General features: G+C 47.8%; 1 protein-coding gene across 5 annotated transcripts; it reads left to right on the top strand.

Moving 5' to 3' along the window:
* Positions 86,357–266,481, top strand: GALNT2 (polypeptide N-acetylgalactosaminyltransferase 2). 5 transcript variants are annotated; one of them, XM_021073538.1, is made up of 17 exons: positions 86,555–86,665; positions 139,367–139,600; positions 181,044–181,137; positions 203,772–203,925; positions 230,357–230,455; positions 230,690–230,757; positions 231,008–231,073; positions 237,718–237,839; positions 239,690–239,777; positions 243,054–243,141; positions 244,389–244,492; positions 247,945–248,071; positions 253,620–253,712; positions 254,002–254,085; positions 256,151–256,277; positions 260,382–260,501; positions 264,029–266,457. In XM_021073538.1, exons 2-17 carry the CDS (start codon positions 139,532–139,534, stop codon positions 264,182–264,184), a joined length of 1,659 nt encoding a protein of 552 aa, XP_020929197.1. In that variant the 5' UTR covers positions 86,555–86,665; positions 139,367–139,531; the 3' UTR covers positions 264,185–266,457. The 5 variants fall into 5 exon arrangements, with proteins under 5 accessions (XP_001927809.4, XP_020929197.1, XP_013838682.1 ...); XM_001927774.6 differs by lacking the exon at positions 139,367–139,600 and having other exon boundaries at positions 86,357–86,665; positions 264,029–266,481; XM_013983228.2 differs by lacking the exons at positions 86,555–86,665; positions 139,367–139,600 and adding an exon at positions 87,458–87,523.

Genomic DNA, 285,293 nt, shown 5'->3' with positions numbered 1-285,293 from the left:
TGTAGCCCTAAAAAGCAAATAAATAAATAAATAACTTTCATATGGTAGACATCAGATTCTTTCCAAAGTTCCTTTCGTAGATGGTGCTTGCAGCCAGCTCTTTCCTTCTGTCTTTATAATTATTTCTGTAAGATTGATTCCTATAAGTTTTATTATTTGTCCAAAAGTTCTCAGTTATTACAAACATAAATATGTTTATAATATTTATGTACTTAATGTTTATATAAATGTAAATAATGGTTTATATAAATATTATGTAATTATTGCCAAATTGCCCTCCAGAAAGTGTACACATTTATTTTCCTTCTAGTGAAAATAGTATTGATTTGGTTTTATGCCTCCTTGATAGAGAAATGTTACTTAGTTTTGAATTTCTCTAATTGAGAAGAGATTTTTCCTTTTTTTTTTTGTCTTTTTGCCATCTCTTGGGCCACTCCCTCGGCATATGGAGGTTCCCAGGCTAGGGGTTGAATCGGAGCTGTAGCCACCAGCCTACACCAGAGCCACAGCAACGCAGAATCTGAGCCATGTCTGCAACCTATACCACAGCTCACAGCAACGCTGGATCCTTAACCCACTAAGCAAGGCCAGGGATCGAACCCGCAACCTCATGGTTCCTAGTCAGATTTGTTAACCACTGAGCCACGATGGGAACTCCCAAGATTTTTCCATTTTTTATATTTGCTTTAAATTTTTTTTTTATTTTTTAGATTTTTACAGTCACACCCATGACATAGAAGTTTGCAGGCTAGGTGTTGAATCAGAGCTGCAGCTGCTGGCCTATGCTGCAGCAACACCAGATCTGAGCCGCAGCTGTGACCTACACTACAGATTATGGCAACGCTGGATCCACTGAATGAGGCCAGGGATTGAACACATATCCTCATGGAGACTATGTCAGGTTCTTAACCTACTGAGCCACAGTGGGAACTCCTTATATTTACCCCCCCACACACAACTTTTTTTTTTGGGGGCTACGCCTGGAACATGCAAACGTTCCCGTCTAGGACTCGAACCTGAGCCACAACTGTGATAATGCTGGATCATTAACTGCTAGGCCACCAGGGAACTCCTATATTTACCATTTTTAAATTTCTTACATAAATTATACAATTATGTTTCTTATGTGGTATTAGCCTCTTAATTGGGATATTTGCATTTTTTCTTACTCATTATCTCTGGAATTTATGTTGAACTTCTCCTGATACCCCTTTTTTTGTCAGTTAAAATATAGGCTTAAATTATTTGAAAGATCATCCCTAAGCAAAAGGCTTAAAAAAAAAAAAAAAAAACCCTAATTTTCAAGTTCATGAAATTGGATCAGACAGTATAAAATGGCTTTTTTGGCTACCTAAAGGAAATTGCCCATGTTTCATGACTGAGATTTGGTTATATTTCTTGTGTTGGCTGACTCAGTCTGGGAGATAATTCTGCTTTGCTAACTGTTTTATCCCTTTCCTTCCCTCTGTCTAGACATTTTGTGTGTAGAGCTTCCTCAACTCTGGTAACCAGAAACGCATTCGAGTGGTCTGCTATCTTTTGCTTAATGCTCTGCTTTGACCAAATTCATTCCCTGCAGCATCCTCTGAGAGAGGTTGATGACATTATTTCCTTTTCACACCTGGAGATGTGTGCTAGAGCCAGAGTGGGCCTTTCAAGGACACAGGCTGTAAACAAAGCCGGCATTAAACTCTGTCCTTGGCTTTACCGTCTTGGTCAAATGCCTGCATGGAGGTGGGGGAGTGGGGGTGGTCGCTGGTCTCAGAGGCCCTCACAGATTTGCCTGTCTCTGCTAGTTCAGGAAGACTGAAAGTGAGAGTGCTTGGAGTCCCCGTGCTGGGGAGCTTGCTTGGGGTAGGGACCTGGGCAGTTCCTCAAGCGTCCTCAGGGTGGCACTGCGGGGCCACAGCTCTAGGCTCCTGGAGATTGCTCAGGAGGAGCCTGTAGCCTGGGAGGGAAGGGACAAAGGACTAGGAGGCCTGGGTCCCTGCGCCTGCAAGGTGAGACATGTGTCCTCATTTCCACGGTTGTCTCAATTTGAACTTTACGCCTTCCCCAGGGAGAATGGTTTCCACTTTATTTTGGAGGTTAAGTGGGAAGAGGAAAGTTTTCTTAGTAGTAACTATGGGGACTAGGCTGTGTTCAGTTTTATTTTATTAGAGTAGACCTCACAGGCAGAGAGGGGTGAGGGGTGGCCCTGGCCACTGTCCACCTGGCAGGGGGGTGCCTTCGGGAGTGACTACAAGGGGCTGGGCCTGAGGCAGACCTCCTCTGACTTGTGTGGCCCCAGCTCTCTGCACTGGAGGCCTGTGTGTCTCGTGCCTCTGACAAGTGGGCATCACCCTCCTCTGTCTGGGCTGGTGCTGGTCCTTGTGGAGTTCGCTTCCTCCGTCAGACAAGTACGATCATTTTGGAAGGGGTGCTGCGGCCGGGAAGCAGGGGGCTGTGACAAGGAACCAGCAGGGCCCTTAGGAGGCTGCGTGGACTACACTTGTCACACTGGTTTTGGCCAAAGACAGGCACGTGACATGCAGAACAGATGTGTTGGAAGTTGGGAGGAGAGAAGGATTAACATGGGAGCTGCCCAGGGTGTCCTGAGCAGTACAGCCTGGCCCTGATCACTCCCAATGGGGTGGAGCGACTGGCCTTCCCAGCCCAGGAGGTCCCCAGGAGGGATCTGGGTTGAAACTTTTCTCTTTTGCCTGGTTTCTCCTTCTGATCTCCAAGTAATTCCCTGCCACCCTGCCTCTCTTATCTAATTGGCTCCCACTTGATGCTTTAAGTCTCATGAAATCCGCTGCAGAGGCCAAGGCTGGATCAGTTTTGATTCTTCGTTCCATCCTGTGTCTCCTTAACACTCTTCCTTTCTCTGTTTCATCTCACTTTCCTTTCTGAGGGTCTCAAGCTTCTCTGTCACGTTCCTCCCTAACCATCTTTCAACAGTGTCACAGGTGTTGTCTTGGGCCGTGGGCTGGAGGACTCCTCCCCTGTCATTGCAGACATTTCTGCCCCAAGGGCTCCCACCCGCCTCCTGCTAGCTGGTGACCTGGGCTCTGGATCCAGATCCTCTCTTGCTTCCTGCTGCCACTCTTTGTAGCCTCGGCATCCACACTGAGGCTCTTCTGACTGGGTGTCTCCACCTCTGTTCCCACTCAGCCACCAGCTGCTAACAGTGAGCCCTCCCACTGGAGCCTCCTCACTCAGGGGGTTTGTCCTCCGGCCCCTCCTGTTCCCAGTTACCTGGTATCAGCCTTCCCCTTGTCCCTCCGTCCTCCTGTTCCCAGTTGCCACCGTCCCCTCACAAGCATCCTCCCCCCTACTTTGGCTATTGTCACCTTGTCACCCTCTGGTTGTCCTACACCCACCCCCACTCGATGCAGAAGTGTGGGGCAAGTTCTATGACCGGAGAAGGTAATAGATTCATGGTGATTCTCCACAAAAGCTGTTCTTGCTCCTCAGCTGGGTCCATTTCCTGGGAGGAAAATCTTTCTTCCTTTGAGGAAGAAGCAGCCATAAGGCAGTTAGCGGTGATTGATGGTGGGAATGGTTTTAGCACAAGGTTCTGGCTGATAGTAGAACATGCTGGCTCTTACCTTCTCTCCCTCCATCAGACCCAGTGTCCCCTCAGGTCAGTCGTCTCTCTGACTCTGACCATCCACTTGTTCTGCTTCCTTTCCACCCTGCTGACATCACCAGTTGCCCCTGAGCAAGGCCCTCTTAAACTTTCTGGGCCTCCCTGAATTGCCACAGCAGTGACAACGCTGGATTCTTAATCTGCTGAGCCACCAGGGGACTCCCTGCCTTGGCTCTTGAGTTGACAGTGGAGAGGACAAGGTGGGTCCCAGTGGGCCATCAGGACTGTTAACTAACACTTGCCTGGGCATCTGTGCCCCAGCCCCTGTCTCCCTACCTGTCTCTTGCTGCCTCTGGTCATCCATCCCATGTATTGTGTCTAAATAGACCTCATGCTTGTACGTCACCTCAAAGACCTTCAAGGATCCTTTTCTTCTAAAAACAACCCCCTTATCCTGGTGCTGGAGGCTCTCAGTGACCTGCTACAGTCTGTCTACAACCCTTCCAGTTGTTAAGGATGGGCCTTCACCCAAGGGTCTCCCTGCCATCCTCCAAACCCACCCTGCTTGTTAAACCTGCCCCTCGTCCCCTCCGTCCCCTGCACCCAGACATCCTTCCTAATTCATCACCTCCTCCTGGTCCCTGTAGCTGGAACTGGTAGCTTTCAGAGGGTAAACCTCTAACTCGGCCATGGCCTGATGCTGCTTTTCCCCATTTGCCTCATGTACCATCTTACTTCCCTTACTGGCTGTGCGTCCCTCCAGCACAGCCTACATGGTAGAAACAGGATCAGGGGACCTGATCTGGGAAGTTGCAAACACCATGCCAGGTGCTCTTCCTCCAAGTCTCTGCATGTTAGGTGCATGAAGAGGGAAGGCCTGATGCTCCAGGAAACTCAGGCTGCAAGTGACCGACCTGGGAATTGAACCCAGACCCATCTTACTCCACAGGCTTTCACACCACTTGGGTTATTTTTAAACTGTTTCCCTTTCCTTCATTACTCTCAATATGTATGTATTTTACTTACTAATTTTGTCTGGCATCTCTCTCCCACTTGAAGTTGACCTCCACTAGGACAGGGGTTGTGCTATTGGCTGCTGTAACTCAGCACCAGGGACAGCGTTGTCACATAGTAGGTGCTCAGTTCCTATTTGTAGAAAGAAAGCCCCTTGGGAACTCCAGGCTTTTAGCAGAGCAGTTATTTATTTATTTATTTAGTCTTTTCGTCTTTTCTAGGGCCACTCCTGTGGCATATGGAGGTTCCCAGGGTAGGGGTCTAATTGGAGCTGTAGACCCCGGCCTATGCCAGAGCCACAGCAACGAGGGATCCAAGCCGCGTCTGTGACCTACACCACAGCTCACAGCACAGCTCATGGCAACGCCAGATCCTCAACCCACTGAGCAAGGGCCTGAAACCTCATGGTTCCTAGTCGGATTCATTAACCATTGCTCCACGATAGGAACTCCCTAGCAGAGCAGTTTGAAAATCTGATCTCCAGCCTCCTCCTTCCACAAAGCCAATGAATGTGTCTGTAGAATCAGTATTTGAAAGAAGAAGCAAGTGAGCCAATGAAGTCGAAGTTTTCCATCCACTGTACCATGTGGTCTGGACCTTGGAGGTCGCTGTTTAATGCAGGGAAGAGTTGCTGCAGCTCGATCTTGAAATGTAGCCTCCTTCCACTTAATGCCCACCCACTGCTTACATTTTAGCAATATGTGAAATGTGATGCTAGCACTGAATTTTTTTTTAGCTTTCTAGTTGTAGTTTCCAGATCTGTCTTCCCTAATCTGGCACATGTCATGAGGGTGCTTTCAGCCCCAGAGGCTGATGTTGTTGGAACCCGTTTGCTAGGTGGCTAGGTTTGCTCATAATTTGAATTTGAGACCAGGCAGAAGACAGCTCCCCTGTGTTTGGATTCTGGTGAGGCTCCTGGCCACACATTCTGCTGCTGGCTTGGCTCACCATGCTGGAAATAGAGAGACCAGTGCTCCCTTTGCAACGGGGTTGTGAAAAGAGGAGGAAGTGTTCAGAGCGACTGGAGTGGGTTAAAAGCCATCTGTCTGTCTGTCTGCGGCATGTTTGCACAGAGTAGGACACGGGGAAGACCTAAGTGCCTACTTGCCTCTCGGGGGTTCTCTGGTGGCATTTGGATGCCACTGCTGGCTCTCAGATGACAGGCTGTCAAAACGATTTAGAGTATATGTCCAGAGCTGGTACACTGGCTGTGTATCCAGTGATTGCCACTGATTTCCTCCAGCCCCTTCAATGCATATTCATTGTAGGTACGGTAGAACCAAGTGGCTGTTATCACTTTGTCACTCTCTGGTTATCCTTTGGCCAGTCCCACTCAGGGCAGGGGGCAAGCCTGGGGGCTTCTTCTCTCCTTAGAGAAGAGGGAGAAACTTCAAGTTTGAGGAACATTACAGAAACCCATCAAAACCCCAGGGCATGTGTGGTGGTTTGGGCGAGTGAATGGTGGGAGGCCCCGGCTGCAGGGTTGGAGGAGCTGTGCTCCAGGTAGGGAGACCTTCCTGGGGGTGGGCTTCTGGACTATAAAACGTTTTGTAATGGACGTTTTATCTCATCAAACAAGGTAGATGCTTCTTGCTAAGACACAAAGGGCTTTTTGGGACAAGACTATGAGCTGAGATGGGTCAGGAGCCAAAGCAGTGCAGAGGAAACACCTCTCCCAGCTAAGCCTCCATCCAGTTCCTTGGGGCCGTGGGCAGCTGCCACCCCCCTCCCACCCAGTGTTAGCTTTTGGGGCATGTTCTGAGGCTGCTCTGAGCTGTGTGGAGCTCACCTGAAGTCAGAAGTCCTGGGTGTCCAAGGTTCAGAGGAAAATGTGCATCTACCTAGAAGCCCAAACTCTTACCTACCTCCATGAGGATGAGGGTCTCAAACTGGCCATGGGCCCTAGACCTTGGGAGACCCATGCTGGTTTTTGCATGGGCATTTTTCTGGGGAGGGGGCTTCCGTTGATTGTCTTAGCGTGGGCTCCCCAGAAAGCAGAGTGTGAGGCGGAGGACACCTGTGATCTTATCTTACTTTGAAGCATGATTCCAGGAAGCAGAGTGAGGAACAGGGCCTGTATGCTGCACCTGCCTTGTTTAGGCTTTAGGTGGGAGGTAGGGAGGAGGCTTCCACCCAGGAAAGTGGTGGGGCAAGAGGCTACAATCCACACAGAACTGGAAGGTGAAACAGGCAGGTTGGGGGTTCAGAGGCTCTGCACCGGAGCACAGAGGGTCAGACACAGAATCTCCAGCCACATGACTCCTTCAGGGCTGCTGGGCACAGTTGTACAGGTTGTGCACTGCCCCAAAGTTCCAGACCTGAGCTCTGCAGAGCCTTGTGTCCAGAGACCTGCACCCACCCAGAGCCAAATGCCCTTTTCTTTTAGCTCTGAGGGACTTCTGCCCACCTGCTTTCTTTCCCTAAGTGACAGTGAGGTCGTGCAGCCTAGGCACCTTGAAGTTCAGCTCAGACTCTGCATTCACTGCCCACGGGGCCCTCTGTGCCACCTGCCCTGAGTTCTAGTCCAGACCCTGTTTCTCAGAGGCAGTTGGTGTTGCCTTGGGTGTCCTGTGTCTGCTCAGGTGTGAGGATTTGGCTCTGGATTCCTCTTCCCTTCCCCATGGGTGCCCTCAGCTCACACCCTCCTTCCACCAGGCTCTCCCAGCAAACCCCTCATCAGGATCCTTGAGCATCAGGTCAGTTCTCCTCTAGCAAACAAATAATCTGGTTTCTAGAATCTATGACAGCCTCTGTATTTTTATTTTAACTTATGAAACTATATTATTTGCACTTTCATTTAGCAAATGTTTGTTTAGCTTTGTGTAGCAGGAACTTCTTCCTTGCAAGAACCTGGGGAAGTGACTTAACTTTCCGAGCTTCATGTTCTCATCTGTGACGTGGATGGAATAATGATTTACCCAAGTGGTCCTGCCCCTTGTACAAGGTGATGGACCATAAAGGGCTTCACCTGATACTGGCTGTAGAAGGAACTCAATAGGCACGATGTCCTCCCCTGCCAGGCATTCCTCTCTTCCCCTGGAGCAGTATGATGACACGTTCACTGCCAGGGTGCTCACGGCCAGCCCTGCTTCCCCTGCTCCCATGTGGCAAGCTCTCTGGGGACACGCCTCCCACCTTGCCCCGCAGTGATGAAAAGCACGCGTTCCGGACTATGTTCCAAGGTTCTTCTTACCACCTGTGGCTTCTGTGCCTCCTTTTCCTTGCAGAACACCCCTCACAGCTGGTGGAGGATTGAGTTAGGTAGTATGTGAAGAGCAGCTCAAAGTGTCTGGTGCATAGCCAGTGTCAATGAGAGAAAAGTGTGTTGAAATCCAGCCTTGCTTACAAGCCAGTGGTATTTGCAGTAACTTGTGTTGGCTCTCGCCTCTGGGTGGTTGGAGAAGATCATCATGGTTGTTGGAGGCAACAGACCAAGCACGTGCATAGGCCTGTTGAGGTCAGAGGTCATAGCAGGTCTGGTCCTGAGAGCAGGTCAGTCCTTGGCTGCAGTCAACATCAGCGTCTTGAGTCACGGTTCGAATTTCCCTGAATTCATATCCCAGTGTTGCTGGGTCCTTAGAATAGAGATTGAGCTTAAAAAGGCCTAGGAAAAGAGCTTTTCTGAATTTGATTCTGTGTTTGGCATGCTGAGGAGGCAATATACTTCTGTAATTCAGATCTCAGACTCCCTGTCTGATGTAATCAATTTGAATCTTTTTTTTTTTTTTTTTTTTTTTTTGGTCTTTTTAGAGCTGCACTCGTGGCATATGGAGGTTCCCAGGCTAGGGATCAAATCGGAGTTGTAGCCGCCAGCCTATGCCACAGCCACAGCAACGCAGGAGCTGAGCCAGGTTTGTGACCTACACCACAGTTCGTGGCAATGCTGGATCTTTAACCCACTGAGTGGGGCCAGGGATCAAACATGCGTCCTCCTGGATGCTAGTCAGATTCTTTTCTGCTGAGTCACGACAGGAACTCCTCAATTTGAATCTTAATTGTCATTTATTAAGCTGTCTGAGTTGACTTTGTGCAAATCACCTAAACTCTTGATTTTCCTGTCAGGGAAAGTGGGAGAGTAATAGTGCCTACCTTGTCTAGTTGTTTCAGGGATTAAATACAATAATGTATGGAAAAGACTTTTAGTACATTTTATCACAGTCCCTGAAAGAGAGTAAGTGCCATTATTATTATTATTTCAAACAAACTTGCCTTCAACTTTTTATTGTAAAAAATGTTTAAATTATTAAAAGATTTAAAATATAACACAATAAACACTCATACTCTGCACCTGGATTAAAAGTATAAATATTTTGACATATTTACCTTATCTTTCTGTAAATATATCAATCTATATCTACCTCTATTCATATGTAACATTTTTACTAATATAGAATAAAAGAAAGTCGCCAACATCACAGTGTTTCATCCCTAAAATCTTTATCCTGCTCCTACTAGTAAGGACATTCTCCTGCATAACCACAATTCCCTTAGCCTAAGAAAAGTAAAAAATAATTCCATAAATTCATTTCATGTCAGTCTGTATTTAAATTTTTCAGTAGTCTGAGAAGTATATTTGATGATGGTGAAGTGTCATCCCAAGAATTACTTAGTACAAAGAAGGAGGGAGTTCCCATTGTGGCTCAGCGATAATGAACCTGACTAGTATCCATGAAGATGTGGGTTGGATCCCTGGCCACGCTCAGTGTGGGTTAAGGATCCGGCATTGCTGTGAGCTGTGGTGTAGGTCACAGATGCCACTTGGATCTGGTGTTGCTATGGCTGCAGTGTAGGCTGGCAGCTGTAGCTACAATTCGACTGTTAGCCTGGAAATCTCCATATGCTGCAGGTGTGGCCCAAAAAGCAAAAAAAAAAAAGAAAGAAAAAAAAGGGGGGAAGATTCTCCATTATAGAGAGCTCTGGCCATATGAACATACTGCCGCTAAGCAGTGAACAGCTTACACACCAGTGCCTAAGAGATACCGCTGCCAATATGGTTAGTTATAATCCAAGCAAGCCTTCCGGCCTGTGCAGTATGGGAGCCATCAGCCACTGAGCACTTGAGATGTGCTGCAGATGGTCCAAGTTTTGAAAACTTAGTATGAAGAGATAGTGTAAAATATTTCATTAGTATTTTGAAGATACTGATTTTGTTGGAATTATAAGAGTTGAAATATAGTGATTAAATCAAGTATATTATTAGCATTAGCTTCACCTGTTTTTAAATTTTTTAATGTGACTACTGGAAGATTTAAAATCACATTCGTGGCACACATCATATTTCTACTGGTCAGCACTGCTCTAGACCTAACTTTCAGAAAATCAAGGAACAGAGGAACAATGTAAACAATGCTATGAGGAAACAATCTGATAAAACTAGAATTTGGGACAGTCTACAAAACCTTTCAAAATGTCAGTGTCATGAAAAAAAGAAAAAGGTGAGAGGCTGTTCTAAATTAAGAAACTGCTGAGATAAAATAAGCAGTTTTTAGGAATTCCCGGTGTGGCTCAGCGGGGACGAATCTGACTAGCATCAATGAGAAAGCAGGTTCGATCCCTGGCCTGGCTCAGTGGGTTAAGGATCCGGTGTTGCTGTGAGCTGTGATGTAGGTCGCAGAGGCGGCTTGGATCCTGGGTGAACTGTAGCTGTGGTATAGGCTGGCAGTTACAGCTGTGTTCGACCCCTAGCCTGGGAACCTCCATATGCCTCAGGTACAGCCCTAAAAAGACCAAAAAAAAAAAAAAAAAAAAAGCAATTTTTTTTTTTTTTTTGTCTTTTGTTATTATTGTTGTTGCTATCTCTTGGGCCGCTCCCGCGGCATATGGAGGTTCCCAGGCTAGGGGTTGAATCGGAGCTGTAGCCACCAGCCTACGCCAGAGCCACAGCAACGTGGGATCCGAGCCGCGTCTGCAACCTACACCACAGCTCACGGCAACGCCGGATCGTTAACCCACTGAGCAAGGGCAGGGACCGAACCCGCGACCTCATGGTTCCTAGTCGGATTCGTTAACCACTGCGCCACGACGGGAACTCCAAAAAAAGCAATTTTTAAACTTGGATTGGATCCCACGGCAAGAACAACCAAATAGCTACCTTGCTGCCATCACCAAATGTGAGACACTCTTAGAACTGTTGTTAGTGAAGATAAGCAAGAACTACACAGCGAAGGGTATGCCCCCTGTCTCATGAGGACAATTCAGGTAGTTTAAAAGGGGTCTGCTAGAAGTGGTTCTTGTGGAGATTTCCACTGGAAATTGGGATGCTAACTTTTTTTTTTTTTTTTTTTTGGTTGCACCTGTGACATATGAAATTTCCTGGCTTAGGGGTCGAATCCGAGCTGCAGCTGTGGTCTATGCAGCAACTGCAGCAGCACTGGATTCTAACTCACTGTGCAGGGCCAGAGATTGAACCTGCACCTCTGCAGTGACCCAAGCCACTGCACCACAGCAGGATGCTGACTTTTTAAGATACGGAGGTTTGAGAAACCAAGTGATCAGACAAGATCCATCTATTCCCTTGAGACAGAGAGGCACAAGATAGAGATGTTTATATTGAGTGATCACCTTCCGTGAAGTTGAGGTTTGGTGGGTTTTCTTTCTGGACCCTGAAACTGCCCTGGCAAATATGGGAAGTTGGGGTTTATAACATAGCCAGCAAATTAAAATATATAGAGAGAGTTCCCGTTGTGGCTTAGTGGATTAAGGACCTGACTGGTATCCACAAGGATGTGGGTTTGATCCCTGGCTTTGCTCAGTGGGTTAAGGATCTTGCATTGTCATGAGCTGTGGTGTAGGTTGCAGATGTGGCTCAGATCCATTGTTGCTGTGGCTGTGGTGTAGGCTGGCAGCTGTAGCTCTGATTCAACTCCTGGTCTGGGAACTTCGGCATGCTGCAGGTGTGGCCCTAAAAAGAAAAGAATAATAATAATAAATAAATAAAATAATAAGGAAATTTAAGAAAAATCTTGACCCTCTCAACCATTATTCTCTTCATGGTCCTTGCCCTTGGGTCAGAGGCTTAAAGTGATATCCTCAGCCCCAGGCAATGAAGGATCTTTTGACACAGGAAGACATTTGGTGTTCCTCGAGGAGATGAAATCCTTCTGGAATCAGAATATCCTCTGAGGTGGGGAGGGGGGATGTTGTGAGTTTTGCAGGTGTTTCCTTTTTATTTGCCACCTCTTTGAACCGGCTCACTTTGTGGGAGCTTTGAAATTGTTTCTACTCTATTTCGTTTTAGAAACAGATAAACACCTACTGAGAGAGATGAATTTTACACTAGCTCTGGGCTTTTCTCCATCAAAATTACACATTTATTGAAAATAGCTACATCTATAATTTTCACTGAAAATGGAAAGATCACTTAAGCAAATCGACAGACAGGGCATTATGTACCTTTGATTATATTTATATTTTGGATTTGGGCTTTTTGTAGAGTTTTGTTATTTCCATTGTAGCTGTTGGCAAGAGAGCCACCCCTTTTTGCTCACCTGACATAGGAATCTCAAATCAGCCATGTTATATTGGAAATACTGGAATGGTATAATTTTTTAGTGCTGGGAAAAGGCTTCTGGGGATTTCTGTACTTTTTTGCCCTGAGAGTTTCTGGGTGGGATTCTTGGTGACTCGAGTGGCACCTCTGTCTCACAAGGATGCTGTAGGGACAGACATGCCATCCTGTTGTACCTTCTGCTTGGCAGGTGGTAATTCTGGGGTAAACACACATGCTCAAGCTGTGAGGCCACATGGTGTTAGGTTCATTCTGTTGCCATGAGTCAGGAGGTGATGGAAACGCTGGGGGTGGGGGGGCTAGCAGGCTACAGGTAGGGCTCATGTGGAGTGGCTCCTAACCTAGGTCCCTATATTCTGGTGATGCTCATTCACACTAGTTTGGGAAACTTCACTGTGTCTCTGAGCCCAGGGTCAACGAGGTTCTCGGAGCTAACTCGTGATGTTATGGTCCCCAAACCTGTTAGAGGTTTATGGGGGACAGAACCTGTTGACAGCGACTACTGTTTGACATTTTCCCAGAGGCACCAAGCCCTACCAGTTTCCTTGGGAAACTCGTTCTCATGGAGGGTTTGCTCTGTGAGGGTGACGTCTGTGTAAAGGGAGTTGCAGGGTCCTAAGGCCACTTCACGGGGGTCTTGCCACCTCACCCCCGTGACGGTGCCGATCACTGCAGGACTGGCCCATGTCTGTCTAGCCCAGGGTGCCACACTCCTCATCCCTATGTACAGTGCAGTCTGAGCATCTGTCCCTCCTCTCCCCCTGAGTGACATACTTACCTGATGGGGTCCAAGGGGCCACCAGAGCCATGTGCATTTACACAGGAGTGTCCACCATACCTCTGCACCTTGCTCCTCACTCAGAGTCGTGTTGAAATGACAGTAGAGATATAATTTGCAAATTGCAAAAACTCATTGACGAATGTTAATATTTAACTTTTCTTGGTGCCGGGTTACCCCCCAAGTACCTTACAAATGACCCCAGCAAAAAAAAAGGAAGTTCCCGTCGTGGCGTTGCTGTGAGCTGTGGTGTAGGTTGCAGACACAGCTTGGATCTGGCATTGCTGTGGCTCTGGCGTAGGCTGGGCAGCTGTAGCTCTGATTAGACCCCTAGCCTGGGAACCTCCATGTGCCATGGGTGCGGCCCTAAAAAAGACAAAAGACAAAAACAAAAAACAAATGATCCCAGCACACCAGCGCTTGGTTCCTCCCCCTGTCCTTCAGTGTCTGTCCTCCCTTTGTAGAGGAAGGGTTCTACCAGGATGTGGCCACTGAGCATAAAGGCTGTGTCTTCCCTCCTGCCTAGTGAGTCACGCGGCTAGTGGGGTGTGAGCTCAGGTTGTGTGTGTGGCTGCGGGGCCATTCTCTGAAAGGAGGGGGATTTGATTCTTGTTCCTGCTGCCTGGAGTGCAGCCACACAGACAGGCAAATACCCTGGGGTCAGCAGGTGACCAGAAAAGCTGGGTGCTGCCTTTGAGTGTGTGTCTGTCCCAGCAGAGCCGTGTCACAGTTCACTCACGTCCTCATGCCACCCTTTCTCTGGCAGCAAGGCAAAGCCATGCTCAGCCTTCCAGCCGCTGCACCTCTCCTCCAGTGCTGGTGGAGCTGGTAGAGATGCAGGTGTGGGGACCAAATCCACAGGAGGCCTGAGACACAGTGAGTCTAAGACTTAACATTTGGATTGGCATGGGCAATTCTTTAATATGTGAATAAATGAATGAATGAATCAATCATCTGTCCATCCCTCCCTCCATCCATCTATTCCTCATCCAATCAGCCATCCCTCCATCCCTCTATCCACACCTTTACCCACCCCCTGCATCCATCTACCCTCCATCTACCCATCCCCGTCTCCATTTATCCAAATCAGAAAAAAGTCTCTACCCTCATGAGTTTACTTTCTTACTGGTAAGGGAATCAGAGAAGTTAGGAATTCTTAATCATTGATCCCCTATTTCTCAGATCCCATTCTGTCACTTAGTTTTCCCAACAACATATGAATAAATTAGTCTTTTATTTTCTTGGTTACAATCACATTATATCACAGCTCCCTAATACTATGCCCCATATCTTGATTGTAAGTCCCAAATCTCATTCTCACATGCATAGGCAATCTTTGGGGCTATTTTTACAGATAGCTAAGCTCTTTCAGTATATCTTATTATTACTCTTATCCCCAGAGGGCAACATTATTTCCAAGTTTGGAGGCATTTACTTCTGTGCCTAAATGACACTCATACATTCAAAAGAATGCATTCATGCTTTTAACAGATGCTTCTTGAGTAGTGATTATGTGCCCTACTGTTCTAGGTGCTGGGGGTACAACAGTGAAATAAATAGACAGGTCGGCCCTTGTGGGGCCTACACTCCAGGGATGGGATAGGGAGAAATGTACCACTCAGCTATGATTGCATACGTGAATGAGGTTATGAGACAAAGAAAGCATTTTGCTCATTTATTTTAAGTCTAGTTAAAACTAAAATGAAGGAATTTGCCTAAAATATGCATCCTAATTTAAACATCAATATATTGCTTCTTTACTGTATGTCACAGCAGTAAAGATATTTAAAAAGCTGATGCAGGTCCACAGTTTTCTTAGTGAACTTTTGGTGGTTTCTGCCATTGGTGACATGAAGACATTGGCCCATTTTCACTAATCATCACCCCACTTTTCTCTCATGAAGATTCATACTCCATACATGTCTCGCAGAGCCTTTGCATCTTAGCCACCATTAACTTCAGTCTGGATATGAAAACCATTTCATGAGCAAAAACTGCCACAGATGATTCTCAAGTGAATTTAATGGTTTTCTTTTATGTTGAAACCCAGGAATACTTTTTGATGAGCCATATTGTGAATTATTCACTTCATGGTAATAGCCACATCAGTTTTTCATTTTTTTCCTGACTTAAATGGAAACATCAGAATATTTTGTTCTCAGTTTTAAGCTGTATGCTGAATACTACCCGGTTGACATTCCAAGAAATATTTTATTTGACGTCTTCATATATTTTGAGGTACTTTCTACTAATATGTCTTCCTTACCAGTTCTACTTCATTCCAAGTTTCTTTTGTTCTCATTGCTTTCTTTCAATACTTAATACTTTATTTATAAGGCACTTTATTTCCATTGTAAAGAAGAGAGGAAATCTTTCAGACAATGATTCTTTATTGCACAATCAAACCTGTGCTTTAAAGGGTGCCGCTTCATTTGCTTCTGTCTATATCTCTGATTGCGTACATTAGTCATTGTTTATTAGATTATTAAAATTACTAAAATGATTTTCTATTTAGAATTGAACAGTAAGAACCGCTGTTTTTATTTTCAAGACAATTGAGAGGACACAAAATGGCATTAGCATATAAATTTGTATTTCACATATTTGCTTAGCCACATTTTAAAGTAATATTTATGAGATTAAATTGATCAAATCCAAATTATTCCACGTAGATAGGATGACCAATCATGCTGGTAAACCTTTCTTAGTTCCTTCATTTTAACCCCTCTCTCTCTCTAGAGCTCTGTGTATTTGCTTGTTTGTCCGTTTATGGCTGCACCTGCAGCACATGGAAGTTCCTGGGCCAGGGATTGAATCCAAGCTGCAGCTGCGACCTATCTGTATTTTTTAACCTACTGCATCGGGCTAGGGTCCGAACCTGTGCTTCCAGTGTGACCTGAGCCACTGCAGTCAGATTGTTAACCCACTGTGGAAGAACTCCTGGGCTCTACTTTTAATCAGTAACAGAAAACTATGGGCATTACGGTCTATCTCAGAAATCACAACTAGGCTTCCTGGATAACTGCTTTGAAATATGTACAGAGGACTCCCTGAAGCAAGTACGGCACACACACACACACACACACACACACACACACACACACACTCCCACAAAACTTCTTAAACTCCTACATTCTTTTGTTTTATGCTGACCTGACTGTGATTAACTGTGTTAATTGCAAGTGTGTAAGGTCTAAGACTCGCCATTGTATTTACTGTGAAGATGTGGTGGGGACATTGCCCATGACATTACACAGTATTATGCGCTTTGTGAAGACTCATGGGTAAAATTCACAGTACAGAAAAAATTGGGGCTGTCTGAATTTGTTTTTAGCTTAAGGATATTGAGACTCTTATTGATTAGATTCTACTTTTTTGCTTTGTCTCTAGGAATCTTTAATATGTTTGGCTCATTCCTGGCTTCCAATCAGAATAATATAGAATATAATTCTAGGGGATAATCGGGCTATAGTCTCTTAATCATGTTTTGCCTTTACCTTGACCTCTTAGCTATTTAGCCTAACAGTTAAGGGTTTAAGCCTCAGTCCTGACTTGAATTCCAGCTTTACCACTTACTAGCTGTATCACATTGTGCAATTAAAGTCTCTCTAAATCCCAGTTTTTTCATCCAAAAAATGGAGATAATACTACCACCTATCGTAAAGGGTTATTGCAGATAAATTGCAGTAGCATAGTTGAAAACCTTAGGGTAAATGTTTAATAACTAATTATTGAAAATTATATATTTGATATGCCTCTCAGAAACTTTACAAAAACAAGTCATTATATCAGCACACAAACAGATGGATAACTTTATGGGCTTTTTTTCATACTTGCTTAGACTGGCAAAACATTTTTTTGCCCAAAGAGCCACAGTTGTGAGGTGCGGAAGGAGCATGTGCTTTGGAAGTGGATGGACTTGGTCTCATCAGCCTTCAAGTTCCTAGCTGTGTGAACTTGAACTGTGAATCTTGCTGGCTCCCTGGACTCAGATCCTGAGTTCCCTTCTCCACTTTGCTGGGACTGTCTTTCTTGGATTTAGCTTTAGAAAATCAAGCAAACAAACAAACAGAAATCTAGCTCAAGCTTGTCCCCTTCTCTGTTCCCATGTGGATGTTGGGGTCCCTCCTGTGTGGTCCTGGGGCCTCTGCTCACCACCAACCTTTAGCTCACTGTGTGACTGATCATCTTCTGAGGCTTCTCACTCACCATAGCGGGCACCTCTTTGTTTTTTGCTGCTTTGTCCCTCGAATCCAAACAATAGCCATGATGGGCTCCTGGCAGCTTCCTGTGCTCTGTGATTGTGTCTCCCCGGTTACAATTACTTGGACCAGGAGAAGATAGCTGATACAGACAAATTATTGTTCTTTATTTAGGCTGTAGTTGAAGATATTATGGGTGAATGCTTGTCCTCAAATGGCTCTTCTAGGATTTGGAATTGGGCTAGAGAGAGTGGGACTAGTATGGAAATATGGTTACTACCACTGGCCATGCTTCCTATCATGCAGATGGGAAGAGCAGGGAAGCCCTATGTTCAGGAAGACACAGCGGTGAGATATGGTGATGGAAGGCTCCTAGTTCTGGGTTCCTCTCGTTTTCTGAGGCCTGGCTGCCTTTCCTACACTCGAAGAGAGACTTTTGAATTCTCATAATGAACCCCCCTCATTTCTTAAGTTCATTTCAGTGAGTGTTTACTATAACCTGAAAGATCCTATCATACACCCCACTTGACTTAAGGTTCTCGAGAAAGTATCTTATTTGTCTTTGGACCTCAGGGCCTAGCATGGAATGTGGCATAGTGTAGGTGTCCAGGAAATGCTATGGAATGAAAGAATGCACAAAGGATTCTTGTTAACCAGTGGTCCTCCGTCCATCTGACTTCTTCTGCTTCTTGCGGAATAAGGAACAGATGAGGGACTCTTGTCAGTCTTTGTTCCTGCTTCTACTTGCTCTTTGATTCCTGGTAAGCATGACCATCAGAGCTCATTCCTGGTCCCCCAGGCAGTGGTTCTGATAATGTTCCCTTCTCTTGCCTCAATCTTGTGTTCTTGAAGTGGAACCCTTAATATTAGTAAGATGGCAGTACTCCTCAATTGATCTACAGATTCAAAGTAATCCTTGTATGCTCCCAAAAGTGTTTTTCATTTTTGTTTGTTCTATTTTTGTTTTTGTTTTGTTTTTTAGGGGAAGGGGGAGTAGAAATAGAAAAATCATCCTAAGATTCATACAGAATCTAAAGGGACTCCAAATCACCAAAACAATATTTAAAAAGAACAAAAATAAAGGACATACACTTCCTGATTTCAAAACTTACTACAAAACAACAGTCCACAGTAATCTAAGCAGCATGGTACTGGCATAAGGACAGACCAATTGAATAGATGAGGGGGTCTGAAAATAAATCCATACCTTGAAGGCCAATTGCTTTTGGACAAGGGTGCTAAATTCATTAAATAGGGGAAGAATCTTCAACAAATGGTGCTGGGAAACCTGGACTTCCATGTGCACAAGAATGAAACTGGATCCTTACCTCACCCGCTATATAAAAATTAACTAAAAATGGAGTTCCCACTGTGGTGCAGTGGGTTAAGGATCTGGCATTGTCTCCGCAGTGGCTTGGGTTGCTGCTGAGGTGTAGTTCGATCCCTGGCCCTGGAACTTTCATATGGCGCAGGTATAGCAAAAAGAAAAAAAATCAACTGAAAATGGTTCAAGGACCTAAATAAGAGCTAAAACCATAAAACTCTTAATTAGTACATTTTTTTAAAAAATTGAAGTATAGGAGTTCCCGTCGTGGTGCAGTGGTTAACGAATCCGACTAGGAACCATGAGGTTGCGGGTTCGGTCCCTGCCCTTGCTCAGTGGGTTAAGGATCCGGCGTTGCCCTGAGCTGTGGTGTAGGTTGCAGACGCGGCTCGGATCCCGCGTTGCTATGGCTCTGGCGTAGGCCGGTGGCTACAGCTCCGATTCAACCCCTAGCCTGGGAACCTCCATATGTGCGGGAGCGGCCCAAGAAATAGCAACAACAACAACAAAAGACAAAAGACAAAAAAAAAAAAAAAAAAAAAAATTGAAGTATAGTTGATGTACAATGTTGTGCCAATTCAATAGACCTTGGAGTTGGTAATTGATTATTAGATATGACACCAAAAGTATGAACAACAAAGGGAAAAAATAGAGAAATTGTACTTCCTCAAAGTTAAAGACTAAAAACAATTAAAGACTTCTGTGTTTTGATGGACATTATCAAGAGAGTGAAGAGATAACCTATAGAATGGAAGAAAATATTTGCAAAGCCTATATCTGATAAGAGTTTAATGTCCAGAATATATAAAGAACACCTAAAACGATGCTAAATAAAAAGACAATCCAATCCAAAATGATCAAAAGACTAGAATGGACATTTCTTCAAAGAAGCTATTTGCATGGTCAAAATGCACATGAAAAGTGATGCTGGTCATTAGGGAAGTGCAAATCAGAACAACAATGAGATGCCACTTCACACCCATTAGCATGGATATAATCAAAACAGGAAAATAACCAATGTTGATGAAGATGTGGAGAAATTGGAGCCCTTTTACCTTGCTGGAGGGTAGATGTAAAACGTATAGATGCCGTGGGAAAGTTTGGCAGTTCCTCAAAAAGCTAAATATAGAATTACTGTATGAGCCAGAAATTCCACTTCTAAGTTTATACCCAAGAGGATTGAAAACAGGGACTCCAAAAAATATCTGTACACCGATGTTCATGGCAACATTATTCTCAATAGCCAAAAGGCGGAAAGAATCCAATTGTTCCAGGTAGCTCAGAGGTCTGTGATTGCAGAAACCTCCTTCAAGTTTTGCAGTGTTTTTTCTTGGTTCAGCTCTCACTCGGTTGCTGTAAACGTTGACTGTTTTCCAGAGCCTTTGCTTTTCAGTGTTTCTGTAGGAAGGATGAGAGCTTGGAACTTTCCATTTTGTCATTTGCTGACGTCATTCTGTTATTTGTTTTTTTGCATCCAGACGTACCTTTTGTAATAAAATGATCCTTGAAGAGCATCTGTAGTGCTATGGCTATCTTGAGTTCCAGGCTGAGAATAATGCACTTTCTTCCTAATATTACAGGTGGAGTCATCAGTATCCCAGATGGGGTCGGCCATGCTCTAGAGTAACAGTGGTCCCTTTGTCTCCATGGTCTTTGTGATGTCCACCAAGTGTGTGAGGCTCCTCTTACCACAAGAGGTCTCAGTGTTTTCAGCCAGACAGCAATGTGTGTGTCTTTATTTGTGACACAGATAAGCATGTTGTCAAATGAGTTCAGTTGAAAATCGTTATCGGAAAAGACAAATACCATACGATATTGCTTATATGTGGAGTCTAAAACATGGCACAAATGAACTATCTTCACAACAGAAACAGACTCACAGACATGGAGAGCAGACCTGTGGTTGTTAGAGGGGAGGGAGTGGGATGGACTGGGAGTTTGGGGTTGGTAGACGCAAACTGTTAAATTTAAAGTGGATAAACAATGAGGTCCTACTGTATAGCTCAGAGAACTATCCAATCTCCTGGGAAAGACCATGATGGAAAATAATATATAAAAAAAGAAAGCATGTGTATGTATGACTGAATCACTTTGCTGTACAGCAGAAATTGGCACAACACTGTAAATCAGCTATACTTTAATTAAAAGTATTGGGTGAAAAAGACATTTATTGAGTGCCTTCTGTATGTCAAGTACAGTGGAGGATGTTGAGATATAACTGGGGGTAAAATGGGGGCTCCTTGCCAGAGCAACTCACTTCTGGTGAGAGAGACGGGTGGGAAGCACACAGTTTCACCACAGTGTGAGGCTGCCGTGTTGAGACCTCTAGAGAGTCTAGTGAGAGCACAGAGCAGGAACACCTTGGAGCTGAATTTTGAAAGCTGGCTGGGAGTCAGCTAGATGAAGACCGAGGGACTGCCAGATGGGAAATTCATATAGAAGAGCCTGAATTGAGCCCTAGGCTTTCTGAGTCCCAGTTTAGGATTCCTCTTGATTATCCAAGTTTCAGAGTTTCATCTAAAGTAGACTCATCATGGAGTTCCCTGGTGGTGCAACAGATTAAGGATCACAGCCTTGTCACTGCAGTTGTCTGGACCACTGCCGTGGTGTGGGTTTGATCCCTGGCCCAGGAATCTCCACTTGCTACAGGTGCAGCCAAAAAAAAAAAAAAAAAAAAAAAGTAGACATTAAATGTAATGTGGCTTTTTTTTTTTTTCTAGTAAGTTTTGTTGGAAATGAGGGAGTTTGCTTTACCTGAGCAGTCAGCTATTAAAATGACTATATAATCTCTGCTCAAGCTGACCCCTTCTCAGTAGATGCAGTCTGATAGACTCCATGTCCTAGTCTTTTCCACATCGCTATCCATCCTTCTAACCCCCTTCCCAACACACCTTAACAGACATGGTTCCATGGCTTCTAGAAGGGAGCTTCACCTTTCCTCCTGGGATAGACTCACCTGAGTGCTTGCTCAGGTCTAAGGAGCTGGTCTTGAGGGAAGAGGCAAATCCAGGCAGTCCCCCTGGAGTCAGAGAAGTGGACGAGGGTGGCTCTGCCTCCCTGGCTGAACAGTCAGGTCCTGTGTCCCAGCACTGGCCATGGGACTGGCCCATTCCAGGGATTGAGTCATTGCTGTGGGGTCCAAGAACTCCCAGAGGCCCCATGGGCCAGGGCTTACAGAGAACCTTCGAAGGACAAAGCAGTAAGCAGGCTGACGTTTGGCGGCGGGGAGGGCAGAAACCCCAAGTGATCAGGGAAACCAACGTGCAGGAGGAATGCAGGGCGGGCACAGAGAGGGATGATGGGGGAGGGAGGGAGAGGTTTCTTTCCTCCTCCTCCCTCGAGGCCAGGCTGTACTTCCTACAATTGGCTTCTCTCAGATTGCTCTATATTGTAAACAATGAATCTCTGGCTCTAGTGACCTTGTGTGTGTTTCTGATCCTCCAAGAAAAAGTGGCCCTGATTCTAGCCATCCCACATTGGTTTCTCCCCAGGCCCCCTGCTGACAGTTCCTCTGTTATTCAGCCTTTGAGGCGGAAAGAGGTTCTGCCAACCTCAGTGAGTTCCTTTCTCCAGCTGTTGGGAAGGCATTTTACCTTGACTGGGGCTTAGAGGAAATGACACTGGTTTCTCTTGTGGGGAAGCCTCTGTGGCCAAAGGAGGCCACATACAGGTAGTTCTACATGTGCTGTGGATTAACCTCAGACTGGCTGACTACGCAGAGGTAGTCATTCATTGAAAGCAAAGCCACCCCAACAGGATGTACTTGTGGCCTTGTGTGAAGCTAAGAAATGCACCCGATCAGGAGCCAGGGAGACAGCACCGCCTCTCTGGCTGCTGATCACAGGCTCTGGTGGCTCTGAGTGTGACGTGGGGGTTTTACTGCTGCTCATTTCCCCATCTGCACAAGATCAGACAAGACAGGTACACCAAAGCTCTTAGAAAAAGAACAGGTGTGTCATCCTGAGCCATGTGAAGAACAGCATTTGAGTAGTGGGAGCTGGAAGGGGCTGACTTCCCTCCCATGTGACCAATTGGAGACCAACTGCAGGATAGCGGGGGCCGGGGGGGGAGGCGGAGTCCAGGGACCAGAGAAGCGGAGACCTCAGTTCTTGAGAGCACCCAAGGGGACTGGCTCCCCCAGTCTCTCTGAATCACTGGGTGTCAGGGGCCAAGCACTTGTCTGGGACACTTTCTCCCTCAGGGGCAGTGCTCTGTAGGAGGCAGGCTCCAGGGGGTGGTGCGGTCAGAGCTGGATTAAAAGGCTACATGAGCCACAGCGGCCAACAGAGACACGCAGCCATCCTTCCCTTTGCTGGTCACACTGGTGAGAAACAGGAGGACGGAGATGCCATCCGGACCAACAGGCAGCTGTGGCTGGGTAGTGGCCCCAGGGGGTGAGTTGCCATGGTGATGCCTGGGTTAATTTGCAGTGGGAGAGGGGCTGCCATCTGCCTCTTTCTGTCCCCAGCAGGACCTACCCCTTGGTGAGCACTGCTGCTGGGAGAGGCAGCGGATTTGATGAACATCTGGTCCTACAGAGGCAGAGCACTTCAGATTTTTCCATTAAGCCTAAGGCAGACCTTTATTTCAAGATTTAACCCCTCATACCTGAAAAGCCAGGTGATGAGTAATCGTCTTGTGTGTTTGTGGTTTTGACAGAATTTGACCCCTGAGAGTGAATTCCTGGGCTCTTCTAAAAACTTTCAGGGCATGTCCTGGCCCCTTGCACCTCTGCGGCACCATCTCTCACACCTCACAGGTACACTGGGGTCTTCTCAACGTGTGCCTACCAGCACTCCCACTGCGGGCTCACCTTTTTCCTCTGCACAGACCATCTTCACCCTAATAGCCCCTGGCCAGGCTAACTGCGGCACAGCCTTCCAATCTCAGGTTAGGAGTCTCATTTCTGGAAACCTTGCATGTGCTTTCCTTCCCATCTGGGTGAAGTTCACTGTGGTTCCATCACAGGAAGCCCCATGGGGTATACTCACAGGCAGCAGTTAGTCAGACCACATTGCTGAGGATGTGGGCAAGTGCAGAGGTCCCAGGCCCCATGTCCCTTGTGTGTAAAGTGGGACTAATAATATCCACCCTGGAGTTCCTACTGTGGCTCAGCAGGTTAAGAGCCTGATTTGTATCCAAGAAAATGCAGGATGGATCCCTGGCCTTCCTCAGTGGGTTAAGCATCAGTGTTGCCATGAGCTTCGGCATAGGTAGCAGCTGTGCCTTGGATCCCATGTTGCTGTGGCCTTGGTGTAGGCTGGCAGCTGCAGCTCTGATTCAACCCCTAGCCTGGGCACCTCCAAATGCCACAGGTGTGGCCCTAAAAAGACAATCGTGAATCAATAACATCCATCCTGTGATGATGTGGCAGTGTTCTGCCAGCTCATCTGTGCCAAGCATTTAACATGATATCTGATGTTTAGTAAATTTCCACCAGATGATTGCCACTGTCTCCTACTGACACATCAGTTTAGAAATCTCCTCCAGGAGTTCCCATCATGGCTCAGAGGTTAACGAACCCGACTAGCATCCATGAGGATGCAGGTTCAATCCCTGGCCTCACTCAGTGGGTTAAGGATCTGGCATTGCTCTGAACTGTGGTGTAGGTCACAGACGCAGCTTGGATCTGGCATTGCTTTGGCTGTGGCATAGGCTGGCAGCTACAGCTCCAGTTCAACCCCTAACCTGGGAACCTCCATATGCCACGGGTGTGGCCTAAAAAGACAAAAGACAAAAAAAAAAAAAAAGAAAAGAAAGAAAAAGAAATCTCCTCCAGAGATTAGCTCAGGTCTTGGCACTGAGGTGGGACTCAGTAAAGGTCCAAGGATGACTGCAGTGACAACACCAGGTTCTTAATCTGCTGTGTCATGAGAGAACTCTCAAACTTCACCTTTTTTTTTTTTTTTTTTTTTTTTATGGCCACAGGTGCAGCACATGAAAGTTCCCAGGCTAGGGTTTGAATCTGAGCTACAGACACTGGTCTACCCCACAGCCACAGCAACTGGGGATCCAAGCCACATCTGCAACTACACCATAGCTCACGGCAATGCTGGATCCTTAATCCACTGAGCGAGGCCAGGGATTGCACCTGCACCCTCATGGATACTAGCTGAGTTCTTAACCCACTGAGCCACAACAGGAACTCCCCAAACTTCACTTCCTAACTGAGGGTTTGAATAAGGCTAGCACTTCACATCTTCTGAAGAAACATTGAGTGAGAGTGTCTCAAACAGGATGGATGAAGACTACATAATTAGAGACCTCCACCATAGCCTGGGCAAAATCTAGCCCACTCAGTGCTGCTGATACAGAGTTACCTGCTGCTTCCTCCCTGTCAGATGGAGCTGCTTCCTGGGATGTGAGTGGGCAGGTACTTCTTCAGGATGGATGCAATTGGTAACTTGAAAGGAGACAGGGCTTATTTAATAGGGTTGAATCCTTGTTTGGCCACTTACTAGCTGTGCGACCTTGTACAAGTTACTTAACCTCTCTGAACTGGCTCTGCATTGGTCCAGTGAGGAGACACTGTGAGTCTTGTTGGGTTGAGTTAGAGTTCAGACACATCTTGACCTTTCTCTGTGACTGGCATGGAGCAAGCAGTTCTGGTGCTTAGCTTTTATTCATTCACATGGACATATCCTTTCCATGGCCCTGGACCACACATGGCGGTCACAGCTAAGCCAGTGTACTCTGGACAGCATCAGGCAGAGCCCTCATGGTGGTACTGGGATGCAATGATGCACTATTCTTATTTGTATCTTCTTCCTGTTTTTTGTTTTGTTTTACACCTCTGGGACTCCCCTGCAAGGCCAGACAACTGTGGAAACAAACTCATCCTCCCTCTGATCGCTATGCACAGACACAAGTGACCTCAAATACCCCCATTCTTGGCTGACCTCAAGTGTGTAAACACACACTGCTCAGACCATGTATCCCTTAGGACTTCTAGGGAACCGTGCTAGATAGTTTCTCCACGAGCATAAATGCCAGGAAACAAACATTTCCACACAATGAGAGAGAAGCACTTACTGGTTTCAGGACAGCTGGGCCCCCTGATTGTGATTGTGGGAGAGAGTGTGCTTTGCAGAGATTAAACTTCTCTTTAATTTTGTATGTTGTTTCTTTGTTCCTTGTCTGATCCAAAAGTGCCTCAGAAGTTCTAAGAGAAAAAAAGTCTACACTATGTAGAAATGACTTGAGGTTACATAATAATTAAAGTCTTTTATAAGAGTCTTAATTATTTCCGTTAACTATATTAAAAAATAACGGAAAAAGATGCCATAAAAATGCATAGTTTTCCCCACACACATGCTCATCCCAGACTTGAAGGAGTGGGAAATGTGCTATTTACGTATGTGTAGAAAGCACTGCTCCCAGCCTTAATAAGTCCACAAACCAATTTATGTTGACTTTGCCTGGGGAGTGGAGCTCCATTTGGGTTCCTTCTAACTATTTCCATGACAGAAATAAAACCTCCCCTTTCTAGATCAGAAAGTTATGTTTTATCTGCTTTTAGGGGCAAGAGTTAGGATTCAGAGAAATTACCTTCTTTGGTCTCCAGACTTTAAATTTTTGCCAGCTGCTAATGCATATTGTCTTTTATAGTAGATGCTGGAGTCATTTTGTCTCCGCCTTGGGACAGGGGTGGAAGGACGTGTTAATCTATGATCATTGATGCTAATTCTGATAATGAAGGTCAGCTGAGCTAAGGGTTCTCCAGAGGCCATTTATCTTGCTTACCAGATGGTATCAAATATGTCAGTCTTTGAGAGGGCCTTGGGACAGTTTAACCAGGAATTATATTTTTGTTTATCAGCCTTAAATTTTTTAAATAAAATTTTTTTTAAAGGCTACAAGTCTTTTCTCTTTATGCATTTGAATGCCTTGTAACCAACTTCTCAGTTATGTGATTAGCATTTACCCTGGCTCACCTTGCAGTCAATAATGTCGTTTCTTTTCTTTTTTCCCCCCTCATTTCTCTAAAAATGTTTTTATTAAATATAGAGTAGAGTTTCCCCTGCTACTTAGGATGCAGAACACTGCAAGATCACGGTGCTCCTACCCTGCTGAGAGAAATCAGATAATCTGCAAAATTATAACTTTTTAAAGGTCTCCCTAGAGCTGAGGCTATTGAATTCCAAGTGCAGGTAAGCTGAGCATGCAGCTGTGCAGTGGTTTGCTCATACCTCAGAGAGACAAAAAGTGAGCGTATTATTCACACAGAGAACTCATAGAAGAGATGCAGGTCTTTAAGGTTAAGGGCCTTGAGTCAGGGAGACTGATCCTGGATTATCCAGGTGGGCCCAGGGCAGCCACACCAGTCCTTGAAAGTGGAGAGCCTTTCCGGGCTGCAGAAAAATGAAAGCGGGAGAGGAACTCTGCCCTCTCTTGCTGGCTTTGAAAATGGAGGGGGAGATCACAAGCCAAGGAATGTGGGTGACCCCACTTTAAATATTAAGTCATACACAGGATAAAGGTAAATGGATGAGAACAGTAAACAAAAGAAAGCAGGAGTGATTATGTTATTATCAGACAAAGGCCAATTCCCCAGACAGAAATTTCACCAGGGTTAAGGACTTTTTATAATGATAAAGGGGTTAGCACCTTAAGAAGATGTAATAGCTCTAAATGTGTATGCATCTGAAAACACAGCTCCAGAATACATAAAACAAAATGATAGACCTGCAAGGAGAGATAGTTATAGTCACAGTTCCAGTTGGAAATGCTAACATTCCACTCGCAGTAATTGAGCAAACCAGTAGCCAAAACAATAGCAACAATAAAATTAGGTACCTATAGAAACTTGGACAACACAATTGTGGGTCTGGTCCCTGTCTTCTGGTATTTCTGCCTCTGGGTGGTCCCCTCCACATCACACGTGTTGATGTGAGAGATCTATGTTGCATGTCACTTCTAAAGTTAGTTATTAACAACTGTGGCTTCTGTCTTACAGACTCATGCTCTGTCTCTCAGATTACTCACTGTGGGAAGCCAGTGTGTGAAGAGCCCTATGGAGAGTTCCTGGCAGGGAACTGAGGCTTTCTGCCAATAGCCATGTGACAGCTGGGGAAGAGGTCCTTCAACCCCAATCAAGTCCTAGAGAATCTGCCTAACAGCTCAGCTGCAACCCCGTGCAAAACACTGAGCCAGAACCACCTAGCTAAGCCATTCCCAAGTTCTCGATTCTCAGAACTTTTTGGGGGTAATCTGTCATGCAGCCCTAGATAATACAACTACTAAAGATTTGACCTAGTCTGTATTTATAGCCTGCTCCACCTAACAAGAGCAAAATATGCATTCTTTTCAATTGCCCAAGGGAATCTCATTAAGATAAATTATATGTTGGGACATAAAACAAATCTGCTATTGCTCACCATTTATTTTTCTTCAACTTTCCTCCTTCCTTCCACTTTTTTTTTTTTTTTTTTTTTTTGTCTTTTTGTCTTTTGTTGTTGTTGTTGTTGCTATTTCCTGGGCCGCTCCCGCGGCATATGGAGGTTCCCAGGCTAGGGGTTGAATCGGAGCTGTAGCCACCAGCCTACGCCAGAGCCACAGCAACGCTACAACCTACACCACAGCTCACGGCAACGCCGGATCGTTAACCCACTGAGCAAAGGCAGGGACCGAACCCACAACCTCATGGTTCCTAGTCAGATTCGTTAACCACTGCGCCACGACGGGAACTCCTTTCCACTCATTTTTCCTTCCTTCCCTCCTTCCTCCCTCCCTCCCTTCCTTTCTCAGAAAGAGTCATGCTTCCCGCTTTGTTCTTCTTTCTCAAGTTTCTCAAGATTTGGCTATTTGGGGTCTTTTGTGGTTCCATTCAAATTTTAAGGTAGTTCTTTTTCTGTGAAAAATGTCATTGAAATACTAATAGGAATTGCATTGCATCTGTAGATTGCTTTGGGTAGTATAGTTATAATATGTTAACAAAAGTAATTCTTCCAATCCATGAAAGAGGAAAATCTTTCCATTTATTTGTATCTTCTTCAGTTTCTTTCATCAATATCAAATAGTTTTTAGTGTAAAGGCCTTTCACCTCATTGATTAAAAGTATTCCTAGGGAGCTCCCCTTGTGGCACAGTGGAAACGAATCTGACTAGGAACCATGAGGTTGAGGGTTTGATCTCCGGCCTTGCTTAGTAGGTTGAGGATCCGGGGTTGCCATGAGCTGTGGCATAGGTCGCAGACACGACTCGGATCTGGCTTTGTTGTGACTATGGTGTAGGCTGGCAGCTGCAGCTCCGATTTGACCCCTAGTCTGGGAACTTCCACATACTGCAGGTGCAGCCCTAAAAATACAGAAAGCCAAGAAAAAAAAAGTATTCCTAGGTATTTAATTATTTTTGATATAATTGTAAATGGGATTGTTTTCTTAATTTCCCTTTCTGATTTGATAGTTCATTTTTAGTGTATAGAAATCTAACCCATTTTTAATGTAATTTTGTATCCTGCAACCTTACTGAATTTGTTTGTTCCAACAGTTTTTTGATGAGGTTTTTTTTTAGCATTTTCTATATTTAATATGTCATCTATAAACAGAGACAGATTTACTTTTTCCTTTCTTATTTGGATGCCTTTTAACTCTTTTTCTTGCCTAGGTGATCTGGCTAGGACTTACAATACTGTGTTAAATAAAAGTGATTAGAGGAGTTCCCCTTGTGGCTCAGTGGAAATGAATCTGACTAGCATCCATGAGGATGCAGGTTCAATCCCTGGCCTTGCTCAGTGGAATAAGGATCTGGTGTTGGTTCCAGAGGCAGCTCAGATCTGGAAGCTACAACTGCGATTCTGCCCCTAGCCTGGGAACCTCCATATGCCGCTGGTGTGGCCCTAAAAACAACAAACAAACAAACAAAAAGTGACTAGAATGGGCATCATCCTTGTCTTGTTCCTGATCTTAAAGCAAAAGGTCAGCTTTTCAATATTAAGATGTTGGCTCTTACAAGTAAAATGGATTTTATTTATGTGGAGGTGCATTCCTTCTATACCCAGTTTGTTGAGAGGTTTTTTAAAAATCATAAATAGGAGTTCCCGTCGTGGATCAGTGGTTGGTGAATCTGACTAGGAATCATGAGGTTGCAGGTTCAATCCCTGGCCTTGCTCAGTGGGTTAAGGATCCGGTGTTGCTGTGAGCTGTGGTGTAGGTTGCAGACGCGGCTTGGATCCTGCGTTGCTGTGGCTCTGGTGTAGGCTGGTGGCTACAGCTCCGATAGACCCCTAGCCTGGGAACCTCCATATGCCACAGGAGTGGCCCTAGAAAAGGCAAAAAAAAAAAAAGACAAAAAAAAATCATAAATAGATGTTGAATTTTGTCATGTGTTTTTTCCATAACTACTGGGATGATCATATGATTTTTCATTATTCATTTTATTTGTTAATATGGTGTATGGCATTTTTTTGTTTGCAGAAACAAACCATCCTTGCATCTCTGGAATGAATCCCCCTTGCTCATGGTATATGATCCTTTTAATATAGTACTGAATTTATTTGCTAATATTTTGTTGAGGATTTTTGCATTTATTCTCATCAGGGATATCAATCTACAATTTTCTTTTCTTGTGGTGTCTTTGTTTGGTTTTGGTATCAGGGTAGTGCTAAGCTTGTAAAATGAGTTTGGAAGTGTTTCTACCTCTTCTCTTTTTGAAAGTTTGAAAAGGATTGGTATTTATTTCTTTGTTGCTAATCTCCTGCCTAGTTGATCTATCCATAATTGAATGTAGGGTATTGAAATCAACTATTATTGTTGAATTGTTTATTTCTCCTTTTAATTCTGTCATTTTTCCTTTATGTATTTTAGGACTCTCTTGTTATGTTCATACAGGTTTATAATTGCTATTATCTTTCTGATGGATTGTTCCTCTTATCATTACAAAATGTCCTTTGCTTCTAGTAACGATTTTTGTCTTAATCTGTTTTGTCTGTATTTTTGTCTCTCTTCCATTTCCCTTTGGGGTACTATTTGTACTAAGGTATGACATGTCTTTTTTCATTCTTTTACTTTCAACCTATTGTGTCTTGAATCTAAAGTGTCTCTTGGAGTTCCTGTCGTGGCGCAGTGGTTAATGAATCCGACTAGGAACCATGAGGTTGCGGGTTCGATCCCTGCCCTTGCTCAGTGGGTTAAGGATCCGGCGTTGCCGTGAGCTGTGGCGTAGGTCACATGGGCTCGGATCCCGCGTTGCTGTGGCTCTGGTGTAGGCCAGTGGCTATAGCTCCGATCGACCCTAGCCTGGAACTCCATATGCCGCGGAGCGCCCAGAATGCAAAAGACAAACCAAAAAAATAAAAATAAAAAAAAAAAAGTGTCTCTGTAGATAGCATATAGTGAATGATTTAAAAACTATGCTGGATCCGTCGTGGCTCAGTGGTTACAATCCGACTAGACATGAGGTTGTGGTTCATCCTGGCCTGCTCATGGTAGGATCTGGTGCGTGAGCTGTGGTGTAGCTTGCAGACATGGCTCAGATCCCGCATTGCTGTGGCTCTGGTGTAGGCTGGTGGCTACAGCTCCATTTGACCCCTAGCCTGGGAACCTCCATATGCCGCGGGAGCAGCCCTAGAAACGGCAAAAAGACAAAATAAAAATAAAATAGAATAAAAAACTATGCTGCTGATCATCTCTGCCCTTTGATGAGAATGTTTACTCCACTGTAATTACTGATGAGGTAGGGTTTACATCTGCCATTTTGCTATTGCTTTTGGTATATCTTATGTTTTTATTTTATTTTTTGGGGGGGTGGGTTTCTCTCCATGGCATGTGGAAGTTCCCAGGCCAGGGATTGAACCTGTGCCACAGCAGCAACTTGAGCTACAGCAATGACAATACTTGATCCTTAACCTGCTGCACCACAAGAGAACTCTTGTTTTATGTCTTATTTGGTCTTCTATTCCTTCATTGCTACCTTTTTTTGTTGTTGTTAAAAAAAATTATACAAATGTATTTATTTATAAAACAAATAATCTCACAGACATAAAAAACCAATTTATGGTTATCAAAAGGGAAAGAGAGGGAGGGATAAATTAGGAGTATGAGATTAATAGATACACGCCACTACATATAAAATAGACAATAAAATGTACTGTTTAGCACAGGGAACTATATTCAATATCTCATAACCTGTAATTGAAAAGAATCAGAAAATATATGTACAACTGAATCACTTTGCTGTATACCTGAAAGTAACACAAGATTACAAATCAACTTAAAAAAAAAAAGGAGTTCCTGATATGGCACAGTGAATTAAGGATTTGATGTTTTCTCTGCAGCAGTGTGGGTTCAATCCCTGCTGCAGCTGTGGTGTAGCTGGCAGCTGTGGCTCAGATTTGATCTCTGGCCTAGGGAACTTCCATATGCCATAGGCGTGGCCAAAAAAACCCAAAAAACAAAAAAAGATACCATCAAGAATCAGGTATAAGGAGTTCCCATTGTGGCTCAGCAGTAACAAACCCTAGTAGTATCCATGAGGATGGGGGTTTAATCCCTGACCTCGCTCAGTGGGTTAAGGATCCAGTGTTGCTGCTGTGGCACAGGTTCTTTTAGTTGATTTACAATGCCATGTTGCTCACAGATGCTGCCCAGATCTGGCATTGCTGTGGCTGGCAGCTGCACAACTTCTAGCCTGCGAACTTCCACATGTCACAGGTGCAGCCCTAAATAGCAAAAAAAAAAAAAAAAAAAAAAAAAAAAAAAAAAGAAGAAGAAGAAGAAGAACCAGGTATAGACAAGCATTACTTTCTGGACTCCTAGGTAATGTGCAGTGAAACTGACTCTGGTTAGAGCACTTAGGAAATATCAAATAGCTTCTTGAACTCCACATGTTTCTCCTCCATCCACCCAGGCCCGCAGGATGAGGCTCTGGTCCTGGGCTGAGCCTTATCCACCCTGAAGAGTAATTAAGGCCTGGACAGTTTGGTTGGATCCCTGGCCTAGGTGCTGGCCATGAATTCTGGAGTCTGGAGTCTAAATGGGTTGGCAGGAGTTCCTGTCGTGGCTCAGTGGTTAACAAATCCGACTAGGAACCATGAGGTTGCAGGTTCAATCCCTGGCCTTGCTCAATGGGTTAAGGATCCGGTGTTGCCGTGAGCTGTAGTGTAGGTTGCAGATGCGGCTTGGATCCTGTGTTGCTGTGGCTCTGGTGTAGGCTGGCGGCTACAGCTCCAATTAGACCCCTAGCCTGGGAACCTCTATATTCCATGGGTGTGGCCCTAGAAAAGGCAAAAAGACAAAAAAATAAAAAAAAGTAAAATAAATGAGTTGGCAGAGGACCTGCTGCCCATGACCCTTACGTTTCCCTTTGTGGAGGTTATTATGGAGAGGCACTGAGGGGATGGTAAAAACCCTGAGTGATATAAGCAGAGGTGGTGTTCAAGCTATGGCAATATCAGGAATAAACCAAGCATGTGTACTCCCACTTATTCTATTCAATCTTGTACTGTGCAATAGACAAGAAAAATAAAGGCATAAGTATTAAAAAAATAAAATTAGAAAAGGTTTTTGAACTGATTTATAATGTCTTATAGAATTCACCTGTGAAGCCATCTGGTCCTGGACTTTTGTTTGTTGGAAGTTTTTAAATCACAGTTTCAATTTCAGTACTTGTGACTGGTCCATTCATCTTTTCTATTTCATCTTAATTTAGTCTTGGAGGATTGTACTTTTCTAAGAATTTGTCCATTTCTTCTAGGTTGTCCATTTTATTGGCATATAGTTGCATGTAGTAGTCTCTTATGATCCTTTGTATTTCTGTGGTGTCCGTTGTTACTTCTTTTTCATTTCTAATTTTATTGATTTGAGTCCTCTCTCTTTGCTTGGTAAGTCTGGCTAGGGGTTTATCAATTTTGTTGATCTTTTCAAAGAACCAGCTTTTCGTTTCATTGATCTTTTCTATGGTTTTCTGTGTTTCTATTTCATTGATTTCTGCTCTGATCTTTAAGATTTCTTTCCTTCTGCTAACTTCAGGTTTTGTCTGTTCTCTCTCTAGCTGCTTTAGACATAAAGTTAACTTGTTTATTTGAGCTTTTTCTTGTTTCCTGACATAGGCTTGTATTGCTATAAACTTCCCTCTTAGAACTGCTTTTGCTGCATCCCATAGGTTTTGGAGTGTTGCATCTTTGTTGTCATTTGCTTCTAGGTATTTTTAAATTTCCTCTTTGATTTCTTCAGTGATCCATTGGTTTTTTTGTAGCATGTTGTTTAGTCTCCACATTTTTGTGGTTTTTTTCAGGTTTTTTTTTTTTTTCTTGTTGTTGATTTCCATTTGTATAACTTTGTGGTCAGAAAAGATGCCTGATAAAGTTTCAATTGTCTTAAAGTTACCAAGGCTTGATTTGTGGCCCAGGATATGATCAATCCTAGAGAATGTTCCATGTGCTCTTGAGAAGAATGTGTATTCTGCTGCTTTGGATGGAATGTCCTATAAATATCTATTAAGATCATCTGGTCTAATGCTTCATTTAGGTCCTGTGTTCCCTTGTTGATTTCCTGCCTGGATGTCTGTCCATTACTGTAAGTGGGGTGTTAAACTCCCCTGCTATTATTGCGTTATTGTCAATTTCTCCTTTTAAGGTTTTTAGCAGTTGCCCTATATATTGAGGTGATCCGATGTTAGGTGCATATATATTTAAAATTGTTATATCTTCTTCTTGGGTTGATCCTTTGATCATTATGTAATGTCCTTCTTTGTCTCTTATAATATTCTTTAAGGTCTATTTTGTCTGATATGAGTATTGCTATTCCAGCTTTCTTTTGATTCCCACTTGCATGGAGTATTTCCTTCCATCCTCTCACTTTCAATTTGTATGTGTCCCTAGAAATGAAGTGGGTCTCTTGAAGACAGCATGCATATGGGTCTTGTTTTTGTATCCATTCAGCCAGTCTATGTCTTTTGGTTGGAGCATTTAGTCTATTTACATTTAAGGTAATTATTGATATGTATGTTCTTATTGCCATTTTATTAATTGTTTTGGATTTGTTTTTGTTGCTCTTTTTTTTCCCTCTCTTGTTCTCTCCTCTTGTGGTTTGATGATTATCTTTAGTGTTGTCTTATTGTTGATTTTTCTTATTTGCATGTGTATCTATTGTAGATTTTTGGCTTGCAGTTACCCTGAAGTTAGATATAATATATATATATATGTATATATGTATATGTATATGTATATATGTATATGTATATATGCATACATATTTGCAAGTGCATCTCCAGTGTTCTGCATTTGCACCCTCCTCTTCTCATGATTTCTGATTTTGGTAGTGTATTTGTGCATGGATGATTCCCTACCTTTACTGTATATATGCCTTTACTGGTGTTCCTTGTCATTTGTAGTTTTTATTTCTAGTTGTGGCCTTTTCTTCTCTGCCTAGAGAAGTTCCTTTAGTATTTGTTGTAAAGCTGGTTTAGTGTTGCTGAATTCTCTTAGCTTTTGCTTATCTGCAAAACTTTTGATTTCTCCTTCAAATCTGAATGAAAGCCTTGCTGGGTAGAGTAATCTTGGTTGGAGGTTTTTTCCTTTCATCATGTTAAGTATGTCATGCCACTCCCTTCTGGCCTGCAGAGTTTCTGCTGAAAAATCTTCTGATAACCTTATTGGGGTTCCCTTGTGTGTTAGTTTCTTTTCCCTAGCTGCTTTCAATATTTTCTCTTTGTCTTTAACTTTGGTCAGTTTGATTAATATGTGTCTTGGGGTTTTCCTCCTTGGGTTTATTTTATATGGTACTCATTGTGCATCCTGGATTCAAGCGAGTAGTTTCTTTCCCATGTTAGGGAAGTTTTCAGCTATTATCCCTTTGAATATTTTTCTGTCCCTTTCTCTCCCTCTTCTCCTTCTGGCACCCCATAATATAGATGTTGATGTGTTTAACATTGTCCCAGCGTTCTCTGAGACTGTCTTCATTTCTTTTCAATCTTTTTTTCTCTTTTCTGTTCCACATCATTGATTTTCACTAGTCTGTCCTCCACCTCACTTATTCATTCTTCTGACTCCTGTATTCTGCTGTTGTCTGCTTCTAATGAATTTCTTATTTCAGTTATTGTATTTTGCATCTCTTCTTGCTTAAGTTTTAAATCTTGTGTTTCTTTGCTCAGTATTTGCTGTCAATTTTCAATCTTTGCCTCAACTTTATATCCAGTGTCTTACATCATCTTCACTATCATCAGTCTAAAGCTTTTTCCTGGAGGCTGATAATCTCCACATCACTTAGCTGTTTTTCTGGGTTTTTTTCCTTGCTACCTTATCTGAATTATAGTTCTCTGTCTTTTTATTTTTATAGGTTTTTAGTGTGGTGACCTTTTTACAGATAATAGAGTTGTAGCCTCTCTTACTTCTGGTGTCTGCCTCCCTTGTGGCTGAATTTGATACAGGCCTTGCTGTAGGCTTCCTGATGGGAGGGACTGATGCCTGCCCACTGGTAGGTGGGGCTGATTCCTATCCCTCTGGTGGGTGGGGCTTTGTCTCTAGCTGAGATTAGAGGCAACTGTGTGCCTGGGGGGCGGGGATCTTTAGGCATCCTATTTACTGAGGGGCAGGGCTGTGATCCCACCTGGATTATTTTTTGTCCTGGGGCTTCTCAGTGCTGATAGGTGGGGTCAGATATTCCCCATATGGCCACATCTAGAGGAACATACACTGATGAATATTCCCAAGACCTTTGCTTTCAATGTTTTTCCCCCACAATGAGCCACATTCACCCCTGTTTTCCCAGGAGATCCTCCAAGAACTGCAGTCAGGTCCAACCCAGATTCCTGTGGAGACTTTTCTTTGCCCTGGGACCCAGTGCACATGAAAGCCTGTGTACCTTTCAAGAATGGGGTCTCCATTTCCCCCAGTCCTGTGTAGCTCCCACACACAAGCCCCACTGACCTTCAATGCCAGATGCTCCAGGGGCTCTTTCTCCCAGTTACAGATCCCCAGGCTTGGGGACCTTACATGGGCTCAGAGCTCTCACTCCTGAAGTGAATCTCTGTGATGCAGTTACTTTCCAGACTGGGCTGCCCACCCAGCAGGTATGTGGTTGCTTATATCATGTAATTGCCCCTTCTACTGTCTTGATGTGACCTCCTCTTTGTCTTCTGGAGTAGGGTATCTTTTTTGAAATTTTCCAGCCCATTTGGTTGAAGGTTGTTCAGCATTTGGTTGTAATTTTGTTATTTTTATGAGAGAAGGTGAGCTCCAGTCCTTTTATTCTGCCATCTTAATCCTGTCTCTCTACCTTCTTTTTTAGTTAGATATTTTCCAATGTATCATTCTTATTTCATTCTTTTACCATATTTTTAGTTATTTTCTTAGTGGTTTCCCTAGTAATTATAATTAACACCTTAAAACAATATGGTTCATATCAAAATTGGCTTAATATCAATAATATACAAAAACTTTGTTCCAGTATAGCTTTGTGTCCCCCATTATAATAATAGTCCTTTGTACTATTATAACATAAATTAAATCCTAATACAGGACTTCCCATGTGGCTCACAACATAACTACTCGGTGTTGCTTCTACAGTGGCTATGGCTCGACCCCAGCCTGGGAACTTCCATATGCCGCAGGTGTGGCCACTTGTTTTGCACTCCCGCTCACCTCCCTGGCCTGGCCCAGGCCCTTTGGCCTTGCCTTTAAAAAAAAAAAATCCTAATACATTATAAGCCTATCAACACAGTTTTATAATTTTTGCCTTGTTCAGCTTTTTCAAAAGTCAGGGAGGAGAAGAGAGTTACAAACAAAATACATTCATACTTTCATGGTTGATTCCTTTCTGCGGATTCAAGTTATTGTCTAGAGTCCTCTCATTTCAGCCTGAAGGACTCCCTTTACTATTTCTTGTAGATCCAGTCTGCTAGTGATGATTTATCTCAGTTTTTGTTTTTCTGGAAATATCTTAAATTTCTCCTTTGTTTTATGAAAGATAGTCTTGCTGGATATAGAATTCTTGATTACTTTTCTTTCAGCACTTTTTTTTTTTTTTTATTTAGGGCCACACCTGCAGCATATGGATTTTCTCAGGCCAGGGATCAAACTGGAGCTTCAGTCATGGCCATAGCAATGCCAGATCTGAGCTATGTCTTAGACCTACACTGCAGCTCATGGCAATGCTAGATTCTTAAACCTCTGACTAGGGCAAGGGATTGAATCCGCAACCTCATGGATATTAGTTGGGTTCATTACTGCTGAGCCACTATAGGAACTCCTCTTTCAGCACTTTGAATATGTTATTCTACTACCTTTTGGCTTTCATGTTTTCTGATAGAATTCAGCTGTGAATCTTATTGGAGATCCCTAGTATATGGATCACCCCCTCTCTCTTTTTTATGGCCACATTTGCAGCATATGTAAGTTCTCATGACAATGATCAAATCTAAGCCTCACCTGCAACCTATGCCATAGTGGCAGTGACACTGGATCCTTAACCCACTACACCACAGTGGGAACTCACTTTATCTTGTCTTTTGACAAATTGACCGTGGTGTGTCTGGGTGTGGCTCTTTTTAATATATCCTTTTTGTACTTTATTGAACCTCTTAGATATGCAGATTAATGTTTTTCATCAAGTTTGAGAAGTATTTGGCCATTATTTCTTAAATATTCTTTCTGAGCTTATTTTAACTATATATGGGCCACACTTTCCTGTTTCACCTCATGTCTCGTAATTTTTTTGTTTGAAATTGGACATTAAATAATATAACATGGTAATTCTAGAAATAAAATCACCCTATTCTCCAGAGTTTGTTGTTCCTGTTAGTTTTTGCTGTTTGTTTAGTCATTTCCCTGGAATATATGTATAAAACCTGTGTTCTTTGTTATGTGCAGCCATTGAAATCTCTGCTCATTTGACTTGGTAGTCAGCTAATGGTTAGACAGAGATTTCTTTAAATACTTTGAGTCAGTGTCTCCTAGTGTTTGGCAGGAGGTTTTGTGTATGTGCGTGTGTGTGTGTGTGTGTGTGTGTGTGTGTGTGTGTTGAGGTATGCCATCAATAGTACTGGGAAGCAGTTTACAACTCTTCCTTATAGTCTTCATTTTTTGCTTGCGCAAATTTGGAAGGTCAGCCAGAAGTAATTTAGGGTCTTCGCAGGTCATTCTGGGGCATGCACATAACCCTGTACTTGTGTGTGGCCTTCTAGAGTCTCAGGATTATGTTGGAATATTTTAATCTGAGGATTATTCCCCCTACAGATGTACTATTCTCCAGATTTTCTTTTTTCTTTCTTTCTTTCTTTTTTTTTTTTTTTTTTTTTTGTGTGTGTGTTTTTAGGGCTGCACCCTTAGCATTTGGAAGTTCCCAGGCTAGGGGTTGAACCGGAGCTGCAGCTGCTGGCCTAAACCACAGCCACAGCAATGCCAGATCTGAGCCACATTTGCAAGCTACACCACAGCTCATGGCAACACTGGATCCTTAACCCACTGAATGAGGCCAGGGATAGAACTTGCGTCCTCATAGATACTAGTCAGATTTGTTTCTGCTGGGTCAGGATGGGAACTCCTCCAGGTTTTCCTTTTTAAGTTTTTTTTTTTTTTTCAGCCTATTGTCAGCCCCAACTGGTATTCTGCCTCAGGCAGCTGAGATGTTAAATAATTGCTACTGATTATTTTTGACAAATACCCTGGGGGTAGGATTGCTTGCACTGAGTCAGGTCAAATAAAGACAAGTCCTGAGAATGGAGCTTTTCAGTCACCTGTCAAACTGTTAAATAGTGATAATTCTCTGGGGATAAGTCTTAGGAAGAGTTCCAAGCCCATTATCCCCCCTCCAGTAGTTGTTAGGTTGAAGATTTTCACAGTTACTGTATTGTGAGGCTATTGGTTTTCAAGGCTAACGTGAAGCTAGGGAGAGAGGAATGAAATTAGGATAAGTGAAAATACAACAAAGCTCATTGTTCTTACTGATATTCATGTGTTTTTTTTTTTTTATTATTTTCCCACTGTACAGCAAGGGGGTCAGGTCATCCTTAGGTGTATCATGTGTTTTTCTTGAATAATTTTTTTTTGGATTGTTGCAAGCCTTTTGATAATTTCTAGAATTCTGAAACATTGATTTTGGAAAATTTTGCCAGTGTTAGATCTTCTGTTATGGAGAAGAATTTTGAGATCCTTACTCTGCAGAAGCGCTTCCTCTCTTCTCTTTAGAAACCATCTAGAAACAAGGGCACTTTCCTGGAGAAAGGAGACATGGAACCTGCAATTATGTCATGGTCTAGAGGGGCTAAAGGAGTTTTCACAGCCCAGTTCTCTATGGTAAGAAATAAGATAGGGATTTGGGGCTAAATGATGCATAGTTCTGAACTGTTTTCTAAAGAAACCCTTGGGAATTCATTGATGCAGCAGGTGGCCTCTGAGGTTGGAAACCCTGGGATTACTAATTACAGCTAGCAGGTTGGCCACTTTTGTCCCACACCAAGGATTTATTCACTCTTGGGATATTCTGTCTTCCAAATTCCTTTCATGTGTGAGTGTGAATCCTGGCTCATTTTCCCAACAATATAGCCAATGATCTGTCTATTCATCCTTCCTCCATCATCCTTTCTTATTGTTACCTATGCTGTCCATTTCTGTTTCTCTGCTCCTCGATTTGAGTTCTAATAGTGCTTTCTAATTCTAAAGAGCACCATATGGGTCCCAATGTCACAGTCTAGAAAAAGATTCTGGGTATAGTAACAGCATGGAGAAACACCATACAAGGTGAACACCTATAATGGAGAACGGGATAAATAATATCACCTAAAGTCAGTTTATGAATTTGTATATGATAGAAAGTGTCAATGAAAATATGTTGCCACCATATCAGTAAATAAAGGATATTCAAGCCATTAAGCCATCACATTCCAGCTGCCCCAACAGTGAGCCCTGAGGAAACTCAAGATGGAAACAGGATGCCCCCCATCTAGCAGTCACCTGCTGCAGCCACCCCAGTAATGCACCTTGGGAAGCTCAGGATAAAAGGCATAGGACATTGGCCCTGGAGAGCTGAGTTGTACGTCAAAGGAATGATGTCAGTGAGCCCAGACCTTGCATCTTCCCACAAAAGAAAACCACTAAATTCCTTAGCCTGAGATGTCTGAAATGTCTGGTTTTCTTTTGCTTTTGCTTTTTAGGGCCGCACCCATGGCATATGGAGGTTCAGTCTAGGGGTCTTATCAGAGCTACACCTGCCAGCCTACGTCACAGCCACAGCAATGCCAGATCCAAGCTGCATCTGCGACCTACACCACAGCTCACAGCAATGCCGGATCCTTAACCCACTGAGCAAGGCCAGGGATCAAACCTGCATCACAACAGGAACGCCTGGTTTTCTTTAATTAACAGTAATTTTGTTTTTGTTGTTTTGGCCATGCCTGTGGCATGCTGAAGTTCCTGGGCCAGGAATTGAGGCTGAGCTACAGCAGGGACCCAGGCCACTGCAGTGACAATGCCAGATCTTTAACCTGCTGCACCACAAGGGAACTCCTGACAATAATCTTTTGATGTTCTAACTACCTGGTCTTTGTTGCAACCCCTGTTTGTCCGGGCTTCCCCCTCATCTTTTAGGTGGGTCCCTCAGTGCAACCTGAAAAGCTATGTCCGGGGCTTAAGTCCTCAGTTTTGTTCACAACTTTTAGGTTGGGCATTTTTTTTTTTCTGTTGACATCAGTAATCTTGGTCATTACAGCGTGTTTATGGTAAATGCCAACTATGGGGTGGTGATTTACATGGAGTTTAGAAAAAGAAAACTCAGGAGCAAAGAATTTGTGTCTGTCTAGCACTGTCTGATGGGGAGAAAGAGAGACTCTGAATTTAAAAGAAAAGAATGTCTTTATATGTATAACTGGGTCACTTTGCTGTACAGAAGAAATTGACAGAACATTGTAAATCAACTATAAGAAAAATTTAAGGAGTTCCTACTGGGGCTCAGTGGTAATGAACCTGACTAGTATCCATGAGGATGCAGGTTTGATCCCTGGCCTGGCTTGGTGGGTTAAGTATCTAGCGTTGCCGTGAGCTGTGGTGTGTAGGTCACAGATGTGGCTCAGATCTGGCATTGCTGTGGCTGTGGCGTAGGCTGGCAGCTGCAGCTCCAATTCGTCCCCTAGCCTGTGAACATCCATATGCCGTACATGTGGCCTTAAAAAGCAAAAAATTAAAAAAAAAATTTTTTTTTAAATTCAAGCAAATGAAGGAAAGGTGAGCAATTCTTGTTCCTTCAACAGTAAACTGGGGCAGCACTGAGACCACTCTCCATGGTCTTCCCAAGACTGGATAAAATAACCTACAAAACTGCCTTTGCTCTGATTCTCTACTTAATCTCCCAGTTACTATTTCAGGTAACTTTCCAGGGAGGACATGTCCTTCACAGCGACTCCAAGTGTTTCTGTCTATACACATACCTCCTGCTCTCAGTTCCTGGTTGTAGTCGGTGGCCTTCTTTGCAACGCAGTCTCCCGTGTCCTTGGTTGGTGAGACTTTCCCCTCTAGAGACCAGTCGGAGGTCTGCAGAATCCCTAGAATCCTCTGTCTGAACCAACCTCTCTCTTCACTCTCCATTCAAGCATTGGAGAAACTTAAGATGGAGAAACTTAAGATCACAACCACAGGCAGAAAGGAGAAAAGGCACTGTGACAAAGCAGTGCATCTCTTTTGGCCTCAGTGTATTTAAAGGTGACAGCAGGAACCTTGTTTGCAAATAACCACGTCAATTTAAAAGGATTGTTGGAGTTCCCGTCGTGGCGCAGTGGTTAACGAATCTGACTAGGAACCATGAGGTTGCGGGTTCGGTCCCTGCCCTTGCTTAGTGGGTTAACGATCTGGCGTTGTCGGAGCTGTGGTGTAGGTTGCAGACGTGGCTCGGATCCCGTGTTGCTGTGGCTGTGGTGTAGGCCGGTGGCTACAGCTCCGATTCGACCCCTAGCCTGGGAACCTCCATATCCCGCGGGAGCGGCCCAAGAAATAGCAAAAAGACAATAAATAAATAAATAAATAAATAAGGATTGTTGTTGTGGGTAATTCCAAGCCTCCAGCATCTGGCACCAGGGGGTGAGGGGTACTAAGCATACCTGTGAAGGGATGCCTCTCATTTTACCCACAAGGCATCAGGTCTTTTCATTTTTAAACACTTCATTTCCCCAACCCTGCTAGATGTAAGCCACACACATTTATATTAGGATTTTCAGAGCCTCTGGGTTTCTTGCTGGTGGTGCCTGTCAGGACCGCGGCTCCTTGCATTAGCCAGGCTGTGATGGGCTTTCAAGCAAAAGGAGCAACTCCACAGAAACAGATGTTAACATCCCTGGGCACAGCAAGCCCTCTCCCTGTGATTTTTCTCTCCAAATTTGCATTCGTGCTGTCAGGTGGGGAATTGTGCAGAATGACAATTGATGCCACCAGTGAAAGAAGTTAGGATGGGAATGAGAGATGGTGGGGAGAATCAGACTCATTATTTAATGGCTCCAGAAGGGGACATGAACTCTCTTGCCAGATGCAATTCCAAGCAAATTACATATATTTTTGCATTTGATTCTCCAACAAACCTACAAAGTGGGTCTTATTATCATGTCCATTTTACAGATGAAAAAGTTGGGATACTGAGAAATCAAATAATGCACAGTATAGTAAAGGGGCAGATCTGGGATTAAACGTGGACTCTCTGGCTCTACCCCGCAGTGTCCTCCACACTATGTGTGTGAGGTTTCCCAGGACAGTCTCTGCCCTCAACAAGCCTTCGTTCAGTAAGGAAGCAAGTAGGATGTATCTTTATCTTTATCTTTTGTACCTTTATGTAATTTATCTTTGGTACATCTCTATTTCTGTAGGATGAATTCCCATATGATATAGTGTAATTTTTTTTAACGGCCACACCTGTGGCATATGGAAGTTTCTGGGCCAGGGAGTGAATCTGAGCAGCAGCTGCCAGCCTATGCCACAGCTGTAGCAACAGTGGATCCTTTAACCCACTGTGCTAGGCCAGGGATCAAACGCACACCTCCACAGCAACCCAAACCGCCACAGTGGGATTCTTAACCCACTGCGCCACAGTAGGAACTCCTATGGTACAATTTTTGACAAGATAAATCGAGGATTCTGAAGTTCTCTTAAAGGTCTAGGACATTCCAATTAAGAGCCTGTGTATCCAATAAACTTTCCAATGGTTCTTAGAGCTCAGCTGTGATCCCATCTTTTGCAGGCCTTTAAGAGCATATACTGAATTAGACAAGTATTCCCAAACCTGGCATTTCAAGACCCTTCTTCTAGTTGTGTATTAGGCTCCTTACGCACACTATCCAGTCGTTACAGTGCACCAAGGCAGGTGGTCTTGTCTTCAATTTATAAGTCTAGAGATTGAGATTGATATCACTAATAGATGGGTCTTTGAATCCAGGCCTGTGAAGGATGTGTTCTTTTCCTAAGCGACTCTCACCAATGCTCCACCCACTCCACAGAGGAGGGAGGCAGGCATCACACTGCAGGAGCCAGGCTGGCTGGATTTGAACCCTGCTTTACATCTAGCCTTGTGATCTCATGCAATAATTGTCCTCGTCGGTATTTGCTTCCTCACTTCTAAAATGTGGATACTAACAGGACTCTTCTCAGAGGGGTGTGGTGAGGGTTGCATTGTTAATATACGTAAAGTGCTTAGATTTGTGCCTGGTGCGTTGTAAGTACTAATTACCTTTATTATCACCTTCATCATCATCCTTTTTTCTATTACCGTCGTGAAACCAGGTACACTGGCCATTTCCCAGACACAACTTGGTAATTGACCTATGCCTCTGTTCGCAGTGTTTACTTTTTGCATGCTTGCCCCATCCCTTCACACAACTAACTTGATGGCTAATATTTATTGATGGGGCTGGTGAAGAAAACCCTCCTTATCCTCCCAAGGCCATTCTCTTCCTTATTGTCCACGACTCTCCCTTTCTCTTACACTACCTATACCTCTTTTACATTTTTCATCCTGTCTGGTTTTAGAGTTGTGTATATATACAAGAATGTATTATTTACAAGCAAATAAATAGGAACAACAAAGACATTTTTTTCAAAAAAAGAGTTCTAGATTGTATAAATAACACAAGACATATGATGGAGTGCTATAAAGACATTAAAAATGCTATTTTGGAGGACTCGATGACTAAATGCTCATGGTGAATTATTAAAAGAAATAGGTTATAGAACAGTATATGTAGTATGATCTCATAAATATATAAACCTGTGTACATGTCTATAAAAAGCCAAAAAGCTATAAAATAATGTTTACAGCATTTCTTCACCACTGGAACTATGGGTATTATAGTTTTCTCCTTTGTATATTTTCTATTTTCCAAATTTTCAGAGGGAATATTTATAAAAGGTGTTTATATGTTTTTAATATGTTTTACAACCTTAGGGGAGTTCCTGTAGTGACTCGGGAAACTAATCCAACTAGTAGCCATGAGGTTGCCAGTTCCATCCCTGGCCTTGCTCAGTGGGTTAAGGATCCAGCGTTGCAGCTCAGATCTTGCATTACTGTGGCTGTGGCTGGTAGCTGTAGCTCCAATTTGACCCCTAGCCTGGGAACTTCCATATGCCGCAGGTTTGGCCCTAAAAAGCAAACAAACAAACAAATAAACAAGCAAAAAAACCACACCCCCAAACTTTGGATATACAACTTTAATTGGGAAATTTTTAGTAACAGTAGTAAACCCACAAGAGGGAAAGTGATTCTGAAGCATATATCTGGTCGATATGGCAGGTTACCAGGTATTTTGTTTTGCTTCTAATTGTTTTATAGATTAGCTATTTTTGTTTTTAGGGTAAGGATTCAGAATTTGAAAAAAAATTTTTTTTGTCTCTTTTTTTAGGGCTGCACCCACAGCATATGGAGATTTCCAGGCTAGGGGTCGAATTAGAACTGTAGCTTCCAGCCTACGCCACAGCCACAGCAATGCAGGATCTGAGCTGCATCTACAACTTACACCACAGCTCATGGCAGTGCTGGATCCTTAACCCACTGAGCGAGGCCAGGGATCAAACTTGCATCCTCATGGATACTAGTCAGATTTGTTTCCACTGAGCCATAACCAGAAATCCTGAAAACATTTTGAATAAATAAGTTAGGAGTTCTCTGGCAGCTCAGTGGGTTAAAGACCCATCACTGTCACTGCTGGGGTGCTGGTTCCATCCCAGGCTTGGGAACATCTGAATGCCGTGGGCATGGCCAAAATATAAACAAACAAGTAAATAAACTTTATGTCAATGCAAATACCGAAATCTTTTTCCATTGCTAAACTTTTCAGAACTGGGGCTTTCATCCTGGTCAGCCAGGGAGGAGATGGGTACTAACTGAAGAGACTGCACAGAGAAGTATCTTAAAGGTGCAGAAGAGGCATTAGTTCTGCTGCCATGAAAATGGGGGAAGATGTAGGCTTCACCTTACTGTGGGCTTTCTCCCTGTTTCAGCAAATCTTAGTGTTATGACTGAAAAAACAATAAATTATTAATGTCTATACTTAAGAAGCTGAGGAGAGGTGTTTTATGAACACCACTGTGACCATGAAATCCATTTTACTGTGGCAGCGGTTTTATTTTCTTAAATTCATGGTGACATGCTCCTCTGATTCATGTAGGGTGGCAGGCGCATTGCCTTATGAGGTGGGTCTCTGGCTTAAAAGCATCCTGGAACCAAAAGAAGTCTGGACAGCAATGGGAGGCTTGCTGGTCTGCAAAAAGGTCCCAGTGAGTGAGTTGCCTCAGGATCAGCTCTGCGCACGTGCCAAGGGCTCAGGGGAAGAAGGGATGGAGTTGCAATAGGAACAGGTTAGGATCGCAGGGGTCCTTAATGCTATCATATAATGGAGGTGGAGGTCTCACCTTGTGGCTGTAGGCTATAGACTGGATTCCATTGGAGGGTAGTGACTATAAACTTTCATTGGAGTTGTAATACTGACATTTATTTGATTTTTACTGTAATCATGTGTTTGTAGGAGTTTTCTAGTAGTACAGCGGGTTAAGGATCCAGCATTGTCACTGCAGCAGCTGGGGTCTCTGCTGTGGTACAGGTTTGATCCCTGGCCCAGGAACTTCCATATGCTGGGGGTACAGCAAAAAAAAAAAAAAAAAAATCATGTATTTCTAGATGAATCAGATATTTCATTCCTGCTAGTTGTATGGTATATATTGGGTCTAAACTAAAGCAAACTGAAACTCCTTTCTTAAGGTTTTCTTCGTATCCCAATTTAAGACACCTGGGTTGCCAAGACTGGGTTGGGTCTGGGTTGTTATATTTGGAAGTGGTGGATGCGATCCCGGGAGGGGGTGGGGTAACTCCTGCCCAGCATTTAGGAAAGAGAGCAGAGAACCGAAAGGAGCAATGTCCAGGTAGAGGCCAACCTTTAAGGGGCCAAGGAGGAGAGACTTAGAAAGAAAACCGAAAGGGAAAAACCAGAAAGCTGAGAGCAGTTCAGGAGGGAGGAGTACTTTGAGCCAGCAGACAACACACATGGAGAAGAAGTGAGAGATTGAAGATATGAGATGTTGCAGCAAGGCAAATCTGGCCTTGACTGAAGTTAGAGAAGATGCTGAACATGGAAAAGTCTCAGTAGAAAGGTGGGCTGTATATGCTGCACTGTGATGGGGAGGTGAAGGTGAAACAGGGCTGGTGTTACTTGAGGTATGTTTTTTAGAATTTTATTAAAGTATTTTATGCTTTTTTTTTTTTTTTTTTTTTTTTGTCTTTTTGCTATTTCTTGGGCCGCCCCGCGGCATATGGAGGTTCCCAGGCTAGGGGTTGAATCGGAGCTGTAGCTGCCGGCCTACGCCAGAGCCACAGCAACGTGGGATCCGAGCCGCGTCTGCAACCTACACCACAGCTCACGGCAACGCCGGATCGTTAACCCACTAAGCAAGGGCAGGGACCGAACCCACAACCTCATGGTTCCTAGTCGGATTCGTTAACCACTGTGCCACCACGGGAACTCCAGAATTTTATTAAAGTATTTTAAATAGTGACAAGTGCTACAAAGAAAATAATACAGGGTAAAGGAATAGATAATGATAAAGTAGTGATACTATTTTTAGTAGTGGTGCTATTTTTAGTAGTGGGCTCAGAGAAGGCCCCTAGGACAGGTGACCCTTGTCCAGCGAGGGAGTAGGTCACACAAATACTTGTGCAGAGCAGTGCATCCAGAGTGAACTTCAACTTCAAGTGTAAGGCCCCGAGATGGGACCATTCTGTGTGTGTGTGTGTGTGTGTGTGTGTGTTTGTGTGAAAGTCACCCTTGTTGAGGTATAATTTTATAACCAAACTCACCAATTTTAAGTGTAATTTTGATGACTGTTCCACATAGAATTGGTTCCAGATCCTACCCCCCCACACTGCAGGTACTAAAATCCACAGATGCTCAAGTCCCTTATAGAAAATGGTGTGGTATTAGCACATAACCTATACAATCCTTCCTATACTTTATCTTTTTTATCCTTTTTCTTTTTAGGGCCACACCTGCAGCATATAGAAGTTCCCAGGCTAGGGGCCAAACTGGAGCTGCAGCTGCCCACCTATGCCACAGCCACAGCAATGCCAGATCCTTAACCCACTGAGTGAGGTCAGGGATCAAACCTACCTCCTCACAGAGGCAATGTTGAGTTTTTAACCCACTGAGCCCACAATGGGAGCTCCCTCCTCTGTATACTTTAAATCATCTCTAGATGACTTATAATACCTAATACAAGGTAAATGTTATGTAAATCATTGTAAATACAATGTAAATACTATGTAAATCATTGTAAACACAATGCAAATACTATGTAAATAATTGTAAATACAATGTAAATGATATGTAAGTAGTTGCCCTGCGTACAGAAAATTCAAGTTTTGTTCTCTGGAGCTTTCTGGAATTTTTTCCCCCAATGTTTTCCACCCATGGTTGGTTTAATCCAAGGGTGCAGAACCTATGGGTATGAAGGGCTGACTGTAGCTGTATAACTGCCATCATAATCAGGTTAACAGAACAATTTCATTATCCTAAATAGGTCCCTTGTGCTCTTTTCAGTCAATTGTCTGTTCCACCCCAGGTCCCTACCAACACTGACTGATGTATTTTCTGTCACAATAGTTTGGTCTTTTCTAGAATCTCATGTAAATGGAATCATGTGTTTTTGTCTGGTTTTCTCCACTTAGCTTAATGCTCTTGAGATAAATCCATGTTGTGTGTTCCAGGTGTTTGCTCCTTTTCCTTGCTGAATAGTATTCCCTAGAGCGAATATATCAAAAGGGGTGATCCATTTACCATTTGATGGACATTTGGTTGTAACCAGTTTGGGACTATTATGAATAAAACTACTAGAAATATATGAGAACACGTGGGCATATTTTAAAATTTCTCTTAGATAAATACCTAGTAAAAAATTTCTATGCGGAGTTCCTATTGTGGCTCAGTGGGTTAAAAACCCACCTAGTATCCATGAGGATGCAGGTTAAATCCCTGGTCTCAATCAGTGGGTTAAGGATCCAGTGCCGCCATGAGCTATGGTATAGGTTGCCAACACAGCTCAGATCCTACATTGCGGTGGCTGTGTCATAGGCTGGCACCTGAAGCTCCAGTTCGACCCCTGGCCTGGAAACTTCCACATGCCACAGGTGCAGCCCTGAAAAGCAAAAAAAAAAAATCAAGTTCTGGCAAAGTTGCTACATATCTTTGCCAAAACTTGATATTAACAATCTCTTTAAATTCAGCTCTTCTAATGGGTATGTGGTAGAATATAACTGGGATTTTAATTTGCATTTCCCTAATGATAAGTAATATTTAACATCTTTTCATACACTTATTTATATACCTAATTTGGTGGAGTGTCTTTTTTTTTTTTTTTTTTTTTTTTCTTTTTCCCATTTCTTGAGCCACTCCCGCAGCATATGGAGGTTCCCAGGCTAGGGGTCTAATTGGAGCTGAAGCTGCTGGCCTACACCAGAGCCACAGCAACGCGGGATCCAAGCCGCGTCCGCAACCTACACCATAGCTCATGGCAACACCAGATCCTTAACCTACTGAGCAAGGCCAGGGATTGAACCCGCAACCTCATGGTTCCTAGTCGGATTCGTTAACCACTGCGCCACAACAGGAACTCCTGGTGGAGTGTCAATAAAAATTTCACCACCTTTTTAATTGGGTTCTTTGTTTTCTGTTTTTTGGGGGGTTTTTTGGTCTTTTTTCTAGGGCCGCACCAGCAACATATGGAGGTTCCCAGGCTAGGGGTCTAACCAGAGCTGTGGCCACCAGCCTACACCACAGCCACAGGAACACAGGATCCAAGCCCCATCTGTGACCTACACCCCAGCTCATGACAATGCTGGATCCTTAACCCACTGATCGAGGCCAGGGATTGAACCCACAACCTCATGGTTCCTTGTTGGATTCGTTAACCACTGAGCCATGACGGGAACTCTGGTTCTTTGTTTTCTTATTTTTGAGTTGTAAAAGTTCTTTGCCTATTCTAGATTTAAATTCTTTATCAGATATTTGTTTACAAATATTCTTTCCCAGGCTATGGATTGCCTTTTCATTTCCTTATCAGCATTTTAAAAATAGCAAAATCTTTAATTATGATGATACTCAATATATAAATTTATTCTTTATGGTTTATTATTTTTTAAGAAGAAAATTTGCTTTATAGAAATTATAAGTTTTTTCCTATTTTTCCTTCTAGGAGATTCCTCTGCAATTTTATACCTTAAGTTTAGGTTTATTATGCAGTTTGATTTAATTTTGAATATGGTCTAAGATTCTTTTTTTTTTTTTTTTTTTGTCTTTTTGCCATTTCTTGGGCCACTCCTGCAGCATATGGAGGTTCCCAGGCTAGGAGTCGAATCGGAGCTGTAGCCGCTAGCCCGTACCACAGCCACAGCAGCACCTGATTGGAGCCGTGTCTGTGACCCACACCGCAGCTCACAGCAATGCCGGATCCTTAACACACTGAGCAAGGCCAGGCATCGAACCTACAACCTCATGGTTCCTAGTTGGATTCATTAACCACTGAGCCATGACAAGAACTCCTAAGATTCATTTTTATGTGATGTTCTGTTATTTGTTAATCCACTCCCCATTGAATTTATATCTTTGTCAAAAATCAATTCACTACACACATATGGTTGTCTTTCTGGTATCTTTTTTTTCCCCCTTTGATATAATCATTGATATTTGCAGTGGTATTTTAAATCAGTTAAGAGGGTAAAAAACAAATTAGAAACAAAAAAATACATTGGCATTCCCGTCGTGGCCCAGCAGTTAATGAACCTGACTAGCATCCATGAGGATGTGAATTTGATCCCTGGCCTCACTCAGTGGGTTAAGGATCTGGTGTTGCCATGAGCTGTAGTGTAGGTTGAAGACACGCTTGGATCCTGCATTGCTGTGGCTCTGGTGTAGCCCGGTGGCTACAGCTCCGATTGGACCCCTAGCCTGGGAACCTCCATGTACCTCAGGTGCGGCCCTAAAAAGACCAAAAAAAAAAAAATTATACAGTCTTTTCTTTTTTTGTTTGTTTTTTAGGGCTGCACCTGCAGCACATGAAAGTTCCTAGGCTAGGAGTTGAATCAGAGCTTCAGCTGCTTGCTTATGCCTCAACCACAGCAACACCAGATCAGAACCATGTCTGCAAACTATACCACAGCTCATGGCAATGCCAGATCCTTAACCCACTTAGTGAGGCCAGGGATCAAACCCACATCCTCCTGGATACTGGTTGGGTTCATTATCACTGAGCCACTACAGGAACCCCTATGCAATCTTTTCTATTTACCTACATAGTTACCTTTACTGGAGCTCTTTGTATCTTCATGTTGATTTGAACCACTGTTTATTATCCTTTTATTTCAGCCTGAAATACTCCCTCTAGTAGTTCTTGTAGGAAAAATTGACTAGAAAGAAATTCCCTCAGGTTTTGTTATATGAGAATATCTTAATTTTTCCTTTATTTTTGAAGGATTACTTTGCTGGATATATAATTCTTAATTGTTAATCTTTTTCTTTTAGTACACTGACTATGCAAACCCACTGCCTTCTGGCTTCCATAGTCTCTGATATGAAGTACACTGTTCATCTTTGTGAGGTTTCTTACCACTGAGTTGCTCGGTTTGGCTGCTTTCATGGTTCTCTCTTCATCTTTGACTTTCAGTGGTGTAATGATGATCTGCCCAAGTATGGATCTCTTTAATTTATCCTACTTGAAGTTTGTTGAGCTTATTGAGTATGTAGATTAATGTTTTGCATTGATTTTGGGAAGTTTTCAGCCGTATTTCTTCAAATATTCCTTCTGCCCATTGCTCTCTCTCTTTTCAGAACTTCCATTATGTATATGTTGGCATGTTTGATAGTATCCCACAAATCTTTGAGGTGCTGTTCATTTTTTTTCATTCATTTTTCTTTCTCTTCCTCAGACTGAATAATCTCATGAAACTATTTTCAGGTTTGCTGATTCTTTTCCTGCTAAAATTTGCTGTTGAGCCCACCTAGCCCTTCATTTCAAGTATTATACTCTGATTCTAGAATTTCTAATTTCTATTTGTGTATATATATGTATACAATTATACTAGATATATACATACATAATTTTATCTCATTACTATTCTTTTTTTGTTGAAACATTTTTCTCATACTTTAGTTCTTTATACAATAATACCTTTAGTGCTTTGAACATATTCAAAATATCTGGCTTAAAGTCTTCTCTAGTAAGTCCAAAGTCTGGACTCTATCAGAGATAGTTTCCTGTTGATTTATTTTTCTTTCATGCATGAGCCATACTTTCTTTTATCTTTGTATCTCTCAATACCATTTTTGAGATAATATAATGTGGCATTTCTGGAAGGCAGAATCTCTCTTACTCTAGGGTTTATTTCATTTTTTTATTATTTTTTTAGTGACTTTTCTGAACTAATTCTGTTGAGTCTGTACTTTTTCATCATGTGTGGCTTCTGGAATCTGCTTAGTTAGCTTAGAGGTCAGCTCATCAACAATTGCCTAAATGCCTAGAACCAGTACACCTCCCTGCCTTTGCTTTGGGGCTCTGTGTGTATGTTGGGGAATACATTCAACACTCAGCCAGGCAGTGTACATTTCTGCTTTGGCCTTTACTAGCTGCTTTTACACAGCTGACCTCAAGGTCAGCGAGAGGTGAGAGCAGAGACCCTTCTCAGGTTTCCCCTGAGGATGCTTAGAGCTCTGAGCTTGCATATAGCCCTATATGGCATGCAACCTTCTAGAGTCCCAGGAATATGTCAGAGCTTTTTGAAGCTTTCTGTGGACATCTCACTACCTGGCTTTTATTTTAAGCTTTGGAGGAACTTATTCTTTGCCCCAAATGCTGAACCACTGCTTCAGATAGCTGTGGCATTAAACCGTTACTTCTGACTGTTTTCAACAAGCATCCCTGGAAAAATGTTTTGGCACTGGACAAGCTCCTAATCATGTCAAATGAAAGAAAATTTTGTGAGTGGCCTCTTTCAGGGAACCACCATATAGGTCAAATAATGGTGATTCTCTGGAAATGGGGCTTCAAAAGAGCTCCAACCTCATTCTGCCCTCACTAGTGGCTGCCAGGCAACTGACTTTCACAGTGATAGTGGACTATTTGTTTTCAAAGCTACTGCAGAGCTGGGGAAATGGGCATGGAAATTGGGTGAGTTAAAACACCACAAAGCTTGTGTTTTTACAGAGATTCAGCTATTGTTTTGAATAAAGACTCCCTAGTTTGCTGCCAGTCTTTGGTTAATTTCCAGAGATAAGAAAATGTTGAATCTGACACATTTTCCCAGGGGTCTCATTGCCCTTATGGAAGAGAAGAATTTTGGAGGTTCTTACTCTGCCATTCTTGCTGACATCCTGTCCTGTTGATGTATATGTTTATGAAAATACAAATGTCATGTTCTCTTCTTCAAATCTGAATGAGAGCTTTGCTGGGTAAAGTAATCTTGGTTGGAGACTTTTTTTCCTTTCATCATTTAAGTATACCATGCCACTCTCTTCTGGCCTGCAGAGTTTCTGTTGAAAAATCTGCTGATAACCTTATTGGGGTTCCCTTGTATGTTATTTGATTCTTTTCCCTAGCTGCTTTCAATATTTTCTCTTTGTCTTTAATTTTGGTCAGTTTGATTAATATGTGTCTCAGGGTATTCCTCCTTGGGTTTATTTTATATGGTATTCACTGTGCATCCTGGATTTGAGTGAGTGGTTCCTTTCCTATGTTAGGGAAGTTTTTGGCTATTATCTCTTCGAATAATTTTTCTGTCCCTTTCTCTCTCTCTTCTCCTTCTGGCACCCCTGTAATATGGATGTTGATGTGTTTATCATTGTCCCAGCATTCTCTGAGACTCTCTTCATTTGTTTTCAATCTTTTTTCTCTTTTCTGTTCCACATCCATAATTTCCACTAATTTGTCCTCCATCTCACTTATTCATTCTTCTGCCTCCTGTATTCTGCTGTTGGCTTCTTCTAAAGAATTTTTTATTTCAGTTATTGTATTTTGCATCTCTTCTTGCTTAAGTTTTATATCTTGTATCTCTTTGCTCAGTGTTTCTTGTAAGTTATCCATCTTTGCCTCCAGTTTATTTCTAATATCTTGCATCATCTTCAGCATCAACAGTCATTTTCCTGGAGGATGAGAATCTTCTGATCACTTAGCTGATTTTCTGGGGTTGTTTCTTTCTCCCTCATCTGAGTTATAGTTCTCTGTCTTTTTATTTTTATAGGTTTTTAGTGTGGTAACCTTTTTACACATAATAGAATTGTAGCCTCTCTTACTTCTGGTGTCTGCCCCCCTTGTGGCTGAATTTGATATGGGCCTTGCTGTAGGCTTTCTGATGGGAGGGACTGATGGCTGCCCACTGGTAGGTGGGGCTGATGCCTATCCCTCTGGTGGGTGGGGCTTTGTCTCTGGGTGAGATTAGAGGTGGGGGGGTGTCTTTAGGCATCCTGTTTACTGAGGGGCAGGGCTCTGATCCCACCTGGATTGTTGTTTCTCCTGGGGCTTCTCAGTGCTGATGGGTGGGGCCAGATATTCCCAAAATGGCCACCTCCAGAGAAAGGCATGCTGATGAATATTCCCAAGACCTTTGCCTTCAATGTTCTTCCCCCACAACAAGCCACATTCACCCCTGTTTTCCCAGGAGATCTTCCAAGAACTGCAGTCAGGTTTGACCCAGATTCCTATGGAGACTTTGCTTTGCCCTGGGACCCAGTGCACGTGAAAGTCTGTGTGTACCTTTTAAGAATGGGGTCTCCTGTAATTCCCGTCATGGCTCAGTGGTTAACGAATCTGACTAGGAACCATGAGGTTGCGGGTTCAATCCCTGGCCTCGCTCAGTGGGTTAAGGATCTGGCGTTGCCATGAGCTGTAGTGTAGGATGCAGACGTGGCTCAGATCCTGCATTGCTGTGGCTCTGGTGTAGGCCAGCAGCTACAGCTCCAATTCAACCCCTAGCCTGGGAACCTCCATATGCTGTGGGAGCAGCCCAAGAAATGGCAAAAAGACAAAAAAAAAAAAAAAAAAAAAAAAAAGAAAGAAAAAAAAAAGAATCAGGTCTCCTTTTACCCCAGTCCTGTGATGCTCCGGTGTGTAAGCCCCATTGGCCTTCAATGCCAGATGCTCTGGGTACTCTTTATCCCAGTGCCAGATCCCCATATGTGGGAGTTTGATGTGGGGCTCAGAACTCTCACTCCTATAGGTGAGTCTCTGTGAACCAGCTACTTTCCAGTGTGTGGGGCTTCCCACCTGGGAGGTATGGGGTTGCTTATATTGCATAATCACCCCTCCTTCCTCTTGATGTGGCCTCCTCTTTGTCTTCTGGAGTAGGATATCTCTTTGAAAGTTTCCAGTCCATTTGGTTGAAGATTGCTCAGCATTTGGTTGTAAATTTTGCTGTTTTTAGGAGAGAAGTTGAGCTCCAATCCTTCTATTTCACCATCTTAATCCCCCCCACTCTCAAATGTCATATTCTCTTGAATAATGTGTTTTTAATTGTAAACCTTAAAATCAGGTATTATGAGTATTCCAACTTGATTCTTATTGTCCAAAATTGTTTTGGCTATTCTAGATAGTTTGCATTTACATGTAAATTTTAGGTATGACTTGGCAATGTTTACCCAATGAGACAGCTGTGATTTTTTTTCTTTTGGTCTTTTGTCTTTTTTGTTGTTGTTTTGTTGTTGTTGTTGTTGTTGTTGCTATTTCTTGGCCGCTCCCTCGGCATATGGAGGTTCCCAGGCTAGGGGTTGAATCGGAGCTGTAGCCACCGGCCTACGCCAGAGCCACAGCAACTCGGGATCCGAGCCGAGTCTGCAACCTACACCACAGCTCACGGCAACGCCAGATCGTTAACCCACTGAGCAAGGGCAGGGACTGAACCCGCAACCTCATGGTTCCTAGTCGGATTCGTTAACGACTGCGCCACGATGGGAACTCCGACAGCTGTGATTTTGATGAGAATTCTCTAAGTCTATAAATCAATTTTGGGGAAAGTGACATTAAAAAATACTGAGTCTTCAAATTCATGAAAGTGATATATCTCTCCATTTATTTAGATCTCTAATTTTTCTCAACACTATTTTGTAGTCTTCAGTGTACAGATCTTGTACATGTTTCTGAAATACATCACTAAATGTTTTTTTTGTAATTATAAATGGTGTTATATTTAAACTTAACCATTCATTGCTAGTATATAAAATACAATTGATTTTTGTATGTCAATATTTCTAAACTCATCAATAGTTCAGCTACCATTTTGGTAAACTCATTGGTATTTTATACATGTATAAACATGTCCCATCATCTGTAAATATGATCAGTCTTATTTCTTTGCTTCTGACTTCTATGCATTTGACTTCTTTTTCTGGACTTAATCAATGAGCACCTCCAGTACAAAGTGAAATGGAAAAAGCCAGAGCAGATATTCCTGTCTTGCTGTAGATCTTTGTGGTGAAGCATTCTATTTTTTATCACTAAGTATAGTTGTTAGATGTATCAAGTTGAAGAAATTCTATTCCATTCCATTCCATTATTGCCGAGTTTCTCAAAATCATAAATGGTTCCTAAATTTTGTGAAATGTTTTTTCAGCATCTGTTGAAATGAGCATATGATTTTTTCTTTTTAAATCTGTTAATGTGGTGAATTCCATTGATTTTCACATTTTAACCAAACTTTGCATGCCTGGCATTAAACCCTACTTGGTGATGTTGTATTATGGATTATATTACTAGATTTTTTTTTTCTTTTTGGCCATGCCAACAGCATGTGGAAGTTCCTGGGCCAGGGGTCAAACCAACACCACAGAAGTGACTCAAGCCACAGCAGTGACAATGTCAGATCTTTAACCCACTTCACCACAAGGGAACTCTGCTATATTTCTAGATTTTATTTGCTAAACTTTTGCTAGGAACTTTTTCATATGTTCCTGAAAGATATTAATCTGCAATTTTTTCCCTTGTAATGTCTTTGTATGGTTTTGTTATCAGGACAACATTGGCTTTACTGAATGAGTTGGAAAATGTTCCTTCCTCTTTTATTTTCTTGGAGAGTTTGTATAGAATTGGTATTATTCTTTTTCTAAATGTTTAGTAGAATTCACCAGTGAAGGCCACTGGGCCTGGGGTTCTTTGTAAGGTGTTCTTTTTTTTTTTGTACACTTTTAATTTCAGAATGGTTTTTGATTTACAGAAAATCTATGAAGATAGTACAGTTTCCATATACTCCATGTCAAATTTATCTTATCATTAACATTTTGCATTAATATGGTACATTTACCATAATTGTTAGCTAATATTGATACAATACTAAATTATTTTTTGTAATTAACTCAAGTCCATACTTTATTCATATTTCAAAAAATTTTACCTAATGTCCTTTTTTTTTATTGTTCTAAAATCCTATCTAGGGCACCATATTTCTAGTCATCATGTCACTTTAGGATCTTGTTAGCTGTGACAGTTTCTAAGACTTTCCTTCTTTTTAATGATCTTGAAGGTTTTGAGGAGTACTGGTCAAGGAACTTTTTTATAGAACATCCTTAAATTGGGGCTTGTTTTATGTTTTTCCCTTATTAGATTGGGATGATGACTTTCCAGGAGGAAGACCTCAGAGGTAAAGTAGCATTCTCACCACATATTTAGGGCACATGCTATTAACATAACTTATTACTATTGATACTAACTTTGATCACCTAGCTGAGATAGTGTTTTTTAGATTTCTTCACTGTAAATTTGTTTATTCTTAGGAAGGTTTAAACTATAAATTTAATTTTGCTAATATGTATAGGTTATTGAACTTATTTCTTTTTAAGTTAGGTTTGTGTTTTTCAAGGACTTTGCCCAATTTATTTAATTGGTTGAATTTATTCATGTAATTATTTATACTATTCCTTTATATCTGCATGTTTGTAGAATCTGGAATACTGCTCCTCTCTCATTCCTAATATTAGTAATTTGTGCCTTTTCTCTTTTTTACTTATCTTTTCTTATTTTTTTATGTCTTATTTATCAATCAGGCTCAGGGGGTTATAAATTTTATAGATCTCACAGAATTATGTTTTGGTCTCACCACCTATGCTCTATTGTTATATTTTCATTTTACTCATTTGTTTTTTTTTTTTAGATTTTGGGGGGGGTCTTTTTTTCGGGCCACACCCATGGCACATGGAGGTTCCCAGGCCAGGGGTCAAATTGGAACTGTAGTTGCTGGCCTACACCACAGCCATAGCAACTCAAGATCCGAGCCACATCTGTGACCTACACCACAGTTCTCAGCAATGCTGAATCCTTAACCCACTGAGCAAGGCCAGGGATTGAACCTGCATTCTCATGGATGTTAGTTAAATTTGTTTCCCCTGAGCCATGACGGGAACTCCTCATTTCTTTTTTTTTTTTTTTATCTTTACTATTTCCTTTGTTCTGATTACCTTGGCCTTAATTTGCTCTTCCTTTTTTAGACTGTTCAGAAGGAAGCCTAGTTCATTAATTTTTGGAACTATCTATATCATGTAAGCATATAATTCTACAAATTTCCCTCTAAGCTCTGCTTTAACTAAAACCAACAAATTTTGATGTGTTATATTTCCATTTTTTGTTCAAGTATTTTTTAATTCCCCTTGTGATTTCTTCTTTGATCCAGGGGCTATTGAGAAATATGTTGTTTAATTTCCAAATATTTCTGTGTTCTTCATTCCTTTGAATTGATCCAGATTTCTATCTTGTATCATTTTCTCCCTGAGAAAGAATTAATATTCTGTAGTGTTTCTTTTGCTGCAGGTGTTATGGTGATAAATAGTTCAGATTTCATTTGTCTAAAAAGTTTTTATTTCTATTTCACTTCTGAAAGCTATTTTTCCTGGGTATGAAATTCTAGATTGACAATTTTCTTTTGGCAGTTCTTTAAATATTTTATTCCATGCTGGTAAGAATTCTTCTGATATTCTTATGTTTCTTTCTCTGTGTCTTTTTCTTTTGACTGCTCAATAAAAAGTCCCTCTATCTCTAGGTTTTAGAGATGTAGTTCCTTCATGTAGTTTTCTTTGTTTCTTCTGCTTAGGTTTTGTTGAGACCCTTGAATCTATGCTTTCTAGATTTAATCAAATTTGGAAGACTTTTGGCCATTCTTTCTTTTTTTTTTCCCCCCTCTCTCTCTCTTTTACACTCCTTCTGGGACCACACTTACATGTTCATCAGACTGCTAGATATTTTCTTACGCATCACAGATACTCTTGTTTCTTTTTTTCCAAATTTTTTTCCTCTCTGTACTCAATTTTGAAGAGTTTCCATACTCTACATTCACCAATATGTCTTCCTACTATATCTAATTTACTGTTAATTCTAGTTTTTTTTTAATTCCAGATATTGTATTCTCCATGTTTAGAAGTTCCATACAGGTATCTTTATATCTTCCATTTCTTGCCTCATCATGTTTGTCTTTTCCTGTACTTTCTTGAACAATGAGCATGTTTATAATTTTTAATATCCTTGTTTGCTACTTCTCTAATTTCTGTCATTTCTAGGTCTTTTCTACTGATTTCTTCCCAATTCATATTTTCTCCCTTTTTGCATGCCTAGTGATTTTTGGTTGGATAGTGGACAGTGTGATTTTTACATTTTGGGGATGCTATATTTTTGTGTGTTCTTTTAAAAAGTGTAGAACTTAGTTATAGAAGAATGTTAAGTTCCTTGGTATATCTTTGCTACTTATATGTCTTGCTGTTAAGCTTTCTTAGGGAGGTCTCAAGCAGTCTTTAGTCTAGGTCTAATTTATCACAACTACTAAGGCAGTATCTTTCTGAGGATGGTACCTGGTGTGCTGTGTATTACAAAGTCTGTCTGGATGGTGGAAACACAAATTATTCTTATCCACACATGAGCTCTAAGACTGTTTAGACTTCTGTTTGCAGGGTTCTTTCCCCAGATTCAGGTAATTCCTTTCACAATGGGCAGATCAGTATTCGTCTAGACACTCGAGTGGTTCTTTCTACAGATATCCAGAATACTTTCTCTGTAAGGCTCTTTTTCTTTAATATTCTGTCTCACGTATTCTAGTCACCTTGCCTCCCACCTCCCCCAGTTCTGATCTTTTTATCCTGAACTCAGCATGATCACCAGACTATGTGGGAACCATTCCCTGTAGTACAGCCTGAAAATTGTCTCCGAACACTAAGCTGGAGCAACCGAAGGGCTTATCTTGTTTGCTTCACTTCTCTAAGCAATATCAATCATGTACTGCCTACTGTCTAAGGTTTGAAAAGGAATTTTGTCCAGTTTTCTATGACATTTTGCTTAAGGCATGAGGGTAAATACTGTCCCTGTATTCTATCATGGGATGAAGCAGAAGTCTGTGATATTCTTTAAGAAATTTTACAGTGAGAGAGAGAGGGAGAGTGAGAGGGAGAGAAAGAGAGAAAGAGAGAGATGGGGTAAGAGCATAGCTTAGACAGAATCAAAGGAAACATTTTCTTTCTGCCAGAAGAGATATTTCCTTCTGCAAGCAAGAGAGAGTGAGCAAAGGATAAAACACGATTAGAGCTAAAGTCTGCAAGTAAAAGAAAAAACAATTGTTTTCCATACTCTCACAATATATCTGACACTGTGTGTATGTTTTGGGGTGGGAGGTTCCTTACATTGGACAAGTCTTACACTAATTACATGGAGTTAGCACAGACCCCACAGGTTAAGGGCTCAGTCCCACACTATATATATTCACCACCACCCCAACTTTAGACACCAGAGTCTCAGGTTGTGACCTGTACTTCTGGCCTACAAGCTATAAATCAGGGCTCCCAAAATTCCTTCTTGGGTTCAATAATTTGCTAGAACAGCTCACAGAGCTCAGGGAAACACTTTCGTATTTTATGTATTATAAAGGCTCAGGAACATATATAATAATATATAAACTCAGGAACAGCCAATGGGAGAGACGCACAGGGAAAGTCTGGGAGTTGAGGTACACAGCTTCCACATCATCTCCAGGTATACCACTCTCCCAACACCTCAGGGGGAGCCAGGAACCTGGAAGCTCCCTGAACTCCTTTAGTTAGGGTCTTTACGGTGGCTTCATGACATAGCATGATTGATTAAATTGCCAGATATCAGTGATCAGTTCAACCTCCAGCCCCTCTCCCTTTCCTAGGAATGAGGGGTGGGGCTAAAAGTTCTAACCCTCTAATCACATGGTTGGTTACCCTGGCAAATGGTCCTCTAGCCTCAGAGACAGGCAAAAATCACCTCATTAACATAAACTCAGGTGTGGTTGAAAGGGGCTTGTTACAAATAACAAAACATGCTCTTTCACCTTTACACTCCACTCCAAATATTATAATAAAAGTGCTCTTGTTGCTTTTATTCCTTAGGAGATTACAAGGGTTTTAGGAGCTCTGGACAGGAGCCAGGGACAAAGACCAAAATATGTGTTTCTTATTATATCACAACATCACAGCCCATTACTGGGTAGAAAGTCCCCAGATGCTCATTTCTGGTGACATTTATTTTCTCTGTGATGTGGATGGTATAGTAATCCAGTAAAAATGGTACAAGACGTAAGGTTTAAAGAGCAGCTGGTAGAGGCAAGGAGTGCAAACTTGAGCTAATTTGGGAAGATTAAAACAGACTGGTGACCAGATTAGAAGATCCACATGGGAAACCATACACTTGTAATGATGCCAATCAAGGTAATTTGAGTGGCAGGAGGAATCCTGTTTGAAATGATGTACTTGACCGTAAACCCAAGGTTCACAGTGGCTAACAACAGTGGCTGCTCAGGGCTGCCTCAGCCAGCAGACATCTGAGCAAGGCTGCTGCACTGTTAGTGGAAGGGGCTGCATTTCCAGCCCCATTCCTCAGTCTGGCTATAAAGCCTTCCTGAGATTCTTGGCTCCTGCTTCTCTATTAAAAATAGAGAAGAGTTCATACATGGTCAGACGTTGAGGTCAGAACCATGCCTTTAACTCCTGTGAAGGAGCGCCCATGGGAGCGGGGAGGAGGCTTGAAGCTTTCAAAGAGGTGCTGTTTGAAGAGGCCAGTTTGCTTTACCTGGACGGACCACACATGGGACCTTTCCTCTGGGTCTTGTTTGCCTGGCAGCCCTCACCAGCTTTAGCTTTGGATTTGCCTGTAGTCTCAGTTAATTTCCCAAGGTATGCCTAAAGTCTATACAACAAGTGTGCAAAGTGCCCCAGCCAGGCCACCACTCTTCACAAGCTAAGGCCTGGCATCCCATCAAGGCCTCGTTCTTATTTTACATGAGTTAGTAAAGTGTGCACAGTCCCACGTGGGGATCCTACTCTGCAAATGGAACGTGGTTTAGATCTCAGCCCCTGCCACCCCCTTGGGCAGCCACCCTTGCACAGTGCATGACCTGCACAACTGTACACGGCTCCCATATGCCCTTCCCTTTCTTGCCTTAATTTCCTGACTTCTTTATTGGTATTAAGAATTCATGGTGCCTTTGCCTGCCAGGCAGGGTCCTAGCCTCTCAATTTGCTATTTTTCCTAAGTCAGGACAGTTGTCCCTTCAGCTTGGCCCCAATCCCCTCCCAGGTGTCTGAATGACACTTTCTGCCTATCAGCTTTGTTCTGCTGATCCCTGAACCAAGGAAGGTCAGGACAAAGACCGTCTTAGGTAAAACTGCCTCTCTAATGGGGGTATGAATCTAGAGTCAGCCAGTGTCTGCCGTCCAGGTTGTTAGAGGTCACCTGAGTCCCCGAGGCCTTCTATGGGAACTGATCTGGCCTCCTCACCACTGGCTGGCAATCCACGTGGCTAGCCAGGCCCTCCATCCTTCCATATTCCTGCTAATTTCTCCCATTTCCAAAAGAGCCTGGGCTGTGCCCTTTGAACATACCTGATCAGCTGGCCTTGTTCTGACCCCTCCCTGGATGATGCCAGACTCCCCTGACCCGCAGGGTCTGTGCAGGACTTTGCTGCAGAGGGGATGGCATCCAGGCATTCTCTTGACCCCAGCGTTTGGTCTGGGAGCCTGCCCTGCTCCTCAGGGCCACGCTAGAGCCTGGGAGCATTAATAACACATAAAAACACAGCTCAATGCCAGACTTCAGAGTGATCCTGTGAGAAAGTTTTGGTAGGAGAAGGGTCTGAAGCTGATGGCCAAAAAGAAACTTGGAAATGGGCCTAGGCAATATTTCTCAACTGTGTCCTGTGGACAAAAAAAATTAAGCCACAGTCAATCTAAGAAAGAAATGGACTATTTTATTCAAGCCAATCTGAGGATTATAACCTGGAGAAAGTCTTTCAGAAAGCTCTGAGGACTATTCTGCCTGCTAGAGGTCAAAATGCAGTTATATAGTTTTTGAGACAAAGGGTTGTACGTCAAATGACAACAATCCAGTGTATAAAGCAAGGCGTGGGTTATTGTGAGCCCTCACAGAATTAAGAAGGAAGGATACCACCTAAGGAGTTATCTGAGCAATGGTCAACCCTTGCAAGATTAAGAAGGAATGTTATCTCCTGACAGGTCTGGTGAAAAAGATGCACAACACACACTAAAGGGGAGGGAGGGGGACCCAACTGAGTAGAGAAAAATTCTATGCTTACATTTTTCTTGTCTTGTCATAAAATAGGAATTTTAATTTGACGTTCTGTGAAACACTAGCTCCACAGGGCATTTTATGCATGAAAAAAAAAAAAGAATCTGTCTGAAAAACAACAATAACAACAAAAGCAAACACCAGGAGTTCCCTGGTGGCTCAGAGGGCTAGGTTTCCAGCATTGTCATTGCTGCAGCTCAGGTCGCTGTGGTGCAGGTTCAATCCCTGCCCCAGGAACCTCTGTATGTAGGTGCAGCCAAAAAAGAAAAAAGAAAAAATAGAATCTGTATGGTCAAATATATTTGAGAAATCCAGCCTTAGAAACAGCTAAACAGATTCCTGTGTTGTAGGACTTCTCAGGACATTTAGCATGCTAATACCTGTAACGCACTTGCAAGGGGACTGAAGTGCAGCAATTCCTAGACTTACCTGATGACAGAGGTGCCCTGCAGAACACTTGGGAAAAGTTAATGCACAGATTTTGATCTTCCCTGTTTCCTGTGGGTGCTTTCTTGGGGATGGTCAGGAGGAAGCCCTCAGGGGAGGGGGAGCTGCCCAGGCCCCTCTGCAATCATGTCATAGGCATGTGACACTGAGAAATAATCACAGAAGACACCTGCTGCATCCCCTGAATTCAGCACCCGGGTTTATATCTAAGATGCAACACTGATTCTGCTTAAACCTAGGGCAGCAATACTGCTCTTGAAATGTGCTCATATTCCTCTTGGAAACAACAGCCCTGCTCATTTCAAAATGACAGGGTCTTTTTCAGCCCTTTTATTGAGCTCTTTGATTAAAGGTATCTTTTATTTTATTTTTTCTTTTTAGGGCTGCATGTGCAGCATATGGAAGTTTCCAGCATAGGGGTTGAATTGGAGCTGCAGCTGCTGGCCTATGCTGCAGCCACAGTAACTCTGGATCTTCACAGACACTATGTTGGTTCTTAACCCGCTGAACTCCAACAGGAATTCCTAAAGGTGTTTTTTTGTTTTTTTGTCTTTTTGCCTTTTCTAGGGCCTCTCCCACGCATATGGAGGTTCCCAGGCTTGGGGTCTAATCGGAGCTGTAGCCACCGGCCTACACCACAGCCACAGCAACATGGGATCCAAGCCGTGTCTGCAACCTACACCACAGCTCATAGCAACACCAGATCCTTAACCCACTGAGCAAGGCCAGGGATCAAACCCACAACCTCATGTTCCTAGTTGGATTCGTTAACCACTGTGCCACGATGGGAACTCCTCCCTAAAGTTGTCTTTTTAAATGCTCTTTTCTCAGTTCTCCTCCCTACCCCATCAATGAAAGAAGGCAATAGGAGGAGAAGCTCTGAAACAGCAAGCCACCACTTCCACTCAAAACTGCATGCAGTTGGAGGCCTCTCTTCACATCAGTACAGGTCTGCTGCCCTGTGTTGCTCCATCTTTAACCCCAGGTGAGGCTCTGTGTCCCAGGATGCAGATGCTCCTGATGACCAATCTCTAAGGAGAAAGGCAAGCGGTTACCGTGGGCTGAAGAGTGTTTGGAGAAAGCTGGAGGCCCAGCACTCAGCACTGTGCAATAGCCTAAAAAACAAAAAAGAAAAGAAAAGTTGAGATGTTCATACATGCCTAGTGCAAGGTCTCACAATACAGAGTCATGGTAGACCAGGCTTCAAATCGTCAGGAGGGACTGGAATCAGGAACTTGGAGGGGCTGCTCATTCAGTAGCTCCCACACCCTCCCACTGTTGGGAGCAGCGTGGTCTGCAGGAAGGGGACGTGGAGATCTGGCTTCTGACTGTACCCCGGGAGGTGGATGCAGGCAAGAGTCATCACCATAGAGTAATACGTATGATACATGTGCACACACTGTAACAGGAGGCAGAATAGAGATCAGAGGAGAGCAGATTGATGCCAGAGGTCACCTTCGAGCTGAATTTCAAGTTTCATAAGCAGCGAAAGCAAAAGCCACAGGTCAAGACACTACTTACTGCCTCCCCCACCCCCATTTCCCTTGCATTTCTGCTTCCTAACAGAAAACCAATTTGGTTCTGTTACCTTCCTCTTGCCACCATGGTCCATGCACTTTGGAAAATGTTTACCTCTTTTTAAGCCCATCAGCACTTTCCGTTCTCCTGGCCATGCCATCATTTGGGTCAGGAGTGTGTCTGAGTGGGTTCAACCAGGGTACATTTCTAGAACCTTATGTGGGATTCTGCGGCAGAAGCACTGCTCTCCACCGGGCACCATTGAGAAGTTTGCAGTCTTTTTGCTGAAGTGAGCCATCCAGCAGCCACAGGGAGAGCCCCCTAAAGGGGACGGCTGACTGGTGAGATGGAGATGGTCTTTGATGCCGTTCCTGACCCCTCTGCTGAACTAACCTGATGCCCTTCTGTCTTGTCACAGCTCCTCTAGATGGTTTAAAGGAAGTGATATCCTAGAGAATATTCAGAAACCCAGAAGTGGTGGAAATTGGTGCTCTGCTGCATTTACATACACAGCTCTCAGCACTCACTCCTCTGCGGAACTGGTGTGAAGTGGAGCTGACACAACCGTCCACCCCAGCTGCCTCTCCCCAGGCCAGCAAGGTGGGTGCCCGGCCCCAGCCTGCTCCACGCACAAGTAGCCTAAGATAGGGACTTGTTCAGCCAGGTTTACCAGGGATTTTGCTGATTTTAGCATTGAAAGTCTCACTTACCATCAGGGCTGGGCCAGCCAGGACAACTGGTCACCCACCATCCCCAGCTGAAGCTTCAGAGCACAGCTGATTGGAGGAGCCCAGGCCACCTAGCCGCAAGGGGCGGGGCCTCTGGGTTGCAAAGGGGGATTCTCAGCAGGACCAATCAAAATTGGAGGAGGAGGGGAGCTCCCTTGTGGTGCAGTGGGTTAAGGATCCTGCGTTGTCACTGCAGCAGCTTCGGTCACTGCTGTGGTATGGGTTCCATCCCTGGCCCAGGAACTTCCACATACTGCAGGCAGGACCAAAAAAAAAAAAAGTGGGAGGAGGATGTTCAAGTGATTTTGAGCAGCCAAGAATGACAAACTTACAATAAGTCACCCTCCACAGACTTCCCAGGTCCATGATCCATATTCCTAGCCACTTTTAACTGGGCTGGAAACCAGAGCTTCCTGCCTGATCCAGGAGCTTTCAGCAGCTCCCATGCAGAGCCTGAAGCTAAATTGGCAGCAGGGGCCCTAGTACTATTCACAGGGGCCAGTCAGAGGGCTTGGGCTTTTCTCAAAGGACTGAGGATCTAACACATTGTATCTTGAAGCACAGGGACAACGGGTGGAAAACACCTGAATTGATAGAAAGGCAGAGCAGTAAAATTCCTTTTATTTATTAAGTTAGAGAAGAGATTTACTGTTTTAACCTTTGATGAGAAAGAGCTGTGCCACCTTTCTGTGAATATGGTATTGGATTCTGGCACCAAGGCCCAGATGACAAAGCAACAAAGTAGAAGACCCTAAACACAGATCTGCATGAAGCAGGGCATGAGTGGAGGAGGGGCAAAGTTGGGGTCTCACAAAACGTCTATAAAACCACCCCGGTGTGCGGTCGGCATCTGGAGCAGACCTGTCAGCTTCACTCCTGTTACTGTTGAAATACACATGACAGGACAGGTCCCCTGCAGATCTGGATGGCAGCTGGCCCTCCTGCACAGGCAATGCAGTGTGAAGCCCCCTCTGGGGTGTGTCTGATAAGACAACCACAGTGGGCCTCCTGCTGGCCTCCTAGCCGCCTCCACCTCAGACAGCCTTGGTGTAGAGCAGGAGGTCACACACCCACCTGCAGGGCTAGGCGGGTGAGGGGCAGAGTACCTCTGCCCTTCCCAAAATCCTTCCACACACCCTCGGGTGAGCCCAGGTGAGTCTCAGTTAGCCAGGTAGTGTGATATTCATTTTAGAGACTAACCTTAATCTCTCAATCTTTGTAACCCTTGCAAGATTCCCAGGTAGTGCGACTCACCTGTATCTTTCGGCGAGTAAGACGAGGCCCAGTAAGAAAAGATTTGTCACTGTGGCTCTCTGCCTTTCTGGGTTAGAGGTCAAGCACTAGTCTTATTTGTTAAAGTTCAATCATTAAAAACAAGGTTGATTTTTTTTTTTCTTTTTAGGGCTGCACCTGCGGGATATGGAGGTTCCCAGGACTAGGGGTCCAATCAGAGGTACAGCTACCAGCCTACACCACAGCCACAGCAACATCACATCTGAGCCGTGTCTGCGACCTACACCACAGCTCACAGCAACACTGGATTCTTAACCCACTGAGCTGGGAACTCCCAATCATTTTTAAATGTTTGACTGTTTCTAAATCTTCCCCATCTTTGGGCAGATTCATTTCAATTGACAGTGGTCTGGTTTCTGCTTTAGGCTGAACTACTTGGTAAACATAGACTCTGTGGCAGGTTTTTTCTTTTATTCTGTATAGAAAAACGAAGCTGCCTGAAACTGCCCAACGTATTCCAAGCACAGGAAAGGAACCATCACAGCTCCAGTTACTTCTGCTGGCCCCTCGAAAGTGTCTGAGGGCCTCCTCGCTTCCTCCTTGTTCTGCCTCATTACATGCAGTCGCATTCCATAGAACATTACCTGGCCTACAGTGTCTTGTTAACAGAAATTTCACTTTCATTGTATGTTTCTGGTTCCCATCCTCTTAGAGCCATTCAGACCTGTCTGCTTCCAACATTACTCACCAGCTCCCATCTGCTCTGCCACAGGGGCAATTTCTGGCTCCCACTCTGCGCCCAGCTCTGACTCCTTTCACCCCACCCACCCCACCCTTACCCCCACTAGCAGAATCCGCAGGGCTCTGTCCGGGTATGCCCTCACCCAGGGCCTCCCAGGATGGACCCTTCAGCTGTACTTGTAGTCCATGCTCTTAACTGTCTGGGGAGGGGGTGCTTTTTACTCAATCCAGCCAGAATTTCAATTCCTAGGGATCTGGGACTGAGCTTCAGAGATCAGCCCCAACATCTATTAGATGGTAGGACTGGCTGGCCTGTCAGGCCTGAGGCCAAGGGAGCAGGTACTTTGCAGAGGTGTGAAGCACAGAGCAGACCCCTGAGGCTCTGAAAGGTGGCAGGAGGCGGGGCTTGTGGAGATTCCCTTCTGAGAGCCACCGCCTTTGCTGCCTGGCCACGTTTCCTGTCCTTGCCCTTTTCTGCTTGTGCTGGGACTTTCCGGTATCTTTATCCCTCACCATGGCTGCTTTAGACCTCACTTTTAATTTGGTGGGAAGTTTAGCCGACAGCATCTGCCCCCACCTTAACTGCGGCTTTATTCTGACCCTAGCTTTGCCATCAAGGGAGGAAACCTGGCCTTATCTGACCTGTCTGAGTGTTATGGGCTAAATTATGTCCCCCCAAATTCATACAGTGAAGTCCTAACCCTCAGTGCCTCAGAGTGGGACTAGATTTGGAGACAGGTCTTTAAAGAGGTGATCAAGGTAAAATGAGGCCCTTAGGGTGGGTCCCTCATCCAGTCTGATTGGTGTCCTATAAGAAGGGGAGATGAGGACACAGACTCACACAGAGGGAGGACAGTGCAAGGACATGGGGGAAGATGGCCATCAACACGCCAAGGAGGGAGGCCTGGGAAGAAGCCAACCTGGCAGGCCCTTGATCTCAGATTTCCAGCCCCCAGAGCTGTGAGGAAAGAGCACTTTGGCTCCTGGTCTGTGTAGTTTGCTCGGGCAGCCCCAGAAGACTTGATGCAATAGACCTCCATCCTCCTTGCCTGGGGCTGGCTCTGGCCATTCCTCACAAGGCCTGTCCCTCCCCCACACCTGGGGGGACAGCACCTGCCCGGGCTCCTCTGCCCCATCTCCCCACTTACCTCCCTCTGCAGGCAGTTGCAGGGTGGCCACCATACTTGGCTTCCATTTTTTTCTCCATTGGTTTCTGACTTACTTCTTCCCACCCTACAGACCTCGCCGAGGAGGCCCAAGTGGTCTCAGGGGTTCAACGCCTTTCCTCAGGGGACCTGACACCCCACCCCCATGGTGACTGACATCTCCCAGCGCAGCTCCCCTCACCAAACCCCGTGTTAGTGCCCAGACTCCTAATGCTTCCATCACCCCATTTCTTGGCTCCTCTTTGCAGCAAGAATCCAAAGAGTTCATGAAATTCTCTCCCTCATTTCCCCTCCTCCTTTTCTGTGTTTTTTTTTTTTTTTTTTTTTTTTTTGTCTTTTTGTCTTTTTGTCTTTTTAGGGCCGCATTCGCAGCACATGGAGGTTCCCAGGCTAGGGGTCGAATCAGAGCTGCAGCCACTGGTTTACATCAGAGCCACAGCAACACGGGATCCGAGTCACGTCTGTGACCTACACCATAGCTCATGGCAATGCGGGATTCCTTAACCCACTGAGCAAGGCCAGGGATCGAACCCACAACCTCATGGTTCCTAGTCGGATTTGTTAACCACTGAGCCACAATGGGAACTCCTGTGTGGACTTTTAAGGAGCATTAGAGAGCTCAAGACTGAGAGCTTGGCCTCCTGCTCCCCATCATCCTGCATCCTTGCCATCATCAGGCGTCTCCCTCAGTGCAAGGGACTCATGCATCCATCTCAGCCCACACCTCTACCCCCACCAGACAAACACAGCCCACTGTGCTGGGGCTTGGTCGTGAGTCTGCAAGACGACTCTCACACCCAACACACCTGACAACCAACCTGGTCCTTTCCCAAGAACCAGCCCTGCCTCCCGCTTCCCTGAGGGCAGCTCAGGGCAAAGTCCTTGGGGACCTTAGCATCTTTCTTTCTCCCATCCCTCTCTTCGCACCTGCAGAAACCTCTGTGGTTCTATCCTCCTCCAATGCTGCCTCCCTGGTCTCAGTCACCACCCTCTCCCAGCACCTTCCCCAAAGTTCTGCTCCTGTCTGATTCCCTGCAATCAAATCTCATCACCCGAGCCAGCAACCATCCTGTCTCTTCTTCTGCCTCAAATTTCCGAGGCTTTTTGTTTCACTCAAGAGTAGAAATCAAGTCTTTACAGTAGCCCATACAAGTCCACCTTCTTACCTCACTGCGACCTTTGACCCATCTCGGACCTCTGTCCGTCACCCCCTGGACAGGTCTTGCTTGGAAGCCCTCTGTCCAGTCTGAATTCCAGGGGGTCCATCTGGCCACCGCTTTGCTGCTGCAACCTGACCCCCCCACCCCCGTGTGCCCCACCCGCCTGCTCTGCCTGTGATTCTGTCCAGCACACCTTCTACCTCCTAACGCATTGTTTATTTTCCTCACCTGTAACGTGTCATCTCCTGGTCCAACCTCCCTCCCTATCTCATTGCTGTGCTGCAATACAAGCCTCGGAGGAACCTGAGCCCACTTTGTTCCAGACGTAACCCGAGTTCTAGAATAGCTCCCGTTGCAGAGCACATGCCTGATAATACTGGTTGAACAAGTAAGCAAGACTCCTCACTAAGTCCACCTACCGCAGCTCTACGGCTTCCCCAAGTCTGAGCCTCCTTCCCTGTGAAACATCCTCACCCAAGAGGACCAGCTGGTGCTTCTCCACAACCTACCCTTGAGCAAAGTCCAGACCACCTCCACCCATGGGCAGACTGCCCGACTGGCACAGGCATGTAACCCCAGTATGCGCTGAAGTCATCCTCTTAAATCAATCCTTTTAAAACCCTAAAATGCTGCTTTTAGTCTCTCTCTCTCTCTCTCTCTCTCTCTCTCTCTCTCTCTCACACACACACACACACACACACACACACCTGTCCCCATGCCCATTGGATCGAGTTCAGAGGTACGTGTCTGCCAGCCAGTCTCCATCTATGTAAGCCCTCCATCCACAACTGTCTGCACACCTGCACTGTTGCTGCCTCTCTGCCTGTCACGATCCCACTTTTCACCCCCCTCCCCACCCACTCTTCCTCCCAGAATATTCACACTTTGGACTGAATTATACTCATCCTTCAAAGCCCAACTCAAACCCTCCCCCACAACCCTTCTCTGGGACCTCAGCCCACACTCACCTGTCCTTTTCCTGAATTCTTATAACCACAATTGAGAGTGGCTTCTGATTTAAAGCCAAATCAATGCAGCAGGAGATTAAAGATGGTAAACCTTTTTTTGTTTGGAAATCCAAAAGAGACTTTGACAGAACCCTGGCTTTCTCCCTATCAATATACTGCCTTTTAAATTTTCTCTTGACCTCTTAATTGTCCATGCCTCACATTTTACCGCTTTATTTATTGCCTTCCTATCTATTTCTTGTGTGTGTGCTCTGTCTTTCAAACAAAGCAATAAGTTCCTTGAGGGTAAAGGTTGTTTTATGGAGCGATACCTTGATTAGAAATTCCTCGGGAACAAGGCTCATTTATTCAAAGTCAACTATGTTCAAAAATAAAAACAAAACATCCTCATAAATCATTCTAAGCGGAGCTGCCTGCTTCCAGCTGCCTGTCAGAAACACTTTTTCTGCTGGTCTCTATCCATTCAGAAGTTGCCAGGGCAGGTCTTAGGGGCTCTGGGAGTCTGGGAGGTTTGCCCTGGAGGCCGAGTCTCTCTTCAGGCTCAGCAGCGCCACCTTCAGGTATCACGGGCTGATTTTCAGACCTACCTCCTGCTCCCCACCCGGACCACCCAGTCTGGAGCAGCGGGACTTCGGGGCTGGTTCTCTTTCTTTCTTTCTTTTTTGTCTTTCTTTCTTTTTTTTTTTTTTTTTTTTTTTTTCTTTTTGCCATTTCTTGGACCGGGGTCTAATCAGAGCCACAGCCGCCAGCCTACGCCAGAGCCACAGCAACGCGGGATCCGAGCCGCGTCTGCGACCTACACCACAGCTCACGGCAACGCCGGATCGTTAACCCGCTGAGCAAGGGCAGGGACCGAACCCGCAACCTCATGGTTCCTAGTCGGATTTGTTAACCACTGCGCCACGACGGGAACTCCTCTTTCTTTTTTTAAATTTTAATTTAAAAGGAACGAAATAACAGCATTTTTAGCAACATGGATGGATCTAGAAATTATTATGCTAAGTGAAGTCAGACAATGAGACACCAACATCAAATTCTATCACTTAAATGTGGTCGTATTTCTTACGCCTTGTGTGCATCACCTTGTGTGAGATTTTTCCGAAGGAAGAGATTTTTCTCTGTGCTCTTCATCAGTGTTCCAGGTAATCTACAATGGCGCTTGCAAAAAGGACGTACTTAAACAAGTCTTTGCCGAATGGGTGACTTTTATCTCAGGGGGAATTTATACTTTGAACCCTTTATCCCCAACTATTCAATGAAGTGGTTGGGAATTATCAACTCTCTTCATGGGGAGAAATGTTCTCCCTCCCAATTCCTTTTAAAGCAAAAATACCCCTGAAATGACCACGAGGCCTGTTCAGCTTTTGTGGCCTGCCTGACCGCCCCGGGGTGGGGGTGGGGGAGCTGATTCTCAGACACGTCCTCATCGTGGCCCTGCTCACTGCCTGGTCCTTGGAGGAGGACGAGCTGTGGTCGTGTCCCCTCCTCATTGCGTCCGCAGCCTCCTTAGGCTTCTCTCTCTGGAGCCCTCATGTCTCCAGGGCTCCCCCACCCCATATCCCTGCAAACGTCAAGCCCTTCTTCTGTTCTTAAAGTTTGACCTTGACCCAGCCCTGGCTCACATCTTTCCTAGGACCTCTAGACACAGCCCATTATGTGTCCAATACATCTGGCCCCACTTGGGATCTAATTTAGGAATTTTCTTAGTATAACCTCTCTTTTCTGACTTTCTGGAATGTCCTGGATTATTTCTCTTCCTGGTTAAGAAGTTTCTAAAAAGACATTCTTCCTGGAGATGAAACATCTTTGCTAACAGAGATATGGATAATTTAGGTGTTTTTTTACAACCTCCCAAGGAATTAGATCCAGAGCCAAAAAAATTATGTGGAGCTGAATTTAATCCTTAACAGCTCAAGGACAGGAACCCAGTAGTGTACATTTTTGTTTCCTTTTCACTGTTTAGAGAAGTTCTAAACCCAGCACAGACCTGTAATAAACACATGCTGAAGACCTGATTGACAGACAGGCAGCCGAGCATGCCGGATGTTTCTGTCTGGCTACGATGTCTGGGATTTTTTTTCAGGAAAAATTGTGATTATTTTTGCTGCAATTATTCTTCAGATGTCCCTCACTTTTTCTTTATTCTTTCTTTTCTCCCAGAACTTCAGTTTGAAAAATTTTAAATGTAGACAAAGTCGAAAGAATAGAAGAATAACCCCACCATGTTCTCTGCCTGGATTCAGCAATTAAACTTTTTCCATATTTTATTTAAAACTTCCTCCATAAATACAAATACTTTTTTGCAGGGTCATTGTAAAGCAAGTTGCAATTACCATGACACTTCACCCCCAAGCACTTCAGCCCACATCTGCTAAGAATTAGAACATTTTCTTACCTCACTACGATGGCGTTATCAGAGCTAAACATTAATCATTTCAAAATACAATCTGCTATCTCTTCATTTATCCTTAAATTGGATATGTTTGCCTTTTAATTACACAATGACCTTATTTTCCAAAATTGAATTCTAGTCAATTTTTTTTTTTTTTACTACAAATCCCTCCAGATTTTATAGGGATGGTGAAACCTACACAGAAAACCATTCTCTGGTTCTGGAATGATAAAGGGTTACTCAGGCCCAAAAGATGGGTTGTTTCCAGGATAGTCCATGTCCAGCCTCAAGCAGGAGATGGGACTATGGTCTAGGGGCTGGGGGCTCCCTGAGCCCTACATGGTTTTTAGAGGTTCTGAGCCCATGACCTTGCTCTCTCTCCAATTCTCTTTCGAGTCTCCTTTACCTACTTGCCTTGCAGACTTTAAACACTGTAAATGAGCCAGCTCCGCTGTTGCCAATTCTGATTCAGTAGGTGTGGGGTGGGAATCTCAGGAAATTATATTTCTACAGAGCTTTCCAGGGTTTGAAATCTGGCAGGAGGAGGGTGGTGGGGGGGATGGAAAATCCCCCACAACATGGTCTACCCACACAACACTGCTCTACATCTTCTGTGTGTGTGTTTGTGGGTTTGGGAAGACGATTCCAATTATCTTCGGAAGTGAGCGGCATATACACTATAAATAAATGAGAGACTTCCCCAGAACACCCATGCATACTTTCCAGTCTTGGGGTTCTGTAGCTGAAGTAGGGGGGTTGCTGTGAGCTTAGAGTGAAGTGGGGTGGGGTTTCTATGAGCTTAGGGTGGAGTTTGGTGGGGGGTTCCATGAGCTTAGTGTGAATGACCTGGGTCTGTCTGTACTTGGCCCTGCTGTTTTGTTGTTGCATGAATGGTTTGGAATCCTCTGAGCCTCAGGTGGTCCTCTGAGATGAACAGAATAAACCTCCCAAGGACTCCAAGAGATGTTTGTGTGAAAGCATCTGTGAAAATGCAGGAAGCAGGTGCTGGGGGGCATATTCACCCAGAACCCAGGTCTGCATGGGGGCTGCTAGGGCCAGAGCACCAGGAATTCATTTACCCCGTGAATGGAGTGGCCTCCTGGGAAGAAGCCCTTGATATAAAGGAAGGCAGCATCCTTGCACTGGAGGGGGCCAAGGGTCAGCGCACTCTTGAGCTTGGGGACGCAGCTGCCTTCAGTGGAAGGCTCTTTTCCAGCCCAGGATGTGGGAGCAGGGCTGCAATGCCAGGGTGGACAAGAGCTCAGCGGACTGGTTTGTTATCATCTCTGTGGAATGCGGAGAGGACAAGGTCCGCGTGCGCCTGACTCTGGATTCTTGCTCACCTGGGTCACGGGCAGCCCGCCGTGCACTCCCATCAGCAGAGGTGGTGCTGCAGGGACACAGGTGGGACAGGTTTCCTGGGAACCTTGGGCGAGAGGTGGGGCAAGAACAACCTGTCAGCTGACAACAGGGGCAATTCCTTTACAGGGCTGGTGTGGGCAGGTTTTCCTTGTCCCAGGCCTACATCGGGAAAAGGGCTATGCAGAACGAAAGGGACCATTGGACTGACACCCCCCCCCCCCACTCTGGTCTGGAGCTCCCCTTGCAGCTCTGGACCAGGAGAAGCTGGGGGTGAGCTCCAGGCAGAACATGTGTGAGAATGAAGATCGGCAAGGTGTGTGACAGCCCTGAGGCCTGCCCATCATCCCCAGTGGCTTGACACCTGCCTCATGCGGGTGAGGGACTCTGTGTCCTGACCCAGGAGACTGTGAAGATACTTCCGGGCTGTTCTGTTCCCTGCAGGGTGAGTTGAGGAAGGGAAACAGTGATGGGCAGGAGCTGAAAGAGGCTGATGAGCAGGGCTCAGTTTCACTCAGGCTTTAAAGAGAAAGGGAGTCAGTGGTTCCTCAACTTTTCTGAGTGTTTTACTCAAGTATAACTTGCATCTACAAGGTGCATCTGTCATAGGTATACAACCCGTTGGACAAACAACACATCATGTCACCAGCAGCCAGATCAAGAGCCAAAAACGGTCCTCAGTTTCTCTGAAGACTGTGCTGCTCACTGAGCTGCTTTGGGCAGGTAACACAACAGCGCTGGGCCTCACTGTAAAACTGGAATAATGCTGCCATTTACTCCATCAGGCTGTCATGAAGATTAATAATAATCACGTAAGATAATACACGAACAGTGCTTAGAAAATGCCTGGCATGTTGTAAGCACATCATTAATGTTTGTATTTTCAGGGCAATTGGATTTTTTAAGCTAAATCACAATGATAAATTATTTTTCGGTTTCTCTTTTTGTCTTGCTGAGACATTTTTTATTTTTATTTTTTTATTTAAAAAATTGTATTGGGAGTTCTCGTTGTGGTTAAAAAATCCGGCTAGTGATCATGAGGTTTCGGGTTCCATCCCTGGCCTTGCTCAGTGGGTAAAGAATCCAACATTACTATGAGCTGTGGTGTAGGTCCCAGACTCGGCTCGGATCCCGCGTTGCTGTGGCTCCGGCGTAGGCTGGTGTCTACAGCTCCGACTGGACCCCTAGCCTTGGAACCTCCATATGCTGCGGGAAGTGGTCCTAGAAAGGGCAAAAAGACAAAAAAATTTAAAAAATAGAAATAATAAAAAATCTTATTGGAGTCTAATTGACTTAAAATGTTGTATTAGTTTCAGGTATACAGCAAAGTGAATCAGTTATACATGCACATATATCCATTCTTTTTTCACACATAGGTTATTATAGAATATTGAGTAGCGTTCCCTGTGCTGTACGGTAGATCTTTGTTAGTTCCTTATTTTACATACAGTAGTGTGCATCTGTTAATCCCAAACTCCTAATTTATCTTCCCCATTCCCCTTTTGTAAAAGTTTGAAATCTGTGAGTCTGTTTCTGTTTTGTAAATAACTTTTTTGGTATCATTTTAAAGTCAGGAGATTTCTAGAACGATTATGGCAGGTGGTCAATGTCTATCCACTAGGTATGGGAGGAACAATAGTCTTGACTCACCTGGATGGAACTATTACACTTCAAAGTGTCCCCTCCCAGGAAAGCCAGATCATGGTAGGACCTGGGCAGCACTCTTTAGTATCTCCTCTATACGACAGCCTCTGTACAAATGCGGGGTGGGAGGAGAGTTCTATTTATCCAATTTCAGTGTATTGCATCTTGGTCCTCCTATTTAAGCAGTTATAATTTTGTTTTTCTTTTCTCTCTTAATTGGCTATCCACCCCCACCCCCGTTAAAATAGTTTAGAAAAGGAAAATCAAACAATCAGATTATAAGAAACTTCTGTTGCATAAAGACTCAACAGATCAGCAAATTGTACAGGGCTCCTGACATCTTGGCCAACAGTAACTCACACAGTGGAGGGCTGCAGAAATACCTCTGCTGCATTTGTGTGTTGTTACAAGCCTGCACTGTTCCTGCTGTTCTCAAGAAAAAAGCCCGGAGGGCTTCTAGCAGGAAAAGATTAGCCAGAAGGATGAAAGCCGAGGGGCCGCAGAGTTCCAGGGGCTGAGCAAAGGCCAAGTCTGAGCTAAGCAGAGTTTGCTACTCGGTGCATCACCCAGACACAAAACCCACACAAAAGCAGCCGTGTGGAGGCTTGTCAGGAGGGTAAACACAGGTGAGAGACATGGAAAGGAGAGCAATGCGGGTGCGAGCTGACTAGGGTGACAAGATGCGGTGCAGTTTAGAGGCCTGAGTTATGGGGCTTTACCAGAATTATTTCCTGATTCTGCATCTTTCCTAATTTGCAAAATGCAACGAATCATTGGGCTCCACCACCCTGAGTTAAATCACTTTGCAAAGAAAATAAGTCAAACAGGACAGTTGCAAAAATCATTCACGTGTGTTCATGACCCAGACTTAGCACTTTTTTTTTTTATCTTTTTTTTTGCTATTTTTTTGGGCCACTCCCGTGGCATATGGAGGTTCCCAGGCTAGGGGTAGAATTGGAGCTGTAGCCGCCAGCCTACGCCAGAGCCACAGCAACGCGGGATCCGAGCCGCGTCTGCAAACTACACCACAGCTCACGGCAACGCCGGATTGTTAACCCACTGAGCAAGAGCAGGGACGAACCCGCAACCTCATGGTTCCCAGTCGGATTCGTTAACCGCTGCGCCACGATGGAACTCCAGCACTTTTTTTAAATTTGTCTTTTTAGGGTGGCACCCGCGGCATATGGAATTTCCCAGGCTAGGGGTCTGATCGGAGCTGTAGCTGCTGGCCTACGCCACAGCCACAGCAATGCCAGATCTGAGCCGCATCTGCGACCTACACCACAGCCCATGGCAACGCCGGATCCTTGACCCACTGAGTGAGGCCAGGGATCAAACCCGCAACCTCATGGTTCCTAGTCAGATTCATTTCCGCTGTGCCACCACAGGGACTCCCAGACTTATCCCTTTTAAATATTTTGCCATAGCTGTTTTATTATCCTCTGCCTGTATTTTTCCTGAACTTTTGAGGGTAGCCTGTGTTTATCATATCATGTTAACTTCGGATACTTCCATTCCTATTTCCTCAGAACAAGAGACTCCTGTGAAATCCTATTACAGCCATTACAACCCTCTAGTATCCTGGCATGTACTGCAGTGTTGAGCAAGCCTGTCACCTCTTCTGCATCCTTGGTCCAACTTTGTTCATTGTCCTCGTCACATTTTCAGCCACTTGTAGGGGATCATGTACTCATTTAGTTATCCTGTCTCCTTAGAGCCACTAGCAGCCCCCCACCATTTCCTTGTCTTGCAGACTAGTGACATGTCTAAGGAACACAAGCCCGTTATTTTACAGAGGGTTCCTCAGTTTTGTTTCTCTCAATATTAATCCATTATTCCATTCAAGTTATGTATCCTTGACTGGAATGCTAACACTGCATGTTGTATCCTTCTTGGGGTACCTCTGCAGACATAGGGTGTCCATCTGACCCTCATGAGTGATGGTCATTTTGATCACCTGGCCAAGATGTTGTCCAATCTCTCCACTATAGGTTCCTGTGTTCCCTCTGCAACAAATAAGTTCTCTGATGAAAGACATTTGCAGACCTTGTGAATATCCTCCTTTTCATCAAACTCCCCTGTTCCCCCATCACCACCCCCATCACCACCACCCCCACTTTAGTATCTATTGATGAGTCTTCTCCAACCAATCATTACTATGATGGTTAAAAACTAGTGATTTTCAAATTTACCTCCCTTGGCATGTATCAGTTGGCATTTCTACTGAGAGAAAGAGCCTTCCCATCGCTTCCATTTATGTATTTACCATCAGCATGTACTCATAGATTCCTATTTTGTTCAATGTTTGACACATATATGTCCTAGATTTAGCCAATGGGTACCCTTCAAGCTGCCTCCTATAATCTTTTAAAATCTCCCACCCCCTCCTTTTAAAAACTCTTCCTTACCTTCTATTACAACAAGATGTTTTAGGCTTATCTAGTACTTTTAGACCCCAGTCATGAATCAATTGCTGCTCCCAGGAAACCTTCTTTTAGTGGAGAATGGTATTTAGAAACCAAAATCTGGTTGCAAGAAGTGCTCATTGCTGCCAGGGTATCATTGCTCTGGGCACTTTCAGAGGACAGATCTAGGAAATGTGTACATATGTGTAGATGGTATATGTAGAAATATTTGTTTATATGTGGACATATAAATGAGCATAAATATGTATATTTAGGTATATGGTATAAAATAATGAGTTCATACTGCTCTAATTCCAAATCTTCTCCAAGATATCTTCCTTGCCTTCTCTCATTTCATATTGTATCTCCCTTTTTCCATAATGAAAATCCTAGGTCCCTAAAACAATGTATTTTCATATTTGCTTAAATGTGCAATATGCATACAACAGTTTAATTGTGACACCCATAACACTATGAAATAAAAAAATTTTAGAAGAGTTCAAAAATTGTTAGCAATTCTTCTGTTCTCTAGGTTGAGGGTATATAGCCAAAGTACTTTGTTTAAAAGTTTGGCATATTAATCCTTTTATCCCCTTTCAGTCTGGCTATGTTACCCACTTGCAGTATAGCTGGGTTCATGTATTTCTGTTTGGATTCAATTTTTTTTTTTTTTTTTTTTTTTAGGGCCACACATGGAAGTTCCTACCTAGGGATTGAATTGCAGCTGCAGCTTCCAGCCTACTCCACAGCCACAGCAATGCAGGATCCAAGCCACATCTTCAACCTATATCATAGCTCACAGCAACACTGGATCCTTAACCCACCGAGCAAGGCCAGGGATTGAATCTGCACCCTCATGGATGCTAGTCAGGTTCGCTAACTGCTGAGCCATGACGGGAACTCTGCATTTCATATTTAATAACATATCCTGTAAATCACTCCATATCTCTTCACAGAAGTCTTCCTATTCCTTTGTAGAGCCCTGCCAAAAGTGTGTCTTATCAAGCTTTCACATTTTTGTCAGTTTATTGCGGGGTCAGGGGAGGGGGGATAAATAGTATTTCTCTTGTTTTAGCTCGCAACTCTTTTATGAGTAATTTCAACATCTTTTCATGTATTTACAGACTCATTTTTACTGTGAATTGCCTGTCTATGTGTTTTGCCCATCCCAATGTTTTAAGTTTTTATATATTAGGGATATTATCCTACCCCTTTATCTATCATATATGTGGGTAAAATTTCTTCCAGTTTGTCATGGTTTTTTTTTTTTTATTGTGGCAAAATATACATAAAATTTACCATTTTTATTTTATTTCTTTTCTTTTTATCCTAGGGCTGCACTTGTGGCATATGGAGGTTCCCAGGCTAGGGGTCCAATGGGAACTACAGCTGCCAGCCTACACCACAGCCACAGCAACGCAGGATCTGAGCCACGTCTGCGACCCACACCACAGCTCATGGCAATGCTGGACCCTTAACCCACTGAGCAAGGCCAGGGATCCAACCTGCTTCTGACTAGGAACCATGAGGTTGCGGGTTAGATCCTTAACCACTGAGCCACAATGGGAACTCCTGGATCACTTTAAAATGTACAGTTGAGGGATATTAAGCATTTCACATTGTTCTGCCCCACTATCCATTTCCAGAACTTAGTCTTCTTCCTAACATGCAACTCTGATTCCCCCTCTCCCAGCCTCTGGCCACCAGCCATCTACTTTCTGTCTCTGTGAATTGACTCCTCTAGGGACCTCATATTAGTGGACTCATAGTATCCGTCTTTTTGTGCCTGGCTTACTTCACTTAGTATCATGGTGTAGCTTATGTCAGAATTTCCTTTCCTTTTTTTTTTTTTTTTTTTCGTCTTTTGTCTTTTTTAGGGCCGTACTCATGGCATATGAGGTTCCCAGGCTAGAGGTCTAATCGGAGCTCTTGCTGCTGGCCTATGCCATAGCCACAGCAACACCAGATCCAAGCTGTGTCTGCGACCTACACCACAGTCATTGCAACACTGGACCCTTAACCCAATGAGTGAAGCCAGGGATCGAACCTGAAACGGATGGTTCCTAGTCAGATCCGTTTCCACTGCGCCACGACGGGAACTCCAGAGTTTCCTTTCTTTTTAAGGCCAAATAATGTTCCATTTCATATCACATTTTGTTCATCCATTCATTTGTTGATGGACACTAGGTTGCTTCCATGTCTTCGCTACTGTGAATAATGGTGCCATAAACATGCGAGCACATATTCATGTCCTTTTGAGTCCTTGCTTTCACTTCTTTTAGGTACATACCCAGAAGTGGAATTTCTGGATCATATGGTAATTCTAGGTTTACCTTTTAAAGGAACAGCTATACAGTTTTCCACCGAAGCTGTACCATTTTGTACTCACATCAGCAACACACAAAGGATCCAATTTCTCCACATCCTCTTTGATATGTTATATTCTAGTTTGTTTTTAAATAATAGCTATACTAATGGGTTCAAAGTGATACCTCATTGTGGGGTTTGTTTGTTTTAGGTTTTTTTTTCCATAATCACTGCTGGAGATAGATTTCAATTTGCTTCATGGATGTTGGTAGTTGTCATGAGGTCTATTTTATCCTTGCAGTTTCTTTCTTTCTTTTTTTTTTCAGGCTTATTAATTTCACCTTTATTTATTTATATTTACTTATTTATTTTTAGGGCCACACCCACAGCATATGGAAGTTCCCAAGCTAAGGGTTGAATCCGAGCTAGAGCTTCTGGCCTTCACCATGGCCACAGCAATGCCAGATCCAAGCCACGTCTGTGACCTATACACAGCTCATGGCAACATCTGATTCTTAACCCACTGAGCAGGGCCAGGGATGGAACCTACCTCCTCAAGGATACTAGTCAGGTTCATTACCCCTGAGCCACAACAGGAACTCCAATTGTACCTTTTTAAAAATTATAGTTGATTTACAATATTGTGCCAGTTCCTGCTGTGAATCCTTGCGGTTTCTTTGTCCTTACACTTCCCCACGTCACAACCAGCTTTTCTTATGAATTCAGACCTGCTATCACACAGAGTGGAGGTGAAGTTTTGACCATAAACCATTTTTCTTCACCTCATTCGACACTCTTTGGCCTGTTCTACTTCGTCGGATATCAGGACCATAGCTTCTGACCTTTTAGAGCTGGGTTTTCCTTTATGACCAACTTTGAAAATCTTTTTAAATTAAAAAAAAATTTTTTTATGGCCACACCTGTGGCATGTGGAAATTCCTGGGCTAGGGGTATAATCAGAGCTGCAACTGCCAGCCTATGCCACAGCCCCAGCAACACTGGATCAGAGCTGCATGTACAACCTACACCGCAACTTGCAGCAACACCAGATCCTTAACCCCCTGAGTGAGTCCAGGGATCGAACCTGCATCCTCATGGATACTAGAAGAGTTCTTAACCTGCTGAGCCACAACTCAAACTCCTGAAAATCTTTTAACAGGCAGATTAAGCGGATTTGTAAATTGATATACTGACATGGCTTGGTTTCCACTCTGTCCTATTAATTTCTGCTGTAATTACTGCATATATTATGGCATACCTGTTGTGTTTCTTTCACTATTTGGTGTGTATTCTTTGCTATTTAAAATTTTCTTTTAGGCTTTGGAATAGGGTTTCCAATATTTTGGAATGCATATATATATAATTTCTATGCAGTTAAGCTTTTAAAGTTTTATTTGTGTCTTGTTTAGTAACTTCACAAGTTTTTTTTTTGGCTGCACTCATGGCATGTGGAAGTTCCTGGGCTGGTGACTGACCCACATTACAGCAGTTATAATGTCAGATCCTTAACCCACTGAACCACCAGGGAGCTCCTGGGATGTTTATATTTTGCTTTGGTGGTTATTACACACACACACACACACACACACACACACACACAGTCACATCTGTATCATGTGGAAGTTCCCAGACCAGAGATTGAATCTGAGTTACAGCTGTAACCTGAGCCACAGCTGCAGCAATGCTGGATCCTTCCATTACCCAGTGTGCTAGGCAGTGGATAGAACCTGCACCTCCACAGCAACTCCAGCTGTTGCAGTTGGATTCTTTACCCACTGCACCACAGTAGGAACTTCAAGTTATTATATTTTTATATTAGCTTAATTATTTTTTTCCTTAACCAATTTGTCATCTGTTCGATTTTGTAGGGTATCACTTGACTACCATCTATTACCTATTTAGCAGTCAGTTATATGACTGTTTCCCCTTTGCTCTCTCACTTCAGTTGTTTTTAATCACACCTCTTCTACTATATTAAAAAGTGTAATGGGTACAATCTAATCTTCTATAATTAAATACCCAAATGCTCTCCAGTCTTCATTTGGTGGTTTCCTCAGTTCCCTCTTATTTGGGGAAGCTCATTCTCCAGGAAAGGCACATATGCTTCCCAAATTTTTGCATTCATTTCTCATTCGTCATAGCCTCGATCCTGGAAGGCTGGACACAAAAATCCTTGGCTGGTACTTTCTTCCCTTGAGTGTCTTGTAAATACTGCTCCATTGTTGCCTTGCTTTGTGTGTTGCCAACCTAAATTTTTATCTTTACAAGTAGTTGGATCTTTTTGACTCTACAATCTAGTAGTTTTACTTAGATATGTTTTAGAGTTGATTATTCCCCTCCAAAAGTGTTTTCCAGGGTACATGGAAAGTACTTTTGATGTATAATTTTTTTTTATTTTCTGGGATTATAGTTTTTTCTCCAGATTTATTGAGATATGACTGACGTATAGCACTGTGCACAGCAGAATTGACGTTCATATACTGTGAAAGGAGCATCACAATGTTTTTGTTTAGTTAGTATCCATCAACTTATTTAGAGACAAAAAGGAAAGAAAAAAAATGTTTTTTCCTTGTGATGAGAACTCATTAAGACATACTCTTGTTAACAACGTTCAAACATACACACTGCAAAAATACACACCACAGTCATCATGCTGTACATTACACCTGGGATGCTGGTGTGAATATTAATTTCGTTCACTGTTCAGTGTTTCTACTTTAGTGACTCCAGTGACATGCATTTTGCTTCTTTCCTGGCTTTCATTTCAATCACCTTAGCTGTGAAAGTTTTTTTTTACTTCTTTATCTTATTTTCAATTTCTTGGTTATTTTCTTGCCATTTCTGGGGGTCCTTTTGCATATTTGTATTTGATATATTCTTCCTTGGCATCTTATAATTTTTCTGTTTGTTTCCAGGATAGCTTTGTCTTTATTTTCAATTTCTTTCCTGAATGTGAGCAACTCTTGCTGTACTTCTTCCCAAATTTTGTCTGAGTTTTTGAATTTTGATTCTGATTATGTGTGTCTGTGTATATCCCAACACATGATTTTTTTGTTCAGCTTAAGAGTTTGACACACGCTGTTAAATTTTTCCTCTCTTTTGTGGTTATATTGTCAGAGGAGTTTTCATCAGCAGAAATATTATGGTTCATCTTCTCTTCAGAAGGAATGTGATTAATTTTTTTCTTTTTGTGGTCATTTTGTTTGCAGTTATTCTGATGTTTTAGTGCTAGGAGGCATTGTGACACAGGTTCACAGTTCTAGAATGTTCTCTCCTCCCTGTACATTGAAGCCCAGTTCTTAAGAGAGAATCACAGTTGATGGAGGGATTGGTCGTCTTTTATTTCTACAGGATCTTTTTTTTTGTCTTTTTTGTCTCTTTAGGGCCGCACCTGTGGCATATGGAGGTTCCCAGGCTAGGGGATCCAATCCAATGCCAGCCTACTCCAGAGCCACAGCAATGCAGGATCCGAGCTGCATCTGTGACCTATACCACAGCTCACAGCAACGCTGGATCCTTAACCCACTGAGTGAGGCCACGAATTGAATCCGCCACCTCATGGTTCCTAGTTGGATTTGTTTCCACTGTGCCACGATGGGAATTCCTTTTTCTGCGGGATCTTTAATCGTCCTTTTTTACGTCCTTCTTTCTCTTTGCCGCCAGACCTCCAAAGGCTATTGCCCTGTTTCTGTTTACTGGACCGTTCCCAGAAGCAAGGCTTCTTCAAGGCTGCTACCTCCTGTCCTATTGTCTTTCAAACCTCTTCCCCTTTTCGGTCAAGTACCCAACCTGTGTTCAGTGTTTGGTTCTTGGTGTTGGACTTGCTCTTCACAGGATTTAAGCCTGGGTTTCCCTTGAGTCCTTGACAACAGTGGAGGGAACTCTGTTGGAATTTGCTGTCTTTTTTTTTCTCTCCTACTTAAGAAGTAATTTTAAGTTCGGTTCATGGCATTCACTCTCCTAGTGGTGCTAAAGGCTTGTTTGTTTATTTGTCTTTGTGTTTGTTGAGGATGTGAGTAGTTTCAGATTCAGGCAGCTGCTGCTTTATCCCCCAGACTGGGCAGCTCCCTGATCCTTTTTAAAATATCAAGTGCTAAGTAACATTTCTTTCTTTCCACAAAACACTGAAAACTTTGCTCTTAAAGGGCATCATCAAGGTTACACAGATTCTATTACAAGACAGATTTGTCTTGCGTCTTTAAAGCTGTTTCCTGTGCTGCCTCTTTTCTCTTAAGACAGCAACCAATCCCAAAGAAAAGCTTTTAAAAATACATATTGCCTTCTTTCTTCCTCATTTCGTGTTTACTTAAAGGCAAAAAAGGAAACCTTGCTATTAACCGCTCTGTTCATCCCTGGAAAAATGTTCCCTTGAGAATCACCTCTCGGTTTCTACCCCTAGGCCCCCACCTCTGCCTAAATAAATAAATGGACACCTGGGGATCAGGGATGTTTTGCTGCAAGATTAGTAAGAAAACTGCAGCGAGCAGCCGCCCAGTCTGGTTCAGGAAGGGGGTTTGCACCAAAAAAATTCAGGTCGTCGGCCTGTAAGAGCGAGCCTGCCGGGGTCTGCGGTGACCCAGAGGTGGTCCTCTCCGCGGCGGAGCGAGGCGGCGGCGACCTGCGGTCCCTTGTGCGGGTGCATGTGTGTGTGCGCACGTGTGCGCGCGCCCCCCGGGGCCCAAGCAGCCACCTGTCACTCACGGGGGTGGAGGGGAGCGGCGGGGCGGGCGCCGCGGAGGCCCTCCCCGCAGGGCCGGCGTGCCGCCGCCATGGAGACGCGTTAATACCCTCCTCAGCCCGCGCCGGGCCCCGCAGCGGCAGCCGATTGGCCGCCCTTTGCTCCCTGACCCCCTCGCCGCCTCCGCGGCCGCCGCTTCCTGCTCGGGCGCCGCGCGGCGCTCCCGGCCGGGGCGGAGCTCGGGCGCTGGGCGCGCGCTGCCTTCGCCGCCAGCCGCGCCGGAGGAGGAGCCGCCGCGCCCTTCCCCTTCCTCCGCTCCTCCCCGGCCCGCGCCCGCCGCGGCCCCAGGCAGCACTCGCGAGCAGCGGCCGCGGCCGGCGGCCGAGTCGGGAGGATGCGGCGGCGCTCGCGGATGCTGCTCTGCTTCGCCTTCCTGTGGGTGCTGGGCATCGCCTACTACATGTACTCGGGGGGCGGCTCCGCACTGGCCGCGGGCGCCAGCGGCGGCGCCGGCAGGAAGGTGAGTGGGGCACCCGTCCGCGGCCCGGCCCCCGGAATCCCTGGCGCCCACGCGCACCCGGCCCCGCCGCGGACCCCCCAGTCGTTCGGATGTGCGGCGGAGCACCAAGGGAGCCCTCAGTCCCTTCTGCCCTTCTATGCGCGGATCTCCGCCCGGGCCACTCGCCCCCGCACCGGGCCTCCCAGCCAAGTCCCCAGGGCCGTGCGCCCCGGCCCCTCTGCGCTCGCCTGGCTCGGGAGAGGGCGACCCGGCTCAGCTCCCGGAGCTGGGGCCGCTGTCGCCTTCCTTTGGCTCCCCAGCCTCTCTCTGCTCCGCGTAATTTAAGTTGAGTCTCGTCCGGCCGCGGGGAGCCCCATCCCCTGTGGTGGGAAGTTCAGGGGCGGGGGTGCTACCCCAGACACAAAAGGGGGTGGGAGGAGGGGGGAGAGGCGGCTCCCGTTCCGACATGTCACGTACCTTAGGAGAGAGGAGTGCAAGTTTCTTTTCAGCCCTTTGATACTAGCCTCTACAAACCCCCTCCCCCTTACCCCGTCCCCACGCCTTCCCTCTTGTCGCCGCGAGGCGGGGGCAGTTCTGTCTCTGCCCGGTACCTCGGGGGGCGGGGGCGCAGCCAGCCCCGCGCGCCGGACGGAACGGACTGCCCGGCGGTGCAGGCGGAGGGCCTCCTCTCCCCTGCGCCCCGGGGGAGGCCGGCCGCCGCCATCCCCACGCGTCCCCTCGCGGCTCCTGCTCGCAGCCCAGTTCGGTCGGCCCTCCGGCGCGGCCCCGGCGCCTGCCTTTCCCGGCCGACGCCTGCGTTCTGCGGCGATGGTCCCTCCGTCGCTGTGTGTGTTCCGGGCAGGCTCCAAGGGCCGAGGGGTAAGTCTGTGGGGACCGAGCGAGCCACCTGGACGGCTGGGCGCCTTCGGGAGGAAGTGGAGCGCCCCGGACGCCCGGACTCTGGGATCCTGCTCAGAGAGCGCGGCTCCGGGCTGTGCACAGGCCGCCTGTGTTGTTTGGTGGCTCCTAGGCTTTAAAAGCAGCTCCCACACCGTGTAACCCCTATACTGTGACACTTAGTGTCACCGCAAACCCAGGAAATTCTGAGTTAATGGAGATGGACCATGGATTGGGCTGGAACGAGGGAATGGTATCAGGAACAAGCCACACAGGGGTAACTGGAAGAAAAGATTTAGTCCTAAAGTCAGGCCATGAATGTCAGCGCTGAGGTTTGGCTGCTTCAGAGGTTTCCTTCCTGGCTTCCTTCCTTCTTTCATTCTCAGCTGAAGAATGTCTTAGATGGAGATAGGTGTATTACTTAATTATTGGTAAATTTCATAGGCTTGCCTTATAAAGAGGGGAAGAAATGAGAAGTCTTTGCATGTACGGAATTGGCCTCGCTTACTTCTGAGCTGACATGTACTCTCAGCCCCGTTTTCCCCTGTTTGAGTCCAGGGGACTGTTCATGTACACGACGTCTCCATTCAATGAATAGTAAAGAGCACTGCCCCCCCAAGGAAGCAGTGCAGCCCTTTGAAAGCCATGGTCCTGTTAAGCTGGAATTATTTTAATAGCTTTGCTGCCCAGGACCATGTAGCTTGGTGTGCTGGTGAACCTGGCAAAGCTTCCTGCCTTTCATGTGAAAGAAACCCACACACATAAGCCTTACTTAGCAATTCCCTTCACTTGTTTAGCCATTCTTGGTAGCACGTGTGATTAGAAACAGCACGAGGGTATCATGAGGGTCTGGAGACGTTGCCTTCTGCCTGGTGGGCTGCAGCAGGTGGATGGTTTTTGAGGGTTCTTCCATTTGATCCTTAGTTTAAAAAAGAAAAAGAATTCAGGACCTCCTTGTGTCCTGGTGGCGACAGGAGGGTACAGAGATTTAGAATGAAGTGTAGAAAATGAACAGTTATACATGGATTGGTGGCAGGATTCTTTTCTGTCCATGAACCATAGCATTTAATCCTAGCCCTTGGAATGTTGTGATGTGTCACTTGAGGAAGGGAGTGTGAATGCAATAGCTTTTGAAGTTGGAGTGGACCCTGGGAGTTCCTGTTGTGGCTCGGTGGGTTAAGAACCCAACGTAGTGTCTGTGAGGATGTGGGTTCTATCCCTGACCTCGCTTAGTGGGTTAAGGATCTGTTGCCATGAACTGTGGTGTAGTCGCAAATGTGGCTTGGGTCCCGCGTTGCTGTGGCTGTGGCATATAGGCGGGCAGCTGCAGCTCCAGTTCGACGGACCCGTAGGCTCGGAATTTCCATATGCCTTGGGTGTGGCCCTAAAAAGAAAAGAAAATAAAGTAAGTGCCCTGAGACTGTCTTTGGAGGGGTGACCAGAGCACACTGTCTTGAATTTGCTGATCTAGAGTGTAAAACTGCGGTCTTTCTTCTTGGGTTGTTTCCATGGATTCAGACACTGGAAATCTAGTCTCTTCAAATTTAGTTCATCCTCGTGATAAAAGGAAATATATAGATTTTTCTAGCTTGTAAAGTATGGGCATAAAAAGATAATGTGGTATGTGTGTAAAGGCAGAATTTAAACACTAGCTATAGTTTTTTAGATGTAAGTGGACTTAGCAGTTCTTCTCTTTCATGCCTTTCAAGTCAAGGCTCTAACTCCATATTTAGCCAATTGCTCTTGGCCCTGACATTTTTCACAGGCACCAGGCTTCTGTATTAGGCTTTGGGGGGTTGTCTGTCAGGAGCCCGACTAGAGTTTCTGCTGTTTCAGCACCCAGCCAGGCTTGTCACTGTGTGCCCTGCCTGTGAAATAACTCCTCTCAGTACTGTTGTTCTCCATTGGGTGAAACCTAGAAAGCCAGCTCACTTCACATTGCAGGTTTAATAAACTAAATGGGAGCAGGTGCTGAAAACCAACCCAGGCATCACTACACTGCCTGGGACTCAGTGCTGAAGTTCAGGGTGTATGGTCAATCATTTTATGCATAATATTGTTTAAAATTGGATTTTTATCTGCATTTGTATAGGCCTTCCCTGCCCCATATTTTGCTCCTTTCCCTTAAATTGGTGATTTGCACTTCAAGAATGCCTTTCCTTTGAGCATCTTAAATGCTTTAAAATTTTAATCATGTTCAGTCTCCCCAGAGCCTGGGTATGTTGGCAGTGGATGGAGCCACAGAGAGAGGAAGGGATTTCATCTGAAATGAACCTGTCTCTGGGTAAAGTGTGGCTCTTTAGGTTGAGGAGGGAAGGGTTTTTCCAGTGTGTGAAGAATGCCCACTCCTGAGGGTGAGTGTGTCAAGCCCAGGACCCCTTGTCCTTGTACCCACCCCCTTAGGAGGCAGGGGGAGTGTTCCTGAAGGGTGCAGCCAGGGGCCTGGGCTCCAGTCACTCTTCCCCTGCTCCCCTTCCTGATTGAGTGGGTGTTGGTGCCACAGCCCCTGTTCTGGGGTCCAAGCTCTCTCCCCTATGAGAACCCAGGGGAGGCATTGTGGGGGAGCCTCTTGAAGTGGTGAGGGACCTCACTTGGCTGGGGCAGTGCCTGTGTGTAGGGAATGTTAGGGTGTGGGGTTGGAGGAGGAGTCTGGGACTTGATCAAGGGCTTTGAAAGCCAAGCTGGGTTTTTGGTTCTTCCTTTGGTCCCAGGGAGCCATGAATGTTCTTGAGCTGATGGTGAACACTTTAAGAAGAATGGCAGGAATTGTTTAAAGGCATGAAGACTAGCTTTCTACCCCTTTTAAAAGGCTGAGTGACCTTTGCTAATCTATTGAACCTCTCTGGCCCTCAGTTTCCTCATCTTTATAGGGGGGATAGTTTTTGTAGCCAAAGACTAAGTGCTGTTAGTAGTAGGTGTTGGCAAATAGATGGTGTCGGGGGTGGGAGGAACGAAGCCTACATTCCTTCTTGGAAGTATAATGAACTAGGACTCTTTTTACTTCTTTTTTTTTTTTTTTTGTCTTTTTAGGGCCGCACCTGTGGCATATCGGGGTTCCCAGGCTAGGGGTTTAATCGGAGCTGTTGCCGCCAGCCTATGCCAGAGCCACAGCAACACCAGATCTGAGCCGGGTCTCCGGCCTACACCACGGCTCACGGCAATGCTGGATCCTTATCCCACTGAGCGAGGACAGGGATCGAACCTGCAACCTCATGGTTCCTAGTCGGCTTTGTTAACCACGGGAACTCCTGAACTAGGACTCTTTAACTGTTCTCTTCTGATCTCCGGACATTTTTTTTTTTTTTTTAAATCCCTCTTCCATTCCTCCTGGACTGGTTTGGGTGGTGCCCTTGGGCTGGCACCATAGCTTTTATTAAAGGACTTTTATTTTTTTCCGTTATAGCTGGTTTACAGTGTTCTGTCCATTTTCTACTCTACAGCGAGGTGACCCAGTCACACATACAGTTATATATTCCTCTTTCTCACATTATCATGCTCCATCATAAGTGACTGGATATAGTTTCCAAGGCTATACAGCAGGATACCATTGCTTAGGCACCATGGCTTTTGGGGAAGTGGTCCAGACATCATGCCAGCTCTCTTGTCCCCAACTGTGGTGTCAGAGCAGGGTTTCCGTTGGTGGGCAGCCAATGGGAAAGTGGGGGCAGGGCACACCTTTCTTTGGTGGACGTGTCCTTAAGTGGGGTTCCTGTGGCGAGGGTAGGCCCCCCCAAGGCTCAGGACACCCCTCTCGTCCTTCCTCTGCAGCCTGGCTCCTCCTGATGGGATGGGAGGCTCACATGACCCACATGTGCATGGTGTGGGCTGAACACAGGCTGCCATGCCCCATCTTCAGGAGTTAGGAAGGAGGACCCAGGTCATACTGGCCACCTAGAGTCAGCTAAAGAAGTCCACTTGAAAGGAGAGTTTGAAGTTGACGTCAGGAGCGCATTGATGTTGGTGGGGCACTGTATAGCCAGAGAATCTGACACGTGAAGCTCTTCTTTAAAGAAAGTGTCACTGTTCCTGAGTGGAGCCATGCTGGCCCCGTGCTCACACATGATGGATACAGGCTGGAGGATGCGGCAGACATCCTGGGCTCTTCCCCCAGGCTCTGGTGAAAATGGGAGAAAGAGCCTGCCTGCCTGGGCTCTGTCAGACTTCAGGGTGGGGCCGGAGGACCCAGGGGGCTGTGTGTTGCGTGGAGGCTTCAGGCCCCCTGGGGTCTTCCCTCCCTACCTCCTGGTGCTCAGAAGAGGGAGGGTCTCCTGTTTGGATCGGAGGAGTAGGTATTTGAGAGGAGGTCAGAAAACCAGTGGGGGCCGGGAGGAGGGAGACATGCATATGTATGTACACTCATATGCAGTATATTTACATGTGTGTGTGATTGCTGCCGTCTTTGTTTCTGAGATCTTGGGGGAGGTTGCAGTGCCGAGCTGCCTAATTTCCAGCGAATCCAGCAGCAGTTGGCCTAGTGGACAGAGGTGACGGTGCAGAGGCCTCCTGGGCAAAGACCAGGCACTCGCAGGACCGAGACGCTCTGGCTGAGATCCCGGGAAGGAGGCAAGGTGTTCCTGGGAGAAACCTGTGACGTCTCTGGGCCTGCCCAGCACAAACCGTGGGATGGGAAAATGGCCAAAGCTGGCCAAGCCCATGCTCCCTTTTTGTTCTTCACTTTTTCCCTTGCGAGCCCCGTTCTGAAAGCTCTGCTTGTGGGGATGGTGCTGAAACACACAAGGCGGGCACAGGTCCAGATGGAAACACCCCGCAGGTTCCAACAGTGAGACCCCTCCATATGGGCATTAAGTAAATGCCGTCCCTCAAGACCCCCAGCCCCCAGCTGCTCTGCTCTTCCCTGGGGACCCCAGGCCCTGGTTATCCCCATTGCAGGGTCCCTGGCCCCAGCTAGCCTCCATGACCAGCCACAGTGGTCCTTGGATGTGCTGAGCGTCCCTCCTGTGAATGTCATTTGGATCAAGGCAAGTCTGTCTGGTCTCAGGCCTGTGACCTGAAAGGTGGCTTTCCCCTCGAGGAAGTCTGTTTCCTGTTGCTGTTGGGGAGCCTCCTTCCACGGCAGTGGTCTAGACCCTGGCCTCCCGCTGCCTGGCTGCAAGGTTTCTTGGGGAGACCTTCTGGCCACCCCCCACAGACCTCCTGGGTGGGGGCCGGGACAGACCGGGCCTGGAGAGGAGCATCCTCCACTGGGAGTTACACTCAGAGCTTCAGTGTGAGCCTCCAGTGGACACCCACCCTCACAGTAGGACTTGAACTTGTCTTCTTAATTGGTGTGCGGATTCTCTGACCTTTGGCCATGTGCTTGACCTTAAGGATGAGCCCCAGATGTGGACGTGCTAGTAATTGTCTGCCGGACTCTCTTTTGAGTCCGGAGAACCTCCTTGACCTTTCTCCTTCCCCACTGGCTACTGCGCGAGCCAGGTCTTTCCCTGGGGGCACTCTCTCTGGGTCGCTTGCCCCAGGCCCCAGACTGGGAGGGTCTGGGTTCCTGCTGGCCTCTGTATTCTGCAGGGCAGGCTGAGACACTTGGGTTTCTGCTTTTAGTCCTGCTTATAGGCCCGGGAAACGTGTGGTTTTATACGGATCAGGTTTCTCAGCATGCTGGAATGTGAACGGTGGTGATTCATCATGGCTGGATTTGAAAAAACCAAAACCAGTTGCATAGAATCTCACTCCCTGCCTTACACTGAAATAGCTTTCCTCGGCTCTAGGGGTTCTCTGCCCCTTGCTCTTATGGGGGCTGCCTGACACAGGGAAGTGGGCTGGTCACTCATGGCTTGGGCTGCCCCCTGGCCCCTCCTGCTGGCCACCTGGCCCTGCCTGGTGACTCTTTGGAGGAGGAATGGCCAGGACGACTGGGGACAGAGCTTCAGAATTCCCAGAGTGCAAACTAGGACCAGCTTTTGGCAGGGATGAGGGTGCTTGGGGGTCAGTGATCACTCTAGCTCAGGGCCTTTCAACTTTACCATTTCGAGCTGGGTAAGCTTTGTCGTATGGGGCTGCCCTGTGCACTGTAGGACGTCTAGCAGCTCCCTCTGGATGCTAGTGATACTGCTCACTCACTGTAGGTGTGACCACTGACTGTGCCTGCAGGCTTTGTCAAGCATACCCTGCAGTGCAGAATGGCCCTCACTTAAGAACCCCTGCTGGGGAGTTTTGGTCATGGCTTAGTGGTAACGAACCTAAGACCCATGAGGATGCAGGTTCGATCCCTGGCCTCGCTTAGTGGGTTAAGGATCCAGCATTGTGATGAGCTGTGGTGTAGGTGGCAGATGTGGCTTGGGTCCTGCGGTTCTGCGTTGCTGTGGTGTGGTGTAGGCGAGCGGCTACAGCTCTGCTTTGACCCCTAGCCTGCAAACTTATATATGCTGCGGGTGCAGCCCTAAAAAGACCAAAAAAAAAAAAGAAAAAAAAAGAACCCCTGCCCAAGTCAGTGTTAACCTTTTTCTCTTCCTGCTGTCTTCAGGAGCAGGACTGTCTCTCTGTGTGGTCTGGGGTGTATCCCTCTGAAAGAGTTTCAGCTTAATCAGCACTTATACCATGAGTCCCCACTGTGTGCCAGGCACAGTCCTGACACTTCACAGATATTGACTCACTGACTCCTCATCAGTCTTCTTATTCTTCCCATTTTACGCATGAAGCACAGAAAGGTTCAGTCGCTTTCCCAAGGTGGCAGAGCCAGTGGCTGGCACACAATGGTGGCCTCCCCTAGGCCTGCTGGGGGTGGGGCATGGCTTGCTTTTGCTTCCCTGACTTCTCACCTGCCTCCTGTGCGTGTGCAGTGCCCATGCCCTGAGCACGGCGGGATGTTCTGAAAGGCACCCTGGAGCAGATGCGCCCACAGTAAAGCTCTGCTGTGGGGTTGGTCCATCTTGCTTCTTTCTCCGTTTTTACCATTTGCTCTGTGAAACGTCTCCCGCGTTCTTGTCCTCAGGTCTCTGCCTGTCCTGAAGCCTCAGCTGCCCGCTGGCAGGAGCAGATGTAGAAACAGGCCCGTGTCCCTTTCATCCTTTCTTTCACTGAGAATTTCCTGAGCACCTGCTGGGTGCCAGGCACTGCTTGGGTGGGGATATAGCAGTGACGAGAACAGAGACCATCTCGGCATGTGAGAGCCTTCATTCTGGGGGGAGCAAGACTGAGCAGAATAGGTGCTGAATGACAGGATGTGAGGAGGATTGGGTGCTGGGGGAAGAAGGGGCAGTGGGAAAGGGTCAGGAGCTGGGCGAGGGTTGGGTGAATTGGAGGTCCAGGGGGCTCTATGTGGAGGTGCAATTTGAGCAGGCTTCAGCTGAGACCCAGGCAGGAGAGCCCCTGGTTAGAGGCAGCCTCTTTGGTGATCTCCATTCCTTGGTGTCTTTTGCTAAATAAATGAGCCAGTTTTCTTCCCTGGAGACTGTGACTCTGGTCTGTCAGTGGAGGCATTTCCTCCATCCTCCAGGACAATGTTGGGTCTCCGGTTCTTTTTCTGCACCATGTCTTTGGTAAGGTGTGTTCTCATCCTGGTTAATGTGGAATGCACACTCCCAGGCTGCCCTCTCCCGCCTTGGCCCCAGGCCTAATTCAGGAGCCCACAGGTTCATTTGCTGTGTGACTTCGTAGAATGTGCTGGTAGAACAGTCTCATGGTGTGACTTCTGAGCTGATCTCTTTAGGGCCCGTGGGGCTGCGGTGGGGGGGGGGGTTCCATTCCCATCCACCATCAAGCACACTGTTATTACATCACTTCTTTGCAGAGTGCTTTCTGCACACGTTACCGTTGAATGGGGAGTTCCGCTGGTCCCTGTGCACCTGTTTCTGCACAGGGTTCCCCCCTCCCCGGAAGTCATCTCTTCTGGCTGCTCGGGGTGGTGAGGCTTGTGATTTCTCATCTGCAGGAAGCTGGAACTGGCTTGGTCCAGTTGGAGAGGTTGTTCTTGGCTGTTTTGAAGCGCTGTGATCTTTGATATTTGTGGGAAATAAAATGGGACATGTGACTTGTTGCCCTCAGCGCCTTTAGGAGCGGGGTGGTGGGGAATTGCAGGTGCTCCCAGTTCTTGTCAGCTCCGTTTGGCATTTGTGAGAGTGATCAGAGGCCTTGTTGGGGGCATGTCCCATGCCTCCAGCATGTTTCTGGACAAGAAACCAGAACATGTGTGTGGCTGCAGAGAAAAGGTCATTTTAATGGCCTCACACTTGGGAGCATCCATCGAGCCTTCTTCATCTCTGCTTCAGGGACCAGTGCAGGAAGGGAGAGCTTCTCTCCAGAAAGTGGATACACTTCAAAGGAGTCACCCTGTGAGCTGATGCAAAGTAAAAGCCTGTGTGTCAGTGACGCCCGTTAATAGGCACTGACTCTTGCGTGGGGAGAAGTGTCTGACCATCTTGGATGGTGAGTGGGCTGGCCCTGCCTGGGAGGCCTCTGAGTCATTGCTCTGCGCCTGGTCCTTCCTGCCTCAAGGGCTTCCCCATCGACCTAGATTGTGAGCCTTTGCTCTGTGACCTTTGAAACTTGCCTGCATCTTCCCTTTCCACCTCCCACTCTTGCCCCCCCACCGTCCCACCTCATCCTTCTGTGCAGTAAGTGACCCGTCGAATTTTCGATGATCGCTGATGTCCCCCCCCGTGTCCAGAATATACCCTTGTCCATCTTTTCCATCGAATCTAAGATGCCATTATTCGTAGCACCATTATTTTATGTACCACTAGGAAAGAAAAAACACTGTCCGTTGAACTGTGACACAGTGGTTTCTTATCAGTGAACATTTTTATTTTCTACTTATTTAAAGAGCTCCTCTCGACTTAATTAGACATCGATTTTTCCATTTATCACTCCTGTGCATAGATAAAAAGGAAAGTGAACGTGAAATACATTAGGCAAGGTGTGTCTTAAAATTTTTCAGTGTCTCCTTTTTCCTCAGAGATGTTAGCTCCCATTTTCCTGGGACAGAGTTGTCCGTCCTCAGTGCCACCAAGACCTCTGGCGGGTGTGGTCTTCCCAAACACCCAGAGAGCCTTGGTTCCAGGCTCTCACCAGCGCTTGGCCAACTTGGACCTTCCTGGGAATTTTGCCTCACTCCTCATTCACCGTCCACTTCCATCCCACTTAATGTCATGTCTGGGGCTACTAGTGCTTCGGCGTTGCTCCTGGAATTTTCTTCCAAGGCATCGACGTGCATCCCACAGACCCCGCTGCACATGTGTTTTGTGTTTGGGCGGGTGCTGATAACGATGCATCACGGCCCGTACCTGGCCACAGCTGCCTAAGGGGTCACTCATTGTGAGATGCACCCCAATTTCATGTCAGACTGTGGGGAGAGAGTGCCCCTTAGACTCTGTGAGTTTTAGGGTCTGTCTTTTCCTCATGTGTGATCTCAGCTCCAGGCCCCCGGTTGCCTTGTCACAATGTGTACATCTGCATCTGTTCCCTCCCAGGTCTCGGAATCCATGGAAACGGCAGTGCTTCCTGCTTTTTAGTTATGAGAGATGAGCAGCTGATGAGCATGAACCTGTTCCGAAAGATTTTGGAGCGTTTTCTAGTGCAGGTTACCCCGTTGAGGGCTGGGGTCTACAGTGAACACAGGGCTCTGTCACCCTTTAAGGAGCTCACAGTCTCTGGCCAAACCAACTAGAGAAAGTCCTAAAAAAAGAACAGTTGGGGCAAGTCGAGTAGGTATTGGGTAGGAGATGAATTTAAGGCATTATTATTAATATTTTTTAGCGGTGTAATGGCCTTGGGATTCTGTTTTTTGAAAAGCTTGATCTTTTGTGGATGTAAACTAAAGTATTTGTGGATGCAGTGATACCACGCCCATGGGAAGATTAGAGGGAATCGGATTGGCTGAGTGTCTTCTTGAATGACTGATGGGCACCTGGGGCTCATCATACTATTTTATTTTTGCCTACTTAGAAAATTTTATTTAAAAAAATTGAAAATTTTATAAACATATATAGCTTAAATTAGCAAGCCAGCAGAAAAACTAGTATTTTTTAAAAAGCAAATTTTTTTTTGAGTGAAGGAAATGCTTTTTATCTTGATTTTGGTGGTGGTTATGTGACTGTATTCATTCAAAACTCACTGAACAGTACACTTTAAATGGGTGAATTTTAACTGTACATAAATTATACCTGAATTAAAAAAAATAAAAAGCAAATTCAAGGCTTGTGATAAGGTCAATGAAAATTTTCTGCTTCCAGTTTCCAACGTGTGTGTGTGTGTGAGTGTGAGAGAGAGAGTGGGGGTGTGGGGGTGTGCTGGGGTGGAGGCAGGGGGTCCCCCTGCACAGCCAGTCAGTGCTCGGACACTAGCTGGGTGTCCTGTAGTCTGACACTGTCCATCCAGAAATACCATCGGGTCCCCCAGGTTAAGGGCTCAATCCCAAGATTTCCCCGTCCCCTTCAGAGGCCAATTGCAAGCCCAGGTTGTCACCTGTACTTCTGACCAACAGGTTGTAAGTCACAGGTTCCCAAGACTCCCTCCTTGGGTTTGATTTACTAGACTAGCTCACAGAACTCAGAAAATCAGTTTATTTACTAGATCACTGCCTTCTTGCAGAGAATATTCAAGGACACAAGATGAAGAGACACACAGCGGTGTGGGGTCCCGAGCAGAGGAACCTCTGAACTTGTCCTGTTGGGTTTTGGGGGGCATTGTTACAGGTGTGAGCAATTGAGTCATGGGCCATCGGTGATTAAACTCAACTTCCAGCCCCTTTCTCCTCCCAGGAAGTCAGGGGGGCTGAAAGTTCTACCCCTTTCGTCGCTGTGGGTTCCCCTGGCAACCAGCCCCCACCCCCATAGACACTCCCCAAAGCCACCTCACTGACAGAAATCCCACAGTGGTGCAAAGGGGCTTGCTGCGAATAACAGGACACCCGGTTCCCCTTTACGGCTCAGAAGCAATTTCAGGAACTGAGGACCACTGACCGAGGAGAACAGAAGATGCCCCCACTGTTCTTCTTGCTCAGGGACTTCCAGGGGTTTGGGGAGCTGTGAGCCAGAAACAGGGACAAAGACCAGATGAATATGAGAAATAAGTTTGGGTCATCTGAATGACCAACTACATACTTAGCAATCACAGTACCCCATAAAAATGGACACCAGCCTTGTGTCTTCTGTAATTTAGGGAGAATCAGCGATGATTCTAAAAGGATACTTCAGAGGTTGCCTGAGATGCTGAATTATCCCTTGAATCACCAGGGAAATATTCTTACATTGGGTACGTTTCTTCTCTAGGAATTACCTAAATTCTTTGGAAATTGCTGCTTCTTGGGAAACTTTTGGGGGCAGAATAGTGGTTTAGGCGGTTTGTGAGATCACCTACTTCTAACCAGGGCCCCAGATGCCCTCGATCAGCAGAGTTGGATGTTTATTGTGTTGGCGACACTGCCCCCGCCCACTTGGCAGGCACCAGGAGGGCACATGCCTGTGTGTCCTCCTCCTGCCAGCTCTTGTTTGAGGGCAGTTTTTAAAATTTTTTTTGCTTTTTTTTTTTTTTGCCTTTTTTTTAGGGCCACACCCATGGCATATGGACGTTCCCAGGCTGGTGGTCAAATCCAAGTTACAGCCGCCGGTCTACACCACAGCCACAGCCATGAGGGATCTGAGCTGTGTCTGTGACCTACACCACAGATCAGTGGTAATATGATCCTTAACTGAGTGAGACCAGGGATCGAACCCATATCTTTAGGGATCCTAGTCGGGTTCATTAACTGCTGAGGCACGAAGGGAACTACTCGAGGGGAGCTTTGCTCACAGGCCTGCATGATCTGTTCTGAGCTCTGTGGGAGACCTTTTATAAATATATATCACTCCTTTTTGTTTCTGCAACAGGATATTATTGCGAAAGCCTCGTATTTTACATGGTGTTTATAAATGAGAGATTTTTGACAAATATATGACGCTGCATGTTTTCTGGAAGGTGTAATTCCTGATGCTTCAAATTGACATCAGTGCCGCCGTGGAGACGCCTGAAGCGCTTTGGCGCCGCTGCTCATCCATCGTCCCCCTCTGGCTTGCCTGGCCTTCCTCCTGCTCGCCTGCCTGCAGTGCCCGCTGGACCACCAAGGTGGTTAACTTGCCCACTCGTCCTGCAGCAGGCCTGGGGCTGGAATGGAAATGTTCCCCAAACTACCTAAGCCCCAGCTTTGGAGGAAGTCGGCTGTGGCTGTTCTGGTCTTGGAACTGCAGCTCCTGAATCATCAACAAGTTACAGATGATGAAGCAGGTTTCTGACGCAGAGCTGCAACTTCAGCCTGGAAGGTGCTGATTACCTGGGCTGGTGATCATTTCCTTAACCTTGCTATTGCAAACTGCTGGGGTAGAGGAGCCAGCTGGAGCTGTTCTTGGGTGGTCTGAGCTCGAGGCCTGAGGCTGGGTGGGCCTGAGGCTGAGGGGCGGGTCTGAGGTTAGGCGGCCTGAGAGGGCCTTAGCTTGGCCTTCCAGGCCTCTTGAAAGGGCTCACGGAGGCAGGTGGGGCCCCTCAGGGGACCTCCCCATGCAGAGGGCTGCTGAGGCTTGTCCCCCGGCTGTACTTGGTGACTATCAGGCCCCAAGCCAGTCTGCATCAAGAAGACGAGAGTTGGTTCTCTTGTTTTCAAAAGAAAAGGAATGTAGGTAAAATATCCCACCTGGGGGTGGGGGTGGGGGTGGGGGGGTGGTAAATCTGACTTGGCATCAAGTGTGTGTGCTTTCAGAGATTTTAGTTGAAAGAGTTTTTCTCCCTCACCAGTGGGGAGTGCAAGGTGGTGTCCTGCCTCAGAGGGGTTTCCTGGTTTCTGAGGACCTGCATCAGAGGTGTTTGAAAGCAAAGCTCTGCTGGTTGTGGTCTGCTGGTCATTAGTGAATGAGGTTCCTGCAGGCAGGGGGAGGCTGCCTTGTTCGGGGTCCTGGCTGCCTGCAGGGCTGAGCCTGACTTCTCCAGCCATGTTGGGGGTGAGGGGGTTGGTGGGCTGCCAGGCTGCAGCACACCCACGTTGGGCCTTTGGAAACCATCCGGCCTGCCCCTGGCTCTGGCTGTGGGGTCTGCTTGGTGATGGTGCTGTGAAGTTCTTGGCTGGATGGCTGGCTCGGGGCAATCAAGCCAAAGGGGCCACCGCCTGTGTTTGAATTCTGGCTTCTACAGTTGGCCCTGTAAACTCAGACCAGTTACTTAACCCTCTGTGCCTTGATCTCCTCGTGTTGTTCAGTGAGGAGGTGATTGGAGCGGGTCCTGGTACCCAGTCCCACGTGGGGATGTGAAGTCTCTGGTGTTGGAGGAGATGGGCTGGCATCTGGCTGGCTGGGCCGTCCTGGTTAGTGTTCACCAGCTGGGACTCTTGTGCCCACTGGGCCAGCTGCCCTCTGCTGTGTTTAAGCCATGAGCCTCCTCAGGAAGCATCTCTCCCTCTGGGGGCCTTGCCTGGAGCCCTGGCCCTGGAAGGAGGGTCAGGACAAAAGATGTCTGCAGCCCTTGCCCCTCGGGGCGAGAACACCAAGTCTGGGTGGGGTGGTGGCTGAGTGCCATGTGGACCCTGGATCAGCCTCCTCATCCCCAGACACCATTTCCCAATTTTACTCCTTAGTCTCTTGTCTTTGAAAAGTACACTGGGATGTGGTGTGTGTGTGTGTGTTTTTTTTTTTTTTTTTTTTTTTTTTTTTTTTGTTTTTTTGGGCTGTACCGCGGCTTATGGAGGTTCCCAGGCTAGGGGTCTAATCGGAGCTGTAGCCACTGGCCTACACCACAGCTCACAGCAACGCCGGATCCTTAACCACTGAGCGAGGCCAGGGATCGAACCCGCAACCTCATGGTGCCTAGTCGGGTTCGTTAACCACTGGGCCATGACGGGAACTCCCTGGAATGTGGTTTTTAACTACATGACTGTATCGTTAATTTTTCAACTCTGATTGGCAGTTGGTTTTGCAATATCTTGAGCTTGATAATAATCTAGATACAGCATGTTATTTGAAAACTTTTCCACAAGGTTTTAATTAGTAAACATTCTTTTAGCTTCATTAGTCCGGTGTCTGACTTGCTTTTGAAACTGTAGGTGAGTGACAAATGGAAGGCAAATTAGTCATTGTGGCAGCGCAGCAGCAAAGCACCCTGTGAGGGCTGCAAACTGGTTCCGTCAGCACAGTATTCACATGGTTTCTCTGATGCCTCTAATTAAGATAATGTAGAACTAGCCCGCAGATTAATAGATGTCCTGTGTGATGATTTCAGAAAGAATAATCCACATGAAAAACCCAGATGTTTGGTTATGATAATCCAAGGAGCTTGGCTGTGACATCAGACCCAAATTCAAATCCTGTCTTACTGCCTGTCACCCTTTGGGTCTTTGTCTCAGAAGGGAGTTAATGGGGAGTTCCTACTGTGGGGCAGTGGGTTAAGGATCTGACTGCAGCAGCTTAGGTCCCTGTGGAGGTATGGGTTTGGTCCTTGGCCTGATGCAGTGGGTTAAGGATCTAGCTTTGCTGCAGGTGTGGTGTAGGTCACAGCTGTGGCTCCAATTCAGTCCCTGGCCAGGAACTTTCATATGCCTCAGGTGTGGCGAAAAAAAGGAAAGGAAAAAAAAGAAGGGGGTTGGTGGAAATGGGTAAGATGATGGGAGGATGCTGGTGCAGTTTAGTTGGGGGGGAATCTTTCCCAAAGATGCTCCTGGGGCTCCTCTGTTGGGATGGGGGGCTTGCTGGGAGCAGATACCCAGCTGGGGGGCACCTCCATGGTGTGAATACTTGGCAGAGACGTAAATTGGGGTGGATTGCTGGGAGGATGCTCTGCCGCTCTCTCTTGGGCCTGGGGAGTTGCTGCAGACCTGGGACGCGCCCTATTTTGGTTTAAGCGAATCTGTGCTGAGTGGTGCTGGAGCTATCACATTTGGGTTCCATTTTAAGAGAGATACTGTAATTGGCCCGAGTGCAGTGCATGTTCCCAGGGCACTGGAGCAAAGCGGGCCTAATGGACTAGTGGGTGTGATGGAGTGAGCTGATGGGATGGGAATTTCATGGGTGTCTGCCTTCAAATTCTGCTTTCTCAGGTCCCAGACGTTCTGGTAGCCCATCCCCTCCCAAGCCTCAGAGCCAGCCCATCCTGTGGGATCCCTGTGTTCTGTGTCCCCAGTAGGGGCTCTCCCTGTCCCTCTCCATTAGTGCGGAGATGGGGACAGTCTGGCTCTGGTACCTTCCATATTTTCTGCCTTTCTTTTGTTGTTTTTTTGTTTTTTCCTTTTTATAGCTGCACCTGCGGGCACATGGAAGTTCCTAGCCAGGGGTCAAATCAGAGCTGCAGCTGCTGGCCTACACCACAGCCACAGCAATGTGGGATCTGAGCCACATTTGTGACCTACATTGCGGCTTGTGGTAATGCGGATCCTTAACCCACTGAGTGAGGCCAGGGATCCAACCACATTCTCATTGATACTGGTCGGGTTCTTAACCTGCTGAGCCACAGTGGGAACTCCTGTATTGCTTATTTATTGCAGGAAGGGAGGTTTGCAGGTGTGAGAAGGTAATACTAGTTTCAGAGGTCTGCACAGGTAGAAACAGTGGGCAAAGCCTAGAAACGTAGCCATTGCCCAGGCTAGGAGGTCCTGTGCACAGAACATGAACATTTAAATCTGGTTAGGTAGCCAGGCTAAGAGATGACTGGTGATCATCCGCAGCCCTCTGCTGCTTGCTGCACATTGAACTGTTAGAAGGTTTAGAATCCCTGTTTTAAGGCATTAGTCTTTCCTTGAAAAAAGCTTTGTGTGTTATCTGGTACCCAGAGAGTAAGGAAGGAGATGTCAGCATTCAGCATGTGTTTTCTTCCAGGTGATGGCAGTGTGGGTGCTGTGTGTTTACTTGGTGTCTCTGGAGTGATTGGGACTGTCCATAACTGCGTGTGCCTGAAGGGCCCTTCTCCTGGAGGCGGCCCTACTGCCCTGTCCTCTGATCTGTGCAAGCAGGGGGAAATGGTGCCTGAGACAAACTAGGAGAGATGCCGGAACAGGTCTGCTTCACCAGCCCTTGGATGCTGGGCTGCGTGTGCATGGGGTGGCGGGTCTACGTCTCCGGGATCCTGCTGGGCCAGTGGGGAGCAGGGCTCCTAGCCCCGCATTGTCCCTGGTCCCTCACCAGGTGAGGCTGTTGACACCCAGGACTTGCATACCTCCTGAGTTCCTTAGTGTAACTTTGATTTGATGATCTGCATCCAAGGGACTCTCAGCATCTCTAGGGCTGCACATGCCTGGTTCCTCCCCTTCCTGCCCACCTCCCGTGCAGAGATTCATCAGCTGCTGTGGTCTGCTGGCCTGAGGGAGGTTCTGGGGGGGGCCAAGCTGATGAGGAGGGTCTGGGCAGGTGCATTCTGGGAGGGGCCATCCAGGCAGTAGGGGACAGCCCTACGTGGCCAGCTCCAGGGGGCTCACAGAGGCCGAGGGAGGGCACATGTGGGGGGAGCTGATGACTAGAAGGATCCAGCAGGGAGAACATCCTGTGCAAAGGTCCTGGGGCCAAAATGAGCTTGATGTGCTTGGACCATCTAAAGCAGAAAGCAGGCAGCAAATGGAAGCATGGTGGGCAGGGCCACGGGGCCAGAGGGTGGTCTGGGCATGGTGAGCATTTGGGGGTTTGTATGTGTCATGGTATTCCCTGGGAGTGGCTCAGTACCCAGCACATGGTTGGTGCTCCAGTTGGTGTTCTGCAGATATGGGTGAGCCAGATAAGGCTCAGACCTGGGTGAGAGTCCTGGTGGTGAGCCGGGCCTGGTGTTGCGGGGAGGGGGTTCCTGCCACTTAGGGAACCACCCTTCACTGGTGTGAGACGCTCTGGCTCCTGCTGTCTGTCTTCCCTGGGTTCTGCTCCTTCTGGTGTTCCAGGGTGGCATTAGCAAGTCCCAGCCCTTTTTGCACTGAGTCTTCCCCTGTCACAGACGAGGGCTGGCAGGAACAATCAGGATAGGGAGGCGCCGTCACTTCTGGGTGCAAAGCTGGCCTTTTTCCAGTTGTAGCGTGAACATGGAGGAGACTAAAACATCCTTCTTTTCCTTCATAAATGCTGCGTTGCTGTTGTGGCTCCAGGCCTGGCTGTCCCTGCAGTTAAGCTCTTAATCATCGCCCCTTAATCATGTGCTGTCTGTGGAGTGGAGGGACTGCTGGGACGCCGAGATGGAGGAGAGAGGTCGTGGGTGAGAGGGTCACAAGCTGTGTGTTAGCAGTCTTGTCCCTTCAGGCCATATTTAGAAAAGAGTTTTTCCTTATTAACCCTCCTTGCACCAGTTCATCAGGCTAGAATGCTTCTGCATTGAGACAGTGGTCTATAGGGGGTCGCTGAGTTAAAGTAGTTTCTGGGCAGCCTAGCCTGGCCGCTTTAGGGACACACTGCTAGACTGGGGATTAGGCTTCTGATGTTCTTTTATTATTTTATTTTATTTTGGCGGCAGCTGTGGCATGCAGAAGTTCCCGGGCCAGGGATTGAACCCATACCACAGTAGCGACCATGCTGGATCCTTAACTGCTGAACTACCGGGGAACTTCTTGATGTTCTTTCTTCATTACAGTCCTGAGTATTTGGAGCTCCCCTGACTTTTACTTTAATGCTGTCAGCTTGGTGTACTTATAAAACTTGCTACGCTGCTCTGGTGGTGTAGAGGTTGGTGGCGTAGGACATTGGACGTGTAGGATGGAGGTGGGTTTATGTCTGTGAATGTTGGGGGGGCCCTCTCTGCGGCACTTAGAGTCTGTGGGGGCAGGCACCCAGTCTGTCCGCACCCTGTTGGTGCCCTCACGTCATGTGACAGTGCTTGCTAAAGGGAGCAGGCTCTTCAGTAGCATTGTTTGAGATACTTCAGGTGACCTGTGAAGGGTTTGAAGTCAGCCTCCCAAGGTGAGGGAGGAGCGCAGGGACCCCCAGAAACGTGCCCAGTGACCAGTAGATTTCTGTCCACCTTCGTGGATTGCAAAAAACCGTGGTAGGATTTATTCCAGGACTTGGTGTTCTGAGGGTGTGAGAAGAGGAACTGAGCAGATTACATCTTCAGTCATTTGAGGCTCTGGAGGTACAGAATCACATACCTGGAGCCTCTGAGCAAGAATTTAGCAAGAGTGGGTGATGGTGACCAGTGATAGGGCGCGTTGCTGCCCTGCGCTAGGAGGAAGTTAGTTCAGCCTTTAAGAACTAGCAGAGCGCCTCCCAATGATTCTCCCTCCTGCAGTGGGGGAGGCAGGTGGGGTGGAAAACTGTGTAAGTCAGGGGAGGGGGAGGGTTTCCTGCAGGAGGACTAACGCACTCTCTGGACATCAGGCTTTTTCTCTCTTCTTTTTGGGCGGGGGAGGTGGGGTGCGTTTCTTCCTGTCTCAGGAGGAAAACAGGTCCAGAGGAACAGTTTTCTTCATGGGCTAAGGGGATGAGTTTCCTTTTCACTCCCTGTTCCTCCACCTTTTTTTCTCCCCCCTCACAGGTCATAACTTTTGCAGTTATGAGGATTCTGCTGCAGACTGGCTCACCCAGGGGATCTCTTGGGGCAATTTGTAACTTGTTAATCAAGCCTGTTGAGGGCACAGCACTGTCTTCCCAGCTGTGTGTCTGCCCTACTGTTGGTGCCAGGGGGCCTCTGAGCGGTGGAGCCCCCTCCTGGTCCCCATCTCAGCCCTCCTTCCCTCTGCACAGGTGCCTCCAAGATCTGTCACATTCTCTGTGAGGTGGAGGCGGGAGCGGGGCCTGCTTGACGGGGCTGTTACAAGGATTAAACGAGGTGTGGCCTGTCTGGCACTTCCTAACCCTGTACCCATCAGTAGGAAGTGTCTGGTACTCTGTGTGTGTATGTGTGTATTCATGTTCCTTAACTCAGCTGCTGGGAATCCTTTTCTGTCTGCAGCTGTAGACACATACACATGTGCAGAGGCATGCACACACACATAGGTGCACGCACACACAGATGTGTGCCCCCTACCTTTCCTTCTTCCTGGCTAAGAAGGTATACACAGCACATTTCATTAGAAACGTGAAGCTGTTTTGTGGATGTCAGCACGTTTTCCTTCCATCCCATAGAGAAACGAGGTGAAAATGAGGGGACTGGCGGGAAGTTGGCTCCCGTGCTCGACTGTCACAGGGTGGGCACAGTCCCTTCGAACCCAGCACACACTGCCCCTGGAACAGGGATCACCTGTTCGGGCGTGCTTCGTGTTCTTATGTTAAGAGCTGTCTCATCTGATGACCAGTCCTTATCACTGAATTTCCCAAATGAAATATCTGCAGGGGGAAGGAATTGCCTGTTGATTGCACTTGATTTGCTGGATTAAAATGAAATCTCAAGGACAGCAGTAGCCTCAGACTGTCTGCTGTCACCTTTTCTCTTCCCCCACCCACGTCCTTCTCCCCTGGTCCTCATTGGGTTTTCCTGGCAGCTTCTGTCTTTCATCCCTTTACCTGCCCCCCTCCCCCATTCAAATTGTAATCCAGTGGTTTTCAGGTTGGCCACATGTTAGGAACACCTGGAGATTTAAAAAATTCAGATGCCTGGGACCTACCCCAGATCAGCGTGATCTGAATGTGTTTTTAAAAGCTCCCGGAGGCTGTGTTTGGTCTGTTCTTTGGGCTTTGAGCTTGAGTTCAGTCTTTCTTTCGAAAGCTTGGGCGCTTGCTTTTATATTCAGGGTCGAATATTGATGGGCGTCTAGTGCAGTGTCCATTGGGTTACTGAATGATGCTCTTGCCATAAGGAGTTACTCAGGAAGCTCCAAGAAGCTTGCTGTTTACTGTAAAAGTGCAATGACAGTCTGGAGCTTAAAGCCAATCCAGCTGTCCCCCTGTACTGAGTGAATAGAGGCAGTAGGCGGAGATTCACTAGCATCGGATTTTACTTTTCTTATTTTAATCTGGGGTTTGCTTGTTTTCATTGTTGTTTTGAGAGGGGAGGTTGGGACCCCGTGCGTGTGGGCCAGTGACCATGTGGATGTAATTCTCAAGGAAAAGTCTGAATAAGTGCCAGCTGATTGGGAGTGTGGGGAACTTTCACACAATTAGGAACCGGAGACACTTACCGTCAAACTGCTGACAAGTCCCTGGGGGCGGGGAGTGAATCAAGCCATCTCTTCCATCTTCCCAGGGCTTGGTAGGTGACAGCAGTGCACATGCACTTTTGAATGAAGGTGGAGGCCCCCCAACAGGTCCCCCTTGCCTGGGGGTCGTGACCCTCAGGAAGGATGGAGTTGTGCGGGATGAGGAGGGGAGTGAAGGCTGGAGCGAAGCTCCTGGACTGTGGCTGATTCCTGTTGGAGGACAGGAGTTGGCACAGAATTTAGGAGTGCCAGGGGTGGGCTTTCCAGAGGGAGAGTCAAGTTTAGTGTCTGTTTTCTGTATTCTGCACAGTTGTGTATGTGCATGTGTGTGTGTAAACACACTTGTAGAAACAGTTGAGGCGTATGTGATTATTGTCTTCAGAAGACCTGTCAAGTCTTTCAGGTGCATGAAGAGAGGCCAGGGAGCTGTTTCAGACGGAGCTCGGAGAGACACTCACCCGGACTGTCTGGATTTCATAGGTTTGGAAGCTCAGGTTTTTTTCTTTGCTTTTTAGGCCTGCACTCACAGATATGGAAGTTCCCAGGTGAAGGGTTGAATTGGAGCTGTAGCCTCCGGCCTTTGCCACAGCCACGGCAATGCAGGATCCGAGCCACATTGCCACCTACAACTCAGCTCATGGCAACGCCAGATCCTTAACCCACGGAGCGAGTCCAGGGATTGAACCCATATCCTTACAGAGACAACATCAGGTCTAAGGACCCAGGTTAAGACCTGCTGGACCACAACGAGAACTCTGGAAACTCAGTTTTCCTAGTTCACCCAGGAAGTTATCAATCAAAGACTGGGGTTTCCGTGAGCCAAATTGTACAATGCAGGCTCAAAAGAACGATGGCTCATTAATTGGTGAGAAGAGCCAAGCTGGGTGGGAAGGTGCCGGGGGCATGTGTCCTCAGGAAGCCAGTTGCTAGGTGAACAGCTCTGTTTTTGTAGCTTGTTTCCCTCCCTCTCTGAAGGCTTGGTGAATTGGCCTTCACCATTCTGGTGATATTTCCGTGTATAGAATCAATACCCTCTCCCCAGGGTGGTGGTGGAGACTCATTTTTCAAAAATCCCAAGTGCAGTTTATTAAACTCTTGTCTCAGCTCCAGATCCTTCTAGACGCTGCCCTGTGATGCCAGGAGCTAGGACTCTGCACAGTGCATTTGTGCCCTGCTGGGGGTGGGGTGGGGTAGGGTGGCCGAGGGCCCCTCAGGATGGGAAGCTGACAAGCAGTGTGGTCCTTCCTCTTGGCTCCCTGTTCCCACAAGCAGCGAGCAGCCCTGTGAGCATGTCTCCACCTTGCTGCCACCGTGAGTCCCGTTTGCCCTTTTCCAGGGCAAACAGAGATAGCCTCGTTGTTCCCGCCCGTCCTAGAGACGCCAGCGCCAGCTGAGCACCCCCTCCTCAGGGACGGCCTCTCATTCCACTTCCTCCCGTGGTTTCCTGCATCCGAGGCCCTGGCCATATCCTGCAGTTGCTGCCTGCCTGATGCCTTTAAGTTTTCTAGGTGCCCTTTCAGTGACCTAGTTAACAACTTGATACCTAGTTCATGATTCATGGTAAAGCCCCTGTTAAAAGGCTTGTCTCATGTCTGAATTCTAGAAATTGGATCCTGACCGACACATCTGACTTTATTTTCCATATTCTCCAGTAATCAGTCAGCAGAGCTATTGCCCATGTTAGACTTCATTAGGTTACAGCTTACCTTACATTCCTTGGATTTGATTTTTTTTTTTTTTTTTTTTTTTTTGCTGCGGTTTTGTGAGATGCGAGACGCCGTTTCTTCTCCTCAGCTGTATTTGTAAATCATTGTCAGGTACAGGGAACCATGTCTTGGAAAGATGGCCACAGATGGCTCATGTCATTCATTTTGTTGATTCTTATAGGCTGTATTTTTGGAGGGTGACATTTTGGAGGGTGACATTTTACAACCTTATCTCCAATTCTGTGTCTGTTACACATCAGCTCTGAAATTTCCTTCTACTTCTGGATGAGGCTGTTGTGTGTTTAAGGTGGCTGTCCTTCTGAAAAGAGTTGAGGCACTTGGTATGAAAAAGCATGTATAGGCGTTTCCGCTGTGGCACTATAGCATCGATGGTGTCTCTGCAGTGCGAGGACACAGGTTCACTTCCCAGCACAGAGCAGTGAGTTAAAGGATCCAGTGTTGCTGCAGCTGTGGCGTGGGTTGCAACTGTGGCTCGGATCTGACCCCTGGCCTGGGAACTCCATGTGCAGCCGGGTGGCCAAAAAAGAAAAAAGAAAAAAAAAAAGCCCAGACTCATTAAGACAAGAGTTTAAAAATCTAGGGTCATATAATTGGGGGGAGAGCAGAGGGTGGGGAGAAAAAGGGGAAGAAAAAAAAGAGGATGGAGCATGAAGGATGAGGGGGAACTGTGACAGTGTCTTTTCCTGGAAGATCCTGGTGGGTGCTATCGTCTGTGCGGGGTCTGGCCTCGGCGTAACCTGGGGTAGGGTTGTCGTCCCCGTGGACAGAGCAGGGGCTATGCCCCCAGGACCACTGAGCAGGGTGCCAGCCACGTGCTGCTTTGTGTGCAGACTCGAGACCAGGGAGGTCCTTCCAGTGAATGTGATGGGTCTTGGTAGCAAACAGGAGCCACGGTGGGTCACATAGCTCTCATTTTCTAACACAAGCATTTTCTTTCGAAAAATCAAATGTATCCAGTAGGCTCTAAAGATCATTAACATCATGATGGGTTGCGTCTGCTGGGCCAAGTACCAGACAGCAATGCAGAGATGCAGATGTGGCCGTTTATTTAAATCAGAACCTGGGGCAGGAACATGGGTTCATCGCTAAAGGCAGTTCTGTCCAGAGGACACAATTGCCCATGTCCCTGGCCAGACCTGCAGCTCTGACCAGGTCAAGGGTGACCCAGACTGCGTTCTCACCCTTTGTGTCATTTCAGTCCTCCCAGGTAGCATGATGTGGTTGCTAAGAGGGCAGGCTTTGGGGAAGTGGGTTGGAATCCACCCAGCACCATTTACTGTGTGAACTTGGGTGAGGCGCTTGACTGCCCCCTCCGCTTAGCTTCTCCACTTATTCAGTGGGGCAATCATAGTGTCACTGTTCTTTTGATTTAAATACATGTGCTTTTCCAAAACATCTGGGAGCTTATGTTTAAAGGAATATATATGATAGAACAAAAAACTGTCAAAGGAGAAAGAAACAGCACCAAACAGTTTGGGGGAGGGAGATACAGAACGGGGGTGGGGGGCAGCGGCTGGGACTAATCCTACGTGTGCATAGGTGTCCACACGTGTTACTTCCACGGGGGCTGCCGAGGCTTCCTGTGTAGATGAGAAAAAGATGGAGAAATGCAGAATCTATCCTGTGTCAGGTGTGTCCGGAGCCCCTTTGTGGTGGCAAGATTAAAATAAGTGATATAGGTAAGGCTGGGCCACGGGGTCCCTGGTCTCCGGGTTTCCACGGTTACTGTGGCCCTCCTGCTCTGGCGGTTCTGGTTTCTGAATTGTTCTTCTCTGTCCCTAGTTGCGGGTGGGGCAGTGCCTGGCTCTTCCTCAGGCGTCCAGCCAGCAGAGAGCTGCCACAGGAGGCGGCAGCGGTCAGCACACCTGTGGGTCTGTGGCCAGTCTTTGTGTGGCTTGGTTGGACTTGGGCAGGACTCCGCAGTGGGAAACAAAAATGGTCCCTGCAAGCCAGACCGTGCCTTGGTGTTTTTCAGCACTTTGCGTGTGAGCTCATTCAGTCCTTAAAGACCCTGTGAGGTGGTGCTGTCTTCTGTTTTATGGATCGAGAGCCTGCCAGGTGGAGAGAGGTTGACAGGCTGCCTTGGCACACATGTGGACATGGGGTGGGCGCCCCTGCCGGCCTTGGGGCCACTCTCTCCGCCATGCTTCTACCACCACCAGGTCCAGTGCCCACTCCCAGACCAGCCACCAGCCCGGAGAGCTCTGAGGTGAGTGGCCCAGAGGACAAGGACAACCTAGTGCCTGTCGTGGCAGAGGGCGTCCGGTCCAGTCCCAGCAGCCGCCCCCCTCTCCCTGCCATGCGCTCTGTATGCAGCTTCCCCATCCAGCACTGGAGGCTCTTCCTGCCTCGAATCTGGCCTTCTGCTGATTTTCTTGCCCAGTGGGCCTCTGGCCAGAGGGGACCCAAGAGGAGTGACCAGACACACCTGGGCCAGGCCTCAACAGGTGCCACACCTGCCACAGGAGCCACTGGGCAGCCTGGGACCCTGAGAGGCACCGAACCAGTGCTGAGGATGGAGGAGAACCTTGCCAGCCACGGGTCAGAAGCATTTGCCGCATGGCTTCAGGCCAGCTTCTGCTGGGCTAGCTTTCGACTCCAGGAAGAACCATAAGTCAACCTGCATTTGTCATATCTTCTCATGCTAGGACCTGTCAATTCAGGTTAAGCCAAGGTGGAAAATTTTCCCCTCTAAGAAGATTTTAATTACTGAAGAGAACATATTAAAAAGTCCTTATTTGTGATTGTTAGGACCTTATCAGTGCAGCTCAATTGTTTGCTTAAGTGATTTCAGTGAGATGCTTGTTAAGATGCGTATCTCGTCCAAGAGTCGCCAGGGGCAGGTAATTGTGAGGAGTGGTGGCTGCTGGTGCCAAGGGCAGAGGATGGCAGTCAGGTCCCCTCAGTCCCTCCCTCCCTCCCTCCTCCCCCTCACCAGGACCTCTTTAATATCTCTGCATCTCATCCTCATTTTATTTGAATTTTTTAAATCAATTAGACAGCATCCTTCTTAGTTCCCAACTGCTTCCCTTCCTCCAGCCTCCGGCCTCTCCTATAATCCTTAGCAGCCTGGCGGCGCCCGGTTGAGAATTGCTGTCCATGTTGATCCTCGTTAATATCCCTCCGTTTATTTCTTCTCAAAGATGGAATCACTTTGGTCTGAATTATGTACAGTCGCAGAAGCCTAGAAGGCATATTTTCTTTTGGGGTTTAATTCACGCAGAGGGTCCTCCAGTTAGATGAGGGCTTCCTTCAGCAGCAGATGGAAAACAGATTCTGCAGGATGAGTAATTCCTTCATTTTTGCCTGAATGGTTTGTTTAGAAGTAAACAAAATGATTCCTTCTATTAAGCTGGTTGTGAGAACATTAGGATTGTATTAAGTTACTGTCCAGAGCTGTGGCTGGGAAGAGGGGAAGGGTGGTCACCAGAAACGAAAGGGCTGGGCTGGAAGTTCCCTTGTGGCTCAGTGGTTAAGGATCCAGCATTGTCTCTGCTGTGGAGTGGGTTTGATCCCCGACCTGGAAACTTCTGCATGCTGCAGGTGTGGCCAAAATTTCTTTTTAAAAAAGGAAGGGCTGCTCTGGCATTTTACAGCTTAGACCCAGGATCACTTTATACACCAACTCTTGATTTAATAAATTATTAATCCAAAGAGTTAAAACCCTATGTAGTTAGCTCAGGAGATATAATTTGTATCATATTGAGATTATCAGGTTTCAGTGAACCAAGTAGATACCTTTTTCATTTTCTTTTCTTTTCTTTCTTGCCTTCTTGCTTGCTTGCTTTTTAGGGCTTCACCTGGGGCATATGGAGGTTCCCAGGCTAGGGGCTGAATTGAAGCTGTAGCTGCTGGCTTACACCACAGCCACACAGCAATGCAGGATCCGAGCTGCGACTGCAACCTACACCATAGCTCACAGCAATGCTGTATCTTTAATCCATTGAGCAAGGCTGGGGATTGAACCTGTGTTCTCGTGGATGCTAGTCAGATTTTGTTAACCTCTGAGCCATGGCGAGAACTCCACTTTTTTCATTTTCTTTGTAAAATTATTCTAAAATTAAAAAACATGTAAAACATACTATGTAACATTAAATTTTCCAACCTGTTTTTGATGTACAGTTCAGTGACCTAAATTACATTCACATTAGTGTTGTAACCATCACCTCCATCCATCTCCAGAACTTTTTCATCTTGTAAATCTGAAACTCTGTCCCCATCTCCCCTCCTCCCAGCCCCTGGTGACCACCATCATACTTTATATATCTATGAATTTGACTATTTATCGGACCCCATGTGAATGGAATCACGGACCATTTATCCTTTTGTGATTGGTTAACTTCATTTAGCATCGTTGTCTTTCAGGTTTATCTGTAATGTAGCAGATGTTATTTGTGATTGGTTAACTTCATTTAGCATCGTGTCTTTCAGGTTTATCTGTAATGTAGCAGGTGTTAGAATTTCCTTTTTAAGGCAGAGTAATATTCCATTATATGTATATACTGCACTTTGCTTATCCATTGATCCACTGGTGGGCAATTGGGTTGCTTCCACCTTCTGGCTGTTGTGAATATTACTGTTTCTTATATTTTAACATGAAAATGACACATCATATTTAATCTGTACTTTGTATCAGCAAACTTTAAAGTATCTTTTCTAGTGGAGAGTTATGGTAACATGGGCCAAATATGTGCTGTGTCATTAATACTTAACTGGCTGGTGATTTAGTGCAGCTTTTATATTTCTGAGTCTTTAGGTTTGGCATGTATAAAATAGATAATAATACTAATTCACTTAGGTTTCAGGGATCAAAAATGTGTTAATATGTATGACTATATTTTGTGAAAAGGAGTATATAATTCTTAATTGTTAATGCTAGAATACATTCTGGATTTTCTTATTTACATTCTGGTGAGTGACATTTATAGTAGAGATTTGGCATAACTTAATTCTTCCAGAAACTTCAAATGCTTTACACTCAGGCTTGAGTGCAGGCTTGCACTCTCTGGGGTAGTTGATGGGACGAGGATGTTTGAAGGCATATCTGAATATTACGTAGGTTTGCTGGAGTAAAGGTGCTCCTGCAGAACCCCAGAGTCCTGTTGGGAACTGTCTTCTTTTGCCCTCTCACCAGCTCTATCTGCTTTTAGCAGGTGTGGGGTTCATGCTGTGGGACTGTGTCTTTTTAGACTTTGTTCACATGAATTGCATAGTTGTGGCTTTGCTGTCTCCAGGCCCAGGTGTGCTTATTGAGCAGTGATTGTGTGCCTGGGACTAGCCGAGCTAAGGGGATCCGGTTCCTCCAGGCTGAGTGTGGCAGCTGGGCTGCAGTTCTAACTGATATGGTGTCTAGACCCAGTCTTCTTGTCACAGCCTTGCCTGGATGCTCCCAGCATCACACACCACACACACAGGAGGAGAGGGGTTCTGTGTCCTTACAGTGTCGTCTAACCACACTTTCTTTTGTTCTTTCGCAGAATTCTGAGTTGCCTCTGCAGCCCCTGTGTCACATCAGGGGTCTCTGTGTTGGCGTTTCCACAGGGCACAAGCTGCCACCGTGTGTCTGCGGGGCTCCTGTGGACCCTTCTTGCCCATTTCCTAACCCCGTGGGGACGCACGCTGTCCACTGTCCACAGTGAGCCTGTCAGGACAGTTGTCCTTGGGGTCCAGGGAGTAAACAGCCCAGGATGTTCATGGCCGTGAGTTTCTTGAAACCACGAATACACTGCTGTGTTTCTCGAACCTCCAGGCGGTCCACACAGCTCTGTAGCTTTGCCAGGGAGGATTCCTCTGCTCTTATCTCGGCTCTGATGCCCAGGTGGTGCCAGCTGTAAGCTGGGCTGGAGGCGTGTGTTCTGGGGGACAGCAGCCACATGTGCCCAAGTCTCAGCAGTGGGTGCACAGCTTAATGATGTTCTGGCCTTTGCTCCTGGAGGGGACTTTTCCTTCCCCAGGTTGCGGAGGCTGCCAGGCAGGTTCCCTCCCAGCCTGGACAGAGTTCCCCTCCATCGAGCTCTGCAGGTGGCTTTGCACACCCAGGCATAAGGGCCCAGCCTCTCTTTGAGCCTGATGCCTGCAGGAATGGCCAGTCTGGTCCCTGATGTCCTCAGCTTCTGTCCGACTCTAGGAGCTGCTTTACCAGTGGCCTGGTGTCATTGCCAGTGCTGCATGGTGCCTGTTTAGTTAGCTTTTCCTTCCCACCAGCCCCTCAGCGCCAGGAGGGCAAGGCCCTTGGCTTCTCTGTTGAGGCCTCTAAGCTGCCCACACCGTCTATGGAGAAGAGCAGTTCAGGATCTTGTTGTTCAGTGAGAGTTAAAACATGAAGGGTCAGAGTTCTGGTAGTAGCTTTAACTTGCTACAATTCCAGGCAGCTTTGTCCCATCACTTCATGCCTCTGATTCCTGAATTCTAAAAAATGTAGCTAATGTGTCTCAAGGGTGGAGAGGCTTCCTCCTTCACCTGCTGTGTGCCTCCGGCTGTGCAAGGTTGCCCCCCCCCCCCGTGCCCAGCATTCCTTCATTAACAGTCCTGTGAGGAGGCAGAGGTATTAGTGACCTGATTCTGCAAATGAGCAGGTACAGATACTGAATAGCTTCCTCAAGGTCACAGTGCTCTTAAGTCAGAGAAGCATAATGAAAATGCAGGGCGGCCTCATTCCACATTCTGGGTGTGTGTGAGTATGTGTACGTATAAGTACGTACACGAGTACATAGATGTGTATGTCTGCACATTCAGAAAGTGTTGGGGGAATTCCCGTCGTGGCGCAGCAGAAACGAATCCAACTAGGAACCATGAGGTTGCGGGTTCGATCCCTGGCCTCGCTCAGTGGGTTAAGGATCCGGCATTGCTGTGAGCTGTGGCGTAGGTCGCAGATGCAGCTTGGATCCTGCGTTGCTGTGGCTCTGGCATAGGCTGGTAGCTCCAGCTCCGATTCGACCCCTAGCCTGGGAACCTCCACATGCCATGAGTGTGGCCCTAAAAGGCAAAAAAAGAAGTGTTGGGGCGGAATATACAAGTATACACAGACTTACACACACCCACCCACCCATACACCCCTGGAGTAAGACACATTTAGGAAATGTAGGGTGAAAAATATACATATATCTACATATACGTGTATATATAAACACATATAAATATGTACATGTGTGAATATACGTCTTTTCCCCTGACGCTTCCTAAATGTGTTGTACATGCATATGCATGCATATATACATACAGGCACATGTATGTGTGTATATATTTCCCCATGCCCACTTTCTAAATGTATTGTACATGCATATGTGCACACGTGCATAAGCATATACACACATGTGCGTGTATATATGTACTATACATGTATATTCCCTCCGCCCACTTCCTAAATGTATTGTACATGCATATGTATGTATCTATACATACATGTGAGTGTGTATACATATATATCTCCCCCTTCCCAAGCCTACCTCCTAAACGTGTCACACACCAGGGGTGCCTCACTGTAATTCAGGCTTTGCAGTAAATGTGAAGTGTGTCTCTGCCCCAACCCTGCCTGGCGTTTCCTTCCTTGGAGTGTTTAGGACCTTGCTGTTGGAGCTCCCTGGGTTCTGGTCCCTCACAGACACCCCTCCCCACTCCCAGGTACCCCAGGTGCCAGTGTGTGTTTCTTGAGCTGAAATTCTTAAGCCTGCAGGATATACCCTAGCTTGTTGAAACAGATGTAGCGTGCCTGCTTTAGACTGCTTCACATATTTTTGATATTATCCTAATGGTGCTTTAACAAGCTTTCAGGTCCTGGTCAGCCAAGCTCAGGACCAGGAAGAAGTGTTTACTAAACAATGTGAGAAAAAAATGTATCTTAAATGGATCTTTGGGGCCTGTAAATCTATGATGGATTATTATTCCTGCTTTTCGTGTGTGTGATAATTCCTGTTCTTCCTGAGAATATTTCTGTCTTTCCTGATGTAAGTGTATGGTTGGTGGACCTTTCCTGGTCCTGTGGCACAGCGTGACCTGGAGTAGAGGGTTGACGAAGTCCAGAGAAGGGCGCTTCCTTTTCTCCCTTGTCCCTTGTGGGGCAGAAGCAGAAAGAGTGGATGCAGTGAGATGCCTTTGGAAGATGAGCTGTCTGCTTGGGTTCTGGATGGTCCCTTGTTGGGGCAGGTGCAGCTCACCCTCTCGTGAGCTGTGTGCATTGTGGAAAAGTGTGGATGCAGATTGTTTATCTGAGGAGCTGATTTTAGGTGCTGCTAAGTTTTAAGGGTGTACAAGGCTCAAAACTCTGTTCTGTTAGAAGCTCTGTGTCTCCTGAACACAAGCTTGACTCTCCTTTTTAAAAGGTCAGGAAAGGGGAGCGAGATGCAGGCATGTTTTATTACCTGTACCCTCGAGCACAGGCATGTTTTATTTACTGTTGCATCTCAGGGCCCGACTAGTCCTCGGCTCGATGGGCGCCCCAGAGCCTCAGCTGGAAGTCAGAGTTTCCAAGCTGTAAATGTAGGAGTGGAGCACGTAAGCAGTGTCCGCTTGAGACAGACACGGCTTCACAGCATGGGCCATTTCGCTTTTCAGAGTGAAGCTGTGTTTCTCTGAGATCCTAAGCCCAAATGGTGATTTCCTGTTTTGAGTTGCCAGTTTATCTTTTGGAAGAGCTTGCAGCAGGTGTGGTTAATAGGTGAGGGATTCCCAATTTGGGGTCTTTGAAGTAGTAGTGTTTGCAGAAGCTGGGTGGAAATTACTTATTGATCTGACATCAGGCTGCCTGGGCTCTGTGACAGCCATCTCTACATTTGGTTGGAGTGACAACGCAATTAGTGTAATAACTCAGGACCTGTGGCTTGAGTCTTCTACACCCAAGAGAGAATAAACTAAGCCACTCCCAGTTTTCCCCTAGGCATTGATGGAAACACAGACTCCGGGTGAGGTGACAAAGAGATCTGTGCTAGCCGAGGAGTTGGGTGTTGCAGAGATTCCAGCTGCAGTGGCAGTGGGAATGCTGAGGGTCTCTTTCTTTGGGGGGCCGGGGAGGGGGTGGGCACAGGAGGAGCATGACAAGGTGTCATCGAGGACTCTATCGGGGGCCATGAAAAGTGACATTTTGCTTTGAGGGCTGATCCTGAGGCTGAGACCCAGGCTGATTGCCTTCTGGGACTGGGTTTAGGACATAGCACTCGACATAACATCAGGGCTTCTTTTTTTTTTTTTTTTTTTTTTTTTTTTTTGTTGTTTTTTGCCTTTTCTAGGACCGCACCCTTGGCATATGGAGGTTCCCAGGCTAGGGGTCTAATCAGAGCTGTAGCCGCTGGCCTACGCCAGAGCCACAGCAACGTGGGATCCAAGCCACGTCTGTAACCTACGCCACAGCTCACGGCAACGCCACATGGTTAACCCACTGAGCAAGGCCAGGGATCGAACCCCCAACCTCATGGTTCCTAGTCGGATTCGTTAACCACTGAGCCACGACGGGAACTCCAGGAGCTTCTTAACAGTCCCAGCTGTTTTGCTTTTTTGGAACTTGTCACAGCCTCACCTTGTCCCCAGGAGAGGCCGTCCAGAAAAATAGTTGCTAGAAAGAGCTGTTTACAGAGGTAGAGAGAGAATTGTGGTCCTTTATGTTTTAATAATCGTTCCTTAGATTTCACGGAGGGCAAAATGCCCTTCATAGATTTTAATAACATACTTGGACTCTTAGCTTGCACATCAGAGACCTTCAGTGTGGCTCTTACTCTCTCCACTGCTGTTATTTTGTATCCATGAACAACAGCTACTTTTCAAGTGTGAAGGTGAATATTTTTATTCAGCCAGGCCTAGGGTTGAGTGGAGTTGCTTTCCTGCAGCCTCCTGGACAATATGCATGTCTTCAGCCCCAGGGTTGGGAAGGAACACCAGGCAAGCCCTTCTGCCCAACGTGGGGCAGGTGTTCGTGGGCTGCGGGGCCGTCTGCCTCTGTAGGACTCTCGGCACTTCCAGGAAAGAGATTCCTGCAGGATCTTTTGTGTGGCTGTAGGGAAAGGAGTTGGTGGCTTGAAAAATACCAGAAACCAAAACACACGCGTAATTATCATGTTGGCCCTGTTGCAGTTAACCCCGATTTTGGCCTCAATTCTGGAATGAGTCTGCTGGTGCAGACAAAGCCCCTATTAGGTAATGAGTTGTTTATTCCTTCCCTTCCCTTAGTCATTTGCTCGGGCAGGCATCGAGAGTGCTCCTACCTGACCTTGATTCTTGCTCACCACCTCCCGGGGTGACCATTTCCTCCTCCAGCAGTTCCCTGCTCTGGGTGGATGTGCTCGACGGATTTGGTGTCCCCATCAGGTGCACCTTCAGCCGGGCTCACCAAGCACTCTGTGTGCAGCACGCACCGTGCCCCTGTGGTAACAAGCAGCCTTAAGCTTCCTGTGTTCTCTAAGGACGCGGGTGAGGATGTGGGACCTGCAAAGGCCAGGGGTGGGAGGTGCTGCAGGAGGTGGGCTCTGACTTGATTTGGCACAGGCTCTCTCCCCCAGCGTCTCTCTCCCCTACTTCTTTCTCCACCGCTTAATGGAACTATTCTCTAAAACAACCGAAATCCTACCTTCTGGGTGAACTAGGTTATTAGGACCAGCTGGTGGGTCTCAGAGAGCAGTGGCTGTCTCTTTCCCCCGACGACCTGGAATCTCAGCCCTCTGGCTCTCTAGCCCCAGGAATGGGAAGCTTTAAAACCCCTGTCTCCTTGGATGCGTTGAGTCATCAAAGAAATGTGATGCTGAGACGGAGCTGGAGGAGGGAAATGGGTGGCCAGGCTGCGTCATGCTCGCCTCCCACATAGGCTCTCCTTTCTTAATAGGCTTCAGAAATCTGGGGATGCACAACTCACTGCCATGGAGTCATTCCCCTGGGCACACTGGGAGGAAAGAACAGCAGGCTTTTTCTTCCTTGGGTCCCCAGAGGTGCTGCAAATGTGCCTGCGAACAGTGATCAGTCTGTCATTACTGGTCTTTGCTGCCCATGGAACCAATACAGGGGCAGAGGGCAGTGCTGTAAAGGTTCCTGGGGCTCTGCCAGGCTGAGTCACAGCTGATGTAGAGAAATACTGCCCGGACGCCCTCAGCTCCCTCGCTCCTCACTACCCTGGTCTCAGTGGCCCTCTGCAACTGTACAATCTGAGGATGAATCAGAGTCGGGGAAAGTGTGCAGGAGAGGCTCGCTGGGGATGATGTGTGGGGGCTGCAGAACCGTGCTGCCTGTTAGAGCCACACCTGTTCTGCTGGGCCTTCCTCCCTGGAGGCGTGTGGCATCCTCTCCTGATGCCAGAGGTCTCGGAGAACAAGGGTCTCTGTGTGGGCAGATCCATTCTGCCAACTTTGCCAGGCTCTGTCTCCCGTTGGGCACTGGCACAGACACATCTTTGCCTTTTCTCAGCGCCGAGTGTGGTGGTGGGTGGGGCAAGCAAGGCTGGCTGGTGGGAAGCAGGTGGCCTCTGCCATCCACCCCTTTCAGAGCCTGACGTGTCACCTGAGGAGCTTTGAACAAACAGGTCCCCAGGCCCCGTTCTTCCAGATCCACTGAATCAGAACCTCCATGAGGGGTGGGGAATCTGGACTTCAGACACGGTCCAGGGCTTGTTGAAGAGCAGCTGGACGCCACCACTGCATGGGCTCAGACTGGCCTTGGACAGCCTCCCATCAGGACAAGACCCTGAGTGCCAGGCCTCCTGGGCCTCTCCTCACAGGGTGTCTCATTCATTCTGAAATGCCCATTTCTCCTTCGTTTTAACGTCTCTGAAATCAGGATGCATCTGATGATGGTGTTTCACGGTGTCTTGGATGACACTTTTCTTTGTCTTCCTAAATATTAGGGGAAGTTAGTGGCTCGCTCTGCAGCTGACAAGTCTTGGATCCGATGACTACATAGCTTTGCCTGAGCTCTTTGGGGCTGTGTTCTGTCCCATTCGCTTCATTCTCATGGTGGCCGGCGTGGAGGAAGGGTGAGGGGGTGCAGATACGCACTGCGAAAGTGCGGGCTTCTGTGGGTGTCACTGCACTGGGGCTTTATGGGGCTGACCTCTATGGTGTCCGCTTTGGGGTTCGTGTCCCAGTGGCCTGTAAGGATGGACAACTAGTAAGGACAGAGGACCTGGCTCCGTCTGACCCAGACACAGTGCCCTGTTGCCTGTCAGCACACACACTTCATCTTTTCAGCATCTGCCACTCACCTTCCTTCTTGGCCTTCCTTGCTGCGGTGGCTGTCGTCGCCAGGGCAGGGAGGATGGTTCACTTCTTTGGGCCACCCTTGGAACCTGGCTCCTCAGAGGCTGGTCTTGTTATAATAGTGTAGCAGCTACACAGCTGACCCCGGGAGACTCCGTGAACCAGGGCCAGTTGTGAGCTGCAAGATGGCCTGTGTCTTGGACTTTGAGTGATAACAGAGTTCTGTGTTCCCCACATAAATACATCTCTGGGCAGTGACTTTATCCCTTTGTATGTGGCTGTGCCTGTGGAGAGGGCATCCAGGGCCCAGAGAGTTCAGTGTGAGGAGGGGCAGCAGCGAGGGTATCACATGGCTCCTGCTTCCAGGTGCCAGAGCATCCTTGTGGCCTGGGAGGGAGGGTCCCTGGACACCTGAGGCTCTGTGTCCCTGCAGTTTGCTGAAAGCCACGGGTCATTTTGCCACTGCCTTGGAAACCTACCCACCCCGCCGGGGGCGCTTCAGGGCTTGTGCATGTGTTCAGCTTTAGTGCCTGTTCACTTTGTTATACATCAAAGCCATGGGAACAGGTTGGTGTAACAGTGATGCGTGTCATCAAGCGTTTCCTATCAGCCACCGTTGCTGTCCTCAGCCCTCACCTGACAATCACTCTTGCCAGGCACAGTGCCAGGTGCTCAGTCGGCAGGTGGACTGTACAGGCGGGTGTCCTGGGACAGTCCTAACACACTGCCTTCCTTCTCATAAGTGCTCCAGTTGGAATGTTGAGTGTGAGGTCACCCTGGTTTTATGCATCCTTACAACCTTGCTTGGAAGAGGTGGCTAGACCCGCCCCAGTCTTCAGTGATAAAGCAGAGGTCCAGCCCTGAGGGACAGGCCATTGGAACCCCGAGCCTAGTGCTCAGGGTGGAACAAAAGGAAGCTGGTTCCCGAAACTTGATGGCAGTACCAGGAAGGCAGGCTCCCTGGCGTTCCCTCTGGGAGGTGACTTCCATCTGCAGGGTGGGTGCTCTGAGAATACCAGGTCTTAAACATGCAGGAGGTGACCAGCGGGGTGGTGGTGAGGAGAGGCTGTGGCTCAGACACCGGTAAATGCAGGTGGTTGCTTCCTCGCTGTGGGGTGCGGTGGGGACTCCAGCAAGGGGATGTGAATCGTCGTTTCTCCTTGCAGACTGGGGGTGCGTGGGGGTTAGGCTGTTGATTAAAGAAAAGGAAATTACAGAGCTCTTAACACTTCCAAATAGGTTTCTGATGATTAAAAGCAGTTTACGTTTTGCTGCTAGAGCAGGAATTTTGGAGGGGGTTGATGTGAATAATTAAAACAAAAAAAGTCTTCCTGGAAGATGTTCATTAGACTTGAGACATTAAAAATCAGAATCAGGGAGTTCCTGTCATGGCTCAGCAGAAACTAATCCGACTAGTGTCCATGAGGATGCAGGTTCGATCCCTGGCCTCGCTCAGTGGGTTAAGGGTCCAGTGTTGCGATGAGCTGTGGTGTGGGTTGCAGATGTGGCTCAGATCTGGCATTGCTATGGCTGTGGTTAGGCCGGCAGCTGTAGCTCTGATTTGACCCCTAACCTGGAACCTCCATATGCCGTGGATGCAGCCCAAAAAAGAAAAAAAAAAAAAAAGTAAATAAATAAATAAAATAAAATCAGACTCAGAGTTCCAGGAAGAGAGACTGGAGCCCAAGTGGTCCTGGGGGCTGGGGGTAGGTTCCCCGGGGCTGAGGCTGCCCCTCTGGGGGTGGGCGTGTAGGGAGCCTTGTAGCCCCAGGCGGGTCGTGTGCCTCCATTCCTCATGCAGACTGTAAGGTGCCATGAGAGGTGTGGCTGAGCATTGCTGAGTTTTGGACAAATTCATTTCTAAGGTTTGTTGGGTGGCATTGGATAGGATCCTGGGTTAGGGTGGAGATGGTAAGAAGCAGGCTCACGGCCCCCAGGAGCCACAGGACATTGTCTGCAAGGCAGTGGGGATGTCCTGAAAGAGAAGTTCTGATCAGATGTGCAAGGAAGCCCAAAATAAGATGTTCTAGGAAAAGGATTTCTAAGTTTTCTGAGAAGGTGAAATCTATGTATTGATCCTTAGTCTTTCTGGATAGATGGCCTTTCCTTTTGGTTTTTTTCTATCTCATGAAAAAAATGTGTGGATTCAGCCCTCTGCACTGATTTCTTACCCCGCAGCCAGAGATGGGCCTCCCTGGCAGCTGGAAAGCACTCCCCTGAGAAGCATGTGTCCCTAAGAGGTGTGAGGACAGAAATCCTACAAATGGGACCAAGTTGCTTAAGGAGGTTTCCTTAGAAGGTGCGAGTTCTGCTGAGATGTTTTGAGAATCAGGGGCAAGCTGACTAGCGCCTGGGCACACCTGGATGTTCTCCCAGCTTTTAACTGCAGAGCAGCCACAGGAGGGGGAGCAGGTGGGGTGCTGCAGCCCCTGGGGGGTGTGCAGGGCCCCTCACTGGCAGCAGGAATAGGGCCACCAGCTCCATGGAAGGCAGCCCTGCCATGTGCACGGATTTGTGTGGTCAGTCGCTCTGACATCTGTGTCTGGACCCGCTGGTGCATTGGGCCACCGGGGCTGCTCCCAGGTTCTCTGGCCCAGCCAGGCTGACTCCCACGTGTGTGCTGTGGCTTGGTTACCCTTTAGGCCAAGACTCTGGCTGTAGCAGGATGAAATCCCAACACCTGTGAGGTGCAGACCCACTGATGTTTAGAGACACCTGTGAAAGGGGCTGCTCAGAAGCTGCTCAGCTCTGACGCTAAACAGACCCTCCTGACTAAAAGGTTGCTGTTCCTTTTAGGGATGGGCACTTGATTGGCAAGTCACTCATCAGGTTCCGTCAGAAACCAGTGTTTATTAGAAGATGATGCTAGGCTCTGTGGGAGATGCAGGGGCGGTGTGAGGTATGCTGAGCCCATGCCTGCCCGCAAAGCTCATTTACCCAGAGGCTCGATCTCTGCAAGGCCCTGTGCCCGGCAGTCTGCATCTGACCTCAGACTCTTGTGGGGGCCAGGGCCAGCATCAGCAGCCAAGGGTAAGAACCATCGTTCTAAACTAAATCAGCCCTCTGCTGCTGCCAGAGCTTTCCTATATCTCCTCTATTCCTTGGCCATTTCCCCCCCGCCTAGCTGTTTACCTGGGTAATTTCCACCCTAGGGATTTGTAAGTCAAGGACACCTTGTCTCTCAGTAAAATTAGGCCATGAGACTTGTAGGTGGGCGGCTTCCACATGGGCACGAACAGCAGGGCAGGAAGTCCCCTTCTGCTCACTGCGCTGGCCTGGGGGCTGGAGGGTTGGCCTTGAATTCTCCTGTTGGACCTGAGCATGCATCTACTGCTCCAAAGCCTTGGAGCAAGGCCAGCGCATCTGGATATATCGACAGAGAGGAGGGCTGTGCAGGGTTGTGAGCAGGGGCAGTCCCACTCCACCTGCCCGCCTCCTGCTCCTGGGCCTGCTTCCTGCCAGCCTCCTATGGAGGTGTAGCCGTCCTGCTTGCTGGGTTGGGGGTGGACGTGCCACCTGAGGCCAGCTTTGCTGCCTGTCCAGTGGGTGTCTGTCTGTCTGAGCTGTCATTCTGTTACTCGTGAAGGGAGAGAAATCACACACCTGCCACCTGTGCTGCTCCTGGAGATAAAGCTGGCACCGACTCCTTGCGGCCCGTCAGCTGTTTCTCCCAACACTCAGAGGCCTCCAGGCCCCTAGGGGAGCCCAAGCTTCCCCGTCCCTTTCTCTTCCTGTCCTTTCTTCCCCACAGGACCCCGCTTAGGTGGGAGGAGCCCTGCAGCAGTGCTAGGCATCAGGGGCCCCTGTCCCCTGTGAGCCCCCATGTCCAGCACAGCACATCTGACACCCGGTGCCTGCCCTGTAAGTGTTCTTTGACTGGAAGAACACGCTGGTGCTTCTCACGTGGAGGTGGGCTCCACCCGTGATGTGAGGCCTGTGGGTGCCGCCCTGGACATGCCCAGGTCTGGGATGGAGGATGGAGACCGCCTGGAACAGCAGGAACAGCACAGAGAAGGCTCTGTCCACTTGAGACCAGGAGCTGGTTTCAGAGGTGGTGGGAGAGAGTCCTGCAGGCCATGAGTTCTGGCCCGAGTGTTGTGGGGGGTGTTGAGGCTGGCCCCCCACCTCTGCAGACTGCTTGAACCGTTTAATGACTGGTGACATTTGATGCAAGGACATTGTCTTAAGGAAGTGGGTGAAGGTTACACTTGGAAATACTGCTGCTTGGCCTCCAAGCCCAGTTTGGCCCCAGTAGAAAGGATTTGACCGCATGGACCGTTTCCTCTGTTCAGATCATTTTCTGGAAGAGTGATCTAGACAGCATCCTGGGCGTGGTGTGGCAGGGCCTTCCGAAGCAGAGCTGGGCCGTTCAGAGGCTGGGCCAGAGTGGGTGTTACAGAAGGGCCTCAGAGGCCAGGGTGTTGGAACCCAGAGGACAGGCCTTGGGGGCAGAGGAGGCCAGACGAGCCTGGCTGGCGAGGAGGCTCCTGGGCGGCAGGGACCTGGAGGTGGGGCAGGGGTGGGAGTAGAGCCCAGTTAGGGTTGGGGGAGCAGGCCGTGAGCCCGGAGGCAGGGAGCCCCGTGCAGTCATCTCACAGGTGAGCTGCTTCTATCTCTGGCCACTGTCATCCACAGGCCAGCTTTTTTCCTGTTCCCTTCAGGGGGTCACAGGAGTAGAACAGAACCATGACTATAGCATGTGACACCGGGTGGTGGCCTTGGGGGGTGGTGGCTTTGTGGGTGGAGCTCTGTACCCTGACTCAAGGTTGAAAGTGTAGGGTCCTGGGTTGACATTGACGTTGAAGAGCCCGGGTCCCTCTGTCTGGCTGGCAGTGCACAGTCAGAGTGCCGAGGGGGCTTTCAGCTTTCAGTTCTGTGGCCGCCCCTTCATCTCCTCTGTGTCTTCCTGTGCAGCAGGCATGTGTTGGGAGAAAGGGCCACTGCCTCTGTTCTGAGGATGGACAGAGACCGCTCTGGGCTGTGCTGTCCTGAGCCACAAACTCCGAGGACTGGGGCGCTCCCCAGGTCATTTGGGCCAGGACTTGGAGTGGCTGGAGCAGGCCCTTGGGGTCAGACCCCAGCCCTGTCATGGGAGGATGCAGTAGGGATGCTGAAGCTCGGAGGAGGGCCGGTGATTGAGTGACGGGATCACAGGGGCAGCATGTTGTCCACAGAAGTAACACGGTAAGCTGCCCCCTGTTGCTTGCATGCTGGTTTCAGGCTTCCTTGCCTGAGCCCTGAGGGTCCCTCTCAGCTCTGCTCTCCTGGGTTGTGTTTTTTCTCCCAGGGGTGGTCTCAGGACTTTTTGGTTGAGGCAAGACCGACTGGGAATGCAGATGCCTTGAGTCTGGGCTGAGGGTTTGAATGTTAGCCCACCTGCTTGGGGGGCTGGAGAGGCCGCAGGGTAGGGGGTCAGAGGCACAGACCCCCTGGGCAGCATGGGCCTCCGGGCAGAGCTCTGCACAGGCCTGCGCCTGCTGCTCTCCAGGCCAGAAGGGTCCCGGGAGGCCAGGGGCCTTGGGGGATACCCATGCTCTTCTCTCTCCACACAGGAGGCACCACTGCTGGGCAGTGGCTGATAAAGGATGAGTTGAAGGTGTTGGTCACTTCTGACTTGCAGGATTGTGTGTATGAGGGGGTAGATGTATCTCTGTGTGTGTGTGTACACCTGTGTCTGTGTTTACCTTTGTGTGTGTGTGCGTGTATACCTGTGTGTGTGGGGTGGGATGTTTGCATACCTCTGTGTGAGGGTTGTGTGTGTGTGTGTACTTATGTCAGCATGTATGTGCCTGTATGTATGTACCTGTGCAAGGGTGTCCAGGTGGGTGTGTGCCCAAGTGTGTATGTTTCCACATGAATCTTCCTGCTCAGTCTGGCTGCTGATACTGTCAGGTGTACAGAGGCCCTGCCCTGAGAAAGTGCTACACCCTCAGGAATGGGGGTTTCTCTTGCTGGCCGACTTCATGAGGGTTTGTGTCAGAGTTTTAACTTTAATTTCACCTTTAAGTCCCAGAGCCAGCACTTGAACGAAAACAATTTGCTGTTGCACCTCTTCCTTTGGTTACCTTGTTGCACTAAAATAATTGTCAGGTTGCCTGAACCAAAGCTTCTTAAAGTGAAGGCTGTGTCGCTCAGGTAATTTATGCAAGATCAAAAATGGAAGATAGTCTTATTGAGGAAAGAGAAAAATTACCTGTATACAAATTCAAGAGTTTAGGACCTGAAATCTGGGAACAGAATGTTTATTCTGTGTTTATTTTTCCTTTTTCTGTGTCACCTGAGTAGGGGCCCCCAGATTCACACACAGTAGCTGCTGTCCGCTGTTCTTTGATTTTTAATGTATTTCCTTTTCAGAGATCCTCTGGGCTGCAGGCGATGCAGCCTGCTGAAGGCTGGTGTAAGCAGAGATCGGAATTTATCCGGGGGGATGTGGGGGCATCTTGTGATACTGGGAGTAGGAAGGCTGTTTGGTCTCAGATGGCCAGGTGAGAACTGGGACCTGGGAATGGCCTGGACCATGGATGGGGCTGTGGCTGGACCTTGGTGGCCACTCTGGGTCCCAGCTCCACCCCTCCCAGCCGGCTGGCTGCCCTCTCCTCCCTCTGCAGGGTTTTCTCTGCTTTGGGCCCCCTGCACTTGCTGGTCCTGAGCTCAGCCTCCCAGCCTAGATGAAGCCCGCAGCTCCCTGCAGGGCTGGCTTGGCTTAGCCTGGTGCCCACTGCTGGTGCAGCGTCTGGAAGGGGTGAGTGGGGAGTGGTCTGTGCACACGGGGGTTGCTTCCTAAAGAAAAGAAGCAGTCCTTTGCAGGTGCTGGGAGTACAGCGTTTGAAGCACGTGTCTGGGGCGTGTAGTGGCTTTTGTTGTCCTGGAGTCTGAGGATCAGAAAGCCCTTTGTGTCCTTCTGTGTCAGAGTCACAGGTGTGGGACTGTGATGTGTCCTCTGCTCTTGTTTGTAGGTGTGAGGACTGGGGACTGTGATGTGTCCTCTGCTCTTATTTGTAGGTGCGAGGACTGGGGGGCTGGAATGGGAGGAAGCCACAGCCTGCTTGGCCTCCTGAGCTGCAGGCCCCTTGGCATGGCCTTGCCCGTGGGCAGGGCGCACTGGAGGTCCTGGTCTGGGCAGTCGGCCGGGGCATCTGTCCGAGGAAAACAGAGTGTCTTCACGCGCTCAGGGAATACCTGTGTCGTTTTCCACCCTGGCCCTGCAGGACGGCGTGCCGGGCTCTCCTTCCTGCTTTCTGGCCTCATAGGAGCTTTGAATGCTCACGCCTCCTGTTTGAAAGCTTTGTGGCTCTAGCCTCTGGTGGGAGGGAGCCTGAGCTGAGAGATGCAGCATGGCCAGGCCTGGTCCACTCCCCTGACAGCAGGCTCCACCCAGGGCTGTAACCATCCATCCTGGGGCTGAGGGCCACGGGGCAGAGTGGGCCTCGCTCTCCTGTGGCCTCAGTGGTCTCTACAGCTGGCTCCACTCCTCCCTCTTTCAGCAATCCAGTTTCCCAGGCTGTGTGTCCAGTTTGCCTGGTGTGTTTGTCCTGTTTTTCTGGCGTTTGTGTCCAGCGTTCCTGGCCTGCGTGTCCAGTTTGCCCAGCATTTGTGTCCAGTTTTCCCGGCCAGTGTGTCCAGTTTGCCTGGTTTGTGTTTGTCCAGTTTTTCTGGCCAGTGTGTCCAGCGTTCCTGGCCTGTGTGTCTGTTTGCCCAGCATTTGTGTCCAGTTTCCCTGGCCTGTGTGTACAGTCTGTACTTGGGATCAGAGAGTGCAACCCCTGTTTCCAGGAGCCCCAGGGGGCCCACTGGGGGCATGAAGCAACTGGGAGGCGTGACACGGGGTCTGTAAGAACAGCTGGAGAGCACCAGGGTGCAGGAGCTGAGCAGCGAAGCCGCAGCACAGTGTCCCCTGCAAAGTATAGGAGGAGGGACGGGACAGATCACCTTGAGTGTGGCTTGCGGCTCAGGGTGCCCGCTGGGCCTTTCCCCAGTGCACATGGCTTATAGGAGTTCAGCCGCTGCTCTCAGAGCCCAGTGAGTGACGTGAGTTTGCCTGGGCCTGATAAACTAAGGGTAATGGTTCTAGAAGGAACTTCCGGGGCGGGAACAGTGCTGCGGGGTTTGCGGCTTGGAGTGCTCTTTTGGGACTCGGGGGCCTCTCTTCCCAGTGCCGCTGTGACTCGAGGTGAAGGGCTGGTCACTGAGTTCCTTTTCTTTGGAGTCCTGTGGACGCAAGCCGTGTACCTGATGCGCAGGTGAGGCGGTGGGTGGGGACGTAGCTCCGTGCATCCCTGCGCTGCGCTTGCTGGTCTCTGTGTTCTGTGCCTTGGGGCCGGCATCTCCTTCTAAGGAAGCCAGTTTTCATGTCTGTTCCCTTTGGTTCAGAGCTGCCTTTAGTCAGGTTGGAGGTTCCCACGCACCTAACTGTGCCCTGTAATCGGAGGTTTTGGGAAATGGGCCACAGTGATCCCTTTTTGACCACGCTGACTATCAGGATTTTGGTTGAGTTAGTGAGAGGTTGAGTCATTGCTGCCCCGTCTCTGCTGTTACCTGCTAACCTCGGACTCTAACTTGGGAAGGAATTTTGCCAAGGGAATGCTCCTTGGTGAAACTCAGAAAGGCACTCGAGGTCAGTAAATTGACATTTTCCATGTTATTACCTCCTTAACTCTGAAAGAATTACTTTTAGGTGGTGGGGAGGTAGGAGGGATTTCTCAGAAGAGGAGGGTGATGGGCGAAGACACTGGCCGTAGGTTGGAATCCCACTGAGCTGGTGGGTCCTGGAGGTGACATGGTGGCGTGGCCTGCCTGCCGGGGTGGAGAGGGCGCACCTAACCCAGGAGATGTGTCCTCACCTCATCCTCTGTCTGGTCCAGATCTCGGGGGCCAACCTCTTGGTCTCTGCAGTGCACATGTGCTGTGTATGTTCATAACAGTAAGGACAGGGCACCATCTCCGATGTGCGGGCCAGGCACTGGTGAGTCACATGTAGTGGCGGGTGCCACCATCTGCAGGGTACCACAGTGACGTGCGGTGCTTGAATCGTAAAGAAGGCCAGTCTCCTGGTCACAGAGCCTGGCTGGATGGCCCTGCATGACCAGGTTTTCCCCACCTCTCTGCAGCCTCAGCCTGGCCCCCCGTTTGCTCTGGGAGGCCAGGATCCGAGTGTGTGTAGGCTACTGGAACAGAGTACCACACGCTGGGTCAGGCACAGGCAGTGATGCTCATGGTGCTGGAGGCAGTCAGGCGTGTGACCTGGGTCCTGGCCAGTGGCCTCTCCTGGCTTGCATACTTCCGGGTACTTACAGCGGAGGGGACAGGCTCCCTCCTTTAGAAGGACACTAGTCCCACTCATGCCGGCTCCACCCTCATGATGGGACCACTCTAAAGGCCCACCTCCCAACACACCGGGCGTCGGGCTCTCCACCTGTGGATTTGGGGTTGTGGGCATTCAGGCCATGGCAGGCTGGCTGGCGGTGATCCTCTTGTGTTGCCCTCTGACCCCGTGCTGGCCGCCTCTGAGGACACGATCCCAACCCTGCAGACCCCTCTCCTCTGGGAGGCCCAGCCTGATGTTTTCAAAAAAAAAAAAAAAAAAAAAAAGGGCTTATGGAGAAATTGAAATACACGTAAATGGACTGAATGGTATTATGAACCCCACGCACCCATTACACCTGCCACAGCCACCATCATCCTGTGGTCAGTCCTTCCAAGCAGACCTCAGAAATGATTTTTTTCATCTATAAATATTTTAGTACATATTTCTCAGATATAAGGACTCCAGAAAAACCTAATGATGCCGTAAATCATACCCCCAAAATGAACAGATTCCTTAGTATCAGCAAATGTTCCATTACTGTTCAAATTTCCAGTTGGTTCATAAATGGCATAAATTGCTCTTATAGTTTTTCCTTATTTCAAAATTCAGATAGATTCACCCTTTATGATTGAACTGTCTTTATCATTTTTATTTTTTTTAAGTCGCAATTCCCTCTTTTATCTCCCTCTTGCGTGTTTGACTTGCATCTGTAAAGGGGCTGAGGCTTGCCTGGAGTTTTGTTTTCTTGTTTTTAGGACCACACCCGTGGCATATGGAAGTTCCCAGACTAGGGGGGTCGAATTGGAGCTGCAGCTACCGACCTATGCCACAGCAACGCCAAATCTGAGCTGGATCTGCAACCTACACCGCAGCTCATGGCAACGCTGGACCCTTAACCCCCTGAACGAGGCCAGGGATTGAACCTACATCTTCATGGATACTAGTCGGATTCTGTACTGCTGAGCCACAATGGGAATTCCCTTGCCTCGTATTTTTTCCCACGTCTGGGTTTTGCGGATTTCATTCCTGTGGTGGGTTCAACAGGTCCTATGGTTTGGAAGTTGGTTTTTTAATTTTTATTTTTGGAGGGGTGGAAACATGGGGTTGTGTTCATCTGGGGGGTTTTGTTCTCCACGCAGGGGTCTCTGGTGTCTATATCTGCATCCCGCCCTCACTGGGGTGGGTGCAGCATCTTGTCCTGTCTGCTGCTTCCTCTTTCTTCCCTGTTGGAATACTTCTGGAAGGACGAGTTCCTCATCTGCACTTACCTGTGGCTCTGCCCCTGTGGGAAAGGTAGCACACTCCTTGGTTCTTTCTCTCTTGTTTCTTGGTTTCAGTCCATGGTGACCAGGTAGGGGCTGTGTTTGGTTTGGTATCATCTTGAACTCATGGATTTAAATGTTTGTGTTTCTGTTGATTGCTGTAACTGTTCTTATTAATGCTAAGATTGTCCCAGCTTTGGTCAGTGGCAACATCTTTAGGTGGCTCCTGGGTCCTCTCTGTGTGACCCTAGTAGCTTGCCGTCTGGTATGATGAGATCTCCAGGGTCACATTGTTTATTTCCTGCTCTAGCCCTGGGATCAGCCTGGTCCCCTCAGAGCCTTAGTTCCCTCTGTTAGAAGTGGTGTTTGCAATCTCCATGTTCAACACCCGTGCCTCCCCTACCCAGGCCCAGTGCTGATGCCCCTGCGTGCATCACTGCCATGTGGTGTGATGACCTGTTAGCGTCAAGGACCTTCCCTAAGGTGTGTGTGTCCGGTTTCAGTTCAGGGTGGTCCATCCTGGCTCTCTGCCCACCTTATCTTGTCATAGCATGTCGGAATGTCTCCAGTCCCCACCCTGTGTTCTGTTGAGCTGACCCTGTCTCTGCCACAGCCCCCCCACAATCCATGGTCCCAGGCGCTGCTCACCAGAGCCTTTGCGGTTGTAGTGTATTGGCCCACATCAGCCCTGGCCAGGACTCTCCTGAGAAGGAGGTGCCCCTGGAGCCACCAGGCTGCAAATCCTTCTGGTGCTGGAGCCGCTGCATGTGCGTTCCCCCCCCCCCCCACTGGAGTCTTTGAGAAATCTCAGCCCCATTTGTGTGTCCCGCCCCAGGAATCTTTGCTCTGGTTAACACTGTGTTCGGTGTTAAATGGAGCCTGTGCACCTGTCCCCTCTGGCATCACCGGGCCGGCTGGACAGCACCGTTTAGGCCCTCAGGGCTCAGCACTGGACATAGAGATGCCCCTCAGGGCTCAGCACTGGACATAGAGATGCCCCTCAGGGCTCAGCACTGGACATAGAGATGCCCCTCAGGGCTCAGCACTGGACATAGAGATGCCCCTCAGGGCTCAGCACTGGACATAGAGATACCCCTCAACTTCCCCTCTGCCCTTCTGTCCATAGGACAGACTCATCTTCCCTTCCCCAGGCTGCCTGGGAGAGAGAGCTTCTCCTTTCCTTCTGCATGTGTGAGCACACATGTGCACACATGCATGCGTACACACAGACACACACACACATACCCTCTCCAGTGCGTTGCTTTCCAGTGACTATGCCCCAGCTCTTCACACAAGGCCAGACATGGCGAGGCTCCGCTGGCATGGCACCTGCCTTGTAGTTAAAGTAAAATTTCCAGCCACTTCCTTACTTTTTTGATAGGCCAAGTGCCCCATCAGCAAACTTTGATGTGAGCACCAGGCTTGATGTTGGTGAACCTTCTTTAGGACGTCTCATCTGTCTCCAAGCCCACCCTAGGTCTGGCGCCCGGCAGGGGCTTCTTGTTGGTGCTGCCTTGCCAGCCTCAGGCCCCTGTGTGGGGCGACCTTGAAGCCGTGGCTATGGCTAGCGTACATGTGGGAGCAGCCGCTCCCTTGACACACCTGATCTGATTTGGGCGTCCACTCTGGTGCTTCCCCCTCCTCTGCTGGAGCGTTGGCCCTCTGAATGCCAGCAGAGAGAGGCCCATGAGGACGTGAGGGTCCCTGGACCTCCTCGGGAAGCGCTTCCTCGCACCATGCAGGGAGGCGCCCAGCATGGAAAGAAGCCCTAGCCAGCTCTTCGCCCATGAACACGCAGCTCTGCTTTGTTCTCTGTCCTCATCTCTTCCTTTTCCTTAATTTCCCCGCTTACTCCTCTGCTCCTGCTGCAGTCCTCATTCTACTCCCTGGACCTCTTCTTCCTTTTCTTCATCAGCCTCTTCTGATTGGCTGTGCCGCTGACCAGGGGAACTTTGGCGCCGGTAGTAGGGGTGGAAGAAGAGAGGTTTAGGCAAGTGTGTGATTAGACCACTTGCAAGGCTGTGTCTTGCTGCAGGGCAACAGCAGCGCCTGTTCCAGGTTGGGGCAGACATCCTCTCCTTGTTGACCCCTTTGTAACTGGACCATCTGACCTTTAGAACCAAGTGCTGTGTGTCCCCTGGGAGGAGGGCCGCACTGGGGAGACTTGTGACGTCATCGTAAAGAGGAACAGCTGGCTGCACCCCAGCTGTTTCTTTTCTTTTAAGAGAAAGTATCATAATTTTCCCTGGAAAAAAATCGCTCTCTGTTAGCTCCAGGTTTAAAGAATCTGAGTCCGAAGCCTGAGGCCCCCACATCAGCGACCCCACCTCTTCCTGAGACCCACATCTTTCCATGTCAGGAGCAGGTGTGCCCTTAGGGGAGGTCCTGACTTAGTGTCTGTGTTTGCACATTTTCTTCTTTTGCAGTCGTACCTTCTGAATGCAGTTTATTTCTTCAGGGGTAAAGAAGCCAGAAAACCACAGCCGATCGATCAGTGTGAGGGCATGTGAAAGGTGCTGCAGCATGTGCTTTCCTCCAGCGGATTTGAAAGGTCTCAGCTATTATTAACACTGAATCTATTATCTATATTTAGGATAAACCCACCGAAGATGATTGGGGATGAACTGTGAGTCTGTGGAGTGTGTGTATATATATCTGCCCTTGTGTGTAACGCACAGACTCCTGGGCGGTGGCCTGCACCCGTGTCTCTGCAAGGTTGTGGTTGTGGTTTGTGACCTTCTTGATGAGCTGTTCAGGTGCTCAGTGCCCCCTCATTAATAATAACTGTTGGGTGCATTGGGCTGAGGGTGCACAGTAGTGGTTTATTGACTGGATTTCGTAGACTCACCAGGATGTGTGCCTTCAGAGAAGGGGTGGTCCTCACAGATCCCATTTTGGGAGGAGGCTGCCTGCTGACTGTGCAGGACACTGGTGGAGCACTGCTCTGGGTTTCACCCTCACAGCTGGCTTAAGAGCCATCTGAGAACACGCACTTGTTGGTTTCACGCCCCTGTGAGTTTCTGACCAAGAGTGAAATTACCGAGCTTAATCACCCACCCAATCCATGACTTGGCTCTGAGTGATTATTAGCTGTTTCCAAAAAAACAAATAAGCTTTAAAGGATGAAAATTATGCTGTTGGCCCATTCACGAGAAGCGTTCCAGAAATATGTTGAGTCATGACACCGTCACTGGCACACTAAGGGTCTACCCAGCGCTGTCACACAACTAGCCTCTGAGCCCCAGGACCTTCTGTACTGAATCCCACTTATGTGGGTCCTGCAGTCACTTCAGACTCCCAAGCTTTCCAGACCCCTGAGCACTGGCCCCTCAGCACTGTCCAGTCTCTCACTCTGAACCCATTTGGGGTTGTCCCAATTGCGCCCCCGTTGGGACGACCTTTATTTGGAGGACGCACATTATTTACAAGACAGCAGGTGTACTTCCACCTGTCTCCGGTATTGTGAGAAACAGACTGTTCCCGTTGCCTTCTTTGGTCTCCTTTAGCCCCAGGATCATAGCTGGTTAGTTTCTCGGCACCTGCAGTTTTGAAAATGACCTTAGCAAATGTGATACCGAAACCAACCCCCAAACCGCACTGTGCGAGCACTCTGACCATGTGAGAAGACCATGCCATGGGTTTCTTGGTCTTGTGTGTGCTTGTGAACTTTAAGGGGACGCCCTAAAGGGCAGCTCCTGCCACGTAATTCACACATGGGTAGTGGCTCGCAGGTGAGTGAGATGCTGGCCTTGCCCTGGACTCCCCAGCAGCGTTTATACTGACCACACGCCCAGATCAGGTTTAATAAGAAATGAAGACATTGTCATCAGATCTATAAGGTGCAAACTGTGTTACCCAGCACAGATTTAGATGGAGTTAAATCCAGTGAAAGTATGGATTGCTGCTTTCTTTGTTTTTTTGTTTTTTTTTTTGTTTTTTTTTTGTCGTTTTGCCATTTCTTGGGCCGCTCCTGCGGCATATGGAGGTTCCCAGGCTAGGGGTTGAATTGGAGCTGTAGCCGCCAGCCTACGCCAGAGCCACAGCAACGCGGGATATGAGCCGCATCTGTGACCTACACCACAGTTCACGGCAACGCCAGAGCATTAACCCACTGAGCAAGGGCAGGGACCGAACCTCATGGTTCCTAGTCAGATTCGTTAACCGCTGCGCCATGATGGGTACTCCGATTGCTGCTTTCTTGAGTCAGTTTGATAGTCTCCTTCTCTTTAATTCTACTGCCAGTGTGGAGGCTGGGAGGGGCGATGCCAGCTGCTAAGAATGCAGTGTGTTGGTTTGTTGGTAAGCATCGCGGTCCCTCACCCAGAAGAGCCTTTGGTTCTGCTGAGCTGTGACAAGCCAGCTTGTCCCCTTGTTACCAGGGTTATTAAATGTTCTTAAAGAGCAAAGAAAATTTAATTAGGAGTTCTCCCCAAACCTGCCTATGGCCTAAAAACTCCCTGGTTGCACTGTGTACAGGTAGCTAAGGTGTAGTATAGTGGGTTGATTTCAGGTCTCTGGTCCCAGGGGAGAGGGGGCAGTTCTCATTAGATGGGAAAATGCTTTGCAGGATTCCTGAACCCACTGGATCCTGTCAGGTCCTCGGAGCCTTCTGTTGAGGTTTGGCTGGAGTCTTTCCCCTGAATCCAGCTATGGTAATGGGGTTGTGGGGGAGGGGACCTGCTCTGATGCCCACCCCCCTCCGGATTCCCCCATGTCAGGTCAGGGTGCATCTTGTCCTGGAACATGGGCTTTCCCTCCAGAGCCCACCTATGCGGTTATGAAGTCCAGGTTACCATGTCGGGTCAGAGTGCTGGACTGTCACAGTTTATCTGCACCACCTCTGTTCCCATAAGTATTGCTCTTTAACAGGCAGACCACCTCCTCCCTCAGGTTTTGCTTTATTTGTTGAAGTTGGAAAAATTTGACGCATCCCGTAATCTAATCTCCACCAAGTCCTCATTCTCCATTCTTGCCAAACATGAAGGCTTCAGGCTGGTTTGAAGTCAGCAGACTTGGAGAGATGATGGCCAGGTGTTTGAAGTTGATACCACATTGGACACTTGTAGGTGAAGATGCGATAACCCGTCACAGAGTTACAGTGTAAGGTTCCAACTCAGACGGAACGAGGGGGCTAAAAGGAAGTTATACAGGGGGGCGTGGAGAAAGAAGCAACAGATGGTAAAAGGTCCCTATATGTTTCAGATCCTGAAACAGACTGAGCCGGGGGTAAGGAGTTTATATGGTGTGTGTGTGTGTGGGGGGGGGAGTGGAGGAAGAAGAAAGAGCTGGTAAAAGGTCCCGGTGTGTTTCTGATCCTACAGTTTGCTGGGCATCCCTCAGCCTCACCCCGGGGAGAGTCCCGTCAGGCTGGGCTGGAGTTTGCTAGTGTCACAAGTTTTCAGTTAAAGGCAGATTGAATAATGAGAGATGAAAGATTGACTTACTGTATTTGGATGCTGAGCCTTTCAGCCAAGAGAGTGTCTTAAATTTTCTATCTTGTAATATCACATGGAAATGTCAGTAGTATGGAACAATCCCAAGCTGAGTAGCGGGAGCATGGAGATTTCTCACCAGAGGTTGTAGGTTTTGGTGAGCAGGAGAGCTGTGTGTGTGGTGGGGGGCGGTGGTCTCCGCTTGCAGGCCCGAGAAGTTATATTGGGGTGTGAAGGATCATAGGCACCTCTGTGTTGAGGGAACAAATTGTGAGCATTTCCATCAGGGGTGTTCCCGTCCTCCGCTTCAGAGTTTAGCTTGTCTTAAACCCTCTTGTCAGGCTTCTTGTCATCTTTTCTTCACAACTGGAGTACATGTGCCCAGCCCTTCTAGAAAGGATTTTCGGCAGAGTTCTGATTTCCCCTCCTGTCTCCCCTCCCTCGGAGTCCATTATTCCATGACCCAGTCCTGCCAGATCGAGGGGGGCGGTGGGGGGAGCGCTTCCCTAAGCATCCGGAGGCTGGGCGGAGGCCACGTGGAAATAAAGGGACCAATAGGGGTGGCGGGGGGTGGAGGTGGTGGGGGACGGCCTCTTAGAGAGGGGCCCCTGGCGAGGATGAGGGGTGTTACCCACCGAGACTGTATTTGCTGGCTCTGCAGGTGGGGACAAGGTAGGTGGGCCTAGGGCACAGGCAAGTGGTGACCCAGGGATGGGGAACTTCACAGGGCAGGCTGCCTGGGGTGGGGTGGGCCCAGGGTGTGGGCCTTGGGAGCATGTGGTCCAGCCAGGAGGGGGCTCAGGTGGGCCCTGTGGTGGGAGGCAGGTAGCCCTCTGTCTGCAGAGCACAGAGAGTGGCCTGGCGAGGCGTGAGGTCTGGGAATGGAGGTCAGCTGCGGGCCTTGTGCTCCCTGGGTGCTGTGAGGGGTGAGTATGAACAGGGCATGGAGCTTGTTGACCAGGGAGCCGGCCGACTCTTGGACCCGGATCAGAAGGGGCTGCGTTTGAGGGTGATGCTTTGAGAGGCCTGGGGGTGGGGGAGGTGGTCGTATGTCGGTGCCACTGGACCGAGAGCAGGAGAGAGCACAGAGGCTCGGGGTCCACAGGCAGGCTGCCAGCACCTGTCCCCGAGTTGCGCAAGGGCCTCGGGCCATCAGCCTCTGGCCCACGTGGCGCCCATGGTGCCCTTTTCTGAGGCCGGATGACGAGCGCCCAGAACGGCCTGTCCCTTGGCTGTGGTGTGAGGATGAGGATTGATCTGGCTGAGTTTATTCTCAGGCCTCAGCCCTTCATGACCATAAACTCAATCTGGTTACTCTGTCTGGGGGTCCTGTTCCTGGTGGCCAGGTACTACGGTGCCCAGGAGTGTCTCCTTGCCTCAGGATGGAGGTTGATACTTGCTCAGCGCTAGAGCCTGGGGAAGATCGTACAACACATGCTGCCTCCCTGTGTTTGTAAAGAGGGCCAGAGCCAGCAGCTCCCCTAAATTCCACCCCGTGACAGACTCGCCCCTCCCTGTTCCCCGCTGTGGTTCCCCTTTGCCTGCTTTGGAGGCTGTCTTGATGTTTGATTTGAAATTCGCTATGAAAAGTTGCTTTTGAGAAGAATGGAGTGCTGGAACCCTGGCTGTGCCTTCGTCTGCCTTCATCAGCACCAGCCTCCAGCTGGGCTCACGGCGGGCGCAGGGCCTCCAGGTGAGGGTCTCCACGTCATCACTCACCCCTGGTTGCCATGGTGTTGCTTCCACGGTGTGGAATGCAGTGCCTCTTTGCAGAAAGACATGATGTCCTGTGGTCCTGCCCTGAGAGTGGGCACTGTGACCTCAGTGGCCTCTGCGGACTCACTCACTCCTGGTGGCCTCTGGGGGCATGAGAACAAATAGAACCCACTGTTTACTCAGACGGGATTTTTCCTTTCCTTCTCTAGAGATTCTCATTGCAAGTGCCGATGATTGCGGGAATGGTCTCCAAGGCTTCCTAGTGCCGCGGAGGCAGGAACGTGCAGGCCTCGTGTCCCAGCTGCTGTCACCATCTGCACAGACTTCTGCATGCACGGGATGCAGTGTTGACAGGTCCAGCTCTGGTCCTGCTGATGTTGGGGGCTCTCACGCTGGGCCGGGCACTGGGAGCTGGCTCTGTGCTGCCCAGGGTGTCACCTCAGGTAGGGGATGTGGAGCCCAGGCGTCTTCGTCCCCAGTTGTGGTATAAAGGCCCCCAGGTGTTTCTTATGCCCTGGGGTTAGAAGCCCAGGTTCCAGTTTGTCCCTAGAATGTTACCATTTTTGGGTGGGGGTGAAGGGGAGAGAACAGCAGAATCTGTCACGGAGTAGAGAGGGAGCTTGCCTCGGAGATTGATGTGGGACTTTTCTCCTTTTCTGGGTGTGTCTCACCTGAGTGGCCAGGCTTTGACTGGGTAGTCTTTCTTCCAGACCCTCTGTGCGCAGGTTCCGGTCTCTCTTTTCCTTTGGGACTCCTTCTTCCCTCTGGGGGAGCCCCCCACGTGCCTGGAAGGGCCTGTTCAGGACAGCCTTCACAAACCCCCGCTTTCCCAAATCCTCGTCGGTGCCCCGGACCGCAGCGCAGAGCCCTCGGTGCTCTCCTGTCCTCTGCATCATTCAGGGCGGCGAGGACCTGTGGTCTCTGCTGGGCCCCGGTCTCCGGTCACTCGAGTCTCATTAGTAGCACATAAATGATGCGGTGTATTTTGGGCACTCGTAATTTTGTGATGAGTTTGCTCTTCGTTTGTAGTCTGTTTCTAATCTGGCTCATCAGGAATTAGCCAATTTGTCGCATGCTCAAAATAGATTATGTTGCCAGGACTTAAAGCCAAATTCTGACTACAGATTGCTGTGAATTTTTCTATTTCTTAATACTTTCTTTTTTTCCCCATCCTATCCCCTGTGTGCTATTTGGGGAGAAAATCCCCAAACCTAAACCCTTCAAGATGTGGCAGCACACCGGGCGCCCTTCAGGAGTGGCCAGATGCCTGGTTCCTCCCTCTGTTGCTCCCTCAGCATCAGAGCACTAGTCTGGAAGCTTCCACAGTTGGGCCCCAGGCCAGGTGCTTTCCCACAGCCCCTGAGCACCCTCCTGCTGGAACATTCTGAGCAGACAGGACCGCAGCCCGGCACCCTGCAAGCCACACAGGAAAGTCTCTGTGACCTCAGTCTTCCCATTTGTAAAGTGCATGGTTCAGGTCGACACCCCCTAAGATCCCCTCTGTCTCTGAAGCTTCTGGTTAGTGAGTGTCCACCACCGTGGGGCTTCCTGGTCCTACTGCCTTTGCACATGAAAATCTCCTGAAGGCACCTCACACCACCTTCTCCCACCATCTAGGCCTTCCCTTCATAAGCTGAGCCTCCCTAATTCCTTCACATTTCAGGGTTTTGAGACGTTCTTCCAACCCACCCCTCTTGGACACTGGCGGTTGGGGTCCATTGGAGGCAGCCGGCTCGTGACGCACTGTGTCTGGAGCACGGGGGTCTGGCCCTAGCTCCTCCCCGGGGGCCTCCTGCCTGCTGTGCCCCATGGGGGCCTGTGCAGACCTCATGCCTGGAGTTTTCATTGTGATAGATTTGGAGGTCTTAGCAGCAGCTCTGTGTGCTCAGTGGAGTTTGGCTGATGATGGCCAACCCCCTTTGGACCGTCAGCAAAGCAGCATACTGGGTCAGGGTGGAAGCCGGGGATGGGAGCAGAAACATCAGAGGGGCTGCCAGTGCCACTCCCCACCCCCCGCCCTGCTCCACCTGACTGCTTTCTGTTTCTCTGGGGAGCAGAAAGCTGAAGGGTGAGAGACCAGACTTGTGTGGTCCAGGTGTGGGTTCCTGGGGTAACCTGACCTGGTCCTCAGAGCCCCAAAGGGGACAGACATGGGGGTCTCCAGGACCTCTAGCTTAAGAACCAGGGGTCTTCTCAGGGAAAGACCGCCCTGATTCCTCTCCCTGGACGAGCTTGGTGTCTGTCTGTCCTGCCAATCCTGGGGTCCCTGCAGTGGGGCAGGCTGCCTGGTATGGGATCCAGGAAAGCCCTGGGGAAGCTGGCCCCCGGCGTGGCTGTGGGCGGAGGGTTGCCTGCCAGCTTGCCCTGCCCCTTTCTCTGGTTTTGCTTCAGGATTGGATCTCAATGGTAAATATGAAGATAGAAGCCCTAAAGAAGGAGCTTTTGTGAGCCTGCTGACTTGGGGAAGGAAGGAGAGGACTATCCCAGTTGTGGAAAAGGGCCATCCGTGCATTTCTTGAAGCAGCTCAAGCCAGAGATTAGGAGAGTTAAACCAGTGGTTTAAAAAGTGTTTTGTTGCAAGATAAAGAACTATTGTATTAGATGCTTCTCTTCTTCTTCTTTTTTTTTTTTTTTTGTCTTTTTGCCTTTTCTAGGGCTGCACCCGCAGCATATTGAGGTTCCCAGGCTAGGGGTCTAATCGGAGCTGTAGCCGTCGGCCTACACCACAGCCACAGCAATGCAGGACCTGAGCCGGGTCTGCAACCTACACCACAGCTCATGGCAACGCTGGATCCTTAACCCACTAAGCAAGGCCAGGGGTCGAACCCGCAACCTCATGGTTCTTAGTCAGATTCGTTAACCACTGAGCCGTGACGGGAACTCCAGATGCTTCTCTTCTTTCTGAGTACCACTAGAAATGATCTGGAGCCCTCTGTGACAGCCCCCCTTTGCCTTGAATGGCAGGGTGAGGATCATTGTCTCTTACCCTCCCCCCATCGTAGATCTGATGTGTATTAATCATAAAAATACTGAGGAGCATCATAGGAAGCAGAAAAAAGTACACATAATCCATGTCTCAAAAGCATTGCTGCTCTGGTTCCATCTAAGCTTTTTATTCTGTGTTTCTTAATATCCTTGAGATAATGTGTAGTTTTTTTTTTCCTGCCTTGAAAACTTTAACTCTACATCATAGATATATTTACATGATCTGAAAAGCTTCCATTAACAATGTGTGGCTATGTCCCAGTCTATCTAGTTCATTCTCTTTCGGCCATTTAGCTAAACAACGCCTTTTCACACAAACCTTGGCTGCATTTTTCACTGTTTTCTTAGTATGAATTCCTAGGAGTAGAATTATAGGGTCAGGGAGTTGGAGCATTTCTAAGGTAGGTGTTGTCACCTCCTTTTCAGAAAGGTTGTACCAGTTTATTCTTGGACCAGAAGACTCTTCTGTACCTTTGGACAATAAATGTTAACATCTGCAAGTAAAATCTTTTTTCGTCATGTAGGTGGTAGTTGACACTGCATTTTCAATTCTTTAATTCTTTTGAATGGAACAGCTTCCGGTGTTAACTGATCTTATAATAGCCTGTTTTTCTCATCCTTTTATATACCCTGCTTAATAAGTATTACAGATTGCAACACTTTGTCTATTTCTGGGGGGCTAATAGATCCCCCTGACTTTTATGGAATTAAATTCTTGTTCTTTTCGTTTGTGGTTCCTTCCATTGCTTTTCAGCTCAGCAAGGCATTTCTCATCTGGAAATCAGATGACTAGTGTTTATGCACACAGTATTCAGGTATTCAGCTTGTTTGCTTGATTTCCATGTTCAACTCTTTGTCCATCTGAATTTATTCAACTTCCTTGGAAGGGGAGCTCTTAGTCCTTCGGTCTGTCCTAGTAGTTAACCCCTTGTCTGCACATGGCAGCCATTCGCTGTTGCTTTGTTTGGGGCCAGTTTCTACCCTCCCCTTGGACCCTTCCTTCCTTCTGGGTTGGGGCCGGGAGGGCGTCCTGGGCTTGGTGGGGAGACTCAGCCTCTTTTGAGGCTGGTGATGCTCTTGACAGAGCTCCTCCCCCAGTCACTCACCAGGCACCTCGTGGTTCCCCCTTCCCTCCTCACGTGGAATGGGGTGCCTGGTGGGTGGGACATAGCGCAAGGTTGAGGGGCAGCAAGCCCACCTGCATCTTACCTGCCTTGTCCGCGCTGTCTTTCCGGCTCCTCACCATGGGCCCAGCTCTCCGAAATTCCAGTCCAGTCTTGGTGCTGCCAGTTGTTTAAAAAAAAAAAAAAAAAAAAACCGGGATGCTGCCTCGGCTTCTCTGCTGTATTTAAGAATAGCGGGAATGAAAAAACGTCTTTGGCTTATGTCTTGTGAGGCTCCAGTGAGACAACATATTTGAGAGTGTTTTGCATCATCTCAGTGTTAAGTAGTGAAACGTGATACCATTTCTCAGCACTGTGACATAGTGGATTCAGTCTTGGGGGTGAAGGAGTGAGGAAAAGACTGCGACCAAGTGGCCCATGCCACTGTTGAGATGGGAGCAGTATGCGCCCGGGAGCAGATGGCATTTGGTGTGTCGACCTGACTCCCGAGAGTGGGCTGGGGGTGCTGTCCTGGCTGTGGGCGTGGGTTCTGGGTGCTCCTGTGAGAGCCGCAGAAGAGGGCGCCCACTGATGCATCCACCTTCGGTTGCTAACGAAGAGTCTTCACTTTGCACGGATGCTGGAGGCTCCTTTCTTTTTGTGACTCCACTTTGTGACGTGGTTTGGGAGGAGAAACTTCTCCGGATCCCTGCACTGTCTCCATGGTGCTGACAGAAGCTCTGGGTTCAGCCAGGCGCCTTCCATATTCCGGTCTCTCTGAATGGTTGCACAGCCACCAACACCTGCAGACCTGCCTTCCCTGTGGCAGGTGGCGTGTCCTGAGGACCCCGGTGACCACCCTTCCTGCTGCCCCTGCAAAGCTAGTGGGGCTGGGGGGCCTCTGCCATCTGGGGGCTTGGCGGTGAGTGTGAAATCTATCCCTGCCATGTGTTGCTTTTGGGGACCAAGACAAGGGCCACCTTCTGACCCTCAGTTGTCTCTTCTCTGAAATGAAGATATAAAGGTGTACTTCGGAGCCTTGTCAGCAGAAGGAGGGAGCTGATGTGTGTCAAGCTCTGGATGGGCACGCAGTAGACATTCCATAAGCACCACCTTCCTTTTTGCCTGTCTTGGGATTGGGGGTGATGTAGGGGGTGTGGGAGGTGTCAGTCCTGCTCTCTGGCTGGAGTGGCAGGTAACTGCTGTTGACTCTGCGCGTAGTTTTATTTTTTTAATTAAAAAATTTTAAATTACGGTATAGTAGGTTTACATTGTTGTACCAATTTCTGCTGTACAGCAAAGTGACCCAGTCATACACACACACACACACACACACACACACACACACTCTCCCTTTCTTATATAATCTTCCATCCTGGTGTATCACAGTGATTGGATAGAGTTCCCTGTGCTGTACAGTAGGACCTCATTGCTTATCCATTAAAAATGCAGTAGTTTGCATCTGCTAACCCCAAACTCCCCATCCATCCCACTCCCTCTCCTTCTCCCTTGGCAACCACAGGTCTGTTCTCTGTTTGTTTTTGTAGATACGTTCATTTGTGTGATGTTTTAGATTCCATATGTAAGTGATATCATATGGTATTTGTCTTTCTCTTTCTGACTTACTTCACTTAGTATGAGAATCTCCAGTTGCGTTCATGTTGCTGCAAGTGGCATTATTTCATTCTTTTTTTTTATGGCTGAGTGGTATTCCATTGTGTATATGGACCACATCTTAATCCAATCATCTGTTAATACACATTTAGGTTTCTTCCATGTCATGGCTATTGTAAGTAGTGCTGCAATGAATGCACTTCTTTTTAACACAGTATCAGAACTTGCCCAAGCCTTTGGCTTTCTGTCTTTCTATCCAGGATTGTGTGGCTGGCAGCTCTCTGCAGATGACCCTGCCATAGAGCTCAAGGGAGGGTCGTGCTCTTTACACTTAACCCAGCATTTCAGATATGCTGCGTCCGTAAGGCCTGTGTGTCCCAGGGTCCCTGCCTGGTGTGGTTTCTAACACACAGTGTGGCCTTCTGCTCGCCTCCTGGCCAGGACCCCCACCCTCCCCTCCCGGTGAGAGTCTGTCCACACCACAGACTCAGGGCCCTGCTCCTCCTGGGAGCTGTGCATGAGAGAGGCCCTCTGAGGTGGTGGGGCAGAGTTCCGCCTTGAGGCTCTCCTTAGTCGCTTCATCACACGTCTGTTTGGAGCTCCCAGGACTTGCCAGGACGAGTGGGAGGAGGTTCCTGGTCATGCCCTTTTACGGGAAACTAAGACGTCAGTGTCTGCTCCAAGGTCATCTCGCAAGAGCATGTCGAAATCACCCTGAGACCAAGAGCTTTTCCCAGTGCTCAGTGGCTGCTCGGTGTCCCTTTCCTACCAGAGGTGCCCGGGGAGGAGAGGCGGGCAGATGGGCCAGACAGCTGGCAGGAGGCTGTGGCTGTTCTGAGTCTCCTGGAGGCGGAGGGCTGGTCCTTCCCCACTGGGGCTTCTGTTGAACATGCCATTGGAGCCAGACGGGGTGCTGCTGGCTGTGGATGGGAGCGGGAGGCCCAGATGCTGTGCAGAGGGGCTGCGCTCTGGCTGGCTGTCCTGGGGCTCTGCCTGGGATGGGGGGCATAGCTGAATCTGCGCCAGACAGTCCTGCGAAGGGGCGGCTGACCAGTGGGATTCTGCTGGGAGCGGGTTCCTTTCTGAGTCCACCGTTACCTGGAAGGTGCGCTTGGCCAGGTGCCCATGCTGCCAGCGGGTCTCCTACCTCTTATCTGCTAGCACCTGGGAGGGTGTTTGCTGATGACCCTTGGCTTTTCAGCAACCAGGAAAGAACTTCTGCCTCTCCCAGGCTGAGGGTGGATGTGGGCTACTTAGTTATTTGCAGAAAGGTCGCTGCTCTCTAGTTAAATCCTCCTGGCTCCAGGGCCCTCCCTGGCCAGAGTTTTGGGGGTCCGCTGCTGCAGCCCCGTCTCCTGACACAGTGCATACTTGCTGGCGTTTCTCAAGGTGGCGAGCTTGAATTGCAAACCTTTAACTAAACACACTGAAAAGAGGGAGCCACTGGTGATAAAATAGGATTGGTTGGGGAGTTCCTGTCGTGGCGCAGTGATTAACGAATCCGACTAGGAACCATGAGGTTGCGGGTTCCGTCCCTGCCCTTGCTCAGTGGGTTGACGATCCGGCGTTGCCGTGAGCTGTGGTGTAGGTTGCAGACGCGGCTCGGATCCTGCGTTGCTGTGGCTCTGGCGTAGGCCGGTGGCTACAGCTCCAATTCAACCCCTAGCCTGGGAACCTCCATATGCCGCAGGAGCGGCCCAAGAAATAGCAACAACAACAACAACAACAAAAAGACAAAAGACAAAAAAAATAGGATTGGTTGGGATCAATGTATAGGGTTCAGCTTTTTTTTTTTTTTTTTTTTTTGCTTTTCAGGACTGTACCCACGGCATATGGAGGTTCCCAGGTTAGGGGTAGAATCAGAGCTACAGATGCTGACCTACACTACAGCCACAGCAATGCAGGACCCCCAACCCAATGAGCGATGCCAGGGATCGAACCCACAAACTAATGATTCCAGTTGGATTCCTTTCTGTTGTGCCATGACGGGAACTCTAGGGTTCAGCTTTTATTTCTTTCATGAATGAAAATCAAGACCCTGTCTCCTTTGACTTCTGTTGACATTATGGAAATAATGCTTCCCAATGTCATTGTTGTCCCCTAGTATTTCAGTTGTGGTTGTTTACCAGTGGCTGGTCCTCATTCCAACCCTTCCCCTGTCCCTTTTACCTTTTTATTCTTGGACTTGGTTCAGTGATGTCTTGATTGAAAACCCCTGCCTGTCACTGCAGACACCTTTCCCGAGTCCTCTGGTCAACGCCCCCCCATGGTTCTGTCAGTTGTTGGTGATGAGGATACTGAGGGGGGTCCCAGCATCTGTTCTCCAGAGACTGAAGTCTGATGAGACCAACCAGAAGCCTGGAGCTCTTTCTAGTGGTACTTGCCATGGACCATGGATGGTCATCCCACTTCCCCGGCTCCTTTTCTCACTGTGAGAAATGGGTAATTCACCCTCCCCCCCCCCCACCTGTGTACTAGAATAAGGACATTTAGGTGAGAACACTTAGGGCTCACTGTCCCATCAGAAGAGTAGTGATTTAGTGTTGCTGCCCCAGCCCTGTTTCCTGGATGTGTGTCTTTCTGGTGAGAGGTATGTTTGTGTCCACTGTCCTGTGTCCAGTTGCTCACAGCTCCAAGCCCTGCGGGCTGCACAGAGACACCTGCTCCTGGTGAAGCACATGGAGTGGCCAGGGCTGTGGACTTGAGAAGGGGGTGGTGATCCTGCACAGAGAGGAGATTTGTGTACTAACCCACTCTCTGCATGGCCTGAACGCAGGTGTGAAAAGTCCCGTCAGCATCAAGGGAAGTGGACAAGCCAAAGAACTGTGTTCATCGTGGGCTTCCCTTCTCATCTGAGCGGAGGGTTTCCTTGAGCTGTGGGTGGTGTGGGGGTGGGGAGAGCCGACCCTCTACCTGTAGTCATTGGAGGCGCCCCGCTGGGTGGTGTGGTGGGATCCTGCCCTCCTCTGCAGCTTCTACAGGAAGAAGAGAGAATAAAAGCCTTGGATGCAGATGTTCCTTCCCTCAGGGTGGAGTAATTGCTATTCCAGAACTAGTGTGCTGTACACCTGCTGTCGTCACCACTGCCATGGGAAGGTATGCTGCACACCTGCTGATGTCATGGCTGCTGTGGGACAGGTTGCTGCACATCTGACCTCAGGGCAGTGGTTGTGCTCCCTTGAGTGGCTGATTCTGGCTGAAGCCTGTCCTTTTCGTCCCAGTAAGGTGGGAACTCTCTGACCTACCCATTGGTCCAGAGCTGATAGAATTGTGAGAAAATGACCCCCAATGGAAAGAACAGTGTTTCAGGAGTTTTTTTTTTTTATTATTTATTTATTTATTTATTTATTTATTGTCTTTTATAGGGCCGCACATGTGGCATATGGAGGTTCCCAGGCTAGGAGTCAAATTGAAGCTGTAGCTGTCGGCCTATGCCACAGCCACAGCAACTCAGGATCTGAGCCACATCTGGGACCTATACCACAGCTCACAGCAATACCAGATCCTTAACCCACTGAGCAAGGCCAGGGATCGAACCTGCAACCTCATGATTCCTAGTCGGATTTGTTAACCACTGAGCCATGGCAGGAACTCCGGTTTTTGTTTTTAAAATAGGATTGTAGGGGAGAAAAAGCCAAGCACTGAGCCCAGTAATTTGTCAGTGCGTGGACTAGGGAATGCAGATGGGATTCCGTTGATAGGAATTTGGTCTTGTCGTACCTGGAAGATAACTCAGGTTCCTGGAGAATTGTCTTGCTTTGGGTTGTAGCTGAAAATGAACCTTCTTAAGTCCAGGAAGCCTTCTGCCGTCCTGTGGGTTGTCATGCAGGTTGAACTCATAGACTCAGAGCTGCCCAGCCCTGGGAGGCACAACAAAGATGGCCTGGCTTGGCCTTCTCTGGACATTGTGTGACAACCGACCCCAGAGAGGCTAGGCTAGCTGGGTGCCTGCTGTGTCCCTGCTTCAGTGAGACCAGAGCCCCTGTTGCTGTGCCCTCCCCGTGGGGTCCTCTCTGCTCTCCAGTCCTTATAGTGGGGGGAAGGGGAGGAAGAGGGGAGGGAGGCCAGAGCTGTGGGTTTGGGATCCAAGACAGTTGGTCCCTGCCATCCCTGTGCTTGAGCTCTGGGGACAGCCAAGAGTTAACTCACAATTATCTCTGAGGGGAGGTTTGGCTAAGAACTCGTGTGTGATTCTTACCCACTGCTCTCTGGTTCTGCCACTGTGGGCCCAGGTCCTCTCCACCATCGGACAGGACTCCACCACTGTGTGCCTTCGGGGATGGAGACATAGTGGCTCGTGACTCCCTTTGAAGCCCACTGCTTATTGCTATAGAAATTCAGAATCATACTTGGGAGTGATGTCTGGGGAAACCTGTCGTTTCTTCAGGCTGCATGGCTCGCTCAGCCGCAGGAGCCTTGCCTTTTTGCAAATGTGTTCTGGCTCCATCCTTTCCCCTCCTACACCCAGTTCTGCCTGTGTCAGTGTGTAGATACCGTCTTGTTTACCAGCCTCCCCTCAGCCCCCCTCGCCCTGTTCCTTGAGAGAGGCTTATGTGTGCCTCCGTGTAAATGAATTGTCTAAGTCATTTAGTGTGATGTTCAAATAAGGTGGCTCTCAGTGGTACTTGCCTCTACACAACCCGCTTACATTGTGTTAAATCTGTTCAGAGGATCTCCTGTCTGACTACCAAATGGTGGTGTTAATGGGAAGAAAAATAAGACTTATGCTTTCCTGGCTTCTGCAAGATCTGTATCCTTACTTCTCTGGTTTTTTGTCGTCATGGAAAAATTCCAACATTCCTTGCAAATATGTATATTTTGGAACAAGCCGCAAACTAAACAAGAGTGCATGGCTGTGTGGATAAAGATTCTTAATATTCTAGGTGATGTGTTTTCTCAAGGGGGACGGGGTATGAGTAGTGTGAATCAGGTCCCCCCTCCAGGAGGATGATAGGAGCCGATTATTTTGGGAATGTGGGCAGCATTTGTTGACAGTGTGTCGTGGCATCTTAATATGACAGCTGAAAGAAGAGGTCTTACCTGTCCTTTAAGAGAGCCGCAGGCTCTGGGTCCAGATGCTAGGTTCAGACCTTGGTTGTGCCTCTTACTTTGGCTTTAAAAAAAATCTTTTAAAATTGGGGCAAAATATTTCTAACATAAAATCCACCATCTTAGCCGTGTTTAACTGTACCATTGAGGGGCATTAAAAACATGCAAATTCTTGTCCAGCCATCACCACCATCTACCTCCAGAACTTTTTCATCTTTCCAAGTGGTAACTCTGTCCCCATGGAACACTAACGCCCACCCCACCCTCCCACCCCAGCCCTGGCAACACCATCCTACTTTCTTGTCTCTATGAATTTGACCACTTTGGTACCTCATATGGATGGATGGATGCAGGCAGCATGTGCATGGGCTTTTGTGATGGGCTTACTTCACTGAGCATGCTGTCCTCAGGGCTCACCCATGTGGTAGCAGGTGTTAGGATCTTCTTCCTTGTGAAGGCTGAATACTATTCCACTGTACGGCTGGACCACATTTTGTTTCTGTTCCTCCATCAGAGGCCACTTGGGCTGCTTCCCCCTTTAGGGTATGAGTAAATCTGCTGTGAACAGGAGGGTGCAAGAATCTGTTCAGATCTCTGCTTTCAGTTCTTTGGGGTGTATACCCAGGAGTGGGGTGGCTAGATCACAGGGTAGTTGTATTTTTAAGTTTTGGTGTTTTTTTTTTTAAATGATTTTTATTTTTTCCATTATAGCTGATTTACAGTGTTCTGTCAGTTTTCTACTGTACAGCAGAGTGACGCAGTCACACATCCATGTCTACATTCTTTTTCTCACATTATCCTCCATCATGCTCCATCATAAGTGGCTAGACATAGTTCCCAAGGCTCTACAGCAGTACTTTTAAATTGTTGAGGAACCTCTGTGCTGTTTTCCATAGTGGCTGCACCACTTTACGTACCTACTACCCACAGTGTGGGAAGGTTCCAATTTCTCCTCATCATCGCTACACTTGTTTTCTGGGCTTTTTTGGTAAGCTTACCTTGCTTTTTGACCTTGGATTGTGGCAAATTCAATGAGTTAACCCATGGAAAGGGCTCAGAGCCTGGTAAACACTCTAGAACCTTGCTGAATAATTTATCAAGTTTCAGCTTGTGGACCAGGATGGGGCTGTGTTTTAGGACCAGGAACCCCAGCAGGAGCTGGGGGAGGGAGTGGAGGCCAAAGCCAGAGGAGGCAAAGGCCTGTGTGCCTTCCGACTTCAGGCAGGCTGGGGCTGTGGTCATGTTGGGAAGTGGGGTGGGCAGCCGTGCCTGGCCAGCCTCATGTCCGGTCAGCCTCATGTCCACAGGTGTGGACGGTCCAGGTATTTCTTAAAGCAGTGCTCACCACCGCTGCCCCCCAGCAGTTCTGTGGGAGGGGAGCCATGTGGTCAGGGGTTAAGGCCAGAGTCTGCGGCAGAGGCTGAGTTTACATTTCACTCTTGGGCAGGTAGCTTAACCTCCCTGTGGCCCTGTTCCTCCTGTGCAAATGGAAATAAAATAGCACCTGTCTCCCTGGGCTCTCGAGGACCATCTGGTGTGCACAGGGCCAGAGCCGTTTAAGGGGAATCAGTTATGGGCACAGATAGGCCTGGCTTTGGCCCATCACGGAGCGCACCTTGGTCAGCAGAGCATTGCCAGTTCAATTCACTGCATCAGTGACACATGTTTGCTTACTGACCAGATGCTTTCTGGGTACTTCTGGCCAGTGACTCCCCTGGCCTTCCCTGGGGCCTGCGTACGCTGGCTTTCATAGCTTTTCCTGAACACTCACTCATAAGTTATCCTCTTGATATCCAGAGGGGGCATCACTTGTGGATGCCCTGGGAAGAGGTGCCACGGCCTGGCACGGCTGTGCAGGAGGCGCAGGCACTCCTGGGCACATCCAGAGGCAGGATTCCCACTGGTGTCTTAGCTGTTGGGCTGAGAATCGGGCTCCAGGCCACTCTGCCTTGTCATTCAGAGCCTGGTGACCTGGGCATGGACCCCACTTTCTAGCTCTCGTTTTCTGCTCTTGAAAGCTGTGGGAGAGGCCACCTGCCAGTTAACCCCCGTGAGGGATTGGGGCCCTCTGCCCATGGGCTTTGGTGGTGGCAGGACTGAAATGCACAAAAGGGTTGAGGATTTGGGCGGCGGGGGGGGGGGAGACAGCCGCACGCTGCCTGGCTCCTGCCCCATCTCAAGGGGTGTGAGCTGGCGGTCTGTGAATGCCGCTCTAACAGGTTGTGACGGAGGTGGAGGGGACCATGTCCATCAGCCGAACCCTCCTGTCTCCCCACCCCCCACACCACAGCCTTGCTGCAGCACTGGTTTTCCCACCCTGTTGCGTTCTGACCATTCAGATGTTGTCATGTCTGCCTTCGTCTGTGATACCATAAGGGGACATCCATCAGGCACCCAGACTTTCCAGCTGTGACAGCTGTTCATTGAGGCTTCCTCAGGCAGCGTTTGACTGGTGTCAGCAGCAAAAAGCTGGTTTTGTTTCTCCCGGGTGATGCTCCCTTGTCATTTGGGCATTTGTCAGGTACCCAGAATTTGGTTTTCCATGGCTTTAATTGCTAATCTTTAAATCTTAATCATATTAAAAACAAACAAACAAACACCTTTCAAACAGAGGTGGTGCTTTTTAAAACCTTCGGAGATGTCAGTTCTCTGGAAGCTGCCCAAATGTACTTGACTTTAAAAAGCCCCGCCTTTGAGTGCTTTGCAGCCTGATGTTCTTGGGGAGAGGTGTGAGAGCAGGTCTGGGTTGTGGTTTTGACCTGGGTGGTGAGGTGGGGCAGGTCAGGGGGTAGATGACCCTGTGAGGTGAACCTGTTGTCAACATACAGCTTGTTGTCCCCTGTGTCCGAGTGACCACAAGTCAGTGTCCAGGCCAGATGCTTCTGGGCATGCAGGTGAGGGGTTGATAATTATAGCAGGACAGTGGCCGGAGGCCAGGGTGACTGGGGTCATTTGTCTGTAACCAAATGACCACAGATCTGATGGCCTCCAAGGGAAGAGTGGTCCCCCTTCCTTGACGAGAACTGTGATTATGATCAAATAATACAAGTTACGCAAATAATACACTCTTAGCATTTTTTTCTTTAACAATTCTTTATTATGAAGACTGCACAGAGGTAGATGCTATAAACTCTTATGTATCAACCACCTGCCTTCAACAACCATCAGGATGGTGCTGTGCTTGGTTTGTCTTTTCCTATATTTGCTGATTTCCCCTTCTTTTGGCTGGTGTATTTTCATGCAAATTCCAGGTATTGACTTTCTTCTTGGGGTATGTACGGCATCTTTTTTTGGTGCCCTTTTTTTTTTAAGGGCCATACCTGCGGCATATGGAAATTCCCAGGCTAGGGGTTTACTGCATCTTTAACCCGCATCCATGATCTCATGAGGTCAAGAACAGAAGGATCATTGAGAGGCCAGAAGCTCTGTTGATGAAGGATGAGACCCTTGAGAGGAGGTGGCAGGTTTGGTGTAGAGAGTACGCTGAGGTTCTTAAATAGTGGCTTCCAGACTTACTGTGGGGAGGATGTGACTCTGGGTTTATCTTCGGCCTCTTCGGACCAGCCCTCAGGCTTTGGGGAGAGAGTCCCCAAGTGGAGTCCGCCTCCTCTTGCTTGGTAACCAGGTGCCTGTTTTGTGCCGTCCATATTCTCACTCCTCCTCTTCCTTCCTTCTTGGTACCAAGGTTGTCTTGGGACCACCGTTTCTCAGAGTGCCTCCCCCACCCCGTTGCTTGAGAACAGGAGGGCTCTGGTCCAGGCCCTGGGATCAGAATCCCTGAAGGTGGGTCCAGAAGTCTGCATTTGAAGCTCCTCAGGCACCCAAAGCGTGGAGTCTGGGTCAGGCCCAGGCCTGTCAAGGTGCTTTGTTCTGGAGATCTGGTCTTTTCTTTTGTGTGTCCCTTGTGGTTCCCTCTATGTCCCCTGTATGTCCCCTGTGATTCCCTGCACGTCTGGTCTTTGAAGCCAGTCTCCAGGTCCTGTTACACTTTGTATTTGGAACACTCTGGTGGTGGGTGGGGAAATGCAACCTGTCGGAGTCCCCTTGGGGTCCTTAGACCCAGCCGTTCCGTTGCTGAGGCTGGGGCTTGGGCAATCACGTGTGGGTTCTGACCACAGCAAGTGGGGCTTTGCCACGTGTTGCCGGGCACTCCCTGTGGGCAGCCCACGGGCAGTGGGCAGGTGTCTCCGGGCCCAGGGAGGAAGCTCCCCAGAGTGTCAGCAGCTGTCCCGGTGGCTGTGGTTCTGCCCGGACATGGAAAGGTCAAGTTCGGAACTAGGTCTCCGTAAGTGACTTAATTACAGAGAAGACAGCTCACGCTGCTCGCCTCTCATCCTCCTCCAGCTCCCGCCCAGTGCAGGAAGCTCACCCCTGTCTCAGGTACGGGGAGATGTACGGACAGGAGAAGAAATGTCAGCCTGGTCCAGGGGACCTTGGGCCACTGGTGGGCACATCCCGGCTGCATGCAGCTTGAGCTGCAGGTCTGACCCCTCGTGGGCCCTCTCTCCTCCCATGTTCCTCCCTGATCTGGAGAGGCCTGTGGTTTTCGGTTTGGCTGAAAATAAGCACATCTTTCCTTCCTCTTTCTGGGCTTGGAATTAAAAAGACAGCCGTTATACTTGGCCTTCTGGAGTTGGATGTGGGAAATTGGTCAGCTATGGGCAGGCTGGTTATGAACCCTCCGTGTACCTCGGAGGCAGCCCCTCCAGGGGCACAGCTGGGGGGGGGTCTCGAGTCCCTCTGTATCCCCTGCCCGAGAACTTGCTCAGACTGCCAGATCCACATGTGACCACCCTCTCCTCCAGTATTGTTAATAACTAAACCACGTTTCTGACTCTTTCCTTATTCTGAGAAAACTTTTCCTTTTAAGTCTTGATGGGGGCCCTTGCCCCCTTGTTTCCTGGCCAGCTTGGAGGGAAGCAGATGGTTCTGAAGAAGGTCGTCCAGGGGGTACCCGTGTGTGCCTTTTGCTGTTCCAGCCGCACACTGGCCAGTAGAAGGGGCCAACCCTGCGGTCTGGGGCTGTTGTTTTCAGGAGGAAAGACAGGGACAGTGTGATTACAGTGCAGTGTGATCAGGGCCACGCTGGAAGAAAGGTCCCCCCTGGGGGCAGGGCAGGAAGTGGAGGTTGCTGCGTTGTCTCACATGGGAGGGGATGCTTAGGAAGGGAGCTGGTGATCAGGGGGAGGTGAGCCTGGTGAACATCTGAGGTGAGAATGTGGTGAGCAGGGGGAGGTGAGAACCTGGTGAGCAGGGGGAGGTGAGAACCTGGTGAGCAGGGGGAGTTGAGAACCTGGTGAGCAGGGGAGGTGAGAACCTGGTGTGCAGGGGAGGTGAGAACCTGGTGAGCAGGGCAGGTGAGAACCTGGTGAGAAGGGCGAGGTGAGAACGTGGTGAGCAGGGCAAGGTGAGAACGTGGTGAGCAGGGGAGGTGAGAACCTGGTGAGCAGGGGAGGTGAGAACCTGGTGAGCAGGGGAGGTGAGAACCTGGTGAGCAGGGGGAGTTGAGATCCTGGTGAGCAGGGGAGTTGAGAACGTGGTGAGCAGGGGAGGTGAGAACGTGGTGAGCAGGGCGAGGTGAGAACCTGGTGAGCAGGGCGAGGTGAGAACCTGGTGAGCAGGGGGAGGTGAGAACCTGGTGAGCAGGGGGAGTTGCGATCCTGGTGAGCAGGGGGAGTTGAGAACGTGGTGAGCAGGGAGAGGTGAGAACGTGGTGAGCAGGGGGAGGTGAGAACCTGGTGAGCAGGGGGAGGTGAGAACCTGGTGAGCAGGGTGAGGTGAGAACGTGGTGAGCAGGGCAAGATGAGAACCTGGTGAGCAGGGGAGTTGAGAACGTGGTGAGCAGGGGGAGGTGAGAACCTGGTGAGCAGGGGGAGGTGAGAACCTGGTGAGCAGGGGGAGTTGAGAACCTGGTGAGCAGGGGAGGTGAGAACCTGGTGAGCAGGGGGAGGTGAGAACCTGGTGAGCAGGGCGAGGTGAGAACGTGGTGAGCAGGGGGAGTTGAGAACCTGGTGAGCAGGGGAGGTGAGAACCTGGTGAGCAGGGTGAGGTGAGAACGTGGTGAGCAGGGCAAGATGAGAACCTGGTGAGCAGGGGAGTTGAGAACGTGGTGAGCAGGGGGAGGTGAGAACCTGGTGAGCAGGGGGAGGTGAGAACCTGGTGAGCAGGGGGAGTTGAGAACCTGGTGAGCAGGGGAGGTGAGAACCTGGTGAGCAGGGGGAGGTGAGAACCTGGTGAGCAGGGCGAGATGAGAACCTGGTGAGCAGGGGGAGTTGAGAACCTGGTGAGCAGGGGAGGTGAGAACCTGGTGAGCAGGGGGAGGTGAGAACCGTGTGGGGCTCTGGGGAGGGATGATCTGTGCTGTGTCCCCTGGGCAGCGCCGTGCAGGAGGGGGTCAGGGAAGCCAGTCTAGGGCAGGTGGGCGATTGGGAGGGTCCTGCAGGGTCTAGGTGAGAAGGCTGGGCCTTCACCGTGACCTGAGCACTGGGAGGAAGGAAGGGCCAGAGCAGACAAAATAGGAGGCAGAGTCCCAACAGCTGGGTGGGTGGGGACCTCACTGAGTCGGGAGGCGGTAGAACGGATCCCACTTCATGTTCTGAGATTGGACTCCATCCTCAGTTTAGAGGAATGGCTTTGTACTCTTTCTGGAATGTCGCCACTGGACCAATAAATATGGCAACTAAAATGAACACACCCAAACCCTTTCTCTCTCTTTTCCTAGTTTAACTGACCATGGGATACAATGCCCTCGTTTTATTAAAAGCATTCATTATGGTGAGCACAGCTCCCAGAAAACCACCTGCTTCAGGGAGAAGGTGTGGTTTGGCCTCTGTGCTCCCTTTGCGGGTCCAGGACTCAGGCAGAAATGGCTGGAGAGCTGGTGGTGCTGGGCCGGCCGTGGTCTGAGGCTTGTTCTGCACTGGTCTACTGCCCTGGCCACAGCTTCCTTCCTGTCCCTTTTAAATTCTCAGACCAGGGCCAAGTTCACATTCTCAGTGGGAGCTTGCTTTGCAGCACCCTCCCCACCTGCCCCCAGCCCCTGCCCCTTCCTCCCTCTCACAGTCTGGACAAGCTCCTCCCTCAGCACAGGCATGCTGCCCTCTGCCTGCCCTCCTTGCTGCAGATGTGGCCAGATGCCTGGTCCTAGAGACAGGGCCCTGCCTCTCACAGGGCCTCCGTGTCTGATTCTCCGTCCCCTGGTTACAAACACAGCTGCAGCTCTTTGATTGGACCTTGTCTCGCCTGGGGTTGGGGGGGCAGTGTGGGGCCACTTAGGGTGCAGGAGTATTGGTCATTGTGGCCGCCTGGTTGCCACCTTACAGGGTGCTGTCTTGTGGGCTACTGCCCACTGTGCGTGCGGTTAGTGGTTTGAGCCCCAGGTTGCTGCGATGATGCTGGGCTGGCTGCTGGGGGAGGTGATCCCCCTCCTCCCAGTGACTCTGGGGGGTTACACTGGACCCCTTTGGTGCAGGGGACTCAGCAAGAGGTCGAGGACCCTTGCATTAAGAGGATTGAAGAAACCACTTGTGTGTGTGTCATTATGTCAGTGTGTGTATGTGTCACTGTGTGTGTGTGTTTGTGTGTCCTACCACAGCGTGCTGCCTTGCTTGGCTTAATGAGGTGGGTGGCAGGCTTAGTTTAGGTTTTGTTGTTTTACGTCTCAGCCGTGTAAATATGAACAGGCAGATGTATTGAATAATTCTGTGTCCAGGGAGGGAAATTGTAGCCATGCACTGTTCAGTTGTATAATAGGGCGGCGGGATGGAGACCCCCCAAACCTGCCCTCTGGCCAGGCCCACTTCAGGGGACCTTCCTTCCTGGAGATGGACCTCCCAGGCGGGTTGCTGGACCAGCTCCGCAGAGCTTCTCTGGAGGCGTCACGCATCTTCTCTGATCCTGCCACAATGTAGAGTGACAGCCCCCAGGGTGAGGGTGGGGGTGGGGAGGTGACTGGGTGGCCACCCACCTCGGAGCCCCTGTTACTCCCGACAGTGTTTCATACATCTCCCAAGGGGGTATGTTTGAAACTTGGGTTTGGATAAAACAAACGTCTTTTTTTTTGAACTTTTGATCCTATTCCTGAAAACTGCTTTAAGATTTACTAAAACAACAGCTCCGCTTCCTCTGCCCCCGGTCTTCGTTTCTGTCAGCAGAAAAGTGAGTGGCTCCACGTTGAGATCTGAGATCGTGTTGGGAGGGGACATGCGTCTTATTCTGAAAGTGGAAGTCTTGTCTCCTGGGTGGTGTGACCTTTTTGACAAGGATGCCTTTTCCCTTCACAGAGTTTCAGAGTCCTTCTCGAGCTCTTTTGCTCTGTCTTGTGTGGATTCTATAAGCTCCACAGTTCTGTCTGGACGCCTCTGATGAGCAGCTGCGGTGTCTGGCCGCCCACCAGGGACTGTGTGGGCTCCCCTTGCCTTTTCAAGGTGGCGGGAGGCAGGGAGCCGCCCTTCTCCCAGAGGAATCCTTCTCAGCTTGTCCTTCCCTGTGGAGTCAGTCCTTGTGGCTGCGAAACAAGTCACGGGACCTCGGGCTGGGCCACCGCCCACAGCTCTGAGGGCTGGGCTGGATGCATGGGGAGGGTGGGTGTGGAGGCCTTCGTGTGATGTCCATGCAGCTCTTTGCTACTTAAGCTCCCCGACCTGAGTGGCTCCCTGGAACCTTATACTCTTTCTTGTTCAGAAATACAATCAAGATTTTGTGTGGCCTCCCGGACTGGACTTGGTTCTTTGTCAGCATAATGATCACAGGGCGGTTGATGGTCACCACGGCTTCCTTTGTCGTCTCTCTTGGCTCTTCCCATCCCCTACAACCAGCATAGCCTGCGGGACAGAGCACAGGCTGGGGGTGCGGTGGGGGGGGCGGTCACCTGGTAGAACCTTCGTCTTTTACTTTGACTGCTGTTTCCATTCAAGCTCAGGGCTGCATGTTTAGATCCAGACCAGGGGGAGGATAAAGGTGATACAGGGTCTAATATCAATCAGGGTGCTGCCAGGAAGCCAGAGGTTCCGGCCCTGCCAGAAATGTGAGCTGCCCTTAGAGCACAGGATGCCATAGAGGAGATGATGTAGGGCCTGTGTTTCCTCAATAAAGCACTCAGATCCTGACCCCCGGTCCTGCCCAGCACAGGCTGGGAGGAGGACTTCCTGTTCTCTAGTTAGCTCAGACTCTGCCTCCCCCCCACGCCCCCACCTCCCCCCACCCCCCTGCCTGTGATATCCTAGTAGGCAGGCCTGGGGAGGGGCTGCACGGCTTGAGGGTGTTGGAAATTAAGATAATGCTGGCTCGGGTTGCCAGTGTCGGAAAGTGAGACACGTAGACAAGGAGAAATCCCGACAAGGCTCTTTACTTCTGCAGAAGGGCACAGGTGTCCAAACAGCACGTGCGCCGAACAAAGGACCCTCCCCTATTTATCCCTAACGCAGGTGATGTACCTGTCCCCTTCCCATGGGTCAGGTCAGGGTGCACATTCTTCCCTGTTGGCTGATTGAAACAGATTGTTGCTGGGAAAAGAGGTAAAGAGGAAGGGGGTCGCAGGGGGCGTTTGAGCCGAAACCGGAGCAAAATGGAGTAACCAAGATTTCCTTTGATAGAAAAGATGTTATGTTACTTTCCACAGCGGGGAGGGGTCGCAGCTGCCCGTGGACTCCGAGGGCTCAGACCGGTGGGCCTGGAGGCTTCTTCGACCTCTTTGCCTTGGGGTAGACTTAACAGTGTGCAAATGGACAGGCTGGAACCTTGGACACGACTCTTGTGAAGATGAGGGCAAGGCTCTCAAACTCTAAATCTCAGCCTACTAAGTAGATGATGAAACTTGAGAGGACAGCACCAGTATTTCAAAGAAAAAAATAGACCAGAGAAGATATCAGCACATCCCACATGTAAACGTAGAGAGTATTTTATGGAACTTGTCACATATGTGTGTGTGTGCATATGTGTGTCTATGTATATGTATTATATATACATTTATGATATGAGTTGTGTGCTGCTTCTCTACAGCCAGTTTATTTCTTCCTGCGGCTTTTGGCACAAAAGTTTTCGAAGCCCCGGGCTACTGGTGCAAAGCCTGGAGAGGAATGAAAGGAGAGGCTCCGAGGGAACCAGTTGATTAATCCTGCTGTGACCCATCCTCTCCTTTGTCTTATAGGACAGGGTGAATGCCACCTCCTCCCCAGCCTCGGTTCTCCACCCCCACCGCCCCACCCTCCCAATGCCCCTGAAATCCACTTCTCCTCACTGTGCCGCCCATCCCCACGTCTCCTGGTTCCTGGTCGCTGGCTCCAAGGTGCATCAGCAGGACAGGACTTGACCACCTTGCTCACCTTCTCAGGCTCCGGCTTCCTCCCGTTAACTGTTGTGTTACCTTCTTCCTGGCTCTGGTTTTGGAAAATCACCCCCATCTTTCGTGCCCTAGGGATTTTTGTCCACTGCTGTGAGTAAAATTTAATACTCATCTAAATGCATTTAGTCCTTTTTTATACATATAAGTGAGATCAAATTAAGTGAGCTAATGAAACCAAATCAGCTTGGTGCCATGCCTGGGACTCAGTTCAATTCATTGATTGCCTGTTTCCCTGTAGACAAGAGTATTTCTGTAGTCATCTTTGATAAACACCCTGAAACAGTAACTTATGAGGGCTCATCCATAAGCATTTAAAAGATTTTTCTTTTTCTGTCTTTATTGTGACTACTTTTTTTTTTTTTTAAATCACAGCCAGTACATTTTAATTCCCAGTGTGGTACGGAAAGAGAGGAAAAAAATACCCATGATACTTTCTGCATAAAAATAAGCGTTGCAGTGACCTTGGTGTTAATTTATCCAGTCCTTACAAAAAAATAATTCATCGAGAATGCCCACTTTTGTCTGAGGACGCCTTCTAATTCACCGGTCATCAGCCCCCCACGGTGCCCTCCCCGCCTCAAGCCCCCGCTGTCTTTTCATAATTCCAGCCCAAGAGGTCTCACTTGTGAGAAGTTTCTTTTGTCCAACACTGTGAGCTCAGCCATCTCGTGGCCCTGCTCCCCACTCCCCACTCCTGTGAGATGGATTACAGCCTTTGTCCTTGTGGCCAGGCCTCCTGCCCCACTGCGGGTCCTGGGGACCTCTAGTCAGTGGCTGTTATCATTCCCGGGGCATCCCTCTGTGGGGGGGCTGCTGGAATTGATACATTAATAAAAGCTACTGGGGCCCAGGTCCTCTCACCACCTTTTATGCAGATTTATTGTGGAGGCTTGTCTGCCTGGGTGTCTGTCTTACAGAGACTCCAAAATGGTTTCTTTTTTCACCCATTATTTGGAGAGAATAATAAGTCTCTGTCAGATTAGCTTCGTGGAGGCTGGAAGCTTTTGAAAAGAGCTTGCATAATCAGAGTGTCTGTTGGGCTGTTATGCCCAGAGCTTATCCCCATTGTGCATTGAAAATGTATATTTTGTGTGTTTTAAATATTTGTTCAGGCCTGTCAGAAATCCAGCTGCTGCACCCTCTGTACTGGGAGCCGAGGTGCGAGCCTGGAGTCACAGGGTGGATTTTCCTCTGTTTGGGACACTTTCTTAGTAGAAGAGGGCCATGGTCCCTTAGCACACTGGCCGCTCCAGCTTCCCTGCTTGGCACAGAGCCAACATCATCTTTTAAAGGAACAGTCTGGAGTCAGATGGCCCATGAACAATACCGCAGGTCAGTGGGGGAGCCAGAGGCTGTGTGTCCAGGCCCTTCTATCACATCCTGCTGCACAGCCTCTGGGAGAGAGAGTATTATCGGTGACAGTTGTGACCAGTTGTCAGAATTTGCAGAGCTGTACACTAGAGTGAACTCACTGTGTGTATATTATACTTTATATTAAAAAGGAAAAAAACCATCATGGGCTGAGCCAAGGAAGTGAGAATGATCATATGTGTGGAGAACCTGTTGGAACAGGCCTGACTTGAGCTGTTGGGGTGGTAAGAAGTAAGCTTGAGCTGGTGGGGTGGGGTCTGGTAGCAGGGGTGTCGAATGAGCACATGTAGCTGATGGGGTGAAAGAAGCCCCTGGGACCACACAAGGGTGGCATCTTGGGTGGTGGGAGGAAGGAGAAGGACCCAGCGGGGGCCAGTGCGTTTCTCCGGTGGGAGGATGAGGCGCCTGTTGAGACGCTAGAGAGGCTTGAGGCTGTCGCTAATGTGGGCTCCCTTCCTTGGCCACAGGAACTAAGCGTGAAGTCACCAACTTTTGTTTTGGAAAAATACCAGGAAGATGAGTGCGAGCTCAGTCTCCCGCAGTGCTCTGCCAGAGCTGGACCAATGGATAGTCTGCAGGGTGTTTTTAGCTGGGGATCCCCCCTCTTCGCCTAAGAGCAAGGGGTCAGCTGGGGCTGCAGAACCTGACCCCCGCTAGACAGACATCCCGGGTGCAAATCAAGTCAGGGTGCGAATTGAAGGACTTGGGAGGCCCATTCTTTCCTTTGGGAGCTCTTGTGTTTTTCCATCCTAGTCGCAGGTACAGATGTCCTGACAGCCTCCGAGTTAGTTGGATGGGTGCTCAGCTTTGTCCGCCCGCACCCCGAGCTGTGAGTCACCGGCAACAGAGTTTCCGAGCAGCGCCACAGCCCCCGTGCCATTCACATTTCCACAGCCCTGCCAGCGATGTGTTTATTCTGACATCAGATGTTTGAAGTGGGTGGAGGGGCAGATTCCGTGTGTCTGGAGAGGCTGCTGACACTGCTTTTAGAGGAGACAGACGAGTGGTTGAAATAGAGTTTTACAGAAAGCACCTTTTTTGACCTGTAATCTGTAGACACTGCTTTGCGATTGCCCAGCCCGGGGAAGAGCACTGTCTCCACGCCTGCGCTTTTTGGCTGTGAGGTTTTCTTTACTGGGGAGCCGTCTTCTTTGCTCTTAATAGTTGCTCCTTCCTCCACAGACATGTGTGATGTCATACGACCCCTCAAATTTGCACGTGATGCCAAACGCTTTTCTTGCTTTTCTCTCAAAAGGTTTAGTGCTCCCTTCAGTTTACGAGAAGGATCTCAAGTGTGAGGCCAGATCAACGAGGGTATTTCACCCAATTCCACATCTTTACCTGGATCCCTCCTTTGCATTTCGGTCCAGCCTGAAAGCGGACATTGAAAATCACTCTAGCTTGGGACCAGATGTGCCAGATTTTTCTCAGTGGGGAGGGGATAGTGGCTTTGTCAGTGTTGGGCCCTGGGGCTCTACGCCTCACAGAACCACACACAGAGTCTTCGGGGACCCTGGGGTGTGCACTGATCTCCAGGTGCCAGATCACCCAGGGCCATCTTGGTTCTGACCCAAGGTGAGGACTGGGTGGTGGGAAGGCTGGCTCTTGGGGAGCATTGGTCAGTGCAGAGGGAAACACAGTCAGCCCACCTCCTGCGGGCTGGCCACCTCTTTAGTCCCTTTCTCAGTGGAGACTTGTGGGACCAAGATGCTTCTGAGGAATTGGAGTCCTGGGGCCAGGCTGCTAGTTTGCCCAGGCCCCTGGCTGAACTGCGTCTGCCAGAGTTTGCTCCGGCCCAGAAGAGTTGGTAGGCATGCCTTCCATTTTTGCCTTTTGATCACTAATGATGCTGGGAGTTTGAGTGGGATCAGGAGGGTGTGTTCTCAATCTAGGAATCCCCCCTGTCCCAACCCCCCTAGCTGCTCCCTTCCTGGTTCCTGGGCCAGAGCCCGGAGTCTCTGCTCCCTGTCAGACCTTCCCCTCTTTCTCCAGGATGACCACTGTCATCTCCCAGTAGCCCCTCCGCACGCCCTCCCTCCTACACCTTCTCCAGCCCATCCACACATCACAGTGGAGTGATACTATCAGTGTCGAGACTTTGCACTGGTATTAATAGCCATTCTAATGTTATTGAACATGGAGTATGTGTCAGGCACTCTGCCAGGAGCCTACAGAGGTCCTATGGGTGACCATTAACTGCAGTCCCCAGGGAGGACGCACATGTGCCCGTGATCACACACCACGCCTCTGATACTCATGAGGGCAGGGCCTGACCACGTACAATTATCTCTTCATTTCTACCTCCTTGGAAAGGACCTGGCCAATGGTAAACATGCCAAAAATATGTTTGTGAAATCAATATGTTAGTTATATGAGAGATGGCATCTAAAATTCAAAAGCTCACTTGCTTTTTTGTTTTTTTCCCCAGCCCTGCTAATGTGCAGGCTCCCTCAGATCTGTTTTTGTATTTACTGAAGGGGTACAGTATCCACTGTGTGGGCTGTTGCTCACACGGTGTGCCTGGTCCTGGCTTTGCTCCATGTAGAATCCTTAGCCTGAAATGCCCTTTCATGTCATACCCCCAAGGTTTTTATGGGCAGCAGCCATAGCAAACCAGCTTCCTGATTACCATCAAACCATTGCTGACAATTTCCTGCATTGGTCATTCTGCATCCTTGTCCTCTTTGTCTGCTACTGCCCAGCAAACCGTCCTGAACGTGGCAGCCTGAAACAGGAGGGACGTGCAGCTTCCCACAGCCCTTTGGCTTGGCTGGACAGTTCTCTCCTGGGCTCCCAGAGGCTCATGTGAGTCCCTGTGGTCAGGTGACAGCTGCGTGGCTGGTCCAGGATGGCTTCACTCATGCGTCCCGCAGTGTTGTTGGCTGAGGTCTGGGCGCCCCGGCTCTCCCAGTGGCCTCACGAGGCCAGTGACCCAGGCCAACTTCTGTACTCTTGGCCCCCTTGGGGCCGGGTCTTCTAGGGCAGGCCCAGGGCACAGGCCTCTTGCAAGCCCCTCCTTGCCTCAGGAAAAGAAGTCACATGGCCCAGCCCAGAGTCCACAAGGGATGGGGTCTGGTCGCCCCTTCCCCTGGCTCCCCCGGGAGGAGCAGCAGAGAAATGCAGCTATTTTCAGTCCACCTCCACCCATTCCTCTAAATCCGTTACTTTCACGATCAACTGCAGGGTTTTCACCAGAAATCCAGTCTGTGTTAAGGTACTTCTGGCCTCACTCGTGATGAGGATGTGGTCAGTTAGGCATAGGCTTTGGAGTCTGGTCTGAACTAGGGTTCCTACCTGACCATGTGCTGTTTGCCTTGGGAGGTTCCTGGCCCATGACTGCTTCTCATTAAATCTCAGTTCTTGTTCCTGTTCTGTTTTTGGCATTAAAAGTTGTTGTTTATTCATTCAATAAATGACTGTTGAGTTCCTGTTGTGGCTCAGTGGGTCAAGAACCTGGTATAGTGTCTGTGAGGATGAGGGTTTGATCCCTGGCCTCGCTCAGTGAGTTGTGGATCTGGTGTTGCTGTGAGCTGTGGTGTAGGTCGCAGACACGGCTCAGATTCTGCATTGCTATAGCTGTGGTGTGGGCTGGCAACTGTAGCTCCGATTCATCCCCTAGCCCAGAAACTTCCATATGCTCTGGGTGTGGCCCTAAAAAGAAAACAGAAAGAAGAAAGTAATGACTATTGAACAGTTATCTGGAAATTCTACCAAGTACAAGGGACAAAACAGCAACTACAGTGGACAGAGTTCCTGTCCCTAATGGGGAGTTAATAAGAGATGGGGTTAGGGCTTGAATTCTAGTCTCTTTACTCCAAATAGCGTAGATAGCTTGGTAGATGGGTGGGTAGGAGTGTGTACATTGATGTGTGCATGGGAGTGCACTTACGCACATGCATGTGTATATATGTATGATGTTTCTTGGTATGTGTGCGTCCTCCTGAAATTGACAACTGACTCCATGGCACCTGCTCACCAGTGGGCAAGGAAATTGTGAGTTTTATGTTTGCCAGCCTGCATGTTTTCCATCACAACCTGAGCCACAGGTACTGGTCACCCTTTGCTTGGCAAGGATCAAGCCATCAGCCTTTGAACCTTTTGTTGACCTCTACCATCCAATTCTCTGCTGTTTTGTTTTTGTTTGTTTTTGTTTATTTATTTATTGCTTTTTAGGGCTGCACTTGTGGCATATGGAGGTTCCCAGGCTAGGAGTAGAATCGGAGCTGTAGCTGCTGGCCTAAGCCTCATCTGTGACCCGCACCACGGCCGGATCCTTAACCCCTCTGATGGAGGCCAGGGATCGAATGCATGTCCTCTTGGATACTAGTTGCGTTCGTTTCTGCTGCATCACAGTGAAAACTCCCTCTGCTGATTTTTAAAAATCAAGTTAAAGTAAGTGAAATGTCTTTTGCCAGAATGAGTTGCAGTGCCTCTGGAATGTGAATTCTTGGAGAGACAGAAACTGGTGAATTGTAATTTCCTCTCATGTGGGGTCCCTGGGTGCTTCAGGGCAGTAATGGCCTGTGTGTTACATTCTCCTGTCACCTTTCCTTCTCTCTCTGGGAAGCTCAGAGTTAAAGTTCAGATTTGTTTCCTCATTTCCTCAATCTTGATACTCTGTTTCTTTTGTGTTTCTGTTTAGATCTTCTGTTTGCAGCTACCTCCTCCCTTTTAGAGGAATATAGGGTCTAAATTTTAGGTAAGGTTCACTGGTAGAATTTCTGTAAATAGAAACCCAGGCACCCCTCGTTGGTGGGTTTTGCTGGTAATTCCGGGTTGTGGTACTGTTGTGTAAGCGTGTGTGTGCGTGGATGAGGGTGACCTGGCATGGCCTGCTTGATTTGGCTCAAGTCAACTTGGCTGGGTTTCACAACCACGTAAGGCCAACCAGCTTTCTGATGTGTTCTTCCTGGCACTGAATTCTTCCCGGTCCAGCACATCCTCGCAGTGTTATGGTGAGGGTGCTACACCTGAACATCTGCCCTGTTCAAAATATTTTGTACATACTTTCCTAATCCTCTCAAGATCTAGCATTCTGGACAAAGCTACGAAAATTAGAGAGGTTGATAATTTATAAAGTTCTGGAACCTGGATTTGAATCTACTTCTTGCCAGTTTCAAAGCCGGCGGACACATGAGTCTTTATCTTTCATCTTCTTTTCCATGATGGTTTATCACAGGATACTGAATATAGTTCCCTGTGCTCTACAGGAGGACCTTGTTGTTTATCCATCTTATAGATACTAGTTTGTATCTATTAATCCCCAAATACCAATTCTCCCCTTCTCCAACCCACCCCGTTGGCACCCACAAGTCTCTTTTCCATGTCTGTGAGTCTATTTGTTTCATAGATAGGTTCATTTGTGTCGTATTTTAGATTATACATATAGGTGATATATGAGATTTGTCTTTCTTTTTCTGACTTTCTTTGCTTAGTATGATAATCTCTAGGTCCATCTATGTTGTTGCAAATGGTATTATTTCATTCTTTTTTATGGCTGAGTAATATTCCATTGTGTATATGTACTGCCTCTTCTTTTTCCATTCGTCTGTTGATGAACATTTAGGTTGTTTCCATGTCTTGGTTATTGTGAACAGTGCATGGGGATGCATGTATCTTTTTAAATTGTAGTTTTGTCTGGATGTATGCCCAGGAGTAAGATTGCTGGTAGTTTTATTTTTAGTTTTCTGAGAAACCTGAATACTGTTTTCCATGGTGGTTGTACCAGCTTACATTCCCACCAACAGTGTAGGAGGGTCCCCTTTTCTCCACACCCTCTCCAGCATTTATTATCTGTAGACTTATTAATGATGGCCATTCTGACCAGTGCGAGGTGGTACCTCATTGTGGTTTTGATTTGCATTTGTCCAATCAGTGTAGGAGGGTGCCCTTTTTTGCACAATTTCCTTGTCTTATAAATGGGGACATCAGTACTAGACCTCAGGGATGCCCTGAAGAGTGAAACACAGGTGTGCCTCTGCTTTCCAACTCCAGCACATACGGAGCTCTGAGTGAATGTCAGTTCTGTGTAGGCGGCATCCTTGTCATCGTTGTTCTCTCCCCCTTGTCCTGTGTCCAGTCAGGGACGGGCCTGGTAGAGGAGTGGGCTTTGGTCTCTGCACATCGTTTCCAGTGAGCTCGGTTTGAAGGTCCCACAAACCCCTTAGTGAAATAAATCAGTGCCAGCGGTGGTCACAGCACACAAGATCAGTTTGGTCTCTTCCTGACCAGTGTCTTGGAAAAGCACTCAGGTGGGGAAAGAGATGGACATGGAAGAGGCAGGCCCCCCTCAGCAGACCTTTTGGAGAGAGTCAGGCATTGCCAAACTCTGCCTGGGACAGCACACCCTCTCCAGGCCCTCCCTCCAGTTCTGGGGGACGGAAGGCCTCCGTCGGTCCTGGAACCTTCACAGGGTCTGGAAGCACCTCCATTTCACACCTTAAAGCAGGGCCAGGCTCACACCTGTTTCTGGACGCAGGTCCTTTGCCACCTTGGGCTCCCTTAGTGCCCTGGGCAGCCTTCGTAGCCTCAGGCCAGGTGTGGGCCCGATGCCGTAATGATATGAAATACTGCGTGGGTTTGAAATCCCAACCTAAACACCCCCTGTTCACATTTATTATTCATGAAGGTAATTGTAAAATGTGACAGAGTTTGACAAGTGGAGACAACTTCGCTCATCATTATTTTATTTTAGTGCATGTCTTTCCAGTCTAATCTATATGAATACATTTTTAAAAATAGTTTGTTTCATTGTGTATATACAATTTTTCCACTTGTTCATTTAATGTATCATATGCATTTCACGTGTGGCTGTGTGATCTCTATAGTTGTAATTCTTAACAATTATATATAATGTCTTTTGAGGAGCTGGAACATAATTTAACCAACCTTCTATTGGTGAATACTTTACGTTTCTTCTTTTTTTCTCTCATAAACAATGCTGCAACTTCCATGCATAAAATGCATTCCTTATTTTGGCTTGGTTCTTGAGGATACATTCATGGAAATGAGGTTTCTCAGCTTAAAGGTGTTGTGTCTTTCTAGTTCTTGGGACGTGGTGCCAAATTGCTTCCCAGTCAAGTTCAACTAATTTACATGCTCTCTTTTTTGCTTTTAAATAAGGCAGTGAGACATTTGTAGCCCATATTGTCATAGTACATGCTGGAATCCTTGTGGAAAGTGTCCCACATGGAAATAGGTGTGCCACAGGTAATCAAGCAGCCTGCCCCTGACAGGGACCGTCTACCTTGTCCCAGGGCAGAACACAGGAGGGGGTGCTCCTGTGCTGCCAGCACCCTTGGCACCTACCTACTGGGAGCCAGTGCCCAGCAGTCTGGGCCTCCCTGCTCCTGGGGATAGGTCTCTCTGTGTTGGGCCCTGCCCCATGTCACTTATATGAAGGGGTAGGTGTGAATGCTCCACTCAGCCTCTGTCATCTGATCTAAATAACCTTCTAGGCAAAGAGCTTGGCGCTGTGGAAAGACGAGCGTTTTGGGACAGGCTCTCTTGGAATCCGGACTCAGGAGGTTCCATGTTGACCGACCCTTTCCTGGATGTTTGCTCATCTGCGAGATGGGCTGACGGTGCGTGAGTGTTCTGTTTGCACAGATCTGCTGTGCAAGAGGGATTTGTAATGGACAAAACAAAGACCTTGTGAGAACAATTGATTTAGGACAAGGCTTCTGGAGTTTGGGGGTAATGTTTACATGGCAAGTGGCCACTGAACGCTAAGTCAGGAGAATGTTAACGAGAACTGTACATTTTAAATGAATATAAATGCTGTGCTGTTCTCATTTACTGTTGCTTGTTGGCTAGAAACTTCAGAACATGTCTCCCCTGCCCCCTCCCTATGTCGCTGAGTGGCTGGGGACCAGCAGATGACATGCATCTTCTGAGATGTGACTTCTGCATGGTGTTTCCTGTCCTCCTGCAACATTCACTACTTTTCAAAAAACAAACAAAAAAATCCATGTGGTCACCTTCATTTTGCCTGCTGACCTTGACATGGATTATCAAGTATTTTTCCAACCCCTCCTTCTTGTGCCTTTAGGTTGCTCAGCCTTGATCTTGGCCGTGGGCAGGGGCAGGCACTCTGCCTTCTCCTCTCCGAGGAAGCTCCCTGAGCCCCCCAACCCCCCGACTGCCCGTTGTCTTTCCCTTTCCCCACGTCCACGTCTCTCTGACTCTGTGGTCTCAGAACTGAGTTGACGTTCTTGTTGTACTTGAGCTGACATGCTTCTGTTGAGAACTGGGGTCATTTACTGTGACTGGGGAAGAGTTATATCTGCTTTGGTGGGTGGTTTTGAGGAGTTCAAGGCTACCCCCGCACCTGTTCCAGTGTGGCGGGTATCAGGGTACGGTGGGCTCACACTCGGTCAGCTCTCCCAGGGCTGCAGTACCAGGGGTTTTTGCCTCTGTGATGATTTGTGATGAGAGAAGGGGAAAAAAACCTTAATTACAAATTTTCCATTTTGTTTCCAGCCCTGGGTTCCCTTGGAGCCTTAGTAGCATATCATTCTAGGACACACTTTGGCCCTGGGGTGCTCTTCAGCACAGACTCAGGATCTTGTGTGCATGGAAGATTTCCTCCATCCCTTCTCAGAACCAGTACTGACTCAGGTGGTTGTAGGTGGGGTTTCCCACCTGAGGTGGGAGGGATTTGATCAGAGGACATAGTGTGGGTGGCGGCACCTACAGGTGAATGGTGGCATTGCAGCCTGTCCTCAGGAACCTGGGAGCCCAAGCAAAGTGGGAGCAGCTTTGCCAGACTATTGACACTGAAGTCCTGGAGGTGAAAGGGATGTGGGGAGGGGTGGCATCTGAAGGTGTAGGAGAGCGTGTCATGGTGCAAGGACACCCCTGCCTCTCCCTGCAGCGTGGCTCAGCACCTGGCTGGGTCATTGTCTGCTGAACCTCTCCTCTGCCACTTTGCTCCTCTACCGGGAATTATTATTTTTTAGTATTAAAAATAATTGATTTTACATAAGTCATGGGGGGAAGAATTTTCTAACATGCCTTTGTTTGTTGGTCAGAAGACATTTTCTAGTCAGATTTGCTGAAATTTGTCATTTCTCTAATGTAAAAGACCCTCTTCAGCTAATGTTGAGAATCTCCAAACAAGAAGAGGAGCCACAGCTGAGAAGCAGCTTTGTCTGAGACCACCTAACAGGAGGAGCTGTTTCTCTGTTTATAGGAAGAAAGAGGTGGAATCAAAGCACAGGATAAAGAATGAGGCTGTAAATGGCTGCTTAACATGGCAGGTGTTCAGTGAGCCTGTGGATCTAATTTCATCATCCCACCTCTGCGCTAAAGGGAGTGTTTTCCACTGGGCCCAGGAGCTGTCTTGCCTCACAAACTCTTACTCAGAACGGAGAGTCAGGAGAAGCTGCGTGTCAACAGCCTGCCTTGTGCCCCCTACCCTGGGCCACCTGTGGCTTTGGTCATCCGTGAGCACGGGGTTTGGGATGGATGGATTGCTCTTGAAAAGAGGCTTGTGGCATGAAGTAGATAGCTCCAGGGTGTTGCATCTCATTGCAAAACTGGTAAAGTCAGCAAATGCTGGTTCATACCCTATCTCACTAAAGACAGAGGAGGTGATGAGGGTGGTTGATAGGTGTTGGCGCAAGAGTGTTTAATGTCATTATTTCCTTTGATGTAAATAAGATCTCTGCACACATTTTATTTTCAGAGCAGTTTTAGATTTATGGAGAAAATGGGAGCATATTGCAGAGTTCCCATGCATCCCGTACCCAGTTTTCCCTATCATTAAAGAACCAGTAGTGATAGTGTCATTATCATCATCATCATCATCATCATCATTATTTTTGGCTGCACCTGCAGCATGCAGATGTTCCCAGGCCAAGGACTGACTCCACTGCTACAGCAATGACAACACCAGATCCTTAACCTACTGAGCCAGGAGGGAACAGCTGTGATAATATTATTATTAACTAAAATGCCTACTCCATTCAGATTTCCTGAGTTTTTTCTCTCATGTCCCTTTTCTGCTCCAACACTCTATCCAGGTATTGTATTTCATTTAGTCATTGTATCTTTTTAGGGTGCTCTTGGCTGTGACAGTTTCTCTGTCTGCTTTGTTTGGGTGACCTTGACAATTTTAAGGAGGTCCAGTCAGGGGTTTTGTAGAATATTCCCTCATTTGGGATTTGTCTGGTGTTTTTCTGGAGTTAGGGGTTTGGGGAGGAAGACCACAGAGACAGTGTATGCATACATCTGAACAAGTCCCAGAAGGAGCTGATTATGGGGCAGAAAGGAGGAAGTTGGGTAGCCGGAGTAAGATAATTAAAAAGGGGCTAAAGCCTAGGTCTTCAGAATGGAAGGCAAGGTAAATGCTCTCAGTGATGGGACTCAATGTCTGACTTGCAGAACACCTTGCGTTTCCACAGGGCCCTGCTGGTCGCATCCCCTCAGGGGATGGGATGGAGGCGTGTTTAAGTCTCTCCGTAACAAATTGGGAAACCGAGTCGCAGACGGGTGCAGTGGGCAGCCTGAGGTGATGGAGATGGGCAGAGACGGATGTGCCAGGCCAGCACGCTTCTCGGCCTTGCCTGCTCCTGCTTTGGGCTGGAGCTTCCCAATGAAGCAGCCTGAGCCACCCATGGATGTTTCACCTATATGGCCAGGGATTCAAACAGGAAGATGTCAACCAAAGGCGGGCAATTGACAGGCCATGCATGGGGTGCGCCTGCAGAGTGATGCAGTTGGATCATGGGATTAGTAGCGATGTCATTGTGGCTCCTGACTTTGGCACAAGTGACTGTTACAGCTCCCACATGTCGAGCAGCACCCCCCCCCCGCCCGCCCCTTGTCTCACAGCCTGCTTTTCTCTGAGGCTGAGGGTACCCGGTAAGATAAACAAAGTGATGGCCTTTTTAGAACAAATATTTGGGGATCAGCTGATTCTCTGTGAATCCACAGTAGGGGTTTGCCCCCTTCCATTTTAGCATAACTTGAGTCTCATGGACCCAGTGGGAGTGAGGAATGCAAACTGAAGTACATCCGTGAAGCTAGTGGTTCTCAACTCTATGCCTTAGAGCTGCCGGGGAAGCTTCTAGAAAACACCCACGGCTGGACCCCAAGCCCAGAGGTTGTGATAACACAGGTAGAAGCAGGACCTGGCCTCGGGAAAGCTGGGAGACTGGCCTTTCTGTCTTGTCCCCTTAGGTCCTGCTGCTTTAACCCCCACCCCTGTTGGGCAGCTGCTGCCAGGAGCTCACCCAAGCTGCTCCTGCTCCTCCAGCTGCATGAACCAGCCCTTCCCTAGGTGATGGGCTGGGCGGATTGAGGCAGGGCTCACAGCTGCCCCTGCAAGGATGCCAAGCACATTTCTGGCTCTAAGGTACATGGTACCCTCTCCTGTTCCAGTGATGACCAAGTCCCTGCTCCCGTGGGAACTCTTTATTTCCAGGCAGAAACCACCCTCTGTTAGAAACATACGGACGTCAGTGTTTGCACACTTAAGCTTCTGGTTCTCGGAGGAGGTTGTCTGTGCCTGCCTAGCCCAGCTCAGGAGGCCTCCCTCCCAGTTCCTGCCCCTCCTCCTCATGACCCTTCCCCAGGGCGTTAAGACCACCTTTGTCAAGTGGTCAGTGGGTTACACGTCCTGGTTGGAGAGTAGAAGTTTGGATGGTGTCCCTTACACCAGCAGGCTTCCTCATCCTCTGCTGAGAAGACCTGAGGTGGCTCCCCTAGGGACCCCCACCCTGAAGACTCAGCAACAAAGCGCAGTCTCTGTGGTTTCGCTATGGTCACTCTAGAGCGAGCCTCTGGGCGTGGGAGGGCTTGGTCTTCAGCACGAAACTAAATCCACGCTTTAAAATGTCCTTTTAGGCAAAGCATTTAGTAGTTTTTGGTGTCTTAGCTTGGGTCCAGTGACAGCTGTGGAAATAGAAATGATCACATCTTGTTTAGATCTGGCAACCTGCCCCCCCCCCACCTTGAATGTTGCGATAGGCTCAGGTGTGGTGGTGCTAATTGCTGGCTGGTTATTGAATAATAGTGAAAAATAAATCATGGATGGATAAGAAAGGAAGCAAGGGGTCCTCAGGTGGTGTTTTGGTAACTGGATCTGCTTCCGAGTGTGTGGTCTAGTCAGCTGGAAGAATTTAAGGCAACAATATACATTTCAGTAAGGGGAGAGTGAAAACAACCTAGTTTTTTTTTTCCTTTTTCCTCTATAGGAATATTTTTACCTTCATTAAGAAATATAGGCGCTCTTGTTGTGGCTCAGCAGGTTATGGACCTCATGTCTCTGTGAGGATGCAGGTTTGATCCCTGGCCTCGCTCAGTGGGTTGTGGGCCCCGAGTTGCTGTGGCTGTGGTGTAGGCTGGCAGCTGCAGCTTCAATTTGATCCATAGCCTGGGAACTTCCCTATGCTGCAGGTGCAGCCCTAAAAAGAAAAAAGAAATACAATGTTAGGCATTTAAATTTTATGAAGGCAGCCCTTGACGGTTTAGCAGCACATGTTTTTTTCTTTATTATCTAGTTTTATGTATAGGCATGTTTATTTTGGTGGCGGTTCGTAATTCAAACAGGTTACTATGGGCGGTAATCGTCTTTAGGGTGGACTGCGAATAAGAGGTCAGTGTGGGGTGACATGACATTTTTTACTGCACAGACTTGCACATGTAAATGGCTGTCGTGGTACAGCCGTGTTCTTCCTGCCCCTGGGACATTCTTGCCTCATCTCTGGCACTGTCAGGTCTTAGGGCATCATTAACTGTGGTGGTTTTGGAGTGTGGTCACTGCGAGGTCACTCTGTGATGGCCTCCTCTTGAGAGGGAGGATCTGGTTCCCCTCCTCTTGGGTGTGGACTGGACATGGTGACTGTAACTGTCTTCTAACAAGCGAGCACAAAGGTGTGACAGAGTGTGATGTCCAAGCCTGGTCCTGGTGTCCTCTTCCTCCCCCGCTCCCCTCACTGCCCCCCATCACTTACTGGGGGGAGGCGGCTGCCATGTTGGGAGGACACTCCAGCAGCCCTGTGGCCAAGTCCCTGATGAGGAGCTGGGCCTCCAGCTGGTAGACCTCTCAGCCCCGTTGGACCTAAAGATGGCAGTGGCCCTGACTGATACGGTGACTCACGAGGGACTGTGGGCAAGAACCATCCAGTGTTGACCCGTGAAGCTGAGTGAGGTAGTATGTGTGTATTTTAAGTTTGTGAGTTTTGAAGGAATTTATGAGGCTCCTACTCTCTGGTTCTCCCTTCCCCTGGGAGTAAGTGGTTGGACTAGTGTCTGTAACAAGTGCCTTGGGGCTGTGCCAGCTGGCCGACCCCTGTCCTTCCCTGTGTCAGCCTGTCCACCTCCACGCTGTTAGCACAGCCCTCCCGCTGTAGTGACCAGCACTTTGTCTCTGGCAAAAACCAAGCTCATGTTTTATTTTATTTTATTTTTTTCTGTCTCTTTGCCTTTTACTAGGGCCGCTTCCCACCACATATGGAGGTTCCCAGGCTACGGGTCTAATCAGAGCTGTAGCCGCTGGCCTCCACCACAGCCACAGCAACGCAGGATCCGAGGTGCATCTTTGACCTACACCACAGCTCAAGGCAACGCTGGATCCTTAACACCCTGAGCAAGGCCAGGGATCGAACCCGCCACCTCATTGTTCCTAGTCAGATTCGTTAACCACTGACCCATGACGGGAACTCCTCACATTTTATTTCTTTCTTCTTATTTTGAAACAGAGATAGATCATGTTGGGACTATAATGGGGATAGCCTTTTAATAATGAAACCTATATTTACACTTACTTTTCATCACTATTCGATAACCAACCTATTGGATTTACTGTTTCTGAAAATAATGTCATTTTGTGAAGTCCTTGCACCTTTACCTACTTGGAAATAGGATGGATGTGGGCTGCCATACTCACTAATTCTGGTAGATAAATGACATTACTCAGTCATTTATTTTCATTTGCTCTCACTCATGGCCTGATTTAATCCCGCTTACGCCTCAGGTGATAGACTGCTTCTGTTCTGTGCATTGGTAAGAATAGTACATACCTTGTGCTTTTGGCCTGAAAACTGACCAAATTCAAATTAATAAAATAGTAACTACCAGTGTAGGTAAGTTAGTGAGTAGCAGAGCAGGGATCACCGTTGGTGGTGTCGGCCCCGATGCCATCTGACAGGGGTGACAAAGTCTCAGCACTGAAATTGTGGCTCTCTGGTCTTTCTGGAGGTTGTGTGTGGATGCACCCAGAGCTGTGGTCCAGGTGGAAAACTCCAGCACGGGCAGCAGCTTCCTCTCCATCTGGTCGGCAGAGACTCCTAGACCTCTGGTTAAATTTCCTGACAGAAGGCAGTCATTGGTTAGAACCATGGAGCTGGCCCTTGTCTGTTTGCCTACAGCATCGTCTGTGTGGGGTTGGTCATTACGTATTCAGTGTCACCCTCCCTCAGAGCCCTAGAAGCAGAGCAGCGATGGGTCTGCACCCTGAGAAATAAAAGCAGACATATGGATCACAGGCTTTGAGTTCTCTGCAACTTTGACCCAGCATCAAACCACATTATTACTCCTCTAATCTCAGCAGTTTATCCTTGTCACTAAAGAGAGGACCTGTCTGTCACTGAATCATTTTCTCTTAACATGGAGAAAACAAGCACATCAGTTGTAGCATGTCCTGGGTATCGATGGGTCCTGGGCCAGAGAGCCTTGACATTTGCATTCAGTGCATTTTCCATTTCCATTTTGAAACAGGGCTCCACTGGTGCAAGTTAGTCTTCGGGTGGATGTAATCGTGTGGAATGGGGATTGTTGTAGTGAAAAGCTTCCAGTGCAGGGTGGACAAGGCCAGTGAAATCAATCTGAGTCAACAGGGTGAGGAGTTTTTCAACTGCATTTATCCCTGAGAGGTTACCTAAGACCCCTGCCACGATTGGTGCTATAAGGATGCAAAAGAAATGTGACGAAGTCCTCTACCTCAAAGGCCTGCAGTGCTTTTAGGTCCCAAACATTAGAGGAATAGGTGTAACAAGGGACCAGCTCTGATCTGCTCCACAGGACTCCTAAGCCCAGCATCCCCCACTTAGAGGAGTGGGCCACTTACTCAGACCCCTGCAGTCACTGGCAAAGCTGTGGCTAGAACCTGAGCCTCTGGCTCCCAGGCTAGCTCTTCACAACGTGCCCTGTGTCCTACTTGTCCCTGAGACGTTGGCCTCTCCTGCCACCCTGGACCTGTTCTCACTCGCTCACCCCTCTCCCCCCAGTAGCTTTAAATGCCTAGCCCTTTCCGTTGTTCCAGACACCCATCTGCTTTCCCAACACCTCTTCTTGGTACTTGCGGCAGCCCCGACATTTCTGTACTTCCTGGCGCCAACCCCCAGCCCAACGACTTCCCATGTTTCTTGTGGGTGAGTGCACCCCATCCATGAAATTGATTCCTCTCACTCTCCCTCCATCCCTGCCCCCTTGGGCCTCCTGGCCTGTTCTTTGTCCCTTCCAGCCTCTCCCTCACCACGGCCATCTTGATGGTTCCAGGACTCAGGTCTCACGTCTGGGAGGATCTCGCCACTTCCAGGACTCCCTTCTCCTCCCTTTCCTTCTGTTTCCTTGTTTGTCTCGTCTGGTCCTCCTGGACTCTGGGGAGGGCCGCTGCTCAGCACGCGGGGGCTGGGCTGCCTGGTCCCCCCTGCGCCCTCAGCACATCCGTAAAGTCCAGAGGCAGCCGTGGGTGGGGGACCAGCAGAGAGCAGGCTGCCAGGCATGCAGCAGGTCTGGGGTGCTGTGCACGGGCACCTGGTCAGCAGCCCCAATGAAAGAATTCACAGCTCCTGCTGTGCTCTGGGAAGGGAGTCATGCGCTGCTTTGCTTTAATTTTGGCTGTTTGGGTGGTGGACAGAGCTGTCTTCAAAGGGCAGGGCAGTAGGATAATTGAGACCCTGGGCTCCAGCACTCACTTCCCTGGGGTTCAACTCTAGCCTCATTATGTACTTTGTGGGGTTTAAGTGTTTGGTGCCTCAGTCTCCCCATCTGTAGAGTGGGGTAATAATAGCACTGTAAGGTATGTGATGATGGTGCCTTACCCGGTTACCCTGGAGGGTAGTAATAGCACCGTAAGGCACCTGGTTATGCTCTGGGTATGTCAGAGAGTGCTGGCGGGGGCTCCTTTTTGCCTTCTTCCTCTCCCTCCCTCCCTTCTCCTTCCTTTCCCTCTTCATCCTCCCCTCCTCTCTCCCCCCCTTTTCCTCCTCTTCCCCCTCCTCTTCTTCCTCCTCCCCCTCCTCCTTTCATTCTTCCTCCTCCATCTCCTCTCATTTCTCTCTAGAAGCAGGTAGTGAACATTATAACTCGAAGGTTTTAACTTGGAGTCTGGAACAAAATAGTCCTTTGTGAATGACTCCTAGAAACGCATTACTTATTTTTATAAGACTGTGAGAACCAGGCTCTTGTAACTTGATTCACAGTGAGCCTGGGCTGCCCTCCCCATTGTGATTTATAAAAGGCCAACTTCGCTGCTTTCCTGCTGTGTAACCTGGTCAATTTACTAACCCTCTCTGACCTTCTGTGTCCCCTTGTAAGATAGGAATTATGAAATGGCAGGCTTGTTGCTGGGGTGAGAACGAATCTGTGTGCAATGCCCAGTGTACAGCAGGTACTCCTAAATAGTGCTTAGCATCATATCACCTGCTGGGACTTTGAGGTGGCTGCATTATATAGCAGGCCCTCATCTCGGCCTTAGTTTTAGGTTAGGCACGGTTCATGGGGGTCGAGGAAGACCAGTTTTCTTTGTGGGAAGAAGGAAACATCTATTTCTAAGAAAACATTGATGGTTGACTTCCACATGTTGAGTGGTTAACACTACTGTGTGGTGGCCCCCCCAGAAGCGTTCACTTTTTCTTTTCTTTTCTTTTTTTTTTTTTTTTGTCTTTTGTCTTTTTAGGGCCACACCTGCGGCATATGGAGGTTCCCAGGCCAGGAGTCTAATCGGAGCTGTAGCCTCCAGCCTACACCACAGCCACAGCCACGCCAGATTTGAGCTGCATCTGCTACCTACACCACAGTTCACAGCAATGCTGGATCTTTAACCCACTGAGCGAGGCCAGGGATCGAACCTCATGATTCCTAGTCGGATTATTTTCTATTGCGCCAAGACGGGAAGTCCCGTTCACCTTTTATTTTTTTTTTCCCATTCACTTTTGATTTTATTCAAGTACGAGGTTAAATAGTGTTACCCATTAGCCAGTGTCTGTCATAGGTCAGATGCCTGTGGGCAAAAGTTTTTAGCCACAAAATGTTTCGGGCAAGCTACTACAAAATAAAAATTAATAAGCTTAATGAAACGTCTACCCATTGTGGCTCTGGTAAGTTCATTACTGGCTGGAGTCACACATTTCCTTATATTTTGAAGGCAGAGAGGTCAGATTCTCTCATTCCCTTGCATTTGCCAAGATTGCCACAAAAGCTTTGCTGATAGTAAATTGAAAGGTTATTCATAACCAGATCATCCCAAAAGCTAAATTATAAATATCCTTCAAAAAGACCTAACATCTTACTCCACAGGTTAAATATAGGTTGCCCAGACTGGGAGAGGGTAAAGCAGGGTAAGAGATAGACAAGAAAGCAATAACAGTTGTGCTAGATGTTTAAAATGGATTGGAGAATGGATCCTGCAGCCAACTCTTTGAGCTGAGTCCCAGTCCTTGGTAAGTGAGCATCTTGTAAACCCTCTAGGGTTTAGATGCAAACCTGAATTAAGTGGAAATTGAATTTCTGCCTCTCAGAGAAATGAGAGCTAGAGATAGATTTTAATTTTACCTATAGAAGAATAAAGTGCTTTTTGACATACCAATATCTATCTATCTATCTATCTCCTTTAAAAATTTTTTTTGGAGTTCCCATTGTGGTGCAGTGGAAACGAATCTGACTAGTATCCATGAAGATGCGGATTTGATCCTTGACCTCGCTCAGTGGGTTATGGATCTGGCATTGCCGTGTGTCATGGTATAGGTTGCAGACGCAGCTCAGATTCTCTGTTGCTGTGGAGAAAGCTGGCAGTTGCAGCTCCAATCAGCCCCTAGTCTGGGAACTTCCATGTGCTACGAGTGTGGCCCTATAAAAAAAAAAAAAAAAGCAAAAAAAATTGCAGCAAAAAGTATTTAAATTGGGGTACAGGTGCATTTTAGTACATTTGTTGTAATGTGAGTATGATCTTTAAAAGTCACGGTATTTGGGTCACCTGAAGGCACTGGGCTTTCCTCACCAGCCACTGTACCTGCCGGGAGCCCCACCACTTGCCCAGGATGGCCTTGGCCAGATAAACCAGGTTCACTTCAGCACAGAAGCACTCAAAGGAAAAGCTGGCCTCCAGGAGAGGAGGTTTAGGCCCCATTTCTCTTTAATTACTCTACTTTTTGAGTGAAAATGAAGATTACTGCTAGAGCAGCTTGCATTTGGGAAAAAATGTATGATGTGGCCCAGCCTCTGAGTATCATCCTTCCCTCAGACCTTTGCGGCATCAAGAGACAGGTGTCTACAGGGGTCAAGTTCTGCACAGCGCAGCCCTTGCTGGTCTGGAGCAGAACTGGTGGGGTTTCTGCTCAGGGAGGGCTGAGCGCGGTCACCATCCTGGTAGCATCTGCTCAGGGAAGTGGCTGGGTGACAGTGCTTGGCTCAGGGAAGTCAGTGTGGGAAAATGACTAGCCAGAGGGTATTTCTGATTTGGATTATGTACAGAAACCTTTTTTATTTTATTCACAGAAATCAGATCCCAAATGGTTGAAAATATATTTATCTCTGTGGTCGTGGAGTTGTTATTTAGTTTGATTAATGTTGATGGATTAGAGAAATTGTTTCTGCAGATGAGTTGAATAAATCCTGCCAGAGCTTATATTTATTTTGGTTTCATATTAAGCCCTTAATTTGAACCTCTGTCCCGCTGGCAGTCCTGTTAGAGTGAGCACAGCTCGGCCACCCTTTCCCCTTCCCTGCGCTGTGATTCAGGGGAGTTAAAGACATCATTGAATAGCCTCTGAGGAGGCTCCACGGCCCCAGTGGAGACTGTGGTCCTTGAGTGTCCTCAAATGGAAGAGGCCATCTGGCAGGCTACCCTGATCTTAAGGGTGTTGATGGAACCCCCACTGAATGCTCTGGTTCCTCCCCTTTCCCATCTCTTTTCCCCGTCCTCACACATCCTCAGAGCCCTGTTTCCAGGGTATTTTTTCCCCCTGGATTTGCGATAGGAATAGAAAATGGAGAGGGAGAGGCAGAGCCTTTCTTGGAAAGGTCATGGCCATGCTCTGTCCTTGGCGTCTCCACCCCTGTGCAAGTCTGGGATGAGGACTCTCATTCATGGCCGTGTCCCCAGGGCGCCTCATATCAGCAGACCAGTGTGTATGGAACGATGGATGAAGGTGCGCTAAGAACCTGTCAAGTCACCTGCTGTCTTTGTTTCTCCAGGAGGACTGGAATGAAATCGATCCAATTAAAAAGAAAGACCTTCATCACAGCAATGGGGATGAGAAAGCACAGAGCATGGAGACCCTCCCTCCAGGTACTGTAGCTGCCCATGGGGTCACAGTGTTGGGGAGGTGGTGCTGGGTGGCCCTGGGTGGTGGGGACGTCTTCTTGTCCACTGATCGTGAATGTGGCATTGGGAGCCTGTGCCTGTGGGGTAGAGAGTGGATTTCACTGGGCAGCTGGAGGCACTGCCTGGAGCAGTGTTTTGCTACCTTTCTCCAAGCCTATTAGTGGCTGGTGAGATCACTTTACGGAGGTGACCACAATTTCTTGAAAGAAAAAATAGAATAAAGTGAAAAATACAGGATGGTATACATTTGTTCGCGATCTTTTTTAATGGGCTTTATTATTATTTAGAGCAGTTTTAGGTTCTCAGCAAGATTGAGCAGAAAGTGCAGAGGTTTCCATATGCCCCCTCCCCCTTCCACCCAGGATCCTGGGTGATACATTTGTTACAATCAGTGAACTACACCGATACATTGTAACCACCCAAAGTCCACAGTTTACTAGAATTCACTCATGTATTTGGTGTGCATTCAATGACATGAAGCCGCTGCTTGAATGTCACTCAGAGTAGTCTCTCTGCCCTAAAAGAGCCCCTGTGCTCCACCTGTTCATCCCTTCTCCCCCGAGCCCTGGCAGCTGTCTCTAGGGTTTTGCCTTTTCCAGAATGTCACAGAGAACAAATAGTATGTAGCCTTTTCAGACTGGCCTCTCTCACTAAGTAATGTCCACTGAGTGTTAATCTGTGTCTTTTCATGGCTTCATAGAACTTTGGTCTTTATCACTAATGTATTCTAGTATCTGCATATTTCACAGTTTATGTCCATTCACCTACTGGAGGACATCTTGGTTGCTTCCAAGTTTCAGCGGTCAGGAATAAAGCTGCTATAAACATGGTGTGTAGGTTTTTCTGTTGATTTAAGTTTTCAGTTCATTTGGGTAAATATAAGGAATGCCACTGCTGGATCATATGATAAGAATACATATTTTTACAAGAAACTGCCAAACTGTGTTCCAGAGTGGCTGCACCATTTTGCATCCCACCAGCAATGAATGAGAGTGCCTGTTGCTCCACCTGCTCACCAGCATTTGGTGTTGTCACTGTTTTTTATTTTGGCCCTTCTAATAGGTTGCAAATGGTAGCTCATTGTTGTTTTAATTTGCAATTCCCTAATAACATATGATATCAAGTATCTTTTCATACATTTATTTGCCATCTGTAAAACTTTGTGGAAGTGTCTGTTCAGATTTTCTGCCCACATTTTAATCGGGCTGCTCATTTTCTTATTGTTGAGTTTATGTATTTTTGGATAGTAGTCCTTTATCAGATATGTCATTTGCAAATATTTTCTCTTAGTCTGTGGCCTGTCTTCTTATTCTCTTGACAGTGTCATTCCTAGAGCAGAAGATTTTTATTTTAATGAAGTTTAACTTTATCAGTTCTTTCGTAGATTATATACCTTTGCTGTATCTAAAAAAACATCACCACACCCAAGGTCACCTAGATATTTTTCCTATGTTGTCTTCTAGGAGTTTCATAGTCTTGGGTTTCATATTGAGGCCTGTGACCTGTTGTGGGTTAATTTTTGAGAAGAGTTTAAGATTGTGGGCTATATCTAAGTTCTTGTTTATTTGTTTTTGCATGTGGACGTCCAATTGTTCCAGTATTATTTGTTGAAAAGGCTGTTTTTGTTTCATTGTGTTGCTTTGCTCCTTTGTCAGAAATCAGTTAAGTGTATTTATGTGAGTCTATTTCTGGGCCCAGATTTCTGTTCCATAGTTCTGTTTGTCTGTTCTTTCTCCAGTACCACATTGTCTTGATTACTGTAGATTTATTATTCGGTCTTGAAGTTGGGTAATGTTACAACTTTTAACTTTGTTTTCCCCTTCAGTATTGTGTTGGCTTTTCTATTTTTTATTTTTTGTGTTTTTTTTTTTTTTTTTTTTTTGGTTTTTAGATGGAGATTCCCAGGCTAGGGATCAAATTGGAGCTGTAGCTGCCAACCTATGCCACAGCCACAGCAACACATGATCCGAGTCATGTCTGTGACCTACACCACAGCTCACAGCAATGCCGGATCCTTAACCCACTGAGTAGTCCAGGAATCGAACCTGCATCCTCATGGATACTAGTCGGGTTCATTAACCACTGAGCTACAATGGGAATTCCTGTTTTTTGTTGTTGTTGTTGTTTGTTTTTTTTTGTATAAACTTTATTTTTTTAATTTAAATTTTTTTTTTTCTTTTTACTGCCTCATTTCAGTCATATGTAAGTTCTAGAGTTAGGGATTGAATTGGATCTGCAGCTTCCAGCTTACACCTCAGCTACAGCAATACTGGATCCAAACTGCATCTGTGATGTACACTGTAGCTTGCAGCAACACCAGATCCTTAATCCACTGAGTGAGGCCAGGGATTGAACCTGTATCCACATGGAGCCATGTCAGGTCCTTAACCTTACTCAGCCACCACAGGAACTCCTGTATAAACTTGAGAATCAGTTAGTTTATATCTACAAAAGAACCTTGTGGGATTTTGATTTGAATTGGATTGAATCTATAAATCAAGTTAGTAAGAACTGACATCTTGACAATATTCAGTCTCCCCTTCATGAACATGGAATATCTCTCCATTTATTAAGTTATTTAAATTTTTTTCATCATCGTTTTGGCCGTAAATTTTGTACCTATTTTGTTAAGATTTGTACTAAAGTATTTTGGTTTTTTTTGGGGGGGATGCTAATGTAAATGGTATTGTACTTTTAATTTTAAATTCCACTTGTTCATTATTCATTGATAGGAAGGCAATTGAATTTTGTATATTTACCTTGTATCTTGCAACCTTGCAATAATTACTTCTCAGTTCCAGAAATTTTTAATTGATTTTTAAGGTTTTCTATGTAGACAGTCATGTCACCTGCAAAGAAAGACAATTTTATTTCTTCCTTTGCAATCTATATTATACTTTTGTTTCCTTTTCTTGTGTCACAGTATTAGCTAGGACTTTTAGTATGATGTTGAAAAGGAGTGGTGAGAGAGGACATTTCTTGCCTTGTCCTGATTTAGCAGAAAGCTTCTAGTTTCTCACCATTAAACTGAAGGTTTTTTATAGATGTTCTTTATCAAGTTGAGGAAGTTTCCTCTCTATCTCCAATTTGCTTAGAGTTTTGGTCATGAATGGGTATTGAATTTCATCAGATGCTTTTTCTGTATCTATTAATATGATCATGTGATTTTTCTTCATTAACTTTTTAATGTGGTAGATTGCATTAATTGATTTTCATATGTTGAACCAGCCTTGCATACTGGGATAAATCCTATTTCGTCACATTATATTGTTCTTTTTTATACATGGTTAGATTCAATTTGCCAATATTTTATTGAGGATTGGTTTATGTTTTTTTTTTTTTTTTTTTTTTTTTTTTTTTTTTTGTCTTTCTGTCTTTTCTAGGGCCGTACCCATGGCATGTGGAGGTTCCCAGGCTAGGGGTCTTATCGGAGCTGTAGCCGCCAGCCTACACCACAGCCACAGCAATGCAGGATCCAAGCCGTATCTGTGACCTACACCACAGCTCACAGCAACGCCAGATCCTTAACCCACTGAGCAAGGCCGGGGATAGAACCTGCAACCTCATGGTTCCTAGTCGGATTTGTTAACCACTGAGCCATGACAGGAACTCCAATTTATGGTTTTCTTTGTAATGCTTTTGGTTTTGTTTTTAGAGTAAAGCTGACCTCACAGAATGAGTTAGAAAGTATTCTCTCTGTTTCTGTCTTTTGGAAGAGATTGTAGAGAAGTAGTATAATCTCTTCCTTAAATGTTTGGTACAGTTCACCAATGAACCCAACTGGGCCCCATCCTCTTTGTTTTAGGAGGGTAATAATTATTGATTCAACTTTTAAAAATAAATACAGGCCTATGAAATTGTCTGTTTCTTCTCATCTTAGTTTTGGAGATCATATCTTTCAAGAAATTGGTCCATTTGTCTAGGTTGTCAAATTTGCAGGCATAGAGGGATTCATTTATTCCTTTATTCTCCTTCCACTGTCCATGGGATCTGTACTGATGTCCCTTCCTTCATTTCTAAAATCTTAATTTGCGTCTTCTCTCTTTTTTTGTAGTTAGCCCAACTAGAGGCTTATTGATTGGACTGATCTTTTCAAAGAACTAGTTTTTAGGTTTTTTTCCCCGTTTCTTATATTTCTGTTGTAAATTTTGCCATTTATTTTCTTCTGTTTATTTAGGATTTATTCTATTCTTTTTCTAGTTTTCTTTCTTTTTTCTTTTTTTTTTTTTTTTGTCTTTTTGCCTTTTCTTGGGCTGCTCCCGTGGCATATGGAGGTTCCCAGGCTAGGGGTTGAATCAGAGCTGTAGCCACCGGCCTACACCATAGCCACAGCAACGTGGGATTCGAGCCGCATCTGCACCTACACCACAGCTCACAGCAACACTGGATCCTTAACCCACTGAGCAAGGCCAGGGATCAAACCTGCACCCTCATGGTTTCTAGTCGAATTCGTTAACCACTGAACCATGACGGGAACTCCCTTTTTCTAGTTTTCTGAGGTGGATGATTGGTTAGAGGATTGACTTTAGATATTCCATCTTTTCTCATATTGATTCAGTGCTCTAAGTTTCCTGCCAAGCACTGATTTTACCACATTACACAAATTTTGATACCTTTTATTTTCATTCTTATTTATTAGTTCAAGATGTTTTTTAATTTCTCTAAGATTTGTTCTTCAACCCATGTGTTATTTAGAAATAAGTTGTTTAACATCTGGGTATTTGGGGATTTTCTTCCTATCTTTCTGTTACTGACTTTTAGTTCCATTGTGTTTCTGAAAGCAGGCTTTCTATGGTATCTCTTCTTTTAAATGTGTTAAGGTGTGTTTGATGGCCCAGAACATGGTCTGTCTTGGTGAATGTCCCAATGAGCTTCAGATGAACGTGTATTCTGCAGTTGTTGGATAGAGGATGAAGTAGTCAGTAGATGTCCATCGTACACTTGGTTGATGTCTGGTTAAGTTCAACTGTAGACTTACTCATTTTCTGCCAGCTAGAGCAGTCCATTTTGAGAGAAAAGTGTTGAAGGCTCCACCTTTTCCTTGCAGTTCTATCAGTTTTTTGTCTCCTGTGTTTTGATGCTCTTGTTAGCACGCACACATTAAGGATTATTGTCATTTTGGTGAGTTGACCCCTTTTTCATAAGTATTGCTCTTTTCTACCCCCAGTAACTTTCCTTGGTGTGAAGTTTGCTCTGCCTGAAGCTAATGTAGCTCCTCCTGTCATCTTTGATTAATATTAGAATGATACCTCTTTCTCCATCCCTGTACATTTAGTCTATATGTGTCTTTATATTTAAAGTAGATTTCTGGTGGACAACGTGTAATTTCTTGTTTTTTGATCCATTCTGACAATCTCTCTCTTTTAATTGATGTGTGCATGTCTACCATATTTGTTATTCTTTTCCATTCCTTGCTCTTGTTCTGTGTTCTTATTTTTGTTGTCCACTCTCTTTCTGCCTTTTGTAGTTTTAATTGATATAAAATATATTTTATATGATTGCATTTTTCTCTTTTTTCACCTTTTTTTTTTAACCTAGTGGTCACCCTAGAATTTGCAATTTCAAACAATAGTCCTGCTTCACAGTTAGTGCAGGTATCTTAAAGAAATTACGAATTTCTCCCTCCCGTGTTTTGTATTGTTGTTGTAACTCATATACATAAGCATATATAAGTATACAGACTCCAAAACACAGTTGCTATTATTTTGAGCAAACTGTTATATGTTAGCTCAATTAAGAATAAGAAAAATTAAAGTTGCTATTTTATCTTCACTTATTTCTTCTCTGATGCTCTTTCTTTCTTTGTGGATATCTGCATTTCTTACCTAAATGATTTTCTTTCTCTCTGAAGAGCTTCTTGTAATGTTTCTTGCAAGGCAGGTCTACTGGGAATATATTCCCTCAATTTTTGTGGTCTGAGAAAGTCCTTATTCCCCCCCCTCCGCCTCTTTTTTTTAGAGATTAATTTCACAGGGTATAGAATTCTAGATTGATGATTTTTTTCCTCTCAAAACTTTAGGTATTTCACTGCACTCTCTTCTTGCTTGCATGTTGTCTGAGGAGAAATTGGATGTAATTCATATCTTTGTTTTTCTAAAGCTCTCCCCCCTCTCATCCTCTGTCAAGATTTTTTCTTTTATCAGTAATTTTGTACATTTTGAATATGTTATCCCCAGTAACAGGTTTTGGGTCTTTATCCAGTTTGGTGTCCTCTGAGCTCCCTGAATCTGTGGTTTGGCATCTGATACTGATTTAGGGAAATTCTTAGTCATTACTGCTTCCAGTACTTCCTTTCTTCCTTTTTTCTCTCTGTTCCTGGTATTCCCATTACATGTGTTACACCTTTTGTAGTTGTCCAGCAATTCTTGGGTAAACTGTTTTGTTTTTTAGTCTTTTTTTTTTTTTTTTTTTTTAATGTTTGCTGATCACTTTGGAAGTTTCTGTTGTCATATCTTCAAGCCCTGAGATTCTTTCGTCAGCCATGTCAGGCCTCCAAATGAGCTCATCAAAGCCGTTCTTCATTTCCATTAGTGTTTTCGATCACTCTCATTTTTTCTTTTAATTCTTTCTTAGAATTTTCATCTCTCTCTTTTTTTCTTCTGTCTTTTTAGGGCAGCACCCACAGCATATGAAAGTTCCTAGGCTAGGGGTGGAATTAGATGGAGCTGCAGCTGCTGGCCTACACCACAGCCACAGCAACATGGGATCCAAGCTGTGTATGCAACCTACACCACAGCTCATGGCAATGCCGGATTCTTAACCCCCTGAGTGAGGCCAGGGATCAAACCCACATCCTCATGGATACGAGTTGAGTTTGTTACTGCTGAGCCATAGCAAGAACTCCTCTCTGCTTATGTTTTTCATTTGTTCTTCCATATCGTCTACTTTTTTCATTAGAACTCTTAATGTATTAATCTTAGTTGCTTTAAATTCCTGGTCTGATAATTCCTACATCTTGCCATGTTTGCGTCTGTTTTTGATACTTGCTTCAAACTATGCTTTTTGCCTTTTAGTATGCCTTGCAATTTTTCCCTAAAAGTCAGATACAATGTCCTGCATGAAAATAAGCCCAGTAACCAGGCCTTTGGTGATGTGGTGATAGGTGTAGGGGAGGGAGTTTTGCTGTCCTTATGTGATAGATCATCTTAGTCTTTTAGTGAGCCTGTGCTCAGGGCCGTCACTGTCACAGATTCTTTTCCTCTTTCTTCCTTCTCAGGGGATGGTTAGAGTGACTGGACCTGGGTATTTCCCTTCCTCTGGGTTGGTTAGGCTCTGATAACAGCCCAGCAGGTCAGGTCCTCTTGAGGGACAGTCTTGTTAACAAAAAGTGCGCTGGCCATTTCAAAAGGCTCCTCTCCCCGACCCCACTAGAGGCTTGAGAGGGCCTTTCTTCTGTAGCCACCATGGGAACCCTGGTTGAGCTCCTGGAGGTAAAATTCATGGAAGTGTGGGGGTCCCCTGACTGCCCCCTGGGGTTCCTCCCAGGCTCATCCACATTGAGCCGTTCATCCTGCAGCTCAGATTTCCTTGCCCAGGCTCCGCATCCACAGAAGTTGCTGCTCTGGGAAGGCATGATTCCCTGTGTTCACCTGCTGGTCTTCCCAGTTTTTGGAGCAGTGGTTTGCCCTGTGTCCCTACTTCTCTGAGGGGTCTGAGAGAAGCTCTTGACTTTGCAGCTTGTTCAGCGTTTTCCATGTTATGTTGGAACTGTGACTTTGGCCTCCTTACATGCAGGACTGGGAATGGAGGTTGATTCATGACATTTTTGCTTTGGTGATGACAGGTCCTTTGTTTCTGGGGTCGGCTGGCCTCCTTTGTTACGCCCTCCACATGTTTTAGTGGCACTAGACTGGGGAGTGCGTGTGTGTTAGACATCTCCTTTCCCCTGATTCCCGGCTGAGTCACAGCCCCTTCCTACACGAGGTAGGCATTACCCACACAGTGAGGCGCATCTGAATAGAGTTAGCTAGTAGCATTTCTTTATGATAATAATAGAATGTGCTTCTGCCATGTGGACTAATGAGAGACTTCCTGTGGGTTGTCCTCTATTAACAAAATAAAGTGTTCTAGTGGATTTTAAGGCAGAGGGAGAAGCCAAACTTAGGGTGTGTACTAGACGTAATACTCAGAGTCATACTCTGCAGTTAAAGTTAGTGTGGCATTGACCTGGGCTTTCACATCCTCAGCTGTTAGACAGCTGACTTTCTCATCTTCAGAGAGATAGGAAGGTACTAATTTTCCTCTACTCTGAGTTATTACTAATAACTTTTGTTGTGTGCACTCTGTCATTTTATTTTGCCCTTATAGGACTTTATCTTCTTTTTTGGTTGAAACCTTTTGTTGCTAAGCCAGCATACACATGGTTTTTTGTTGGTTTTTTTTTTTTCCCTTTAGAAACTGTTTTGTTGTAGTTAAGAAATACGTTTTCCCCAAGAATGCTGGGCATAGCCAGAACTCTGTGGTCTGCAAGGAACCACCGGTCATAGCACTTTGTATTGTGCCAGTAGGCTGTTTGGGAACTTGGTGGCTTCCTGTGTTCCAGGTGTTGGTGTCTGGCATTTGTAGTGGATGGGTGGGAGGAGGCGATACTAAGTGAATATAGGAGCCCAGTGTCTTTCAGCCTCAAAACCCTTTGGGAGGAGTTCCCTTGTGGTGTAGTGGGTTAAGGATCTGGCATTGTCACTGCAGTGCCTCAGGTTGCAGCTGTGGCTCCGGTTTGATCCCTGGCCTGAGAACTTTCACATGTTGTGGGCACAGATGAAAAATGAAAGCCCAGAAATGAAGGAGCCAGAGGTGAGACAGCAGTGATGCCCCCGACAATGGCCTCCAAGGTGTTTTTTTTTTTCTTTCTACAGCTGCACCTGTGGTACATGGAAGTTCCCAGGCTAGGGGCTGAATTGGAGCTGCAGCTGGTAGTCTACACCACCGCTACAGCCACATCAGATCCTTAACCCACTGAACAAGGCCAGTGATCAAACTCACATCCTTACAGAGACACGTTGGGTCCTTTACCAGCTGAGCCACAATGGGAACTCCCCGGCCTCCAACATTTTTTAACCACACGCCTTATGAGCAAAAGTATTTGACTGTAGATGGCCCTCCTCCAAATGGTGTTTACATACTCACAGATTCTACACGTCACCATAGTAATCCGTTGATACCTCCTGAAAGCTGTTTTAAATGAGATTCTAGAAAGCATTAGGAAAAATACCTGAAAACGTCTCCTGTTTCCTTCCTGCCCAGAAGATGGTCATGTGTGGGCCCACTTTGGACGCCACTGCACTTGGTTGGCCATGGACACAGAAGCCCAGATTACCATTTTAACTCCCATTTCTTTTTTTTTTTTAATTTTATTAACATATAGTTGATGTACAGTGTTGTGTTAATTCCTGCTGTAAAGGAAAATGACTCCGTTATACATATACACACATTTATATATTATTTTTCATGTTCTTTTCTGTGATGGTTTATCACAGGATATTGATGCAGTTGCCTGTGCCCTACAGCAGGACCTTGTCCTCTCTCCATCCTCTATACACTTGTTTAGCTTGACATCTTATCCCATCCCTCCTACCTGGGGTCGAGTCCGAGGTAGAGCTTCACTAAAGCATGTCCGCAAAGTAGTCGTCACCAAAGGAGGCCCGAGGCTGGGTCCTGGCCTTGGTTTGCTGTCGGAAGCACAGGCCAAGTTCTGCGCAGAGCCTGAGCGAAGCCAGAAGCTCAGAAGGGTTTCGTGAGCAGGTGCAGAACTGCAGGTGCAGCCCAGAGCCACAGCGGTGGCTTTTCCAAGACCCATTACTTCCCTTCATGGTGCTTCCATTGAAACCTCTTTCCGGGAAGCCACCTTGAGATTGGGGCAAGAGGCCTGGCTGACTGAGTCTCCAGTTTTACTTCTTTGGGGTCTGTTGTGGTCTGGTGAGACCGGTGTGGCGCTGTGACTTACTGTGACTTCACCGAGGTGACGATGAGCATCTGTGAGAGCTCCCCATGTTCAGGGGTCATCACCCAATGAGGCCTGCGTGCCCCTCTCAGCAGTGCCCTCTTCTGGGTCACAGCAGCTTCCAAGGCACAGGGCTCTCAGCCAGTCGGTCTCAGGAAGGAGGGCGGCCAGTCCTTCTGAGCACGGTGGCGGAGCACTGTGGTCCGAGTGCGGTCCTCCTGAAGCCCAGGGCTTGAGGACAAGTCTGGCAGCCTGGGAGCTGACGAGGGGCCCCAGGCTCAGTGCTGCACTGGTTATTGACCTTGGAAAGGTCAGCGAGCACTTAGTTTCACTTCCCTCATGTGTAAATCAGACACACTTTCTGGTTTGGACCCCCGATTCCCTGGCCTCCCTTACCGTCTCCCCCTTTCCTTTGCCCCCCGCTCCCCCCGCCTGGTGGGATCTCCCCACCTTGCTGATGGATTCAGAGTACATCTGTTCTGTATCCTCATCCCACATTTCAGGTGCAAGTGGAGGACTCTTGCCCTGCGATTCTGGGATCATTGCTTCAACTTTAGCATCATGTTTCCCAGATGGAACCACTGAAATTTTTTTCAGTGGTGATTTTCAAGGTGGTGTTTCACATAGAGTATTTGTCAGTTTTTTGTTTTCTGAAAATCTTCTGATAGAGGTGAGTTTTACCTTTTTTTTTTTCCTGGTTGCAGAAAAAGCTCTTGGATTTGAAAAATTAGTTTCTGCACGTAATTTTCCCTCCTGTACCCTCTGCACTTGTCTCTTTGGCATCTCTGACCTGCTGGGGAGCATTGAGGTAGAAGGGCTGGTGAAGGAGCTGGCCAGCCAGGGCTGGAAGGGCTAAGGTGTGGCTTTAAGGATGGCTGTTGATTGACGTTTTTACCAGGGAGCCCCCAACCTTGCCAGACGTGGCCTTTGGGAGCAGATTTTCTTCTTTCCTTCATGATACCTCCGTGTCATTCTCGTGTTCACTAGTAGTAACCTTGGATGAGGGGTGAGCAGGTAGGGAGAGTATTGAGGAGGAAGAGTAGTCCTGATCAGGTCTAGGGGTCTCTGGGGGGGTCCCCCCACCCTTGGCTGTGTCCCCAGCCCTCCCCCACCTGATGTTGCTTCATCACCCATGACAGCTGATTCTCCAAACAGAAAGTGCTCATGTTCACACAAAAGTGAAAGAAGTGGGAATGGCGGGAGGCGTCACAGGACTGAAATCGTGGGTGTGAATCGCCCCCGATGCTCCCAGCTTTCAGCTCTTCTCCGTCCCAGCTGACCTTCCTCTTTTGGAGGGATGGCATGAATTCCAGCACTGTGCTTTTAAAAAAATAATTGTAAATTATATGTAACACAAAATTTACAATTTTAACCATTTTTAAGTGCATGGTCCAGTGGAATTAAGTACATTCACATTGTCCTGCATCCGTTGCCACCATCCATCTCCAGAACTTTTTATCTTCCCAAATGAGACAATGTCTCCATTAAACACTGACTCCTACCCCTATTCCCCAGCCCCCCGCACCCACACCCCTACCTTCTGTCTCAGTGAAGTTGATGCCTCTGGGCGCCTCATGTACGTGAGAGTTGAGTGGTGTCTCTTCTTCTGTGACAGGCTTATTTCCCTTGGTGCAGCGTTCTTGGGGTTCGTCCACGTGGTAGCACCTGTCAGCTTTCCTTCTTTCCTAATGTTGAACCTTGGTCCCCTGCATGTCTGTCATTTATTTGTGGAATCTAATAAAAATGATACAAAAAAAAACCTTATTTACAAAACAGACTCACAGGCATAGAAAACAGACTTATGGTTACCAAAGGGGAAAGGTGCAGGGGATGGACTGGGGATTCAGGATTGGCACATGCACAGTATTGTATGTGGAATGGATGGTCAGTGGACCTGCTGTACAGCACAGGGAATTCTACTCAATATCTCATGAAATCTATGTGCAAAAAGAATCCGAATAAAAATGGATAGGTATACGTATACCACTGAATTACTGCTGTACAGTGGAAATTAACACATTGTACATTAACTATACTTCAATAACAATTTTTGGTTTTTTCTTTTCTTTTTAGGGCTTCACCTGCAGCATATGGAAGTTTCCAGGCTAGGGGTCAAATCAGAGCTGCAGCTGCTGTCCTACCCCACAGCCACAGCACTCAGGATCTGAGCCACATCTGCAACCTGCACCACAGCTCATGGCAATGCTGGATCCTTAACCCACTGAGCGAAGCCAGGGATTGAACCCACATCCTCAGGGATACCAGTTAGGTTCTTAAACTGCTTAGCCACAACAGGAACTCCCTAAAAAAAATTTTTTTTTAAAAAAGCAAGCAATACATTCATTATAGGAAATTCAAGAAGTTCAGATAAGCAAAAATAAGAATATCAGGTCCATGCATAAGTCTCCCTCCCCTAAATTGCTGCTGTTATTCTCCCACCGCCTGTTCCTCCAGACGCATCCTGGCCTTGGGTCTGGGTGCGCTTTCCCATGTGGCTGGGGTGAGCTGGCTATCTGTGAGCCTCTCATGGGCACCCAGCACAGGAGGCCTCAAGTCCTGACACAATCTCTGAGTCAGCTCCGGCCTTTGGGCCCCTCTGTCCCCACGTCCTGTCCCCATTATCCCATATTCAGAGTGAAATCTTTCCACCAGTAATTAGAAAAAAGTAGCAAATGGAGTTCCTGCTGTGGCACAGTGGGTTAAGGATCCAGTGTTGCAGCACTGCAGCTCAGAATTGATCCCTGGTCCAGGAACTTCCATGTGCCAAAAAAGAAAAAAAAAAAGTGTTTGAGTCGCCTTCTAGGTGGGTGACATTGCCAAACACCTTGGGGCTTAACTGGGATGTCCATCCACACAGGCTTCTCTCCCTGCAGCCGCACCTTGGGGTTCGCCCCAAGTTTCCTGAAGGGCCTCCTCCCCTTCCTCCCAGGTAGCTACAGATTTTTCCAGATATGGTACCATGCTGTTCTTTACTTGCTTCTTCTTAGGATAATATTTCACACCTTTTTAGGTCCTTAAACATCTACTTTTTTTTTCTTATTAGGGCCGCACCTGGAGGTTCCCAGGCCGCATATGGAGGTTCCCAGGCTAGGGGTTGAATCAGAGCTGTAGCTGCTGGCCTGTGCCACGGCCACAGCAACGCAAGATCAGAACCACATCTGTGACATACAGGTAGCGAGGCCAGGAATTGAACCCACATCCTTAGGGGGACAACGTTGGGTCCTTAACCTGCTGAGCCATGATGGGAACTCCAGTTTCTACATTTTTAATGATAGCAGTGTGTCCATTACCCATAAACATACTGAACTTTTCCTGTATTGTAGGACATAAATAGATGGTTTCCAGCTATTATCTTTATATGGAGGTCTTATAACTCTTTATATGTCTTTAAATATGTCCTTGAAATACATTTGTAAAAGTGAAATTGCAGGGTCAGTGGCAATGCATGTGTTTAGGGATTTTTTTTTTTGGTTGGTTTATTAATTGCCACATGGTCTTCTAGAGGCGGCCTGTTTCCTTGTACCCTGGCTAACATTGAAACACGCATCTTCCGTTGTCCTTCGCCCATTCCAATGAGTAAAGAAGCCAAACCAAGGACATGGATCAGTAGCCAGGAGAGGGATGGAGCTCTTGAAACAGGGTTATCCTGACCTTTGCTGGTTGAACGATTCAGATAGCATGCAGATAAGTGTGCGGTCGCCTGCCCAACCACGCCCACCCACCCCACCCAGAGTATTTTGTTCCCTTCGGGCACAGGGTTTTCAGAGATGCTCGTAAATTCGAGTAGGTCCAGATGATGGTGACTCAGATGGGGAGGAGCCAGAAACAGCGTCCGATGGGGAGCATTTAAGATAAATGGGTGTTTTTACAAAGGACTGAAAAGGGCGAAATGGGATCGTGATGCTCAACTATTTGAAAGGCTGCCATGCAAAGAGGCTAAGGCTAATTTTTTTCTTTATATTTGGGACTCCAGAGAGCGGAAGCTACAGGGAAGCAGTGTTGCTGTAGAAGAACGCCGGGGCCAGCAGCTCCAGCCAGCTGGCTGTTAGGGGTTAATGAAGAGATGGTCACACATGTGTACAGGGGTGACGTACCTATGTCTTCTGATTCCACCAGCACATGATGTCAGCCTTCAGGAGACGGCCCCACGTCCTCCACTCAGATTCCATGATGCCAGAAATTGGACCGGCCGGGGTGGCTGGAACCCTCTGGCCAGGCACTCGTGGGGGGACCCTGCCCTGTGGAGTTAGCTGCAGTTCTGCCCACTTAGATGTGTGTTGTCAGCCACAGTGGAAGGAACACAGATGTGGGAAGAGAGGGACCTGGGTTTCCATCGTTTCACAGGTTAACTTCTAAGTCCATTTCTCTGTTTGTGGAAACAGCAAAACTTTCCAGGGAGATGGTACGCCAGGCCGGGTCTGTATGGAACAGCTGTCCTGGTGACACTGGGAGACGCGCCTTCTTTCTCTCCTGCCTTGTAGGTATCAGCCTCAATTCTGGTTAGTAGGGTCACGTTGATGCTTTCACTAATATTTGGGATGAAAAACCATGTTCAACAAACTCAATTTACTGCAGTTAGACACTATCACATATAAAGGGAAAAGGAGTTTCTGCTTAAAATTGGAAACGAAACATGTATATGAAGATTCCTTCATTTCAAGGTGTAGACTTCATAATGCAACTTAGACCTTGTCGCAGTGGGTTTTGGTTATTTTGACGGCACAAATAATTTTAAATAGATTAAGAGAATTTACCCAAAACGTCTAATTTTCTTCTTATATTTTCTTCAAACTAGCTTTAAATCGCTTCTTTGGAATTCCCATCATAGTTCAGCAGTTAACGAACCCGACTAGCATCCATAAGGACACGGGTTCAATCCCTGGCCTTGCTCAGTGGGTGAAGGATCTGGTGTAGCCGTGAGCTGTGGTGTAGGTCGCAGACATGTCTTGGATCCCGAGTTGCTGTGGCTGTGGCTGTGGCATAGCCGGCAGCTATAGCTCTGACTGGATTCCTAGCCTGGGAACCTCCATATGCCGCGGATGCGGCCCTAAAAAGACAAAAAAAAAAAAATCACTTTTTTGAAAAAAATTTTTTTTTTTTTTTTGGTCTTTTTAAAAAAATTTTAGGAGTTCCCATCATGGCGCAGTGGAAATGAATCTAACTAGGAACCATGAGGTTGCAAGTTCAATTCCTGGCCTCGCTCAGTGGGTTAAGGATCCTGTGTTGCTGTGAGCTGTGGTGTAGGTCGCAGATGCAGCTCAGATCCCACTTTGCTGTGGCTCTGGCGTAGGCTGGTGTCTATGGCTCCAATTGGACCCCTAGCCTGGGAACCTCCATATGCTGCGGGTATGGCCCTAAAAAGACAAGAAGACAAAAAAAAAAAAAAAATGAGTTACATAGGATCCCTTAATTCAGGAAGACGGTTTCTCATGGTGAACAAGATTTCCCGTCATACCAGATATCCAGTGACAAATCATAAAGTATTATTTACATGTCTTTGTCATTTAAATGGATATATTTGTAATACTGGCCCTGCCTCGGTCTTCTCTTTCATGGTGTAGCTTTCTGAACTTCGAGAGGAAGAATATGAGGAATTTTCTTTTTTGAAACATAGTAAAATTATATTCATCTGAGATCCACTGAGAGGTTAAGATAAATCGGAGCGCTTTGTCCTCTGATTTAAAATTCATTCTCTTTGCCTCGTTGGCTGCTTTCCCAGAAGAGGCTCTCTGTTCTCATGGGCTGGCTTTCCGTTTGCTCAAGCTGTCCTTCCCGGGAGGATTGCAGCGCAGATGTGCAGCGCGGCTGTGATGCCAACACAGAATCCAGACGTCTCCTGCCCCCGGCCCCGGCCAGCGGGACCCACACCAGCAGGGCCTCCCACCCTTGCTTCCCACACCCACCGGTGTGGACGACGAGGCTGTCCTCAGGGTGTGTCTGCAGGGTCCTACTCTGTCAAAGGACTGTCGCACTGAGAGGTGTCTGATTGGAAGGCCACGTGTTGCCATGTGTTCTGTGGTGTGCATCCTTTGAAAGTTCATTTCCATAAATTTCCATCATTGTTTCTTCAAATAATGAGGTTCGGTAAAAACAAAACTTTTAAGCAAGAGATGATGTTTAAAATTTATTATTATTTTAAAGTTAATTGAACATGTCATCCAAAGGCCAGCCATTCCTGAGTATAGAAACGACTTTTCTAAAAGATAAGTGGAGGACAGATTATGAGAAGCCTGGAATGAGCTTTTCATGGCAGTGATGTCCTGAGGGCTGCTTGGGGCCCTGCATGAGCCCACTTTGCCCTGACCCTGCAGGGCACAGAGCTGAGGCCCCTGACCTCTGTGCTGTGCTGCTTGTACTGTGTGTGGGCGCTGTGGACCATGAGGGCTCTGCTCCCCAGCTGGACTCCGCTCGAGGCATGTGGTGCTCTTCCCAGTCTAGTTAAGATGGATGGAGGCTCATTAAGATGGGCAGCAGGGGAAATCTGAAAACTCAACTAAGAAGAAGATTCTGGAAAGACAGCTGTACCGTGAGGCCTGTTGGGCGGGTTAGGGGACAGAGAAGAAAGTCTGGATTCCAGGAGGAATCCGAGCAAAGGCGTGTTCTCCGGGGCAGCAAGGGTGACATTCAGCAATGGGAGAAGAAATCTGGGCCCAAGGGAGCAGTGTGTGGGAACCGCGGGGTGGGCAGTGGGTAGGGCGTGTCCTACCAGGGGACATGGACAAGAGTGGCAGGTAGTTTCTTCCCAGGCCCCACCTCAGGACCCTTTCCCCGCAGGGGGTCCCTACAGGAGCTGGTCAGGCCCTTGTGGAGGGTCCATCTTTTCTGCAGGCCCTGGTGCCTTTTTCCCAGGGGCAGTTCTTGGGGCCCCAGCCTCTCCATGCCTCTGGACTTTGTGTGTCATGCTGGAGGGGTGGCGGGCGGTTAGGGGGCGGTCACACTGCATCCTTTCCAGCTCTCCAGCTGGACCCCTCAGGATGTTGGGTGAGAGGCACCCTGGCTTTCTCTTGCTGGGATCTCGGTCCTTCCCTGGACTGGCCTCTGCTCCCTTCAGGCCAAAGGGGAAGAAGAGGAGGCTAAAGTGACTGTGGGCCCTGGGTCTCTGGGAGCATCCATGGAACAGGCGGAGGCTGTAGGTGTTGCTGAGGTCCCAGGCTTTGCAGACTGCGGTTTGCAAAAGTCATTTGATGTGTGCTGTGTGGCAGGTTCCAGACTGGGAAGCGGAGAGCTGTGAGTGGACAGTGTCCTCAACAGGTGACCAGGGGAGGAGCTGGGGGCACGGGGCCCGCAGGAAGCCATGCTGTGGTCTGGCACCCAGCAGAGGGGTGCAGAGCTGATCATTTCCATTTGGTTTCCGTCCTTTCTGTTTTGATCTCAGTGTCCAGACTGGAAAGGGTACCATGAGGCCGTTAGGAGGTAGTCAAGACCAAGCAGATAGAGAGACACCGAGAGCTCATCTCAAACTGCTTTAAATGAACTCGTCTCTGAGTCCAGAGCATATCCAGATAGGGTGTGGCAAGGGCCTGCAGAGCATCCCTGGATAGGGATGTGCTGGCAGAGCAGGGCAGATGGCAGTTAGAGGCAGGCGGCCGTGAGCTCTGCTGCAGCAGAATTTTGAATTGTTAGTTGGAGGGATGAGGTCCTTTGACAGTAGGTGGGTGGGAAGGCCATTGTCAGGATGGAGCACATGTGAGGAAGAGGGAAGAGGAAGGCCCTGAAGAGAGGCTGCTGCTGGGGACACCAGGGAGGCTTCCTGGAGGAGGTGGCCACGTTGGGAGCAGCTTAGTAGGTACAGGAGTGGAGCAAGTGAATTGAACTGGAACAGCCCTGCCTCCCAGCATCACGGTTTCTCATGTGTGAGCACACACATGTGGGCTCTGGGCTCTTGGTGGACAGGGGAGAGGGCAGTGGGGAAGACGTGGTTTAGTGAGTTCACAGGTCACTGTGGAGGGCCGCGGGGCAAGGCTGACCACAGAGATGGTTAGATTTCTGTAATTAATGTTTACAGTTCAGAGGCCGAGGTGCTGCCCCTGGAGCCTGGGTTTTGCTGAATTGAGGGGCTGGGAAGGGGGTTTCATAGGACATCGTTTAGAGAATGCCTGTGAGCCAGTGGAAGGAGGTTGAGGGGCTACCGTCCAGCATGTTTGAGAATGTTCCTCAGGTAGGGTGTCCGGTGTAGGACATGATTGCTTCCCCATGATCAGCCCAGGTGAGGCCAAGGGGAGCAGATTCCGCAGGTATTGGTGTGTAGCTGGGGCTGAGGGCAAAGCATGAAAAGTTGCCTATTTGGGGGCCATTTTTCACCCACTGCTTCTGCTCAGCCAATTTTCACTTTTTTTTTTTTTTTTGACACTTTATTTCTAATGCTTTTTTTTTTTTTTTTCCTTCCCCTTGGTCTTTTTAGGGCTGCACCTGTGGCATATGGAGGTTCCCAGGCTAGGGGCTGAATCTGAGCTGCAGCTGCTGGCCTACACCACAGCCACAGCAACTTGGGATCTGAGCCGCATCTGCGACCTACACCACAGCTCATGGCAACGCCGGATCCTTAACCCACTGAGTGAGGCCAGGGATCGAACCTGTAACCTCATGGTTCCCTAGTCAGATTTGTTTCTGCTGCACCATAACGGGAACTCCTCTAATGCTCTTTTTAAACTTTTTAAAGAGATGATGATACAAGATGATTTATGAACGTTATTTTTTTAAAAAGTCATTAGGTTCTGATGCAGTGTCTATTGTGACTGTCTCTAGCCTCTCACGCTGCGCAGTTCCTGTTATCTCTGCCTCTGCTGCATTGTCTTCTGCCTGAGATTGGACCAGAGCCCCAGGCCCTCTGAGAAGTCTCCTCTCTGCTTTTTCTGGCCTCTGCCCCAGCCCTAGCAATTCTGTGTCATTCAGAAAGAACTGGTTTCTATCCCAGTTCTTTGGCCCAGTGGGTAGTGCCTCGTTATTAGAGGGTGAAGTCAGGTTTGTGAGTTACACCCACGTAACATGATAGAATATATAAGTTCATACATAGTAACAGTGAAACCTGCGTTTCAGTTGCGTGCATGTGTTTATCAGGACTGTGATATAAGATGGATGTCATAGTCACACATGATTCAAAGTCCCTGCTGTGCACAAACATCTTGCTAAGCTTTTAGGAAAGAAAGGTCGTTTGTAATCTGCTTCCAGTAAAACAGTATGCGCCTCGGGAAATTAACATCACTGAGCCAGGCAGGGCCCCCCCCGCCCCCGCCCCGCCGCCAAATGCTTTAGGGGGTCCCTGCTGGGTGCCTGAGTGGGTCGCATCATTTTTGGAGGTTGAAGAAAGATGTATATCTGTGCAGTCAGAGAGGGCTTCTCCCACGTGGCTCCCCGCTGCTTGCCCAGACCTCACCTCAGATACTGGACTAGTTTCCTCTATTAGATGCTTCCATAAAACCACAGTCCTCAGCATCTGAGCATTTAGCTCAGGTCTTCATGATACAGTTGTTGGTGTGGTTATTAGCTTCTTGTCTATCCCCCTCTCCCCAACCCCTTCCTCAGTCTCCCAGAGGGTGACTTCCACAGGGTAGGCAACTGCTCTGTTTTTGCTGTTGCACCTGCAGGAGCCACTGTGATACCTGGCACGTCTTTGACACCTGGTACATAGTGATAGATGGCTTGGGGCCAGGCCAGGACACTCCCAGCCCCAGAGCTCATTGATGAGAGGCATCTCTAAAACCCCCAGCTGCCTTTGGAGCTTCCTGGGGACCCAGCGGTTAAGGATCCAGCATAGTCACTGCTGTGGTGTGGATTCGATCCCTGCCCTGGGAACTTCTGCATGCCATGGACTAGGCCAAAAAACAAAACAGCCCTCTGCTGCCTTATTGCAGAAAGGGGTGGGCGTCTGAAGGCCCAAGGGGGTTGAAGGTGTGAGAGCTCAGCAGCAGCCTTTCCCGTAGCCTCCGCCCACCCTGCACACATACCCCTCCACCCACCAGGCCTGGAGAAGGCCCTCTCCTTCTCCAGGGGAAAAGCAGAGCCAAGCACAAGCATCTCTTGGGTGATGCTCCTTTCTCTGCCCGTGGGTGGAGTGCTGTGGTTCCAGGTCCCTCAATGCAGGGAAGTGTTTCCAGGCCACTGACCACATTCGTGGGAACCAGCTCCTCGATTCTGTGGTCAGCACTGCTGGGGTGGACGTCGGCCAGGACTTCTGACTCCTGTGGCCTGTGAGGGGGAGGGCACAGTGAGGGGGAGGGCCTGGATGTCCCAGAGCACAGGCCGGGCTTCCTCCTCTCTCCCTGAGAGGATGTGGGGGTAAAGGCAGGAAGGTGGGGAGAGTGCAGGATCTGTAGGAATGCCTAGGGCTGTCTCAACACGGAAAGTACATTCCCAAAACCACATGCTGGAAGCGTTTTATCTTGGGTGGAGGGCGCAGGCACTTGTGAGGGCGGGCTCCCGTGGCCAGGCCAGACATGCATTCAGGGCACAGAATCGCCCTTCAGCCTGAGAGCTTTTTTGTGGGTTTTGGAATTGCTTTCCATTCGAGAGGCTGTACCTCTGTGACCCGGAGCTTCATTTCCAAGGCAACCAGCTGTGATGAGATGGGGGTTTTGACCTCGCAGGACAGTTGTAAACAGAAGCAGATGGACTTTTAGATAGAAAATTTACTGTATGAGCTGGAACAAAATCCGAACCCCAGTTTCCTCACCTCTGAAGCAGAGAAGGGAGCATGGATTCTTCCATGTGCGAAGGGACCCGTATTGGGAAAAGATGAGTTTAGGTGCACACGCCAGTATCATCACTCGTTGTTGCTCTTAACCAGACACCCAGGTGTGATGTGCTGCAAAAGCAGCCTCACCCCACATGCCTGCAGTGGGCAGTCTTGCTTGACTCCCCAGCCAGCACCTCACACGTTCTTCTTAGGGAACCTGGCTCCCTGGCTGGCACCTGAACAGACTGCTCGCTACCAGCCCAGGGCCTGTGCACTTCCCACGGACTGCAGGGCCACCCTTGGCTCTGGTGTCTCTGGTCAGACCAGCCTGTGTAGAACAGCAGCCCACTCCTTAGCACTTGTGACCCCTGGGAGCATTGTAACCTCGTGGGGCAGGGTGGTTGCTCTTGTTTTTCTTTCCTTATTTTTAAAAAACGTGATCTGAGTTTGTTCTAGCTATTGGACTGGCACATTAAATCCTCATAAAAAACCCTTTTCTCACTTTATGCATTTATTTTAGAAAACTTTATTTTGAAGGACAAAACACTTATCCAAGATCAGATAGGGAGCAGGTGGTGAGCAGTGATTTAGACCCAGAGTGGACACTAGGTCCCGGCTTCCTCAGGTCCATCTTTCCTTCCACTCTTCTCCCTCAGAGCATCGCTGCCTTTGCTGTCTCTCTGGCCCCAGCCTATCCAGGCTGGCCCCGTCCAGCACTGCTCTGTCCTCCAGAGCCCTGTGCACGTCCACGCCAGCACCACCTCTCCCCCAGGTCCTACACAGACTTCCAGGCCACGTGTGTTCCCAGAGAACTCTGTGCTGGGCATTGTAGACACAGAAGAACTAATCCAATAGCTGGTCGAAGCTAATGTACATGTGGACAGGCCAGGCCACCTCGGTGTCTGTCCCCTCCCCACGAGAACGTGCGTGTGTGAGGATATGACTGTGCCAGGATGTGGGTGTGCTAGGACATGAGTCTTTTGGGGTATGTTGGGAAGCGAATTTGTTTTGGGATGTGTGTTGGGGTGTGTGTGTTGGGACGCAAGTGTCAGGATATGTATTGGTGCAAGTGTGTTGGGACATGAGTATTAGGATGTAAGTGTTTCAGGATGTGTATTGGGGTGTGTGTTGGGACGTGAATGTGCCAGAATATGAGTGTGTTGTGATGTATCTGTGTGGGGGCGAGAGTGTTTCAGGATGCGAATGTGTTGGGATGTGAATGTGTCTGGATGCAAGTGTTTTGGGAAGTGTGTTGGGGTGTGAGTGTGTCAGGATGTGAATATGCAGGGGTGTGTATGTGCCAGAATACAAGTGTGTCGCGATGTGTATTTGGATGTAAGTGTGTCAGGACATGCGTGTGATGGAACATAAGTGTGTCGGAACACAAGTGTATCGAAGTGCATCGGGGTGTGAGTGTGTGGGGGCGCTAGGAAAAGCTTCACATCCCTCCTCATGTCCACGTGGCAGTGGCTGCAGGAAGCCGTCTCTGAGAAGGTCACTCAGGGTGTCTGATGTCCTGTTTGGGGGGGGGTGTTAATTTTGTCTGTAAATACTGGTGTCACCTGATGCCACAAAATGGGAGACTGTACTTCTCACGTGTTCAGGATCTTCGTCACCATGTCTGAGGTGCGCTTTGGCGTTACTGTAATCCCTGAAAAGGCAGGATATGCCCGGGGCATCTCCTTTACAGGAAGTGTCACTGGTACTGTACTCACGGATGCTTCAACGGGTGTGGAATTTTGTTCCCTGGACATACTTGCAGTCCCGGCGGTAACTTTCCTGCTGTAAACTGTAACCATCCAGGTGTCCATCTCCAGGCGCAATGGCACTTGCTTGGGCTCTTCTCAGATAGATAGTTTGTCGTTCACATTGCCACCAGCAGCAGCCCTGGGGCTCCTCCGTGAGGTCAGGTGGACGCTGGTCTACGTGCCCCGTGCCCTGGTGCCTCGTGCCCTCATCCCATGGCCTCTGCTCTTCTGCTTTCAGGGAAGGTGCGATGGCGGGACTTCAACCAGGAGGCCTATGTCGGTGGGACAATGGTTCGCTCCGGGCAAGACCCCTATGCCCGCAACAAGTTCAACCAGGTGGAGAGTGATAAACTGCGGATGGACAGAGCCGTCCCTGACACCAGGCATGACCAGTAAGTGCTCAGCGAGCGCCAGGCGCCACCTCAGCCGCTCACTCCCGCAGAGTTAGTAGCTTCTGCTGCTCCGAGTTTTCTGTTACCTCGGGACCCGCTGCCATTATCTTCTGGGGCAACTGCAGGGTGCTGGTCAGAGGGTGAGAGCCAGCACGAGAAAGCTGCGTTACCTTCCTCCTGTGTACCTGTCAGTTGTTGTTAACATCCATTCACAAAACAACTTTCCGTTGTTCACAGCCTCTCTGGGAGGAAGAGCTGATGTTCTTGCCTAGGTCGGGAATGTTCTGGAGTCCAGGAAGCAGTGGATGTTAAATTGAGCAGAAGCTCGGAGGCAGAGGCACAGGACCACCTGCCCTCCTGCCCTTCTGCCCGGGGCTCCACATCTTCCATGGTTCTTTAGGGACCTGGGGCTTCTTGGGCTCAGCGGGGGAACCTCCAGACACTAATGTGCACTTGTCATTGCCCATCGAGAAAGTGATGCCCTTGACCCCCAGTGCCACTGTGCAGCTGTGAGCCTTGCTGTAGGATCTCTGATTGGGAGGCTGCTCACACTGGGGTCCGTAGAGGGTGAGTCTTGTTTTACTAAGAAATAAGGAGCCGCATTTGGAGACAGTGCTTTCCCTGGATGCCTCCACGCCTTCCTGCTTATCAGGTTACTTTTATTTTTATTTTTTTGGCCTTGCCAGCAGCATGTGATAGTTCCTGGGCCAGGTGTCAAACCTGTACTACAGCAGCCACCCCAGCCGCTTCAGTGACAATGCCAGATCCTTAACCTGCTGAGCCACCACAGAGCTCCTTAGGTTACTTTTAGGGTCATTCATTCATCATGTAAGGGTAAAATGGATGACATCCATTGTGACCTTGATGTGGCACTTGGGTCCTGGGATTCAAATCAGAGAAGCCTCTCCTCTGGCTCGTGGGGAGGTGATAGGGTGACAGGAAGCCAGGGCGGGTGGCCCTGTGCTTGGACAGTTTGCTCCAGATCAGTGCTTCAGGCACCCTAGTGACAGAAGGTCCAGATGAGTCCTGAGCTGGAGGCGTCCAGGAAGGAGGCCAGTGACCAGGCTGTCACAGGCAGCCCTGGGCCTCTAGAGGGCTGGCTGGGCTCCCATTCCTCGGGGTGTGAGTTCCAGGGATGGAGGGCAGGTAGGTTGAAGAGGGACAGTTGCAACCAGGTTACCTATGAATATGAGCTAACGTTTGGCTTTGTTTCTGAGCTGATAGCTTACATTGAAAGAGAATTTTCTTCTTCTCTCCTGACTGGGTAACAGTGTAGGCATGTTTTTTGGGTTCCAGTCAGTTCTGTGTATCCAGAGCCAGCTCCCCAGTGCATACAATTGCAGTTCCTTCAGACAGGGAAGTGTGTGTGAGATCATATGCGAAACATATGATCCACACATGAACATATGTGTCGTACATGATGCTAACAATCTCATCATTTTTCTATGTCCCACCCAGAAGGTTGTCTTTGCTTCATATTTCCTATAACCCATTCATTTCTGTTGAAGGTGGCTTTACTCTGGCCCTGGGGTGGGCTGCTGGTTAAGTCAGTGCATGCCCTCTCTAGAAAGGGGTGCTGTGCTGGGATCTGGGGGCCCCAGAAAGCTCGGGTGGGCTCTAGGAGAGTCCTGAAGCTGTGTGCTGACCACAGGCTGGTGCCAACCACCCTCAGCCCCAGGCTCCCTGGGCCCTCTGTACCCTGCCTGTGCCAACCGTGTCCCACAACCCATGTACTGGACAGGGTTGTCCTTGTCACACAGAGAGCAGTGTTTATAACTCGCCGTGATGAGGAGCTGCTGGCTTAAGGCCAGCAAAGGGTCAGTATGGACTTTGGTGGCTTGGTCTGAACTCAGGAGAGCAGTTCATCTCCTAGCTAGAAAATCTCACCTGGGGACTGGGATCAACCCCGTGGGCTTGTGTCCCTGGAAGATGCCATGGGTTTCACAAGTTAGGTTTAAGAGCTGGATTTGCTTGATTTCCTGCTCTGACTTTTCCTGAGTGCTGAGAGGAGACAGTGTCCTTTCAGATGGCTCATCAATGTGTGGGCCGGGGTGCTGTCTCCACTGCAAGTCCCTTAAATGTCCCCAAAACTATATATATATTTTCTTCAGTTTTTGACATATGAGTTTGTCCAAACAGATGTTTGAATATTCATCCCGTAGTGGGATGTGTCTAGGTGGCTTTAATTTTAGTTCCAGCTACTGTGTCATGCTCATTTGCATGTGTTCAAGGAGCAGCTGGGGTGCCTTCCACGTTTGCTGGGTTTGGGCTAAATTAAAACCTCCCCAAAGTCAATTTGATGCCTGGCACTCAGCCACTGTCCTGTCCTCAAAGCATAAGATTTTGACGACTTAAAAAATATGCACAACCTAAAAGTTGAGAGTTAAGTTTTATTTGGGACAAAATGAGGATCAGAGCCCGGGAGGCAGCATTCAGAGAACTCTGTGAAAGTGCTCCAAAGAGGCAAGGTGGAAGGGCAGAATATCTGTGACTTCGGTGAAGGGGGGAGGGATGTCCAACTAAGTACACATTTTACAGAAGGTCACAGCTGGTCTCCTGAAGGTCACTGCTAGTCAGGAGGAGCAGATGTCACCATGAAGGATTTTAGTGCTTTTCTAGATATGAGGACGTGCAAGGATTGGGCTCATAAAATCATCTCCTGAAAATATCTAACTATCTGAAGGCCAGTTCTGCCAGTTTGCCCAGAGTACAGAGGGCCTCACTCCTGATCTCCAGCCTGAGCTCTTTCCGGGTGTGGCGGGGGGAGGGGGTTGAGGGTTGGCATCTACAGTGGCTCATGAGTCTGTCCGTGTAGAGGCAGATGGCAAGTGCCACCTCCAGTTCACACTTTAGAATAACCAGTATTATTGAAAGGCAGGTTAAGGAAACCAAGTTACTGCTTTGAATCCCCCCACCCCCCACCCCCCCGCCAACATCTAATAGAGAGCTGTTAAGGCACATTTGACCTTCCTATAGAAATCCTTTTAGGCTCTGCGGTACCTCCCTTTGTGGAGACCTGCAGAAAGGATGGCCCTGTAGGATGCAGTCCTCATGTGTGATAAATCTGGAGGCAGTGCAGGTGGAAGTTAGTTAAGAACAAGGTTTTTTGGAGTCACCGAGACTTTGGTGGAAATCCCAGAGGCTCCAGGTGCTAATCCTAGGCCTTTGTCATTTATGAGATGATGTGACACTGTGCTGTCTGGTCCCTGCGCGGGTTCAGCAAATGTTCCTTGGGCAGGGACGTTCTCCTCCTCCTCCTCCTCCTCGGGGAGATCTTATTCCCCAAGTGGCCCCCCTGGACACTCCTCCCCAGGAGTTCGGCCCCCGCCCCCCCATCCCCCTCCCTGCTCAATTTGTCCCCGAGATTCTCATTGCCACCTACACACCACATGTCTTATTTATATGTTCATCTGAATTTACTTATTAGACAGCGAGCTGTAGCCAGGGTTGTTATTAGGACAGCTCACGGCACTCGATAAACTCAATTATTTGTTGAGCAAGTGAATCACCTAGCACGGTGGCTGGTGTGTGGGAGTGCCCAGTAAATCATTAATAACAGGAAGAATCGTAAAGAACAAAGGAGAGTAAGAGGAGGATTTTGAAGCAGGAAGGGAGGTCATACGAACCCCAGGATGAACCACAGATGACTATTGTGTGTTGTGTTCTCCCAGGACTGAGAAGTGACACGCATACAATCTACCCCTTATTCACTGTCCCCTGGGGTAGGTCCAAGGAATCAGGTTCAGAGCCTTGCAAACAAACAAAAAGCCCAAAACATTTGGAGGGTTACACTTTATTTACCTTTTTAAGTGTCTAACAAATACTATGCCAAGGAAAAATATTTACAGGAAGGGGGAAGCTTAGGAAAGCCTGCTGTGAGTGAAATACTAGCTGTGATGGACAGGACCTACCAGACTCTTAGAAATGAGAGAGATGGTAGCCCATCCTAGTCCTGAAAGTACAGTTTCTCAACGCAAAGAAACCATGAAAAACAAAAAAACTTCTTTAACCTCATTTAATGTTTGAAATTTCAAATAAATTATCAAGACTCAAAAGCAAATTAAACCAATGGGAATTTCAAAGGTGCCTTTTTTTTTTTTCCCCTAACCCTTTTTAAGACCTCACCTGTGGCATATGGAGGTTCCCAGGCTAGGGCTCAAATCAGAGTTGCAGCTTCTGGCCTAATACTATAGCCACAGCAATGCAGAATCCCAGCCGCATCTGCAGATACTTAACCCACTGAGTGAGCCAGGGATCAAACCCACGTCCTCACAGACACTATGTTCTTAACCCACTGAGCCACAGCGGGAACTCCCAAAGGTGCCTTTTCGGAGGGATTGTTTCTTCTCCCTCTCACCTTTGGACGCTGCTGTATTGTCCTGGCAATAGGACAAGATAATGGGAAGCGTGTTGAAGCTGGTGGGAAGCGGTCAGGTCTGGATTCTTCTGGAGGCGGAGCCAACAAGATATGCCAATGGATGGAGGAGGAAGATGGCTTGGAGAGAGCATGGCTCCAAGGGAGACAGAGGGGCTGGTGGGGGAGCGGGTCCAGGGGACACGTTGGAAATTAAAGTGCAGACATGTCGGGTCCAAGATGCATTAAGAATCTCATGTAGGCAGATGTGTTTTGTAGGTATTTGGAAGTGTGTCAAGAGAAAGATCTTGGTGGGGATGTGAACCCGGGAGTGTTCAGTGCATAGATGGTACTTAAAACCGTGAGCTGAGACGTCATCCCCGGGCAGTGGAAACAGGGATGAGGGGCCAGGACTGGGCTTGAGAGGAGCTGCCACCCAGAGCCTCAGCCACAGATATAAAGCCACAGCTGACCTGGAGTCCATTCTAGCTTCTCCGATGGCTCAGACCTCGCACGGGGCCTCTGCTGCCCTCTGCAAGGCCACTGTGACTTTTGCTAAAGCCTTTGCAGCATCTGGCTCAGAAGGGTCTCGTGTCATTTTCTAGTGCTTCGTGTGTTTGTCCAGAATTGCATCTGGTGGGAAGTGGCTCGTGGAAGTGGGATCCGGGGAGTTTATGGCCTTTGGTTCCGTCTGGGAGGAAAGCTTGGGATGATTTACTTTCAGATGGTTTATATAAGCAAAATCAAATAAACCCTTGGGGGGAGAAACATCTTGTTTTCTTCTTTCCCGTCGTCTGCCTGCACTGTTCCTTTCCATTTTTTATGGAATGATTCCTTTAAAAATGAGACCTTTGGTAAAGGGACACAGCTCCTCCCTGTGTAGCCACCCTTGCCTTTTATCACTAAATGAAAAAATGAAGGTTTTTAGCATTCGGGGCTCCTGGTGGGTGTATCTGCCAGCCTTACCATCAGGAACATACTGTGTGGGGAGTTCCCTGGTGGCACAGGGGGTTAAGGATCCGATGTTGTCAAGGCTGTGGCACAGGTTTGATTCTTGGCCTGGATACTTCCACATGCCCTGGGCATGGCCAGAAAAAAAAAAAAAAAAAAAAAAAGGAAAAAAAATGCTGTGTTTTACTCAGTTTATAAATTACAGTTATATGGTTTTGTTTCCTTTAGAGGATTCTATTCTGACCAGTTTTTTAAATGGCTGGCTTTCATGCACCCAAACAGAACTGTTGAGGGGCTATTTTTTTTTTTTTTTAAATTTCAACCCGAGGGCAGGCCCTTCTGTCATGGGCTGGGCTTTTTACCCTGGTGGAATGTCAGGATTGATGCCAGTTGTTTGAGAAGAGCCGTTAATCAGGATTAAGGGCAGTGGGGAAGGATGTGATCCAAATTCTCTGTTACTTGGGAAAGTAAACATTGTGGAAGCGGAGGCAGCATAAACTCAGCAGCTTGGTGTGAAGCTTTGGGGGCAGAGACTGTGAGATTCCTTATTTTAAGGGGAGCAGGGGATCTGGGAAAGCCAGATGAAGCCCAGCACCAAAGGGTCAGTGCGTGTGTGAAGGAGATCTCATTTGGGGAGTCCGGGGCCCTGTTTGCATGTCACACTTTTCTTATGAAAATAGTGTTTTATAAATATGCACAATCTAGCTGCTGTCGAGGCCACTGCTCTACCTGCTTGGGGCCTGGGGACCCTCTCCAGTCCCCAGTCCTGTGGGTCCCCACAGGCAGGTCCTGGAGGGGATGCTGGTGCCCCTCCGAGGCATTGGATGGGGGACCTCACTTCTCCAGGCAGGGCCCACGTGCTTGCCCTGGGTTTGGGTGCTGTGTTGCCATTTGTGGCTGGTGGGGCAGGGATTTGCTGTGATCTCTTCCATAACAGTAATTACACAGTGTTATTGTACGTTGTGTGGGTATCGTGGCCTGCGCTCCCCGCTTTGGATCGTTATATTTTCTGGTCCGAGGAGCACTCCTCTGTATGTTGGTAGGGAGCCCATTCTCCTGATGACATGTGCCAGTCCCCAGGGGCCCCTGAATTCAGAGCCACCTCCAGGAAGTGCAGGGCCTGAGCCAAGAGGCCTGGCTCTGGGATGGCCCCAGCCTGGTGGGCAGAGGTGGCTCCTCTGTCCTGTGGGCAGGGGCAGTGGATTGAGGTTTGGCAGGCGGTTGGGGAGGCAAGAGGCCCCTGTAAAGGCGCCGCCCAGTATTCAGGGCCCTTCCCCCCAGGGTCATGGATGTTGCAGTCATTATGCCGCATTTGCATTTTTTTTGGCCACGCCTGTGGTATATGGAAGTTCCCAGGCCAGGGATCAAACTCACACCACAGCAGTGACCCAAGCCACTAAAGTGACAATACCAGGTCCTTAACCTGCTGCACCACCAGGAAGCTCCCCACATCTTTTTTCACCTGTCAGTGAGTCCGACGGGAGGGCTGCTGTCATAGGGCAGGGAGGGAGGGCTGTAAGTGCTCCCAGTTCTTCTTCTAGTGCCGCACCATCCACTCTGCGCAAGTGTCTTCTCTGCTCCGGCTCTTCAGGCTTGGGTGTTTGGCGTGAGGCCTGAATGCACCTAAAGCAGGAAGAGCTGGGCCTCAGGCCCTTGCTGTCCGTTTCCTGAGCAGTTGTATTCCCAGCTGGAAGGAACTAGGGCCATATGACCGAATCCTGAGAAATGGAGAAGTGAGGCTTTTGTCCTCCTTTTCCAGCCTCGGGCTCTCCACGGCAGTGGAAGGGCAGAACGTACCGTTTCTGTTCCCTTGGAACCTCCTCACGCCCCTGGGCATGTGTGGCCTCTGTGCTGGCCACAAGGCTCTTCACGCTAACCCTCCACCCCCACCCCCAACTCATTCTAGGGGCCAAGTTGCACCTTACATGCAAAACTCAGACCAAGGCCGTCCCATTTCCTTGTCCCTTTGCTTTTTGTTGAGTTGCTTGTTTTTATTTTTCGTGGTTTATAAAGTCAACTCCAGGTTTTTGGCACCAGACCACTCTTTTTCCCTTTACATGTTTTTCTTGAACCTTTACCTTTTCAAGCTTTGTCTGCACATCTCGATTAAAGGATGCTCTGGGCCTGAGAGAGGGTGTAAGGGCTTAGGCTTGCCCTGTTAGAGATCCAGGCTTGTCTGTGTTAGCGTCTCCGAAGGGCCCAGCGTGGGTCTCCAAAAAGACTGTTAGCACATATTTTCAAAGCTTCATCCCTGAGCGCCTGTCCATGTAGACAGCTGTTCCCCCAGCTGTGCCCTGCTTTGGGCAGAGATGAGATGGTCCTAGAGGAATAATAGAATTTTGTGGCTTTGTCTTTGGTCCCTGTTCCCGGCACCCCCCTGGGAATATGGTGGTGACCAGAAACGTCATCTTGGTCCTCCAGGGGGAGGGGCACCTGTCCTATGTTCCTCTTTTGCTCGTTTCCATATTTTTAAATTCTTTTTCATTCCCCAAACTTCAGTCTAGACATAATTCTGTTGGCCTTCCTTCCAGCTCACTAATTCTTCCCTCTGCTTTTAAAGTCTGTTTTGCTTTCAGATCTACCTGTTGAATTTGTAATCTCAGTTTAATTTCAGTTTTTGTTGTGTATGAACAAATACAGAGATATTTAAAGGCTGTAGCTGATGTTTTCATCCTCCAAAAAGGATCTAGCTTTTCTCCCTGGCAGGCAGATCTCTTTGTTGGCTTCTGTAATTGAGCTAGAAAAAAAGCTGGGGTTTGGTCTTTGGTGAGAGAGCCGGTGAGCAGCTGGATCTCTGTGCCACTGGGAAGCAGCCCCTTGGGACTCTCCCTGGAAGTCTGAGCTGTTCATCAGAGGCCCTTTGCTCGGTGCCCTGACCTCCAGCCTGCCCCCCCGACCCTGGGACCCACAAAGCCATCACTTCTTGTCGTCCAGCCCCTTGGCTCCACACTGCCTGTGGGGAGGATCAGAGAGTGTGGACTTATTTTCAGAGATTCCTCTTCCTTCTGGGAACCTGGCCCTAGAGCACCTGCCTGCCTTGTTACTCTCCAGTGCTTTCCAATAGATTTCTTTTTCTTGATGTGTTTCATCCAAAATTTCTCGTTGCTTTCAGTGGATAGATCGGCTTACAACAAAGAACTTTACCGTCACTGAGAGCAAGAAAAAATCTGAGTGTTTTATTTGGAATCAAATGCAGTATGAAGTTCACGGTTCACAAATTGTGCCCTGAACAGCAATGTCTGTCCCAGGAGAGTACATAGCAGTGACAGTGGACTTGACACTGGGTGGTGTAGCTTTTGTGAATGGCTCTATCATTTACTCCCAGACCAAGGTGGAAGTAAATCTCTCTAAACCCTGGGTGTCCTGTCTGCCAAGCCGTAACACCTGTCCTGCCCAGAGCACATGATGACACAAATACAGGAGATCATTGCATTGTCGCTGTTGTATGTGACTAGTAGTGTGGGAGTGTGTGAAGTCAGCTTGGAGTAGAGAGTGAACCATTGCTCTCTTAAGCTTTGCTCCCTACGTGTGTGTGACGTGGAGGGCACATGTCAGCCCCTAGAGCATGCGCACCTATTACATGGAGGGGAACCAGGTAATAGGTCCTCCCTCTGCAGCTCAGTGGTGGGGGGTTTCATTATTGACCAAAAGCCGTTGAGGAAACAATTCTGAAACAGCAATCCCATGTTTCAATTAGAGCTAGAAAAATGGGGTCAATATAGTGCTCCTTGGTAAATGAGATGAATCTTGGGGTCAGAACAAACCATCCAGTTTCAGCCACTCTTTTAAATACATTGCCTCACCATCACCATGGCACCATAAAAAAAAAAAAAAATTCCTTTTTAAGGTAAGGCTTTTGTATATCTTAGGAAATAGCCAAAATAGTATAAAATGTGTTTCCGAGTTCCTGTTATGGCTCAGCAGGTTAAGAACCTGACATAGTGTCTGTGAGGAAGTGGGTTTGATCCCTGGCCTTGCTTAATGGGTTAAGGACCTGATGTTGCTATGAGCTGCAGTGTAGGCTCAGATTTGGTGTGGCTGTGGCATAGGCCTCAGCTACAGCTCTGCTTCAGCCCCTAGCCTGGGAACTTCCATATGCTGCAGGCTGTAAAAAGAAAAAAAAATGTGTTGCAGCTTCGTCAGTCATTTAGGCTGCCTACTTCACCTTTTCTGAAACAGTGCGTGTTCAGGGAGTCCTCATAACTTTTCTGATGAGCTTGAAAGCAACAGTGTTGTCAGTGTATGGAACCCCACATTCTTAGCCGCAAACATCTACCTGCTCGCTCGTGGGATTGACTGGTCTGTGTGTGTACCCTGGAGGGCTAAGTGCTAGTCATGGAATCTGCTAGAACCTAGATCCTCTTTTCAGTGTATAAAATTAGAACTATAGACTTTTAAATTAACAGCCATCTTAACCACATTGGATCAACCATGATTTCCTCTATCTGACAATGATGAGAGGAAAAGAGAAAATTCACATCTTTGGAAATGTAAGTCTGTGCAAAGAAGGAAATATTCCAATAGAGATGTTGCACTTGGATTTGAAATTTTATATTATTCAGTGTTGATTTCTTCTTACTCTTACATTCATGCATTCATTCAGCAAGCATTTGAGTGCTTACCATGTGACAGGTGTTTTTCTGGTCACTGGGGAAATAGCAATGAATAAAGCTGATAAAAAAATCTCTGCCTTCATAGAGCTTACATTGAGGGGGTGAAAGTAGAAAACAAGAGAATAAATGATTGAATTATATGAAGTAAGACAACGTTAAACGCAATAGAGAGAAAATAAGGGTGACAGTCAGGGAGTATAGGGGTCAAGGTTGAAAGTCCAATATTAAATGAGTGGTTAGCACAGCACAAGGAACAAACAATCACCTACAGAATGGGTGGAAATATTTGCAAATCATGTGTCTGATAAGGGGTTAATACCCAAAATATATAAAGAACTCATGTAGCTCAAGAGCAAAAATAATAATAATAATGATAATCCTGTTTTTAAAATGGTCAAATGTTCAGAATAGACATTTTTCCAAGAGAAAAATGGCCAACAGGTAACCTGAAAAGGTGCTCAACATCGCTAATTATTGAGAAATGCAAATCAAAACCACCACCAGATATCACCTCACACCAGTCAAAACGGCCATCATTAATAAGTCTACAAATAGCAAATGTTAGAGAGGGTGTGGAGAAAAGGGAACCCTCCTACACTGTTGATGGGAATGTAAGTTGGTACAACCACTGTGGGGAACAGTATGCAGGTTTCCCAGAAAACTAAATATAGAACTACTGTATGATCCAGCAATCCCACTCCTGAGCATATATCCAGACAGAACTTTCATTCAAAAAGATACATGCACCCCTCTGTTCATTACAGCGCTATTCACAATAGCCAAGACATAGAAACAAACTGAATGGCCATCAGCAGAGGAATAGATTAAGAAGATGTGGTACATATATTCAATGGTGTTCTGCCCAACCATAAAGAATAATGAAATTATTGCTTGCAACAACATGGGTGGAACTAGAGACTCATACTAAGTGAAATAAGCCAGACAGACAAATACCATATGAGATCACTAATAGGTGGATATATGTGGAGACTAGTTAGCAGTGGATGTAGTGCTTAGCTGATCCACCCGCCCCTCGTCGTTCTCGGGCAGGACCTGGTCTCTCTTGGCAGCTCTGTCTATGGAACAGCTCAGACAGCCCTGCTCACTCTAGAATCTCGTATGCAAAGAGGTGCCCCCTGGAGGCTGAAGCATGGTGGTGTCATCATCCAAGGGCACTTTTGTCTGGAAGGGCGGAGACCCCTGGGCTTGGTCCACAATGGGGGACGCGCACCATGCTGGTGTTGGTGATGGGCATCATGACATCCTTCCCACTGTCCTCAAACCTTATTTCAGGCCAATAGCTGAAATCTCTGCAGTCTGTCCCTCTTTGCTCTAAACATGAGGTCAGCTTTGCATCGGGACCCCTATGAGACTCCTGGTTCCTTAAGCTGTTTTTCTTTTCATGGTAGCTTTTTGATTTTTTACTTCTAATTTTTTCTTTTTTGGCCGCCCTGGGGCATATGGGGATCCCCAGGCCAGGGATCAGATCAGAGCCACAGTTGTGACCTAAACCACAGCTGGGGCAACACTACATCCTTAACCCACTGTGCTGGGCAGGGGACCAAACCTGGTGCTGCAGAGATGCCATAGCAGGAACTCCTCTAGTAGCTTTTTAAAGTAAACACAAATTTGCTGTGTTAAAAAGCGGGGGCGGGGGGGGGGGGATGCGGGGGGAATCATACCAAAAAGTTACAAGGAGCCTAACCTTATGTAAAAATCTCCTGGGCAGGGGTAGGCGTTACCAACCTCGTGCATGTCATTCCTGTCTTCTACCCGCCAGGAGTCAGCTACCTGTCATTGTACAGAAACAGTATGATACTGAAGTCGCAGTTTGGCAGTCTACTTTTTTCACTTAGTAATTCATGGGAAACATTTTAAAGTATAGCTTTCATCTTAAATGGCTTCATGTATTCCCTTTTAGGTTGCTTTAGCTAGTTCTCTGTTGATGGAAGTGGAGCTTGTTTCTTTGCTTTTTTATTGCTGGCAGTGTTGGGGTAACTGTTTTTGAAGAACCTCTTTGCCCATTCATTTGAAAGGCAGTACTATTTTAAATGTCAGTGTGTTATTCAGTTCTGAGATTCTACCAGAATTTATTCAGTGTATTGCTGAGTTGGGTTTGTCTTTATTGGGGGGTTGAATTAAGATTCGTAATGGAAATTGTCCGTGGTCTCCTCTCCCTTCCTCTCTCGCCTTCTTCCTCCCTTCATCTGGCTTTGGTTTTATAGTGATGCTCACTCTGTAAAATGACTTGAAAACAAACGTCTAAAAAAAAAAAAAAAGATGCTTAAGAAAAACTTATACAAAGGAATTGTTTCTGGAAAATCACCTGTAAAAATCGTCTCAAGCTAAAGCCGTTTTTTGTTTCAATCAAAGTAATTCTTGGATGACTTTTAAGAATTTTTCCATGGATATTGACATATGGTAAGTTTTCTTTGAATTAATTTTGATAATTTATATCTTCCCAGAAGATTATAAATACCACTTCATTTTCAAATATATTAGCATAGTGTTGTGTTTATATGCACTTAAATCCCTTCTTTCTTGGTTAGAAACACTGGTGATTTGCCTCTCTGGTTTATTTTATTTGCAATTTGAGTTTTTGTGTTTTTTTTTTTATTTTTGTCTTTCTCGTTTCCTTTTTCTTTCCCCTTTTCTGCCTTTCATCCTTAGGAACCAAGGGCTGGGATTCTATACACATTCTGATGTTTATCTGCTTTCTGTTTTGTCTATTTTGTTTTTCTATTCTGTCTGCTTATCTGTTTTCTATGTTTATCTGCTTTAACATATTCATGTCAGCCTGTGTTGTAATATTTTCTTCCCTCTGCTTCCCTCTGCGCCCCCCAACCCTGGGAAGAATTGACTGTTTATGTTTATTAGATTTGTTTCGGAGTGTAGCTTTGGCTGAGTCTCATATATTATGAAATGCAGTGTTACAATTTTTGTTATTTTTAAAACGACTTTTGAATGACCACAATCATGTTATCTCTCATTCATTTGGAATTCTGCCTGTGGTTTCCTTTTTAATAGCATACTTATTTAGAGAGAATTTCAAAATTGGAAGAAATGGACTTTTCTTTTCACCAATTTAAGACTTTTTTTCCCTTTTACTTTGTTGTGGTGTAATCAGGCATGACAGCTCGATGATTGGACTTGGAATATGTGGAGGGTTTGTTTGTGGCGTGATACGGGTGACAGTGACGACTTGGAATATATGGAGGCTTTATTTGTGGCGTGATACGGGTGACGACAGCTGCCTGGAACTGAGGGTTTTGCTCAGTGCTTGATGTGCCTTACTTATGTGATTTCCACAGCAGGCCTGTGAGGTAGATGTTCTTATTATTGTCACTGTGGTTTTATAGACGAAGAAATGGAGACTCCGGGCAATAGTGTAACTAGGGAGTGGTGACACCTAAACAACAGCAGCCTGACTCAGAGGCTTCCATCTTTATTTCTGGCTCGATCAGCATTTTGTGGATATTCTTTAAAAGGCTGGCAGTGTCTTTACTTGTTTCAAAATTCAGAATTTCCCCATTAAATTAACCTGATGAATTGCATTCAAAACCTCTTGATCCATCTTGTCTACTTGACAGGGGAGTTTGAAGCTCCTAGTACACTTTTGTGACTTGGCTTATTTCTGAGTGTTTGCTTGATATGTTTGAATACTGTGATCTGTGGACTAGAAATTATATATTCATTATACACCTTTATTTGCATAAAATGACTCTCTGGCATTGTATCTAGTGTTTTTCTTTTTTGCTATATATTTGACTTTAATGTTAACTGCCCCCTTTATTTTGGTATGTTTGTCTTCTATTAGTTTTCATGTTTTGGTGTCATTTTGATTTAGGTTTCTCTTTTTAGGGCTGCTCCCGTGGCATATGGATGTTCCCAGGCTGGGGGGCGAATCGTAGCTGTAGCTCCTGGCCTATGCCAGAGCCACCGCAATGCGGGATCCGAACAGCATCTGTGACCTACACCTCAGCTCATGGCAACGCCGGATCCTTAACCCACTGAGCAAGGCCTAGGATCAAACCCGAGTCCTCATGGATGCTAGTCAGATTCATTTTCGCTGAGCCACGACAGGAACTCCATGATTTAGGTTTGTCTTTTGCAAGCAACCTAGTGTTGTATTTTTATCTTCAGACCAACTTGTTAGTCTAAAATGTAAGGACACTTACCATTTTCAGTTGAGTCTGCCTGCAGTTGTGTGGACTTTTGGTGCCCAGTGTCCTGGAGGACAGGTGGGGACCTGTGCTCAGACTGTCTGATGAGCCGAGTGCCCCCATCTCCCCGCTCCCACCCACACAGGCCTGCCAGGGGAGGAGCAGAGTTGAAAGAGTTGTGCTCCCTCTCTCTGCCAGACTTCCCCAGTAGTGGAGCAGGCGGTGAGGCCTGAAGTGTGTCCTTGGAGGGATTAGGAAGCCCAGAGGGCTTCACCCAGGGCTGTTATCTTCTCAACTTCCAACAGCTCTTGACTCTTGAAAAAAAGTTTTCAGTGAAAATCAAGTGTCTGTAAAACCAGAGTCAGTAAAGGGCAGATGATGCTCTTCAAATGAAGGCAGTTTTCTTTTAAGAAAGATGCTTGTGGAAAGCAGCCCGTGGCCTTGGGACCCACCAGGAAGACACCGTGTATTCAGGGCGGCATGCTCTGAGGCTGGTGTGAAGTGTCTGGTGAGGGAGGCGTGTGTGCTCGAGGATTGCTTTCTGTCTCTGGAGCCCTTGGCTTTTCCAGGGATCAGAGCACTTCAAAGGGAGAGCAGCTAATACGAGGGGCTCCCATTTCTTAGGTCTCAGGAAGGAGAGAGGCTTTGTTGACGAACACACTCTGGTTTCACACGCAGCCCAGGATGCCAGGGCCTGCAGGATGCGAGGAAGCTCTTTTAGGCCAATCATTTCAGAGGAAGACAGACCCTGGTGATTAAGGGGGCTTATTCAGCTCTCCTGCCAACTGGATTTTTAAGAAGCTTAATTTCAGATAGGTCCTGCCGAGGTTTTAAATATTTTAGGATTTGGTTCTCGTCCGTGTTAAAAGACGTCTGTAGAGTAAGCTCTGTAGCTATTAGGACTGATCAGAAATTAGTTGATTAGGTGGACTATTATGCTGTTTGAAGGATTATTAAGAATGTGTTTTAATTAAATGAACATTATTCAACAGCTGTTAGCTTTCTTCTTTTTTTCTTCCTTCCTGCTTTTTTTTTTATTCCATTTCAACTCCCGTTTTGTTTGTTTGTTTGTTTTGTCTTTTTGCCTTTTCTGGGGCCGCTCTGCGACATATGGAGGTTCCCAGGCTAGGGGTCTAATCGGAGCTGTAGCCACTGGCCTACACCAGGGCCACAGAATGTGGGATCCGAGCCACATCTGCAACCTACACCACAGCTCATGGCAACGCTGGATCCTTAACCCACTGAGCAAGGCCAGGGATGGAACCCGAACCTCAGGGTTCCTAGTCGGATTTGTTAACCACTGTGCCACAATGGAACTCCCTTAACACCTGTTTTATCCCCTGGCCTCCCCAGACACTCCGTGGCAGAGCGCAGCGTGAAAATGGTTCTGTGAAGCTGACCATCCTGTGTCAGTTGTATAGGAGTAAAGGCGCCTGGGATCCAGGCACTAAGTATTCCTGCTGCTCTGGGGGTGGAGGGCTAGCCTGGTTCCACTGCATGACTGCTTGCTGTGAATCCAGATTCCGATGGAGACTAGATCCTGTTCCACAAGGCCCTGGGTGTTGGGACCTTAATCAAAGTGCTTAGGCCTGATGCCCAGGCGCAGTGTTTCCAGGCTGTGGTAGGGCTCAAGGGATACAACACGGGCAGAGAGCTTCTAACATTCAGATTCCCGGCACCACAAAGATCTGCCCTTGTGACTGGTACGCTGGTGTCTGCGTGTTGTGTGCTCTTAGGCGGGTCTGGCTTTCACTAGCTCCAAGCTTTATGGCGATTGTGGGTACCTGCCAGGCAGCTGATGGGCCCCCAAAGCACAGTGGGGTCCCTGACAAACCATGTGTGCTACTCACAGTCAGCAGCTGCCACATGGCTTTCATGGGAAGTCTCAACTCCCGTGGGACTGCTGTGTCCAGCTACCAGGACAGTCACTCAGTCAGCAGACCTGTCCTTCTCATCCTTTGAAAAGGAAATCATTTCAGCATTCTCTGTGGGTGGGGCCAGGGGACAGAAGGAGCATTCAGGCCTCATCGGGGTCACCTACTTTTCAGAGCCTGCATCCCAGGGTCCCTAGATGGTTACACCCCGGGACACACACCTCACGTACAAGCAGGGGCAAAGGGCCTGGAAAGTGACAGCCTATTTTGATTGGTTCTTTTCGAAACCTCCTGGCCCTGCCATCACAGGCTTTCTGGGCTTGTCTCACCTGGCCCGAGTGTAGACGTGGAGACTGGCACCCTTTCAGGTGCGGGGTCTGCTGGAGAGACTGAGGTGAGAGCAGCCCAGGGCTCTGTTTGCTGTCCTTCTCCGTGGGCACCACCCTCCGTGTGTACATTGGCACAGGGAAGAGGCAAGTGCCACGTTGCTCTTTCCCAGAGGTAAAGCTATTACACCTACTGGAGCCCTCCGAGTTTTACCCCACCCTCCTCTCCTTCTAATACAGAATTGCCTTTGTTTCTCCACGATAGGATTTGATTGTATTTAAAGCCACTTGTTTACACTGTAGGGCAGTGCTGTGACTCTAGAAAGCACACATACAGAAAGGGTGGGGGTAAACCTCAAAACAGACGGAAGGAAAGATTGAAGGAAAAAAAAAAATCAATGAACTAGAAAAACAGGTAGGAGTTCCTGTCGTGGTGCAGTGGAAATGAATCCGACTAGGAACCATGAGGTTGCGGTTCAATCCCTGGGCTTGTTTAGTGGCTTAAGAATCTGGCGTTGCCATGAGCTGTGGTGTAGGTCGCAGACCCGACTTGGATCTGGCATTGCTTCGGCTCTGGCATAGGCCGGTGGCAACAGCTCCAATTAGACCCCTAGCCTGGGAACCTCCATATGCCGCGGGTGCGGCCCTAAAAAGACCAAAGACCAAAAAAAAAAAAAAAAAAAAAAACAAAAAAAAAACAAAAAAAAGGAAAACAAGCAACGATAAGAGGATTTTAAAAAGCCTCATTTTTGGGAGTTCCCGTCGTGGTGCAGTGGTTAACAAATCCGACTAGGAACCATGAGGTTGCGGGTTCGATCCCTGCCCTTGCTCAGTGGGTTAAGGATCCAGCGTTGCCGTGAGCTGTGGTGTAGATCGCAGACACGGCTCGGATCCCGAGTTGCTGTGGCTCTGGCGTAGGCTGGTGGCTACAGCTCCAATTTGACCCCTAGCCTGGGAACCTCCATATGCCGGGAGTGGCCCAAGAAATGGCAAAAAGACAAAAAAAATAAAAAAAAATAAATAAAAAGCCTGATTTTAAAAAAACAGAAATCTATAAGAATACTGATAGAAAAACCCACAATTAACATTAGGAATAAAGAGCAGATGCAACTGTAGATATAGTGGCGTTTGTAAAGATCCTAAGAAAATCATAAGCACATTTTTATGCAAATAAATTGGAAAACTTAAATGGAATGCTGAGTTTTCTAGAAACATGGAAATTACCAGAACTATTCAAGAAATAGAAAATATGAAGACATTCAAACCATGAAAGACCTTCCAGCAATAAAAAGTTTGCCTTCCTCAAATTCACAGGGCCCAAGTGGGCTTGCATAAAACACAGACCATTTTAGATTTTAGAAAAAGAGGGAAAGCTCCTCTGTTTGCTTCCTAAGAGTGAGAGTACCTTGCTGTGGAGCTGGAAAAAGAAAGTGGAAGAACAGAAGATTGTAGACCAGTTACTGTTACGGTTTTTTGGCTTAAAAAATTCTAAGCCGAGTACTAGCATCTCTCTTATAGCTCTTTTTTTTTTTTTTTTTTTTTTAAATCAGAGCCAAGTTGAGTTTATTTTAGGAATATAAGAATGATTGAACAACAGAAGATCTGTTAATGCAATGTTCCTTCTCAGTGGATTAAAGGAGGAAAGCTGTATGATCATTGTAACAGATACAAGGGAAAAATTATAAAATTTATCATAAGATTATGTTTCATGTAAATCCCAGTGTGTTCCCTGTGAAGATGAGATCCAGGCGCGGATGTTCTCAGCCACCTTTTTAATTGCATCTTGTGTTGTAGGCCATAAGCAATGCTTCATTAAGACAAGAGCCCTGGCACAGACATTGAAAAACTTATGGTCACCAAAGGGGACTGGTGTGGGGGTGGGAGGGATGGACTGGGGGTTTGGGGTTGGCATATGCACACTGAGGTATATGGAATGACTGGCGAGTGGGGACCTACTGTATAGCATAGGAAATTGTACCCAATATTCTGTGATGATAATCTATGTGGGAAAAGAATCTGAAAGAGAGAGAATGGATACGTGTACATGTATAACTGATTCATTTTTGTGTACAGCAGAAATTATCATAACTTGTAAATCAGCTATACTTCAGTAAACCTTAACAAAATTAGACTGGGAAAAGTCACAATTTTATAACTAAAAAAAAAAAGAGAGAGACGGGATTAAGATGGCGGAATAGAAGGACTGGAGCTCAACTTCTCTCCTAAAAACAACAAAATTACAACCAAATGGACTGGAAACTCAAAAAGATATCCTACTCCAGTGGACAAAGAGGAGGCCCCATCAAGAGGTAGGAGGGGCGACTACGCGATGCCAGCAACCCCATACCTCCCGGTGGGATGCCCTACAGACTGGAAAATATCTGTATCACAGAGACTCACCTACAGGAGTGAGAGTTCTGAGCCCCATGTCTGTCCCCACGCCTGGGGATCTGGCACTGGGAGAAAGAGCCCCAAGGGGGAATCTGGCATTGAAGGTCAGCGGGGCTTGTGCACAGGAGCTCCACGGGACTGGGGGAAACAGAGATCCCATTCTGAAAAGGCGCACACAGACTTTCACGTGCACTGACTGGGTCCCAGGGCAAAGCAAAGTCTCCATAGGAATCTGGGTCAGACCTGACTGCAGTTCTTGGAGGACCTCTTGGGAAAACGGGGTGAATGTGGCTTGTTGTGGGGGAAGGGCATTGGAAGCAAGCTCTTGGGAATATTCAGCAGCTGCTTTTCTCTGGTGGTGGCCATTGTGGGAAAATCTGGCCCCACCCATCAGCACTGAGAAGCCCCAGGAGAAACAACAATCAGGGTGGGATCATAGCCCTGTTCATCAGTAAACAGGCTGCCTAAAGACCCCCCAAGGCACACAGCCACCTCTGATCTCACCCTGAGACAAAGCCCCATCTAGCGGTGAGCAGGCACCAGTCCCTCCCATCAGGAAGCCTACAGCAAGGCCAGTATCAAATTCAGCCACAAGGGGGGCAGATGCCAGAAGTAAGACAGGCTACAACTCTGTTGTCTGCAAAAAAGATCACCACACCAAAAACCTATAAAAATGAAAACACAGGGAACTATTACTCAGATAAGGGAGAAAGAAAAAAAAAAACTAAAAGAAAAATGGAGGGGGAAAAATGAGCCCCAGATATAGAGGAAATGTAAAGAAAAGGACAAAATGTGGATGAATTGATGGGTGGAAAATCCAAGAGAACCTCTAGACTCTCGGCCCTGAATACTCAGTGAGGCTGCTGAGCACAGGGTCCGCGGGCCAGTGGTAGCCTGTGAGCCAACGAGGAGAGGCCCAAACACCATAGCAAAGAACTGCATGTTCTTAAGAGCAAGTGCGACACATGATGGGCAGGGCTTTTATGGAAAAAATTAGATAAACATAATTGAAGGCCATTAAAAAATACTCAGTATTATATAGTAATGAATTCCTTCAAATTAACCCATAGTTCAGTGCAGTGTCTGTCATCCAGGGCTTTTTTTCATGGAACTTAAAGGTCTTGTCCTTAACGGCATAAGGAAAAGCAAACGGCCAAATGGCCAGTAAAGTCCTTTGAAGGACAACACATGAGAGGCAACATGTCTTTTAGAAGCGAGTTCCCACCTCAGAGCCATAGCCGTTTAGCAGTGTTGGATGAGAACAGAGAGATGGACAGACAGAAGTGGAGCCAGAGATCAGTGTGCACCCATAAAAATGTGGTGTGGGAGTTCCCGTCGTGGCGCAGTGGTTAACGAATCTGACTAAGAACCATGAGGTTGCGGGTTCGATCCCTGCCCTTGCTCAGTGGGTTAATGATCCGGCGTTGCCATGAGCTGTGGTGTAGGTTGCAGACGCGGCTTGGATCCCGCGTTGCTGTGGCTCTGGCGTAGGCCGGTGGCTACAGCTCCAATTCAACCCCTAGCCTGGGAACCTCCATATGCCGTGGGAGCGGCCCAAGAAATAGCAAAAAGACCAAAAAAAAAAAAAAATGTGGTGTGATGCAAGTGTGATGAAATAATGAACTATTCAGCAACCCTGGGACAGCAGATTCACCACACAGGGGAAAGAGGAGTTTGGTTGTACCATTCCCAAAAATATGGTAGGTAGATGAGTGACCTACGTGTTAAAAGCATTTGTACAAATTCAAACATTTGGAAGAACACCGACAATAATGTATTAAAGACCTGAGAGGGAGAAACTCTTTTCCATAACTTCACCCCAGGGCCACATTTTGAAAAATCAAAATTAAAAAGTATGGTTGACAGAAGACATCTCGAACAAAATGAAAGGATCCGCTACAGACCTAAAGAAGATTTTTGCAGTGCTCCTGGCTGACAAAGGAAATGATCCAGAATATAAAAATTCCTATAATCAAATAATAATGAGGTAAAAACCTAATCAGAAAATGGAGAAAGAGTGTGAGCAGACAATTAAGAGAAGAAACAGTCTGATCACCTCATACGATGTGAAAGGTGTGTGGCCTTGCTCATAATCAGGGAGATGAAAGTTAGAATAAGAAGAGGCTATTTCCTACTAATCCAGTTGGCAAAATGTCAAAATCTGATGCTGTCAAGGGTGGCAAGAGTATGGAGCAGTATGGCTCTGTGTGTGTGTGTGTCTTTCTAGGGCCACATCCTTGGCATAGGATGTGGCCCTAGAAGTTCCCAGGCTAGGGATCAAATCAGTGGCAGCTGACAGCAGCACCAGATCCTTAACCCACTGAGCGAGACCAAGGATTGAACCCGAGTCCTCATGGATGCTAGTCGGGTTCATTAACTACTGAGCCACAATGGGAACTGAGTATGGAGCAGTGTGAACGCATGCCCCTCTGGGTAGAGTGAAGCCAGGACAGCCCTTAGGAGATCCACTTGTTGTGTCCAGTAACCCTAGCGTCGGACCTGCAGGCCCATAATGCAGAGAAATGTTCGTACCTGTGTAAAGACTGTCTACTGCCACATTTTGCCTGATGGAGAGGAGTGGGCCATCCACAGAAAGGGGTTGAATGTGATGTGTTCCTGCAAAGGAGCATGAATGAGACACAGCCCTGTGTCAAGACAGGTGTGTCTGAGGAGGTGAGAGAAGCAAGCCGTGGTGCAGTGTCATCCGTACACATTTTGAATAGATGCAGAACAATAGGATGCATTATGTATGAAGATGTACACCTGTCATTTATTGAAGACATACCTAGGAATCCTGAAGTTCCAAATTCAGGACAGTGGTTCCCACTGGTGAAGATGGGGTTTGGGGTGGGAAGGATCTACACGAACTCTATTATCTATTGTATTTTATTTGACTTAAAAAAAAAACCTGAATCAAATGCTAATGTTGCAAAATATTAAGAACCGAGAAAGTGGAGGGTGCATAGGTGGTTGTCGAACATCCTCTAGATTTCATGTTTGACGTATTTTGCACATGTATACCACGATGGTGGTGGTTGTGGCGAGCTTGCCTGGGAAAAAGCAGGCTGGCTGCCTCTCTCCCTAAGAGGCCGCAGGATATTCCTTTCCATGCTGAGTTTATCATGGTCCAAGACTTGGCCCTCAGCTCTGTGCACACGGAAAATAATTTTTTTGTTTGTTTCTTTATTTTTCCCCATGTGATGCTTTGGTTTGTTGAAGACCTGAAAGGGAGAAACAAATCAAAGCTTAGAGGTGTTTCTCAGGGGCAGACGCAAAACTAAATTCATAGATTAAATGAGTCCGGAAATGCCAGTTGAATAATTTGTAAAGAGAAGTACATGTGACACAATCAGAACCTTGAAATCCTGTGAATGATCCTGGTGTTTCTCCTTAGTTATTTCACCAGAAGTGGAGACAAGGCAGGAGGCCTGCTGTGTCCGGGGGTAGTGGGCATTTGCCAGATTTCCTCCTGCATGGGACTCCAGATCATGGTCAGAATATGGGTGGGTGTTGGATGCTTAGGGTCGTTGTGTCCACATCCCTCTATGGGGACCCTGCTGCCTTTGGAGGAGGGCAGGGTAACAAGAAGATGCCCTGGTGGGACCCAAAGTCACTGTGGGCACAGGGCAGCCAAGCACATATTATGACCCTCATTAGGGACCTTTGCAGTATTCAGAGTCCTTCTTGGGTATTTGATTCTCCCAATAACCATGTGGGATTGTCAGGGCCTTTTTCATAAATGAGGAGGGAGGGAGGGGGTGCCTCAGATCCCTTGGTTACCAAGGTTACCATAGGCCAGACCAGCCAGGGTTGGGGTGGGGAGGCACGTGGGGACCTGGGGTGGAAAGTGGATTTCTGTACTCCTCGCCGCACCCTGGGACAACCTTTCACGTTAATAAACAGAGGCCCCAGCTTTCCAGTTCTGAGGATGTGTGTTTGATAATTTCACCAAGTGTAACATCTCCATTGAAGACAAGCCTCCGAGAGGCAGGAGTGTTCCTCGCCCTGAGGGCTGGGAGCTCAGTGGCCTTGACATCAGCCAGTTAGGAGTTCAGATGTGATAGCTGTCTGGTCTCAGAGAAATGGGAAGCTGAATTAGGGATTAAAAAAAATTTTTTTTATTGGAATATAGTTAACATACAATGTTGTGTTAGTTTCAGGTGCACAGCAAACTGAATCGGTTATACATACACATATATCCATTCCTTTTCAGATTCTTTTCCTATATACATTATTGCAGAATTTTGGGTAGGTTCCCTGTGCTATACAGCAGGTCCTTGTTACTTATCTGCTTTATATATCATCGTGTGTATATATTAATCCCAGCCACCTCTCATACAGCTTTGTATCAGAAAAACCACCCAAGTAAGAAATGGTCAGAATATCTAAATGGACATTTCTCCAAAGAAGACAGACGTGTTTCATGTGTTTCTGCGGCCAAAAAACACATGAAAAGATGCTCGACATCACTAATTGTTGAAAAAATGCAAATTGAAACTACAATGAGCTATCACCCCCACATCAGTCAAAACGGCCATCATCAAAAAGTCTACAAAACAATAAGTGCTGGAGAGAGTGTGGAAAAGGGGACCCTCCTATACTGTTTGTGCAAATGTAAACTGGCACAACCACTATGGAGAACAGTATGGAGGTTCCTTAAATTAGGGATATTGAAAAATCCCTAATTTTCCCAGTTTTTCAGGTCTCCATTTTGTTGGACAAGGAGTTACCAGAGGGACCCTTGGTAACTCAGTGAACTTGACCGGAAGCCCATCCTCACAGCCTCCCACTGCTTCACTGAGTTGTCAGGGAGGGAGAACAGAACTAATGGCACAATCTTTTTGATGCTAATTTCAGATTAACCACAGCATCTCCTCAGTTCCCAGAGAAATCTTGAGTTCGACAGCGCCCCTGGCAGTCAACGCCCCCTCGGGCTTCTATATCAGGCGTTCTTTCACCAGCTCTGGAGTGGTGAGAGCTGCCTGGCAGGCACAGGGCTCTTTACATGCAAGATTTCTTATGTTTCCTTTTAAAGAAATCCTTCAACACCCCCCCCCCTTTTCCTGGCTCAGGGTGAGAACTTAGGATCTGAATTCATATCCATACATATCTACACACACCCTGAAACTCTATTACTCGCCACCGTGCTTTACTTGAGAAATGGGTTATTCCTCTTAAATTTCCTAATTGCTATTTCCTAGCAAAATTGTTATGCCTCCTGACTATGTAGAGGAATTTTAATAAAGTGATGTGAGTGCAGCCACCCTGGATGTTCAGAAAAATGGTTCCAGAGCCGCTTCAGACTTCCAAGAGCTCATGGGAGACAGGCTTCCTGCCGAGAGACAGAAAATGAGAGACAAGGACACGACTGGGTCGGTCACGTTTACTGTGACTTGAGCATGAAGAGTGCTTTCTTCTCCCTCTGAATTCTCCCGTGGCTGCAGGAGCCCATGGTCAGTGGTCAGTCAGTCCTTCCGCACAGCCTGTGGGGCCCGGAGCTCCGCACTGGGTTGTGTGGGACCTAATTGCAGAGGTATTGGCCTCCTCTGTGGTGTTCTTATCTCACTCATCTCACAGATTGAGTTCCTGGGAATGACGTTTGTGGGTCATTTGTTTAGTTACACCTTGCAGCGTTTTACTTCTTACTTCCTAATCTAACAATTGGTGAATTCTTGAAATTGGGTGGGAAAAAAAACCCAAAAAATACCCTAGTTTATCAATCTACTTATCATTAAAGACTTTGGCGTCAGGAGCTGCAGTGATGTACGATCTTAATTCCAGAACGCACTCTTCTCCCAAGCAACAGCAACTGGTGTATTGTGTCGTTTCCTCATGGTTAATTAAAATCTGGCTATCTGTATAACTAAAAGAAACAGAAGCAGCCCATTTTGTGATCTGACCTAATTGCTTTTTAATTGTGCTGCTTTTCTTGCTCATTTTCAAAACCGCTCTCTGAAGTGTTTTCCCAGTCACAAGGGAAAATCAGCGTCCGTTGACCGCTCTTTTCCTCCAAGGCATGCCCGTTCCTACCCAGCAGCCGCTTGAGCATCTCAGCTGCTTTAATATTTTTAGCTGTGGCCAAGCTCCAAAGATTAAAAAAAAAACAAACAAACAAAAAAAAAACTTTCTCCTTTTCCTACTGGTTTCCCTTTGAATGTAAAAGCTTTAATTCTGGGAGCAAATCACTTATAGCTTTGGTCAACCACATGAAGCACTAAGGAATCAAACAAGTTCTTGAAAAGGTATTAGCCCCATGGAAGGTTTTTCAGCTTCTTCCAAACCTGATCAGATGAGATTGGGCATGTTTAGGGTGGTGTGGCCGTCGATAGCCCCCAGATGATGAATGCAGCACAGGGTTGGGGGGTGGGAGAACCTTGTCCTGGGGCCAGCAGATGGTCCTTATCCCATTTGCCCTCTTGACCTTGGGTACAAAATGACTGGTCAAGAACCACTTCCAGAGGCCAAAGGTGCTTTAGCTGTCTGCCCCAGCTTCTTCTGACCTGGCATCAGCAGTTCCACCAGCCTGGGAACTCTCCAGTGCACTTTGCCAGCAGCTGTAAGCCCACATCAGGGGTCTGGTGTAGGTGTTCTCTGCACCGTCACCCCCACCCTGGCATGCTCTTCCAGTTCATGGAGCCTTTGAAGGACTTAAAGTGTCCCTTTTGTTCTGTTCTACTGACCCTGATCTGCCTTTACTGGTCCTTTCTGTCTCCTGCTGGATGATGCTTTGGCATCTTCAGCTTGGAGCTGCAGAGTCCTTTGTTTTATTTATTTATTTAAAATTTTTTTGGCTGTACCTGTGACATAAGGAGTTCCCAGCCCAGGGATCAGATCCAAGCCGCAGTTACAACCTATGCCACAACTGCAGCAACGCAAGATCCTTTAACCCCCTGTGCTGGGTCAGGGAATCGAACCTGTGTCCTGGCACTGCAGAGACACCACCGATCCTGTTGTGCCATAGCAGAAACTCAGAGAATCCTGTGTTTTAAATAGTCATTCTGTGCCCTCGCGGTCTCGTATCTGTCTGCAAGGACCAGAACTGACAAGTGCCTGTTGTAGTCTGCCCGTAGCGTGCAGGCTGGAATCAACTTTCTTCAGAGCATCTCTGGGTTTTCTCAGTACCGCTGAGCATGGAAGGAAGGACGGAGGATGGGCTCAGGGGCCCATCCATCCATCCATCCTTCACTCATCAGCCCTAGCCTGCACCCCCATCATCTATGTCACTTGGGCACAGTCTGACGAGGTGAGGGGCATATGTCCCACTGTCCAGGATTGGGGGAGTGCTCAGTGGGGTAGTGCCGGCTCCAGATAGAACCTGGCAAGAATCATAGCAGTTCCATGTGCTTGCTGCCAGCCAAGTGGGGAACGAGAAAGAAGCAGCAGTACCCAGTTGGTTCCACCCTCTGAAATAACCACTGTGAATTGTGAAAAGCACATCTCTAGAGGTGTATCTGCATGCGAGAGTAAATGGGATTTCAGTGTTTTAAAACATGCTTTTTTTTTCAACATGTGAGAAAGATGTTCTCAATATGTTACTTTCTGCTGAAATCTTTCATCGTTGAAAATGTTGCTCTGGTTGTGTTTTTCTGTTTCCCGATGTCCTGTTGTTGCGCTTTCTCAGGATAGACCAGTGCCTTCTGCAGATGACAGGTCCACCCTGGAGGGCTGGTCCTGCAGGGCCAGCCACTCGAGGGTGGTCAGGGGCCTGGCTGTGGCTGGTCCAGGCTCATTACTCAGGACGTCCTTTCTCTTCCTGCAGGTGTCAGCGGAAGCAGTGGCGGGTGGATCTGCCGGCCACCAGCGTGGTGATCACGTTTCACAATGAAGCCAGGTCGGCCTTGCTGAGGACAGTGGTCAGGTGAGGCCAGCAGCTGCCACCCGTCGTCTACCCTTCGCAGGTCATGGGGGGTGCTCCCTGGCAAGAATACTGGATGAGGGCTGGGTCCCCAGCACAGCAGGCCGGGCAGCTTGGGCAGTAGACAGGTCACCTGACCGACCGTGCAGCACAGGGAGGGGGCCAAGTATGCAAATTGCCCACCCCCCCAGTCACACCCCTAAATGCCCACCACTTGACCTTTCCGTCTTCCCTCAGTGTGCTTAAGAAAAGCCCGCCTCACCTGATAAAAGAAATCATCTTGGTGGATGACTACAGCAATGACCGTAAGTAGAGACCAGTCACACCTACCCCACCCCTGAGTCTGACCCTTCTCCTGGGTGCCAGCCTTCCTGGGCTATGGGTGCTAAGGATGAGTTTCAAGAAAAGGCCAGAAGTTGGGGCTGCAGCAAGGAGGCGCCTCTCTGATGCCCCGAGGGGATGGTGAGCCCATGGGTGCTGGGGAGTCACCGAGCCGGCACACCAGGCCCTGCGTAAACTTGATGTTCAGAAGCTTTGCTTGTTTTCTCATCCTAGCCGAAGATGGGGCTCTCTTGGGGAAAATCGAGAAAGTGCGGGTTCTCAGAAATGATCGGCGAGAAGGTAAGGCTTTTCTTAATTCTGGTCCAAGACAGTTGAAATCTGACTTTTCCTGAGCCCAGTAATAACTTGAAGAAGTATTTCAGCTGCAAGAACAATGAACTATCTAGTCCTTGTCACCCTCTTGCAGAGTCTGTTGGGAGCCTCTCCACCCAAACATGGGAGGACAGTCAAAGCTTAACTAATTGAAGTTGTTCGTGTACTAGGGAGGGAGTTCAAATCACATTTTTCTTTCTGTGTTTTGAAAACTGCTTTCTCTCTTTCACAACCTAGGAAGTCTTATCCGCCCCTTGAGTACTTGTTTTTAGAAGAAAATCAGAGAGAGAGTGATGATAACTTTAATGACTCCATGCTCCAGGCATCTCATAAGATAATAGGGTTTCAGGTTTGACAGCCTGCTGAAGGTGGACCATCCAAAATGAAAGGGAAAATACTTGCTTATTGTGTTTTGCAAGCACCCGTCTAGAAACCGGCCATCAGTCTCTCCTTTGCTAGAGCTGGTCTCATCGAGTTTACTTTATTATTGGCGGTTAGAAGAGAGACTCCAGAAGGGAAAGCATTACTTTGAAGTGTCTGGAAAGGGAGCTGAAATCACAGTGTAATTAACAACCAGCGCATCAGAGCTGGTGGAGAGCTCGGTGGCTGGATTCTAGGCTCCTCTGTGGTCCTCAGAAGGCTTCCTGAAGGAAAATCATGGAGCTCTAAAACATGTGCCAATTTTGCTATATCAGGATGACTCTCTTGATCCTGGTACAGTGGCTGCGCTCTTTGATCAGTGAACAAGCTCTTTCTTCTGCAGTCCAGCTGGAGTTGAAGAATGCGGTGTTTCTTAGCAAGAATCTGATCAGCCAATAAAGTGGGTGAGCTTGTTAGGGTGATGTTGTCAACACCATATTTTAACCAATTAAGATCATCGATCCAGATGGTCAAGAGGCATGAGCAGTGGGGTCAGCCTTGCCCCTAAGCCAGCTCTGTTTGCTGGGCTCACATCTGTTGCCTGAGCTTAGATCAAACCAAAATCTTGCATTGTGTGTGCCCCTAAAGAAACTACACAATAACTTTCTGAATTCTAACCCAGAGTGTCCAATGACACAGGAAAAAGAAAAAAAAAGATAAGAGAAGGAAAAAAAAGCAAGAAATTATTTTTCATGTTGGCATTTCGTAACTGGCAAACCATTTGCTAGTCTTATCAGAGAGGTCTTTTTACCTGCTTAGAAATCAAAAACAGTGCTCATCTCAATAGAAACTTCCCATTTGCTTTAAGTTAGGCTGTTCATTTGGGTAAGAGCCCACATCCATGGGGCTCATTGTTTCAGGAAGGAATGAGGAGGGGCAGTTGTGGGAAGCCAGATTACATGGAACAAGCGAGGAATGTGATAGTTGGAGAAAATGCACTCATACAAACATCTACGTGTGCTGTGTGTCTGTCCTTTATATTTAAACATACACACACATGCTCATAGTGATGCTATGAGATGACAGACAACATCAACTGCATAAAATCATGGCAGTGAAGGAGCAACCTTGGGTTCAGTTAGTGCTGGGGGTTTAATTGTGCCAGTGATTCTTATCTATTTGTTGCCGTCACCTGGGGAATTCAAGACGCTTATGCCTTGACCCTACCCACAAGTGAATTAAAGCTTTTGGATTTCCAAGGATGGAGCCTGGACACCTGTATTTTTCAAGCTGCTTAGATACTGTGTATGTTGAAAGTTGAAAATCTATTCCTTCTTGTAGTGCAGATGGAGATATTAAAGCTGGAAGAGGTTACATGGCTTGCTCAAGGCCTTCCAGCTACTTAATGCCAGGAGCGGGGCCAAAACCATGCTCACAGGCCAGGTTCTCTATCTGTCCCACGTGCTTTTTGTTCCTCTGTACCTACTGTCCTGCCTGGTGAAGTGACCTTTTTTCAAGTTTATTGAGATTTAATCGACATATAACATTGTATTTGATTGGGGTGTACAACACGATAATTTGATAGATGTATATATCGTTTAGTTAATACCAGTCACCTTACACAGTTACAGGTTTTTTTTTTTTTCTTTCAATAAGAACTTTTAAGACCTGCTTTCTTGGCAACTTTCAAATCTGCAATACGGTGTTGACTATGTCAGCATGCCATTTGTCACATCCTGAGGACGTATTTATTTTATAACTGGAAGTTTGTGCCTTTTGATCGCCTTCACCCATTCCCCCCTCCCCCGCCCCTGCAACCTACTCTGTTCTCTGCATCTGTGAGTTAATTTAGATTCCACAAACTGGTGAGCTCATAGAGTATTTGTCTTTCTCTGATTTAGCTCATGTAGCATAATACCCTCAAAATTGACACAACATTGTAAATCAGTTATACTTTAGTAAAAAATATTTTTTTTCATTAAAAAAATAATGCCCTCAAAGTCCATTCATGTTGTTGCTGTAAGTGGCAGGATTTCTTTCTTATGTATGGCTGAATAATATTCTTCGGTATGTGTGTATCATGATTTCTTTATCCATTCATCCATCAGTGGACATTTAGGTTGCTTCGAGGTTTTGGCTATTATAAATGATGCTGCAGTGAACATGGGGGTGCAGACATCTCTTCGAGGTAGTGATGTTATTTCCTTGGAATTGCTAGATCATATGGTAGTTCTACTTCTCTTTTGTTGAAGGCACTCCATACTGTTTTCTTTCTTTCTTTTTTTTTTTGGTCTTTTGTCTTTTGTCTTTTCAGGGCCACATCCTTGGCCTATGGAGGTTCCCAGGCTGGGGGTCAAATTGGAGCTGTAGCCGCCAGCCTATGCCACAGCCACAGCAACGCCAGATCCGAGCTGCATCTGTGACCTACGCCACAGCTCACAGCAATGCCGGATCCTTAATCCACTGAGTGAGGCCAGGGATCAAATCTGCGTCCTCATGGATGCCAGTTAGATTTGTTTCTCCTGAGGCACAATGGGAACTCATGTACTGTTTTCTTAGTGGCTGCACCAATTTATATTCCTACCAACGGTGCACCAGGGTTCCCTTTTCCCCTTCAGTACTTGGTATATCTTATCTTTTTGATGATGGCCATTCTGACAAGTGTGAGGTGATATCTCACTGTGGTTTTGATTCACATTTCCCTCGTGATTAGTGATGTTGAGCATCTTTTCATATACCTGTTGTTCATTTGCATGTCTTCTTTGGGAAAATGTCTTCTCAGTACCTCTGCCCATTTTTAATTGGATTATTTTTGTTTCATTTTTGTTTTTTTGCTCTTGAATTGTATGAGTTCTTTATATATTTTGGATATTCCTTATCAGATAAATCATTTGCAAATACTTTCTCCCATTCCATAGGTTGCCTTTTCATTTTGTGAATTAATTTCTCCTTTTCTTTCTTTGCTGTGCAAAAGCTTTTTAGTTTGATGTAGGCTCATTTGTTTATTTTTGCTTTTGTGGCCTTGGCTTTGGTGTCAGACTTAAAACATTCCTAGCACTGATACCAAGGAGTTTACCTGTATTTCTTCTAGGAGTTTTATGGTTTCGGGACTTTTAAAATTTTTTTATTAGAGTTGACTTACAGTGTTATGTATGGTTTCAGGTATTAACATTCAAGTTTTTAATCCATTTTGAGTTGATTTTTGTGTGTGATGTAGGTAGGGGTCCAGTTTCATTCTTTTGCACGTGGCTGTCCAGTGTCACAACACCATTTATTGAAGAGACTATCCTTTCCCTACTGTGCATTTTTTGGTTCCTTTGTTGTAAATTATTGTCCATATATGTGTGTGAGTTTATTTCTGGGCTCTCCATTCTATTCCATTGATCTGTGTGTCTGGCCAGTGCCATACTATTTTGATCACTATAGCTTTGTAATATAATTCGAAGGGATAGATATATAGATTTATAGAAATAGATATATTTGGTGTACCATTTTAATTTTTCTTGTAGTTTTTTAGCTGTATATTTCTTTGAGGGGTTGCTCTGAGGATTACAGCATGCATCTTTAACTTATAACTGTCTACTTAGAGTCAATACACCTTTATATAAAATATAAGAACCTTGCAACAGTTTAATTCCATTCTTTTCCTTGTCCTTTGCATTTATCATGTGTTTTCCTTCATACATTGTTATGATATGTGTTAAACCACACAGTGCAGTGTTAAAATGTTGGCTTTAAAGAGTCAGCTATCTTATAAAGAATTTAGAATATATAAATGGACAATAAAATTTATCCTCATATTTTTCATTTCCGGTGTCTTCATGTCTTTCCATAGATTCAAGTTTCCTTCTATTGTCATTTTCCTTCAGCCCAGAGAACCATGAGAACTTTATTTTTTTCTTGTTGGCAATAAAATCTCTCGATTTCTCTTCATCTGAAAAGTCTCTTTCATTACTGAAGAATATTTTCTCTGAATAGAATTCTGAGTTGGACCATTAGTTTTTCAGTCAGCACTTTTAAAATGTCATTCTAGTGTATTCTGGCCTGTTTTTCTGTTTAGAATGTAGATGTCACCTCTATTGTTGATTCTTCGTATGTATGCTGGCCGATTTCAGGTTGTTTCTTTATCTTTGGTTTTTAGCAGCTTGACTGTGACATGCCTAAGTTTGCTTTGCTTTATATTTATCCTGCTCCAGGTTTGCTGATCCCTTTGAGTATGAAAGTTGATGTTTTCCACAAAATTTGGGATCTTACTGGCCTTTTATTTCTTCATGTATTTTTTTTTCTGCCTCATTCTTGGACTCTGGATGTTATACCACTTGATATTGTCCATAGCTTATTACTCAGACTTTTTCTTTCTTCCAATATTTTTTTCCCCTGGTCACCAGATAGATCAACTTCTCTTGATCCATCTTCATGTTCACTGATCCTTCTGACATCTCTAATTTACTGTTAAGCCCAGTCAGTGAATTTTTCAGTTCAGATAATTGCAGTTTTCAGTTCTGGAATGTCCATTTTATTCTTACCATTTTCATTTATCTGGTGAGATTTTCTATCTGTTTGCTCATTAGAGTCGTCATTTCATTGGCGTTCTTAGACAAAGTTTCTTTTATAATAGCTGCTTTAAATCGTCTTCTGCTCATTTCAACATCAGAGTCATGTCAGGGTGAGTTTCCGTAGACTTTTTTTTCTCAGTACAGATCCCATGTTTTTCTTCTCATGTCTACTGATTTTTAAATTTTATATTAGAGACTGTGAATGGTATGTTGTAGAGACACTGATTCTATTATCTTTTTTTGTATTGGGCAATTAAATTACTGGCTCATGACCTTGGACTTGCATAGGCTTGTCTTTGTACTTTGCTAGGATGAGGATATCTTGGGTGAATCCCTTATTCCTGAGATGTAGTCTGCATTCCTACATATGTTCCTTCTGGAGTTTTTGTAGAACTGAGGTGTTTGCCAAGCCCTTCTCACTTGGCAGAAGTCAAGTGCTAAATGTAATGTCCTGATGCCAGCTGAAATCCCAGTTCTTTTGCCTTCTAATCGTCTCTCTTCATGGGCTTCTTGGAGTCTCCCCTGTGGCTACAGGTTCAGGAATCAGCCAGAGATTTAAGGGGGGTTTATCACCAGATTCAGGGCTTACCTCCTTCTCAGGATCTCCTCTCTCTGTTTCCAGCCATCCTAGAAACCCCAAACTGTCCCCTCCACCTCAAACCCAAAAGGCTGCATGGTGGTAGCTAGGAGAGTCACCTTGGGAGGAGTACCATGTAAACTTGGATTTCACTGTATGTGATTTTCTTCTTTGAAGGGTTGAACGCCCTCTCATTCCTGCCTGCTTCTGGCTGCTCTAGCCCTTTTCAGTAGTTGCATTTTCTGTTCTGCTCAGAGTTTATATTTGTTCTCTGCATGAGGGGTTGCCTACTACAAGCTGCTTTGTGATACCAGAACTAGAAATCTCTGCCTTTGGCCCTTATTCTAACATGCAGCTCTTTAAAAATCATTGAAAGCCCATGTTGACCATCATGGTGTAAAGACCTTAAAACACTTGCCCTCCCTGGTTGTAATAATAGTCCTCATCTCCATGTGTGAAGAATGCCCATGTGCCCTGAAAAAGCCACTTATGACCACACCAACTAGTGATAAATATGCTATTTATGATAAGACTTTGCGTGATAGGTGTATTATTAACACATCTCAAGTATGTAAATTGTGTAATCTGACCAATAATGTTAACTAATTTTATGTAAAAGCTAAACCATGGGGCTTTATTGTTTATGTGACTTTGGCTTGTGGTTAGTCTTAGAAGACAAAGGTGTTTGCAATACAGCTGTCATTAAATTATCGCCATTACAATTGGCCCCATTATTCCTTGAAGTGTCTGGATGACACATTCCATAGCCTCATTAATTAGAACCCTCTATTGCTGTGTCAGAGGCAAGTTAGAAGTTCCACGTTTCAGCAGGCTTGGTAAAGGAGACTTCAGTTATGTAAATGCCTTCCTTAGAAAGCAGTGTTCCCAAGTTGTTTTCTCTTGTCATCCAATCACTTTTTTAAAAGGTCCTGACAGAGTCTTAGACTTGGTAACCTCAGGGCAGTGCTGATCCCCACCACACGTGTCCTGGTGACCCTGCCCTTCAAGGAGGCTGCGTCGCCCCACGGGGGAGGTGTTGACATAGGTGTTGGGGGTGCCGTGCATGTCCTTTTTCTCAGGTACCCAAAGTTGTCCCCCTGACGTGCCTTTCTCCACAGGCTTGATGCGCTCACGGGTGCGGGGGGCGGACGCGGCCCAGGCCAAGGTCCTGACGTTCCTGGACAGCCACTGCGAGTGCAACGAGCACTGGCTGGAGCCCCTCCTGGAGAGGGTGGCCGAGGTGAGGCGGGCCGGGCTCCACAAGGATGCCGTCCACTGTAGGATCCATCAGTAGGGGAAGAATCAAGGGGCAGTGGGGGCAGCACCGGCCGGCGAGGTTCCTTTACGATGGCCTTTTCCTTGGGAGGGTCCGCCTTCCCTGCCTGAAGCTTTGCATTTTGCGGCTCTCCGAGCTCAGAGGAGGCAGAGCACTTAGGATGGAGCCCGAAGGCCCCCAGAAGTGGTGAGTGTGGCCCACAGGTGTGGGGGGGGAGGGGCAGCTTGAGGCTGTCGGACCATCTGTGCCTTCCCAAAACACCATCACTAGTGTTACATGTGACCTCTTGTCACATTTCCTTGGCCTTCTGCTTGTTTTATTGACTTTCTCTCCTCCCCACTGAGAAAGCGCTTCCTTGGGACCCTAAAGAAACATCATGAAAGCACTAGGGAAATATTAAAGGAGCAAGTTGTTCTTTCTGCACCAGAGCAAGGGTCGCTGGCGGGCAGTGAGTCATGACACAGGAGAGAACACCTCTGCCAGTTTTGCGATCTTCCTGCCCACGGCTGTTTACTGAGCGACAGCTGCGTGCTAGGCGCTCTGCACGTTACCTTTAATCCAAGCCTCACCCCCATTTGACAGATGAAGGAGTGGGTGTGCAGGGGGCTTCACTATCGTGGCCAAAAATCGTAGAGAGGGCAGAGCCAGGATGCAGAGCAGGTTTCACTGAACCCCTCTCACGCCCATGCACATGCCCAGCTGAAAGCCCCCATCCTGGAGGCCCCCTGCCCTGCCCCCACTGAGCTGTGTCACAGAGGCAGAGAGGCCATGCGCTCCTGCGGTCAGACTCTCAGGCTTGTTTAAATACCCTCTCCTTCTAAACCAAGGATAGGAGAGGCGAGAATAGTCATTCTCACTAGTTTCAGCCCTTTCAAAAGAAATATAAACAAAGGAACTGAACCTGGAGGTTGTGCAAGTTATGACCTGATGCGCGCCACAGGCCCTGAGGCTGAGCCAGGCAGAGGTGTCCCCCTCGGCTCTCAGGTACCACTCAGGTTTGCCCTGTAAGTTTGCATCTGGGTGGTGTTGGAACTTCCCAGTGTTCTCTGAGTGCAGTCCCCTGATGTACTATGTTCTTAGCTCTGCTGATTCGGTTACTAATTTGTTTTTCAAAGTCGTTCTTCCGGCCGATTTGTGTTCTTTCCATGGCTCAGGAGGGCAGCCACTCCTTTGCTAACTGTCGGCAGAGGGCAGCGTCCCCCACCAGCAGGAACTGTCCCAATTGAAAGAGAGTGGGGAAGGGAAAAGCCTGATGTTTACAAACACCAGAAGAGTGACTGTGTGGCACAAAGGGGCCTCAGTCTAGGGGCCTCTTCTGAGTTTGGAGACTCAAAGGCAGGCAGACTCAGGACCTGGGTTCTCTGGTTGGCTTGGTTCACTTCTGCCGCGTGATGCTGGCCCTCTGCACACCTCACAGCTCCTCGGCCCAGAGCTGGTGTTGCTAACTTGCTTGTGTAGGCATCTCAGCCTCGAGCCCTTCCCTGAGCTTCCCTGCAGCTGATGTTTCAGTGCAGCTGAGCTCAGATTTGGTCAGAATGGAAGTTACTCTGTGGTTGATGTTTGACATTTGGGGAAACAGGATGGGCCCCGAAACACTCCTGTCAGCTGTGAGCAGAGCACTGGGGGCCCTCAGCACCTCTCCTCTCCTCCTCGCTGTGGATGCCTGGCCCCACGCAGAGCTGACGGCCAGCCCTGGGGCTTGAGGTGGCTGGTGGGGGCCGCAGGTGGGTCCCTGAGGCCACGGATACTCACGCCTCCTCCTGTGCTAGTCCTTCTTGGCTCTAACGTCCACTCTTGCCTTTGCTGCATTTCAGGACAGGACCCGCGTGGTGTCCCCCATCATTGATGTCATCAACATGGACAACTTCCAGTACGTGGGCGCATCCGCGGATCTAAAAGGCGGTAGGTACTGTTCGGGGCCCAGGACAGTAACAGTGACAGCACTTTCAGGCAGCGGGGAGCATCCCTGGGCTCAACAAGTGGGGTCCCCAAGGGGGAGAGAGACAGCCCTGCTTCCCTTAGTGGGCAGCTGCATGTCCTCTGTAGTCTGTCTGACCTGATGCTGTGACAGGTGGCTCTGTGCACAGAGCTGTCCCTTTGGGAGCTGGGTGTGGGCTCTGCTCTCTGCTCTCTGCATGCCTCCCCCTGGACCCCCAAAGCCTGTCTCCTGCTGGAGACCCAGCCACCCTCCTCACTGGACTCCTGGGCCCCAAGGCCTGGCTGTTGTCCCCACCACCACCCATGTCCTGCCTCCCTGCAAGGGAACCTTTCCTCTCAGTGACTGTTCAGTTTCCTGAGGGCTGCTCCCGCAAACCCACCTTCCCCAAGCTTCAGAGGACTATGTGATCCTCTTAAAAATCATCGAAGGCCCCATAGGATGCAGCTCAGGTGGGCTCCACCTCCCAGCGTCAGCTGTGTTGGGATGCAGGGCTGAGAGAGGCGGGGATGGGACATGGTACAGGCACACCTGTGTGGTCTCTCAGGTCTGCAGCACCTGGAACACTTGTCCTGCACTTGGGAAAGAATGAGATTGAAAGAGTCCTGTAACACTTTAGTATAAATAGGAGAAGAGATTTGAAGAGATTTGAAGTCACAGACCCCCTGAAAGGGCTTGAGGACCCCACTTGGGACCCTGGTTCTCATAAGGTGCTTCACAAAGCTGATGGGTGCACAGGAATCATGCGAGCCTGCCCTGAGGACCGATCCCGTTGTCCCTGTGTCCCCGGGACTACGTGTAGGGGTTGGGGGTGGACCTGTGCCCCTTGGGAACCCTGCGCAGCCCAGTGATAAACTCTTCGTGCTCTGAAACTCAGCTGTTGGGCAGCCTCACCCCAGAACTTGGCTGAGAGCCAGAGTCAGCAAAGTTGGCTTTTAAAAGAGAGATAAGAGATGTCAAAGCCTTTGCCTTCCATGTGTGCAAGTTACTCACTATTGATTCTTCAAGCCTGAGACAAAAGAAGTCTTTTCCAGCTGCCCGGCACCCAGGTTTCTTTATGTAAGATGAGGGGCCTCTTTTCCCATCTGTAACATTTTGAGCTGATTGGAAGATGGACTATTCCAGATAGACACAGAGACAGACCTCAGAAAAAGAAGACAAGGAGTTCTCGTTGTGGTTCGGGGGTTAAGAACCCAATGTAGTCTCTGTGAAAATGCGGGTTCGATCCCTGGCCTCTCTCAGTGGGTTAAGGATCTAGTGTTGCTGTGGCTGTGGTGTAGGCTGACAACTGCAGCTCTGATTCGACCCCTAGCCTGGGGACTTCCATATGCTGTGGGTGCGGCCCTAAAAAGGAAGAAAGAAGACAGTAAAATTCTGAAACTGGATGGAACCTCAGAAAGCAGCGAGCTGGGGCCAGTGGAGCCCTGGGCGCTGGCGCCTCCCCTGGGTGTGGTTGCTATGGGCAGGTGGTTACCCTTTTGCTCCTCAGCATCAATCTGAGAATCAGGGGCAATGACAGCACAGCCACCAGAGCAATGAGGTCACCAGTGACCCTGCCGAGGCCCCAGCGGGAGGCAGACTTGCTAGGGGCCCGTACGGGCTGGGAAACAAGATTTAGGACATTCTTAGCAAATGGTAAGAATGTGGGCTTTACGAGGACAGATCTTGGCTGCCAGGAAAGCTCAGTGTCCAGAACATCTTACCCCCCAAGGGCTTGCAGGAGCTGAGAAGGGATGGCTCCTTCTCCCACTGCAGGTGCTCATGTCCGAGCAGGTGCAGGGCGGCAAGATGGGGTGGTTCTGCTGGGGGTGTGGGCCTCCTGCCATTCTAGAAGGGCCAGACTTGTTCTAGCATTTTACAAAATCCCTTTAGGGGACAAAACAAACAAACAGAAAAAAAACCAGTGATGGTGTTTTCAGCAGATTTTAAAAATCTACCAAATTAGTAAAATAATAATGCACATCCCCCCCCCCAGTGCAGGTAACATTATGTCCATGTCAACCAGGCAGCCAGATGTCTGTTGTTTCTCTGGCTGGTGGTGCATGGGGAGGGCCAGGCTCCATAGGACATCAGCACAGGGCCTGTGTCAGTTTCCTCTTCATGTCTTACTGTCCCTGCTGCCCAATCCCCCAGACCTGCACTTTCTTTTGCTAGCCTGCTCCGCTCTGCAGTGACAGTGGGGGCACTTTTGGGTCCCTTTGCTGAACTGGGAGCCCCAGAGCCTGCCTGCCACCCTGCCGTGTTCAGGCTGCAGGCCCTGGGATCGTCAGAGCACACAGATCCTGGATTTCCAGCACACAGACAAGAAAGCCAAACTTGGGCATTGCCCCAGCCCTGTGGGCAGAAAGCCTGATGGCAGAGAGCCCAGGGACAGAGCTGAGGGATGGACTGCCCGGGAGCAGAGCAGCCTGGCTCTCAGACCCTGGGAAGCACAGTACAAAGGGCCAGGTGTTGTCAAGAAAGGTCCCCCGTGCTCTGGGGAGTGTCCATGGGAGTGCGCCAGGTACCTTCTGAGTAGGGACAAGACCTGACAGCTGTGAGCCAGGGGCCTGCAAAAGCCAGGATCCACATCCAGGTGCCAGACCCAGGTGGGCTGTGGATTCTAGAAGTGACCCGGGGCAGGTACCTCTTATCAGAAATTGCAGCTCACTTGCCCCCTTCATTATTTCCGTTGGCTCATTTCCATCTGAAAGTGTTCCCTCTCCCACCTCACTGACCCTGTGTGGGTCTCGATCTAGACATTGAGGAGCAGCGTTTGTGGCCCCGGGAACCTGTCCTCTGCGCCCTCCCTTCCCCGCCTGCCCCGCCTTCCCTCCCCTGGGCCCATGATGGGGCACAGGCAGATTGGTTTTATCTGTGGTCTCTCTTCTTTCTCGCCCCCTTACAGCCCTTAGTTACACAGTGGTTGCGACTCACAGACTCCATTCCTCTTGTTTCATGTTTACTTGTACGCATTTTGATTTTAGAAAGGTCTGACCTATGTTTTGTGTTTTGGGGGAGCTTCCTGTGGAAGGAGGATTCCATGTAAGCCCTCCCCGCTGGTCGCACTGCCAGCTCCTCCCGCCCCCACCCCTAGTCACTCTCTCTTCCCGCTGCTTCTTCTTAGTTTTTTATTTTTCTTGATGTGCTTTTCAGTGAGTCTGTTCCAAATACCAAGTATGTTTGAGCCACGAGGGACACGGGGCCAGGGAGCAGACAGCCTGATGTCACAGCGTCCTGTGTTTCTTTTCTGTGACCGGCAGGTTTCGACTGGAACTTGGTGTTCAAATGGGATTACATGACGCCTGAGCAGAGACGGGCCCGGCAGGGGAACCCGGTCGCCCCCATAAAGTAAGTGCCAGGTGTCCCCCATCCCAGATAAGACACTAGACTCTGGCCACACATCCTCTTGGCACCGAGTGGACTCATACCAGCTTCCTGGGTCTCAGCTCAAGGGACAGTCTCAGGGGTTCCCATCGTGGTTCAGCAGTTAACGAACCCAACTAGTATCCATGAGGACTTGGGTTCAACCCCTGGCCTTGCTCAGTGGGTTAAGAATCTGGCATTGCTGTGAGCTGAGGTGTAGGTTGCAGATTGTAGCTGAGGTCTGACGTTGCTGTGGCTGTGGCATAGACCGTTGGTTACAGCTCTGATTCAACTCCTAGCCTGGGAACCTCATTATGCTGAGGGTTTGCCACCCCCCCCCCAAAAAAAAGGAACAGTCTCTGCCACCACATTTTGAGATTTTTTTTTTTCTCTCTGTATCACATCTGTCGATTCCACATCCTTCATGTCTCAGATGTAGAGCATTTACAGCAGCATGCAGTCTCATGTCGACCTCAGGGACTGGGGAGGGGGTGGCAGCATGTGAGCCCCCTGCTGCCCCGGGGAAGGCAGCTCCCCTTCCACATCGGCTCTGCCTCCCATTTGTGCACAGAGGAGGCCCTTTGCTGGTTCCCGCTGGCTCTCAGGCCCAGCCACGTCCTGGACCTCAGGTGGAGGCAGAATGCCTCTTGGGGGCACGTGGTTAGGGGGAGCCCTTCCCACCCCAGTGCTGTGTCCATGCAGCATTTGCCCCATCAGCAGTGAGCTCAGATGGGCAGCATGTGGCTTTGACATCTCAGCCTCTCCGAGGGAATAGGGCTGGGGTTCTGGTGTTGGCCTGTCCCTGCACTGATGGGAAAATGAAAAGTGATGGTCCATCCCACAGAGGAGGAAGCTGCCCCATGGCGAGGACGAGGACAAGGACAAAGGGTGACTGGTGGCATCAAGCATCTCCTAAGCATGCGGTGCTTCGTGCCTATTACTTTTTATAACCTGAGGGCCAGACAAGCCAAGTACTTGCCTGGGCTGCTGTCAGTAAGCATCCCAGTGCCAGGGCAGCTCGTGTACCTGGGGGCATCTGAGCCAGGGCAGCGGGGTGGGGGTTGGCATTTGAAAACAGCAGCAGAGGCAGAGGGGCACCAGAGCTGTGAGCAGAGAACCAGGGCTGTGCCGTTACTATGAAGGTCAGCTGGTAGGCTTGAACTTGTCATTAGAATGCTGCAATCTAACCTTGACCTCCAACCTTTCCTTCTTCTCCCGCTCTGCCTCTTTAGAACCCCAATGATTGCTGGAGGGTTGTTCGTGATGGATAAGTTCTACTTCGAAGAACTAGGGAAATACGACATGATGATGGATGTGTGGGGAGGAGAAAACCTGGGTACGTATGAGTGCCGTGTCCTCAGACACCACACTCTTTGCAGTTCTGGCACAACTACGCGCTTTACCTGCCCATCAGGAGGGAGAAATGAGAAGCTCTAAGACTCTTCAGTGAGAGTGTGTGGTATGCAGGGTGCTGATTGGAAAAGATTGCTAAAGACATTAGAGTGACCATTTATGGGACACTGTTAGTCTCCCTGTGATGTGCACATAGCACTCGTCTTACTCTTAAAAGTGTCTCAGGGAGTTCCCTTTGTGGCTCAGCATGTTAAGAATCCAACTAGGAACCATGAGGATGTGGCTTTGATCCCTGGGCCCGGCCTGCTCAGTGGGTTAAGGATCCGGCTTTGCCGTGAGCTGTGGGGTAGGTCACAGATGTGGCTCGGATCCCGTGTTCCTGTGGCTGTGGTGTACAGCTCCAATTTGACCCCTAGCCTGGAAACTTCTGCATGCCCTAAAAAGACAAAAAAAGTATCTCAGGTCGGCATTAGAATGTGTTGCCTTATACAAGTCAGGAGCTAGAATACAGATTAAGTCTTTGGAAGAAAATGCACACTTTTTAGTGTGCTCTGAATCCAAGGGTTTGGAAAGCGAGCTGACTAAAATGAGGGGGACATTGCAGGCTCTGAGATTCATTTTCAGCCACAGGGTGTGCAAATGAGCCCTGTCGGGCTAACTGAATGGTGATTGTGGGGTCAGATGGGGCAGAGGCCTTGGCCCTTCAGTCCTTCATTGACTATGTTGTGAATTGTTTTGTTCGAAGTTTCTTCGAATAACATGTAGGTCATTTTTACCCGTGTTAGGGACAATGAAATTTTATAGGTGTTGGTCTCTGTTGGTAGCAGCATGGTATTTACTGCAGAAAGATAGAAAGTCTCTTATTTTCATCTGCTTAGGGGTTTTTGTTCGTTTCACTTGAAGCTTTTGAGATGAGTCTCCTTGGCTATTGAATGCTATTAAATTACCCCTTCCCTTGGAGAGATGGATTCTGGGAGGAAGGGGCAAAAAGAAAAAAGTAAGTCGGTGCCACTGTCATTTTTAGTAATCTTGTAACAGATCTTTGATGGAGTGATTGATTTGTTTAGAAGACTCAACTAGACCAGCCTGTTGTTTTTCATTCTTCTCGTGTTTCCCGGTGGTAATGTTCGTGATTGTCATCTGTGGAGGGAGGTTGTGCCTGGTTGATGCAAAAACTTGCATAGACTCGGTCACTACATCAGATCAAAGGACCTGAGTCAGATGCTTTTGGGTTTTTCACCTATGCATTGATTTAGGCAGGGCTTTTGAAGTCCTCTGTGCAGGAAAGATTTCAGAAGGATTAACCTTCTAAAGGCAGTTCTGAGTCACTGTTGCTCCGCAGACATGGCTGGGGCTTCGTGCAAGTCCAGCCATCAGGAAACACTGCTCAAATGCCCGAGACGCTGGTGTGGTCTGTGGCAGTGCTGCTAAGTGAGTGGACGGCGGCCAGCCTTTCCATCAGAGATAGGAAGTGTGTTGCTTTGAGTATCGAAGGACACGTTGTACCCAGAGACCAGTGGGGGTTGTGGGGGGAGATCGTTTTTTCCTTTCCCTGGTTCATTGTTGGTTTGGCTTATCTGTGTGTGCAGATGTGCTGTGTGCAAGTTTCCGTGGAAGGGCCGGGGGGGCTCAGGGTGGGGTGACTCAGAGTAGAACTGGGAGGAAGGGCTGCGGCCCTCCTGGCCTCGGCGCTATTGGCATTGTGGTCCCCCTGCCTGTGATAGGCTCTGACATGGCCGCTCTGGAGGGTCTTCTCATCCGGGTTGAGTGGGCACAAGGGTTTCACTGTTCTGGCCTGATTGTATGGGTGCTGCCTGCACACCCCCAGCTGTTGTCCAGCCTGGGGGCTTGTGTGGGCATGTGTTAGAGGAGAGGTCGAGGATGCCTGCGTAAAATCCAAATACTTCCTCCAGGTGTGCCCATCCCTTCCAGGTGTGCCCCACCCCCTCCAGGTGTGCCCCAGCAGATCTGCTAGTGCTCCCAGGCTTCCTGACTAACAGTGTGAGTCTATTTAAAGCAATTGTAAAGAAACGTAGAACCTGATCCCTGGCCCTTGTGAAGTGTGGGATTTGGCTCCGTGGAAACAGTATTTGTCCTTCAGGTGGGTCTCCGCAGTGTTGGGAAGGATGCTGCCTGCCTCCAGGGCACCATCACACTTCATGCTTTCTGGAAGGACCAAGGTCTCCCCTGAAGTCTTGGAGCTGGTCCATAGCAAACCAAGGATGCAGTTAAACCGCCTAATTAAAAAGCCCCTGAGTTGTCTAGAGTCTTCACCCCATAGTGTAGGGCTCCGTGAAATCAGAGTTGAATATAACTAGTTGAACTTGGCCTTAAAAATCTCCCACCAGCCCTTACTGGTTTAACAGGCTCCCCACACAGAAGCCAAGGCCTTCCTTGTCCCCAGTTTTGAATTTTCCAGGTGGGCAGCTGTGTATTTGCATTTTATTTCCTTTGACACAGAGAACCTCCTAGGCACGTTCTGTTCAGCATTGGAAGGAAAGCCAGAAACCTTTCACTCTGCTGGCTTGGGTGGTTATGGCCACATGTTTTTAAGACCATGAGGGAAATGGTTGTTAAAGTTCAGAACTGCGGTACCAATCATTCCCTCCTCATGAAGGGGGAACTCTGGCTTTAGTTCACAGGATCCAAGTAGAAATTCATGGTGTTCCGTCCTGAGGGGGAGCAGCCCAGGCACCTGGGCCACATGGAGCCTGGTCTGGAGGTTCCCCAGCAGCCCACAGCACGGTCCCTAGGATCCCACCTGTGTCAGCGGCACTGGCTCTTTCCTTCTGTCTTGCCCCCAGCATGTTGTTGGGGATGCAACGTGATGGAAAGGAAAGGCCCTTTCATACCAACCTCATGAAACCTTCCAGAGGAAGGTCTGACCTTCCAGAATATTCTATCTTGCTTTTCCTGTCTCACCTCAGTTTCTCATGTTTGGTCAGTACTCTGGCTCAGCTGCAGCGCTCAAAGTGGGCGGTGATTAGGACAGGGGCCTGGTGGGGTGTCCATGTGTCCAGGCCTCTCCCAAGAGGAGGTGCTCTGGGTCACGTACGTGCATTGTGACCAGCGCCTGCCCTGTGTGTCCCGGCTCCTTGGGAGAGTCTGCTCTGATGCCGGGCAGAGCGGCCTTTGCCGGCCTGCTGAGTGGCTTTGGCCACTGGACTTTGCCAGCTGGCTGGACACTGTGCACAGGGACAGCATGAATTTTGTGATTTAAGGGAAGAGATGTTCATTCTGCGTGGAGAAAGCCTGGAGACCCCTGTGTCCCCACTGCGGGCATTCAGGACCCCCTGGAAAATGGCACACTCCTTGTTAGCATCGCCTTGGGTAGTGGAGGGCAGGAGGCCCTGGGTGGTGGGGGTGGTGGGGGTGGGCAAATGCGCCCCTCGGGGTGGCCCCGGGCTCCTGGTCACCCTGTGTCGTTCACCTCAGAGATCTCCTTCCGCGTGTGGCAGTGCGGCGGCAGCTTGGAGATCATCCCCTGCAGCCGCGTGGGACATGTGTTCCGGAAGCAGCACCCCTACACCTTCCCAGGTGGCAGCGGCACCGTCTTTGCCCGGTAAGTGGCTGGGGGGCTGCCGCTCTGTGATGACAAGGAGCAGCTGTGGGACGACAGCAACGTTATGCTGAGTGACAGATGCTGGGCTCAGAAGGTTCTGTGGGGCACAGTCCACATGAGGACAGTCGGAGACCTGGCTGTCGTGATGGAGAGCAGGCCGGGGTGGCCAGGCACTTGGGCAGGGGGCTGCAGGGGGTGACGGGCTGGTCTGTGCCTCGTGGTGGTGGTTGCACAAATCTGCACCCGTGTGAGCTCATGGAACTCTATGCCCAGAGCATGTTGTGTGGAAATCGTGAAGGAGAGAACTTACTTTATCACACATCACTGCTCAAGGTGCAATAAGTGAACAATATTAAAGTCACCGTACTAAATTCAAACCCAAAAGGCCTTGTGATATCCCACAGATAGGATTCACGATAGATAATAGATTTTAGCACACAGGATAACACCACATAAAGAGCTTTCTGAAGAAAAACAGCAAATTTCCTGTCTGAGGGTGAGGGGCACTTTTTTTTTCCTCGGGAATTCTTTCAGATGCAAAAGGTAAAACAGCATACAAACCAGCCTGGCCCCCCAGAAGGCGGCAGGGGCCAACCCCACAGTGCACAGCTCAACAGATGATTTCAGACTAACAGACCCACAGATATGTGGTTGCCGTGGGGATGGGGAAGGGAAGGACCGGAGTTTGGGGTTAGCAGATGCAAACTAGTATATGCAGGGTGGATAAACAGCAAGGTTCTGTGTATCACAGGGAACTGCACTCAATATGCCATGATAAACCATCATGGAAAGGAATATTTTAAAAAGTATGTATGTAAAACTGAATCCCTTTGCTGTAGAGCAGAAATTACAGAACATTGTAAATTGACTATTTCAATTGTAAAAATGAGAGATGATTTCAGACACTGGGAACTAGGTAACATGTGGTCACATGGTTGACGTGACAGGCCAGGGGACGGGGGCTGCACACAGAGGCTCCTCTGAAGATGGACGCTTGTCCCAGACCTAAAGGGTGGGAAGGAGGTGCGTGGGGCCCCAGGGAGCAGCACACCTGCCAAGGAGTGGGTTCTTGGGCCAAGGTGGCGCTGTAGAACAGAAGGCCGCCAAGTGTGGCTGGGACCAGGGGACGGGGCAGCAGTGGGCAGCAGGGGCGACCAGACTGGCCGGGTCTGCAGCTTATAGGTCGAGGGGAAGTGGGTGTTGCTTTGAGACTGGGGAAGCTCCTGTGGGTTTGAGGCAGGCACCCAACTTCTCTGCTTTGAGCTTTAGGGTGTCCTCTGGCCCGTTGGAAGCTGGCCTAGACAGGGTTCCAGCCACGGCGGAGGCTGGCAGGCTTGCAGATGGCTTGGCGGTGACAGGAAAGGAGCGAGTAGCTCCCAGGGTTCACACAGCTTGCTGCCAGGTACCCCCACGGACACGGAAGCCTCAGAGCAGGGTGGGCGTGTGGGGTGGGTGGGGGTGGGGGGTGACTCGCATCTCCGTTATATGGCGTCTTAAGTACACAGTACACATCTCGTACAGGAGCTGGATTCTTCGTGGAGAGTCTTGGTTCGGGGAAACGCTAATAGAAGTTCATTTCAGGGAGGCCAATCATCAGATAATGCTTCTGACCAAATTACTTTCTCTCAAAAAGCACATACTTTGCTGAATGTTGTCCAAACTCATTTCTTGCTCTCTATTAGAAACAAAACTCTGTTCTGACATGATGACCTCCTCAAAATGAACCGACATCGATGCATGCGGTTTTTCCCCTGGGGCACGTGAGACCCTTCCCAAAAGCCTCTTGCTGAGATGTAGCCACACTCCAAACCAAAGCCCAGGCACGTGCCAGCAAAGCCTGCGACAAAACGGCCTGTTACATACACAAAGCATTGCTTTACAGCAAAGGAAAAAAGCCTTTTTTTAGAGGGAAAACTTCCCTGTTGTGTTTTTATGGCCCAGGAGTCCATACACTAGTGATGTGGGGAGGCAACGGGGTGGGACATTGGGGCAGCAAGAGTCTGTTCGGTCCTCAGCAGGACCCTGGCTACCCTCTGTCCTGGTTGACTCATCTGCAAGATAAAGAGGTCACTTCAAAGTTCTTTTAATTTCCTCTGATACATGGCATTCCATGTAATAGTATTTCACCATCTAAAAATTGGTACTTGACAGCGGTAGCTCATTTATAGTGTTTTGTGTGTGCCAGTCTTAAGTGCTTTACAGATACTCATGTCCTCATAGAGGCTAATGAACTAAGTACTAGTCGCAGTTTCCATTTCAGGGGCAAGGGAGACTGAGGCACAAAAGGACTCTGTTCCTTTGCAAGTGACGGAGCTGGGATTCATCTCAGGCTACTGGGCTCTGGAGTGCATGTTTGTTTGTTTTTTTTTTTTAACTGGATCCCTGAGTGCTGTTAGTGCCCGAGGGTGCTGGCCTTCAGGAATGAAGTACAGATTCTAAAGTAGGTTCTAGAATGGCAGGTAGAGCATGGTCTCAGTTATGGAGGCCAGTGGGGAGGGGACATGGAACAGTGGCCCCATGGGGTCCTGCCTTGCTTTGCCAGCCCCTGGCACCTGTTGTTTTTGGAAAGAGCAAGGTGATGACACTCCTGAGGACGCCGACGTCATAGCCTTGGTCATGGCAGCTGCACCCCAGGAGGCCAGTTGAGAGCGAACTGCTGGGCAGTTCCTTTTTTTTTTTTTTTTTTTTTTTTTTTTAAGCACAGCTACATTTCCAATTAGCCCCTTACAGGCTTCTTAAGAGACCATTTTGGAGAGTGTTATGCGTGTACTTGCATGTGTATGTGGACTTGCATTTACCCAAAGGCCAGGGATGCTCCCAGCCATGGGGCAGTGGAGCTGGGGCCTTAGATGGATGTTGGGGTTCACGTTTCGAGGTTAATGGTGAGACTTGACTTATTCCTGGTGAGGGAGACGATGAATAAATGAAATACAGAAAACCTGCTTTCATATCAAACTTTTGCTGTTACAACCACCAAGCAGTGTGACTGGCCGCCCTGAGTTACACTCTCTCTTGCCTGCTCCCTGGAAGAGCTAATTACTTACCTGCACTGAGTGAGGACAGGAGGGAGCAAAGGTGAGAAAATAGGGGCCCAGGTGCCCCGGACCTGCAGCACCTAGAAGACTGCCTGGCATATATAGTAGGTGCCTGGAGTGAATGAATTGAGAGCGTTACCGAGTAGCCCAGGAAACTCATCTTTGAGGCTTCCATTTCTCTTTCTGTTCAGTAGACAGAGAAGGGTTGGTCTGCATTTAGAAGGTGAGACATGACTTGCTCCCTTCATGACTTAGGTGATTGAAAACCACTGTGATTTCAGATCCTAGGACATTTACACTCTTAGGGCTGCAAGCAACCTGGGAGACCTTTGACTCAAATCCTTTCACTTTACTGACACAGCGAGTTCTTCCTACAGCCGGTTCGAGGCCAGCTGCCCATCTGTTAAGGCCAGGTCCCCTTAGCAACACCCCCGAGTCCTGTAGGAATATTGAGGAATAGGAATGTAGTGGCTCTCTGAGAAAAGGTACTTAGGATCCTATATTCCTAGCATTTTATTTTATTTATTTATTTATTTTTTGTCTTTTTGCTATTTCTTTGGGCCGCTCCCTCGGCATATGGAGGTTCTCAGGCTAGGGGTCGAATCGGAGCTGTAGCCACCAGCCTACGCCAGAGCCACAGCAACGCGGGATCCGAGCTGCGTCTGCGATCTACACCACAGCTCACGGCAATGCCAGATCCTTAACCCACTGAACAAGGGCAGGGACTGAACCCGCAACCTCATGGTTCCTAGTCGGATTCGTTAACCACTGCGCCACGACGGGAACTCCCCTAGCATTTTATTTAAAAAAAAAATTTTTTTTGCTTTCTTTTTTTTATGGCCGCACCCACGGCATATGGAGGTTCCCAGGCTAGGGGTCGAATCAGAGCGACAGCTGCCAGCCTATGCCACCCTAGCATTTTAATTACTGTTGTATCTGTCTTTTTTTTTTTTTTTTTTTTTTTGACAAAGTAAGAACTCAACCATCTCCTTACCAAAGATAAGCTCCCTTATCCTTCTCCCTCCCTCTCCCCACTCTCCACCCTTTTTTCCCACCACACACATATCTACTCTGTGCTGCTCTGTCCTCTTATTTTATTTTTACCCAACAAGTCAAGGACATCTTTCCATGGCAACTTGTAAAACGTACACCATTGTTTCTCATGGCTGTGGGCGAGTCCACTTTCTTTGACCTACTTCCCTGTGGATAGCCATACAGTTTCTATTTTTTCTGCCATTATACGCAGTGCTAAATTGAGGCCATTTTCATTCCTAGTTGATTATGGCATCCAGGTGAATTTCTAGATGTGGGAATTGCTAGATCAGGGGACAGGTGCCTTTGTAGTGTCTTGTCTGCCTCTTCCAGGGCGTTCTCAGCAGCAATCTGTCTTCCACTTCTTGAGAAGAAAAAAGATATATCCATGCCTTTATGTGAGTGATATATGCCCCCAAATTATTCTGATAATTGTAACTCAGATGATTTGAGGCTCACCACTTAAAAGAGACCTTTCTGATAGAGAAATGGTAGGATAGTGAAAGGTGATATCAGCTCTGCAGTGTATGTATTTTGGAGGAAACGAATGCCTTTGATATGGGTTCTTAAGAAGCACTGGCTCTGAGTCGAAGATGTGAGTCTCCTTGGGAACAGGGGCCGGGGACATGGCACAAAGAGGGTCCGTGTATTGCTGTTGCTTCACTGATGCCCCAAGGAGAATGTTGGCAGGATTGCAATGCCTGTCACATGTTCAGAAGTGGCCTGTCCTCTCTAAAAGGCAAAAAATAAATAAATTAGAAGTGGCCTGTCCTGGTTGCCTTCCTGATGGTGGGTTTTGGTTCTCTCTGTGCTTATGAGATGTATGCATGGGGGCTGCTGGCCTTCGAGAGAAGCCTGTTCTGCCTGGACCACAGGCACAGTGCAGTAGGGACTCTGAATATGGGGTGTATTACACCCCCCACTATTCCTTGTCTAAACAGGTCACTCTCAGCTCTGCTCTGCAAAGAGGAATTGTAATAGTACCTCTGATCTGTTCTTAACTTCTCCCCAGAGCTCTCTGTCACAGCCGTGATGATAAAGGCCAGAGAACAGAGGCCAGGGCCTTCTTGGCTCTGCTCCCTGGCACCGTGGCCTTCCGTGGACAGCGTTGTAAGACGTACTGCAGAGTCATATTCTTTTGTCCTTCTTGATGGTACAACTGCAGTCCTTTCTTTAAATTACCCGCCTGTGCTGAAATTCTAACTTCAACTTTTGCTCTTTGACAATCTGTGTTCCATGAAAGATGAGAGGGGCTGCGTTCCGTTGGCTCATTAAACACCCACTGAAGGCCAGCTGCCCTCATGTACAGCCCAGGGTGCTGCGGGAACAGCCTGCCCTCTCCTCCGTGCAGGCACCGCTGCCAAGCCGCCAGCCATCCAGAAGCGCCTTGCTCAGTAGCCCTCCAGGTGGGCAGTGCAGACAGAGTGATGCTCACAGAAAGTAAGCACATCACAGTTCAAGGAGATCTGTTTTGTCTCTAGGAACACCCGCCGGGCAGCAGAGGTCTGGATGGACGAATACAAAAATTTCTATTACGCAGCAGTGCCTTCTGCCAGAAACGTCCCTTATGGAAAGTAAGTGTGACTCGTACCCTCATGCGGCATGCTCTGCCTGTGCATGTGTGCGTGTGTGCGAGTGTGTGTGTGGTGGGGGAGGTCAGTCTGCACCCTAGGCAGGCTTCTGTGGCCAGGGTTGAGAGCAGCCACCAGGTGTCAAAGGCGGCCCCCTTCGGGAGACAGAAGTGTGGACGATCTGGCCTCCACGGCCTCCCCGACCCTGTCTCCTGGGGCAGATTTCCAGGGTAGACGTAGAGCACGTCCGTTCTTGAAATGGGCAAAGGAATCTTGTCTCCTTTTTCTCCAGTATTCAGAGCCGATTGGAGCTCAGGAAGAAACTTAGCTGCAAGCCTTTCAAATGGTACCTTGAAAATGTCTACCCAGAGTTAAGGTAAGCTGCCAGGGCCGGGCTTCGCTTCAGGGGGCTTACAAGCAGCCAGGAAGCTGGGGGCGGGGGTGGGGGAGCAGGGCCTGGAGGTGGAGTGAAGCCTGTGCTCAGGGTGAGAGGTGGGAGCTGGGGCCACTGCTGTCCCCAGGCTCCCCAAGGACGTGCTCCCTGAACGGTGGCCTCTTGCTTGCCCACTTGGGGGCCCCTCCCGTTCCTTGTAGACCTGGAGAGACCCCAGGTGTCACCTCACTTAGCTTGTCCCCCTGATGAGTCTCGTCTGCTCTGTGCGTGGCAGGCCCCCCACCAAGGGGGTGCTCTGTACTGCAGCCCACAGGCCTCCTCCTGCGGCCCCATCAGTGGGGTGGGGGGCAGAGATCCCAGGCTACACCCGCTCCAGTGTCCTTTCCTGAGGGCCAACAGACGAGCGCTGCCCATGGCGCCTCCCTCCGCCAGGCTGGTTTTTACCACATGTGTAATGAGAATAATCCTGCTGGCCCCCAGCTTCCCTCCGCACCCGCCTTTCTTCTTAAATCACTGCCCACCCGCTCGTGTCCTTAGGGGTTGACACTTGTCAGAGGACCCAGAGGCCTGCAGGTCCAGGCCACGTCTGACTTCATCTTCTCAAAGGGGTTGTGGAACAGACTTGCCCCCATGTGGCGTGTCCCTTATTCTGAGTGTCCCAGCACATCTTGCAGCAGGTCCATGTCTCCAGCACTGTGCCTGTGAGTGCGGAGTCACCTCCCTTCCCTGTGTGATGACAGCCCCTCCAGAGCCCTTGTCATGGAGCTTTGCTGGATGTTAGATGGTGCGGTCCTGCCTCTCTAAGGCTCTTCACTTACACCACCCTTTGGAACTATTTCCTCTACTTTTTTTTTTTTTTTATTTTTGTCTTTTTGCCTTTTCTAGGGCCGCTCCCTCGGCATATGGAGGCTCCCCGGCTAGGGGTCTAATCGGAGCTGTAGCTGCCAGCCTATGCCACAGCTACAGCAACACCAGATCCAAGCTGCATCTTCAACCTACACCTCAGCTCATGGCAACGCTGGATCCTTAACCCACTGAGCAAGGCCAGGGATCGACCCCACAACCTCATGGTTCCTAGTCAGATTCATTAACCACTGCGTCATGACGGGAACTTCTATTTCCTCTACTTTTAAAGTGACACCGTGCCCCTGGCCCTCTGGGATGGACGTCACCAGCAGGAAGACCCTTGTCGTCACCTCCCCCCAGCCAACAAGGGGCCTCACAGCAGTGGAGTGTAGCCCCCAATGGTGCCTATGTTGCTTTTGCTTCTTGATGGCCTGTGACCTGGTAGCCAGATGCCAGATGGGTTACATTAAGTGCACAGTTTCACTCTGAGGTCCCCTGTGACTTGGGGTGACCTTGGCTTCTGAGACCCCGTCTGAAGCACTCAACACCATGGCAGTGGGTGGTCTGCTGCCCCCGTCTGTGCAGGCGAGGGAGACACCACCTGAGCATCTGTACCACGTCAGGGACAGTCACTGCCGTTACTAAGTCCTTCCTGTGGGCCCAGTGCCATGCTGAGTGCTTAAGATGGGATTTTTCGTGGACTCCTGCCTGTGGCAGAGCCAGGGCTCAGGATCGGGTCTAACCCTGAAGCGTGCTCCCCCACGCACCCCACTGTGCTCTCTGGCGTGTTTGTACCAGGCCACCTGGCAGACCCACGCATGTTCTCCCCTCTACCAGGTAAAGGTCAGTCCCAAGTCTACTGGAAGTTTCCAGGAAGCAGGATCTGACCGCACCAAATTTCTTTTCTAAGTGACTTCCAACAATTAACACCGAAGAGAAAAGGAGCTCTTCCTTTCCAGAAAAAATCCCTCTGGTACATAGAAAGAAGACTTCAGCTTAAAATCCGGGTTAGAAATGGAGACGCTCAGAGTAGTGCTGTCTTCTGGCACAGCCAGGACTGTGCTGGGGGCCTATGGCCTGGGGACGCCGGCTCTCGCTGCCCTGCCTGGTCCTGAGGCGAAGGCTCTGGGCAGTGGAGTGGGGTGGGGCACGGAGGTGGGGGCCCTGCCGATGGAGTGAGTGTCTCTCTCGTTGGTTCCAGGGTTCCCGACCATCAGGATATAGCTTTTGGGGCCTTGCAGCAGGGAACCAACTGCCTGGACACTTTGGGACATTTTGCTGACGGTGTCGTCGGAGTTTACGAGTGTCACAACGCTGGGGGGAACCAGGTATGTGCGTAGGGGGGATGAGGGAACGGGGTGGGTGGGTTGCTGAGGTCACAAGTCCTGTGGCCACCCTTCTCCTGGGACGAGAGATGTCTGCCCCGAGCCCCTTCTCAGCCTCGGGTGAGCACTGACCTGGCTTTGTCGTCACAGCTACAGGGAGGGTAGCCTTGCTCCTTCCCAGCCCATCATCCCCCGCCTCCTCTGTCCCCCCAGTGTGTGCTCACCCCAGGGCACCTGACTGTGTCTGCGCCTGCACCTGCCCACATCCGTGCCCATAAGCACTTAACCCCCGCGCCACGGCTGCCTGTTAGATAACAAGGGCTTCGGTGTAAAGCCCGCCACCTTCTGTCTCGCGGAAAGGGAGAGGCCCAGCCATGGCCTCTGTGTCCAAAAGGACCATGATCTAGAAGGCGGTTTTTCCTGTGAGGTAACAGCGGGCATTTGGTAAGATGAGGGCTTTGTGCACAGAAATGGTCGGGCAGTGTTGTGTCTTGTCATCTCCTGCTTGGGGGTGGGGGGTTGCTGTTTTTAACAAAAGGTGCTTGACCTCAGTGTCTCCCACATTTATTGATCCCAGGGCCTTTCAGTAGAACTATTTCCAAAAGAAAGTGCCTGCTTTTGTGTGAAGGTGGCTGTCCCATGTCCTTCCGGGGAGTGGCTGGGTGACTTCCTTCCCTTTCCATCCTCATGGTTGCTCCAGGTGGCCTGGACATGGTCAGTTAGACACATGAGGCGCAGGGCGGGACAGCCCCCATCCATCTGGCTCCATCCGGGTCCCAAGACAGACACCTCCCTGCCCCTGGGCTCTGCCCCACGGCTTTGCCCGGGAGGAGCCCGAGAGCTTTCGGGAAGCACCGATCCTGGGTCCCACACCCAGAGAGCCTGATTTCCTGAGTCGGGTCAGAGAGCATTGGCGTGTTTGAAAGCTCTGGGGGTGGGTGACCCTAAATGGGGACACGTGAGCAGGGCCCAGTAGGCACGGCGTCCTCCATGGTCCAGCCTGGGCTGCGAGCTGCTGTCCAGACCAGCCCTGCCTAGGGGCATTTGCGTGCTGAAGAGAATGTTCTCGGTCTGCCCCACCCAGCACAGCAGCCATCAGCCAGGTGTGGGGACGGAGCCCTCAGCACGGGGCCAGTGCGACCGAGGATGTCAGGTTTCTCCTGGTTTCATTGTGGTGAATTCAGACGCCCCGAGTGCAGGGACCACCACATGGGGAACCGTCCTGGGGGGTGGAAGCTGGTGCCCAGCGGCTCCTGCACCTCCCAGGGCCAGTCCCGTCTGAGCTGAGGAAAAGTCAGCTCTGAGGATGAGGAATGAGGGGTGAGTAACGTTTCCTAGCGGGAACCTGGCCGTGCTCTGGGTCAGTAAAGTGTGTCATGTGGTTTCTGGCAGGGCCTTGGCAGACACACAGGAAGTGGGGAAATTTTTTGAGTGGCAGCTCAGAAAAGCATTTCTTAAATATTTATGTACTTCATTTTGGAAATACAGATCATTGCAGAAGGACAGAGTGGCAACTTTCCTTGCTGTTCCCATAGCTGAATTTGGTATAGGTCTGTTTTAAAATAAGGAAGCACACAGAGTACCCATTGTGGCTCAGCGGGTTAAGAACCCGACTAGTATCCATGAGGATGTGGGTTTAATCCCTGGCCTTGCTCAGTGGGTTAAGGATCCGGCGTTGTCATGAGCTGTGGTGTAGTTCACAGATGTGGCTCGAATTCCGCGTTGCTGTGGCTGTGGTGTAGGCTGGCGGCTGCAGCTCCAATTTGACCCCTGGCCTGGAAATTTCCACATGCCATAGGTGCTGCCCTAAAAAGAATACATAAAACTGGGAGTTCCTTTTGTGGCTCAGCAGAAAGGAATCTGACTAATATCCACAAGGACACAGGTTCGATCCCTGACCTCACTCAGTGGGATGAGGATCTGGCGTTGCCGTGAGCTGTGGTGTAGGTTGCAGACGTGGTTTGGATCTGGCGTGGCTGTGGCTGTGGCGTAGGCTGGTGGCTACAGCTCCGATTCTACCCCTAGCCTGGGCACCTCCATATGCTGCAGGTGCAGCCCTGAACAAACAAAAAAGAATAAATGAACTAAAGTAAAATAAGAAAGCACACAATAGCAAGAAGGTCATAGAAACATTCAAACTGAGCTTTAAACTGAGTGTCAGCAAACCCCTAACATCTGCCAACACCTGCCTCCAAGAATGATGGAAAATCTTATTCTCCCTGGGGTCGATCCACCCATTACTCCTCTTCCCAAGTTGGGGCGGGGAGGGTATCTTTGTGTCACTGTTTCACACAAATACCTAAAAGCATGCAGGGTGCAGGGGCTACTCCATCCTGGGACCTCCTTCATGCCTGTTGGCGCTTTGGGATCACTCCCCCCCAACCCGCGCCCCCAAGGACAGCATTGTGGGAGACTGGCCTGGCCTGTGGCCCTTCCAAGCCGGTTCTGCCCGTGGGGACAGGGGGGCAAGGAGCCAGCCCTCTGCTCGCTCCCAAGTTTGGACAACCCATGAAAAACAGGCCAAGCAGGTTCTTCTCCTCTAGGATTTTCAGAGCCTTTTCAGGGATGCTATGAATTTGCAAGAGAGGCACTTGGCCCAAATTCAGTGTTTCCCAAATTTATTTGACCTGGAACCAAGTTTTCATAAGATTCTTTCGGAGTCCACTTTGAGAAGCACTGATGAAAAGGGGAGAAGTCGAAAGCTGAGGGCAGAGAGGGGGGCGCAGGGCCTGACTCCCTGTCAGGAGAGGAGGAAGCCTGCCAGGGGGCTACAGGGGCTGTCCCCAACCTCTCTCCAGCTGTGCCCAACTCCTCTGAGCACCACGTCTCTCCGCGGCCATGTAAGGGGTGCATGTGGCCGCCGGGTGGTAATCCTTCCCCATAATAGGCCATCTGCTCCAGGAGATGGAGGCACCGAGCAATGAGCTTCTTTAAAAGATTGTGTTTCCTGGGCTCCATCCCCTGAAAACAGAGAAAAGGAAAACAGTCTCTGGAAGCACTTGCCAGAGCCCAGAGTGGCATGAGGCGTGCCGCCTGCTCTCGCTACCTGGTGAGAGTGATGGAAGGCAGGGCCTGGCCTGTGTGTTTGCTGCGTGGGTCCAGCCCTCTGAAAGCACCTGAGCTGCTGCCGGTGCTCAGTGGACAGTCATTGGGGTGGACAAACAGCAGAAGGGGCACTGGGAGGGCACCCCTGGGGGATTCTTACTTAGAATAACCCTTGCTGCATCTAGATCCTGAGGGTTCTCTTGGGTTTCGTCCCTTTGAATAGGTCAAGTCCTAGAGTAAAGGTCAGAAGCCTCACCCTCCTGCCCAGAGCGGAGCTCCCAGCCCCCTCTCCCACCTGAGGCCACACTCACCCATCTTGTCACCTCCCCAGCCTCCTTCCCTTTCAGATGCTCTTGTTTGGTGTTCAGAAGAAATGGTTCTACTCTCGGCCTGTGTGTGTGTGTGTGTGTGTGTGTGTGGTGTGTGTGTGTGTGTGTGTGTGTGTGTGTGTGTGTGTGTTGAGATCACGGGCAAGTTATTTCAGCTCTCTGGCTCAGTTTTCTCATCTGTAAAAAGGGGATAACCATAGCTTCTCATAGGGCTGTTGTGTAAAGGGCTTAAATGGTGCCCGGACATCATAAGTACCCAGGCTGGCTGTGCGCCATATGTGTAGATACCTAGATCCATCCCCAGGGACCTCAGAACTCTCTGAGCATCTGTGGGCCAACTTAGAGGAGGCTAAACATGCTGTGTGTGATTTGTAATTTTCACACATGACAATCCGCAGTCACAAATGCTGTTTCCACACCATACCTGCTGGGGGCAAAGTCCCCACGTTGACCCTGAAGTTGTCCATCCCTTTGGGCAGCAGAGCTTGAGTGACAGTGTTCACAGCTCACATTTTACCACCGGAAACGGGTGCGGAGCTCCACCCTGCGTTTGGGCTGAAACGGTCACCACGGTTCACCTGGGTGCCCAGTCACAAGGCTCCATGATACCCCGCGTGCAGATTTGCTCTTTGGCATAAAGTCATTTGTTGGTCCTGAGCTGTTCGGAGCTCCTAAGGCTGGTCCCCAGTGTGCCCGGCCCCTCTGGGGCCCCTGACCTGGGTTTGTGTTGCAGGAGTGGGCCTTGACCAAGGAGAAGTCAGTGAAGCACATGGACCTATGCCTGACTGTGGTGGACCGGGCGCCCGGCTCCCTCATCAAGCTGCAGGGCTGCCGGGAGAACGACAGCAGGCAGGTATGTCATGTGGGTTGCAGGGCTGGGACGCGGGGTGCACACACATGTGTGGTGCTGGTGGACTCTTGCTGGCCTGTGTCCCCACATGCTGTGGCGTCCCTGGCACATCGTGGGTGCGGCTCTGGATGGCTTCCCTTGACTCCTCTGCCCCTGTGGCTACTTCTACTGGGAGGTCATCTGTTCTGGGTGGTTTCCTCCCAGATGGGTGGAGTTTACATCTGTGCCTCCCGTCTGACCAGACCACGGAGGCAGGCAGCCCTTTGTGATGGTGTGTTCAGCTCCAGGACCCTCCCTGGTCCAGGCACTGGGGTGGGGGCAGGGGGTCCTAAGAAGAAGCCCTAAGTCCCAGGTGCTCCTGCTGGGTGCCCGAAAGGATTTGTCTGGTGATGTCAGTGATCTCGAGAGAGGGGGACACGGGGGGCCCATGTGCGTGGGTCTAAGCTTGGGACCCATGAGTTCCCGCCTGCTGACCCCTGCGTGTGGAGGCTCAGGCCCCAGGCCTGGGAGCAGGGAGGGATGGAGGATGAAACAGCAGCGCCTGGGCCCCAGCGCTGAGAAGGGTGCCTGCCCGAACGTGCAAAACTAATGATTTAAAGCTTTGCTTTAAACATGAAAGTTAATGACTCGTGAGAAGTTAGTGAAACACTGGCCTGCAGATCAGTCTAGAAAGCGTAGTGAGCCAAGACAACGCAGCTTCAAGACAGCACCAGCTGAGGAGCCTCTTCTCAGAGGCTGAGTGAACGAGGCTGGGGGAGCCCAGCGCCCGGGGACCCACCTTCACAAGCGCTCCTCCAGAGGAAGTGTTTTCACCCTGTTTCATCTCCATGGCAGATGAGCCCCCAGCCCCAAAAGCAAGACCTATATTTTATAAAAATATATATAAAGAGGCCTTGATTTCTGCAGCTGGAGGCATGATGTGGCTTCTTTGTGATGAGACCTCCTCCTCCCCACACCACGGGGTCTTTTAAAGAGAAATGATGCATGTTTTTGTTTATTCATTAAACATTTTTCTTTCTTAAACTTACAGCTTGTAAGCAACTGAAGTGCAGGTGGTTGAGCAGGTAGCGCACGCTGAGAGGGGCGCGTGTGCTCACTGCCATGCGCCCGGCGGTGCCCTGGGTGCCCCTGGGCCCAGGGGAGCTGGTGCAGCCCAGAGGGCTTCCCCACATGCCTGCCCAGGAAGCCGGGCTTGTCCTCTCCATCCCTCCTCAGGAGGTGGACAGCTGGGGAGCCAGAAGCCCACACGGGCCTCCTGTGCTCCACACACTTCACAGGAAGGAAGCTGAGGCTCCGAGAGCCAGGGGTCCTGTCCTGGCCAAGGCCAGGTCCCTTGTTTGGACCCCAGTAGTCAGGAAACATGGGAAAAGGGCCATCTCTCATCTGTCCCCTCCCCACCCCATCCTGGGTGCCCCCTCCTTGCTCCACAGAGCCCCAGTCCCCCACAGGCTCCCTCATGGCCACTCCCTCAACGCCCATCTGTACTGATTCAACCCCATGACTGTGGTGCCTGGGTCTCCGGGAGGCCACTGGCCCTTGGCCAGCCTCCTGGGACCTGCCTGGTAGCAGTGGTCACACTGTCAAGCCAAGCACACCATTGCCCGGGTGGAAGGGCACGGACGTCTGATGACTCTGCCTGGACTCCAAACCCACTTGAAGAACAGACGGGCACTCAGTCTTGGAGTGGGGGTTGTCCCCTTTAGCTGTGTGTTGAGAGCTGACAGGTTCTCCTGCCGCTGTGCGGCCCTCATCCCTGCAAGGCTCTCTTCTGGAGATGGAGAGAGATCTGCAGACAGTGAGCTTTACTGGATGCGAGGTGTGAATAAGTGAGGGTCTGTTAACCCTTTAGCCTCAGCGCTTGCTCTAAGGAAGGTGTGGCTGGTTCTGGAGCGCCTCCATGTCTGGGAAACCTGCCCGCTCCCAGCCCTCTGGGGCCCAGGGCTCCGGCTGCTGAGGCTGCCTTTCTCTTATAGAGGTGGGCACTGGGCCTTTTTAAGGCCCTCCATCCAGCTGATGCCCTGACACAGGAGAGCACCACCCCCCCCCCCGCCCTGAGAACAGAATCAAGTCCATCCAGTTCCCATCTGTCACCAAGTGCTGGCCACTCAGAGTGGCACACAGCTGGTGGCAGCACATACATACGTCCCATGACACAGCAGGAAAGCAGGAGGGAGCGGACGTGAAGGAGGAGTTGACGGGCAGGTGGCTGTCGCCTCCCCTGTGCCCATTGAACTGCGCTGCATTTCGCTGTTGGAAAAATCCCAGGCTGGAAGCTGGCTTAGTAAACATCCCAGGGTCCCCACAGCCTTGCAGAGCCCTTATGAAGGTTGGTCCCCGGGCGCTGGACTCCCCCAGCCTCGTTCACCCACCATCTGAGGAGAGGCTCCTCAGCTGGTTCTGTCTTGAAGCTGCGCTGTCTCGCCAGTTGAAACATTGGATTTCCAGGCACGTCTGTGTGTTCGTGTTACGGGTGCATTTGCAGAGTCAAAAGGCAAAGGCAGACAGGAGTAAGAAAATCTAATTCCACAGTGTCAAAAGGATTTGTAAAGATACCGACAGAAAGGAGCTTTGGTGCACACAGTGTGAAAAATTAATTAGGATCATGGACTGCATTAATGAAGGGAGAGCTTTTGGAAGAAAAAAAGCATGTGGCTTTTTTTTTTTTTTAAATACAAATGTTAGGGGTTTTTTCCATGGGGCTAAACAACACGGTGAGGGGCCCTTGGGTGCCCTGCACTGGGCTGTGGGCTTGTTTTCTGGTTTGCCCAATGGCTGCTCTGGGCTCAGTGAGTGCAGGTGTGTACAGGTGAGCAAGAGATGCTACGCCCTGAGCTGTAGGAGTGCGCTCAGGGCTTGACGGGCCTGCCGTGCAGGGCACTGTGGGCCTGGGGGTGGCTGAGCTAGGCTCCTCACACCTGCCAGGGAGGCGCAGACAGTGGAGAAATGGGCTCCCAGCACAGCGCTCTGTCCACACAAGCCTGCCTTTCTCTCCTTGGCCTGAACCGCCTCTGGTGCAGCAAGAGGCCCTCAGTGTAAGCGGGAGTGGAGGTGCCTGACCTAGGCCTAGGCAGGGCTGCCTTCAGCAGCGGGGTGGCCTGGGCCCCCTGGGAGCTGGTAGTGCCTTGGCTCCTCCTGGGGGGCAGGGGGTGGGGGATGTCATCAGATGAGGCCTTCTTGTGAAGGAATGCAGTCTCAGCTAGAAGTTCTCAGTGCCACGTTATACCTGGGGACGGGCGGGGTGCAGGGGGAGCAGGGAGAGGGGCCTGGCCAAGGAGACACCCAAAGCAGACACAGATGGGCAGGAAAGGTCTAGAGGAGGTCTCGAGCTGCACACCTGGCAGGGGGCTGGCTCCTTCCTGGGCCTCCGCGGCACCTTTCTGCCCTGGGGCTCCCTTGAACCCCAGTCCTTTCTGATAAGAGAGGGAAAGAGAAAGGGTGCATTCTTCACGCAGCCAGGAGACCCGTGAGAGCAGCTGCCTCCTCCTCCTGTCGGTGCCCCGTGCTGTGAGGTGCTCTCCTGTCTTTCGCAGAAATGGGAGCAGATCGAGGGCAACTCCAAGCTGCGGCACGTGGGTAGCAACCTGTGTCTGGACAGCCGTGCGGCCAAGAACGGGGGCCTGAGCGTGGAGGTGTGCGGCCCCGCGCTGTCCCAGCAGTGGAAGTTCTCGCTCAACCTGCAACAGTAGGGGGCCGTAGCGCCCCCGGCCGGGAAGGTGGTCACGCTATCGATTACGTTTCTTAGACTTTCCACGAAACTATATACCTCAGTATTCCATCATGGTCTGGAGACGAGAGCTGCGGCCCCAGCCCGGGGGCGGGCGGCACAGAAGCGGCGAGGGAGGGGGCTGCTCCCCGGCCCCCGGGGGCCCCAACGCCCGCTTCCCGCGGCCCCACAGCGGGTGACGTCCAAGCGCCGGCGCCACAGCTGGAGGACCGGGCGGGGAAGGGGGTCGTTGCGGCATCACAGCGAGGAGAACTCTCTGGAAATCTCCACTTGGATCCCACGGGGCGGCCAGGCCAGCCGGGTCCCGTGGCTGTGCGCGCTTTTGTCGCAGGCCCCTCCCCTCCCCACCCTCCGCTGGTCTTCCCGGCGCAGCCCCTGTCCCGCGTGGTGTACTTGCTCTGTTTGGAAACGAACTCCTCTGCGGCGGGACACTAAACGCCAGCATAGAGAGAGAACGTACGGTCAGTTCCCTATGGTTTCTGTAGGTCATGCTCATCGTGTAAACCCTCCACAAAGCAGATCACAGCCGGCAGGAGGGGGAGCCCCCCCCTCCTCTGCCGCCCCTGGAGCCTTATAGGTGAGTAGGTGCTGCCCTGGCCGGGAGGCCCCACCCCCCCACCCCCGCCCCGACCCCAGCCTCCCAGTCTGACTTCAGCTGGGAGTCACGCTCTGTGTTGGAATCCACTTTTCATACCCTTGGTGTTTGTAAACCTGGACGGATTACTTATTTTGACAGATACTACTTTGGGTTTTTGTAAATTCAGTTTCTTTCCTCTAAGGATGAAATGAATTAAGAAAACAGTCCCCCAGCTCCCAGGGATGGAGGGAGGTGGCCCAGGCTGTGCTGCTGATTGCGAGGACCCCTGGTGCGCCGCCACCACTGTCAGGGTCACCTGGGCCCTGGAATCTGCCTGCCTCGGGGGCTTTGGTCAAGAATTAGGCAAAGTGGAGACCAAACAACGCCTGAGGATTCAGGGCACAAAACAGGAAGCTGTGGTTTAGGAAGCATGTGTTGGTATAAACCAGGAGACAGCTGTGAACTAAACAGTCACAGGAAGGAGCCAGGTCACTGCCCAACACCCACGTGACACTTCCTTGTCTCTGAGGTGCCCCGCGTGCAGCAGTCACCAGCCACAGCCCCCACAGGAGGGCCCCTGGTCAGAGGTCACTGCCCTCCTTTCTTCACCCGCCCCTCCCGCACGCACGCCTGGTCGTGAAGAGGCTGGCTTGGTGGTGGGACATGCATTATGCCTGGACATCCTCGGGCCCCAGAAGGTTCTGCCAGGTTGACACTGCTGATGCAGCTCCTCCTGCATATTTCTTCTAGGAAAGAGGGTGCTGTTAGTCTCTCTCCCTGCACCTCAGAAGCCCCCATGTGTTCCCTTGATGACAGTGGGATCAGCATGGAGGTGGCTGGGTGACTTTGTCCTGTCTTTTGCCCCCTGCCACCCAACCAGCTGTGTTTTCAGCAAACAGGGAGGCCACAGCTGGATCAGCTGTGCACACCTCTGTCTTCAGAGGCTGATCCTGACTACACGTTAGCTCCTGGGGAGAGTTCTGGGTACCTGGGTGAGGCTGTGGAGCGCAGGTGGGGTGGGAAGCAGTCACAGGCCCCAGGGTCCCATGGCCAGATCCTGTCACCTGTGAGGTACTACTGCTGTTAGGAAAAAAAAATTTCCCACAGAGGGAAAACAAATTGGGCTTTGAAGTAAAACCAACTTTAATCAGGTTCTTGACAAATCCTCGCCCACACCCCTACCCCCCCCAAGTCTTACCAACTTTCGTACCATCGAGATGGGTCTCCCAGGCCCTTGGGGGGGCAGCTCCCTGCCTCTGAGCTGGGGTGTGGGCGTTGTGAGCAGAGATGGGCTGGGAGGGCCCCCAGGGGTGAGCTATGTTTACATGACACAGTGTGCCAAAGTGACTTACTGTGGTTGCATTACTTTTTAGTCATCGAGACTACCCCACCCTCCCACTCCTGTTTTTACAAGTAAAGATTCTTTCCTAAGAGCCCTTTGAGCAAAGCGTGGCAAAGTTAGTTGTCTTCTCTGTGCTGGTCTTTCTTATGTCTTCATAAAAGCTAAAATGATGGTATCTGTGAGTATGTTTTGCAAATTCAAAATATAGTTTGGTAATTTTTTTTCCAGTTGATTTTTAAAAAGAACTGCTGTACAGAGCTTGTACTTTGTCCATTTTATAGATGGAAACCATCCTTGAAAATTGTTTAACTTAAATAAAGAGAAGATACTTTATAGATAACATTGCTGGTGGCTGCAGTCACTGTTGGTCTTTATGGGATGGATGTGACTGGTGTTTGGGGAGTGTGGTTATGGTCTGTCCTGGCAGGGGGTGCTGCTCAATGACCATGTCTTATCACAGTTTTAAAATGCATTCCCCTCTTACCACTGTGCCCTTTTGGTGTGAATTCTTATTTGTAATAGTAACCGTTATCATTCATGGAGTGTTTAATGTTCCAGGCAGCATGCCAGCCCTTCTCACAGTAACCTAGGCGATTGCGTTAGGGCTGCGTGTTACAGTTGGCTGGGGAAGCTAGTGCTTGCAGCTGTCAGCCTGCTCAAGGTCACAGGCTAACCTGCTCAAGGTCACACCACCCCTGAGTATTCACCTGGTCAGCCTGGGCACTGAGACCCAGAGTCTACACTCTAACCAGGGAAGGACTAAGGCAACTGATGTCTTCACAGCTTTTAAAGTATTTAAGTCGATCTGCTATTTACCTGTTACCTGGCTCCTCCAGTCCCATCCCAGGCAGGCGTGGTGTTCCCCCCGCATCCTCAGCCTTGACAGACACCTCCCTTTGAACAGCCCCATGGGTGTGTGGGGACACAACACTGACCGCTCCCTAGCACCCTGGCACCGGGCTGCAACATCGAGGGCTCTGTCCTCACTCTGGACTGCGGTCGTGTGCTTCTGGTACACGGACAGGATCTGGGGAGATGTCACAGGTGCTGAGTTTTCAGCAAAAGGTCACTGCCCGCATGTGTGAGATGCAGACGCCGATGTAGTGCCCAGTTCCCCGCCAGGGAAGGAGAGACGGAGTGAGGTGGGGAAGGTGCACGAGGAACCAGGCCCGACCACCAGTGAGGAACAGGTGACGGCACATGTCACACGAGGCTGGTGGGGGCCACACACCAGGGCACGTTCCCCATGTGGTAGGCTGGGATCTGTGGGCGAGGCTGGCGGCCCTCAGGGTTTGCAGAAGAGGAAGGGAGGGAGGCTAGACCAGACCCAGGGCAGAGGCCAGCTGATACCTCAGCTTTCCCCCATCCCCCTCACCCCTCCGGTAGGACTAGGCTGGACCTGGCTGGCTGAGTGCTTCCCAGTTTTCAGGGCCCTGTACCACCAGCCACAGGGTGAACGTGGCCCATGTGTCTTCCCTTGGGAACAACGGCTTGAAGGGCTGCTGGGAAAGGGTGTGGGGACAGAGCTGCAGAGCAATGTCACTAAGCCCTGGGGCTGGCTTTCTGGAAGTGGAAACTATTTGAGGTTCACTGCCGGTCCCCACCACCACCCCCGATTCATACGTTAAAGTTAGGACCTCAACGTTCCTCACCCCCAGGCCTCAGATGCAAGTGTACTTGGAGACGGTCCTTCAAGAGGGGCATCAGCATGAGACCATCGGGCTGGGCCCTCACCCAGTGTGACTGTGTCCTTAGAAGAGGAGGTCAGGACATAGAAGTGCACACTGGGAGGTGGAGAGATGGTCGTGGACAAGCCCAGCAGCGAGGCCTCGCAGGGACCACCCCTGCTGGCACTTTGGTCGCCAACGTTGAGCCTTCAGAACTGTGAGAAAAACCCGTTTCTGTTGACTGTCCCCCAGTCTGTATACTCTGCTTAGACAGCTCCTGAAAGGGGATGCCCACCTTGGTGCAGGAAGTGTGGATGTAGCTGTAGAGCTGCTAAGTGGGTGGAAGCTGGAAGAGTTTGGGGCATTTTAGAAAACACCTCGATTGTCTTGAAGGAGCTGTCGGTAGAAACATGGATAGTAGGTGGTGCAACAGGATCAGTGGTATCTTGGAGACACTGGGACTCAGGTTCGATCCCCGGCCCAGCACAGTGGGTTGAGGATCTAGCATTGCAGCAGCTGCAGCTTAGGTCACAGCTGTGGCTCGGATCCAATCCCTGGCCCCAGATCGCCATATGCCGTGGGGCGACCAAAAATGGAAAAGAAAAAAAAAAAGGATGTTAAAGGTGATTCAAAGAGAAAAGGGTAGCTGTTGATAAGCATCTCCTTTCTGAGAGGTGCACCCAGATCATTGGGAACAAAGTGTCAGCAGATACATGAATGTTAAGGGTCTGCTGAAGGCTCGATGGAAATGAGGAAGGAGAGACTGGAAACTGGAGGGCGGTCCTTGTGAGAAAGTGGCAGCGAACTTGGTGGCGCTGTGTTCTCGTGCTTTGTGGGCAGAGTCCCTGCAAGTGTTCAGCCTGGACAGACAGCTGAGGAGGCTCTCAACAGAGTGAGGAGGGCACAGCCTGGTTTCTACTTGACACCTGTCGTCACATTCAAGAGGAAAGATCCTCAGAAGAGGAAACCTGAACTTGAAGAGCTGGAAAATTCTCAACCTGTCCACGTGGTTAAAAAATATGAAAGCATGTTTGGAGAGAATACTGAGGCTGGGCAGTGTTTGCTAAAGACATGATGGGCTTGTGACTGATGGAGCCAATCAGCCGTCTCCACAGAAGCCACAGTAGAGAGGAGCTTATCCAGCTAAGACCTGATGAAGACCCTCTGCTCATGGCCTGGACCCATCAACCCATCGTCAGGCTTTTGAGAGTTTTCTCCCAGCAGAAATGCCACCAGCTTGGACTGAAAGAGACCAGAAACGGGGAGGTGAAGGAAAGCTGTTGGACTTGCAGGGTTCTATGGGAGAGGACCATAGAGCTATCCCCCAATGTGCCTCCTCCTCCCTGAAGGCAATTCTAGGTCACACTCACACTGGCCAAGGGCAAGGGGTGGGGGGCTGACTCCTCTTATTCTGAGACCCAGGGCTAAGGGGTCACGGATGCCCAGTAAGAAGAGCATAGAGACAAAGAGGATTATTCTTTTTTTAAATTTATATAAGAGTAGTTGATTTATAACATTAGTTTTAGGTACATACAACATAGTGATTCAATATTTTTAGAGATTATACTCTATTTAAAGTTACTATAGGAGTTCCCATCATGGCTCATTGGTAATGAACCTGACTAGTATCCATAGGACTCAGGTTTGAACCCTGGCCTCGCTCAGTGGGTTAAGGATCTGGCGTTGCCGTGAGCTGTGGGGTAAGTTGCAGAGGCGGCTCGGATCCCAAGTTGCTGTGGCTGTGGCGAAGGCCGCAGCTGCAGCTCTGATTCGACCCCTAGCCTGGGAACCTCCATGTGCTGTGGGTACAGCCCTAAAAAGACAAAAAAAAGTTATTAAAAAAATGGCTATATTTCCCTGTCTTGTACAGTTTATTCTCATAGCTTATTTTATACATAATAGCCTGTACCTCTTAACCCCCTCTGCCTATTATGCCCCTCCCCTTCCCTCTCCCTACTGGTTACCAGTGGTTTTTTCTCTAATATGCAAGTCTGTTTCTGTTTTGTTATATTCATTTATTTTTTTTTAGATTCCAGGTATAAGTGACAGCATACAGTGTTTGTCTTCCTCTGAATGATTTCACTAAGTATAATACCCTCTAGGTTGATCTACGTGGTTACAAATGGCAAAAAATTATTCTTTTTATAGCTGAGTAGTATTCTATTTTGTATACACACACCACATCTTCTTTACCTGTTGATGAACACTTAGGTTGGTTCCACATCTTGGCTGTTGTACATGATGCTGCTATGAATACTGGGGTGCTTGTGTCTTTTCTAATTAGTATTTTCAGTGTTTTTTTTTCCAGATATCACCCAGGAATGCAATTACTAAATCATATGGCTGCCCTCTTTTTAGTTTTTTCAGGAACCTCCATACCGTTTTCCATAGTGGCTACACCAATTTACATTCCCAGCAATAATGTACTAGGGTTCCCTTTTCTCCTCATCCTAGCTAATGTGTTATTGTGTAAACTTTTGACAGTTGATATTCTGACAGGTGTGAGGCGATACCTCATTGTGGTTTTGATTTGCATTTCCCTGATGACTAGTGACGCTGAACATCTTTTTCATGTGCTTATTGACTATCTGTATATCTTCTTTGGTCTTCTATCCATTTGTTTTATCAGGGTTTTTTTTTTGTCTTTTTTTGGTCTTTTTTTTAGGGCTACACCCTCGGCATATGGAGGTTCCCAGGCTAGGAGTCAAATCAGAGCTGTAGCTGCCAGCCTACACCACAGCCACAGCAACTTGAGATCTGAGCCACATCTGCGACCTACACCGTAGCTCACAGCAATGCCGGAGCCTTAACCCAGTTAGCAAGGCCAGAGATTGAACCCGCAACCTCATGGTTCCTAGTTGGGTTCGTTAACCATTGAGCCATGACAGGAACTCCGGGTTTTTTTTTTTTTTTTTTTTTTTGGATACTGAGTTGTATGAGTTTTTTATAAATTTTGAATAGTAACTCCTTAGTGGTCATATCATTTGCAAATATTTTCTCCCATTCAGTAGGTTATCTTTTCATTTTGTCTATGGTTTCCGTTGCTGGGCAAAACCTTTTAAGTTTATTTAGGTCCCATTTGTTTATTTTTGCTTTTATTTCCTTTGCTTGAGGAGACAGATCCCCAAAAATGCCACAGTTTCTGTCAAGGAGTGTTCTGCCTATGTTTTCTTCTGAGAGTTTTATGGTTTCATTTCTTATATTTAGGTTTTTAATCCATTTTGAGTTTATTTTTGTGTATGGTGTTAGAGAATGTTCTAATTTCATTCTTTTCCATGTAGCTGTTCAGTTTTCCTAGCACCACTTATTGAAGAGACTGTCTTTTTTAAAATTTTTTAATTGTTATTTCCCCCAACACACTTTTTTTTCTCCCATTGTCATGCTGCGTGGTAAATATCTAGACATAGTTCTCAGTGCTACACAGCAGGATCTCGTTGTAAATCCATTCCAAGAGCAATAGTTTGCATCCATTGACCCCAAGCTCCCACTCCCTCCCAGGCCCTCCCCCTCCCCCTGGGCAACCACAAGTCTATTCTCCAAGTCTGTGATTTACTTTTCTGTGGAAAGTTTCATTTATGCTATATATTAGAAGAGACTGTCCTTTCTCCATTGTATATTCTTGTCTCCTTTGTCAGAGATTAATTGACCAAGGAGTGTGGATTTATATCTGGACTTTTTATTCTGTTCCATTAATCTATGTGTCCATTTTTATGCTAGTACCATACTGCTTTGATTGCTGTCATTTCGTAGTATAGTCTGCAGTCAGGGAGTGTGATAACCTCCAGCTTTTTTTTTTTTTTTCTTCTTCTCAAGATTGCTTTGGTTATTCAGGGTCTTTTGTGTTCCATATAAATTTTAGGATTACTCATTCTAGTTCTATGAAAAATGTCATGGGTACTTCGATAGGGACTGCACTAAATCTGTAGATGGCTTTGGGTAGTATGAACATTTTAACAGTGTTAATTCTTCCAACCTGTGAACATGAGATATCTTTCCATTTCTTTGTGTCATCTTCCATTTCCTTCATCAGTATCTTACAGTTTTCATAGTATAGGTCTTTCAACTCCTTGGTTAAGTTTGTTCTTTTTAATACAGTTGTAAATGGGGATTATTTTCCTGAATTCTCTTTCTGATAGTTCATTATTAATGTAGGAAAGCAACATATTTCTATACTAACCTTGTATCCTGAAACTTTACTGAATTCATTTATTAGCTCAAAAAAAATTTTTAATGGAGACTCTAGGTTTTCTATATATAATATCATGTCACTTTCAAATAATGACAGTTTTACTTCTTTCTTTCCAATATGGATACTTTTACCTCTTTTTCTTATTTGATTCCTGTGGCTAGAACTTCCAATACTATGTTCCATAGAAGTGGTGAAAGTGGGCATCCTTTTCTTGTTTCTGATTTTAGAGGAAAGGCTTTCAGCTTTTCACTGTCAAGAATGTCAGCTGTGGATTTGTCATAAATGGCCTTTATTATGTTGAGATATGTTCCCTATATACCAGCTTTGATGAGAGCTTTTGCCATTAATGGATATTGAATTTTCTCAAATGCTTTTTTTTCTGTCTTTTGAGATAATCATGTGGTTTTTATCCTTGCTTTTGTTAATGTGGCACATCACATTGATTGATTCTAGATCTTGAACCATCCTTGCATCTCTGAAATAAATTCCACTCGATCATGGTGTATGATCTCTTTTATATGTTATTGAATTTGGTTTGCTAATACTTTGTTGACGATTTTTGGATATATGTTCATCAAAGATATTGGCCTGTAATGTTCTTTCTTTGTAGTGTTAAAGAGGATTTTACACCTTAAAAATCTAATGGAATTTACCCTGGTAGGTTGCAGACTTGCTTGGGACTGTCATCCCTTTTTCTTCTTTCCAGTTTCTACATTTTGGAATAGGATCATCTATCTTTGCCTGCCCTGCTGCTGCATTTTGGAAGCAGATACTAGCTTGATGTCTGATTTCATAGAATCACAGCTTGAGAAGAATCTTCTCTTAGAATGAGTCATACATCATGTCTCACTCATACCTGGTTTAGATGATGTTTAGATAAGATTTGGACCTTATAGTTAATGCTGGATGGGTTTAGACCTTTGAGACTGTTGGGATGGGGTGAATTTATTTTACATACTAAAAAATATGAATTTGAGGGGGCCAGAAAGCAGACTGTTATGGGCTGAATTGTGTCCCCCCAAATTCCTGTGTTGTAGTGCTAACCTGTAGTGCCCAGAATGTCTTTGGAGACAAGTTCTTTAGAAAAGAAATAAGGCTAAATGAGGCCATCGGGGTGGGCCCTAATCTAATATTGCTGGCGACCTCATAAGAAGAGTTTAAGACACAGACCCACACAGAGGAAAGACCGTGTGAGGACACAGGGAGACAATGGATGGACGAGCCAAGGAGAGAGGCCTCAGAGGGAACCACCCCTGCCAGCACCTTGATGTGGAAGTCTCCAGAGCTGTGAGAGAATAAATGTCTATTTTTGAAGCTGCCCAGCCTGAGGTATGTTATTAAAGCACCCCTGGCAGACTCATACAGGCTGGTGCCCTCATGAATCCCTGAAGCCACAGGCACAGCTGAGCTTGGCCTCCCACCAGCTCCAAATCAGATGTCCATAGAGTGCACACATCCACAGGGGCTGCCTCAGGGCTGGACAGGGCCCCAGAGGTCATAGCCCACAATGCGATCCTAGCAGCTGAACCCTCCTTGCAACCCCTGGTGTGGTTGGACACCACTCGGGGAGTGGCTGTGGGTAGGCCGTGATTTGGAAGACTAGAGCTAATGTTCAAAGAGAGACTGGTTGGCCAGAAACCAGGCAAGCAGCCTTGCAGCGAATTTCCCTCCATCCTCACTTGCACCTCTTCAGCAGATGAACAAAGCGCGCCATCAAAAAGTTGGTATCAAGTGGTCAGCAGAACAGTATTTGAACCCAGTTCTCAGACTTCAAAATCCTGCCCTTTGTATGACATGTAATTCTCAAACCTTGCTGTGGATTGCAGTTCCTTTGGGAGTTGAAAAACAAGAGAACAAATAGGTGCCTGCACCAGCCCGAGACCCGCAGCCGAACATCGTCGTTTCAGGAGAATGGACGCCGGGTTGTGAACTGGACCCGCATCTCCATCCTCCTGGAGGCTCCTTGAGACGGATCCCCAGCACCACCCCCCAAATTACGGATATGGTGAGAATCTGTATTTCCTACAAGCTCCCCAGTAACCAGAGGCCACACTTTGAGGAGCGGGCTCCTAGGTTCAGGCCATGACTGGCTCACAGCCCTTGTCGGAGGAGGAAGCCCCCAAACTTCTCTGTGTAAAAGGTGGCTGTATCCTCCCTAGCTCTTCCCCCGCCTCTTTCCTCTCGCCCTCTTTTGCCCACATCCAGTAACCATGTCCTCCCCTCCTCCCTCAAGCCCACGCTCTGCTAGTTTCTGCAAACACCCTCAGTTTTCTAAAGTGAGCTGTCCTTGTCCTGCTGGACTGGCCTCCAGTCCCCGGGGCCCCCATCTTACCCACCACAGCCTGTCCAGCCCTGTGGCCGCTGCTCTTCCCCAAGGGCACCAGGCACTGCTGCTCTAGACTAGCAGCCCCAACCTCAGCCTGGGTGGGACCAGTACCCCATGTAACCCTGGCACAGCCAGGCAAAGGACAGGGCTGGATGGGGCCCTGGAGCTGCTGGGCCATCTCTCTCTTTGGGACTTGCTTCAACCTGGCCCTTGAGCCTAGCTGACCATCTGTTGCCTCCCGACCCCAGCACCCCCCAAACCTGGCCTTTCATTTACTCTGTAGAACTTGCTGTCTTTACAAATACTATATGAGCATTTTTTGGTTTACTGTGTCCTCTCCCCCTGCTAGAATGCAAGCTTCAGGAGGGGAGGGGACTTTGTCACCTGTCCCTACAAGGGCCTGGGTCCAGTAAGCACCCAGCACACATTTCAGGAGGAATGAATGTCAAATTCAGCACTGAGTTCCTTTCCTATTCCTGCCCCCAAGACGTCACAGTATCACGGTCTGATGACTTGCTTGTTCTCTCTCCCCGCTGGGGGTCAAAAGAGATCCTTTTTTTTTCTGCTGCACCCACAGTGCCAAGAACACCGCCTGACCCCTGACTCAGCACAGCTGTTGCATGAAGGCCTTATTCTGTGCCCTTAAGAGGCACATAAGGTGTCCTCTGCTGCCATCTGCTGGGCGCATGTATGAGTTGCAAGGGAGGTGGACAGGTTTCTGGGAAGGAGAGATGATGGAACGGATGATAGACCAAAGACTTGGTTTGGAAGATAACTGAACAAAGGTAAGACCAGGTTGCTAATTCTTTTTTCACTATAACATTCTTGGAAAGAGATACCTATACCTTCCCAACCTTTGTACAGTCTGCAATAGGACAACAATCCCTCTGGGTTTTTTGCTTTTGCTTTTTAGGGTCACACCTGTGGCATATGGAAGTTCTCAGGCTAGGGGTCAAATCGGAGCTCAGCTGCCTGACTACACCACAGCCTCAGCAGCATGGGATTCGAGCTGCCTCTGTGTCCGACACCACAGTTCACAGCAACGCCAGATCCTTAACCCACTAAGCGAGGCCAGGGATCAAGCCCGCAACCTCATGGTTCCTAGTCAGGTTCGTTACCACTGAGCCATGATGAAACTCTCCTCTGGTTTTTTTGTTTGTTTTTGTCTTTTTATCTTTTTTAGCACTGCACCTTCGGCATATGGAGGTTCCCAGGCTAGGGGTCCAATCGGAGCTATAGCCTCCAGCCTACGCCAGAGCCACAGCAATTCGGGATCCTAGCTGCATTTGCAACGGCAATGCTGGATCCTTAACTTACTGAGCAAGGCCAGGGATCGAACCCACAACCTCATAGTTCCTAGTCAGATTCGTTAACCGCTGAGCCACAATGGGAACTCCTCCTCTGGTTTTTAAATATTCTACTTTGTTATTTTCATGAATACACCTATCTGGCTGGGCTTGGGTCTCGATTTGGGGGTTTGCTTACTTGTGGTCTCTAGACCTCCTGGGTTGGTGGATGGTGACTGTGGATAAAAAGCCGCTGCTGTCACCTGGCTTGATGCAGGCTGTCCAGGGTCAGGGTTTTGCTAGGGGCTGCAGCAGCCTGGTAAGGGAGGAAAATTCTCACCCCACCTTTCCACAGTTTCTGGGATGAAGAGGGCAGGGAGAACAGGAAGAAGGGGTCAGCCATTGGCCCCAGCCGGGATGCTTCAGGCAGACCCCACGTCCAGTTGCCTGGCTCCCTCAGAAGAAGGTGCCTCCTTCCAGATGGACCGTCTCCCCTTTGAGCACAAACTTCAACATGTATATTTTTTGCCTTCTCCTTAAAATTTTTTTTCTTGGATTATGGATTTTATATTGGAGTATACTTGATTTACAACATTGTGTTAGTTTCAGGTGTACAGCAAAGTGATTCAGTTACACGTATTCATTCTTTTTCAGATTCTTTTCCCATATAGGTTATTAGTGAATCTCAAGTACAGTTCCCTGTGCTATATGGTAAGTCGTTGTTGATGATCCGTCTTATGTATAGTAGTGTGTACACGTTCATCTCAACCTCCTCAAATATCCCTCCCCACTCCCAGTGTTTCCCCTTTGGTAACCGTAAGTTTGATTTCAAAATCCACGAGTCTGTTACTGTTTTGTAACAGTTCCTTTGTATCATTTTAAAAATTGAATCCACATTTTAGTGATCTCATGGTATTTGTCTTTCTCTGCCTGACTTACTTCACTTGGTGTGATCATCTCTAGATCCATCCACGTTGCTGCAAATGGCATGACTTCATTCTTTTGGGTGGCTGTATTGGGTATGATGTACCACATCTTTTTCCATTCCTGTTGATGGAAATTTAGGCTGTTTCCATGTCTTCGCTATTGTGAATAGTGGTGCAGTGAACACTGGGGTACATGCATCTTTTTGAGTCACGGTTTTCTCTGGATATATGCCCAGGAGTGGGATTACAGAATCATATGGTATATCTAATTTTAGTTTTTTGAGGAATCTCTGTGCTGTTCTTCATAGTGTTTGTACAAGCTACAGTCCCACCAACAGTGTAGGAGGGCTCCCTTTTCTCCCCACTCTCTCCAGCATTTATTGTTTGTAGACTTTTTTGATGGTGACCATTCTGAATGGAGCGCAGTGAGACCTCACTGTAGTTTTGATTTGCATTTCTCCAATAATTAGTGATGTTGGGGATCTTTTCCTGTGCTTTTTGGCCATCTGTCTGTTTTCTTTTGAGAAATGACTGTTTATATCTGATCTTTTTTTTTTTTTTCTTGACTTTTTGTCTTTTCTAGGGCTGCTCCCGTGGCATATGGAGGTTCCCAGGCTAGGGGTCCAATCGGAGCTGTAGCTGCCAGCCTACACCAGAGCCACAGCAACATGGGATCCGAGCTGCGTCTGTGACCTACAGCATAGCTTACGGCAACACCAGATCCTTAACCCACTGAGCAAGGCCAGGGATTGAACCCGCAACCTCATGGTTCCTAGTCAGATTCGTTAACCACTGTGCCATGATGGGAATTCCTTCTGATAGTTTTTTGATTTTTTTTTTTTTTTTTGGTATTGAGCTGCATGAGGTGTTTGTATGTTTTGAAGATTAATAATTTATGGGTTGCATCGTTTAGAATATTTTCTCCTATTCTCTAGGTTGTCTTCTTTTTACTTTGATGGTTTCCTTTGCTGTGCATAAACATTTGTTTATTTTTATTTTCATTACTCTAGGAGGCAGATCTGAAAAGATATTGCTGCGATTTATGTCAAAACGCATTCTGGGGAGTTCCCGTCATGGCACAGTGGTTAATGAATCCGACTAGGAACTATGAGGTTGCGGGTTTGATCCCTGGCCTTGCTCAGTGGGTTAAGGATCCGGTGTTGCCGTGAGCTGTGCTGTAGGTTGCAGATGCGGCTTGGATCTGGCATTGCTGTGGCTCTGGCGTAGGCCAGTGGCTACAGCTCTGATTGGACCCCTAGCCTGGGAACCTCCATATGCTGTGGGAGCGGCCCTTAGAAAAGGCTAAAAAAGACAAACCAAAAAACAACAACAACAAAAACACCAAAAAGCATTCTGCCTATGTCTATCCTTTAAGAGTTTTATAGTATCTGGTCTTACATTTAGGTCTTTAATCCATTTTGAGTTTATTTTTATGTATGGCATTAGAGTGTTCTAATTTCATTCTTTTCCATGTAGCTGTCCAGTTTTCCCAGCATCACTTATTGAAGAGACTGTCTTTTCTCCGTTGGATATTCTTGCCTCCTTTGTCACAGGTTAGTTGACCACAGGTGTGTGGATTTATTATGTATTTATTCCATTGATCTCTATTTCTGTTTTTGTGCCAGTAGCATGCTATTTTGATGACTGTAGCTTTAGAGTACAATCTGAAGTCAGTGATCCTGCATCTTCCAGCTCTACTTTTCTTTCTCAAGATTGCTTAGGCTATTCGAGATCTTTTTTTTTTTTAATTTCCCCAATACATTTTTTTTTTCTACTGTACAGCATGGTGACCCAGTTACACATACATGTATACATTCTTTTTTCTCACATTATCATTTGTGTTTCAATACACATTAAAATTTTTTTGTCATAGTTCTATGAAAAATGCCACTAGTAATTTGATAAAGATTGTATTGAATCTCTAGATTGCCTTGTGTAGTATAGTCATTTTGACAATATTGATTCTTCCAATCCAAGAACATGGTATATATCTTTCCATTTGTTTGTGTCGTCTTTGATTTCTTTCATCAGTGTCTTGCAGCTTTCAGAGTACAGGTCTTTTGCCTCATGAGGTAGGTTGATTCCTTGCTATTTTACTCTTTTTGATGTGATGGTAAATGGGACTGTTTTAATTCTCTCTCTGATCTTTCATTGTTAGTGTGAAAAACTCAAGAGGTTTCTGTGTATTAATTTTGTATCCTGCAAATTTATTGAATTCATTGGTGATCTTTAATAGTCTTTCGGTAGCATCTGCTAGGATTTCTATGAATAGTATTTGTTATCAACAAACAGTGACAGTTTTATTTCTTTTGCAATTTGGATTACTTTCATTTTTTTTCTTCTCTACTTGCATGGCTCAGAATTCCAAAACTACATTGAATAAAAGTGGTGAGAATGGGCATCCTTGTCTTTTTTCCTGATCTTAGGGTAAATGCTTTCAACTTTTCACCGTTGAGTATGATTGCCATACACAGCCTTTATTATGTTGAGGATGTCTTCCTCATGCCCACTTTCTGGAGAGTTTTTATCAGAAATGGGTGTTGAATTTTGTCAAAAGCTTTTCCCATCTATTGTGATGATCGTATGGCTTTTTATTCAATTTGTTAATGTGGTGGATCCATCAATCACACGGATTGATTTGCAGACAGTGAAAAAAAATCCTTGCATCCTGGGGATAAATCCCACTCGGTCATGGTGAGCCTCTTAATGTACTGTTGGATTCATTTTGCTAGAATCTTGTTGAGGATTTTTGTGTCTAAGTTCATCAGTGATATTGACCTGTAATATTGTTGTTTTTGTTATCTTTGATTTTGGTATCAGAGTTATGTTAGCCTTATACAATGAATTTAGAAATGTTCCTTTCTCTACGATTTTTGGGAATAGTTTCAGAAGGATAGGTGTTAACTCTTCTCCAAATGTTTGATAGAATTCACCTGTGAAACCATCTGGTCCTGGACTTTTTTTGTTGGAAAATTTTAAATCACAGTTTCAATTTCAGTACTTGCAATTGGTTTGTTCATATATTCTATTTTTACTGGTTCAGTTTTGGGAGATTGCACATTTCTAAGAATTTATTTCTTCAAGGTTGTCCATTTTATTGCATATAATTGCTTCTGGTAGTCTCTTACGATCCTTTGTATTTCTGTGGTGTCAGCTGTACCTTCTCCCTTTTCATTTCTAATTTTACTGATTTGCTCCCTCGCCCTTTTTTTCTTTGATGAGTCTGGTTAAAAGTTTATCAATTTTGTTTCTCCTTTCCAGAACCAAGCTTTAGGGTCACTGATCTCATCTATTGTTTTCTTCATTTCTATTTCATTTATTTCTGCTCTGATCTTTATGATTTCCTTTCTACTAACTTCAGGTTTTTTGTTCTCCTTTATCTAGTTGCTTTAGGTATAAGGTTAGGTTATTTGAGATTTTTGTTTCTTGAGGAAAGCTTGTATCGATATAAACGTCCCTATTTTTGTTTTTTAAGTATAACTGATATACAATGTTATGCCAATTTCTGCTGTACAGCAAAGTAATCCAGTCATATATGTATTATATACACAATCTTTTTCTTATATTATCTTCTATAATGGTCTATCCCAAGAGATTGGATATAATTCCCTGTGCTATACAGTAGGACCTCATTGCTTATCTGTTCTGAATGTAATAGTTTGTATCTACAAACTCCAAACTCCCAGTCTATCTGACACCCTCTCCCCTCCCCCTAGGCAACCACAAGTCTGTTCTCTATGCCTGTGTGTCTATTTTGTAGATAGATTCATTTGCGCCATATAGATTCCACATATAAGTGATATCATATGGTATTTGTTTTTCTCTTTCTGACTTAGTTCACTTAATATGAGAATCTCTAGCTGTATCCAGGTTGCTGCCATTGGAATTATTTTGTTCTTTTTTATGGCTGAGTAGTATTACATTCTATATATGTACCACATCTTCTGAATCCATTCATCTGTTGATGGAAATTTAGGTTGCTTCCATGTCTTTGCTATTGTGAATAGTGCTGCTGTGAACACAGGGGTGCATGTCTTTTTTGAATTATGGTTGTGTCCAGATATATGTTTAGGAGTGGATTGTTGGATCATATGCTAGTTCTCTATTTAGTTTTCTAAGGAAACTCTATACTCTTCTATAGTGGTTGTCCCAATTTATACTCCCACTGATAGTGTAGGAGGGTTCCCTTTCCTCCATACCCTCTCCAGCATTTGTTATTTGTAGACTTATTATAATAGCCAGTCTGACTGGTGTGAGGTGGTACCTCATTGTAGTTTTGATTTGCATTTCTGTAATAATTAGTGATATTGAGCATCTTATCATATGCCTAGTGGTAACCCATAGGTTTTCTTTGGAGAAATGTCTAATTAGGTCTTCTGCTTTTTCAGTTGGGTTGTTTGTTGTGTTGTTGTAGTACAGTTGTATGAGTTCTTTTTATATTTTGGAGATTAAGCCCTTTTTGGTTGCAGCCCTTGCAATTATCTTCTCCCATTCTGTAGCTTGCACTTACAAGCTGTGCAAAAAGCTTGTAGGTTTGATTATGTCCCATTGGTTTATTTTTTTATTTCTTTTTTGCTTTTTAGGGCCATACTTGGGCATATGGAAGTTCTCAGGCTAGGGGTCAAATTGGAGTTGCAGCTGTCGGGCTATACCACCACCACAGCAGTGCCAGATCGAGCTGCATCTGCGACCTATGCCACAACTTGTGACAATGCCAGATCCTTAACACACTGAGCGATGGCAGGGATCAAACCTGCATCCTCATGGATACTAGTCAGGTTCTTAACCCACTGAGCCACAATAGGAACTCCTGTCTTTATTTCTATTGCCTTGGAAAACTGATCTAAAAAAATATTTGCATGGTTTATGTCAGAGAATGTTTTGCCTATATTCTTTTCTAGGAGTTTTATGGTGTCATATCTTATGTTTAAATCCTTAAGCCATTTCAAGTTTATTTTGGTGCATGGTGTGAGGGTGTGTTCTAATTTCACTGATTTACATGCAGCTGTCCAGTTTTCCCAGCACCAGGTACTAAAGAGACTTTTTCTTATTTTATATTCTTGCCTCCTTGCTGAAGATTAATTGACAATAGGTATCTGGGTTTATTTCTGGGCTCTTTATTCTATTCCATTGATCTATATTTCTGTTTTTTACTACAATCACAATGTCTTGATTACTGTAGCTCTGTAATATTGTCTGAAGTCTGAGGTTATGCCTTCTGCTTTGTTCTTTTTCCCTTCAGGATTTGGCAATTCTGTTTTTAATGGTTTGATATAAACTTTTGCATTATTTCTAGTTACGTGAAAAATGTCATGTGTAATTTGACAGGGATCACATTAAACTGTAGATGGCTTTTAGCAGTATGGCCATTTTAATAATACTCAACAAAAAAGTTGAAAGCATTTACCCTAAGATCAGGAAAAAGACATTCTAAGAAAGAATATGGATTTTCTTACTTTCCTTCTCTGCATTTTATGATTTTGATGTCCCCCCCCTTTTCTTTTATCTTTTTAGGGCTGTGAGTGTGGCATATGGAGGTTCCCAGACAAGGGATCCAATTGGAGCTGTAGCCACCAGCCTACGCCAGAGCCACAGCAACATGGAATCTGAGCCGCATCTGTGACCTACACCACAGCTCATGGCAAAGCCAGATCCTTAACCCACTGAGCAAGGCCAGGGATCGAACCTGCATCCTCATGGATGCTAGTCAGGTTCACTAACCACTGAGCCATGAAGGAAACTCCGATTTTGATGTCTTTTTTTATGTCTTCATGTATATCCTTTTGCTTTTCCTTATGTTCATCATTGCTTTTACAGATAGGTTTTTTCTTTTTGATCTGTACACTGGCTTATTTAAGTGATTACTTTCCAACTGTGATTTTCCCCATCCTATATCTTCTTACTTCTTTCCTATTTAGAGGAGATTTTTCAGTATTTCTTTTAGGACAGGATTAGCATTGCTGTGTTCTTTTAGTTTGAGAAGTTCCCATTTCTCCTTCAGTTTTAAAGGATAATCTTGCTGCGTAGAGTTAAACTTTTCCCTTTAGAACTCTGAATATATTTTGCCACCCTCTTCAGGCCCATAGCGTTTCTGTAGAGAAATCAGCTGATAGCTTTATGGGGGTACCCTTATAGTTAATTTTTTTTCTTGCTGCCTTTAGAATCCCCTCCTTATCTTAAACTTTTGCCATTTTTATTGTAATACATCTTGGTGTAGGTCTGTTTGGGTTCATCTCGTTTGGGACCTTAAGTGCTTCCTATTCTGGCTATCTGTATTATTCTTTAGATTTGGAAAGTTTTCAGCCATAATTTCTTCAAATATATTTTCAATCCCCTTTTTTTCTTCTCCTCTGGAATCCCTATGTGTAGATTAACACACCTTATATTATCCCATAGATCTCTTCTATCGCTTTCTTTTCGTCTTTTCTAGGGCCACAACCGTGGCACATGGAGGTTCCCAGATTAGGGGTCTAATCAGAGCTATAGCTGCCAACCTACACCACAGCCACAGCCACAAGGGATCCGAGCCACGTCTGTGACCCACACCACAGCTGATGGCAACACCGGATCCTTAACCCACTGAGGCCAGTGAGTGTACCTGCAACCTCATGGTTCCTAGTCAGATTCATTAACCACTGAGCCACGACTGAAACTCTGCTTTTTAAAAATTTGGCTGTCTGCTGTCCTAATTGGGTGATTTCCATTATATTATTTTTTGTCTTTTTGCCTTTTCTAGGGCCAGTCCTGTGGCATATGGAGGTTCCCAGGCTAGGGGTCTAATCAGAGCTGTAGCTGCTGGCCTACGTCACAGCCACAACAATGCCAGATCCGAGCCGCGCCTGTGACCTACACCACAGCTCAGGGCAACTCCAGATCCTTAACCCACTGAGCAAGGCCAGGGATCGAACCTGCAACCTCATGGTTCCTAGCCAGATTCGTTAACCACTGAGCCACGAGGGGAACGCCGATTTCCATTATTTTGCCAAATCATTTATTCCTTCCTCATTTTGTTCAATACCTTTAACTCAGCTTTCATCTCTGCAAATGAAATTTCTAATTTTTCGTGACTGCTTATAGTTTCTAGTTCTTTTAAAAAGTGATCTATGTTACTATTGACATCAATTCTTAATTTCTTCAGTATTTTCATTACCTCCTTTTTTAATTCAGTGTTAGACTGCAGAAGTCTCTTTCATTGTTTGCTCCTTCAGGGGAATTCTCCCTGTTCTTTTAACTGGGAATGGTTCCTGTGCTTCTTCATTTTACTTCTATTTTTCTTACTCTGTGAGTTTAGGGAAAACAATTTGTCTGCTGTAGATTTGGAGAGCTATTTATATGTGGGAGCATCCCTGGGTAACTTGTGAGCACTTACCACTTTTGCTGTGAAGGCTGCTTTTGGTTTGGATGCTTGCTCTTCCCTCAGCATGTGCAGGCCCCATTATCCCTTGATGGGGGTGTGAATGTGTATGACTTGTGTATACTTCCAGGGAGGTGCGGGCAATGGGGTGTGCCTGCGAGCATCACCTGGTCACTAGGCCCTTGGCAGTGGCAAGGACAGCAGGCTGCTGCTGATTGCAGGGCCCTGGGCAGTGGCAGTGTCCTTCAGCAGGATAGGGGCAGCACCCAGACTGTGTGTTCATTCCCATGGAAGATGGGGGGCAATGGGTGGCACTCAGTTGCAGCACCCTGAGGTGACAGGGCCTTAGTGGTAGTGGACCACACCCACCTCTGGAGTCCAAGACGGCTATGGAGTTTTGCACCCTCCCCTGTAGCCTATATCAGAGGTGCTCTGCAGGCCAAGAGCCTGCACATGTGCAAAGAAAGAAGTTTCTATGGCAGTCATGTCCCCCCACCCGTCACCCTCCCCAACAATGGTGCCTTGATTCTCTGGCCAGTTCAGGCCTCTTCCTGCACTCCCTTGGCTGTGGCACACCATTCCCTAGCCACCTCTTCTAAATGGCTTATATATGGGTCTTGTTTTTGTGTCCATCCAGCCAATCTATGTCTCTTGATGCAACATTTAATCCATTTACATTTAAGGTAGCTGTTGACATGTATGTTCTTATTGCCCTTTTGTTATTTTAGATTTGTTTTTGTAGGTCTTTTTTCTTCCCTCCCTCTTCTCTTCTCCTATGATTTCATGACTATCTTTAGTGTTGTGTTTGGATTTTTCTTTTTATGTGTACATATTGTAGATGTTTGGTTTGCAGTTATGGTGAGATTTTGATATGGCAGTCTGTATATGTACATGATTGTTTTAAATTTCTAGTCTCTTAATTTCAAATGCCTTTCTGATACTCTGCATTTGTATTCTCCTCATGATTGCTTGTTTTGATATTTTTGTGTGGATGTTTTCCTACTTTTACTGTATATGTGTGCCTTTACCAGTGAGTTTTCCTATTCACAATTTTCCTATTTATAGTTGCCTTTTCTTCTCCACCTAGAGAAGTTCCTTTAGCATTTGTTGTCAAGCTGGTTTGCTGATGTGCTCAATTGTTTGTGCTTGTCTGTAAAGCTTCTGATTTTTTTTGTTGAACCTGAATGAAAGCCTTGCTGGGTATTCTTGGTTGTAGGTTGTTTCCTTTCATCAGTTTAAATATATCATGCCACTCCCTTCTAGCCTGTAGAGTTTTGCTGTAAAATCAGCTGATAACCTTATTAAGATTCTCTTGTATGTCGTTGCTTTTCCCTTGTTGCTTTTAATATTTTCTCCTTGCCTTTAATTTTTGTCAATTTGATTATTGTGTGTCTCAGCATGTTC

This window comes from Sus scrofa, chromosome 14 (genome assembly GCF_000003025.6).
Source record: "Sus scrofa isolate TJ Tabasco breed Duroc chromosome 14, Sscrofa11.1, whole genome shotgun sequence".
In the NCBI taxonomy this organism is placed as follows: Eukaryota; Metazoa; Chordata; class Mammalia; order Artiodactyla; family Suidae; genus Sus; species Sus scrofa.
Note: the sequence above shows the minus strand (reverse complement) of the source record. Positions and strands in the feature narration are given on the sequence as shown.

Bases quoted from the DNA above. Each gene is read 5' to 3' on its own strand.
- GALNT2 (XM_001927774.6), top strand. From the start codon at position 86,540: ATGCGGCGGCGCTCGCGGATGCTGCTCTGCTTCGCCTTCCTGTGGGTG. The intron at 230,758-231,007 runs GTAAGTAGAGAC...TTCTCATCCTAG, and splicing joins GGATGACTACAGCAATGACC to CCGAAGATGGGGCTCTCTTG. The intron at 248,072-253,619 runs GTAAGTGGCTGG...TTTTGTCTCTAG, and splicing joins AGCGGCACCGTCTTTGCCCG to GAACACCCGCCGGGCAGCAG.